Genomic DNA, 288,358 nt, shown 5'->3' with positions numbered 1-288,358 from the left:
GCCAAACTCAAACAAATGTAGTTGAAAAATAAAGTAACAGGCTGCCTGAGCTTCAAAACACTGCATAAAAATACCAGAAAAACAATTTTGTGCTTAAAACCATTGCCAAGAGTGGAAAATCACAATTTCTGATTGCTAACCATCCTTTTCCCTAATCATAATTTGCCTGTCAAAAAAAAAAAACAGTCCTCTCTTAAAATGAAATCTCTAAAAAGATATATTAGTAATTTAACCTGGTCATAGAACATTCTTTTCCCCTGTTTCTCATTAATTTTTGTTCAACACTGTACTCATCCATTCCTTCATTTAAATATTTTTATTCTTACTCTTTTTTTTAAATTAATTTTTGGCTGTGCTGAGTCTTCATTGCTGCACATGGTCTTGCAGCGACCATGGGTATTCTCCAGTTGTGGTGCATGGGCTTCTCACTGGGGCTGGTTGCAGAGAATGGGCTCTCGAGCACAGAATCACTGATTGTGGCACACAGGCTTAGGTGCTCCACAGCATGTAGGATCTTCCCAGACCAGGGACTGAACCCATGTCCCCTGCATTGGCAGGTGGATTCTTAACCACTGGACCACCATAGAAGTCCTCTTACTCTACTTGTTTAAAAACAGCTTTATTGAGATATAATTCACATACCAAACAAATCACCCTTTAAAGTGGACAAGTAAGTAGTTTTCAGTATATTCACAGAGCTGTGCAACCATCAACACTGTCTAATTTCAGAACATTTTCATCACCCCAAAAAGAAAATTCTTACCTTTCATCATCACTCCTCATTTCTCCCATTTTTTCCTCTGCCTTCGGCAACCACTAATCTGTTTTCTGTCTCAGTAGAGTTGTCTTTTCTGAACACATCATATAAATGAGATCATACAATACGGCGTCTTTTGTGTCTGGCTTGTTTCATTTAGCCTAATGCTTTCAAGATTCACCCATGTTGTAGCATGTATTAGTGCCTCATTCCCTTTTATTGCAGAATAATATTTCATTGTATTCCCTGGTGGCTCAGATGGTAAAGTGTCTGCCTGCAATGTGGGAGACCCGGGTTCAATCCCTGGGTCTGGAAGATCCCCTGGAGGAGGAAATGGCAATCCACTCCCATACTCTTGCCTGGAAAATTCCATGGACAGAGGAGCCTGGTGGACTACAGTCCATGGGGTTGCAAAGAGTTGGACATGACTGAGTGACTTCACTTACTTTCTTTCTTTCTTTCTTTATGGGTATTGGGAGATACAAGGAATTCATACAAACCAGTAGCAATAATAATAATAATCCAATTTAAAAATGGGCAAAGTACCTGAATAGAGATTTTCCCAAAGAAGACTTACAAATAGCCAACAGGTATATGAAAAAGTATTCAATATGACTAATCATCAGGAAAATACAAAACAAAACCACAATGAACTATCATCTCACACCTCTTATGATGTCTATGATTTCAAAAAATTAAAAATATAACAAATGTTGGCAAGGATGTAGAGAAAAGGAAGCACTTCTACCCAGTTGGTAGGAATGTAAATTGGTACAGCCATTTGGAAAATAGTGTGGAGGTTCCTCTAAAAATTAAAAATAGAATTACCATGTGATCCAGTGATCTCACTTCTGGGTATACTGCCAAAAATAAAATAAAATCACAATCTCAAAAGAAAAATCTGCACTCCCATGTTTATTATAGCATTGTGCACGATTGCCAAGATATGGAAAAAATCTAAGTGTCCATCAATGAATGAATGGATCAAGAAAATGTGGTATATATACAAAATGGAATATCATCCAGTCTTCAAATAAAGGAAAGACTCTCATTTGAGATATGGATGAGTCTAAAGGACATTATATGATGTGAAATAAACCAGACACAGGAAAAACTAATATCACACAATCTCACTAATGTATGAAATATTAAAGTCAATTTCTTAGTAACAGAGTAGAACAGTTATTACCAGGGGCTGGTGGATAGGAAAAAGAGGATATATTGATCAAAGGGTTATCTTAGTTATAAGATAAATGAGTTCTAGAGGCCTAAGGTACAGCATGGTGAATAGAGCTAATAATAATGTAGTATACAGTTGAAATTCACTGAAAAGGTAGATCTCAAGTGTTTTTACCATCAAAAATATAGCCATGGGAGGTGATAGACCCATTAATTTGATTATTGTAATCATTTCACAATGTATACATATATCAAAACATCACATTGTACATCTAAATATATATAATTTTTACTAGTCAAAAATTAATTAATTTGATTTTTAATCAATATTTGAGTTGTTTTCACTTTGGGACTATCATGAATAACGCTGCTATGAACATTCATGTATAAGCTGTTTTGAGTAGATACAAGTTTTTCCTTTATCTTGGATATATACTTAGAACTAGACTGCTGGGTCAGCTGGGTCATATGGTAACTCTACAGTTAATATTTTGAGGCACTGTTTCTTAAAGTGGCTGCACCGTTTTATATGCCCACCAGTGATGAATACGGTTGCAATTCCTTCACATCCTTGTCTGTCCTTGAAGAAGGAATTCATAGGGCCTGGACTCCATCTTAGGCCTGTTCATGCTGATCATGCTCAGCCACCTTTCCAATGGACTCTGAACTCTGTGTTTAGTGCCTATGAAAACAAACAGAAGGATAAGACGCCCTCCAGACTGGGGAACCTTGAAGATCATATCTAGGTTACTCATCACCTAAGAGAAAACATACACTAATCACCTCTTCCTCCAGACATGCCATAAATTTTTCTGTATCTATCAGAGTATAACCTTGGGTTTATTGATTATTGGCTAATTGTTTGACTGTTTGAGCACATAGCACGTGAATGATGGGGTTATTGGGATTCCTTGGTTTATGTAAGTCTCAAGGAATTTGGAGTGGTGGGTTCAGACACGTACACATGGGGTATAAAAGATTTTCACAAATGCTGGTTGGGGTCCTTGGCTAAGAGGAGACTCTGCCTTGGGCCCGACCGGTGTAATAAACTGCACTCCACTATCTGCATTGTCCTTCTGAGTGAGTTTGTTTCCCGGGATGCGTGGCTACAACATCCTTACTATTCTTTCATATATGTATATATAAATACACATTAATGTTTATTTGGCTGCATCGGGTCCTAGTTGAGGCACGCGGGGCCTTCGTTGCAGCAGGCAGGCTTAGTAGTTGTGACATGCAGGCTCTCTAGTTGTGGCACATGGGCTTGGTTGCCCCACAACATACAGGATCTTAGTTCCCCAAATAGGGCTGGAATCCACATCCTGTCCATTGCAAGGCAGATTTTTAACCACTGGACCACCAGGGAAGTCCCTGTTCTTACTGTTCTTGATTGAAATGTTTGCCCTCCTTCTCCATTAACTCTCCCCAAATATCACTGAAATTCCAAATGGTTTTTGCCACTATGGAAGTGAAGAGGCACTTCATTTTAGAGAACCCAGTCACTTTAGCCTCTCTTTTCAGGGAAGTCATTGGAAAAATTATACTTCAAAGGTCCCCATTACTCTAGTAAATCAGATGTGTAGGTACCAGAGTCTGTAAGTACCTAGTCTAGATATTTTAGATACAAACAAAGGAAAGTAATTCAATTATGTAAATTAAAGCTATAGATTTATGAAATTTAGGAACTGGAAGGAACGCTAGCAGTCCCTCAACCAGCGATTTCATTTTTATCAATGAGAGTGCTCAACCCAGGAGATTCATGTGAGCAAGGCCACACAGCTGGTTTCTTGCAGAATAAGCCTGGATCCCAGCACTGCTGGTTCTCTACTGTCACTCACTGATCTGAGCAAACCCAGCTCAGCAAACATCAGGACAGTTATAATTTCAAGAGCAAGGACTGCATCCATACACACACCAAGCAAAAAGAAGAATGAGATGATTCTCTGGATAATTCCTACCACAAAACTGACTCAAGTCAAAACCTAAACCAAAGATTGTGAATTGGGTACCCGAGAACTGAGCCTAACTCATAGGTTTTTTTTAGCTTAGGCCACGTGGTATTTGGGGCTCACACAGAGTCGGACACGACTGAAGCGACTTAGCAGCAGTAGCAGCAGGTGGCACTGATGGTAAAGAACCCACTTGTCAATGCAGGAGACATAAGAGACATCGATTTGATTTCTGGGCCAGGAAGATCTCCTCCTGGAGAAGGGCATGGCAACCCACTCCAGTATTCTTGCCTGGAGAATCCCACGGACAGAGAAGCCTAGTGAGCTACAGTTCATGGGATCGCACACATTCAGACACAACTGAAGTAACTTAGCACACACACACATGGTATTTTAAGGTTTTTTAAAAATAGTTGCCAACTCATAAAAATGAGATTTCACCTCCCCGCCCCCCAAATCTATTAATATTGGGTCTGTGGTTCCTGCAACAAACAGGCTGGAGTTGAGCAGGACCACTCAGTGCCCATCCCAGTGGGCTCCATTCATCATGCAGCCTGCCTTGTTCCTGAAAGTACTTGAATTGAGGGCTCTTAGTCCAAGTAACTGAGACCTATGTGAGGCCTCGGTGCTTTTGCTGTCTGCAGGAGTTCTCCCACTCTGCATGGGACCCTGGTTAAAGAGAAAAGATGCACACCAGACAGCCAGCCAAATACTGGCGGGCAGCTGAGATCTTTGCAGGACTTTTCAGGGGAGCCGACAATCAAAACGGGAACACCAGAGTGCTGGGAGAAGCAGAGTCGGGGGTGGGGGGGCTTCGGGGCCTCCTTTTTGCCTCAGTTCATAAAATAAGCAGCAGATGCTGCAAGGCCGCCACAGATTTCAAAGAGAAATGGAGATGGTATGTAGCCTCAGAGCAAGAGAAACTCTTGGGAACAGCAGGCCATCTCGTGAGCTGGGGCCCTTCACCACCCCCCACCCCCTAGGTTTGAGGCGCTGGGCTTTGCTCATTTCCAGAAAGTGCCATCTAGTTTGCTCTGCAATGCAGCACTCTCCTCTCTTCTAATCAATTGCTAACTGGTGACCCAGGGAAAAGAATACGCAGGACCCTAAAGGCTATTCCGAAGACTAAACAAAAGAACGCTCTGGGCTCCAGACAAGCACTTTGCACTGTGTCTGGAGCCCGGAAAGAACACAAGCAGTGTTGGTACTGTTATTACTGGTGAACTCCCACAGTGCATTTTAAAAAACTGATATCGATACATCTTCGTAAAATCACAACTGCCAAAACCTGAGAAGACCATCCCTGCTTTACAGGGAAAGCAGTTTCCTCCTCCCTCAGAAGAGGCGGTGGCCCCGATTCGTGTGTGGTCCCTCAGTCTAGGGTTCCATCAATGCCCCTATTGTGTACAGCGAGGCGCACCTGTAGACTCCAGGGTCGACTTGCCCGTGGGGTGGGCCCCACTGTTATGCTAAAGACTCACCTTTCCTGGCAGTTTTGGCTCACCACTTAATAGTCAGAACTTAAGAGGCCCCTGGGTGAGGCTCAGAGACAAATGAGCCAGGAACACATGTGGGAGAGCATGATTTACATCCTTCCCCTCTTCACTGGGGTAGCCCAAGTGTGTGAGCAGTGGGACGGACAGCTCGGGTGGGAGTTCAGCACAGCTGTGAAAACAGCCCGTCCCCCTGGCGGCCCCCAGCTCTCTGGCACAAAGAAGCCATGGAGTGGCTTCAGGAAGTAGGAGCATAGGAGGAACTGCTCGTCAACAGAGAGAGGAAAACAAAGTATTCAATCATATGACCTCATGACCAACCAGGTCTTTCTTCCTTTCTTTGAAGTTAGGTGGAATTGGAATCATGTGGGTGTTAAGTAATAAAAAATAAATGTAATAGATTGAAACTGTCTAAAGATCTTGTTGTGCTGTTACCGAGTCCAAGCTCGCTCTGCTCACTGAACAACAGGCCAATGAATCGAGAAACAAGGTGTTGGGGCTAGGGAGAGACTTTAATTGGGGAGCCGGCAGACTGAGAAAGTGGCAGGCTAGTGCCTCAAAATAGCCATCTTCTTGGGGTCTGGATGCCAGGTTCTTTTATAGGTCAGAGAGAAAGAAGCAATGAGGAACTAAAGTCAAAAGGCAGAATAAAGAGGGAGATGCGGTGGGGAAGTAAAGCGAAAGAGTCTTGAGTCTTGCAAAACATCTCAAGGGAAAGGAAAGCCTTCAGAAGGGGTGTGCAATCTCTTTAATCTCTTCTATTCACAGGTGGCAGGGACAAACTATATCTCCATGAGCTGAACAAAGGCACTTTATTTACAGTTAAGCAGAGGGGCAGGGTCCTCCTGGCAAGCCATTGAGTATGATTATAATAATAAAAGCAAGTCAAACAGTTTCCAACTTGAAGTCAAAATTGGCTTCCTCCTTGCAATAGTGTGACATGATCACCTGTCTACTGCAAACAGGATTTGAAAGTCTAAAAACCTTAAGCTGCTGCTGTCCTGGGCAAGGCTCTGTCCAACGCTCCACCTCACTCTGGGCTCCAGCCTCCCCATCAAGTTCCTCAGTGGGACCTTCCCTTATGCCTCAGGACCTTTGCACATGGTGAATGCTCTAAAAGGCTGTAAGTTCCCTGGAGCAGCAGCTGTGTATGTGTGTGTGTGTGTGTGTGTGTTTGGGGGTAACAGAGGGTGGGGGACTGGCATGGCACTTAAGGAAAAGGAGATCCAACTGATTTCTCAGAGAAGCAGAGGAAGAATTGGAAGGAGAAAGTGTCTTTGGAGACCTGCTTCTGTCAATTGCTGAACTGTGTGACCTCAGCTCTGTAATATGGAAGATCGGATGTCCTTCAAGCCCTGCCCTGCTCTAGCATTTGGTGACTCTAATATCACGTGAAGAATGGCCAAGATATTCCTCTCCTAAGTCTGCACAGCCTACAGACAGACAGACATATGTTCACCAAGAGGCACATACAAATGCAGCACTGTTTATTGTAGCCCCAAATCAGGAACTGCCCGCATGTCCATAGACAGTAAAGTGGATAAATTGTGGTATATCCATACAAGCGATGGAATAAAGGCATGAGAAAGAGCAAACTACTGCTCATGCACAACATGGATGATTCTCACAAACAGGACCCAAACATCTAAAAGGTATTGTTTGAATCTGCCTTTATAAAGTTCGATAACAGAAAAAACTTTTTTGTAACATTAGAAGTCAGGTTAGTAGTTACCCTAGCAAGAGAGCAATGGGGACGAAATGTGGCTTCCAGGGAATGGATGATGTTATTTCTTGATCTAGATTTTTGTTCACGGATGTGTTGACTTTGTGAAAATTTACAGAGATGCACTATTACAACTCACACAATTGCCTATAAGCAAATTAGTGAAAATTTTACTTAAAGGCACTTTCAGAATAAAATCCAAAAGACTGTCTTTAAGATCTTAGGGTAAGGACAGTTTCTAAAATAAAACACAAAGAACACAAGTCTTTAAGGAAAAATGATTAATCAATTACACAAACATTATCTAAAGAGGGAAACAGAAACAACAGCAATGAACATGCGGACAGCTTCAGTCTAAGGAATAACATCATGAATGGGTAGCATTTATTTTGTCATAAACTATGCCACACCTTTTGCAAACATTATCCTTTGAATATCCATTATACATATAATTACCCTATGAGGTCACTGCTATTATCACCCCTATTTTGCAGATGCTTAAACTGAGGCTTGGGGCTTCCCTGATAGCTGGTAAAGAATCTGCCTGCAATGCAGGAGACTTGGGTTTCATTCCTGGGTTGGGAACACCTCCTGGAGAAGGGATAGGCTATCCACTACAGTATTCTTGGGCTTCCCTGGTGGCTCAGCTGATAAAGAATCTGCCTGCAATGCGGGAGACCTGGGTTCAATTCCTGGATTGGGAAGATGCCCTGGAGAAGGGAACAGCTACTCACTCCAGTATTCTGGCCTGGAGAATTCCATGGACTGTATAGTCCGTGGACTCGGAAAGAATTGGACACAACTGAGCCACTTTCACTTCAAACTGAGGCTTGGAACTAAATTATGTGGCTACTGAGCCAGTACTTGAATTCAGGTGGGCCTGACCTCTAGGCTTACCCCACTCCCTACTCTGCCAATGAGGTTTAGGGGTCAGCTCATCAGACATCCAGGTTGTAGAGAGAGGGAGGTCACAGGTCCAGATTCCCATCCTAGTCCATTCTCAGCAGTCGTTTTGAAAAGAGCAGATGACTAGAGTTATGATGCCAAGATGCCCCTCCCCTGAGATTAGCAGCTAGGGTCCAGTCAGAACCCTCTCCCCCTGAGGGGGTAGAGTGAGTGTGAAGGATGGCATCTGGGGCTGAGAACTGAGAGGAGGTGGATGGCCTTGTCCCTTCCATTCTCACACTGGGAATCTGTGCTGATGGCTTCTGCAGTTCCTCAAGAGGAATTCTGTGTTCCAGCTCATTCTCTCCCCCCAGGTGCCTTCCCAAACTCTCAGGTTCACTCCAACCTCTGAGCACAGTCTCACAGTTTCTCCCACTTGGAAGACCTTCCCCTTCTCTTCTACTTAATTCTGCTGTCTGTCCCAGCCCAGCCCAAGCCATACCTTTCGAGTGAAGTTGGTCTCTATTAATAAAGGCCAGCCTTACCAAATAGAACTTTCTGGAGAGGAAAAATATTCATTTTGCTCTGTCCAATATGATGGTCACTAGCCACATGTGGTTACGGAGTACCTAATCTAGCTCTTACAGAGTAGTACTTACCGAGTACCTACCCATTTAATAAGTAGTAACTCCAGAGAAGCAACCTGTATGTATTCCTAATACTTTGCTCACTTGCATTTGAGTTTAGAATAAGCCCCAAGTGAAACAGTGGACCAGATGGACGGGTCATAGTGGAGGGTTCTGACAAAACATGATCCACTAGAGAAGCGAATGGCCAACCTCTTCAGTATTCTTGCCTTGAGAACACCATGAATAGTACTCTGGCTGGTATGACTTAAAAACTGAGCTAATTTTATTTAGTTTTACTTTACATGTAAATAGCCACATGTGACTAGTGGCTGCCTTGACTTAGGGTTCCCCATGTAACTCAGCAGGTAAAGAATCTGCCTGCAGTACAGGAGACCCCAGTTCAATTCCTGAGTTGGGAAGATCCCCTGGAGAAGGGAACAGCTACCCACTCCAGTATTCTGGCTTGGAGAATTCCATGGACTGTATAGTCGATGGGGTTGCAAAGAATCAGACATGACTGAACGACTCTCACTTTCACTTCTTTATTCCTCAAAGAACAGAATACAATGTTGATTGGTTCTCTGAAGATTTTATTTGCCTAAGTCTTGCCATTAGCATAAAGAGGGAATTAAAAGTAGAAAAAAATCTACTTTAACTGCCCTACTATGCCATGCGGTTGCAAAGAGTCGGACACAACAGAGTGACTAAAAAAAAAATCTACTTTAACTGCCCTACTATGCCATGCGGTTGCAAAGAGTCGGACACAACAGAGTGACTAACATTCATGCTCAAGCTAAGCAAGATCAGATTGGTCTCTTGCTAAAATAAGTTGTTGTCAGAACAGGCAGAGGCAGAATGCAAGGCCGGAGCACTTGGAACCCAGAGTAGCTGATGCTGCACTACAGGGGGAGGTGCAGGGTGGGGGCCATTCCAGGGAAGAAGCTAATAGCTCCCCTGACACAAGAGCAGCGCCCAGTGTCCAGATGAGGGCCGCTTTGGTGCCGGCCAAGGACTTCAACTCCTCTGAGGCCTCCTGCGTTTCCTGGAATCCGCTTCTTGCACCTCAGAAGTGGCTCGCGCTTCCAGGAACTGCCCAGGTCTGAGGCCAAGTGCAGAGATGATTGCAATGCAACGGGACGGCAGGCCCTTCGAAGAGCCTGGTAGCGGACTGTGTGCAGGAGCCCCTCTGGTTGCTAATTAAAGGTGTCAAGTATGGCATTCCGTGAACTCCCCTTCCTTTCTCCAAGTCTCAGAAACACCCTGGGGAAATTTTCTCTCTGACTCTCTGAAGTGCTGACTGACCAGCATGTCCCAGTCCCCGTAGCTTGAACTTAGGCTCTGCCCACCTGCCTAGGGTGTCTTCCTGGGGACAAGCAGGAAGGAAGGGGGTCACAGGGGCATCAATAGCAAGAGCTAGAAAGGAGAAGGGCCTGTGAGTCCCATGAGACTGGAGGATGGAAGACACAGGGGCTAATGCCTATTGAAGAGTATTTGTCAGGTGCTGTGTCCCGAGGCCCAGGTGCTCCCAAGCTCAAACAGGAACTTTGAAACAGGTGTAGGTTGAGTAGCAAGATGGAGCTAGAAATGAAAGGGAGAGGACTGGGGAAGCTTGGACATCCTGGCAAGTAGTTTCCACATCAATCTGGGAGGTCTTTGTATGGAGTTGGAGGAGCCTCAGGACTTCCTTTGGTGGCTTCCCTGGTGGCTCAGAGGGTAAAGAATCCACCTGTAATGCAGAAGATGTGGGGTCGATCCCTGGGTCGGGAAGACTCCCTGGGAAGGAAGTGGCAACCCACTCCAGTATTCTTGCCTGGAGGATCCCATGGACAGAGGAGTCTGGTGGGCTGCAGTCCACAGGGTTGCAAAGAGTCAGACAAGACTGAGCAACGAACACTTTCACTTTTACTTCAGTACTTCCTTTAAGTGGAGGTGGAGAGGAGTACAGATACCTTCTACCACCTAGGATGCCCAAGCTACCACTTGAAGATGCCCTTGGGCTGTTTCAGGTGGAGAGGAAGAGCAGGAAGTTACCTGGGTTCCTAGACGCATTAGAGATCACCCTGGGGCACCATCAGCCCTTACCTAGTCTAGGAGAAGGAAGGATTTGGGATCTGCCATCTGTAGAAGACCCCAGCCCCACCTCCTATGCCCACACATGCCCTCCTGTCCAGAGAGAGGAACATCAAAAGGTTAAACAGCCTGAGACAAAAAGCACTAACCTGTGTAAGACCCTGTCAGGAAAAAGGTAGTCTTCTCTGAGTTTTGCCCTCACTCCCTTTGACCTTCTGAGACAGGTTTACAGGGTGAGGAGCCCTGTCACTGCCTTGTCCCCTCACTTGCCCCTCTCTCCTCGCTGGCTCTCTTCCACCCTCTGCAGACCTCCCGGCTGCCAACCTGAACAGACACTGTGGAGGCCTCATCTAACTCGGCTTCTGAGATGATTCCTGCCTCCTTCATGCACTGCTCTCCTCCAGCCCTTCTTGAGACAGTGCTCTTCTCACTTTCTCCAGCCCCTTGGGTCCCCTTTCCTTTTCCCACTTCTATAGGTATCAGGGTTCCTTCTCACTCACCCTGTACCACCCTAGACGTTGGTGCTGAACCTGCTTGCCTCCATGGTCATGTCCTTAACCACCTTATCTAAATCTCTAGCCCAGACCTGATTTTCTGATTTTGTTATTATTTGGTTGCTAAGTTGTATCCGACTCTTTTGTGATCCCATGTACTGTAGCCAGCCAAGCTCCTCTGTCCATGGGATTTCCCAGGTAGGAATACTGGAGAGGATTGCCATTTCCTTCTCCAGAGGATCTTCCCAACCCAGAGATCGAACCTGCATCTCCTGCATTGCAGACTAATTCTTTACCACTGAGCAACCAGGGAAACTCCGATTTTGCGGGTACTGGGTCCTTATTAACTCTCTACTCGACAATATTGCCCAAATATTCTGCAGGTACTTAAAACTCATATGCTCCAGATTAAAATTATTCTCTCCTCTCTCCTTGAAAATTGATTCTCCTGTTGTGTTTACAAATGTTCAATACCTTTCTATTCATTAACAAAAAGCCAGCCCGTAATGAGATGCATTTTATTCCCCTTACTTCTGTTGACAGTACATGGAGTTCCATTCAGGCAAGAACCCTGCCCACGCTCACCCCCAACCCAGCCCATGTTATCTTTCCCAGTGTCTGGGGAAGAGCAAGTCAGGCATGGACCTTGCTTACCAGCATATCCCATCCTCCTGGTCACAGGGTTTGGTTCAGGAATAGGCAGTACATGTCCCAATTTGAAATAATGAAATATGAGGAGGTTCTCTGGGGAAAAAAAAAATGCCTCACCCTTACAAATTCCTTGGACAACTGGTTTTCTTCTGATAGAAGTAAATAAGGAAACATGTAGCTCTCAGAACATTCTGGCAGCTATCCTTAGGGTGAAGCAGACAGCCTGGAAGTCTGAGAAGAAACTGGGTCTTTGGTGAAGTTCTGAATCAAGCTTCACCTAAAGGCCACCTTAGCACTGAGCTTAACAATAATTTTTTAAGACTGTTGGAGCTGGATTTTCTTTTCCTTGCAACCAAAAGCACCCTAAGCAATACAGCTAGTAATAAGTCCTCAATAATGACCTGTTGAATTGAACTGATCCCTCACAGCATATTAATTATGCATTGGCCTCCAGGCAGTATAATGCCCTGATGCTGTTAAACTACACGCATCTCATTAAAAGAGCATTTCAATGACACCAAGTGCTTGTTTAGAGATTTCCAGAAATAGGAGGCCTTGAGAAGTACCTCAATCATAACTCTGGGCGTAGCTAGTCATGTTGCCTACACATAAACCTGGTTTTCTCTCTCTGTTTCAATTTCCTGGCCTCTAAAGTCAGGTGATAAAACGCACTTCCTTCTATGGCTCCTGGGTATGAAATAGTTGGGAAATCAGAGGCATTAAATTTTGTGAGATCTTCCCACAGAAGTACAGGTGCTATCTATATACAGGAGACCTTAGCCATCTTCTCACCTTTGGAGGGACAATTTCTTTCTTGGAAATGTGAGAAGAGCCTTTAGGTTGGCTCCTTATGTTGAGAAAACCTTTAATGAGGTGTCAAAATCACACGTAAAACTTCAACTCTTTATGCTTGAAACAAACTTGTTAAAATACAAGAAAATCTGGAAAATGAGAGGGTTGAACTAGATCAGAGGTTTTCAATCACACTATTCTAACACACTGGTAAATCGCAAACAATTCATATTGTATGTTGTAATTTCTTACAACATGATATCATGTTACCGTAGTGAACCTCTATTGGTTTTGCCCACCCAGTTCAGTTCTCATTTCTAACAACAGCCCCTCAATTTTCCTTTAGGAAATACCATACATCCACTCTTAGTCTACATGGTTCAGCAAGACTAACCCCACCTCCATCCCCCATCCTGCCACAGCAGAGAAAGAGGGAGGCAATATAGTCCCAGCCAATCAGCACATCCCACTGGCCAGAGCCCAGTGGGTGATTCAGGGGCAGCGGAAAGTGCTTCCAAGTCAACCCAAAGAGTCTTAATCCTAGGATTTGTGATAGGACTACAGAACTGAGAACATAAAGCTCTCTTTTCACAGAGGGTGCTAAGCTTTGAGAATACAAACCTAAGGCTGCCAGCAGCCATTTATCACTCATGAAGAGATTCTGTCTGAAAATGTCCATACAAACTAAAGTAGAACCTAGAGATGGATAAATAGTCTAAGCCCTGATTAAACCGCTGTGTCTCTGAATGCAGCAGAAGCCTCTGTGCCTGCTTATTCTTTTTCTTTTTTTTTTAATATCTGTTTATTTATTTGGCTGCTCTCGGTCTTAGTTGCAACATGCAGACTCTTTAGTTGCCGTATGTGGAATCTAGTTCCTGGACCAGGGATGGAACCCAGATCCTCTGCATTTGGGAACAGGGAGTCTTAGCCACTGGAATACCAGGGAAGTTCCCTTGCATATTCTTATATGATACAGGTCATTGCATTTGCTCTTTTGCTTAAGTCAGTTTGGGTTAGGGTTCTTTTACTTACAGCAATCACGAGTTTGCATCTATGGAAAAATAAATGGAAAAAAAAATAAATTGAGTGAAATCAAGGTTACTCTCATAATAACATCTCTCTTGCTTACATTCTGATATGCTCTCCTGAATGAGAGAGAATGAGGTGGAGAAAGAGCCAACACAGACAAAGGCATTTGACCTATGATTTAGGTATCACTTGAAGTGAGAGAGCAAAAATCTGAATCTACAAAAGAAATGTGTCCTGTTCACGACCACCATTCATCTGTGGGTCTTCACAAGAGAAAGGTTGAAAAACCCTCATTGTTTTATTTCTAAAGTTCTTTCGAGTGTGTAAATGACTTTTATCATGACAGCATATTTCTGTCTGTAAGAGATATTTCAGATTTGGTTCTAGACCACGGCAATAAAGTGAATGTCACAATAAACAGAGTCACGGATTTTTTGGTTTCCTGAATAGAAATATTATAGTTGTAGTATATTATAGTTTGTTAAGTGTGCAATACCATTGTCTAAAAAATGCACATACCTTAATTTAAAACTATCCTACTGCTAAAAAAAAAAGTACTAACCATCATCTGACAACACAGGGGTCGCCACAAATCTTGTTTGTAAAAAAAACGCAGCATCTGTGAAGCATAATAAACTGAAGCACAAGAAAATGAGATAAACCTGCAGAGCTTTTAGGAGTTTTCCAAAGTACTTCCCCATTCAGATCATGGGCACATTTGCACTTATCCAACTACAAGAACCCAACAGCGATTATGGTACCACTTTACAGATGGGAAAACTGAACCTGAGAGAGGCAAAGTGACTTGCCTGGACCCAGAGCAGGAGAAACTAAGGTTTGCTGGTCCCAACCACCTCCTTTTCCTTTTCCTCCTCCTGTGAGGGCAAAATGAGGTCATAAATAGGAAAGCACTTGGAAAGAAGGAAACTCTATCGATGCCAGATGTATTATTATAAAGCCAAACCTAAGTACAGAATGACCTTGTTATCACCCCTACAGTGGGGATGCTTACAGATCAGGCCTGCTTAATCTCCTGGTACCCTGGGGAGAGCATCTGGGGCTTTCTCCAACAGGGTTAAGTCTTGCATGTTTCTGACATTATTTTCTGCAGTGGGAACCCATCAGGAAGAAAAGAGTGACATCCCCTTTGTTCCTTAAAAACGTCGTCTCCAAATTATGCCCAAGTCAGGCCAATCCAAACGTCAGAGGGTTATAACATCAGGATTCAAAATTTATAGACACTGTGGACATGCATGACGGTTTGTTTGGGGAAATGGATTCTTCATGTGCAAGATATATGGCACCAGATAAAACATCCTGACAAGATTACACACTTGGGGGAAGTGAAGGGTGCACGAGCATATGATTTTGCAAGTACATTGTTATGACATTTAAAAAATTCCAGAGTGAAGGCTGAGCAGATCCAGAGGTTAATGCAATGCGGGAACATGCAGCTGTGCGGGACCATGAAGAATCTTTCATTTTGAATCACAATGTGCATTTTTCATTTTCTTCTCTCTCAAATCATGGAGTTCGGTGTATTTTAAGCAAATTTGATTGGAGTATATTTAAAAGTGCACAATGTGAAAGTAACAATAAAGACTCATTTTTTGAAAATACCCTAAAATTTAAAATCTGTTCAAAATTGCAAAATTTTTAACTCAAGAGCCCGGTGAATTGGAAATTCTGCTTATTCTCTTGCCAGCTGGCCATCATGATGGCTACCATCCTCTGCCAGGAAGAGTCTTGCATCATGAGACTTGTTTTTCACTTACATGAGGTCTTAAAAAGTACAACCCGCATATAAAATGCAACTTCCTAATACTCAGATGCACTAAATGTTTTTAGAGAGCTTATTACGTATAGGCATTTAACACATCTGTTATTTTAAACTTCACAACAGCCTAAGAAGTAAATAATATCGCCTCACTTTACAGAGAAGAAAATGGAGGCTTAGAGGATTCTAGTAACTTGCCTAAGTTTACACCAACAGGAAGAGGCAAAGCCAGAACTCACAGGCAGGGCATCTAACTCCTCCTACCACAGTCACCTCAACCCAGAAGGGACACAGAACATTCATGTGTGCGTCCACTGAACTCTAGCCTTGCACCAGGCACTGGGCTAGGCGTTAGGTCAATGGATGCAGGGTGATGCCAGGACCAAGATTTCAGAGGGGCAGGCAGGGGTGCAAGATGTGGGGAGCAAAGTTCCAGGCTGAGTCCAGCAGGTTTCAGTATCTGGAGATTCACATGGCAGTAAGACCTGAGGGGTAGTGGTGGGAGGCTGTTCCTCCTACCAACTGACTCAACCTTCTCTTATTGAGTTCAAGAAGGTTTAGTCGTGAAGTCGTGTCTGACTCTTGTGACCCCGTGGACTGTAACCCACCAGCCTCCTCTGTCCATGGGATTTCCCAGGCAAGAATACTGAAGTGGGTTGCCATTTCCTTCTCCAGGGGATCTTCCTGACTCAGGTATTAAACTTGTATCTCCTGCATTGCAGGCAGATTCTTTACTGACTGAGCCACCAGGGAAGCCCTGAGAACTCAATAAGAGAGAACATCTGATTTGTTTACTTCATCACTGTCAATCCTCTTGTGCAAAACTTTTGTATTGATGCTTTTGAACTGTGGTGTTGGAGAAGACTCTTGAGAGTCCCTTGGACTGCAAGGAGATCCAACCAGTCCATTCTAAAGGAGATCAGCCCTGGGTGTTCTTTGGAAGGAATGATGCTGAAGCTGAAACTCCAGTACTTTGGCCACCTCATGTGAAGAGTTGACTCATTGGAAAAGATTCTGATGCTGGGAGGGATTGGGGGCAGGAGGAGAAGGGGACAACAGAGGATGAGGTGGCTGGATGGCATCACCCACTCCATGGACATGAGTTTGAGTGAACTCCGGGAGTTGGTGATGGACAGGGAGGCCTGGCGTCCTGTGATTCATGGGGTCGAAAAGAGTCGGACACGACTGAGCGAATGAACTGAACTGAACCTTATAGACTGTGGGCTGGGAACCCTTCACTGACAAACGTAAGTTGGTGCCAATACATCAGAGTAGGAGGAAAACCACACTGCTTGGGGCAAAAGGAAAGATTTCTTGGTTTTTCTCCTAGAATGGAGGCAGTTGAGCAATGATGTCTTAGGAGCAAGCTGGTAGGCCCCTGTCTGGAATGCCAACCTAAAAACAGCAGTGAAACCTCATTATAAAATCGACCCTGCAAATATGAAAGGAAAGGGAAATTTGAGATTACCAAAACTTCTCTCAGATACAGAAAGGTAAGTTTATGACAGATACTCTGATAAGCCATGTGGGTTGGGAAGAGCCACCAGGAACATGATTGTATAAAAACAGAAAACTGGTTTTAAAACAACCTTTTAGGAGGATGGGTCAAGTTACACACAATATGTTTATTTTACTCAGTGAGCTATGCATCTTTGGGACCAGAGTGGAATTGATCAGGATGATGAGGCAGAGGCTGAGTGTGCTACTCCTCCTTTGCTCTGCCCTCTTGCACCCAGGCAAGTCATTGCCTCCCCTCCACATACCCATTTGAAAAGGCATCCAATTCTTTTTATTTTATTATTGGAGTCTAATTGCTTTACAATGTTGTGTTAGTTTCTGCTATACAATGAAGTGAATCATCTATATGTATACACATATTCCCTCCCTCTAAAACCTGCCTCCAACCCTCCCATCCCACACTTCTAGGTCATCACAGAGCATCGAGTTAAGCTCCCTGTGCTACCCAGCAGCTTCTCACTAGCTATCTATTTTACACATGGTAGTGTATATATCAGAGAAGGCAATGGCACCCCACTCCAGTACACTTGCCTGGAAAATCCCATGGACGGAGGAGCCTGGTGGGCTGCAGTCCATGGGGTCGCGAAGAGTTGGACACGACTGAGCGACTTCACTTTCACTTTTCACTTTCATGCATTGGAGAAGGAAATGGCACCCCACTCCAGTGTTCTTGCCTGGAGAATCCCAGGGACGGGGGAGCCTGGTGGCTGCCGTCTATGGGGTTCACACAGATTCGGACACGACCAAAGCAACTTAGCAGCAGCAGTGTATACATGTCAATACTACTCTCCCAATTTGTCTCACCCTCCTCCTCCCACTCTGTGTCCACATGTCCATTTTCTACTTCTGCAAATTCCTGCCCTGCAAATAAGTTAATCTATATCATTTTTCTAGATTCCACATATATGTGTTAATATACAACATTTGTTTTTCTCTTTCTGACTTACTTCACTTTGTATGACAGACTCTAGGTCAATCCACACTACTACAAATGATCCCATTTTGTTCCTTTTTCATGGCTGAGTAATATTCCACTGTGTGTGTGTATGTACGTGTGTGTGTGTGTATATACATATATATATAGGGTATGTGTGTGTGTGTGTATACATCTTCATTATTCATTCATCTGTCTATGGATATTTAGGTTGCTTCATGTCCTGGCTATTGTTAACAGTGCTACAATGAACATTGGGGTGCATATGGAAAAGACATTCAATTATCAGTCTTCCCAGGGTGCCAAATTGTTAATCTGTCCATTGCATCCAAGAGCTTCTGTCTGGCTCTTGGTATAAAAAAGGGGAAAGAGAAAGAGGGAGGGGGAAGAGTGAAAACTAAAGAGGAAAGTTCAGGCTAGGTGAACTGAAGGGCTAGTGAGGCTCACCAGGGGTGGGTGGTTTAAGAATGGTGACACCTACTGTTTCATTGAAGGTTTACACTTTGTGGTTGTAAGCTCTTCCTCCATTTTTCCTCACCATTTTCTCTGTAAAGTTTCTCATGCTCATAAAGAATTTGTGTGAATGAGTGGTGTGTGTGATGTATATGTGTAAGTCAGAAAAGGGTTAAGTTTCATGTCTGATTACTGTGGAACAGAACAAAGACCATTTGAGCTGTGGAGCTTCACAAGGAAAGGAATCCATAAAAACAGCAGTTTCACTGGGAATTTAGAGCTATCTTGGGAAAGTCTTTGGATATTGATAGAACAAGAAACTGAGGGTCCATTCCAGTCTCACCTAGAACTCAAGGAGAAGAGAAGCTTCAGCTAATATCTGAGTTACATACAGAAGTGCAACGAAAGCCCATCTTCAGAGAGAAAAAGGGTTGAGCAGACACAGAGACCATTTTGCTTCTTGTATTAATTAAGTAAGCTAAGCTGGAGTGACAAATACACAACATTTTATGATTGCTCAAAAACAATAGGAATTTATTTTTTTGCTTACTCAACAGTCTGAAGACAGCTCGTTTCCATGTGATGATTAAGAAACCCAGGCTCTTTCTAGCTTGTGGTTTCACTATTCTCCAGGGTCTAGGAGCTCATCATTATCTATATCCAGGCAACAGTAAAGGAACGAAGCAAGGATGGGACATATGACCTTCTTGGCCTTGAAATGGCTTATATCACTTCCACTCCCTTTCTTTTGGCTGAACTCACTCATGTAACTGTTCTACTACATATGTAGCCCAGGAAGTATGGTTGAGCTGTGCATTCAAGAAGAAATGGATTTTTAGTAGATAGCTTCAATCTATCATGGTCCACCCTTCCAGACACTAACTATCCACTTGCACCCTTCTTTCCACATAAAGAGCCTGCACTTGTGCCCTCCTCAAGAAAGACAACCAAAGCTCCATGTAGTCACTACATTCACCTCAAAGTATGGGATTCCCAACGAGGCAATGTTTTCTCAATCATGTCTGTGGGTGGCTCCTCATATGCCCATGATATACTAACTATCAATAAAAGACAAGTTATCTGGCCTGTAACACACATCCACTATAACATGATGGAATAGGACTTGATAACCTTGGCAAGACCCCAGTTCAGAAAAAGGAACGCTAGGAAAAACAGAGTCCTTGGTTAACAGCATGATGGAACCCTGCTAGGTGGATGGTATGGAGACCCTTTGGTAAGAAGGAATAAATTTCCTGCTTAGTCCTTTAATCTGCTCTTTGGGATGAATTCACTCTCTATTTTTCTCTAGGGCCCCTTTCTCCATCCTCTCAATATCCTTCCTTGCTCACTATGCTTTTGGGCCACTTCTGAAGTGCCCTCTTTGAAGACTCCACAGCGTTCATAGTCCACTTTCTACTCATGCAAATTTAGGACAAAAGGGTAAGATTTGACCAATCAAAGATTATTTCATACAGGTTTGTGACTCTTTTAGTAATACAATCCCCTCAAAAATTTTAGTCAGTTTGTCATTAATTTGCTTCTAGTAAATTCCAAAGGCCCCAAGTTCTTTCCTGAATGTGGTTCTGAGTCTCTGTAGATTTCTCCCAACTTAGGGACAGATACAGTAAGGCCATCTGAAAACCTAACTCAAGTGGAAAGGCTTGAGTAGAAACCCTTAATCTGATCTTAACTGCAGAGACTGAACTGCTATATTTAACTGAGAATTCTTAATGGGCTTTTGTCCTTTTTCCAAGTCTGGGGTTTATTTTCTTCTAATCTTATTTCTTATTGTTTGAGATCCAGAATCAAGAGGCGTTTCAGACTTGGAGGCCTTCTTCGGTCCTTTCTATTTCTGCTTATAAACTAGTCAAGTATTGCCAGGGCTCATATTTTTCTAGTAGTAACTTGTTTTAAGTAGCAAGGAACTCAACTCTAACATACACTAACATTCTGTATCTTTCTAATGGCTTCCCCTAGAGATACAGGTTCATATTGATCTGTATTCCAAATGACTGCTGGCAACAGTTGAATATTCTGCCACTGCATTACATGGGTCATCATTTTTGCAGCTCACTCTATATTCTTGTATCTCACTGCACGACTGCTAAATGAGTGCCACATAATGTAAGTGTTTCTTACTTAGCAGTCCTTTTCGAACACCAGTTTCTGCATTACTTAAGGTAGGTAAGCTCTGTCTGCTAAGGTGCTTCAGTAGTATCCGACTCTTTGCGACCCTATGGACTGTAGCCTGCCAGGTTTCTCTGTCTATGGGATTCTCCAGGCAAGAATACTCGAGTGGTTGTCATTTTCTTCTCCAGGGGTTCTTCCCAAACCCCTGTCTCTTACATCTCCTGCATTGACAGGCAGGCTCTTTACCACTAGCGCCTCCTGGGAAGCCCAAAGGTAAAATGATTTGAGCAAAATTGAAATTGATTTCCCACTCGCCTAATAGTCTAAGGCAGGTGTTCGTGGCCATTGAATGTCTCCCCTCCACACAGTGATTCAGGAATCGGACTCCTTTATCTTGTGGTTCTGCCACTTCTGGAACTTTCTCGTCCTCTGTGTCCAATCCCAGAGTGAGACAGGCTGGGACTCCAATATCCTCTACCAGCGTGCTCTGCACCTGGACAAATGTTTCCTTGAGCAATAAGATATAAATAAACTTTAAGAGACTAAAAATAACTGCATGCATGTGCAGTTGGGGAAATCACGAGCAATAAAATATAAAAAGACCACCACAGGCAAACTTCCATTTTTGAGATGCTGGGAGCAAAAGCAGGGTGCTGTCCATGATTGCTACACACAGAGCCACCAAGAGGTGGACAGACCACCTAAGTCACTACCCTGCCCATCCCACAGATACACCCTGTTACCCCATTTAAGGACCCAAGTTTCTCCTCTTACGAAGCAGGCAAGGGGACCTGTTTCTTGGTTTTGCTCCCTTCAGCTGCAGCATGAACCCCAACAAAGCCTTGCCTGATCTCTATGACAGTGGGGGAGGGGTGGGGGTCCAATTGAGAGAGCAACATTAAAACATACACACTGCTTAGTCACTCAGTCGCTCAGTTGTGTCAGACCCCATGAACTGTAGCCCACCAGGCTCCTCTGTCCATGGGATTCTCCAGGCAAGAATAGTGGAGTAGGTTGCCATCTCCTTCTCCAGGGGATCTTCCCATCCCAGGAGTTGAACCTACATCTCTTGTGTCTCCTGCATTGTCAAGTGAATTCTTTACCACTTCGCCACCTGGGGAGCCCATGATGGGGTATGCTGCTGCTACTAAGTCGCTTCAGTCATGTCAGACTCTGTGCGACTCCATAGACGACAGCCCACCAGGCTCCCCTGTCCCTGGGATTCTCCAGGCAAGAACACCGGAGTGGGTTGCCATTTCCTTCTTCAATGCATGAAAGTGAAAAGTGAAAGTGAAGTCGCTCAGTCGTGTCCAACTCTCAGCGACCCCATGGACTGCAGCCTACCAGGCTCCTCCGCCCATGGGATTTTCCAGGCAAGAGTACTGGAGTGGGTTGCCATTGCCTTCTCTGATGAAGGGTATACTTGCTTTTAAAAGTTTTGACCCAGAAGTGGTCCACATAACTTCCACTTGTGTTGCTTTGGCTAGAATTCAGTCATGTGGCCACACCCAATTATAAGGGAGGCTAAAAGGTCTTGTAGGTCTTCATAGAACCATTCAAGTTCAGCTTCTTCAGCGTTACTGGTTGGGGCATAGACTTGGATTACTGTGATATTGACTGGTTTGCCTTGGAAACGAACAGAGATCATTCTGTTATTTTTGAGATTGCATCCAAGTACTGCATTTCAGACTCTTTTGTTGACCATGATGGCTACTCCATTTCTTCTGAGGGATTCCTGCCCGCAGTAGTAGATATAATGGTCATCTGAGTTAATTCACCCATTCCAGTCCATTTCAGTTCTCTGATTCCTAGAATGTCGACATTCACTCTTGCCATCTCTTGTTTGACCACTTCCAATCTGCCTTGATTCATGGACCTGACATTCCAGGTTCCTATGCAATATTGCTCTTACAGCATCAGACTTTGCTTCTATCACCAGTCACATCCACAGCTGGGTATTGTTTTTGCTTTGGCTCCATCCCTTCATTCTTTCTGGAGTTATTTCTCCACTGATCTCCAGTAGCATATTGGGCACCTACTGACCTGGGGAGTTCCTCTTTCAGTATCCTATCATTTTGCCTTTTCATACTGTTCATGGGGTTCTCAAGGCAAGAATACTGAAGTGGTTTGCCATTCCTTTCTCCAGTGGACCACATTCTGTCAGATCTCTCCACCATGACCCGCCCATCTTGGGTTGCCCCACGGGCATGGCTTAGTTTCATTGAGTTAGACAAGGCTGTGGTCTTAGTGTGATTAGATTGACTAGTTTTCTGTGAGTATGGTTTCAGTGTGTTTGCCCTCTGATGCCCTCTTGCAACACCTACCATCTTACTTGGGTTTCTCTTACCTTGGGTTTGGGGTATCTCTTCACGGCTGCTCCAGCAAAGCGCAGCCATTGCTCCTTACCTTGGACAAGGAGTATCCCTTCCTGACCTTCAACGTGGGATAGTTCCTCTAGGCCCTTCTGCGCCCGCGCAGCCACGGCTCCTTGGACGTGGGGTTGGTCCTCTCGGCCGCTGCCCCTGGCCTTGGGCACGGCTTGCTTCTTCCGCCCGCCGCCCCTGGCCTCGGGCTTAGGGGCGTGACGTAGCTCCTTTCAGCCACCGCCCCTGACCTTGGATGCAGGGTAACACCTCTGGTCGCCGCCCCTGACCTCAGACGCGGGGTAGCTCCTCTCCGCCGTTCCTGCGCTGTCACAGTCTGGTACTCTCGGCCACTGCCCCTGACCTTGGACGTGGGGTAACTCCTCTTGGCCACCGCCCTTCGGGCAAGGGGTCCTCCCAGCTTCTGCTTGGATGTGGGGTGGCTCCTCTCGGCCTCATGCCGGTCGCAGCACAAGACCTTTTAGAACTAACACCCAAAAAAGATGTCCTTTTCATTATAGGGGACTGGAATGCAAAAGTAGGAAGTCAAGAAACACCTGGAGTAACAGGCAAATTTGGCCTTGGAATACGGAATGAAGCAGGGCAAAGACTAATAGAGTTTTGCCAAGAAAATGCACTGGTCATAACAAACACCCTCTTCCAACAACACAAGAGAAGACTCTATACATGGACATCACCAGATGGTCAACACTGAAATCAGATTGATTATATTCTTTGCAGCCAAAGATGGAGAAGCTCTATATAGTCAGCAAAAACAAGACCAGGAGCTGACTGTGGCTCAGACCATGAACTCCTTATTGCCAAATTCAGACTTAAATTGAAGAAAGTAGGGAAAACCACTAGACCATTCAGGTATGACCTAAATCAAATCCCTTATGATTATACAGTGGAAGTGAGAAATAGATTTAAGGGCCTAGATCTGATAGATAGAGTGCCTGATGAACTATGAAATGAGGTTTGTGACATTGTACCAGAGACAGGGATCAAGACCATCCCCATGGAAAAGAAATGCAAAAAAGCAAAATGGCTGTCTAGGGAGGCCTTACAAATAGCTGTGAAAAGAAGAGAAGTGAAAAGCAAAGGAGAAAAGGAAAGATATAAACATCTGAATGCAGAGTTTCAAAGAATAGCAAGAAGAGATAAGAAAGCCTTCTTCAGCGAACAATGCAAAGAAATAGAGGAAAACAACAGAATGGGAAAGACTAGAGATCTCTTCAAGAAAATCAGAGATACCAAAGGACATTTCATGCAAAGATGGGCTCGATAAAGGACAGAAATGATATGGACCTAACAGAAGCAGAAGATATTAAGAAGAGATGGCAAGAATACACAGAAGAACTGTACAAAAAAGATCTTCACGACCCAGATAATCATGATGGTGTGATCACTCACCTAGAGCCGGACATCCTGGAATGTGAAGTCAAGTGGGCCTTAGAAAGCATCAGTATGAACAAAGCTAGTGGAGGTGATAGAATTCCAGTTGAGCTATTCCAAATCCTGAAAGATGATGCTGTGAAAGTGCTGCACTCAATATGCCAGCAAATTTGGAAGACTCAGCAGTGGCCACAGGACTGGAAAAGGTCAGTTTTCATTCCAATCCCAAAGAAAGGCAATGCCAAAGAATGCTCAAACTACCACACAATTGCACTCATCTCACACGCTAGTAAAGTAATGCTCAAAATTCTCCAAGCCAGGCTTCAGCAATATGTGAACTGTGAACTTCCTGATGTTCAAGCTGGTTTTAGAAAAGGCAGAGGAACCAGAGATCAAATTGCCAACATACTCTGGATCATGGAAAAAGCAAGAGAGTTCCAGAAAAACATCTATTTCTGCTTTATTGACTATGCCAAAGCCTTTGACTGTGTGGATCACAATAAACTGTGGAAAATTCTGAAAGAGATGGGAATACCAAAACACCTGATCTGCCTCTTGAGAAATTTGTATGCAGGTCAGGAAACAACAGTTAGAACTGGACATGGAACAACAGACTGGTTCCAAATAGGAAAAAGAGTATGTCAAGGCTGTATATTGTCACCCTGCTTATTTAACTTCTATGCAGAGTACATCATGAGAAACGCTGGACTGGAAGAAACACAAGCTGGAATCAAGATTGCCGGGAGAAATATCAATAACCTCAGATATGCAGATGACACCACCCTTATGGCAGAAAGTGAAGAGGAACTCAAAAGCCTCTTGATGAAAGTGAAAGTGGAGAGTGAAAAAGTTGGCTTAAAGCTCAACATTCAGAAAACGAAGATCATGGCATCTGGTCCCATCACTTCATGGGAAATAGATGGGGAAACAGTGGAAACAGTGTCAGACTTTATTTTTCTGGGCTCCAAAATCACTGCAGATGGTGACTGCAGCCATGAAATTAAAAGACACTCCTTGGAAGGAAAGTTATGAACAACCTAGATAGTATATTCAAAAGTAGAGACATTACTTTGCCAACAAAGGTTCGTCTAGTCAAGGCTATGGTTTTTCCTGTGGTCATGTATGGATGTAAGAGTTGGACTGTGAAGAAGGCTGAGTGCCGAAGAATTGATGGTTTTGAACTGTGGTGTTGGAGAAGATTCTTGAGAGTCCCTTGGACTGCAAGGAGATCCAACCAGTCCATTCTGAAGGAGATCAGCCCAGGGATTTCTTCTGAAGGAATGATGCTAAAGCTGAAACCCCAGTACTTTGGCCACCTTATGAGAAGAGTTGACTCATTGGAAAAGACTCTGATGCTGGGAGGGATTAGGGGCAGGAGGAGAAGGGGACGACAGGGGATGAGATGGCTGGATGGCATCACTGACTCGATGGACGTGAGTCTGGGTGAACTCCAGGAGTTGGTGATGGACAGGGAGGCCTGGCGTGCTGCAATTCATGGGGTTGCAAAGAGTCGGACATGACTGAGCGACTGATCTGATCTGATCTGAAGAGATTAGCCCCTGGCTGCGCAGCTATTTTTCCAGTACCAACTTTGCAGGTATCTGCAAACTATAGACCACAGACCAAATCCAGTTCACTGCATGTTTTTCAATAAAGTTTTATTGGAACACAGTTATACTCATCATTTACATATTATCTATTGCTGCTTTTACACTCTAAAAGAAGAATTGAATAGCTGCAACAAAAGCTGTGTGGCCCACAATGCCTAAAATATTTCCCATCTGTCACCTTTAAAGAAACGTCTTGCTGACCCCTGACCTAATACTAAAGAGGCTAGAACTATTGCAGCCACCTTGCCACCACAAGGGGGAGTCTGGAACTGCTGGGGCCCACCACCTGACCACTGAAAATGAAGCCAATCAAACAGAAGGCAGAACCTAGAGATGGAGAGAAACCAAGTCTTGCTGACCTCATTCAAGCCATGAAGCCAGCCACCCCAGAAGCCAAGCTAGCCTTGGGCTTTTTAGTTACTTGATCCAATTCATGTCCTGCTTCATTTAAACCAATTTGAACTGAGTTTCTATGTCAACAGAAAGGGCCCTATCTCATAAACTTTTCCACTCCAGAGTGGCAGTCCATGGGGAAGAGAGTGATCCTTCCCTTACAACTAAGAACAGTGATGAAACTTCAGTCTGACTTAGCACACCGATGGATCAGACTTGAACTGTGGGCAACAATTACATGTTATAACCACCAAGTGACACATCCCTAATTTAAACCCTGAAAACTGTTGAGACACCGGTTGCTGGAGCTTCCTTTGAATATTTCATGTCTCTGTCTGAGTTGATCAAATTTCTCAAAACAGGTGAAGTGAAAGTCAAGGGTTCAGTGAGGCAGTTGCTTAGTGATACCTCAGCCCTAGGAGACCTTGGATAAAACCTGGCCAAGAAACAAAGCAGAGATTTTTCTTAGTCCAGCCTGTCTTGTAAAGGCCCAGTGTCATCTACACAATGAAACATAATAAGCAGCCTCTCTTCCAGGCTGAGCCCTCAGAGCTCTCTGCAGGTGTACTGGCAGAGCATGGAGGGGTTGGCAAAGAGCAGGTGGCTTTGATCCCCCTGCTGCCTCCTCAGAAATTGTGCATTACAGAGTGAGATGGGGGTATTATATAACACTAACTTGGCCTAATTCCACCAGAGTCCAAAGGAATGCAAAATATATAATGTCTAAAGGACACAGCATACTGGGAGACCATATAGAGGGCCCTTCAGACTCCGACAGACAGGCAATGCATTGAAGTCAGAATCTGCCCTAGACTTCCTGCGAGGTGCCGCTTAAGAAGGCAAACACTTGTTGTATGATAAGAGTCTTCTAGAGCAGAGTCAACAACAGCAAAGCCTGTGTTTCTAGTAATTCTTGGCCTTGGCCAAGCAATCTCCCTTCATGGATCTCTAAGAGCTTTGCAAACATTTACTGTCAAATAACTTTACACACTTGCATGCAACTATGCTTACTTTTTAAAATCTCTCTTATGAGTAAACAAAAACTAATTGTACACACTCCCTTTTAATTAACAAATATGTCCTTCTAGAGCCACATATTTCCTATGAAATGAATAAGAAATACACCCCCCCAGGAGATGGAAATGAGTTGGGCTGCATTTTAACCCTTTGTTAAAGTATGGGGGCATTGTGGAAAGAATGCGGCTTCTGAGCTTCTGTATGTAGGTCAAGAACACCATAAGCCACTGAAGCACAATAAGGCAGAAGCCCTGGAGACTGTGAGCATCGGCACAATGGTGCATGTACCAAGCTGATTTCAGTCATACCTGTTCAGGTCTCTCGGGGTCAATCTTTGAGGTCTCAGAGTTGGAGGCAGATCAGAAGAAGTTTTATTGAAGGAAATAAACAGTAACTGTGCCAAAAGAAAGTTAAAATCTTGGTCATCTAGGAGAAAGACACAAGGATGGAACTAGAAATGTAGAGGTGAGAGGTGAAGCAAGTTCCTGTGTAGAAAAACAAGCTCAAAACTGAGATGGTCACATAGGAAGGTCAGGTGCAAGATGAGTCAGCACAAATGGTCCAGTAGGAAATAATTCATATCAAGAGAAAGAGGAGATAGAGAGGTTTATTTTCAGAAATTGATTCATGCATTTGTAGGGGCTGGCAACTCCAAAATCTATAGAGAGAGCCAGAAGGCTGGAAATTCAAGTAAGAGCCAGTGTTGCAGGCTTGAGTACTAAATATGTGTGGCTGGTCAATAAAGTTTCAATTCAGGCAAAATTTCTCTATCATAGTCTTGAGACAGAATTCCTTCTTATCCAAGAAACCTGAGTTTTTGCTCTTAAAGTCTTCAACTGATTAGATGAGACCCACCCATATTATAAAGGGTATTCGCTTATTTGCCATGCCCTCCCCCAGGGAATCTTTCCAACCCAGGGATTGAATCCGTGTTTCTTACATCTCCTACACTGGCAAATGGGTTCTTTACCACTAGCGCCACCTGGGAAGCCTTACTTAAAGCGAACTGATTGTAAATGTTAAACACATCTATCTTGACAGCAATATCTAGACTAGTGTTTGACCAAACAACTGGACAGCATAGCCTAGTCAGCTGATACATAAAATAAACTTCCATGTGTTGTTTAGAGGTACCCAGCAGAAGGATTTCCCTGGTGGCCCAGTGGCTAAGACTCCTCGCTCCTATGCAGGGGGCCTGGGTTCAATCCTTGGTCAGGGAGCTAGATCCCACGTGCTGCAACTAAGAGATCGCATGCCACAACTAAAAAGATCCTGTGTACCACAATTAAGACCCAGCACAGCCAAATAAACAAATAAAAATACTTCTAAAAAATAATAATTAAAAAATAAAGGCTTCCAGCAGAACCAAGTTCCTTACATCAAAAAGATTCAGGGGTAGGAGAGACACTATAGGTGAGAAATCTAAGAGCCAGAGAATGGTGAAGAGTGACCTTGGGCCCAAAATAGAGGCTTGGATTGATGTTCTTAAAGCCCAGTCATTGCTTTTTCTCAAACTCTGGAGCGAAGCATCCTAAGTGAGCCCCGGTGCCAACTCCCACACAGTTTCTTTTTTCTGATCAAACTCGGTTGGGTGTAAAAACAGACATGTGCCTTTAAATGAATGCCAGCTAGATCACATTCTAATCATCCAAGTATCTATTTCTTCAATAACTTCAGGAGGAAGTTAGGGATCGCAGAAGGCTAAGGACAACAACAAAATGCAAGAGTTTCCAAGAGTCTGGAAAACATATGTGGACTTGGAGTCTTGCCCTTATGGGTTTTAATTTTGAGTCAACTACATCTAAGCAGTATTTACTTTGGGAATTCTCATTTGCACTCATGTTCATCTATTTGCAAAAGTGAGTTTCTTCAACATGGGCCTGGCTTATCAAGATAGAGTTGTTCACTTTTCCATTTGTTAGGGCTAAAAGGGAAAAGTCAGCTTATTTCTGACTTTTGTGAATGAAATAACAGTGCTTGCTGTGTAGAGCCATCTGGCCCAGGCAGAGCATGGATTGTTTGCATCAAATCCTGCCTGGCAACCCTCAGAGGTCAGAACCCTCCTGTGACTGGGGTGCCTCCAGGAAGGGCTTAGAGCAACACAAATTTGGCAAAAAATAACCCACAAGAGCATCATGAATACAAAAACTCTCCCCACAACAGAACAATTACCAGACAAGCCAAGTACTTGTCTGTGGGAACCAGGGTGTACTGGAAGAAACAAAGACCAAGGCAGAGAGAAGTGATCTGTTACCATTCTCCTAATTTGGCCCGCTTCTATTTCTCTGAAATCACAGTCTGCAGTGTGTGGGCGTTACCATGCTGTTTTTTACCGTAGTAGAAATGACAACCATGAAAAACTGTCTACCCTGTGTTTGAGAAAATATCTATCAATTAGAGTGGTGTATATTGAGTGTGTGTGTGTGCACGCACACTCAATCTTTCAGCCGTATCTGACTCTTTGCGACCCCATGGACTGCAGGCCACCAGGCTCCTCTGTCCATGGAATGTCTCAGGCAAGAATACTGGAGTGAGTTGCCATTTCATACTCCAGGGGATCTTCCCAATCCAGGGATCGAACCCGCGACTCTTTCGTCTGCTACATTGGCAGGCGGATTCCTTACCACTGAGCCACCTGGGAAGCCTGTGTATCGAATATAATAATAGCTAATTCAGTGCTTCTTATGTACCAAGGAATGGTCTGAGCATTTTAAGTGAACCAGAATTTTAAGTGATTCAGCATTATCACTGAATCCTCACAACAATCCCAGGAGGTAGGTACCATTATTATTTTTATCTTTTAAGTGGGAAGATGAAACAGAGAAAGGTTAAGTGAGAAAGATTAAATTTCCTAAACAAGTGCCACAGTTCATCAATTCAAAGACAAATTTTTGTCATATTTTAACATCACTGAAATTAAGGTATGCCCTACGATTGACGGCATATTAGCATTGTGTCATAATTTAGTTGGCAGCTCTTTTTCTTAGTGATGCTTAAAATAATGGTGTGCCCCCTGGAGAAGGGAAAAGCTACCCACTCCAATATTCTGGCCTGGAGAATTCCGTGGACTGTATAGTCCATGGGGTTGCAAAAAGTCAGACACGACTGAGTGACCTTCACTTTCACTTTTACAGTCAATGGCATCTTAAATGTAATAAGATGTGCAAGGTGAGAGAGCCAGCATATAGTCCAAGCAGTTTGGTTCTGACATCTGTGTTGTCAGGCCGTACAGTAAGAGATTCCTACTGCCCAGAGGGGGAGGGGGAAAATACGCTTTGATTTCAACTGGGAGTTCTGAAAGTGCTCTGAGAAGGATTTCTAAGAAGATCACATCATTTCCCTAGTTATTCAATTGGTCATTAAAAAGCTAAACCTTACTTAAATGGTTTTAAAATAGGGGGAAAAAAGCCAAAGTAGTCTAAGCCAATTTCTCAGTCTTTTTTATTTCGTTTAATCCTCAGCACTTTTTGATAAACACAAACCTCATATCGGTTCCCTCCCTCTGACACCCCCTAGGAATTCTGATATGCTGACCCTGCCATCACCCCACTCAGAGTAAGAGTCTGTGGCCTGAAGATTACCCCAAAATGTTCTTGCTCTGTGTACAATTATGCATGGGATTTGACCCACCTTTCTACTTCCCTGTCTTCTTGAGCAGAGTAATATTCACACAGGACTAAACTTAAATTTTTAAAGAGTGAGGCTGAGTCAAGGGTGTGAGGGAAAGTTAAGTTTATATGAGTTTGTGTGTGGGTTGTTTAAATTTTTTGTTTGCTTTTTGTTTTGTTTTATATTTTGGTGGTTGGGGAGGAAGTCCCTATTTTAAACAAAAGAAGAATATCTGCAACGTAAACCAATTTATTGTTCCCAGTTTTTCTATCAACAACACATTGATTTTGTTGCCCCGGAAACTAGAGGGAGTTTCTGGAGAATTAATTACCTCATTCCAAACCAAGGGCTCACTAAACACGCTCTTTTCAGCTCTGTTTTCGTAGGAAACAAAGCCCATTCCTTGTAGCTCACCTGAGTCTCTCTTGAGTCTGAAACCTGAGCCTCTAACTCATTCCTGGGATTTTGCACTTCCTGCTGCAAACCATATGTTAGGTTATGACAGGAAAATGCTATACTTACAGTTTAGGGCCCGGCAGTGGAGGGGGAGGGGAAGAGAAAGGATGAGGTCACAAATCCCTGTAGGGAGGCAATCACAGCTCTAACCCAAAGCTCCTAGAAAAACATGTTCCAATAAATTAGATATATTGTTTTCATAGCCCTTCAACTTCAACATTCAGCTTTTTGTGGTTGAAAGTGTCTTTCCCTCTGCTCCTCATCACAAGTAGGATCTTTCTAGACATTTGTAAAACCTGGGGGTTAAAACCCACCCTGGCCTGTAATCAGCCTGGATTTTGGTCCTGCACCTGGAAAGTTATTTTAATTAGATGCATTTTTATTCCTCACCTTCCTTTGGTGGCGGCACCATATACTGAGGATCTGAGAGGAGGCGGGGTCTCTGGAGTCACTAAGCCAGATGGAGGCGTTTTAGGGGGCTTCCATGGTGCCAAGAACCCCCCTCAGATTCTAGAAAAAGATACCTAAGGGATCTGGATCACAGCGCCATGGAAGAATTTGCCCTCCCAAGCACACAAGGATAGGGGTGAAGACATACGGACATGCCGCATCATCAAAAGGAAGACTTGAATATCCGGGAGTAATCTAGTTACCAATCTGAGCCAAAGACATCATTCACTGGGAGTGAGAACATAGTCGTTGTCCTGGAAGTGAAGGGCGAGAGATGGCAGGTTTGTTTCCTTTAAAATGACTGGCAGAGAACTGACTCATATCCAGGTGGTAGAGGAGAGAGGGAACAGGACTGGAAATCTGGCAGACGTAAATCTGCAACCTGGCTCTGCCACTTGCTAGCTGGGTGACCTGGAGTAAGATATCTGAGCTCTCTGAACCTCTGTTTCTTCTTCCATAAAGTGAGGATTACAATAGAAAATAGCATTCCTATGAGAATTAAACTGTGCCTTGTATTCCACAGGCATGCCTGCTCAGTCGTGTCTGACTCTTTGCAACCCCATGGACTGTAGCCTGCCAGGCTCCTCTGTCCTTGGGATTTTCACAGTAAGAATCTGGAGTGGGTTGCCACTTTCTTCCTTCAGGGGATCTTACCAACTCAGGGATCAAAACTGCATCTCCTGTATTGCAAGCAGGTTCTTCACCCCTGAGCCAGTGGGTCGTATTCCACAGGCACTGACTAAATGCTCTGCCCTATGCAATGCATCATGGGATCTATATGCCAAGGTCCTCACTCTCTGCGGGAGGGAACTAAGCTGGCACCTTTGCTTGTGAGGGAGCATCTTTCCAAGATAGCAGTTATGCTCTCCCCACCCCTCCACCCTCCCCGCCCCCAGCAAAACTCAGATCGCTCCTGCTCTTCAGCACATCTCAACTTCTTTTCTCTGGGGCCTAGTGGGGCTCCAAGGTTAGACCTTGCTCATTCCACTTCTTCTATTAACAAGAGACCAGGAAGGTGGATACCTCTGGCCTCACAGAAACTCTTCTTTTTGAACCAGTCTGGATCAGTATCATGGACAGCTTCCCAAAACAACTTAAAAGGACCACTCCCTTTCTTTCAATTCTATTCTGTGAATTTATTTCCAGACAGAGGATGAGATGGTTGGATGGCATCACTGACTCAGTGGACATGAGTTTGAGCAAGCTCTGGGAGATGATAAAGACAGGGAAGCCTGGAGCGCTGCAGTTCATGGGGTCACAAAGAGTCGGACATGACTCAGTGACTGAACAACAAGAAAGGCACATTTTAGAAGCCACTTGGTCTATTGCTGCTTCCATTAATCCTTTCTTTGGCCTTTAAGTCTTTTAAAATGCCCGTCCTGCCTTATTTGGGAGCCCCACCTCCTCTGTGAAGCCCTCTCTGGTTGCCCAATACCGAATCTGCCCTCCTTTCTCAGGACTCCTGCAACACTACTAATCAGCACCATATGTCTGGGCAGGGAGCACGCCTCCTCCTCTGTAGTGCCGTGGTCATCTCTCTTGATTGCTGTTTCAGTCCCTCGACAAAGGCTGCCAGATAAAATACAGGATGCCCAGTTAAATTTGAATTTCAGAGAAGCAACAAATAGCTTCCCAGTATACGTGTGCTCCATGTATTGCATCTCATATTTTTATTTGCCCCATCTGGCAACAATAAGGTCAGTCTCTTATGCTTCCGCATCTACCACTGCACTCAGCATCATAGTAAGACTGTTCTGGGCTAGACAATACATAACTGCTGGTAACAAAAACAACAATCATAATATCCAACATTTATTGAGTAACCAGCCGCTGTATTGGCCAGACACTGCAGTAATTGATTTTACTTTGCCTATGTTAAGGAGAGGGCACATGGACACAAACATGTTGTTGACACACAAAGTAGAGTATGGTGTCTTTAAGGCAAAACAGCTTAAAGAGGAGGGGAGGTCCTCTGAGCCCTGTGACCCGGCCCTGTACTTACTGTCCCTGTGCCCGTGGCTGTTTACTCACTCTCTCATTATTCCCCTCATCTCTAAAGGGTGGGCTTTCTTTTTTTTTTCTTCCTTTCTGGAGTTGTCTTGTTGAGATAATACACTAAAAGTAAGTGCTATACTCTAAGGATGAAGCACAATGCCGGGCACATAGTAAGTTCTCAGAAACGGTCAAAGACACCCTGGGGGTGCAGATGCTGTCACTCTTGTCGGAGTTTAGAGAAGGAAGCTCTTTGGCCTGAGTGATCAATAGAACCCTCAAGGATAGGTAAATCTGACAAAATCCTGTGATTCTCAGGACAGCAGGAAAACGGGAGGCAATTTTAAGAAATGTCAAATAGACATGCGTCAGTTTGCATGGGATAGATTAGAATTTTTCTTTACTATCCAAAGTGCTCTGTTAAACCTGAAGTCCTTATAGCTAAAAATTCTGCTATCCTTGACTAGAGCAATTTATAGGTCTAAGGATGCAAGTTGGATATTCAGTTATATGAAGGATTTTTTTTAAAAGAAGAACCACTAGATAATGGTTCTACACTTGATTTCTAAGCTTATCACAATGTGATAATATTCACCAAGGCACTGAGATATTTATTAACTGTAAATCTATCAACTGGCAATAGAGTTGTAGTCTTTGGTAATGAAGCTTGAGAACACTCTCCAAAATGCCCTTTTGGCCCCCTCTTTTCTACAGGAAAACTAGGGTACCAAAACACAGGCCCAGCACTTGGGACCTTTGCAAGATCTGGGCTTCCGCTAAGGTTTCTACTCAGGACGGGGGCTGTGGGAATGAAACCAGAGAGGGTGCCAGATGGCAGAGTGTGGGAAGTCTCAGGCTGGAAAGGGATGGCCAAGATAAACAAGCGACTGGAGGTCTGAAAAATGAATGGATAAACATCCAGACCAAAGTCAACAGTGCTGGGGAATCCAACCCGGTCTCCGCAGCTAGCGGGGTTTGGACACATGAATTCAGCCTCAAGTCCTTGAAAGAACTTTTGTGCATCTGATTCTTAAGCATCCTTGCCTTGGGGTGTTGGGGGTGAGGGACAATTACACAGTTCCTGTAGCAGTGCGGGAATTGTTAGATTTTCATCAGCATGACCTTCTGTAATATTTCTGCTTAAAAATCAATAGATGAATGGATACTGGTTGATATTAAAGAGATAATGTTAATTTTGATACTATAATAATGACATTGTTTATGTTTTTAGAAGAAACTTTATCTTTTAGGACTACATACTGAACATTTACAGATGAATGATATGATGTGAATTTGCTTCAAAATAATCTGGGAGCAGAGGCTGGGGACTGGTCATAAACTTAGAGATCATTATAATAGTCTCTCTACCTTAAAATTTTCCATAATACAAAGGTTTAAATCAAAGTTATCACAGATACATTTATTTTATATTGCAAAAAAAATACAAACTAGGATCTAATAGAATATATGTTTTTTTTTTTTTTCTTAATCATAAAGGACATTGATCTCAGGTATACACAGAACAAAACGAAATGGCACACTGGCAAAATTAAGCCTTTTAGAGCTACAGATTAAGCATCTTATATCTCATTATATTTCATGGCAGAATGCCTACGTTTTCCTGTAAATTCACAGATTAAATGTTTATATTACCGTTGGTTTTCTCACTTTCTGGGATAATTGGATGGTGTAGACCTAATTTGAGGGAACGAAAAATTCAAGGAGTAGGATTTATGGTGTGGACCTAAGAGATGCTTCCAACCAGCAGTTATTCCTTGGTCGACTGGTTGTCCTGCTTGCCATTCAGAGGGGTCTTGACAGAGACTAGGACAAAAGAGGAAACAACTGCATGAAAGTAAGAAGTCTAACACGCCGACCAAAAAGTCCCTGCTGGAATTCTTCTCTGACGCAACTCATTTCCTCCCAGCCTTCTGGTATGATGGGTTATTTTTTTGTGTGTTGTTTATTTGGTTTGTCTTTTCAATCTCTGATAAATTAGAATTATAGTCAGTCTATGATGTGTGTTATGGAAAAAAACAAAAAGGCAAACTGTTTAGAATCCTTGTTTAAACTGGAATAGCAGATTCAACTTTGGAAAGTAATACACGATCATTTCCTGACCAGCAAAAGACCCCAAATCCTGTGTGACCAGAGTCAGTATTGATGCAACGGCAGTGTCTGTAGTTCATTTGCTGTCGTTGGGGGCTGAGTAGACGTGCCCTGCTGCTCCTCTAAAGTGTAATTGGCACAGTCATTGACTGTATAATCTTACTTAGTTTGTGAATGTTGTTAGGAAACCAGCACATGTCATATCGCATTGTTTTTAATGCGGTGAAGAGTCAGGTGATCCTGCACAGCTTGCACTGTGCGGGAAGGCCATGTGCAGGCCTGCCTGCTCTGCTCGCCGAGTCCAAATCAATTATGCTCTAATCAGGTCTGTTTCCGGAACTGGTCAGATGGAGGTTCAGAATGAAAAGGAAAAATTGCTATTTCTCTCCAGATCCTGTTTGCATCAATGGACTCCATCTGAGACACATCCTGTTTGACCTCTGGTATAGCAGGGGAGGGGAATTGTTCTGTTTGACGTTTGACTGTCACAGATAGCAGGGCCTCCACTTTTTTGGCTTTTTTCTTTTTTCCAGGAAAAGTTTGAATTGTACTAAAACTCAGTCATCATCCTGAGTTCAGTGTGGACACGTAGTCTGAACTATTCATGCTCCTCAAATAGCAATCCATCACAATCCCCAGGATGCTTGTTTAAAGTTCAGATGTCTAGACCTACTTCGAGACACAGTCTCTAAGAAGATGCTAGTCTAACAAACTACCCAGTTGATTCTGAAGTGTAGTCAAGTTCAAGAATTTGCAACAGGATGAGAACTGCTTAAATCCAGCTTCCTCATGTCAGACCACTGACTCCAGCAAGGCTCAATTTCCCTATTTTTGCTCTAATGTTGGGGAAATTGTTTTGAATTTGGGGTACCCAGAAGGGAACACCATAAGAGATGTCTTCACTTGTGGGTCAGTTCAGTTCAGTCCAGTCACTCAGTTGTGTCCAACTCTTTGTGACCCAATGGACTGTAGCACGCCAGGCTTCCCTGTCCAACTCCCAGAGCCTACTCAAACTCATGTCCATCATGTAGGTGATGCCATCCAACCATCTCATCCTCTGTCATCCCCTTCTCCTTCTCCTTGCCTTCAGTCTTTCCCAGCATCAGGGTCTTTTCTAGTGAGTCAGCTCTTGCACTAGGTGGCCAAAGTATTGCAGCTTCAGCTTCAACATCAGTCCTTCCAATGAATATTCAGGACTTATTTCCTTTAGGATTGACTGGTTGGATCTCCTTGCAGTCCAAGGGACTCTCAAGAGTCTTCTCCAACACCACAGTTCAAAAGTACCAATTCTTTGGCACTCAGCTTTCTTTATAGTCCAACTCTCACATCCATACATGACTACAAACCATAGCTTTGACTAGATGGACTTTTGTTGGCAAAGTAACGTCTCTGCTTTTTAATATGCTATCTAGGTTGTTCATAGCTTTTCTTCCAAGGAGCAAGCGTCTTTTAATTTCATGGCTGCACTCACCATCTGCAATGATTTTGGAGCCCCCAAAAATAAAGTCTGACACTATTTCCACTGTTTCCCCATCTATTTCCCGTGAAGTGATGGGACCAGATGCCATGATCTTCATTTTCTGAATGTTGAGTTTTAAGCCAACTTTTTCACTCTCCTTTTTCTTCATCAAGAGGCTCTTTAGTTCCTCTTAACTTTCTGCCATAAGGGTGGTGTCATCTGCATATCTGAGGTTATTGATATTTCTCCCAGCAATCTTGATTCCAGCTTGTGCTTCTTCCAGCCCAGCGTTTCTCATGATGTATTCTGCATAGAAGTTAAATAAGCAGGGTGACAATATACAGCCTTGACGTACTCGTTTCCCGATTTGGAACCAGTCTGTTGTTCCATGTCCAGTTCTAACTGTTGCTTCTTGACCTGCATACAGATTTCTCAGGAGGCAGGTCAGGTGGTCTGGTATTCCCATCTGTTTCAGAATTTTCCACAGTTTGTTGTGGTCCACATAGTCAAAGGATTTGGCGTAGTCAATAAATCAGAAGTAGGTATTTTTCAGGAAGATTTAAAGACAACAACTCCATACATGATGTGTACAGAGTGATCAGTGAGAAACAGAGTCAGTTAGAAGGCTACTGTCAGATCCCAACCAAGTTTTCCCCAAGACATATCAAAAAGAGAAAAATAGGGCTTCCCTGGTGTCTCAGTGGTAGAGGATCGGCCTGCCAATGCAGGAGGCACAGGTTCAGTCCCTGATCCAGGAAATCCTACATGCCAAGGAGCAACAAAGCTGGTGTTTTTGTTTTGTTGCAAAGCAGCAAGGCCATAACTATTGAGCCAGTGCTTTAGAGCCCAGGAGTTGCAACTACCGAGCCTGCGTGCTACATCTACTGAAGCCCAAGTGCTCTAGAGCCCACGTTCCACAAAAAGAGAGGCCACCCACCACAATGAGCAGCCTGGACACTGCAACTAGGGAAAATTCTGCACAGCCGCAAAGACCCAGCACAGCCAAAATTAAATAAATAAAATTAGTTTTTAAAACAGAGAAAAATAAGGATAAAGTTAAATTTATTCAAATTATTCTGTGATTGTGTTAGCCACATCTTTCTGACGATGTTAAAATACCTGTCTTAGTCTATTTTGGGCTACTCTAACAAAATACTACAGACTGGGTAGCTTATAAACAACAGAAATGTATTGTTCACAGTTCTGGAGGCTGGCAAGTGTAAGATCAAGGTTGTAAGATCATGGTTGGTTTCTGCTGAGAGCTCCCTTCCTAATTCATAGTCTGCACCTTCTTGCTAAGTCCTTACATGGTGAAAGGAGCTAGGGAACCTCTTTTATAAAGCCCTGGTCTGGGAACTCCTTTGGTGATCCAGTGGCTAAGACTCCATGCTCCCAATGCAGGGGCCCTGGGCTCAATCCGAGGTTGGGGAACTAGTTGCTACACGATGCAACTAGAAGATTCCACATGTCACACCTAAAACCTGGTACAGCCAAATAAATAAATATATAATTTTTAAAATAAAAAGCCTTAGTGCCATTCATGAGGGTTCTACTCTGATGACCTAAGCACCTCCCAAGGTCCTACTTCCTAATACCATCACCTTTAAGGGTTAAGATCTCAAAATACAAATTTTGGAGGGACACAAACATTCAGACCATAGAAATATATTTTCTTTTAGAGATTTATTTTGCATTTATTTACTTATTTTTGGAATAGTTAATGCGTGATGCCCCATGAACAAAATTCAAAATGTACAAAAACTTCTAATATTGATTATGTAGGCCATTTCCCTCCTACCCCAAAGTTCCAGTACCCAAACCCAGAAGCAGCCACCATTACTGATTTCTTATTCTTCAAGAAATGCTGTATGCATACACTAGCAGATACATTTATAGAAACTCACTTTTAATTAGCAGGCAGCATACTGCATCTTGCTTTTTTTTTCACTTAATAACATTGTAGAGATATATCCATAGCAGTACAGTTGACAAGATGTTTTTAAATTAAATGACAGTGATGATATATTGTGATTGAGTATTTCTTAAATGTCCTAAAGAGTACACACACATATACACACATGGCAGACCCAAAGAAGCTAAAAATTTTTTTCTAGGCCACAAAATCTGAAAGCTGAAACCATTGATTGGCATGATAATAAATATGTAATATATAGCACTCATATAATAATTATGGTATTATAATACTTTATAATAAAACATTTTATAGTAATGGTTTATTAAACTATTTACTAAATAATAATAATAAACATTTCAGAATCAAACAGTTCTAGGCGTAAGTCTTACTTCTGTCATTTTCTAGTTCTAAGAACTTAAATTACCAATGTCTCTGAGCCAGTTTCCTTATTTTAGCAAAACTGAGAGTGAGGTGGGAAATAAAACCTCCTTCCTGAATTAATTGTGAGGATTAAACAAATAATAAATAGAAAGTGTCTGCAACCTTGAACTGAGGATTCTTGATGTATGGGACACGGCTATCAAGAATCGGCAACAGACAAATATTACAGAGGTTACGTAAGTAAAAGCTGAAAATGTGCATTGACTTTGGCAGTTATTAAAATAAGATCAATGAAGATTCAGGCAGGGCTCAGCGGAGTGTTGAGGACCAGAAAACAGAGTTAGCGAGAGGGGAGCGGCAGCTGGTGGTGAGAGCAAGAGGTTGGCGGTGAGTGAGTGTGTTGTTGCTAAAGCTGGATGCTGTGTGGTTCAGGAGCAGGCAGGGTCCTGGTCAAAGAAACCCTGTCTGACAAATAAAAAGAAAATTCAACTCTCTTGGTCCTTTATCTGCACTTTATGGACACTTAGAAAGGAAAAATAGTATAGAGTGGTAGTTCTTTCCTTTTTCTCCCCCACCCAAATCATATTTGTAAATGGGAAGAAGTGGAAAGTGGGTCTCTTCTGCAACTCCCCTGGAAAGAGAAAAAAATTGGATGGGTGCTATTGAAATAAGTTTTAAGAAGTGACTTATATCATCTTGAAAAATGAGACACTGTAAGCTTTTTTTTCAAACAATAATGACAGGAGTGATACATCACGTTCTCCTGGGTTTTGTTGTTGTTGTTGTTTTGCTTTTTTGTTTGTTTGGATTTTTTTTTTAAGGAGAATTTCCAACATATAGTAAAGTAGAAAGGCAACATAATGAATCCTGTGATGATCTTCAACAATTATCAACTCTTGGAATTTCCCTAACATAGTCCTCTCACTCCTGCCCAGGAGTTTTATATTTTCTAAAAATTGAAAATTACCTCTGAAGGCTTGATGAGATTCAGGTTTGATTTTTTTTAAGATGATTTCATAGTGTTTGTTTTAATCAGAAGGGACTTAAAGTGTAGTTTTTTTTCTTTTTTTCTGCTGTTAGCAGCTATTGCTGTTCAATGTCAAGTCTCTTAATGTTTTTGGTTTTTCCATCTGTTCTGCTTACTGTCAATTTGGAAAGCTGTTTCTTCTGGGCAAGGTTGAGTCACAAGTTGAAGTCTCCCAGCTTTGGATCACTAACAATTTTCAGAGACCCATTATCTCAAAGTTACCTTTCCAGAATGATTTTTTTCTGGTTTTATCGAGATATAATTGACATACAGCATCGTGCGCATTTAAGATACAACTCAATTATTTGGTTTATGTATTATGAGGGCTTCCCTCATAGCTCAGTCGGTAAAGAATCCGCCTGCAATATGGGAGACCCCAGGTCGATTCCTGGGTTGGGAAGATCCTCTAGAGAAGGGAAAGGCTACCCACTCCAGTATTCTGGCCTGGAGAATTCCATGGACTGTATAGTCCATGGGGTCACAAAGAGTCGGACAAGACTGAACAACTTTCACTTTCACATATTATGAAATGATCACCACAATAAATGTAGTTAACACCCATCACCTAGCATAGTTATAGTTCTTTTTCTTGTGATGAGAATTTTTAAGATCTACTCTCTTAGCAATTTGCAAGAATCTAATACAATATTGTTAACTGCAATCGCCACGCTGTACATTACATTCCCAGAGCTTGTTTACCTTATAATTGGAGATTTGTACCTTTTGACCACATTCATTCATCTCCCCCACCAGCCCTCCCTGCCTTTGGTAACCACCAATCTGTTCTATTTTTTTCTGAGTTTAGTTTTCTTTATATTCTACATGTAAGTGGAATTATAGTATTTTGTCTTTCTTTCTTTGATTTATCTCACTGAGAATAATGCCCTAAGTGTCCATCCATGTTGTTCACGGATGACAGAATTTCCTTCTTTTTTATGACCAAATAATGTGTATATAGTAACATTACATATATGTTTTATATAGTACATACATATATAAATTTATATGTGTGTGATATATATATTACATATTTATATATCTCACATTTTCTTATTTGTTCATCAGCTGATGAACACAGGTTGTTTCTCTGTCTTGGCTACTGTAAATAATTCTGCAATGAACATGGGGGTGCAGATATCTTTTCTAGATAGTGATTTCTTTTCTGTCAGATATATACCCAGAAGTCAAATTACTGGGTCAAATGATAGTTCTGTTTTTAATTTTTTGAGGAACTTCCATACGGTTTTCCACAGTGGCTGTACTCATTTACCTTCCATCAACAGTGCACAAGGGTTCCCTTATCTCCACATTCTCACCAACATTTGTTATCCCTTCCCTTTGAGGACAGCCATTCTGACAGATGTGAAGCGATAGCTCCTTGTGGTTTTGATTTGCATTTCCCTGATGATTTGTGATGTTGAGCAACTTTTCATGTACTTGTTGGACATTTGTGCATCTTCAGAAAAATATCTAGCTCCTCAGCCCATTTTTAAGTTAGGCTTTTTTTTTTTTTTTTGCTAGTGAGGTATATAAGTACTTTATATATTCTGTATACTAACCCCTTATCAGATATATTCTTTGCAAATGTTTTTCTCCCATTTTATAAGTTGTCTTTTCATTTTGTTGATGGTTTCCTTTATTGTGCAGAAGCTTTTTTAATTTAAAGTAGCTCCACTTGTTTATTTTTGCTTTTTCTTTTGGTGTCAAAAAAAAAAATTGCCAAAATCAGTGTCAAGTAGCTTACCACCTATGTTTTCTTCTAAGAGTTTTATGGTTTCAGCTTATACCCAAGACTTTAATCCATTTAAGATTGGTCCTTAATTTGTATTTTTCTAAACACCAAGAATGGAAAAATAGTGTAGATGGTATTTCTTTAAGCCCCAGTTCTTTCTTAAGGGGCTTAAAGACTGTTACTGTGTTTCGTTCACTAAAACTGCCCCACTCTGCAGTCTTCTTCAAAAACCTTTTCTTGCTGGTTAATATGCCTCTTCCTACTCTTCCCCTTTCTTTCTGATTCTGTATCTAGAAAGACCAAAGAACCATTCATCTGGCAATGACAGCATCCTTCTCAATGATTCACAATTACACAATCCTCTGTGGCTGTCAAGATAGGGGAAAGGGTGGGAACTCTGCTGTGTAATAATTTTCGTTTCTTCATAAATGAATGAGTGATGGATGAAATTGGGCCAAACTCCAGCGGGGTGCACAGACCCATGAAATGTGTCAAGGGATGTACCTGAGCAAAATAGTGAGATGCTGTGAGAAGAATGTGTGCCGTGACAGCGTGCTGCATTTAACATGAATTAATTGATCACAGGCATCTTGCTGGAGCAGTGGGAGTGATACCTGGGGATAAAGACAATTCTATGGCTTCTCCAATAGCTGTGTTAAGCAAGCCAGTTCTTCCCTCTGCATACAGAGCTGGCATTCTTGACCCAGGACCATGTGTCATACTGTAGCAGGCTAACTTTTTCCATTTCTGAGTAAACCATCTATGTTCAAAGCCTGACTGAAAAGTGTGAGAAGAACTCTGGGCATCCGGCCCAGCATCTCAAGGTGAGCACATGATGGGCAAAGAAGAGAGGAACCAAGGAGAAAGGGCCTATTGCTTGGATCTGTGAGCATCCCAAGCTCCTTGAGATAGATGCCTCACTCAGCCTCTTCTCCCAGTCCCTCCTCTGGGAAAATCAGAGCCCAGTTTAACAAAGCAGAAAGGTGGACAACTTTACTGTGTGTTAAATTTGGTTACTTTCAAAATGATACTCTGGTTTGCTTAAAAGTGCAGTGCAAGTAATTGGGTTCGTTTCACCAACTCAAATAAAAGATAAGTGTCCATGTGAATAAGTGATAGCTTTCCTTTACACAGAGAAATTCAAACTAAGACAGGCAAAAAGGTGGAGTGGTGGAGCTGCTGAGAGCCTAGGCTTCAGGATTAGACAGAAGACAGAACTTGTTACATGCCGACTCCATCCATTTTTTTTTTTTTTTTTTTTTTGCTTTTTTAAACTGTTTTATTAACTTCACAATATATAATGAACATTTCTCCATGCAACAGTTAAAACCTTCCTGCTGATAGAAACTTACAGATTGGGTCAAAAACACAACATTCAATTAGAAGCTGGTAATAGGAAATGGGCAAGAAACAAGCTTAACACCAAAACCTTTACAACAAAGGTAAGTCAAGAACATCTAAGTTTAGGAAGTAAGAGTCTCCTAACTTCAGGGAAAACATCAGGATTCAAGGCATAAGGCAAAAGTCATCATGATGCTCATGGTAAGCGGGGTCAGTGCTAACTGCCCGCAGACTATGACTCAACTGCTTTTCCCTCAGCTTTTCCATCAGCTGCCTCACCTCCTCCCCAATCCTTTCCATATTCTCTTCTCTCTTCTCTCATCCTTGTGGCTCGCCAAGTCTCTGAGACACGTCCCATCTATAATGCAGGATGGGCTGCCTAACACGGAACCGCCTAGGATTTCCTCTAGGTACATAATATTCACTAGCACCGGAAAGGAGGGCCATAGGTTCTCTTTTATTAGCATCTTGATCCTTTCCATCTTTCTTTTTCATTCTTCTGGTTGGCATCTTCCATGTTTCGATGTTTTACTGCTTGTTCCTCTTTGGACGCCATTGCTCCTGGGCCTATCCTTGCTGTCTCCTGCTCCTCCCGACTGTTGCTGCACGTGTGCCGCTGCAACACTTCCACTCGCAGACCTGCTCCCCTCGCGCCTGCCATTCTTGGGGGCCGCCCCGGCCCGCACTCCCCTCAGTGCCAGGCGGAGCAGGTACCAAGAAGCAAGCAGGTGACCGTCGGGTCTGACTCCATCCATTTTTGACACACACACTTTGTGTGTCTTTGGACAAGTTTCTAGAAAATTAAGATAACCGACCATACCTACTTCACAGCATTTTGTGAAAACATAGGAGGGGCACTTTGCAATATGCCAACTGTTATATGGGTTCAATAAACAGTTTCTCTTGTTGCTACTAGGAATTCTTGGGGAATCAGACTTCATGAATGTACAATATTTCTTTAAATGAACTTTAAAATCCTGTAATAATTTTATATTTATAGAAAAGTTACAAAGATAGTCTAGAGAATTCTAAAGCACACTTCACCCAGATTTTTCTGTGTTAACATTTTAATGTTGTATGTGTGCCAACATTGGCACATTACTATTTACTATTACTATTAGCATATTGGATGTGAGAGTTGGACTATAAAGAAAGCTGAGCACAGACGAATTGACGCTTTTGAACTGTAGCATTGGAGAAGACTCTTGAGAGTCCCTTGGACTGCAAGGAGATCCAACCAGTCCATCCTAAAGGAGATCAGTCCTGGGTGTTCATTGGAAGGACTGATGTTGAAGCTGAAACTCCAATACTTTGGCCACTTGATGCGAAGAGCTGACTCATTTGAAAAGACCCTGATGCTGGGAAAGATTGAGGGCAGGAGGAGAAGGGGACGACAGAGGATGAGATGGTTGGATGGCATCACTGACTCAATGGACATGGGTTTGGGTGGACTTTGGGAGTTGGTGATGGACAGGGAGGCCTGGGATGCTGCGGTTCATGGGGTTGCAAAGAGCCGGACACGACCGAGCAACTGAACTGAACTGAACTGATCTATTACTATTAAACTAGACACTTTATTCAGATTTCACAGTTTTTCTATCCCAAGATATAATCTAGAATATCACATAGCATTTATAAGAATGTTTTTAATTGGCACAACAATCAACATAATTAATCAACTAGTGACTCCATGGTCAATACCTAAATGTGGTTTTCTAAAACACTTGAGAAGTTCAATAAGTGGTACTAGGAAAAGTGGATAGCTATTTGTAAAAGAATGAAGTGAGAACAATTTCTCACACTATACCCAAAAATAAACTCAAAGTGGATTAAAGACCTAAATGTAAGTCCGAAAACCATGGAGCTCCTAGAAGAAAACATAGGCTGAACGCTCTTTGACACAAATCGTAGCAATACTTTTTCGGATTTGTCTTCTAAAGCAAAGGAAATAAAAGTAAAAAATAAACAAATGTGGCCTAATCAGACTTAAAAGCTTTTGCACAGCAAAGGAAATCATTGACAAAACAAAAAGACAACCTACTGAATGAGAGAAAATATTTGCTAATGATATGGTAGATGAGAGGTTAAAATCCCAAAAAAATAAACAGTTCAACATCAAAAAAACAAACAAGACTTGATTAAAAAGTCTTGGAAATCATTTATTCTCTTCAGTAGCATTTTTGCAAACTTATTGACCTATTATTGACAAAGTAAATCCTTTCACATAGTAAAATAATCAAATGCAGGTTAGCATCTGCCCAAATTACTACAGTATCCAATTTATTCAAGTTTGAACTTAGTGAGATTTTACTGTGTACATAATCATGGCCAGCAAAGTGTCTGGCACTTAGTAGGTGCTCAAAAAGTGTCTGTTGTTAAGCTACATATAAAAAGGACCTCAGATCTCCTGACAGCTTGATTTGTTTATGGACAGTTAGGTGTATTTTGCCTTGAGCTGTGCCTTGTTTTGAATAATCTCTTAGAGCATGACCTTACCTCTGTGCATAGAACCTGTTTGTTCAAGACTGTACATGATCTGAGCAAACAAGAATTACTGTTCGGCAAACCATTAACTTCTTCAGCATCTCTCACGCAGCAAGAATTGTCCCTTGAGGGGATCAGTGCTGGTGTAGAAAGTATGTGTTTTACTTTTATCTGTGAAGAAAAAAGTATTCATGTGTGTGAATTCAATTTCTTGGAGGTTGGTTGTGGCAGTTGCTATTTTTTATAAACAGTATTAACCAGAGATGATGAGAATCAACAGGATGGCTCTGGCAAGGAGACCAAAGATAAAGATGTCCAGCCAGCTGTGAGCTTCCAGATGTGACCAGGTGGGTCTGCTGTAACCACACAGGGACCTCAGAGGTAAGTGATTAGAAGATAGGTGTGACGAGGGCATGGCTTCCTCCACCAGTGTCAACAGATGCAGCATTGCACCCAACTTGTTCATCTAATCATTCTTTTATTCAGCTTAAAATACCTATCAAATGACAACAATAACCAATTACTAGATTTCTGCTACTGAAAGTGTGGCCTCTGGAAGATCCATTTACTCAAGGACTTGTTAGAGATGCAGAATTTCAAGGTCCACCCCAGTTCTCTGAATAAGAATCTGCCTTTTAACAAGATCTGTGAGTGATTCCCATGTGAGAAGCACCGGACCAAATGACAGAATGAAGAGCCAGGATCTTGTCAAGAGACAAATGATGTATTTATTGGAAGGTCTATTAATAAAATCTCAGTCGGAAGACTTAAATAGATATTTCTCCAAAGAAGACATACAGATGGCCAGCAGACACAAGAAAAGATGCTCAATATTGCTAATTATCAGAGGGAAATGCAAATCCAAACTGCAATTAGCTATCACCTCACACAAGTCAGTATGGAGATCATGAAAAAGTCTGCAAATAAATGCTGGGGAGGGTGTGGAGAAAAAGGAACCCTCCTGCACTCTTAGTGGGAGTGTAAATTGGTGCTGCCACTATGCAGAACAATATGGAGGTTCCTTAAAGAAATTAAAATATAGTTACCATCTGATCCTGCAATCCCACTCCTGGGCATACATCTGGAGAAAACTGTAATTTGAAAAGACTCACACACCCAGATGTTCACTGAAACACTATTTGCAATACCCAAGACATGGAAGCAACCTAAGTGTTCATTGACAGATGAACGGCTAAAGAAGATGAGGTATATTTATTCATGGAATATTCAGTTCAGTTCAGTCGCTCAGTCGTGTCTGACTCTTTGTGACCCCATGAATTGCAGCATGCCAAGATGGCACCCCACTCCAGTACTCTTGCCTGGAAAATCCCATGGATGGAGGAGCCTGGTAGGCTGCAGTCCGTGGGGTCGCTAAGAGTCGCAAACTACTGAGCGACTTCACTTTCACTTCTCACTTTCATGCATTGGAGAAGGAAATGGCAACCCACTCCAGTGTTCTTGCCTGGAGAATCCCAGGGACGGGGGAGCCTGGTGGGCTGCCGTCTATGGGGTCGCACAGAGTTGGACACAACTGAGGAGATTTAGCAGCAGCAGCAGGCCTCCCTGTCCGTCACCAACTCCCAGAGTTCACTCAGACTCACGTTCCTCGAGTCAGTGATGCCATCCAGCCATCTCATCCTCTGTCGTCCCCTTCTCCTCCTGCCCCCAATCCCTCCCAGCATCAGAGTCTTTTCCAATGAGTCAACTCTTCGCATGAGGTGGCCAAAGTACTGGGGTTTCAGCTTTAGCATCATTCCTTCCAAAGAAATCCCAGGGCTGATCTCCTTTAGGATGGACTGGTTGGATCTCCTTGCAATCCATGGGACTCTCAAGAGCCTTCTCCAACACCACAATTCAAAAGCATCAATTCTTCGGCGCTCAGCCTTCTTCACAGTTCAACTCTCACATCCATACATGACCACTGGAAAAACCATAGCCTTGACTAGACAGACCTTTGTTGGCAAAGTAAAGTCTCTGCTTTTGAATATGCTATCTAGGTTGTTCATAACTTTCCTTCTAAGGAGTAAGCGTCTTTTAATTTCATGGCTGCAATCACCATCTGCAGTGATTTTGGAGCCCCCAAAAATAAAGTCTGACACTGTTTCCACTGTTTCCCCATCTATTTCCCATGAAGTGATGGGACCAGATGCCATGATCTTAGTTTTCTGAATGTTGAGCTCTAAGCCAACTTTTTCACTCTCCTCTTTCATTTTCATCAAGAGGCTTTTTAGTTCCTCTTCACTTTCTGCCATAAGGGTGGTGTCATCTGCATATCTGAGGTTATTGATATTTCTCCCGGCAATCTTGATTCCAGCTTGTGCTTCTTCCAGCCTAGCGTTTCTCATGATGTACTCTGCATAGAAGTTAAATAAGCAGGGTGACAATATACAGCCTTGACGTATTCCTTTTCCTATTTGGAACCAGTCTGTTGTTCCATGTCCAGTTCTAACTGTTTCTTCCTGACCTGCTGAGCCATAAAAAGAATGAAATAATGCCATTTGCAGCAACAAGGATAAACCTAGAGATTATCATGTTAAGTGAAGTAAATCAGACAGAGAAAGGCAGATATCATGTATCACTTATACATGGAATCTAAAAAGAATGATATAAATGAACTTCTTTACAAAACAAACTCAAAAAAAAAAAAAAACAAACAAACTCAGACTCACAGACTTAGAAAACAAACTTATTGTTACCAGCAGGGAAGGGTGGAGGGAAGGGATAGTTAGGGAGTTTGGGACTGACATGTACACACTGCTATATATAAAATAAGTAAACAACAAGGACCTACTGTATAGCACAAGGAACTATACTCAATATCCTGTAATGACCTATAATGGAAAAGAATCTGAAAAGAATATATATACATATACATATGTGTATATATATGTGTACATATAACTGAATTACTTTGCTGTATACTTGAAACTAACACATCATTGTAAATGAACTATACCTCAATTTTAAAAACATTTTTTTAAAAAAGTCACATGCTCTGGGCAGAGAACACAGGGGGAAAAGGTAGAAAGTGTCTGGTGGGGCCAAGAAACACACCATATTTAATGTTAAACACACCGTGTTTTTCCAGTAGTCACGTATGGATGTGAGAGTTGTACTATAAAGAAAGCTGAGCGCAGAATTGATGCTTTTGAACTGTGGTGTTGGAGAAGACTCTTGAGAGTCCCTTGGACTGCAAGGAGATCCAACCAGTCCATCCTAAAGGAGTTCAGTCCTGAGTGTTCATTGAAAGGACTGATGTTGAAGCTGAAACTTCGATACTTTGGCCACCTGATGCAAAGAACTGACTCATTTGAAAAGACTCTGATGCTGGGAAAGATTGAGGGCAGGAGGAGAAGGGGACTACAGAGAATGAGATGGTTAGATGGCATCACCGACTCAATGGACATGGGTTTGGGTGGACTCCAGGAGTTGGTGATGGACAGGAAGGCCTGGTGTGCTGCGGTCCATGGGGTCGCAAAGAGTCGGACACGACTAAGCGACTGAACTGAACTGAACATCATGTTTAAACACACCAACACACCATGAAATACAACTTCTGTTCTCAATGAGTTTGGTCTGTAGAATGCCTATGGGTTGGGGGTGATGATAGTCCCTATTGTTACAACTTAAAATTGTTTTCAAAGTGACCTTGAATTTTATATTCTGTTATAGGATTCTCCTATTAATAGATCAATCTTTACCAAGCTAACCATATTTCTGAGTAACTATTAGGTACTGTGCGTGCTTAGTCACTCAGTCGTGTCTGACTCTTTATGACCTCATAGATTATAGCCCACCAGGCTCCCCTGTCCATGGGGATTTTCCAGGAAAGAATACTGGAGAGAGTTGCCATGCTCTCCTCCAAGGGATCTTCCCTACCCAAGGATCGAACCCAGGTCTCCCACATTGCAGGCAGATCCTTTACCATCTGAGCCACCAGGGAAGCCCAAAGGCACCCAGCTAGAAACTAAGAAAGACATAGAAGTGTTAGATTTGTTCTGCCTTCAAGGAGTTTGTGAGTTTAGATAATCGATGCTTCTTACATAAGATCTTGCAAAGGGGCTCAATCAGCCAGAATGCAATGAAGCAGTACACAAAGCTGAGACTCAAACCACAATGCCAGTTTTGAGCCTCAGTCCTGACACTTACAAGCCAGGGGGCTGTGGACACACTGCTTAAATTCTGTGTTTCCGCTCCTTACTCTGTGAGGTTGGGATGATAAAAATAGTTGTCTGCCTAACAAGACTTTCTAAGGGGACAGCTTCCTACAAAGCTTTCTGGCTTAGAGGAAAATAAAATGTAAGTATGAAAATAGGAGTACTTTTAAGAAACTGAAGTTGGTTCGTACTCAAAACTTATCGAAAGAGCTCTGAACACATATAGGGGTGCAGCTACTCTGGCTATTGAATGTTCTGTGCAGCTGTGCAGATGGAGTCCCTTACATACTAAGGGCAGAAGTCAGCTCTTGAGATTTTGTTTAGTTACCTCTTTGTCAAAATTTCCAAAACTGTAGTCTCCTTATGTTAGAGCCAGCACTGGTTTTTCTTTGCTTTTTGATGAACTTTTGACCTAAATTGCTTTTCCAATCTCCAGTCATTTAGTGGAAGACCATTAGTAACTGGTTAAATACACAAGTACCCCCCTGCACACACACACACACACACTCATATATTACATTTCAGGCCAAATTGAATTACAGAAGGAACCAATTTGAAAAGTTATTGAATTAAAACCCTACAAGAGAGAGATGGATTTTATGTTAGTGGTTGGCATGACAACTTAATATGCTGGAGAGTAATATGTGCTGAGTTCACATCGTTGGAGACTCTGACAAGTTCAAGGCCAGGATTGTGCCTCTAAATCTTGTTGCCACGGTAATACAGCATACGGCCAGAGTCCACTGAAATGAATACCTCTGACAGCTCATGCCAGCAAGAGCTATCTGATTAAAAGGGATCTTTTCATTAAAAAAAAGAAAGAAAGAAAGAAAGAAACAGTATTTCAACAAGATCAGGAGCAAAATGCAAAGGCAGGACATTGAAATTTGGGCAACAGAAAATCTAAAAGGAAAGCAGCCGGTGGATGCCAAGAAGTAACTAATAAAGATCTGTTTTATTTACAAGGGGTTGGTGATGTGTGAAGGTCTGCATGCAGGGAGTCCAGCCTGCAGGGCCATTTTGTAAGTGAAATGATACTGCCCCAGTTTGATTCCCTGGCTCAAGCTCAGCAGAATGATTTCATTTGACTGGTGGTTACCCCTTTCCCATGGCAGATTTTAATTTGACAGATTTTCTTCTCTGATAATACATGGAAGAAAAAGGTTTCTGAGCAACTTTATAGGTCACATATATGTCCCAAGATGAAAAGCCAGCCCATAAAAACCTCATCCCAGAGTTGAGGTCACCAAAATGCCACTGCCTTTAGCCACTAGAATCACCTTTCAGATATTCTCCTGATTCATGTCCCAGGGACTTGTTAACAGGATAACAGTTTTAGGATCATGATCTTAGAGGCTCCTCATTTCCTCATTTTACATGCCATTTATCTTGGATTAGTCCATGACGAAGCTGTGGTTCTTGGAGTTTCTTAAGCTCTTAGAGTGGAGAAGAAGAAAGAATCCTCAAGTTCATGATCATATTTCCCATAGGGATTTGACCCAGTCTCCGTGGGAGCCAGCTCTCTTTTACATGTCCAGGGATGTAATGGGGATAATCAGTAAATGGGGACACACAGGTAAGAATGTAAAAGGTACAATCTAATAGGAATTCAGAATCCTAGATCGTCAGTTCTAATTTAAAGATCAGGGTCTTCCCTGGTGGTCCGGGGGTTAAGACTTCACCTCGCAATGCAAAGAATAGGAGTTTAATCCCTGGTCAGAGACCTAAGAACCCACATGCCTTATGGCCAAAACACCAAAAAAGAAAACTGAAGCGATATTGTAACAAATTCAATAAAGACTTTAAAAAATGGTCCACATCAAAACAATAATGAAGTCCAGATCAGAGAGTATCATTTCATAAGCAAATGAAAATTTACTATGTCTATTCCTCCCTGTGCAAATAGCCTCTACAGTATGAACTGTAGTGGAGAGAATATTGACCTTAAAATTACTGACCAAAATCCAACTCCTACCTCTGCAAATAATTTGCTGAGTAACCTTGGCAAAGTATTTAACTTTGGTCTGTTTCTTAAGACATAAAACAAGGTAGATTATCCCAGCCATCACCTGTAAGAGTAATTTGGAATGTATAGCCAAACTACAGAAAGAAGCTTTTAGAAATTCAGATTCCCTAGCCCCTCCCCCCAATCTCTACTGAGTCAAAATTTGTAGTTTTCAAGAGCTCTACACGTGAGTCTGATTTGCATCTATGTTTAAGAATCACCAAAGGGGGCTTCCCTGGTGGTTCAGTCGTAGAGAATCTGCTTACCCAGGAGACATGGGTTCGATCCTTGGTCTAGGAAGATCCCACACGCCACAGAGCAACTAAGTCCCTGCACCACACTACTGAGCCGGTGCTCTAGACTCTAGAGCTACAACTAGTAAGCCCACACTCTAGAGTCCGTGGTCCACAAGATGAGAAACCACTGCAATGAGAAGCCCATGCGCCATAACTAGAGAGTAGCTAGCCCTCACTCACCACAAGTAGGGAAAAGCTTGTGCAGTAGTGAAGACCCAGCACAGCCATAAACAAATACATGAATAAAATTATTTCTAAAAAAATGAATCACCAAAATTATGTATAACTGGTAAATATGAACAAGCTAATATATTAGCTGTCTTAAGCTTCTTAATCAGTCAAAGAAAGGTACTGCTAATATTAGCTTTTTCTTTTTCCAGCTTACGTGTTTAATATTGAAAACAGAGTAAAGAAATCAGGAATGCTGGAAAGTTGGCAAGCATAAGGTGGTTATAGTTTCTCTACCATTTAAAATATTTGGAGATGTCCAAGCTTGAAATGAAAAGCTCTTTGAAGTAACTCTCTTTGTTCACAGTTTGCAATATTCCCCTCAGTCTTTATTGATCTGGACAGAATGATACTTGATGTTTATCTAATGCTTACTGGCACTGTTCTGAGTGCCTTCTAAGTGTTAGCTTGTTTGATCTTACCCCCTCTTACACACATGATGTGGAGAGATTAAGTAAGTTGTCTGAGACCTCATGGATAAAAATAGGTAGAGGTGGGCTTTGAACTCAGGAACCCTGCTCCAGAGCCCCATTCTTAATCACAGTGCTATTCAACCACTTTGTAGATCAGATATTTTCAAAGTAAAATGTTAAACTTTCTTAAGTAAAAGCAAAAGCCTAAAAATAAAAGTTTTCTAGGCTTTAGATCATCATTTCTTAACGTATGGTTCTTAGACTTCTTACATTTGAATCATCCGAGGTACTTTTTTAAAATGCAGTTTTTGAGCATGTGGAGTAAAGGGAAACCTAGTATGCTGTTGGTGGGAATGTAAATCGGGGCAGTCACTATGGAAAACAATAAGGAGGTTCTTCAAAAAACTAAAAATGGAATACCATATGATTCATCAATTCTGCTCCTGGGTGTATCTCTGAAGAAAACAAAAACACTAATTTGAGAAGATGAGTACACCTCAGTGCTCATCTAAGATAAGAGAGCAACCCAAGTGTCCATAGACAGATGAATAAATAAAGAAAATGTGAAACACACACACACACACACACACACACTGGAATATTACTAAACCATAAAAAAGAATGAAATTCTACCATTTGCAACAACATGGATGGACTTAAAGGGTATTATGCTTAGTGAAATAAATTCCACAGAAAAAGACAAATACTCTGAGCTATCACTTACATGTGGAATCTAAAAAATAAAACGAATGAATATAACAAAACAGAAACAGACTCACAGATACGGAGAACAAACTAGTTTTTACCAGTGGGAGGAGGACCAGGGTAGGTCTCCCTAATTGCTGCTGCTGCTACTAAGCTGCGTCAGTCGTGTCCGACTCTGTGCAACCCCATAGATGGCAGCCCACCAGGCTCCCCCGTCCCTGGGATTCTCCAGGCAAGAACACTGGAGTGGGTTGCCATTTCCTTCTCCAGTGCATGAAAGTGAAAAGTGAAAGTGAAGTCGCTCAGTCATATCTGATTCTTCTCGACCCCATGGACTGTAGCCCACCAGGCTCTTCCGTCCATGGGATTCTCCAAGCAAGAGTACTAGAGTGGGTTGCCATTGCCTTCTCTGTGTAGGGGGTTAAGAGATAAAAACTACTTTGTATAAAATAAATAAGCAGCAAGGATATATTGTACAGTACAGGGAAATATAGCCATTATTTCATAATAACTTTAAATGGAGTATAAGCTATAAAACTATTGAATCACTGTGTTGCACACCTGAAACTTATATTCAATTTTTAAAATGCATTTTCCAGGGACTACTCTGAGACCTACTGCACTGGAACCTCAGGTATGGGTAGGTGCTGGGAACTGTTTTTTGTTTTTTTTTTTCATTCAGTCGCGTCTGACTCTTTGCGACCCTATAGACTGTATAGTCCATGGAATTCTCCAGGCCAGAATACTGGAGTGGGTAGCCTTTCCCTTCTCCAGGGGATCTTCCCAACCCAGGGATCCAACGGAGGTCTCCCTAATTGCAGGCGGATTCTTTACCAGCTGAGCCACAAGGGAAGCCCGGGAACTGTTATTTAGAAAATATCCTCCTTAGTCAATTATTACCTCTTTTTTTTTGAGCTTCATTGAAGTGTAATTAACAAGTAAAAAACTGGATATATTTAGGTTGTACAATGTGATTTTTAAGAAGTATACATCATGATGACTTAATGTAAATGTATACACTGTGAAATGATTACTATAATTGAACTAATTAACACATCCGTCACCTCACATAGTTACTTTAATGTGTGGGTATGATGAGAACATACAAGAATTAGGTCTTAGCAAGGTAGGGGATAATTGAGCCAAGAAAAGTTTAAGAACAGTGGCCTGGATTAACATTTGTGGATCACCATTGTTGGGGATAAGGGTGGGTAGAACATTTGGGAGTCACTGAATCAAAGCTGTTTGCTTTAGAATCAGATGTTCGGCGCTGCCTGGGGTGGAACATTCTAGTCTTGTGACTAATGGATGGTCTGCACAAGGCACGGCTTCTGGCTGTTATCTGCCAAGGAGCGAAGCCAGCAAAATGACAGTGTGAATTTGCCTGCAGGGTCTAGATCTCCTTTCCCCTCAATGGGTTCCCACTTGTTGGTAACAGAGTTAGCACGGGCCTGGAACTTTGCAGTTTTCCTTTTCAATATCTAAATGCCAGGGAGGCTCTGTGTCACGGCACACTCCTTCTCAGGCACAATGGCAGAGTCAGGGAGCGGACTGCTTGGAATGCAGTCTGGCCCCACTGGGGCTTTGAAATGGATTGGAACTTGCAGACTCATAAGAGTTCATCCTGGTGTCTTTTACAGATGGGCAAAGAAAAGGAAGCCAAGAGTTTGTTAACCCAGAAGGGTTGAGGATTTGTAGATTGGAAGAAGTCCATGGTGATTCTTTTAGGAATTGAAAAATTTTTATGTGAGGCTTATTGAGGTATAGTTTATATTATATTGAGGCATAATTTAATTTATGCAGTAAAGTTCACCTTTTTTGAGTGTATGGTTTGATGAGTTCTGGAAGCTAAGCTCAGTGTCATACCACCAATGCCAGTTCTTAGTTTAGACTAACACAGTCAGGTGTGTGCTAAATTGCTTCAGTTGTGTCTGACTTTTTGTGACCCTATGGACTGTAGCCCACCAGGCTCCTCTGTCCATAAGATTTCCCAGGCAAGAATAGTGGAGTGGGTTGCCAGGCCCTCTAGGGGATCCTCCCGATGCAGGGATTGAACCCGAGTCCCATTGTCTCTTGCATTGCAGGTGGGCTCTTTACCACTAGCGCCACCTGGGAAGCCGGGAGTAAGTACTGACTGAACATGCTATATGCATGTTAGACCCTGAAAAATGAGGTAGTTTATGCTTACAGCCTGTGATAAAAAATAATCATCACACTGGAAGTTCCAACAACACCTAAAGAAGAAGGAGCTTCCTCTGTGGCCCTGGAAACCAATGGGAAGGAAGAGAACGTCATTCAACAGTGTTGGAGTGACTCAGAAGAGCATTTTTTTGCACCTTGTAAGCCCCAAAGTGATATTACCACACTGAGACACATGAGGGCGCTCTAACAAGCCAGCATTACAAACACTTTTTTTTTTTTCATTCTAACAAAGGTTGTTTGTTTTTTAATTTATTGGAATGCTTTGTTGAAAAACCCTGGTGAATTCCCACTCCCACCCTTGGTCTCGTTGGCCACTCTTGGATGAGAGAAAAGAATTTGGCATCAAGTGAATCTGTCTTTGACTAAGTCCTCCGCGGTTTATTGTACCCAACCACAGCTTCATGGTGAGGCTCCAGTCAGCTTCTCTATTTAAACTCACGTGGAGAGGCTTCCAAACAAACCGGAGATTAGAATACCTTGTAAATCACAAAGAGACCTGAGATTAGCCCTAAAATTCTTTTTTAAATTGTTGTTTTCAGGCCTTCCTGGAACAGAGCACACAAGTGTTAAAAAATAATTGCTGGGCCACATTTTACAAAGACTTGTGAGGCGTTTCTTTCATCTAGTCAACAATATGGCTGGTTCCTTGTCAGCAGAACCATGGTGATCCATTTAGAGGAAAGCTCTCTTTACAGCAAAGCAGCAGGGAGACAGGACAGGGTTACTGGTTTTGGCGTCCAAGTGGCTGTTCAAAACAAAAACCAAAAAAAAAGGTTCTGGATACATTTAAAATTTTTTGAAAATCAATGACTCATTTGTTACAGAAGAACCAAGTACAAAATAAAAGACACTTCATAAAAATTGCATTAGAATGCTCTGATGGGACTGTAATGAATTTAATGCTAGGGGTGCACGATTTCCTTGAAAGGTCTGGGAATTCTTAGGGATCACTCTCTTAGGGGAAGTGTTAGATTCTATCATTTGCAAAAATGTCTCTGCAAAGACTTTCTACAGTTAACAGAATAAAAACGCTGACTTGAAGAAAGAAGTCTTTTACTTAGTCAAACCTATCCAATAAAATATATAATTGTTTCAAGCAGAAAGTTATCTCTGGCTGTTATGTCCAAATTATGTAATAGCATGGCCTTAAAACTAGGAAAAAGAAAAGAGAGGACTCTAAAGACAGGGTGTGGCCCTGGCCTGGATTCATGGATGCTTGGCACCAGTCAGGAGGACCACCCCAGGGTACTCTGTCTCCACACAGAAGTAAAATCCTGAACCACTCAGCCAGACCTGGACACCTTCACATAGTCCCACTGTAGACGTTCTCAATCACCTTGTTCAAAAGTCATTCTCTCATTCTATCTTCACCTTAAACCTTGGATCCGAAGTTCATCATCATCATCACCATCATCAATATTTGTAGTTTCTCCCCTCTCAATTATGATCTGAACCCTCCATCCTGCCATCTTCAGACAAATGTGGAAAGAATCTTCTTAATCAACCAAGCCCTTACCCTCTTCCTCCCCTGCAACTCTTCCAGGAATGTCCTTCCCTCTCACCAGGGCTCACAAACAAAATACAGCCAATGCCAATAATCTCTCTAGGCCCATCACCTATCAGAGTTGTGTTAAGAATGCCAGGAATGTCAAGTGGCCATCACATTAGCTAACCATCAATTTGGGATGGATTTATCTTCAAGGTGACGTACACTCCATTTTATTATAAATCCCTGGACTGTTCATTCTGGAGAAGGCAATGGCACCCTACTCCAGTACTCTTGCCTGGAAAATCCCATGGACGGAGGAGCCTGGTGGGCTGCGGTCCATGGGGTCACGAAGAGTTGGACACGACTGAGCGACTTCACTTTCACTTTTCACTTTCATGCATTGGAGAAGGAAATGGCAACCCATTCCAGTGTTCTTGCCTGGAGAATCCCAGGGACGGGGAAGCCTGGTGGGCTGCCGTCTATGGGGTCGCACAGAGTCGGACATGACTGAAGCGACATAGTAGCAGCAGCAGCAGCACACTGTTCATTCAGGGCAGAAATGTGAGTTCAAGAGCTATTCTGTATGTCAACAATCATCTTCTTACAAGTGAGATGCATGAAGAATACAATGTGAGAGGAAAGGTATTCTGTTTATGGAGAGGAAATGCTATCATTTAGCATTTCAGTTATGTCCCCAGCAAGCAATAGAGTTAAGGGCCAACCTGACAATTATAACTCCAAGTTTCTCAAGAAATGGAATGGAGGAAAAGGAAATCCAAAGAGACAGTGACCTGAGTTGGTGACCAAGTTCTGCAAAAGATGAATGAAGATAAGCAAAGTGCCTCAAAACAGATCTGTTAACATTTTCTTTGAAGAATGGGAGGGGGAGTTTCCCACATGCAGTTCAAAATAACTTAGAGACAAGTTGTATTTTAAACAAGTTTTCTTGATTAAATGATGTAGCGTTTAGGGGTGTAGATTCTGGATCTGTCTAGCTGGGCTGAAATTCTTCCCTGCCCCTTAAACTCCAGAATCCTTGGTGTCCCCACATGTAAGATGGGGATAACACCATTGTCCATCCCATAGCATGGCCATTAGAATTACATATTAATACAATAGTCTGTCTATACCACCAAACCCAGTGCTAGAAATGGGATATGAGATGAAGGAGAAGAAAATAGAGTGAGATTAAACAGAGAAGGGCCTTGTCCAGACTAACAATCGAAACACTAACGCTGTCCAGACTAACCATCAAAGACGAGTTGACCCTTGAGTATGGTCAGATCAACTCTGTGCACCTGAGGTCCCAGGAAAGCAATAAGGTGAAGGAGCTTTAGCTTTGATGTCGTGCTTGTCCATTCCTCACCTTTCGGCTTATTTCTTCATTTTCCACTGTATCTGATTAAGCGAATTTGCTTAATAGCCAAGTTCCAGAGAAAGTAAGTGGCAAACAAAAAGAAGCTGAAGCAATTATAAATATGCATAGAATTAAATCCACAAACTAAAGGGATTTTAGAGGCTCTTTAGGTCAACCCTCAAAGGCTGGAGAGGTTAAGTGGTCTGCTCAACTCACAGGGCTGTCAAGGTATAACCAAGTCAGTACTAGACGCTGAAGGCATCTCCCTAGCACATCAGACTGCAAGAGAGATGGAGATAATAATAATAATGTTACCTTATTTCATATCGTCTGTCCAACAAAAAAATGAAAGAGGAGCTTTTATACAGGCATCTTTTGAAGTTCAACCCACAATAGGCCTTACACTCTAAATGGGTCACTCCCCATCACCATGGTGATTCTTCCAAGTTTTCCTGGAATCATCAGCTGTTTTCTAATGAGAGCGCTCCCTAGAACTTGCAGCTCTACCAAACAGATAAATATTTCCCAGCAGAAAATACTTAGATCCTTAAGCAACTTAGTCAGCAATTGCTTTCCCTTCTCATCTCAGGGAAACAGTCTGGAGCATACTCTTACATTTGCTGTGGGATCAGAGATCTTTTAAAAAATCTTCTAGATTTTACTGATGGCAAGGCTACTTCCCTGGATGTTGTGTGGTTTATATGTTGAAAAACAGCCACCCTCTTGCCTTCTATATTTTGAATCAAGCAGTAAGTATAGAACAATTTAAAAGCCTTGTATCAGTATGGCTGCTCCTCAAAAAAGAATTACATGTGATTCAGCAATTTCATTTCTGGCTACATCTCCAAAAGAGTTGAAAGCAGAGTTTTGAAGAGATATTTGTAAACTCATATTTGTTCATGGTAGTATTTTTCACAATAGTCAAAAGCTGGAAGTAACCTAAATGTCTATCAATGGATGAATGGATAAATAAAATGTGATTTACATATATATGTATACACACATACACACACACAATGGAATATTAGTCAGCCTTAAAAAAGAAGGAAATTCTGACACGGATTACAACATGGATAACTTTTAAAGATGCTATACTAAGTAAAATAAGCCAGGCACAAAATGACGAATATTGTATGAGTTCACTTACATGAGTATCTAGAGTAGTCAGATTCATAAAGACAAAAAGTAGCATGGTGGTTGCCAGGGCCTTGGGGAACTGGAAAATGGGGAGCTGTTGTTTAATGGAGAGTACAGAGTTTCAGTTTTGCAAGGTAAAAAAGTTCTGGAGGCTGGTTGCAAACAATGAGGGTACTGAACAGTGCTGAACTGTACACTTTAAAGTGATTAGGATGGCTATTGTTAGGTGTATTTTACATAGTTCATTTTTTTAATTTGAAAAATTAAGAAAGAAGAGAGGAGACTGAGAGAGAAAGAGAGAAATGGTAAGTGTCTAAGTCCTTAACAAACTGTACACAGTTTGTTACAAGCAGACATACAATTATTATAGTCTCGTTATCAGTCAGTCATTTCAGTTGTTCAGTCATGTCTGGCTCTTTGCCACCCCATGGACTGCAGCACGCCAGGCTTCCCTGTCCATCACCAACTCCTAGAGCTTGCTCAAACTCATGTCCATCGAGTCAGTGATGCCATCTAACCATCTCATCCTCTGTTGCCCCCTTCTCCTCCTGCCTTCAATCTTTCCCAGCATCAGGGTCTTTTCCAGTGAGTCAGTTCTTTGCATCAGGTGGCCAAAGTATTGGAGTTTTAACTTCCGCATCAGTCCTTCCAATGAACATTCAGGACTGATTTCCTTCAGGATTGACTGGTTTGATCTCCTTGCAGTCCAAGGGACTCTCAAAAGTCTTCTCTTACACCACAGTTCAAAATGTGAACACAGTTCAAAATGTGACCATAGTCTCATTATACTACAGTGTAATTGTGAGGTTCACTGGTAAAATCTGAGAGCACTGAGGCAGGAAAAAGCATCGCTTTAAAACAGAGTTAGTCAACAACAAATGAAAGAAATCCAAGACCAAGTATTTACCTATTGTTCCTCTGAATTTCTCAAGCTTCCACTCAGCTCATAGTGATCTTCAATCAGCTAGCGATAATTGTTTTTCCGGTTTTGTCAATATTCCCAGAGTTCCCTTGCATAAAATGTGATTTTGACCAAAACGTAAAAACTAGTATGTTGATTATTTCACAGGAAAAATTTGGTTTATCTCTAAAACAGAGAAATCCAAAATCTTAAAGTTCAAATCTTTGTACATGACACAGATCATAAAACGTTAATATCTGTGTGTGTCAACTACAAACTGACACTTACCAAGAGCATCGCCAACGACTGAACAACAAAAGCATTTGCCATCTGCCTCTGCGGAGATTGAACCCCATGCTGCTATAGCTGTTGGCCTTCAACAACTTCTGAGGGAGTTCAGGGTAGAGTGAGGTACTCTGTGCTCCAGGGAATCTGGTGGGACAGGTCTTTAGATAGTTGGGTGTTCCTAGGAACAGATTTTATGATCTCAATCCTTGCATCTCCTCATATCTAGAGAAGCTCTAAATCCCTTTATGGTGACATCAGATCTTCCTGACTAACAAAAATCTTTTGTAAAATGAGTGCTTCATGGCATTGGACTCCCCCTTTACCAAAACCTTATATATTGACTTTCCCCCACTGCCACTTTAGAGCAGTCTCTCAGAGCTATCTGAGATGCTCCCCGCCGGGCTGTAGTCCTCATTTTGCTCCAAATAAAACTTAACGCACAACTCTCAAGTTGTATCTTTTTTTAGTCAACATCTGCTTTCATGGGTTGAATTGTGTTTCCTCCCTCCTGGCTGAAACATGTATCTGTTGAAGCCCTAACTAACTCCCAAGACCTCAGATGTGACCTTATTTAGGAATAGGGCCCTTACAGATGCAATTAGTTAAGCTGAGTTCACACTAGAGTAAGATGGGTCCCCAATTCAATATGGCTCGTGTTTCTATAAAAAGAGGAAATTTGGACACAGGCACACACCCGAAGAGAATATCGTGTGAACATGAAGGCAGAGATCTACCGGCCAAAGAATACCAAAGATTGCCAGAAGCTAGGGAAGAAGCATAGAATAGCCTCTTCCGCCAAGCCCCAAGAAGGAACTAACCCTACTGACACCTTGATTTTGGACTAGTAGTTCCCAGAACCATGACACACTAGATTTCTATTGATTGAGTCAATAAAATGTAAAAAAACAAAAGCCTTGGCATGAGCTTCCCTAATGCTACCATTTCCCCTTTCCTTGATTCTTTTCTTTTTTTTTCTTGATTCTTTTGCCCTTTAGCTCCTTCTGCTTTTTTTCAACTCCCTTTCCAACAGCTTCCCTGTCCCTGAAACTTTTACTTATCCATGCGTCATGATATATTAAAAAGACTTTATTTTTATTTAATTTAGTAACTTGTTTTCTTTTATTATGAAAGTAATACACAGTCATGTCTTAAAATTTACTTTCACATAGTTTGTAAAGAAAATAAAGTGAAAAAAAAAAAAGGAGAGACCTCTCTCTTCATTCCCACCTGAGCAGAATATCACAGAACCTCCTCAGAGGTAATCTCTGTTGGTGACTCTCTCCAGAATTTTTGGTGCCTATATACGCAAAAGGTGAAAGGTGAAGTTGCTCAGTCGTGTCTGACTCTTTGCAACCCCGTGGACTGTATGTAGCCTACCAGGCTTCTCCATCCATGGGATTCTCCAGGCAAGAATATTGGAGTGGGTTACCATTTCCTTCTCCAGGGGATCTTCCCGACCCAAGGATCAAACCTGGGTCTCCCGCATTGGAGGCAGACGCTTTAACCTCTGAGCCACCAAGGAAGCCCGCCTATATACGCAAGCATATATGATTTGTGCATTTGTTTTTTTTAAAAGGTAAAATGTAATCAAATAATATAGGCTGTTCTACACTTGCTTTTCTTTAACTACTGATATATCCTGGAAAGTTTTCCATAGCAGTATACACAGTTACGCTTCTTATGGTCCTTAAGTGATTCAACCAAATGACTAGTAAAGGATTGTTGGCTCAGAGGTTAAAGCATTTGCCTGCAATGCAGGAGACTTGGGTTCCAACCCTGGGTCAGGAAGATCCCCTGGAGAAGGAAATGGCAAACCAATCCAGTATTCTTGCCTGGAAAATCCCATGGACGGAGGAGCCTGGTGGGCTACAGTCCACGGGGTCGCAAAGAGTTGAACATGACTTCACTTTCACTTAGATAATTTTCAGTATAGTGTTATTGTAATCAACATTGAAATAAACATTCTTGTATTTTTATATTTAACCACTAATTTCAGAATATCTACAGGATTAAGAATTCTAAATCCAATTTACAATGTAGAGGAGGGCAGGTGTTCACCATACCACCAAGCAGTTCTTTGGCACTAATCAAGTTCCCTACAATTCGACTCAATTCTGATACCTTCTGCCTAGGCACAGCATCAAATTCTACAGGTTAAAGGGCTCAGTCCTCTACTTCAGACACCAGTCACAATTCCAAATGCTTCTGACCTATGCTTCTGACTGACCACTGTAGATTCAAAGTTACAATGACTCCCTCCTTGGGTTCAATTTATTTGCTAGAGCGGCCTCACAGAACTTAGAGAAACATTTTACTTACTAGAATGTGAAGTGAAAGTCAGTCAGTCGTGTCCGACTCTTTGCAACCCGAGGGACTATACAGTCTATGGAATTCTCCAGGCCAGGATACTGCAGTGGGTAGCCTTTCCCTTCTCCAGGGGATCTTCCCAACCCAGGAATCAAACCGAGGTCTCCTGCATTGCAGGTGGATTCTTTACCAACTGAGCTGTCAGGGAAGCCCACTTACTAGAATACTGGTTTATTATAAAAGGATACAGATCACTAACAGCCAGACTGAAGAGGTGCATAGGGCAAGGTCTGGGGAAAGAGCGCAGAGCTTCTATGCGCTCTGAAATCTCCAGATAGCTACATGTTCACCAGGCAGGAAGCCCTCTGAACCCCATCCTTCTTGAGCTTTTAGGGAGGCTTCTTTACAGAGGCATGAAGATCACTGTTGGCTAGTGATTAAGCCCAAGGCAGGGAGAGGAAAGGGGCTGTGACTCACAGGCCTCTGATCACATGGTCTGCTTCACTGGCACCCAGACTGCATTTGTAGGTGTGGTACAGGAGTCACCTCATTAACATAACAAGAGACATCTTTATTTCTCCCATCACTCAGACAATTCCAAGAGCTCCAGGAGCTATGTGCCAGAAATGGGATGTAGACCAAATATATGTTTCTTATTATACATCACAGTATCAGGAGGATAAATTCCTCTAGAAGTAGAATTACTGGGTCAAAGGGTATATGCGTTTTATACTTCCATAAATGTTCTCCATAGACTTTAGCATCAGACAAAGCTGGGATTGAATCTGTGCTCTGTCATAGCTGTATTACTTCAAACAAGTTACCCTATTCATTCTCAACCTCAATTTCCTTGGCTATAAAGTGGATATAATGTATAGTCTATCTCAGAGTAGTTCATAGGTGAAACAATATGTGTAATTCATAAAGTTAGCAGTTAGTTCACACATGCTTATCCCATTTTCTCTCTTTTATTGTCTCTCTCCTAATTCCTCCTCAGATTTTTGCAAAGATCCCATTTCATTTAACATCCACAAACAGAACATCTGATATATGCAAGATCTGACAAATGTTAAAGTTTGTTTGTTTGTTTTAAGGCACAGTCCTTTTTGGAGCTTATGATAGTATATAGGAGAAAAACATCTCTCAGCTCCTGGTGTGTGGTAAGCTCTTACTTAATATTGTTGGAATGAATGAGTAAAGGAAGGAATGTTGTTGAATGAATAGCAACACCCAGTCTGGAAAAGAGCTCAGTGGAGGTCCTAGCATCGTAGCATGGAGCTGGGAGTGAAGGAGATGAGGGTTTGTGGTTTTTTTTTTTTTGCTGCTGAGATGAGACTTGTTAAAACTTCTCCTCTACATTTCATGTACTGAATGGAAAGGGGAACACTGGGGTTGAATGTGAAAGCATTTTGGCTAAAAAATTATTTAAAGTCTGGTGTTTTATTTTGATACTTCACATAAAATTTATATTCTACTCCATAACATGTTGTTTACTTTTATATACGTGGCGTCCTTCTCCTCAACCCTGGGGACACTCCAGCAAGATGTACCATATTTATCAGGTGACTCAAGTTCCTCCTGACAAGTTGTCAGGGTTATGCATTCCTGAGTTTGAGAAGCATGACCAGTAAGACAGAGGCTCTCACTGCATGCTTTGCCAACTATCTCTCCATCTCTTCACCCTACACACCCATCTCACACCCTCAGCCGTCTCATTTCTGCCAACATTGTGCTGAAATTCTCCCCTATTTCTATTGTCTCTCCAATCTTGATTTTATTTTTCTAACTAATCTATATTTTATATTGAAGCTCCATGGCTCAACAGAAATTTAAGAAAAATAGCTCAACTGCAAAACTCCTCCAATATCATTTGAGGTCACTAACATCTCAAGGGACAGTCTTCATTTATCCACATTGTTTTGGCTTTTGGTCTGTCTCATTCCTGTCATCTATGACAATAGAGTCTTAGAGGGATGTAGCTTGTTTCATTTAAGTCTTGACAAGCACACAAACTAATGTCGTAGTCAATTAATGTTGATCTGATTCTGAGCACTCTCCTCTGTGTTTGAAGGACACTGTATGGAACATATGTTTTGAATTGCTTCTCCGGAGCCCAGGGTGACTATGATCTGTCTGCCTCTTGTCCTTTCCCACTGCCTGAGCTCTGGGTCAAGCCCTCATCATCTCTCACTTAGATTATTGCTCTAGATCCCTGCATGGGACTTGTCTCTTATCTTATCCACCCTCCTCCAAGTTGCTAAAGTGATTTTTCTAAAATAGAAGTCAGGTCAAGCCATTCCCCTGCTTAAACTTAGGTGGCAATGATCCATGACTACATACAATGATGTTACATTTCACTTACTAACATGAGTAAAAGAGCCAGACACAAATAGTACATATGTTAAATAAAGCACAAAACCCAGTGAAACCAATCTATGGTGTTAGAAGTCACACTGATGGCCAACAGGTATGTGAAAAGGTATTCAACATCACCAATCTTGAGAGAATGCAAATCAAAAGCACGAGATGTCACCTCATACCTGTTAGGATGGCTATTACAAAAAAAAAACAAAACCCCTAAGATAACAAGTGTTAGTGAGAATGTGGAGATAAGGGAACCTTAATACACTGTTGGTGGAAATGTAAATTGGTGCAGCCACTATGGAAAACGGTATGGCAATTCCTCACAAAGTTAAAAATAAAACTATTGCATGGTACTGCAATCTCACTTTGGGTATTTGTCCAAAAAAAAAAAAAATTTGAAATCAGGATTTCAAAGAGTTCCTGAGCTTCCATGTTCATTGTAGAATTATTCTCAATAACCAAGATAAGGAAATAGCCTGTTCACCTGTCAACAGATGAATGATAAAGAAACTGTGATATATACATATAATCAAACATTATCCAGCCTTAAAAAAAAGTAAATGTTGCCTTTTGTGACAACATGAACAGACCTGGAGAACATTAGTTAAACAAAACAGGCCAGACACAGAAAGACAAATACTACACAACTTCACTTATATGTGGAAGCTAAAATAGTGAAGCTCATAGAAGCATAGAGTAGAATGGTGGTTGCCAAGGAAGGGTGAAATGAGGATATAATAATCAAAGGGCACAAAGTTTCAGTTCTGCAAAGTTAAATAAGTTCTAGAGATCCACTATGGGGCTTCCCAGGTGGCTCAGTGGTAAAGAATCTGCCTACCAAGCAGGAGACACAAGAGATGCAGGTTTGATCCCTGGGTCAGGAAGATCCCCTGTAGAAGGAAATGGCAACCCACTCCAGTATTCTTGCCAGGAAAATCCCATGGACAGAGGAACTTGGTGGGCTATATAGTCCATGGAGTTGCAAAGAGTTGGACACAACTGAGCAACTAAACCACCACCAGAAATCTACTACATAATGTAGTTCCTAGAGTTAACAACGCTGTTTTGTACGCTTAAAATTTGCTAAGGGAGTGTGCCATGTTAAATTTTCTCACGACACACACACACAAAGATAATTATAAAAAAGGAAGTGGGAGGAAACTTTGGGAGGCAATGGATATGTTTATGGCTTTGATAGTGGTGTATACTTATATCTCCAAACTCATCGAGTCACATTCATTAAATATTTTAGCTTTCTCTATGTCAATCATGTCTCAATAAAGTTGGGAATCATTGTTGGGACTAGGAGGGATCACAAAGAGGCTTTTGGGATGTTGTTAATGTCCTATCTCATGATCTGGGTGCTAGTAAAACAAATGTGATCACTTTGTGAAAATATATCAAGCTGCACACTTATATTTTAGGCACCTTTCTTTATGTCTTTTCTGTCAATACAAAGCAAAAAGAAATAGCCAGCACTGGTTGCTTCCCCTTAGCATGATCCACAGTCTGTCGTGTATCTCCCACTTTCCCCTCCCCCCACCATTCCCAATTATCTTCCCCAGGATCCAGCCACACCAGATGACTCAATGTTCTCCAAACATCATGCTTCCTATTTTTTTTCCTGATGCTGCTCTCTTTGACAGGAAGTCCTTTAGTTGAAAGTCAACTTATCCTTTGAGGCTCCACTAAAATATCACCCACTCCATGAGACTCCTTCCTGAGCACTCTTGGCAAAATTAATGGTTCCCTTCTCTGTGCTTTCGCAGTACTTTGTGGTTCCTTTCCCACAGTTGCAGTGACCATCCTTTCCATATAAAAATATTGGATTCTTGGTCCAAAAAGTATGAATTATAGATCCATAGAATACCAGGATCACGAAAGATCTGGAACATCCAGGCTGTGTATGAAACCTCGTATTACAGTAATTTCTCTAAATTTGTGTCTCCACCTAGACCAGAGATTCTTAATTTTTTTCTGTGTTGTGAATTCCTTTGGTAGCCTGGTGAAGTGTATGGTAGCCTGGTGAAGTCTATGGACCCCTCCTTTTATTTTATCTTTTATTTTCTAAAAGATTTTTTGATTTGGACCATTTTTAAAGTGCTTATTGAATTTGCTACAATATTACTTCTGTTTTATGTTTTGGTGTTTTGGACCCAAGGCATGTGGGATCTTAGCTCCCCACAAGGAATTGAACCCAAACCTCCTGCATTGGAAGGCAAAGTCTTACCCACTGGACCACCAGGGAAATCCCTGAACATCTCTTTTTCAAGCAAATGTTTATCAAAGTACAACAACTATAAATAAGTGTATAACGTGAACACACTGACATTGCTAACATCTGGACCAATAAATTATCCTAAAACCGCACACACCAGCCCAACCATCACCCCACAAAAGGATAAACACTATCTTTGATGTCTAACTCCAGATATTAGTTAGCCTGTTTTTCAGCTTCGTATAAATTGAGTCATACGGTATGTTCCATTTTATGTCAGATTCCTTTTCCTCAAATCACGTTTATGAAATTCACCCATGTTGCTGAATGTAGCGATTGTGTATTCAGTCCTACTGCTGAGTGGTATCTCATCATATGAATATACTGCCACAGGTTTATTCATTCTTCTATTGATGAAGATGTAGTTTGTTCTCAGTTTTCTGAATAGTGCTTTTATGGACATCCTCAAACATTTACCATATACTCATATATGGTAGATGTATGTTATATACTCATTTCAAAACACTGTTTTAAAATGCATAAGATAAAATACATAGGACCACAAAATAAAGAAACTAATATATAGCTATCAAGTTACCAAATTTGAGATATAGTTATGTATATGCTTCTTTATTAACACAATTCACAGAGCCAGCAGTGAGTCTAATAACTATTATAATTTTGAAGCAATGATGTGTGTATATAAAATTTCATTTCGATATTTGACAAAACTAACACAATATTGTAAAGTTTAAAAATAAAATAAAATTTAAAAAAAAAATTTCAAAATCTCTGCAAAATTACAATGTGTTATGAAAATGTCCATGATTTCTGTGGATGACAAGGTCACATACATTGTGACTACGTCTGTAATTTATTGCATAAATTTACAGTTATTGTTTAGCGGCTAAGTCGTGTTCTACTCTTTTGCGACCCCATGAAGTATAAAGCCTGCTGCTGCTGCTGCTGCTAAGTCGCTTCAGTCGTGTCCGACTCTATGCGACCCCATAGACTGCAGCCCACCAGGCACCTCTGTCCCTGGGCTTCTCCAGGCAAGAACACTGGAGTGGGTTGCCATTTCCTTTTCCAATGCATGAAAGTGAAAAGTGAAAGTGAAGTCACTCAGTCGTGTCCGACCCCATGGACTGCAGCCTACCAGGCTCCTCCGTCCATGGGAATCTCCAGGCAAGAGTACTGGAGTGGGGTGCCATTGCCTTCTCCGATAAAACCTGCTAGGCTCCTCTATAAAGAAAGCTGAGTGCCAAAGAATAGATGAGCTGGGTGTTGGAGAAGACTCTTGAGAGTCCCTTGGACTGCAAGGAGATCAAACCAGTCAATCCTAAAGGAAATTAGTCCTGAATATTCACTGGAAAGACTGATGCTGAAGCTGAAACTCCAATTCTTTGGCCACCTGATGCAAAGAACTGACTCATTGGAAAAGACCCTGATGCTGGGAAAGATTGAAGGCAGGAGGAGAAGGGGACGACAGAGGATGAGATGGTTGGATGGCCTCATGGACTTGATGGACGTGAGTTTGAGCAAGCTCTGGGAGTTGGTGTTGGACAGGGAAGCCTGGTGTGCTGCAGTCCATGGGGTCGCAAAGAGCCGGACACGACTGAGAGACTGAACTGAACTGAGACTCCTCTGTCCATGGGATTTCCTAGGCAAGAATACTGAAGTAGATTGTTCTTCTCCTTCTCCAGGGGATCTTCCTGACCCAGGGATGCAACCTGCATTTCCTGTATTGGCAGGCAGATTCTTTATCACTGAGCCACCATGGAAGCCCAAATTCATAATTAAAAGGATGTTAAAGTTCAGTTGGAAGTTAGTTAAAAATAAATATGGATTGTTGTTGGTTTTTTTTCCTATCCAAGTTCATGAAACCCCTGAATTCACCTCTGATCTAAATTTAACCCTCTTAAAAGCAAGGATCAAATCCTAACCATATTAAAAATTCAAATTCTGAAACAAAATTTGGCATACCATATGTACTCAATAAATAAATAAATAAATAAATATATATATATATATATGTTTTAATGACAAACTCATGAATGATAGTTGTAAACTTTGATTATGCATATGATATGTACCAGGTATTGTGTGTGAGTACTCAGTTGCTTCGGTCTTTTCCTATGGACTGCAGCCTGCCAGGCGCCTCTGTCCATGAGATTTTCCAGGCAAGAATACTAGAGTGGGTTGCCAGGATACAGGGGATCTTCCTGACCCAGGCATCTAACCCGAATCTCCTGCATTGCAGGAAGATTCATTACCCACTGAGCCACCTGGGAAGCCCCACCAGGTACTGTGTTAGGCTCTTTAAATGTTCTTCTAAAAATCCTCACAGCAACTTTTTGATAACTGCCCTTATTTTATAGATCAGGAATGGAGGCTTAGATAGTTATGTCATCTGCCAAGATTCTACAACCAGTGTCAGGCCAGGAATTCAAACCCAAGAATTTATGACTCCAAAGCCACCAGCTGACTGCTAACTACTATGGTTTACTGCTGACAATGAAGAAATATATGAATAAGTGAATGAACAAACTGATAAACGTAACCAATCACACCCTCTAGTTCTCTAACTCTGACAACTAGTGGAGTAATTTCAAGATGCAACCAACTGGAATTAGTGATGCAGTCTGGTTGTTGAAGAATATTTTTTGTGTGGAAGGCAATTTGGTTCATTGGTGAAAAAAATCAACCCAAGTGCTCATTAACATTGTTCTTTAATCAACTGAACTGTCATCTGGAAAATAGTAGATGTTTCCAATGCTGACCTTTAGAAAGCAAGTTTCTGGGCCGCAGAGCTTTATTCATAGTGACCAGCACTTAACCCCAAGTACACTCATCAGGTTGTGGAAAGCTATCTGATAACCAAATCTCATTTCCTTTCAAGAAAAGCACTCACACTTTAGTTAAATTTTTTGTGTTATCTGAAGTCCAAAGGAAGCAGTGGAGAGGTATGAAGAAACCTTGGGATGTCAGGGGTTCCAGACTCCTCCTTTGTCTCCAGGGCTTAGGAGAGTGTATTTTGAGAGAAATAAACGAGATAGGTTTTCAATTCTGAGACTTTTTTCATCTTTCATCAAAGGGAAACAGATTAACTTTATCAATTTCCCTTGAAAACATGGTTTTCTGAGTGATGACTCCTAAAACTTAGGAAAAGGTAACTAAAAGCTTAAATATATGTTTCTGAATTTAGCTATTCTCATGTCATCGTTTTTTCAAAATGATGCGAATAGTATGTACACATGTAAAAGCACTGAATATATAAACATTTATAATCAAAAATTAAAGTCTCTCATCCTCCTAGTCCCACCCCTCAAAAGTAACTACAAGTGCTAATATTAACAGTTTCATGTATATATTCCAAACTTTTTTCTAAAATATGTAACCTGTGGGGTTTTCCTGGTGGCTCAGCTGGTAAAGAATCTGCCTGGAATGTGGGAGACCTGGGTTCAACCCCTGGGTTGGGAAGATGCCCTGGAGAAGGGAACGGCTACCCACTCCAGTATTTTGGCCTGGAGAATTCCCTGGACTGTACAATCCATGGGGTTGCAAAGAGTCAGACAAGACTGAGCGACTTTCATTTACCCTTCCCTGGTAGCTCAGCTGGTATAAAATCCACCCTAAATGCAGGAGACCCCGGTTCAATTCCTGGGTCAGGAAGATCCCCTGGAGAAGGAATAGGCTACCCACTCCAGTATTCTTGGTCTTCCCTGGTGGCTCAGACAGTAAAGAATCTGCCTGCAATGCTGGAGACCTGGTTTTGATCCCTGGGTTGGGAAGATCCCCTAGAGGAGGGCCTGGCAACCCACTCCAGTATTCTTGCCTGGAGAATCCCCATGGACAGATGAGCCTAGTGGGCTATAGTCCATGAGATCACGAAGAGTTGGACACAACTGAGCTACCAAGCAGCCATAACTATTTACACATGCAAATATGAATTCATTCACATACATATGTATGTATATATACAAATATGACTTTACTCTCAGTCCATTATTCTACAGCCTACTTTTTCCCTCAACAATGTATCATGGGCATCATGCCAGATTAGTATATCAAGGTCAATATCATGCTTCTTCAATGCTACAGAGTGTTGTTTTACAGATCCATTATAACTGGTTTTACTGTTCTCCTGTTTAAAGATTTAGATTGTTGTTTCTTCTGTTTGTTATTGGAAACCACGTGGCAGTGGACATCCTTATAACTATCTCATTAAAATGCTTGTACAGGATTTCTGTAGGGTAGTGTCTTTTAGGGCTTCCCAGGTGGGGAACCCACCTGACAATGCAGAAGACATAAGAAATGTGGGTTCAGTCCCTGGGAGGGGAAGATCCCCTGGAGAAGGGCATGGAAACCCACTCCAGTATTCTTGCCTGGAGAATCCCATGGACATAGGGGCCTGGCATGTTACAATTCATAGGGTCTCAAAGAGTCAGACACAACTGAAGCAACTTAACACAACACACATAGTATATTTTAAGTGGATTTACTTGGTCAAAGAGTCATATGTTTTAATTTTTGACAGTTAAATGGCCAAATTCAAGAGAAGACACTTTGAAGCTTCTGTTCCGAAGGAAACTTTCTAGAAGTTTTGATTGACTGTGGGATCCACGACTCTGGGTAATTCACTCCTAAATTCACAGAAGTCCTTTCACCTCAGGAAAGTGACCATGTTCTCTGTTTTGCCACAATCTCTCCTTCTGGTGCACATTTTAGCAACTATGCTTTATTTCAGAAGCAAATGATTCCTTTACAGCTTGAAACTCAAAAGCTTGTTATGTTTCAAAGTAAAGATTAAATGCTACCTCTACTGTGGATTTTTTTTTTCCTAATTGGTCAGCATACATGCACATACAATTTTAATTTCATTAAGGCCACATTCAAGCTCCTTCCTCCTTTTCTAATCGTACATAGAAGAGAAGATTTATTGAGAAGGGAAATGCACTGAAACATATAGGAAGTGCTTGCTTTTTTATGACTGGAACAAGGGGGAAAGCTAAGAAAATTTCAGAGCAAACCATTGTAACAAGGGCATGAAACCATGCCACAAACTCTTCAGGCTTCAGTGAATATTGATTTTATTATATTCTAAGAAAATAATCCTTTTAACAGCCTTTTTAAAAAGCACTCTCAATGTGAAGGCATTTTACATAAATTATTTCTAATTCCCCCAACAAACTTGTAGGGTAGGTTGCAATTTCTCCATTAGACTGGAGTTCCTCATAAAATAAGATAACTTTGGTTAAGATTTCACAGCTAGGTAAATGCTCGATATGGGGTCCAGGCTCAGGCTCACCTGATTCTCTTTCCACAGCACTGTATTATCTCTGTAGCCATCAAACTTGCCAATTCACAACTTCAAAGAAAAGAACCACCACCAGTGAATGGAAGTCCTGATGTAACTCCTGACTTCCACAGAACTTAGCTCAGTATAAGGAGAATAAAGAGGTTACAAGTGCCCTTTCATGGGAAGTTGGGTGATTGGTTTTCTGTCAAAAATACTGTAGAAAAAATTCTTATAGTGGATCAGAGGCTGGATCAAATGACCTCTGAGTCCCTTTCGAAGTCTGCAAATGTATAATTTGACTCCCACACCCATTTTAAGAGAAGGAAACAGAAGCTGAGACTCCTTAAACTAGTGTAGAACCCAAGCAACATGCTGATCCTTCTACTGACCTTTCCATTGAACACAGCTACTTCCATGATTGTGGCCTTTTGAGCACTTTTTCTACATAATTTTGAACCCCTTTGCAGACATACTTTGCTTTATTGCACTTTCCTGATACTGAGGTTTTCCACCCGCACCCGCCCCCCCCCCCGCCCCACAAATTGAAGTCTGTGGCAATCATGCATCAAGCATGCCTATTGGTGCCATTTTTCCAACAGCATTTGTTCACTTCAAGTCTCAGTGACACATTTTGGTAAGTCTTCCAATATTTCAAGTTTTCTCAGTATTATTATATTTGTTATGGTGATCTGGGGTCAGTGACCTTTGATGTTACTTTTGCAAAAAGATTACTATTGAGGCTCAGATAATGGTTGGCATTTTTTTTAGCAATATGGTAATTTTAAATTAAGGTATGTACTCTTTTTTTTTTTTTAAGACATAATGCTATTGCATACTTAATAGATGGAGGTATAAGGTAAACACACTTTTATAGGTATTGGGAAACCAAAAAATTTGTGCAACTTGCTTTACTGTGGTATTTGCTTTACCTTGGTGGTCGGGAACAGAATTCACAACATCTCTGAGGTATGTCTGCACTCCTTTATTTGTGCCTTTGATATTCCACAACAAATACAAGATTAGAGGCAAGGAGTCATGCCTTTGTTTTCTGCTCCCATCACTTCCTTTTTTCCCCTCCTATCTCTTCAAAGAGCAAAGGCACAAAGGGCAGGACCATTTGTGGTCACCCTACATTCTCTCTCTTTTTGAATGCCTTGGATTGCTAATCCAGTAATAAAAGTGCTAATGTTGTACATAAAGAAAGTAATAACATGAGAGAAGAGGGGCTGGCATACTCCCAGAAAAAAACAAAAGCCACGCCCAATTAGAGGTACATCCTGCTAAAATTCTGGTACTCCTTTAAAAAATTGAATCAATTTTTTAATTGATCCAGGATTGGATCAATTCATTTAAAGGAAAAAACAAAAATAAGAATCTGAGAGAAACTACCCACCTTCTGGGCTTAAGCATGCTGTGTCATGGTCAGACTGCAGGGAGACGGGCTCAGGAAATTATGTTGTATCTGCAGAGCCTCTGAATGTCTGAGAATAAGCTGTTTCGTGTTCTTCACTCTGTACCCAGGTTGCCTGGAGATGTATGCCCCAGTCTGGTCTCTCAATTATCTCTCTGGTAAAGAAGTAAAACTCACACATCAGAGAAAGGACCCCTTTCTGTGAGAGCTCACCACCCATCCCCCCATCCCAAATCAGCTCTAAGAACTTAGAAACCTGGGGAATTTGAAATCTGAAGATTTTGCCCATGCATTGGAGACTTGACTTAGTTTAGAGCTTTAAATTTATACTATTTTACTTAATGTAAAATCTGAGTTAATTTCTGTCCAGGCTGCTGGAAAGGCTTCAGTTCAGTTCAGTCACTCAGTGGTGTCCGACTCTTTGTGACCCCATAGACTGCAACACGCCAGGCTTCCCTGTCCATCACCAACTCCCACGGCTTATTCAAACTCATGCCCATCAAGTGAGTGATGCCATCCAACCATCTCATCCTCTATCGTCCCCTTCTCCTCCTGCCTTCAATCTTTCCCAGCATAAGGGTCTTTTCCATGGAGTCAGATCTTCGCATCAGATAGCCAAAGGATTGCAGTTTCAGCTTCAGCATCAGTCCTTCCAATGAATATTCAGGAGTGATTTCCTTTAGGATTGACTGGTTGAATCTTCTTGCAGTCCAAGAGACTCTCAAGAGTCTTCTCCAACACCACAGTTCAAAACCATCAATTTTTCGACGCTCAGGTTTCTTTATAGTCCAACTCTCACATCCATACATGACTACTGGAAAAACCATAACGTTAACTAGATGGACCTTTGTTGGCAAAGTAATGTCTCTGCTTTTTAAGAAGCTATCTAGGTTGCCATAACTTTTCTTCCAAAGAGCAAGCGTCTTTTAATTTCATGGCTGCAGTCACCATCTGCAGCCAATTTGGAGCCCAAAAAAATAAAGTATGTCACTGTTTCCATTGTTTCCCCATCTATTTGTCATGAAGTGATGGGACCGGATGTCATGATCTTAGTTTTCTGAATGTTAAGTTATAAGTCAACATTTTCATTTTCCTCTTTCACTTGGAAAGGCTCACCATTCAGTTAATTAACATCCAACCAAATTGGCATCTGGAAAGTCTATTTATTTTGGTTACTTGGTTCAGGTAGTTCTCAAAATGTAGTTTTAAACATTCAAAATGAGGGCTAGAAGGGCCTTGAGTACAGGCAGAAGGAGAAACCAGGTGCTGTTTCACTAATTGGCCAAGTAGTGTTGGAAGGTGGTGAGAGATGGGATTGAGAAAACAGATTTTGGGGTCCTTTCATTGTCTGGATTTCAAACCCAACCTCGGCCATTTACCAACTCTGTGATCATAGGCAAATTACTTAATTTTTCAGTTCCCTTGTTTCTAAACAGGAAAATAATAGAATAATATCTCGTGGGATTGTTGTAAAGATTAAATAGATATCTATATTATAAAGCACTTTGAATCGTACCTGGAATATAGTAAGTGTTCAGCAATTTAAAAATTCAAAGTTCAGCAATTCAAAAATTACAAGCAAAAATGCTTGTAATACTGTTTTATGTTTTAATAATGAAAGTGGTAATCCACTTCCTCCCATTTAAGAGGAAAATGATTGTCCACGCAGACTATACAGATTTAGAGCCATATATTGTTATGGCTGCTTTTCACAAACAGCAACCAGTATTAAAATTAAAAATGCTTAAATTAACAATACTGTTCTTTACATTTGAGCTCCACTTATATTGCATATGGGCTTCCTAGGTGGCTCAAACAGTAAAGAATCTGTCTGCAAAGCTGGAGACCCAGGTATGAACCCTGGGTCAGGAAGATCCCTTGGAGAAGGGAATGGCAACCTACTCCAGTATTCCTGCCTGGGCAATCCTATGGATAGAGGAGCGTGGCAGGCTACATAGTTCATGGTGTCTCAAAGAGTCAGACACTATACATGACCGAGCAACACTATACTGCGTATAGTCTGCAAGTGATTAGATTTCATTTGTATTAGCCCTGTAAACTATAATGTGTTTTTAAAAAACTTTTTAACTTTTTATTTTATATTGGAGTGTAACCAGTTAACAATGTTGTGATATTTTCAGGTGCACAGCAGAACTCAGCCATATATATACATGTATCCATTTTCCCACAAACCCCCCTCCCATCCAGGCTGCCCCATAACATTAAGCAGAGTTCCCTCTGCTATACAGTATGTCCTTGTTGGTTATCTATTTTATCTTATCCTTCCTGGGTGTGGTTCACACTCAGCATGTGCTTGGCTTTGTTCAGCATCCTATCTGTTGTGGCTTAATCTCAACAGTCAGTAAAAATGAGATTGTGAGAAACTTTGTTCCAAAAAATTTGCTTACAATACAAAAGTTACTCATTTTTTCAGCGTCTTAAAGAGTTATAGGTCTTTTTTTAAATGTGGGGAGGGGAGAGGTCAACAAATGACTGGGATTTAACCCAAATGATTAAAAGGACAGGATGTTCTTTTTTCCCCCTAGAGGGCCACAGAAGGAAATGAGAACTAAATTTAATATCATGAGTTCTCATGTTCATAAATTGATGTCTTAGGTTTATGTGTCCCAGTAATTGTGCCCTGCTTTGGAAAGAATTGCTCTGAAAGTTTAGTTTGAAGACAGAAATTCAGGAGCTGGTAGAGCTGAGTAGAAACCATGAAATAAAAATGTTGAGAGTTTCCAGCAAGGTATTTATCTCATGTGTAAATTCAGGGAAAATTTGTAAAGTGGAGTTAATGAGTCATGTCCCTGCCATCATTTTCTTTCTTACCTCAGTGGTAGAAGTGATGTCAAGCCACAGAGAGCTTTCACTCTCATCTGCTTGTTCAGACTCTGCTATCAGACATTTAGATTTTGGTGAAAACTTGGGTCAATGTGTTATTGTTTTCAGGAAGGATTTGGTTTGAAGGCTTTACCTTGAATTATAGATCTCAAGGTTTTTAATTGCCGTGTCATGAGTTATATTGCAAGCAACTGAGACCAGTCTAATTAACTTAGACAAAAGGAATTTATTGGAAGAATAAGCTCACGGCTCATAAAATTGAAGGAAAGCTGAAGAATCAGGTCTTGGGAAGGACAGGAGCCAAGTCAAGCAAGATCTTTGCAGCAGTATCTAATCACACTCTCCTCAGGGACCTCCTTCAAGATGAACTCTGATCTCCTTAAGTTTTTGTGTCATTCTACTCAATATTTAAATGCGAGGGAAAGAACATCTGGTTGGTCCAGCTTGAGGCCAATTCCTTGCTCAGGGAAAGGAAAGGGTGCCAAGACTGCAGCAATGGGGTGAAACAAGATTCCACAGAGGACTGAGACATTCTTAGAAAAGGGAACAGATGCTGTGCAGGCAAAAACATACATTTACTATAATCACCAAGTAAAGGCATTTCACAAGCCCGTAAATGGGTGTGGGACATGCCTTTTGGAGACGTGGTGGAAGAGGATTGTCCCCACATTCAGGTCACCATCTTTCTTCACATGAAGGACCCTCCAATGAGACCATTTCCTGGTCTCCAATGAGAGCATATAAGCCAAGTGAGGTAAGAGTGACTCCATGATTCTTTCAATGGTTTTCTCTCAAAAACCTTTAAAGTTTAACTTCACTTGAGAAAACTATTGAATTCTTAAAGCCATACTTTTCAGTCTTTTGCAATGGTGCTGAAATGTGGTTTCTAAGGTAAATATTTGAATGAATGCTAATATCTCTCAACCACTGGTTTAGACTGTAGATCTCTGCCCATCTATGCTGCTGCTAAGTTGCTGCAGTCGTGTCCGACTCTGTGCGACCCCATAGACGGCAGCCCACCAGGCTCCCCCGTCCCTGGGATTCTCCAGGCAAGAACACTGGAGTGGGTTGCCATTTCCTTCTCCAATGCATGAAAGTGAAAAGTGGAAGTGAAGTCGCTCAGTCACATCCGACTCTTAGCAACCCCATGGACTGCAGCCTACCAGGCTCCTCCATCCATGGGATTTTCCAGGCAAGAGTACTGGTGTGGGTTGCCATTGCCTTATCCCACTGCCCATCTATAGTCCCGACTAAATATGCAGTTTCTTGAGTGCAATCCCAGAGTTCAGGTGGGGAGACGTTCAGGTGGGGACTAATAGTAAACTTTTTCTAAGCTTCCCAGGTAGTTTTAATGTTTGTTTGAGAACTACTGAACCAGAGTCAACAAATCTCAATAGCTGTTGAGCATCTACTCTGCATCAGTCAATGTTCTGACTCTAGAGATCCAATAAATAATGAACAAGATATAAAGTTCTTTCTCTTTGGAAGATTCTTATGAAGAAGAAGAAGAGAGCATCAGAGGATGAGATGGCTGGATGGCATCACTGATGCAATGGACATAAACCTGGGCAAACTCCGGTAGATGGTGAGGGACAGAGAGGCCTGGCGTGCTGCAGTCCATGGGGTCTCAGAGGGTCGGACACAACTGGGTGACCAAACAACAACAATGGAGAGGAAATTAATGATGAACAAACAGAAAAAATAACTGAACAGGAAAATTTTAGATCTCAAGCTTAACATGACCAAATAGAAGTGTTCACTTTTCGCCTGTCATTTTCTTTCTTCTCATGTCTCCTCTGTCTTAGATATGATGCCCTTCTCCACCCAGATTCTCAGGTCAAAGTTTTGGAGATTATTCTCGGTTGATTTCTCTCTTTCCCTCCCATCCCTTACCCGCCACATGCACTCTGGCCTCAATCCATGTCAAGTAGTAGTAGTAGAAGTAGTGTTAGTCACTCAGTGGTGTCTGACTCTTAGTGACCCCATGGACTGTAGCACACTGGGCTCCTCTGTCCATGTGATTCTCCAGGCAAGAGTACTGGAGTGGGTACCAATTCCTTGCTCCAGGTGATCTTCCTGACCCAGGGATCAAATCCAGGTCTCCTTCATTGCTGGCGGATTCTTTACCATCTAAGCCACCAGGGAAAGCCCCTCCTTAGCTTGAAACCTCCTAAAAGTCAAACTCACCCTGATCTACCAGAACTACAAGATTCAGCCGCCCTCCCCACCCAAACACTCCCGCCACCTATTGGGTGCCTTGTCCTTTGTTCTCAATCTCCTAGGCATACCAAGATTGTCCGGCTTCATAACCTTTGAACTGGTTTTCTCCCCAGCTGGGAGCTTCAGGTCATTTGGGTCTCAGCTCAAAGGTTACCTCCTCAAAGAAGCTTTCTTCGTCCTTCCGAACAAGTCATTGTCAATGATCTGTTTTATTTCCTTTCTAGTCTTTAGCATCTGAAATAACCTGACTTGTCAACTTGTTTACACGTTAACATCTGTGTTTTCTCAGTACAATGAAAGCTTCCTGAGTGCAAAGATATTTGCCTGCTTTATTCATTGCTCTAACCCTAGCATCAGGTGTCTGGCACATAATACGAGTTCAATAAATGCTATTGTCTCAATGAATGAAAATAAGTGAGTGTATTAATGGAAAGTAACTGGTGGTGTGTACGTGAGTGCTAAGTTACTTCGGCTGTGTCCAACTCTATGTGACCCTATGGACCATAGCCCATCAGGACCCTCTGTCCATGGGATTCTCCAGGCAAGAATACTGGAGTGGATTGCTGTGCCCTCTTTCAGGGGAGCTTCCGGATCCCAACTGGAGGTGGGGCTACTTAAACCGGTTATCTGTAAACAAAGGCTGAGTTTTCAGAGTCACGTTTGGAGACTACATAAATTCTAACTTTGCCCCACACAAACTTTTCATTCCAGGCAGACAGGTTTACTTGCTGTTTGGCCAACATTCCTCATACTCTCCTGTCTGCTCAGTGAAGAGACCCAAGTCATGCCATCACCATGAACATGGCCTGAGCAACGTGTTGGGTGACCTGTGTCAGGAAACTCACTACACACCTGTGCTCCTTCCACCTCCATCACCAAAGGCCCCCCTGCTCCACCCTTCCCCCGTCACAGTTCTGGCTGTTCATACTTCCTGTTTTCTCCAGCAGAAATTGATCTCTCTCTTCCCTAACTCTTTGTGGATTCTCCAAGTATACTGTTTACTTTGACTCTGGAGGTGGCACCAGCGGTAAAGAACCCGCCTGCCAATGCAGGAGACATGAGACATGGGTTTTATCCCCGAGTCTGGAAGATCTGCTGGAGGAGGGCATGACAACCCATTCCAGTATTCTTGTCTGTAGAATCCCATGGACAGAGGAGCCTGGTGGGCTACAGTCCACGGAGTTAAAAAGAGACAGACACGACTGAAGCGACTTAGAACATTTGCACGCACTGGAATACATATCAAACATGTGCCTTGGGCAAGTTATTTAAACTTTCTCAGTCTCAGTTTCCTCATTTAAAAAATATAATTCATGGTACTTATTTAGCAGGATTGATAAGATGCATATATATATATATATATATATATATATATATGACACCAAGCACAAAACTTGGCACATAATCACTCACTAAATGGTAGCTATAACAATTATTGGGCTTCCCTGGTGGCTCAGACAGTAAAGAATCTACCTGCTTAGCAGAAGGCCCAGGTTCAATCCCTGGGTCGGGAAGATTTCCTGGAGAAGAGAATGGCTACCCACTCCAGTATTCTTGACTGGAGAATTCCATGGATAAAGGAGCCTGGCGGGCTACAGTCCACGGGATCTCAAAGAGTCAGACCCAAATGAGCAACTTACACTACTACTACTATAACAATTATTATTTCTTCTTAGTGTTAATAAATAATAGCAATTAGACCAATAATTATTGAAAAAGAAAATAATATTATGGATAATAATTGATAATATATTATTGGTGATAATATTTATTGATTGTTTACTATTTTCTAGTAGCTTCACATTTATTATCTCATATGTGGTGATTTTACAATCTGGTTGCTTCATGCATTTGTGTTTCATTTCCCAGCTAGATGTTTAGGGCATAGGCTAGCTATGTCTTTTTTTTTTTTTTTAATAATCCTCTAAGTGCCAAATTGGTGCATAGTTCATCACAAGTGCATTTGTTTGTTGCAAATGGTAAGATTACTTGTAGCTCTGAAATTTAGTGACTTGTGTTATGTCAGAATATAAGCTGATCTAGAAATTCTGGAAAATTTAAAACTTGGGCTTAGAAATGTCAGCTTCTTAAATAGTATGCTGATAAAAGGTCTGTGTGTGTGTGTGTGTTAAGTAGCTTCAGTCATGTCCAACTCTTTATGACACTGTGGATTGTAGCTGCCAGGCTTCTCTGTCCATGAGTTTCTTCAGGCAAGAATACTGGAGTGGGTTGCCATGCCCTCCTCCAGGGGATTTTCCCAACCCAGGGATTGAACCTTCATTTCTTATGTCTTCTGCATTGGCAGCTGGGTTCTTTACCACTAGCACCATCTGGGAAGCCCAGTGAAAGGTCTGCCTTACATCTATTTAACACTTCTGAACACCTCCTAGGTGCCATGCTCTGTTATAGGCAACTGGCAAAGGCTTCTAAGATAGGCAAAGAATGACATTCATTTGCTTGTATTTCTGGGAGGTTTATGAACTCCATTTTGCAGTTGCTTATTCCTTCCAAGAGATTGGCTCCTATTTTGGAATCTAAGCCACTTAGAGAATATACAAAACATACAGCATAATGAACAGTTAGGCTCTAGAGTCAGAATGCCTGGGTTTGAATCCTAGCTCTGCTAATTCGTTGCTCTGAGATTCTGGGCATGTTACTTATCCTCTATCAGCCTCTGTTGCTTTAACTGAAAATAATAATAATAATCCTTATATTTAAGGATTATTGTGTATATGAAATGAAGTAATGCATATAAAGTATTTAGCACTGGCACACCATCAGTACTGGAAGTATTAGCTCTCATTAAGCTACTAGCTCATATTACCCTACCAAGCATACTAAAACACTGGACAAGAAGAACCACCTGGAAACTCATTTTTGAACAAAGAGAGAAGGAATAAATATATATATATATATATGAAGTTCCATTCCGGGTCAGGCTCTAGAATAGAAACTCTGCCTGTGTTATGTCAATCCTCACAACAACATGGTCAAACAGGAATAATTTTACAGATGAGGACTAGGATCTAGAGAGATTAAAATTTTTGCCCAAGTTTACAGTGTAGAAAGAGTGGAGCCAGGGTTAGTCCTTCTCTGAATCCTTCTCACATAATAAAAAAGGAGCCACCGTTGTTTCACTCATCCTATCTCAGAGATTCTACATTGTCTTGTTTCTGTAGGGTGCTGCTGCTGCTGCTGCTAAGTCGCTTCAGTCGTGTCCGACTCTGTGCGACCCTGTAGACAGCAGCCCACCAGGCTCCCCCGTCCCTGGGATTCTCCAGGCAAGAACACTGGAGTGGGTTGCCATTTCCTTCTCCAATGCATGAAAGTGAAGTCGCTCAGTCGTGTCCGACTCTTCTCGACCACATGGACTGCAGCCTACCAGGCTCCTCCTTCCATGGGATTTTCCAGGCAAGAGTACTGGAGTGGGGTGCCATCGCGCTCTCCGTTCTGTAGGGTAGTAGTACTCAAATTTGGTGTACACGGGAATCACCTGGAATGCTTGTAAAAACCCTCAATCCAGGGCCACAGCCTAAAAGATTCTCATTCAAGGATAGAGTCCAAGAACCACATTTTAGGAAACACTCTAAGTCATTCTGTTGCACATAGTTCCTGATCACATTCTAGAAATAGTGCCATAAGGATTAAAACACCAATTTTTAAAAAAAACTAATTTATTTATTTTAATTGGAGGCTAATTACTTTACAACATTATAGTGGTTTTTGCCATACATTGACATGAATCAACCATGGGTGTACATGTGTCCCCCATCCTGAACCCCCCATCCACCTCCCTCCCCAACCCACCCCTCAAGGTTGTCCCAGTGCAGTGGCTTTGAGTGCCCCGTTTCATTCATCAAACTTGGATTGGTCATCTATTTCACATATGGTAATATACATGTTTCAGTGCTATTCTCTCAAATTATCCCACCCTCGCCCTCTCCCACAGAGTCCAAAAGACTATGTCTCTTTGGCTGTCTTGCATTTGCTGGGTCACTGTTACCATCTTTCTAAATTTCACATATATGCGTTAGTATACTATATTGGTGTTTTTCTTTCTGACTTACTTCACTCTATATAATAAGGCTCCAGTTTCATCTACCTCATTAGAATTGATTCAAATGTGTTCTTTTTAATAGCTGAGTAATATTCCATTGTGTATATGTACCACAGCTTTTTTATCCATTCATCTGCTGATGGACATCTAGGTTGCTTCCACATCCTAGCTATTGTAAACAGTGCTGCAATGAACATTGGGGTACACGTGTGTCTTTCAATTCTGGTTTCCTCAATAAAACACTCAGTTTTAAGATCATGTAATTCAGATATATACATTAAAGACTGGTCCCGAAATCTTAAGGCATGTGATGATAATAAACAATGTATTTTAGGTTTAACATAGCAATTGCATACTTTGTGCTAATTTTTAAAAAACTATTTATTTTTGGCTGTGCTGGGTCTTTGTTGCTGCATGGGCAGTGGCTACTCTTGGTTGCAGTACCTGGGCTTCTCATTGCAGTGGCTTCTCTTGTTGCTGAGCACTGGCTCTAGGGTGCATGGGCTTCCGTAGTTGCAGTTCCCAGGCTTGAGCACAAGTTCACTAGTTGTGGCACAAGGGCTTCGTTGCTCTGAGACATGTGTGATATTCCCAGAACAGGGATGGAACCCATATCTCCTTCATTGGAAGGCGATTCTTTACCACTGAACCACCAGGGAAGCCCATATTTTGTATTCATTTTGTGTTCTCTACACAGAAACTGGTAAGTTGATTTTTTGTGTAGGTTGATTTTTTTTTAACCTAACTATGTATGAGGCTCTTATTGGAATATCTTATTTACAGTAGTTGTTTATTAGTTTTTTGTGTATTACAGTTATTTGTTTAGCCATTGTGTGTTAGCAGTTATTTGTTTAGCCATGATGACTCCCTGGTAGCTCAGTCGGTAAAGAATCTGCCTGCAATTCAGGAGACCAGGGTTTGATCCCTGGGTCTGGAAGATCCCCTGGAGAAGGAAATGGGAACCCACTCCAGTATTCTTGCCTGGAAAATCTCATGGACAGAGGAGCCTGGCAGGTTACAGCCATGAGGTCTCAAGGGTCAGACACAACTTAGTGACTAATCGCATGATAATCTTAAAAGACTCATCAAGTGGAGAATGAATAAATGACAATAAATACCTTTTGGGGAAAAAGGGAAGACTCTGAGGGTGATATTTTATAAACGTTACAGAGATGTATCAGGCCTGGTTACTTAAGCAGTTGTATAAGAAACTGTCAGGCATTTAACTGAGGCAATTCCTTTAAAATAAACCATATGGTCACATAGTACTATTAAAATATGTTGATACATCCTTGAGTATCACTCTGATTATGTCTCCCTGGGGAGTGGGGAACTCATTAGCATGAGTTCCATGTCAGTCCTTCCCCCTCTGTTCCCCGAATACTTTCCACGCTCTCTTGGCACAAAGGGGTGATCAAAATGTATGTAGCATGGCCAAGTTTCCAAATGAATGGTTCATCTAACCCCACGGACAGAATACATGACATTAAGAAGTATGAAAAGACTGTTGCGCTTCTCTGAGTTTACTTTTCTGTCTGAGAGCTTTAAAAATGTGAATTTTGGGGGAAATGATGGTGGAGGGCTCTCTATACAAATTCTTAGCTCTTCATTTTACAGATGCTATTTCCCAGCCCAAGGGAAAAGCATCAAAGCTGAGAAGTTGTTAAACTGGGAGCAGCAGGGTGCATACGTGTGTGTGTGTGTGTGTGTGTGTGTGTGTGCACGCACATACAGGAAGAGATAAACCTGTTTGCTTTCCGAACTAGTAAAGTAGTAAAACAGGTTGTTTAGGGTAAAGTCCCTTGAACTAGATAATTGATTTTAAATACATCTGTCTATAATAACACCTTTTCTTTACAAAGTGCTTTGAAAAGTTCAAAGCATTTTTTCTTTTATTATCATTTGAATTCTATAACCACCCTATGAAGTAGGGACGGCAGGTCTTAACATCCGCCACCACCATTTAAAAGATGGTTCAACTTGAGGCACAAGCATGTCCAGAAACTTGTTTGAGGTCACATAACCAGTTGGTTTCACAACTAGAACTAGAGCACTGGAATTCTGAAATTTAATCCTCTGTTCTCTTGGCAGAGAGTGTCTTGGCTACTGCTTGATCTACCCAGAGTTCATGTAGTGATTTGTGGCTACAATTTAATTGGAGAATACAAATCAGGCATGCCTAAAAAGCTCTACAGAAAGGAGATTGTTTATCTTAGATCATGACTGTGTTAGAGAAAAAGGAGGTAGAGAATGGAGTCAGTTGTTTTAGACAATGCAAATTACAAACATACAAAAACACTTTGTAATCAGTTTCTGGATATTTTGGGGGGCTATTCATTTCATTAATTTGTGTATTCATTTTTTAGAGTATCTATTAAGTGCCTTTATATAAGAGACTATGCTCAGTACTTTGGGGAAGATACAAAGAAATGCATTTAATTTTGAGGGGTTGCTTTGAATTATACAAATAACAGCCATTTTATTCATTGTCCATTAGCACCTGATAGACGAACTGCCTTCCTTGCAGAAGAGCAAGATAAAAAGAGATGAAGAAACTGGGCAACTAATTTTCTTCAATTCTCTATGTTGTTGTTTAGTTGCTAAGTCATTTCTGACTCTTTGCAACCTCATGTAGCCCACCAGGCTCCTCAGTCCATGGGACTTCCCAGGCATGAATAGTGGAGTGGGTTGCCATTTCCTTCTCCATCTCTCCCCATGGGAGGCTTAAAAAAAAACATGTAAGTGATAAATTGTCTTGCTAAGTACACAAAATACCAAGTTTGCTCTGTCAGCTAATATAAGGTAATGCCCCCTTGAAACTAGGGAGGTATGCCAGGTTTCTTACGAGGAGCATCAGATGAGGATTTAAGGAAAAAATGCTAGACTCTAGCCCCAAAAGCAACTTCCAAAAAGCATCTCTGAAGGTCAGAACTAAATTTCGACAATACTTTCCCCTCCCTGGCTCCAAAATGAACTTTTCCTCTTCACAGGCATTCTTGAGGATCTAGACAAAAGGGAACTGAGGCACCAAAGGATGCAAGAAAAGAAGTGCAGGGACCTATCATTTGGGTGGAAGATGAATCAGAGTTTGCAAATAATTGTTGTGAATTTCCTTAGAGGTCACTTAAAAAAAAATTCCCTGGGGACAAATTTCTTTACTTTCCAGCATAAACACCTCCAAGCCTGAAGGCAATATTTGTGTTAATATTCACACACATTACGAGCACTTGTTTGATATGTCTTTATACTACATGAACACAAAATGAGTGAAAGACTTTGTTGTTGTTGTGACAGGTCTTGCTCAGGCCCCAGGGTGGGTCTGTGAAACAGTGTATGTTCATACATGTTGTTTATTTGCTGTGTGTGTGAAGGCTCTTCCCTGGTGGTTCAGATGGTAAAGAATCTGCCTGTAGTGTAAGAGACCCAGGTTTGATCCCTGGGTCAGGAAGATCCCCTGGAGAATTCTTGACTGGAGAATTCCATGGACAGAGGATCCTCATGGGATATAGTCCATGGGGTCGTGTGTGTGAAGAGTAGAGACTGAGTTAACTTCCCTGAGCCCCCATTTTGCTTCTCTGGGTTTCCATTTTCTCCACTTGTGAAATTACAGAGTTGGGGTCGGTGAGCTCTAAACTCAGTTCCAACTCTACCATCTGATGATGTACCAGTTCTTTTTAACGATGTTCCAATTGCTATTAAACATATATTTTGTATTCCAGTCAGTCAGTATTTTTAGCAATATTGTAGGATTCTGCTGCAGGAAAATTGGTCATAATTGGGTACACAATCATAAGTCAGATAAAATTAAGTTTTTTCACTTTACAAAAACAATATGGTGATTTGCAAAATAGTTTTGGAATAGTTGTAAATAATAAGCTCTGCTTATACATTTAAAATAAAGACATTTTTAATCTAAGTTTTCAGGAGAAGCAGAGTGTGGAGTGAAATACACATGCATCAAATAACAAAAATATAAACGTTTAATTGTCATAAAAATCATAGTATTTTGGGATGCTAAAGGAAAATTTCAATGCAACATCCTTATTCTAAAAAATAGGGGACTATGGAACAAAAAAGTTTACTTACCTGCTCAAGATCACTGGTAGTTAACAAAAGCTGTGTAAAATCATCAATCACAGAATATTTTTCATATTTTTCTCTATTCATATTTTGGGAGCACACCTCCTCATTTACCACTGAAGAAAAAAAATCTCAGATGTTCAGTGCTTAAATTGAGGAATATTATTTGAGATAAAAATTAAAGTTATAAAGCAGACTCATTCTCCTCCTGTGTGGACACACCACATTCTAATAGTGTAAATAGTAAATTTGGACGCATTTAAAGTAATCTACCTATGAGTTCCTTAATTTTGCTGAACTTTGAATTGCCACTGAAATAGCATAATAGCCAGCTATTATTTTCTTACATTAGTTTAGATTTTTATTGTTTTTTCTATAAATAATATTATAATTTTTATAAGTACAGATTGATCTGTCAATAGTATATTTTCTTTTCTTTTTTTAATTGAAGTACAATTGATTTACAATATTTTCTAATACTGATATTCACTGAAATAGCAGATATGCGTGCATTAGTAAGACTTGACTCTTGTTCCCAATTGTGTGTTTTATTTTTCTTTTCATGTTCTTGTATTAAATATGAAATAACCTCCCTTTGTAGAGTTATCAGTTTAAAGCGATGATTCGAAATTAATTATTAACACAAAGTACTAGTCAGTTTCAAGGCACATCACTTTATTTTTGCCATGGACCCCAGAGCTTGAAGTTAGCAGGGCTCTTTAAAACCAATGCTTCTAGCATTTCATTGACTCACACTAAATCGGTCCCTCGATCACCCAGTTAATTTTAACCTTGACCTCCCACAGCTGTACTGCCATACTCAGTCCAAAAAAACTCCCTGCTTCCACCCTTTCAGCCTCTCATGAAGCAATAGTGGAGAGGAAAAACACTACCCATTCCTTTAAGAAAGATTCCGCCTCCTCTCTCATAAGCAAGCGCCTAATGGTAATTGTGGAGTCTCTACCAGAGTCACACACTTTACTACTCGGCGTTGGGAGAAGCCGCCGCTGCCGCCGGTCTGAGGCTGCAGTGGGTTTCTGTGCAGCACTGCAGAATCCACACCTAGAAGACGCACACGTCTACTGCCCTGGACACAAGAAAGCCTTGCATCCTAAGCGGGTAAGCAAATCTTTTATCCATTTTGTCCAGAAACTGTGGGAAATGGAGTGATCACGGGAAGGATTGCTCATCAGACATGCTTAAAATGGATTATGTTAATTTGTCTTCCTTTGGGGCGGGGGGAGGTCTAGATCTGTGACAGGCGAACGTCCTGTGCAGTGGAGACTATTGTCTGATATGTACCCCTAACACACTTTTGGGGGGCTATTCATAAACAGGCTAACCTTGATGCGTGCCAAGCTTTTTTTCATTTCTTGCTTTCTAAATGCAAAAAAACATCCAGCCACTCCCAATATCTCTCTCAAATACTGCAGATATTTTAAAATGCCAAATAAAATGACAGGCCAAGCGTTTTCTAAATATTTTCTCCCCAAAGCCAGGAAGCCTTCCCCACCGCCCTTTAGGGGTATTTAAAAACCATGAGGCATGGTCAGATTTTGAGCATATGGGAGATGGTGGTAGACTAAAATTTCTATAGCTTTGGTCCAGTGGAGAGAGAAAGCGAGGATAAATGAATCACAGTTTTTGCCAAGACAAGATTCATTTTCCACACTTCATATGTGGGAAGAGGAAACTACATTTTAATTAGCACATTTTTAGGGAAGAGGGAGGGGATGAAGATGAGGGGGATGGCACGAAGTATTTGAGGGGGAAGAGAAGAGTCTGCAGAGGAGGAAGGAAATGAAGTGGCCTGTCGCCAGTGCCTTGGAAACGAAGGGAGATAAGGGTGGGGAATGAAGTTTGCTGTTGTGTGTTAGGGTGGGGTTGACCCAAGAGACCGTGAATAACCAGAATGTCGCTCAGAGGGTGGGCTTGGGAGTGGATTTGTGCCCGTTCAGGACACGTATGCGGGAGGGGTGCAAGCCGTGGGTGGTAGAGAAAGGTGTGCGTTGCTGGGAGGTCTATTTCTAGGGTAAGTCTTGTCTGGGCGGCGGGGGGTGGGTGGCCCAGTGTCACCTGTGGATGGATCCACATCCCTGCAAAGTTTACCCGGCCCCGAATTCATTTTCAAGGCTGGCAGTGACTTGACTTTTCACCTCCAAGAGATGAGCTCTCATAAGGTCTCAAGGCCAGGGGCCAAATTCGGGGTGAAGACCCTTGAGGCGTACAAGTGGAGCTGATAAAAGAGAGCCCCTGTCCCTCTGTGGAGGTGAGTAGGGGGAAAGAGGCGCCCCCATAAGCAACTATGCTGAGAACACCCAGGCCCCTCCAGTGAGGGGCGTGCGGAGGTTGAACCTTAGCAGTGGCCTCCCGCTGAAGACCCAACAGCCAGTGTAGGCGGCCGAGGTTGACTCTGAAAGCTGTGGCTCAACCTTAGGAGAGTGGCCGGCGGTGGGGGGAGGGGGGCGCCTTGCTCAGATTTGGGCGGGCGGCATTTCCAAGGCGCCCTTCCTATCCCTTGTGGTCGAGCTTCCGTCGGGGTCTTTTACTCCTCCGACCCTCCCGCAAGGCACGCAACGGATCGAAGATGTAGAGCTGGAGGAGGACGCTGAAAGAGATGCCAGACAACTGCCCCGCACCAGGCCCTCCCAGAGGCCAGGCCTGTAGGGCCCCGCGGCCGCGGCTTTAGAGACTGGGTACGGGCGGGAGAGGAGGGGGCCGTAGGGGGCGGTACCAAGGCTCTGGAGGGGCCCGAGGGGCCGCGTTGGGGGCGGGGCCTTGAGGAGGCGGGGTCAGGAACATCCTGTGATTCCGAGGGGCGGGGCCAGGACGCTCGGGGACCCGAGGGGTGGGACCAGGGGCGTTCGGGGGACGCGAGGGGCGGGCTTGTGGGGGTGGAGCCAGAGGCGCCTGGGGGCCTAAGGGCGGGGCCTTAGGGGCGGGGCCAGGGGACGCTCGAGGGGCTCTCGGCCAGTCCCGCCAGAGCGTGAGCCGCCCTGCCGGTAACGGTCGCGGGGGCGCGGGGCGGGAGGGGAAAGAGAGGGGTTTAAATTGTATTTTTAAAAACGGAGAGCGAGAGCTAGAAGCATCGTGACCCAGGTGTCGCCGCTTCCTGCCTCTCAGGGCTCGGCGCCCAGGTCCCTCCCTCCTCACGCCCCCTCCCCTTCTGCCCTCCCCTCTGGAGCCGTGCGGCGCTTAAGAGGCGGCGGTGGAGGATCGCGCGGCCGCTGCAGTCCCGGCGGCCGCGGAGAAGGAGGGAGGGAAGCACAAAGCCGGCTGCGCGCTGCGAGGTAATCCTGAGGGGAGAGAAGGCGCGGCCTTTCCACCGCTTCTCGCGGCGGGGACGGCAGGCGCCCGCGCGGGCTGGGCTGCGGGGACCCTTCTAAGGGGGTCGCGCGGGGGTTGGATTGCGGCGACTTGCAGGGCCGAGGGGACTTTCCTATTGGCTGCCCTTGCGGCCTCAGGTGAACCCTTCTCCCTCCGGGACTGGAACGGGAGCCTCGGGCGAGGAAAGTGGACCTGAAGGGGAGGATCTCCGGGCGCCGCGGGGTGGGCCCGAGTCTTTCGGGCGTCCTCTGATTTCTCCCAGAGGACGGGGAGTTCTAAAAACCAAGAACTGGCCGAAGCTTCGGGATCCGAGGGACCTTAAGCTCTGAAGGTGCGCTCCAGGAGGGTTGGGAGGTTCCCGCGCTTGGAAAAAGGTGGAGGTAAGGGAGGAAGTGTTGGTTTGTTTTCCTCGTTAAAAAAAAAAAAAACACTTCTGTTACCAAGTTAAGAGTATTCAATCAAACCTTTCTCCTGTAATCTGTGTCCCCATCCCCCCGACACACACCCTCCCACCCCACCCCTACAAATGTATACATGTTAGGTTGTGCTTCCTGCCCGGGGTGACAGGCAAGAGTTGGCTGCAGGTCCGGTTAGCTGGTGTTTGGGGGCGTCCAGGCTGTTTGGAAGTATGCCATTATAGCTGAGGCAAGACCACAGAGACAGGTAGAATAAGCTAGGCCTCTAGTAAAATAGCAAGAATGGCCTCAGGTAAACTTTTTGTTGGAGAGATTTAATTGCAAGTAGGTGCCCGTTTAAAATGGGACGTGAGTAAAACCACTAATTTCTTTGGCACATGTGCTGTTGTAATTGACCTGCTGGAGTGGTGTGGAGAGAGAAGGAATTTAAATCAACCAAGAGGCTTTGAGTGGGAATTTATATGCAAGTTTGGTGAGGGAGTTGATAAGATTTGGGGGGTAGGAATCAGCTCCATTTGAAAGGTGCATGAACTTTTTATGTTATGACACTAGATTTAGTAGTATGAAATGGTTGCTTTTCTTGGAATGGAGTGCATCAGCACCATGCTGGGTTCATCCTACTTTGGGCTTTGGAGGACTTCTAATTAGATTGTTAAAGGGAGTAAAATAAGAATACCTCATAATTTGTCATTTTTAAATAAGATGCTTGAGTATTTTGTAAAAAAAAAAAAAAGTAATTAAGATATAGGACCCATTCATTTATAGGGTTAAGTTACTTTTGGAGCGAATGTATAAAGTTTGTATATCTAAAAGTCTCCACTGCATTGTAATTGCACTGTCACTCATTTTCCTCTGCTTAAATCGAGCAGATTACCTTTGCAGAGGGAAGACCAGGGGGAAAAAAGGCCACTTTTGCTATATTTAAGTGTTCCTTTTTCCAAAGAGTTCAGTCTCTGCTCTTAAAACTCTTAAGTGACTGAAAAATGTTGGCAATAGTTGCTTTTAAAGAAAAAAAATTGGTATGTCTATTTTGAATGTTAAACATAATTTGAGCTCTTGAGATAGTTGGTTATGAGGCATTCAGTAAGTTGCAGCTTTTTTACATATATGTTATAAGGAAATGTTTGTTGGTAGACATATGACACAGGTGATCATAAGACATCTAGGAACTATTTTGCATGATAGATTGTATTTTCAGAATATGTTTTACATTCTGAAAATGAATGAGAAAATGATATTGCACACTTTGCTATTTCTAACCCCCTTTTCAGTAATGTTACACCGGTATGAATGCAGGTTCTGCTCAGTGACGTTTAAAGTGTGGATGTGGTCTTTGTAAAACCAGAGTGTCTTTTGAGACTAAGAGGACATAGCATCAGCCCACCTCCTACACACCATCCTCAAACCCAAATACAGGGTAGGGCCCAACCTCTGAGATTGTGAGCCCTCCTGAAATAGGTCTCTTGTGCCTGAGTGTTTTTGTTACACTTAAGCCTGTGCAGGTTGTTAGCTATTTAATCTCTGCCATCTCAAAGTAGTTGGTTAGCAGTACTGGGCAGCACTTTTGTGTGTCATCAGAGTACAAGAAATTTTATTTCTATTCGAGAAAGAAATCATATAAAATCATAAAAACCCAACTCTGAACAAATTGGGTTTGTAAAATGTTGGGAATAATACTATCAGAACCATATGAGTTTTTATGTGTAAAGTGCTTAGAATATAGTTTGGTCCTCAGTCTTTTATGTGTTTATCAGCATCACTATAAAGTTACTTTTTTTGAAGGTGGTTATATCATGTGACCCAGCAAGTGAAGACTCAGCAAATATTTGTAACAGCCAATATTATTTGCTCTACCTCTGTGCCAGGCACAGACTTTTATATGATTAATCCTCATAACAACCCAATGCCTAAACAGACATAAAGGTTTAAGTATTTTGTATAGCTCGTAGGCACAGACTGGCTGGTTCTGAACCCAGAGCTTGATTTGAAAGTAAGTCCGCATAGCCAGTAACCCCTGCTGCTATGAAACTTGGGGTAATACCTGCAAATGAATGAAGTATCTTCACAGGGTCTCCAAGACTGCAGCTGTGCATATGCCTTGTTTAGCAACATCCTCCTGTATTCATATCACGAAGATGCGTTTAAATATGAACGGCAGTAACCAATCTGCATAAAGTAGAATCACCTTTTGACTTTGGAAGAGGATTCTCTTTTCACATGACATACGTGTAGCTCAAATGCTAGATTGTGGGCTGTACCATGTTATCTTTTTAATTACTGAAGATTCAAGTCTTTTTTTGTTGTTCTTTAAGCTTGCCAGATGTGTAGGGCCCCAGCTGGTCCAACAGGCTCTTTGTTGATTCTAGTTCTGCACTAAGTCTTGATCTTCTGATTATCAACACTGCATCAACCTGAGGTGAATATTAACTTCAGTTTGTTCAAAATTCCACCTGATTTACCTTTTACAGTTAGCTATAAGTGGCTTTTACTTTGTCACTCCCATTCCTCAAGGACCTCTGTGTTGATGCTTCACCAGTGTCATTGATAGGTCAAGCCAGTTAATTATAACCTAAATTGGTAGCTGTTTGAAGTAATGTTTAGGATTACTATTGTAGAGATCAAATATGTCCTTTGTTGGCAATTTAGTGAAAGGTAATATTAGGGAGCAGTGTTTAAAAACAGCATCCGTTGAATTAAGAAAGCTCAAACTGTATTGAAGACACAGGTTACTAATATGTTTCTCACACTAAATACTCATTTTTCTGATATTAAAATTCAGTGCTGTTTCAGATTCCTTTGGAAACATTAAACATGTAGAATTTGAATAAAATACATTTAAGATGTTTAATCAAGAGTACTTTCTTTTAAACATAAACACCCTATTTGAAATTAATTGAGCAGTCGTAGACTGTGGCTAGTCATTGAGATTCAAAATGGGTGCCCTAATACTTTATTTCATGTCTTCTGTTAATGCTTTATCATTTGATCTTGGGGTATGTGCCCTAGTATTTCTAGATGAGATTGTTATGAGGTATTTCAGGTCTTGCTAGTGACTGAATTCTTTTGGCCAAAAGCCAAGACAGTTTCAAATTTTTACTGCAGTGGGTTGTGTATACTAAGAATCCTCTCTAAATCATACAGGTTAGCAGTGTTTCATTGACTATGGCTTGAAAGAAAAAGTTTGTTATCCCTTGTATATCCCTTATGTCTAATAAGTTAGATGAATTTGATTAGTTTTTTTTTCTTTCTAGCAGTAGCTAGTTATGGACACACATGTGTAACCATACTACTTGGAGGATGCTCTTCCTTTCAGGTGAATTACAAAATGATTCACCTGGCATTCATGTAGTGATTATTTGAATATCAACTGCATGCATAGAACAGTTTTAATTGAAATTAACTGAAAGTTTAAAATGTTAGAGAAAAAGACGTGTGTGTGTTTTTTGTTTCATAATGTTGATCTCTTATATGTGGACTAATCACAAAATCAAGCTCAAAAGTAAGTTAATTACACAATTGAAAACATACTCGAACGTTAAAGTGCCATTTAACTTACTGTCAAGTCTTAGATGATAGCATAGATAATGAGAATCAGAGTCTTTTGTTTTCTTTAAATTATTTTCTTTTTGTGTATCTTTGAAAAGCTGCATCAATAGTAGCTTTCAGGTTTCTAGGACATGACTTACTACACTGAAGGAGCAATTTAAAAGAGTATCCTAGAAACCTTGAAGAATAAATGTGGTTTTCATAATTGTCTAGCATAACTTAAAAAGTAGTTGCATGATCACCAAAAAGTATAAAAATGGATGAAACTCATCCTTGATGTCTAAAGGCTTTTTGTTTTTGTAAATTTCCTTCTTAGGAAGATTGTATAGACTGGTTTTTAACTATGCCAGAGCTGAATTATTATTATAAAATATGTTTGCTAAGTCGCTTCAGTCGTGTCCAACTCTGAGTGACCCTATGGACTGCAGCCTGCCAGGCTCCTTTGTCCATTTCCTTCTCCAATAAAATGTGTTTAGTCTTTGACAAATAGTTATATCTTTATAATGAGGTGAGATATAAGTTGATTTTACCTAATGTCAGGCTGATCTGTCTCACCATCGTATATACTTTACAATTACTTGTTTTAAAAGTTGGTTTTAGTTAAAGCTTAATTGGAAATGGGTTAGGGTTAACCCTAACTCCCTGATATAAAATGAACTTTGAAACCTCTTGTTTTAAATTGCCTGAAACTGGACCTGAGGATATTGGTATATAGCAGTACATTAACTAGCATTTAAGACTGCTACTGACTCAAACAAGGCTAGAGTTTGAAGATTGGGTTATGAAGCTCACTTTTTCTGCCATAGACATACTGACCTCCATAAGATAAAAAACTTCCCACAACCAGCCCGCCAGGGGTTGAAACACTTTTTAGAAACATAAGGGCAGTAATAACAACTTACATTCTTAAAACCAGTGTTTTGAAGAAGAACACTGTATATATTAATAAAACAATTTTCAAAATTTAATGCTCACAACGTTCATTAAGGGAAGTAATATGAAAACTTAACTCTAAGTAACATACATGGAATTCTTACTTTATTCTTTTTGCTAATTCTCATACCTCTTTGAATTTGTTCTTGTAATTTTTCACTCCCCCATCCCCCATCAAAGAAGGGCTTACTTCAGATGGAAGAGGAAGGGACGGTGCAGGTGTGAGTTCAGGAGCCTGTTTAATTCAGCTCCCAGGGCTATTGTTGGTTGCTTGCTAGGGGAGCTGGAATTTCAACAATGTAGAAAGCAGTCAGGTTGGAGCAGTGCTGAGCTTTATCAGTATCTTGGGGACTTAGTCTGTGCCTTTAATTTGTCACCGTCAGCAATGTTTCTGTGAAGTTCTTCCACAATGGCTTAGCTCATCCAGTGTGAGAACAGCATTTCCTTTCTCTTTTCCATACAATATTCTTGTCCTGTCATCTTTTGATCCGCTGGAATGACTCCATGCTATAGCAAAGAGATAGGTTTCCTCAGTATCCTCGTGGAGAAGGTAATTAGGCTTATTTGGTACATCTAAAGAAGTATATTTTGGGATCAAGGCCTCCCCAGGGATCCCTTTTTTAATCCTTCAGAAATTAAGAGCCAGCAACTGTTAACTGCATTGTTACCTCTAATCTCATTTGTCTTATTAGTACATAAGGAAAAGATTCTGTAAGGTCAGCCTTTTATTATCTGAGGAAGTGTTTGGGGAAGGGTGATGATGGTCAGAGCTCAAGTGGAGTTGTGAATGGGCTTAGGTGCATAGGGTGAAAGTGGACAGGGCAAAGAGATGGTTACTGAAATTGGTATGTTTTTCCCATTTCTTATCCCCACTCTCAGTGCTTTTGTTTTTTTCCTTTTTAAAATTTAAAAACCGTGTTCCTTTTACCTTACCTTTCTCCTTTGACTTTTTTTTGCCAGGACTGAGTTTTAGCTCAACTAGAAAAGGTGGAATTTTTAAGGTGATTGCTGAAAAGTTTGGCTTTCACCTGGAGGTTGCACTAAAAAGAAATTTCCTTCTATTTCTGTCCACAACTGTATGCTTTTTATTTTAAAAAGTCTCTGAAACAGAAGTGTGGGAAACCTTGCTTATCATTAATAACTGGGAACTATTATGTGTTAAAGTAAAAGACAGTTTAATGAATCAGAAATATGTATTTGTTTTTTGGAAAACTAGGTGTACAGTAATTTTGTATTAGGATGTTTGATTCTTTTTAAGTGGGTATCAAAAATTATATGAATTTTTTCAACCAAAAATGTTGAAAGTAATATGAAAGTAATACATCTTTCATTAGTCTTAGTGAATGTTGATAATGACAAAATCATAGTTTTCCAAACACTGTGCTACCTTGAATACCTTAATGAGATTTGATAGACAAGATCTGATCAGTAGCCACTGAAAGGCCATTACCTCTGTATTAGGGAAGGAACATTTTATGCCTGAATAAAAAAGTATACAAAAGGCTCTGAGAAGCCGATTACTTGGTAATCACTTGTTAGGTGATTTTATTAATATTGTGTTTGATGTTTTATAATCTGCATTTCCCTGGGCTCTTTAAAAGTGTCTGGTTGGACCATCAACTTTTGATGAATGAGTTTCTGGAGGGAGCTTTGAAGAAAGAATCTCTGCTTTGTATCACACCTGAATGTCATAGAACATGCTTCTTGGCGCTTGTGTGATTTGGGCTCAAAGGGAAGAGTGCCATCTACTGAAGGGATGGCCAGCATCGAGTTGAGCAACCCCAAGTTTTTGTTGCAGAACTTTCAACTGGCTCCTGGAGAAACCAGACTCGGCTTCATCAAAGAATTTGACAGAATCTTAACAGTAAGCGGAATTGTTGCTTGCTTAATTTTAATTATGCTTGCCAGCAGGAGGCCTGAACACATGATGAACTAATTCACTGCCTGTTGAAATGCATGGGGAAAGAAGAAACTTGAAAAAGTTGCTGAGACGTCTTCTTAAAAAATAGTCTAGCAACGGTTAAATGATTGTTAAATTAAAAATGGTAAAGAATTGTTTTAGTGAGGCATGTTTCTTTAGTAGCACTGGTTCTTGATGGCTCCTGCAGACAATAAAGCTGTTGTTTAAAATTTGGGCTTCAAATCTTCAGTCATTTGTTTAACTGGAGGTAAGGGTTTTAGAAGTATTTGAATAATTTGGTTAGTTTTTCTCTCTTGCCTTTCTCTTTGTCTCTGGTTCTAAGGCAGATTCCTGCTTGAGTGAATTCAGTGTTTCGAAGTGGATTTTGTTGCCGTTTTAGCTTACTCAGGTGGCCTCCTGTTTTTTTTTTTTTGTCGTGTGTTCCCTCACTTCCAGAAACTGCTTATGGTCATAGCCAAGGGTAGAACTGGAGGTAGTAGAACCAGGTATAGGTCAGGGGTGGAGGTTTATGATACCTGGGACAGACCTGTCAGAGCCAGACAAGAGGGAATTGGAAGGAAGCTTTGAAATTGTTATGATAAGAAGGATATCTTTGTTATGTATCTATTATATATAATTACTTAATCAGTAACCACTTTTCTCAGCCCTTAAAACCTGCCAAGGATCCTGTTAAGCACTTTACGTAAATGATCTGAAGTTTAGTTAAGTAACTCGCCCAAGATCATACAGTTAATAAGTGACAGAGCCAAGACTTGAGCTCAGAGCTAATTCCTTTAAACGCTCTGCTCACCTGCTGTTTATTTAAGCTCATTCTTATTGGTAACTGCACAAAAGACTAGAACTGAGATCACAATGATATTTCTGCCTTTGCTGGAAAATACTGGTGGTTTTTGCTTGTTTGTTTGAAGAAGGTGGTAAAATGGGTAAATAGGATTGAGATCTCAGTAGAATCAGGAAATATGTGAGAGACGGACTGGCAAATATTTGACTTGTCTATAATGTTCAGTTTTTGGTTCCTTTTGCTGTAATATTAAAACCACAAGAAAAGTTCATTATTGAAGCATTGAAGTGAATTGTTTCACGTTGCTAAAAATCTGCTTCTTGGAAAGAAAGATTGAGTTAATGAAGGATTTTATGTTCAATTTGGGAGAGGGAGTGGGATAGGGATAGGTAGGGATTTGTTCGTCTTTCTGTATTTTCGGTTCAGTCACTCAGTTGTGTCCAACTCTTTGCGACCCCATGGACTGTAGCATGCCAGGCTTCCCTGTCCATCACCAACTCCCGGAGCTTGCTCAAACTCATGTCCATTGAGTCACAGATGCCATCCAACCATCTCATCCTCTGTCGTCCCCTTCTCCTGCCTTCAGTCTTTCCCAGCATCAGGGTCTTTTCAAATGAGTCAGTTCTTTGCATCACGTGGCCAAAGTATTGCAGTTTCAGCTTCAGCATCAGTCCTTCTGTGTTTTGCTTGCTCCTAAATAGTTTTATTGGAGAAGAAAATGGCAACCCACTCCAGTGTTCTTGCCTGGAGAACCCCAGGGACGGGGGAGCCTGGTGGGCTGCCGTCTATGGGGTCACACAGAGTCGGACACGACTGAAGCGACTTAGCAGTAAATAGTTTTAGGTTGTAGTACTTTTTGATATGGCAATAATATTGCATGTCCACAGCACAGTGAAGTTCAATCATGTGCAGTCTGAGGTCCTGGGGTAACCTCAACTTCTTGTGCACATCAGGTAAGCTCTGTAGACCAGATAAGTACCATCTTACATACCATTGTGTAGTTAGACTTTTGAATGCATGTATTCTCTGTTAAAAGATATTTAACACCTGACTAATATTGAGTATGTTTTTGGTACACAAAATATATTTTAACTTTAAAATATGTTTTGACCTTAAAAGACATCCTTATTACTTTAAAAGCATGGGAATCATTATTTTGGTGTAATACAAAGCTTCTGAAATTACAGTTCAGTGATGGTTGTGCTGTGTATTCTAAAACCCAATTGCTCTTTTAAAATTTCTGACTCTTTCCCTTCATATGTAGAAAGATTACCCTTTATTGTCTGGAAAATCCCCTTAGGAATATCAATTATGTAACTCTTAGAGATTCTGACTCTTTATCCAGTCAAGCATAAGAAAAAAGCCAGCAACAACTAAGATGACTATACAAAAGATGTTACTTGCCAGTGTGTTATGAATGCTACAGGTACAGATAACAAATGCTATAGGTCATCTGATCAAGCAAAAAGCACCAATGGATAAAACAGTCAGAAAAAGGTCCCCAGGAAAGAAGAATAAAGGTGGTCCTTTAAAGGCATGGTAGAGTTTCACTAGATGCAGACCATGGAAAGGGTTTTGGCAAGAAATTTTTGACCACGAAGAGAGTAATCCTTTGGGACTTCCCTGGTGGTCCAGTGGCTAAGACTCCATGATCCTAAAGCAGGGAGCCTAGGTTTGATTCCTAGTCAGGGAACTGGATCCCAGATGCCATAACTAAGATCCTGCGTGCGGCAACTAAGACCCGGTGCAGCCAAATAAATAAATATTACAAAAATAGTAATCCTTTTTCCTGTAGCACGCTGGAGATAGTTTATAATCATGGTTCACAATCTCGTCTCACTGTAAGGCACTTGAAGGCTATCACATACTCTATCGGAAACAGTGCCAAGGACACACTGCCGAGGAAGCGTGTGAGAATATTGCAGGGCGAGGAGGAGAGGGTGGCAGGCGTGGTGAATATCAGGTACCTTTTACAAATTGTTCCCTCTGGATCTCACGTGAAAATGATTGATTCATAGAAACATCTTTATACTGCTATTTGAAGCCGGTAATGCTTGGGAAAGTTGGTACTTGCAAAAAGACTTTAGAAGTCCTCATCATTCCCAACACTGGACAATGAAAGCCTCCTTTGGGGAGAAGGTATATATTTTTCTTAAATCTAAATTCATCCATCATTTAGTTTGTTTGCTGAATACTGGAGTATGGTTTTGCTGATGGCTCTGTTGTAAGTTTTGAATTTAACATGTGGATAGATGGAGTTGTTGATATTATGAGATTTAATAATTTTGACTTAATTTTTGTGACTATCTTGTTTTGGATACTAGAGAATTTGTTCCAATTGTCTCAATTCTCTTAGATTGGGTAACATTTATCACTTACTATTTGAAAAATACTTAGTATAATTAACTATTCAAGTTATTTTGGGCAAGTCACCATTTCTTTTTCACTGTAGTTTTTTAAATAAAATATGTGAGGGGTTGAGATCATTTTAAGATCCATTTTAGTTTGAAGAGGCTGTGATTGTAGTTCTTAGAAAGGTGAGTTTAGCAATTAGTGGTTTTAGTTGAAAGGTGGCTAAGAAACATATGATTGTACTGTGTGAAGATCCTGGGACTAGGTCTGATAGAAGGCTAAGACAACCCCTTGTCTCTTTGTGTATGTGGTAGCTGAGAAAAGGACATCATCATTTTGGGAACTTGTCCATTCCCAGAGTTTCTTTCAGTTCTTCAGAAGCTAAGGGCCCTTGGCAATGGACAGTGGATAGATGCTCTTTGAAAACAATGACATAGGCAAGGATAGTAACTTTTCCTAATGCCAATTAGGCTTTACGAAACACTGAACTTTCGTTTCAACTAGAAACGTTGACCTTTTTTTTTTTTTTTTTTTTTTTTAAGAAATGTACTTTGTTTCCCCATCACAACTTTATTATGTTTTGGTATATTAGTTCCTCATAAATATTTCTCTGACCTCTCTTTAGCTTTTCTGAGCACCTTTATGCTTCCTTTTGCTTGTTCATTTATGCATTCAACAAATATTTATTGAGCATTTACTATGTGCTAGACCCACCCCACTCCAGTACTCTTGCCTGGAAAATCGCATGGACAGAGGAGCCTGGGAGGCTGCAGTCCATGGGGTAGCTGAGTGTCGGACACAACTGAGCGACTTCACTTTCACTTTTTACTTTGATGCATTGGAGGAGGAAATGGCAACCCACTCCAGTGTTCTTGCCTGGAGAATCCCAGAGACGGGGGAGCCTGGTGGGGTTCTGTCTATGGGGTCGCACAGAGTCGGACACAACTTAAGTGACTTAGCAGCAGCAGCAGCCCCTCTTCTAAGTGCTGGGAATACAGCAGTGACCAAAACAGATAAACTCTCTTGCCCTAAAGGAGTTTATATTCTTGGGGGTAAAGAAAAATAAATAAGTAAAATATATATTGTGTTGATATAAATATTTTAGAGAAATATAGAAGGGGGAAGGGAGATAAAGGAAGTGTTTGGGGGCAATGACAAATCTAAGTGACCAGGTGAAGTCCTTACTAAGAAGCTGACATGTATGCAAAGACCTAAAGAAGGTAAGGGAGTGGGTACAATTGGTACTCTGTCTGTGGGTTCTGCAACTGCAGAATCAACCACAGACCAAAAATATTTGGGAAAAACAATTTCAGAAAGTTCCAAAAAACAAAACTTTAATTTTCTGTTTGCCAGGGCTTCCCTCCCTGGTGGCACAGATGGTAAAGAATCTCAGATGGCAATGCAGGAGACCTGGGTTCAATCCCTGGGTTGGGAAAGTCCCCTGGAGAAGGAAATGGCAACCCACTCCAGTCTTATTGCCTGGAGAATCCCATGGACAGAGGAGCCTTGTTCAGGGGGTTGCAAAGAGTCAGACAGGACTGAGTGAGTAACACTTTCACTTTCAGAGCCTATTTACATATCATTTACATAGTATTTGTAACTATTTACATAGCATCTACATTGAATTAGGTATTATAAGTAATCCAGAGATGATTTAAAGTGTATAGGAGGATGTGCTGGGCTATATGCAAATATTAGGCCATTTTATATAAAGGACTTGAGCATCCACAGATTTTGGTATCACCAGGATCCTGGAACAAATCCCCCTTGAGTACCAAGAGGACTGTGTATACCAAGGGGAAGGTCATGGCAGACAGGGAATGCCAAGCAAATGCCTTGAGGCTCAAGGGTGTCTGGAATGGATGAAACAAAATCGGGCATGAATGTTGGGAAGCCACTGATGACTGTTAGAAGTGGGACATAATCTGACATACATTTTACAAGGATTATTTTGGTTGTGTTTTGACACTTGATCATAGTGGTACAATAATCTTGGTGAGAAATTGCTCTGGTAGAGGTGGTGAGATTTGAGTGGATTCTGAATGTAGTATTTAGACAATAGAACCAATAGGATTTACTGACTGGTATGTGGAGTATACGTGAGAGAAAGAAGTCAAACTTGACACCAAGGTTTGGGATGTAGGCAAAAGTTTGCAGGAGGAATAATTTTGGCCAGGAGGGATAATTTGGGGAAGTAGAAAAGAGTAGAAATTTAGTTTGAGACATAGTAAGTTTGAAATGTCTATGAGAGATGTTGGAGTAGAAGATTCTGTGAGTGGAGATCAGTGCATAGTTATTGACTGTATAAAAGTGGGAGTTATTTTCCTCTGTCATTTAAAATATTTATATATTTAATCCCTTTGATGACTAGACTTTGCTGTAGTAAGGGTTTGATGTGTTGTTATACATCTTTATTCTTTGAAGGGGTTTAATCTGTTGAGCTATTTCAAATCCTGAAAGATGATGCTGTGAAAGTGCTGCACTCAATATGCCAGCAAATTTGGAAAACTCAGCAGTGGCCACAGGACTGGAAAAGGTCAGTTTTCATCCTAATCGCAAAGAAAGGCAATGCCAAAGAATGCTCAAACTACCACACAATTGCACTCATCTCACAAGCTAGTAAAGTAATGGTCAAAATTCTCCAGACCAGGCTTCAGCAATACATGAACCGTGAACTTCCAGATGCTCAAGCTGGTTTTAGAAAAGGCAGAGGAACCAGAGATCATATTGCCAACATCCGCTGGATCATGGAAAAAGCAAGAGAGTTCCAGAAAAACATCTATTTCTGCTTTATTGACTATACCAAAGCCTTTGACTGTGTGGAAATTCTGAAAGAGTTTTTTTTTTTTTTTTTTTCCCACAATAAACTGTGGAAAATTCTGAAAGAGATGGGAATACCAGACCACCTGACCTGCCTCCTGAGAAATCTGTACGCAGGTCAGGAGGCAACAGTTAGAACTGGACATGGAACAATGGACTGGTTCCAAATAGGAAAAGGAGTATGTCAAGGCTGTATATTGTCACCCTGCTTATTTAACTTGTATGCAGAGTACATCATGAGAAACGCTGGGCTGGAAGAAGCACAAGCTGGAATCAAGATTGCAGGGAGAAGTATCAATAACCTCAGATATGCAGATGACACCACCCTTATGGCAGAAAGTGAAGAGGAACTAAAGAGCCTCTTGATGAAGAAAGAGGAGAGTGAAAAAGTTGGCTTAAAGCTCAACATTCAGAAAATGAATATCATGGCATCCAGTCCCATCACTTCATGGCAAAAAGATGGGGAAACGGTGGAAACAGTGTCAGACTTTATTTTTGGGGGCTCCAAAATCACTGCAGATGGTGATTGCAGCCATGAAATTAAAAAATGATTCCACCTTGGAAGGAAAGTTATGACCAACCTAGATAGCATATTCAAAAGCAGAGACATTACTTTGCCAACAAAGGTCCGTCTAGTCAAGGCTATGGTTTTTCCAGTACTCAGGTATGGATGTGAGAGTTGGACTGTGAAGAAAGCTGAGCGCTGAAGAATTGAAGCTTTTGAACTGTGGTGTTGGAGAAGACCCTTGAGAGTCCCTTGGACTGCAAGGAGATCCAACCATTCCATCCTAAAGGAGAATAGTCCTGGATGTTCATTGGAAGGACTGATGCTAAAGCTGAAACTCCAGTACTTTGGCCACCTCATGTGAAGAGTTGACTCATTGGAAAAGACTCTGATGCTGGGAGGGATTGGGGGCAGGAGGAGAAGGGGATGACAGAGGATGAGATGGCTGGGTGGCATCACTGACTCGATGGACATGAGTTTGAGTAAACTGTGGGAGTTGGTGATGGACAGGGAGGCCTGGCGTGCTGCAATTCATGGGGTCACAAAGAGTCGGACACAACTGAGCGACTGAACTGAACTGAATCTCTTGTAAAACCTTGGATTTGCTCTAACCTCTAAGGACCCTGAATCCCAAAGGAAATCTTTTCCTCTAGGGTAGAACAACTTACTTATAAACAATATGTGAAAATAAAAACCGTTGTTACTGCCCTTAAAAATATGTATGTGAATGTAATGAATAGCTTGTTCCTCCAAAAGTTACTATGGTTTAATGGTTAAAAATAGTAACATATAGGTTCCATTATGACCCATCGGTTCTATTCCTACATTATATACTTAATTGAAAACACATGTTCCCACAAAAACTTGTACATTGATGTTCATGGCAGCGTTACTCATAATAGCCAAGAAATGGAAACAGCCTAAATGTCTGGCAGCTGATTAATGGCTAAATAAACATGGTATATCCACACAAAGGAATATTATTTGGTCATAAAAGGGAATGAAATCTTTCTACTACATGGGTGAACCTTGAAAATGTTATGCTAAGTGAAAGAATCCAGACACAAAAATGCCACATATTGTATAGTTCCAGTTGGTGTGGAATGCGCAAAATAGGCATATCCATGGTGACTGAAAGCAAATTGATTAGTGGTTGCCAGGGGATGGGGATAAGGGAAATAGGGAATATTTGCTTAATGGTACTGGGTTTCCCTTTGGGGTGATGAAGAAGTTCTAGAACAGATAGTGTTGATGATTGCACAACATTGTGAATATGCTAAAAACCACTGAATCATGCAGTTTGAAAAATAGTGAATTTTATGGTGTGTGAGGGGCTTCCCAGGTGGCTCAGTAGTAAAGAATTCCCTGGCCAATGCAGAAGACTCAAGAGACCCATGTTCTATTCCTCGGTCGGGAAGATCCCCTGGAGGAGAAAATGGCAACCTACTCCAGTATTTTTCCCTGGAGAATTCCATGGGCAGAGAAGCCTGGCAGACTATAGTCCATGAGATTGCAAAGAGTTGGACACAACTTACAGACCACACAACAACAGATTGTCCCTTTTGCAGTAATAATTTATATTATGGTGTGTGAATTGTATCTCAATTTCTGAAGAAAGATACCAGGAAAAAAGTGTGTGTGCGCATTCATATGTACACAAGAATAACTGAGAAAAACTTACATAGATCTTACTTCCAAAATCAAACTAGTTTCCCCAGTTGATGAAGCAGGAATTAGCATGCTAAACTTGGTTTAGCTTGGTTTGCTTAAAGAGGCAGAGTGAAGATACTTAGATCATTCAGGTAGAAATCAGGAAGCAGTTTGTGATCCTGTCTTTGGCAAGTCATGGATGAATCTAAATGTTTTTAAATGCCCAGTTTCATGGAGATGACCTAGATAAGCAAAAGAAGGCTCTGTAATAATCAGTTTTGTGGGCTTCAGAAAGCAGGAACTCATTTATAAATAACTTTATTAGGTCTTAAGTCCGTAAGATGGCTTATTTTTTTCTCCATACCTATAATTAAAAAGTATGGCGAACTCAATTCCCAGTAATTTTTTTAGCCAACCCAAGATGATATTTACCTTCTTAAAAATATTACCATCAGAGTTGCCTGTTGAGGAAGTACATGAAAGGATTGTCTTCTTTAACTTTCATGTACCACCCACCCTAATGTTTTTTTTAAATTAAGATTACCATAAAATTCACCCCCTAATTTTATTAGAATACATATACACATATGTATTTTCATGACCTTTCCTGGTGGCTCAGCGGTAATCTGCCTGCCAATGCAGGAGACTCAGGTTCGATTCCTGGGATGGGGTCTCCCTGGAGAAGGAAATGATAACTCATTCCAGTGTTCTTGCCTGGGAAATACCCATGGACAGAGGAGCCTGGCAGACTACAACCGTGTCTCAAAAGAGTCACACACGAATGACTTAGTTCTAAACAAAAGCAACAATACATGTATTCATATATTCCTCTATTAGAATAATATTTTTGGTGGCTTGATATGTTTTCAGCATTTTAAGAAAGCATATGTGAACCAGACAAGAGCTATAGTGGGGAAAATAGATCCTTATGTAACTGACTCCAACACTAGCCTGAGAGCAATGCTATCGCAACATTTATAGGAAGTGCAGATGGGCACAGAAAAGGGAAATGTTTATCCCACTGGAGAGTAATAATTCACAGAGGAGATGACATTTGACTTGAGCTTTAGAAGATCTCTTAAATGTTGAAGACGAGACTAAGTTACTGACTGGAATAATAGGCTATGCCACGGGCATGTGGGTCTGTGGATGGATGTGGTGGAAGAGAAAACAGGAAAGATAAGGTTGAGAGCACTAGGTCATGAAGGCCTTGGGTGCTATTTTAAGAAATTTAGGTTTTATTCTGTGGCACTTATTTTAGCTAATGAGAGGCATAATCAGATGTGTCTGAGATTTGGTATTGTGAAGAACGGAGTGATAAAGAGTGTTGGCAGAGAGACAAGTTAGAAGGCATTTAGAGATAAACAGATGAACTAAGGCAGTGGCTTTGAGATAGAAAGGGAGGAATGGGACATCTTGGACACAGAAATCCATACAACTTGCTGAACAATGAGGATGTTGAGGGAACATTTAATCACCAGGTGTAGACATTTAAATGTTGTATTTTACTCCATTTCTGATACTCTGATTTATGACAGAGGGAAAATACACCTGTTAAACTAGAATTTAGGTAGATTCAGCAAGGCTTGAATGTATCTTTTCCTTACTATACATAAAAGACTTTAGAAATGTGACTGTTTCATAATCTTCTTTAATTTTTAGTGCATGTCAGTGATTAGTCAATTTTCCAGTCTTTGGCGATGTTTTCATTTGTGCATTTGGAAATGGTTGAATAATCATCATTTTGGCAAAAGGACAGTATTTTTGTTTCCAAATGCAACTGCCTTCCTGTGCTGTGCTTTTTGTTTCATTTTATACTTCTGTGTGCCATTGTGCCATCTTGAATTTCCCCCTGATTTCATTTAGTGATTTATCTTGTAACCTATAAAATAACACATGATAAACACCTGTAAGAAACAATTAGAAATGTCTAAATCAGCTTGCAAAATCATTTATTTTTTCTGTGTAAATGTAGTGGCAAATCCAATCCAGTAAGTTTTTTTACATTTTTGCTTAGTGAAACAATTAAGATTTGGCTCCTCTGATGTTTTTCATTGCTTATTTACAGGCACAACTGACCATTCTCTTTGTAGTTCCCTTTAATAAAACATGTGCAAAGAGCGTGTTATATTAGGACACAGTGATTTTATAAATGGGTAGAAGAAAATACCAAATTTGACAGAACTGACTACTGAGTTAGTGTAGTGTATGACTTGCTTTCGTGCTTAAAAATTCTAAGTGTTAAATGTTTAAAATAATTTATTCAAAAGCAACTCAATAAAATTAAAAACACTTTATGGACATCCAATACAATGAAAGTTTAAAAATCAGAAACGTAAAGGCACTCTCGCTGATTTTTTTTTTTAAAGCAAGAAATATTTTGTTAATTTGATTCTAAGGTAAACTTACTGTTTGAGTCACATTTTTATAAAATCAATTTCATTTTAAAATATTTGAAATTAACTTTTGAGTATGAAATATGAGATCATGAAGCAAGATCCAAAAGGCGCAAAAGAGTATACAGTGAAAAGTAAGTTGTCACCCCATCCCTGAACTACTGTACTCTCTCTCTTCCTTGTATATTATTCTAGAGATATTTTTGACTGTTTATTTTTAAATTCCTGAATCAAGACTTTGCCTGCCTATACCTGGTAGATAAATTGCTCTATAATATTGCTGCATAAAATACAATTTTAGGCTTAAAACAATCTGAGGAAATAGCCAGCCCTCTTCTTTTCCTTGGTGTGTTTTCGAGATTCATTGTCTCTTAATTCAAGAGTGTGCTTTCCTAGCTTACCCTCCCCTTCAGACAAAGCTATGGAAAGTGGTCATTGTCATCATCTTTCACTCATATTTTACGCTAGGCAATGACGGGTAACTTTTATGAAAGCAAAGCAAATTCCAGCTGAGAAGTGCTCTCATGGAAAACGTCCTCAAGTAGGGAGGGGAAAAAATGGTCAGCCTTTCCCATCGTGTGCATCTGCCCTGTTAGGCCAGCTGGACTGGACTGCTTCGAAAGCTTGACTTTTAATTTTTTAGTACTTGGCATTATGTTGTTGATTCTGCCTTTGGCTACCCACCAAGTCATAAGATTTTCCTCCCAAGCCTTGGGATTACCTGACTCAAAACTTTTCGATACTAGACTTGGTTTCTTTTCTTCTTTGCGTGGTATTTAATAGAACATCATTCCTATGCAGATACTGTAAGTAATAGTCTCATATTTGTGTATATGTGGAGGGGTCCTTTAAAAAAAGTTTTCCAATGTATTTTTTCATTTCTGTACTGGTTATCTTTTATTGGTCATTGTTGCAAATTAGGATATTCAGCAGTGATCATGTTCCTCAGGGAGGAGTGTTGGGCAGAGGTCATGGTCAGGGAAGCAGAGTGTGTCCCCTGCACTGGGCCCTCTCCAGTGGTACTCGCTTAGCTGCTCATGTTTGAGTTCCTTCTAAGAAAGGCAGTAGTTGAAAAGTTTGTAAGCTGCCAGCATGGTAGAAACCCCAGCAGTGCTTCCTTTCTTCACGTAGACATACTTGTCATACCACTAGTAACCTCTTTGAAACACTCCAGCAGTGCCTTTAGGGGCAAAATCCTACCTCATATCCAGATTGGCAGCTCCCCTGTTTTAACATCCATGAGTTTCTTCTTCACTGATGTGAGTGATGCCATCTTGGAGTCCCGGGTATCTGCTGTCTTCCAGTACTTTTTATTGTGGTAAAATACACAATATAAAATTTACCATTTTTAAGTGTACAGTTCAGTGGTATTAAATACATTCATAATGTTGGGTAATCATCACCAACATCCATTTCCAGAGCTCTTTTCGTCATGTAACTCTGAAATCTGATACCCATTCAACAATAACTTCCCATTCCCCTCCTATCTTCCTGGATCAAAAAAATTATTTTAAGATCAAAATTTTGGGTGATACAAAGATCTATTATTCCTATTCCTAATCAAGATTGTAATTTGAAATCCCTATACAGGTCTGTATTATGCAGCAAAGATTATGATTGACATTCAGGGCCCTGGAAGATTGAGACAAGGGTTACAGAACCTGTGGCCTTTGATACACATTTCAAAGTGAAGAATTATATAGCCTCATTATAATTAAAAGAGACCTCACCCCTCAGCTGTGCAAATTATATGTTAGTGGATGGGAGAGGGAGGTTGTTAATTATGGGAGAGGCAGAGATCAGCAAACTGGTGCTAGCCAACCTCTGCCCCCATGACCTAATAAAAAGGAAGTTTCCCAGTAATAGATACAGAGACTCCACAGGTTTGCACATTTCACTGGATGCTAAAATTCTGCCTTTGTTGAATCATTCAGACCTTCTATTATGAGTCAAAGTGTGAATTCTCTGTTCGCTTTAACATTTGGAGAAGCAGAGCTCAGTAGACTGAGGAGGAGGATGAAATCTAGACCCATAGAATTTTGGAAACCTTCGCTTCATTTTTATGGATCAATGACCTTGTTTGATTAAGTGAAGTGACATCTTCAAAATGGCTGATCTAGACTCAAAACTGTTATCTCTGACTCTCGGGCCAGTGCTTTTTCTACTTTATTACATTCTCAGCCATGTTAACCCATTCATGCAATTCTGGGGTAAGGGAGTTCACCAGAATTTCACTTAGCCTTAGGATGGGAGACCTTTGTCTCTTAGGGATTTGAAGCTGCTTTTCAAGAAAGAGTTGGTACCTGTCTTTGTTTGTTTTAATCTCTTAATGAATTGGGGAGTATTTTGTAAAGCTTTTTTCTAAAAATCTGGACTTTGTCATGAACTTTCTTGTTATCTTAACAAAAAGCTTTGCTGACCTTCTGTATATTGTTCCCGTTTAAGCATGCTCCCCACTGAAACAAGTCATGTACGTGGTAAATGTTTCTGACATGTTTAGGAACATTATATTGAAAATTCAAACTGGATGTATTTGGCTGCCTTGACTTTTTTTTTCTTTTGGAAAAGAACATGTTTAAATGAGAAACAGTTCCATCCTCCAATGAAAAGGAAAAGTTTTAGGTCATTCGTTGGAGTAAAATAGATTATAGAACTTCTGGCCTCAATTTTCTATTATTTTCAACTAAGTGGCACATAAGGCATAGTGCCTTACATAAGGCACAGTGAAGGAAGAAATGGGACATATTAGAAATGTTGATGTAATAGTATAATTTTCTGATTAAACTCTTTATCAAATAAGGTTTTTAGTCACCATTTGTTGCATCATACAAGGACTTTGAATGGATTCTGTCAGATTTTTTTTTCCAGTGTTTTGCTGCGACAGTTGATTTCATGACAACAGTTTCAGGAGGCATTAAGATAACCAAGTCTATGTGTGAAAATAGCTAGTGGGAAGCTGCTGTATAACACAGGGAGTCCAGCCTGGCACCTAGATGGGTTGGGAGGGAAGGGATACACACACACACACACTTATGGCTGATTTGTGTTGTTTTATGGCAGAAACCAACACAACATTGTAAAGCAGTTATCCTCCAATTAAAAATTTAAAAAGATAACTGGCTTTTTTTTCAAAATACTTCGTATGGTCTTCTATAGTACATCCTTCTGAGGAACTGAAAAAATTCATTCTTATGGTGGGGGAAATAAATAAATAAAATAGAAGTGCTTTTGATTTTACTGTGAGTGTGAAAGATGTATTTTGGTCTATTTTAAAATCAATTTTAAGGAATAGATACAAAATCAAAGTACTTGGACATGAATCTGAGCAAACTCTGGGAGACAGTGAAGGCCAGGGGAGCCTGCAGTTCTCAGGGTCTCAAAGAGTCAGGCACAACTTAGCAACTGAACAACAGCAACAAAATACTTACTGGAGAACTTTGAGTTCAGTATTTTATTAAGTTGATTTAAACCACTTGGGGGCTAGCAGTGTTTCATGGTAATTACAGGCCTAGGAATTCCTTGGTAGTCCAGTGGTTAAGACTCCACACTTCCATTGCAGGCACAGGTTCCATCCCTGGTCAGGGGACTAGTATCCTACATGCCACACAGCCAAAATACCCCAAACCTTCATAGATCAATTATTATGAAAACCATGTCATATCTCTTTTAATTATGATTTTTTTTAAAAAAAGCTTCTATTGGTGCTTTCCCCTGAGATTTTGGTATATAGAAGATAAAATGCCTTTTCAATAGAAACTTCAATTACCTGAAATTCCTTGGATCCTTTAATGGGAAATAACCAAATGATTAAGCATACAAAAGGGTGTCAGGGATGTATTGGAAGCAGTGACTTGTAGGTGGGTGTATTTTCACTCCTGTATCTTGTGTGATCTACTGTACTTAGAATGATCATTCAGAGGGAAGACCGTAATATTTGCACAGGTCTTAAGCAATAAAGACAAATATGTTCACAGATATATATGAAACCATAAGTTGGAATGATGGCTTTTTAGATTTTGGAGGAGCATGGATGAGAAGGCTACATGTTTGGCTTCTTACTATAAGACTTGACAATTATTTACCATTTATGATCAGAATAATTAATTATATAGGTTTCCCCAAAGTGTTTTGATAGCCTACTACTTTTTAAGAGTTTAAGAGTTTGGGCCTTCTGTTCAAGAATGGCTTTTGTACAAAGTTTGATTTGAAGCCTCATATGGAGGCCCTAGGCTAATGCTGTTTCCTTCCTCAAAATACAAGTGTAGTTTAAAATTTTCTACTATCCATGTTGAAAAAACTACAAAGAAACGTGTGAATTTTATTGAACACAGTTTAAAAATATTTTTCAACATGTAATCAGTATTAATGAATTATTTTCATTGAAGTATTGATTCAGTGAAAAATTAATGAAATATTTTGCCTTTTTTTAATATACCAAGTCTTTGAAATCCTGTGTATATTTTACACTGTAGTACCTCTCAGTTCACAGTAGCCACATTTCAGGTACTCGTGGTCACACGTGGCTGTTGGCTACCAAATTGGACAACATAGCCCTAGAACATCTTTCTCTTTTGTCCCATATCAGTGGGGCAGATTCTTCCACTAGAAATTTATTCCAGGGGGGCTAAAGTTTTGCCATCTATCTGTGTGTTTGATCTTCTGTAACAAGAAGTTCTCAATCATATTTGGTTTGATCATTTTTTGCCTTTATAATGTGATAACCAAAACCTAGTATTGCTAAAGAACTGTCAGTGTAACTGAATGAGAACTTTAGAGGGCAAGTTCAGTTGGTTGTGGGCAAGTGAAGAGAGCTGGGATCCAAAAGGAAGGGTCAGCACTGGGTACCACAAATTGAACAGAATCCTGCTGTCCTTGAGCAAGTTATTTCACTTCTCTGAGCCTTTTTGCTTTATTCATATGTGAAATCAGGATAAAAATACCCATCTCTTTGAGTTGCAATGAAGATTAAACAAGGTAACACATGTGAAGTGTGTACCTATGTTGCTCAATAAATTTGTGGTAAATAATTGTTGCTTGCTTACATCTTCCACTCCACTCCCAAATCCTGCTTGTGAGAGGAATAAGAAAGAGGAGGTATACCTAAAATAAATGTTGTAATATAGTCAAGAAACCTATTCATTTACTAAACTGACTAGGATTCAGTGTTTGTCCAGAACAAACTAGTCCCTAAGCATTGTGATTGAGATTTTAATTTAGGACCATTATCTGGAAGGTTCACAAAGTAATAATGTGAAATAGTTCATCCTCCGCATTGTTGAAATGAATAGTATCAATTTTATTTCAGTAATCAGTACAAATAGCACCTGCTGCTGCTGCTACTGCTGCTGCTAAGTCGCTTCAGTCGTGTCCGACTCTGTGCGACCCTATAGACGGCAGCCCACCAGGCTCTGCCGTCCCTGGGATTCTCCAGGCAAGGAGTGAGTTGCCATTTCCTTCTCCAGTGCATGAAAGTGAAAAGTGAAAGTGAAGTCGCTCAGTCGTGTCCGACCCTTAGCGACCCCATGGACTGCAGCCCACCAGGCTCCTCCGTCCATGGGGTTTTCCCGGGAAGAGTACTGGAGTGGGGTGCCATTGCCTTCTCCAATTTAAGAGAAAAATCTCAATTATTAAAATACCTCTTTTTATCTTTTTCTAGATATGATAGAAATGCATCATTATCCGTTTCTTTAAAAGTTTTATCACAAGGGTTATTGCAACTTGGAATTTAAATACGTTTGCATCTACAAAAGGCTAGTCTTCAGAGTACTAGTATACTGATGATTTAAACTTGTGTAGTACCTGGAATTAAGGAAATCTCTTCTAAATGAAAGGAAAGCTGTCACTTGGTGACTAAGCTTTATGTTACAATGCAAGTGACCTATTGTTCTTGCTCAGACATTACCATCAATTTGTATTTTTAGATAGAAAGGAGACTTGCTGTGTCATTAGCCGGGTAGCATGTTCTGAATCTATTTGGAAGGAGGGAAGTTTCAATTATACGTGTATTTCTGATTTTCTATGCGTTTTGAGAAATTTATTTATAAATTTGAAACACCACTGAAATGTGGGAAAGCGTGGAGTGTTTTGAATAGATGATTAGATTAGATGTGAACTTTTCAAAGCTTTGTATGCACCCAATGTGTAGGCCACATTGCTGGTAATGTTCTTGGAAATTGGTCACATCTAAAGAGTCGGTTCTTTGCCAATAGCATCTGGTTGCATTTTACGTACTTTGAAAGTACTTTTTGAATTGTAAAAGAGCAAACCACATGACATATTTTCTTACCTGATTGAAAGTTGTTTACAGTTATAGATGAACTTTAACAAACAAAGGCATAATTGTCCAAATGCATGGATTCCTAACACTGATACCTGAGATTCTTATAGTTACCAGCTTTTCAAATTGTCCAGACTTCTACATTATTCTAGTGACCCTGTACAGAGGTCGTCTTATTGAAAGTTCTTTCAAGTTTATGGAATTTTGAAGGTACTGACCTGATTGAAATACACTGTGCTGATTGGCGATCAAGAAATGGTGTTAAGTGACGTGATTGGCATTCCTCTATCCATTGCTTACAGCTCCCTACAGGTGTTACTTGTTACATATATAGATCTTTGTCATACCTAATTGTGTGAGCTTTTGATGTAATAAGAGTAATCTAGGGCTCGGCCACTTAGAAAAGATTTGTGAGATGTATTAAGTGGCCTAAATCTAGGCTAATTTGTGAACTGGGCAAAATATGTCCTTGGTTTCCTTAAGATCCCCTTCTCAGAACCCCTTTTTTGCTTTCTTACTCTTAACTTTCCAGGTGCTAACTTGTCTCAGATAATCTCTGTTGAAGTGTTAGCTGATTAGTTCACCGCTTTTCCAGAGATGTTTACATTTTAAAAGTGAGGTTTTTAATAACAAGGCTTTCAAGGTCCCTAGTGGGATAGTGGGGCTTCCCAGGCTGTGCTAATGGTGAAGAACCTGCCTGCCAGTAAAGGAGACATAAGAGGTGGGGGTTCAGTCCCTGGGTCAGGAAGGTCCCCTGGAGGAGGGCATGGCAGCCCACTCCAGTATTCTTGCCTGAAGAATCCCATGGACAGAGGAGCCTGGAAGGTTAGAGTCCATAGGATCGCAAAGAGTTGGTCATGACTCAGGTTACCTAGCATGCATGCACACAGTGGGATGGTGAATAATGAGTTTTAAAAGGGTAGAGTCTTCGGACTGGGCCCAGGCTTGGGATCAGGATTATAGAGCCCCACTGCCCAGTAACTCAGGCACTAGCTGTGTATAGCTACTGACTGCTTGAAATGTAACTAAGACTTAATTGAGATGTAGTGTTAAGTGGGAAATACATGCTAGATTTCTGAGACTTTGCACAAGAAAAAGACCGTAAAGGAACTCAATTTTTAATATTTATTACATGTTGAAATGATGATATTTTGATATATTGAATTAAAATATATTGTTAAAATTAAGTTCGCCTGTTTCTTTTTACATTTTTAATGTGACTGCTGGAAAATATAAAAGCAGTTGTGGCTCACATTTTATTTCTGTTGGACAATGCTGTTGTAAGAGTTTACATTGTGTTCTTACTGTTGGGAGCTTGCAGAGATTCAGGGAAATGCCCCTCAGGACGCCTCAGCTATAGCTCTTCCGGCTGACTTGGCTGGGGCGCTTCCTTTTATGTGCTCTTCTAAGAGCCATTGCCCACAAGCAGCCACTCTTCTCCCCGCTTCTTCTGTAACTCTCCCAGTGAGAGAGTTACTCTGCCCACCACTGCAAATGATTGCTGGTTCCTGACCAGCTTCCTGAAGCTCAGTTCAGTTCAGTCGCTCAGTTGTGTCCGACTCTTTGTGACCCCATGGACTGCAGCACGCCAAGCCTTCCTGTCTATCACCAACTCCTGGAGTTTACTCAAATTCATGTTCATTGAGTCGGATGCCATCTAACCATCTCATCCTCTGTCATCCCCTTCTCCTCCTGCCTTCAGTCTTTCCCAGCATCAGGGTCTTTTCCAATGAGTCAGTTCTTCGCATTAGGTGGCCAAAGGATTGGAGTTTCAGCTTCAGCTTCAGTCCTTCCAATGAATATTCAGGACTGATTTCCTTTAGGAAATTTCTTGAAGCTAGATGACTAAAAAGATAGATTTATAAGTACCATATATTGGGTACCTGCCATGTGTCAGATAGTGTGCTAGGTACTTTATATAAAGTCTTGAATCCTCCCATCAGTTCTTCAAGATCGATATTACAAATGCCAAAAGAGATCCATGTATATTGTTCTTTGCCCTGGGTTAGCTAGTGGCAGCTATGTGGCAAAATCAAGATTCTGTCCCAAATCTCTCTAATCCCAGAGCCATTGTTCTTTCTCCTTTATTATGCTCTACTCATGTTTTCCATTAACTGTGTGTGTGTACTTTAGTCTGAAAAAGAATGTTCAATATGAAGGGGTCTCTGGCCAAATAGTGTTGACTGATCTTTGGTTTCCTTTGTCTTGGTGAATGACCTCAGTGCTCCTCACTCCAGGTTGCCTTCCTTCCCTGTCTAGTACCTAGCAGTAGCCCAGACTTTAATGGAGAGACTTAAGTTATTGACAGTGTGTGGAGCAGGATAGATAATCTTGAGGCCTCCTGGGAAAGAGCATCGCTTCCACCTTGAAAATCAATCAACAAAGAATGTTTCAGATGCCTTCAGGAAGAGACACAAGAGGAAAACTTCTCTGAATTCCAGGGCTATCAAATCTTAGGCTTCAGAGACTGGCCATATAAGGAAGGGTTTTTGTTTTTAACAAAGTTTTTTTTTTTTTTTTTTTTTTAAATGGGTTGAAATGAAATAATGGGATAGAATAAGCGTATTGAGCTGGATGAGTCTTGTATAACCCTAGGTCATCTCTTGATGGCTGTGTCCTTGACATTATTGCATGAAGAATGAGAACAAGAGAGAAATAGTCCATGTGTTGGCCTGTTTGTCTATACATTGGAGTAGATGTAGTCATAATCCATGAATGCTCTGGAAGGCTGGATGTGGCATTTACTCTGCTGCCTTCACTTGGCTCAAGCAAGTGGTAGTGACTTTGAAAAAAAAATAAGGGGAGAAAAGGAAGATCAAAGAGGTTCAAGGAGTGAAACTAGACTGGAGGTGGGCCACAGGGAGGTTTGGGCAAGTTCAAAATGCAAAGCCCTTTTATTCATGTATACACATATATATTTATAATACTAGAAGCCATGTAAATATAAAATACTGTTATTTCAGGGAAGAAACTGTGATATACTAGAAAGAAAACTGAATTTCTAACTAGGTGATGTGGATTCAAGTCCCCCAGCTCTACCATCCCTACCCCTGTAACCCTAGGAAACTACAGAATCTGAGATAATCATTGTCTTTCTCCCTCTCTGACTTTGCCTTCATGTTTTAATAAGATCATGATGAGTTTGAAAACACTTTAGATAGGCTCATGTGCTGTATTCACGTTGTTAGTGTTTTTATACTGTTGTTTACTCTGCATCTGAAGTGTTACTTACCTGAAACACCATTGATAGGAAAAAATGTGTACCCGAGAACTCTAACACGATTAAGGGAAGTTAGAGTTAAATGGCCAGCAAGTCAGACTAATTTGGCTCTCATCCCTAGGCTTTATAAAAAGGACAGTGGCAGCCTTGTGGGTGAAGGGAATGTAGACCTAATTGCTTATTTAATTCAATCATTCATCCTTTTAACCCCTTTTAAAACTTGACTTTTGTAGGTCGATTATATAATGCCTGAGTGTGCAAGCACACACAATGTTCTCTTTAAGTGAAAAGCCCGATTCAATGACTTTAAAAAAAAAAAAAAGATTTTGATATATTCATAGTAATAAACCTGGTTTGCATTTCTCTGAGGCTCATGGTCTTCAACTTCCGATCACGTTAGTAAAGGGTTGCTGTAACTACCAGATGGCAGTCTTTCTTAATCCAGTCTTAGACACCAACAGACTTACACAGAATGAATGTAAGCAGAATTCAAGCACAGAATTGGAAGTATTATTTAAACTGCTCATCTTGCAAATTTAGCATAAAGAGGATAATATATTAGCATAAAGAGGATATCTATTGAATATATTCATGTTACCATGCAGTTTTTTGGTTCTCAGGGCAATCCCGGAATGCATCTTTAATTTGTATTCCATGTAAAATGCTGGGTACAGGGATATTTTGCCAAATGCCAGTTTGAACTTTACTTGAGATCCATCCAGCTGGCAGATCAGTTGTGCTAATCAGATGAGCCCATTTCTGGGGAATGGAATTTCATAGCGGGAGCAGTGTTCTTGAAGTATAGTTACTTTAAAAATAAGTAAATTTTTAATTTTAAAAGTCTCATGTGCTCTATTGAAATGTATGTAGTATAAACATTGTAATATATGTAGTGCAAATACTTCATGCATTTTTATAAATAATAAATAGCAGGAACAATAAGTTCATTGTATTGTACTCATTTGTTTTTCATTTCTATTTTGAGTTCTTAGGATCATATCTTGTTTCCCCCTTAATCTCTATGAACAGGAAAGATACTGAAGTGCAGATGGGTTAACCCTAGAAACTGTGGGCAGCTAACTTTCTGCCTAGTGTAGAATAAGCTCTACACTAATACTCTGCTTAAAAGGTGAACTGGTAGAGAGGCTTAGTCAAAGATCACTTGGTGTAAATGAAAAGGAATTCAAACACCGTAGATGGGGATTAGACTTGAAGAACTAATACGGATCCTTTTAAACTCCAAAGTTACCCTGCGTGTAAGTGTTAATATACACTTTCATGATCATGTTAGAAACCTCATGTCACAGAGTAGCATTTCCCACAGCATATTCTATAGATCGTTAGTTCTAAAAGATTTCCCAGGAAAAATAGTCCAAATATGTTTGGGAAACTGTTTTCTGCACTCTCTTAAAGGCTCATAATGCATATTAGCGTAAGCAAAGACTGAGAAGTATTGCTAAGTACTGGGATTACCTTTTTTTAAAAAGTCTGTATTGCAAATTGAATATGTCACATAGACCAGGGAAAGCAGTCTCTGTAGTAAAATGTATTAATATCCCAGGGGACTCTTGTTTTACAGACAATACTGGGGGAAAATAATGCCTTAAATTATATATTAGCAGATCTCAGAGCTTGTTTTTGTGATTATTCCCCTTTTTAAAAACTATATTTGGCAGTTACTGATATCTTAGCCTAGGGGAGACATGGTTGTGCTTAAAACTTGTTTTAAAATGATCTTACAGGACAACTTTACATAGAAATTTTGTAATTTTACATAGAAATGTTCATTTCTATGAGGTATGTCTTTACATTGATGTTGACATTATCTTTTGGGGGCATTTGGATGTTTTTTATAAATATAATTTTTATTATACTTTAAAATTTACATATACTTTTGGTAGGCCAGATAATTTAACATGCTATTTTCCAATTATATATTTTTTCAAGAATAAAAGAAAATATAATTGTCTTAAATTCAACTATTAGGTAAAGAGATGTTTTAGTAGCAATTAAAGTAGTCTCTGGGCTTTACTGGTAACTCAGTGGTAAAGAATCCACCTGCAGTGCAGGAGATGTGGGTTTGATCCCTGGGTCAGAAAGATCCCTTGGAGAAGGAAATGGCAACCCACTCGAGTATCCTTGCCTGGGAAGTCCCATGGACAGAGGAGCCTAGCAGGCTACAGTCCATGGGGCTGCAAAGAGTCGGACACAACTTAGTGACTAAACAACAGACCAGACTGTAATTGTTTTTATTTGAACTGGGAGGAGAACCAAAGATTTCAGTAACCCAAGATACTGCCATGTAATTAGTTCTATGAAATGAAGCTTTGAGACGGTCAATCTAGACAATGACACTCTAAGAATAAACAAATAACGTACTGTTTCAAAGCCTACTATTTCTGTTCTCTAACCAGAATATACATCAGGGATTTTAAGCATTTTTTGCTTTTCATGAATTTCTTAAATGACATCTGAGAATTTTTTAAAATGTTACAGCTAAATGTGGATCTTGAATCATCCCCAGGTTGGAAAACTGGAAAGTTGTTTCATATCATGAGTAATAGAAAATACTAAATATATTCAGACTTCCCAGTGTGAGCTAGTGCATACATTAAATTAAACCAAAAAAGCTTAGGCAGTCATGTTTCAGGTTTTGGAATATGTAATGTATAAATATAACCTACTACAAGAAAAGAAATAGCTCTTACCATTAACCACCAAACCAAACCATGAGACAGTATTTTATTTTCAGTTGTATTTGGAAGACCATGTATTTGTTAGCTTTGGCTTGCCATTTGCTGAATAACTAAAAATGGCATTTATGACTAGACCATCAAACCCCAAATGGAATTGAGGGAGAGATTCTTTTACTGAAATATAAAAAAAGAAATTTCCCTTTAGTATTATGTTAGTACAAGATCTTTAAACTAGCTCTCTTGTGGAACATAAGGTAATTAGTTGTCTTATCCACAGTTTCCTTTCATCCATAAGATACTGCTTGGTGAGAAAGCCAAAAGATTAGAGTGATAACTCACTCCACCAGAAAGGAACTGCTCAGCAACAGAAACGGTATCGAAAAATTTCAAGCCAAACTAGACAAGCTGACTAAAAGAGAGACTCACTTGTGGAACTAACCATCCTAGCTACCTGGGCAGGGACTCACTCTCTTACCATCAGTGACACTGTAAAGCCTTTTTGACTAGTGGTTCTCAGATGTTAGCCTGCATTGGAAGCAGCTGGTGGGCTTGTTAAACCACAGCTTGCTGGGCCACACCCCCACACTTTCTGATTCCGCAGTTTGGAGTAACACCCAACAATTTGCACTTCTAACACATTTTCAGGTGATGCTGCTGTTCTGAGACCAGATTTGAGAACCACTGTTATTTTTTTCTAGACTAGGGAATCTTTTTGAATCTTTCTTTTCCTTTCATTCCTTTTCCTCCCTCAGGCCACCCACTGTCCCCATCAAAAGCCAACCATCTTCTGTTACGGAACTATTCCAGAAGCCTTCTTTTCTTATTAGCTTTTACTACATTGGTTTCCTTCATTTTTTAAAACTGTCAACAGTGAGACAGGTTTATACAGTGGAGTCAGTTTATAATTGTACAGTATTTTTACCAGTCTTGGAATTCTTTATACTTTCTCCAAGCTCTGATATTTCTCACGTAAACATCCCCTTTCATAATTTAGAAAATACATCTTTTAAAGTTGTCTTGTTTAGGGTGTTTTTTGTTTTTGTTTTTTTTTTTTAGGTATTGAATGTGTTTATTACCTGGATTGTGGTGCTGGTAAAATGAGTATATGCATACATCCAGACTCACTTAATTCATTATGTGCAGTTTTTAAATAACAATTATACCTCAATAAAACTGGGAGAAAAATAAGTCAGATATCAAAAATGGAGTCAGACCCTTTATTTCAGGGGAAGGTTTAAACTCCTGTGTCCTTTCTTAACTCAAAGGCAGCTCTGGCTGCTCCTCAGTGTAGACTCCACCAGAAAGTCTTTAGGCAGAAGTCATGTAAGTAGCCTTCCTGAGTCATGTATATGCAGCATCAACAGAGTTCTTTGTGGCTTAAGATGCTTTACCCCCACTTGAGAAAAAGCGAAAAAGTTAGTTGTTGAGAGGTAGGTCGGAGCTTCTAGGTCTCTGAGGTTGACACAGAGGTGGATGCTGCTCAGCCTCCAGGGTTAGGCCATGCTTGGAAGCATGACTGTGTGCAACAAAAAGCTAATTCCATCAAGCTGTGGTAATGACTTGTTAGGGAGTTGCCACTGAGTGTGTCCAAGGAGATTGATGTTTGCTCCATTGCTAGGGAAGGACTCTCTGTAGCACCACACTGGGGCCTTAGCTTCCACTGCCATGCCCAGGCACAGCCTTGTCATTCTTACCTTCTACCATGGACTTCACAAGATTCACGAGCAGCTTCAGATCACCTGTGTGGCTTCAACTCATTACTCCTTGTCCTTTCCAGAGAAACCTATATTTCTTTTTTTGTTATGGTGTATGACATAATTTGACATCTGTATATACTATGAATTGATCACCACCACAAGTCTAGTTACCGTTTATTTCAACTTTTAAATAGATGATTCCTGCTCTCTGGGGTACTGTCATATATGTGATCTTCTCAATTCATGCTGGCATTTTAGGGCAGGAGGATACTGTGTCATAGCAGGGTGTGCAGATTACTGCCTAGCAGTCAAAAGTGGTGTCACGACTAGCCTGCTGGAGTTAGAAGTTAGGCGAAGAAAATCAGACTATCTCTCTTCAAGGAACTGTTCTTTTGTTATCTCAGTCCCTTCCTGGCCTGTGGTTAATCAGACTAGTGCTGTCTTCCTTTCCAGAAATAGCCAGGTACTGAGTTCTGAGAATGAGCAGGTGGGTTTCTGGAGGATGGACAGTTATAGGAGCACTGGGTACATCATAATAAAAAAGTGAGAAAATGCTACTTGTGACTAACTGTTCATAAACGTTAGAGGTCATCTAGTCCACCTTTCTCATTTGGCACAGTAAAAATGGAACTTTTCCCAGACTTTCCCAAAGTCACAGAGCCAGCCATTTACAGGTCACTTGACCACTGGTTCCGTCTTGCCTCAGGGCTCTTGGCTATTCTTTGACACTGGCACGAAGGGAAATTTTGTGGCACAGTGGGTTAGTAACTAGCCACATGGTTCAACTTCTTAAAAATTAATGGCACACATATTTATTTTTGAAATTGTAATGTTTTTGGTGACTTAAAAATCTATATAAATCCAAAGAAATTACTGCCATTTCATGGCATATATTGTGTGCATGTGTGTGTTTCATTTTTTAAAAATGTTTGTTTCTGACTGTAAGAATAATATAAGCCCATTATAAAATGTTTAGGAAATATAGATACAAGTTAGTAAATAAAAACCAAGAATAAATCATCCCCCAGAGAGAGCCTAATACATTACAGTCCCTTTGGTACTTTGTTGTTGTTCAGTCGCTCAGTCATGTCCGACTCTTTGGGACCCCATGGACTGCAGCACGCCAGGCTTCCCTGTCCTTAACCATCTCCCAGAGCTTGCTTCAACTCATGTCCATTGAGTCAGTGATGCCATCCAACCATCTCATCCTCTGTCACCTGTCACTCCCTTCTCCCCCTGCCTTCAGTCTTTCCCAGCATCAGGTTTTTCTACTGAGTTGGCTCTTCGCATTAGGTGGCCAAAGTATTGGAGCTTCAGAATTCAGTGACTTAATGTAGCAGTTTATGTGACCTTCAGTGTAAATGGGAGAGGGGTGGTTTTGAGATCCAGGCCCATCCAAATAATGCTTCCTTCCCCCAGGTCTTCAGATCCTGCACTAGATCTTGAATCTTTTGCAACTGGCAATTATAATACAGTGCAGGACTACACAAGAGTGTGAATACCAGGAGGTTGGACTCACAGGGGGCCATCTTAGAGGCTGCCTACAACAAATACCAATGGTGTTTTAGGTAAATCATTAGGGAAGTTAATGTTTCCACAGATTTCCAACCTTTATCTTATAAGGAGATGTTAGACATTGCCAGCAATGCTTGTTTGAGTGAGGTTTGGATGAGAATACACTCAGTGGAAAAAAAGTGATGTAGCTTTTATTCTCTACCTGGTGAAGATAGATCATGTAAAACATTTGCCAAGATTGAGAGGTGATTAATGGGCCAAGTTACCTGAAACATAATTGAACAAATTCACACTGGCAGGATTATATAGCACACATCCAAAACTAATTAATACATGTACTAATTGATACATGTGTACAGTAAAACAAATAACCCCACTCAAAAAAATGGGCAGAAGACTTAAATAGACATTTCTCCAAAGAAGGCATACAGATGGCCAACGGGCACATGAAAAGATGCTCCACATTGCTAATTATTAGAAAAATGCAAATCAAAACTACAACGAGGTATCACCTCATATCAGCTAGAATTGCCATCATCAACAGGTCTTCAAATAATAACTGCTGGAGAGAGTGTGGAGAAAAAGAAACCCTTTTGCACCATTGGTGGGAATGTAAATTGGTCTAGCCACTATGAAAAGAGTGTGGAGGTTCCTTGAAAAAACTGAAAATAGAGTTAACCATATAATCCAACAATCCCACTCCTGGATATATACCCACACAAAACTGAATTCAAAAAGGTACATGGACCCCTTTGTTCACAGCAGCAGTGTTTACAATAGCCAAGACACGGAAACAACCTAAATGTCCATCAACAGATGAATGGACACAGAAGATGTGAGATAGATAGATAGATGTATATGTATATCTGGTTGTAAAGATGGCGCAGTGGTAAAGAATCTGCCTGCCAGTGCAGGAGACTCGGGTTCGATTTCTGAGTTAGAAAGAGCCCCTAGAGTACGAAATGGCAACCCACTCCAGTATACCTTCTTAGAAAATTCCATGGACAGAGAACCCTGGTGGGCTGCAGTCCATGGGGTCTCAACGAGTCAGACAACTGAGCATGAACACATACTTTATAGTAATTTTTTAAATGGTTATCCACAGTTAGTAGTTATTGCAGATTTAAGTACTCTTTATTTCATTGCAGTAGTAATTTATAGTAAAGATTTTATCATGGTGAAATTTCCATGTGAGGGAATTTAGACTTCATTCTTTGGAAAATGGGGGAGCCATTGAAGAACTTATGGGAAAAGGAGTGATGGGGTCAGATTGGTTTAAAAAATCTCATTTTGGCAACAATATTAAAAGTAGATTGAAGGATGAAAGATTGAAGGCAGAGAGATTGTTGTAGTATTCCAGGAGAGAGAGAATAAGCGTCTGAAATGAATTAGTAGTCTCAGGGATAAAGAGGAAGAGAGAGGAAGAGTCCTGAGAGGAAAAATGGTAAAATCAGGAGTTGGTTATTAACCCTGATGTAGGAGGTAAAGGTCCAGTTAAAGAAACTCCTGGGTTTCTGGCATAGAGAAAGAAAGCTGTGACAAAGATCTCATCTATTTCTATAGAAGGATGTGTGGGAAATATGAGTTTGATTTTTCAGCATGTGAAAGTTGAGAGACTTGGACAGCAGTAGGAGATATCAAGTGAGCAACTGAACATTTTGTATAAAGCACAAGGAGTTTGACAGGACTGGAAATACAGATTTGTGAATGGGAGAGGAGGATGATAGTTGAGGTTGTGGGAGGCAGATGAGGTTGTCCAAGGTGAACGTGCAGAGTGAAAGAAGTATGCCAAAGGTGAAACTTTGTCAGATACCAAGGTATAAAACAATTCTTTTTATAGTTAGAATCCAGACCCAAAAGATACCATTGTAGGGATCCATTCTAATCCCAGCCCTGCTTGAGATTACATAGATAGAAGTACCAGAACTCCTGTGACTTTGAAGAAATCACTTCAAATCTCTGAGCCTGTTTCTTCATCATTAAAATAAAGAGGTTGTTTCAGATCAGTGGTTCTCGAGGTTTTTTTTTCTGCAGGGTTATGTGTAATGTTCATAGGCATAGCACATTTCCACTTGTGTGCTCAGAATTATGGGCAAATTCATTGCTCTGATTCTGTCATACAAGAAATGGCAAGTAAATGAGTTATGTTAATATAAAGATACTTTAGGTCTGTTCCATTATGTATTTCAAGAAGCAAATATTTTGCAAACTTGAGTATTTAAATCAGCAAGAAGCTACTTACAATAGATAACCTCACAGTTGATAGGCATGTGCCAAAGAAACCATACTTAAAACTCGCAATCTAGTTAGGTCACTTCCTAAACTCTTTTGGGGTCACAGGCCATTTTGAGAATCTGGTGAAAGCTATGGACTCTCCCCAGAAGAGAATACATATAATTTTTATATTTGATTTGAGGGAATCCAAATTAATTTTTCTGAAGTTATTCATTCCAGGAAGCTCTTGGAATCCATGAGTCCTGCATTAAATTCCTTATCTTAGAAAAATCTTCTCCTGGAAGATTTTATGATTTTATATGTTGTAAAAGGAGTCCTCATTCTTCAAAAATATACTTAGTGATTAGATAATTATAGGTAAGGAATTCTGTAGTTGTTCTCAAATAATGTTGTGTCTTAAAGGCATTATTTATATCAGAGCTTGTCATAATTAGAAAACAGTTACTTATCTGGGGGCAAACTAGAAACCATATAACATTAAAAATAAGGTGATTTAAGACACAACTTTATTGAAATGTGCAGTGTGCTTAGTTGCTCAGTCGTGTCTGACTCTGCGACTCCATGAACTATAGCCCACCAGGCTTCTCTGTCCATGGGAATTCTCCAGGCAAGAATACTGGAGTGGGTTGCAGTGCCCTCCTCCAGCGGATCCTCCCAACCCAGAGATCGAACGCAGGTCTCCCGCATTGCAGGCGAATTCTTTACTGTCTCAGCCACCAAGGAAGCCCATTTTATACTAACATTCTATATTGTCTTCTCAGGAAGAGGGCAGTGAGGGCAGTGGTGGGGAAGACAGCCAGGAGGTTAGAGAGAGCCCAGGCCTTCAGGAGGTTTGACGAGTACACAAGTGTTTTGCTATTTATGACAACATGTTTGTCAAATTCAGTCTTGCCCAAGTGGTCTGGAAATGTTTAGGAGTATATGATAGGTGAACTAGAAAAAAATATTCTTTAAACAAAATAATCCTATAAGAATAATCCTATGTGAGAAATAATCCTACAGATATTTTTACCAAAAAGCCTCATACTTTTAAAAGAGAAAAAATAATTTATTTCAATTAATGCTATTCTGGAATTACATATAATATGGATTTTAGTTTAGCTTTAGCATATTTAGTTTAGTTTAGCTTTAGCTTTATTATATGATACTAATAATCTTACTCATAGCTGATTGTACTTTTTTCCATCAAGTTTTTCACATCTTAAACTCAGGGACCAAATCTAATTATCCTGGTAATTACAAATAAGTACTTCTTCAACAGTTTCCATCATCCAGTTATTTCATAAGAAGGTTTCCACTAATGGTGAAACAATTTGATTTTGTTCTTTGTCTAAAAATAAATACCTACCAAAGAAAATTTAAATTAATTTTGATCTAAATTAATATTTAAAACTTTGAGAAAAAGTAGAATGCATGTTTTTTCACTTCAGAATTTTAATGGGTTACCTTTTATTTTGTTTTTCATGAATCATTATGTATTTCAGCTTTTTGGCAAATTGCATGCACTGCGCCAGTAATGATTAATCCTGGTTCAGTGGTCAAGAATGTTGATTTAAAAAACTTATTTCCAGGCTGTGGAACAGCCTAGGGAGGACACAGTGATTTTGTTTGCATTTCAATTGTGCTGGAGACCTTGGTCTGTATGGTTGTTAGGCCAGTCCAGTTTTTAGTCAGTCTGCTTGCTCTTTACAGGTGAACATCTCTTTCTGCTCTGGTAGTAACTGTAACTTTACTTGAGGTTGTCTTAGTCCTTAAAGCCAGATGAATTTTTTTCCTGAAATAAACTTTAAGCACTAATAAGATTAATATATTCATCAAGTTTTTTGGTATTTTAAAATCATATAATAGAAACTTTTCAAATCCAGGCATGTATATTTTTGAAAGAAGTAGAATTTATTTTCAGGTGTATCCGAATAATGTTTTCAGAGAAACTCTTAACATTATCATGTAAAGAAATTGACTCCCACCTTAGTATTTGCTAACAATTCTATTTTTAAAGTATAGCTAGTCTTTCCTTGGTGCTTCCCTAATAGTTCAGTTGGTAAAGAATCTGCCTGCAATGAAGGAGACCCTGGTTTGATTCCTGGGTCGGGAAGATCCCCTGGAGAAGGGAAAGGCTACCCACTCCAGTATTTTGGCCTGGAGAATTCCATGGGTGGTTCTTATGACTTTCTACCTTTACTATATAAGTTCTATTTAGATATTTCTAGATATTTTACTTACCCATTTGCTGTTACTCCATTTTTATGGTTGAATTACTCAGTCCAATTTTTAATTCTTATGTTTCAACAAAGGATGACTAGTTTGGGAAGAATAACATGGTGAGAAGAATCTATCTTTCTTTGAGGGGAAAAAAATATCACTATTGGAAGCCACATTTTTCCACTGAATAAGTTCTCTCAAGACAGACTGGGAATTTTTAAAAGCTACATTAATCCCTTGAAACTAAGATGTTATTTTCAAATTACTTCATGGGGTTCTAAATTCTTCATTTGATAAATATTTTAATCCTTGCTGTTACTAAACAAGATAAAGGATGCAAAGATAAACCAGAAATAGATCCTTTCCTTAAGGAATATCAAATTGCTTCGAGAGAACATGCTGTATACTTGTATGTATAAAGTGGTGAAGAGGTACACATCAATGACTGTGGTAGTTCAAAGGAAGGATTGATTTTTTTGTGTTTGGAAAGAGAATCAGAGATGATATTCTTTTGAATCTTTTATAAGAAAATTCGCTAAATACTTAGTAGAAAAAGAAAATTTACGGTTGCATTAATTAGACTTCATAGGTATGAGTATATCCTATGGGAGACATTATGTGAGAATTTAATCACTGTATTATTGTGTCTTCTGGCCTATTAGGTAGGTCATTGGCTCCTTGACAGTAAGAATCGTGTATTTTTATGTTTTTATTTCTGGAACTTCATATATATAGTGCTTGATGAAGCATTATAAAGTACTGGTTTGAAAATATTGGCTTAAAATTGGAAAAGAGAAAAAAACAAATACTGTCATAATGCAAGACAATTTGTTCCTTTTTTTTGTTTGTTTTATGTTCTGAGATCCAGTATGATTCTAATATTTACAATATGCCTTCAGGTTTATCCATGTGTGACAAATTCTAAGATTAAGTATTTGTCTTCTTAAAGACAGTGGAATTTTGGGTGTTTACCCAAAGACAAAACATGAATTCAAAATATATATACAGCCCTGTGTTCATTGAAGTTCATTATTTATAGGAGCCAGTATAGATGCAGCCTAATGAGTGACTGAAGTATACCCATCAATAGATGAATAGATAAAGAGGATGTGATTGATAAATTGATATATATATCATTATGTATAACATAACTAAATTATTATATAACATTATATATGTTTATATATTATATCTTATATATTTTTGTTCAGTTGCTCAGTCCTGTCTGACTCTTTGCAACCCCATGAACTACAGCACTCCAGGCTTTCCTGTCCTTCACTATCTCCCAGAGTTTGCTCAAACTCAGGTCCATTGAGTCGATGATTCCATCCAACCATCTCATCCTCTGTCACCCCCTTCTCCTCCTGCCTTCAGTCTTTCCTAGCATCAAGGTCTTTTTCAATGAGTTTACATTACATATAATATTCATGCATTATATATGTAATATATAATGTTTATATAATGGAATATTACTCAGCCATATAAAAGGATGATCTTACCTTTGTAACAATATGAATGGACCTGGAGGATATTATCCTAAGTGAAAGAAGTTAGAGAAAGACAAATGCCAATGATTTCACTTATATTTGGAGTCTAAAAAAAACAATGAGCAAAACAGAAACAGTCATTGATACAGGAATAGAGTCTTATAGCAGGAGCAGTGTTCTTGAAGTATAGTTATTTTAAAAATAAGTTAATTTTTACTTTTAACACATTATTGACCAGGGGATTTTTGTAGAAACTTAACACCAGTAGCATTAATACGTCTCCAGTCAATAATGTGTTTAAATCCTCAGGGGAGCTCATGGTGTAAATCTCAGTCTGAGAGCAGGAGATGAGATGTCCCAGCTCAAACAGTAAGGCAGAATGGCTTAAAAATGAGTTCCTCCTTCCTCCACCTTTTGTTCTGTTCAGGCCAAAGAATTGATGCTTTTGAACTGTGGTGTTGTAGAAGACTCTTGAGAGTCCCTTGGACTGCAAAGAGATCCAAGAAGTCAATCCTAAAGGAGATCAGTGCTGAATATTCACTGAAGGGACTGATGCTGAAGCTGAAACTCCAGTACTTTGGCCACCTGATGTGAAGAACTGACTCATCGGAAAAGACCTTGATGCTGGGAAAGAGTGAAGGCAGGAAAAGGGGATGACAGAGGATGAGATGGTTGGATGGCATCACCTATTCGATGGACATGAGTTTGAGCAGGCTATGGGAGTTGGTGATGAACAGGGAAGCCTGGCATGCTGCAGTCCATGGGGCTCGTGAAGAGTTGGACACAGCTGAGCGACTGAACTGAACTGAGGCCTTCAAAGGATTAGATGATGCCCATCCATATGGACATCCCTTGGGGAGGGCAGTCTATAAACCCACTGATTGAAACACTATCTTATCCAGAAACACCCTCACAGACAAACCCAGAAATAACGTTTAATCTGGACATCTGTGGCCAGTCAAGCTGATACATGAAATTAACTATCACGGGCACTAAGACCCTTTCAGCAACAGGGTTGCTAGAGAAGTTGAAGAGAGGAATTTCCTTACAGCTTAAAGAAACTGATGTTCAACTGTCATGCAGAAACAACCATACTATGAGGATAGTATATTCTGTTAATAAATAGTAATGAGACCTTCAAGAATCTATTCTGAGGTGGTCAAAATACTTGGTCTAGCACAAGGGAATAACTGCAAACACAATAGGAAAGATAGAACTTTTACTTTTGTTAGTGAGCAAATACAACTTCCCAGTAGTACAGTAAATACAATCCAGATGGCTGAGAGCGTAAGATCATAGCAGAAGGGGGGAAGTATGCTCAACAATTTACTATTAGTCATCTTTCTACATTTTCACATTTATTCAATAGTAATAAAAAGGATGCTGTTAGATTCACTCTAAAGTAGGTGAATGTAAATAATGCCAGTTTCTGTTTGGACTTAATGTGAAAATTTCTTTTTTGTGGCAGATGATAATGGAGTATGAAAGCTTTTCACTTCTCAGCGAGCATTGCTCAATATATTATCTTTTGGGTTATTGTTAGAAGCTAACTGGATTCTATGAGGTCACTGTTGGGTGTTTAGATATATCTTAAGTCAGCATTTCTAGTAATACTCATGCTGAATAATAGAATAGCATATGTACAATAGAATCAAGTGGATATGCTCTGATACCCAATACTATTCTTCTGTGAACTTAAAAGTAGCAAGGTTTATTTCACAGAATGTACTTGAGTTATTATTTTTTTTAGCTTGATTTTTATTTTTTAACTTAAAAACAGTAAATGGAACCTTCACTGGTAATTAGTAGTCTAATCTTGCAGGGAAGTTACTAGAACCGCTGATTCCTTTTCCTTGATCATTAATATTTTCACTGAGTAAAGAAATGAGTAAGAGTCTCCTGGGACAGAAATCGTAAATGAAAATTTAATTATAATGTATATACTGATTGACATGATGTCAAGCTGGAAAAAAATACCAGAAACAAACAGGAGAAAGCTGTAGTGATAAAACATTCAGACAGGTATATTAACAATATTTGATTGAACTGTTGAACTTCTTGCCTAAGTGTTCTGAATTATTTTGGTGATGTGTGGATATAGAATATAGTGGTAAATCAGCATCTTTATGTAGACTACTCAGCTAATTATCACTCTTACCCTTAATTTCAGAAATACTACATGTGGTACTTCCTGAACATTACTTTGCTTTAAAATATGCATATTTTGGGCTGAGTGCTGAGTAGAGTGCTCCATATTGGGCAGAGTTAATAAAAAATCTGGTTTGCTCCTAAGTGAAGGAAGTGGGCTTCCTTGGTGGCTCAGCTGGTAAAGAATCCACCTGTAGTGTGGGAGACCTAGGTTCGATCCCTGGGTTGGGAAGATCCCCTGAAGAAGGGAGCGGCTACCCACTCCAGTATTCTGGCCTAGAGAATTCCATGGGCTACACTACAGTCCATGGGGTTGCAAAGTCAGACAGGACTGAGCGACTTTCACTTTCATGCTTTCAGGTGTGCATGTGTGGATGAGTGGATAAACTTGCTGTGACATATAAATACAATGGAATATTATTCAGCCTTTTAAAGGAAGAAAATTCTGACATATGCTACAACGTGGATGAATCTTTGGGACATTATGCTAAGTGAAATAAGCCAGTTAAAAAAGGCAAATACTTGATGACTCCACTTATGTGAGAATCTAAGATTTTAACTACTTGAAGTGACAGAAAATACAATGGTGGTTCACCAGGGGATGGGGAGGGGAAATAAGTTATTTCTTAATAGGGTCAGTCCTGGGTGTTCATCGGAAGGACTGATGTTGAAGCTGAAACTCCCAATACTTTGGCCACCTGATGCGAAGAGCTGACTCATTTGAAAAGACCCTGATGCTGGGAAAGATTGAGGGCAGGAGGAGAAGGGGACGACGGAGGGTGAGATGGTTGGATGGCATCATTGACTCCATGGGTTTGGGTGGACTCCGGGAGTTGGTGATGGACAGGGAGGCCTGGGATGCTGCGGTTCATGGGGTCGCAAAGAGTTGGACACGACTGAGCGACTGAAATGAATAGGGTTGGAGTTTCGGTTTTATAAGACAAAAGGGCTATGGGGGTGGACGGTGGCGATGGTTGTGTGGCATTATGAATATATTGAATACCAGTAAACTCTACACTTCAGCATGGTTAGGATGGTGAATTCTATGTTGTGTGTACTTTATCACAATAGAGTTGATAATTTTCACATATTAATTATTGAGGTGATGGAATTATCTAAAGTTCAAGTCTTTATAAATGCTTACAATGTTAATAACTTATTATTTTTACTTGATTTTTCATGTCTGAGAAAACCCTAATGAAAAAAACTGATATGCTGAAAGTTTGTTTCTAAAGTATACCTAAGAATAAAGACACAGGTGTCAGAAGACTTGGATTCCAGTCCTAATCCTGCCATTATTAACTCTGTGTCCTTGATAGGTTTTTATCTGTTTAATGAAAGTATAATTTTTCAGAGTTGCTTTAAGCATAAAATGAAACAATAGTTATGCAAGTGTATTGTAAACTAGAAGGCACTATGCACATAGAAGGGGCTATGTAATCTTTTGTAATCTTTTTGCAATCTGGACTTTCTTTGCACAGTATGTTTTATTAGATGACATAAAAGCCCATCATGCCAATTTTCTTGATGGAATTAGACAGTAATGGTAAAATGGAACACTTATTGTAAATTCAGGCTAACCACTATGAAATCTTTTGGCCTAGTTAAACATGCAGACTATTATAGTGCCTGTGGTAGCATATGAGCTTATGACCTGAAGGCTGTTGAATTACAAACAGATTTTTATAAATCAGCAAAGACATTAATCCAAAATCACATCACAATCCCAAGTGTTCTTAATGAAATAACTAGCTGCATAACTGTTACCCTCCTTCATCGCCGAGGCTTAGACTTGAAGGGGAAACCTTAATCCCTGAGCTGACATAATTCAGAACGGTTCTGATGAGCCTCAGATATATAATTTGTTTCATGAATAAATTGCATATCAGAGTGACTTCCATTTTTGCATTTGCAAAATGTCCCTAGATTGAATGGTATGTCTAATAGTCAGCTGGTTCCTTTAATGATCAATTTCAGGAACAAACTTATATATACTTGTGTGTGTGTGTGCGTATGTATATTTATGGGCTTCCCTAGTGGCTTAGGTGGTAAAGAATATGCCTGCAATGTGGGAGACTGGGTTCAATCCCTGGGTTGGGAAGACCCCTAGAGAAGAGAATGGCTACCCACTTCAGTATTCTTGCCTGGAGAATTCCATGGACAGAGGAGCCTGGCGGGCTACAGTTTACCAAGTCTCAGAGTTGGACACAACTGAGTAACTAACACTTTTTTATGTGCTTATATATACTTATACTTTAATATTTATAAAAAGCAAGAGAGTGCAAGTAAGAACTACTAAGGATTTAAAAAGTTAGTCTTGACCTCTTTTTATATTGAGAATTAAAACTAATTTGAAGATTACAGCTCAGCTGAAGTTGAGGGTTTCCCCCTTCACAAACAGTAGTAGATATAATTTTTAGAAATAGGGGAATACCTTTCCTTATGCTTTGGAAAGAAATGGAATTTTTTTGTTAAATAACTCCAGATTTGGGATAGAAAGTGAAAAATGAACTTCATGGTTTAGGGTGCCAAGAGTTAACAGAGGCAGTGGGAAATGGACAAATCAGATTTTTCATCTAGTCAACACTGAATAGATTCACGGAAGTATTGAACTTAAAACCACTGGCATAGATTTAAGATATAAGATCCTTATCTCCAATCCCTCCCAAGTGTACTTGATGAAGTTACTTTATAGCCGATCTTCCTCAGAGGTACCCTCATCATATATCTAGAACAAATGGAGAACTCGTGATGGGTTTTCTTCAGCTTCCAAAGGGACTGTTTGGACAGTGGCTATACTAGTGGGAAGATGGAATTATAATTAGATTACTTTGCTTCTTTCCAGAGCCATGTCTTTATTAGAAAGTTGTTTAGATTCCTGTGGTCAGTGTTATAAGGAAACACTAGGTTATTAACAGTTTCCAATGGTTTCCTCAAGAGTTCCTTTGGTTGCAAAATCTTTTGATGCCTTTGTTGATAAGAGGTGGGGTAAGGGTAGTTACTCAGTGACACAGATTCTTAAGAAATCTGTGATACTTGCATGTTCTTTTCTCATAGCCCCAGTTCTCCCCTTCACTACCCCGTCCTGCTCAACACTTTTCTAACTGCTTATTATGTGACAACTAACTTTATATTGAACATTTTACATGTGTCCAAAAACAATTGCCAGTAATTTTTCCTAATAGTTTGCTCTGGAAACTTTTTCCTTTGAAAAGATGTGGGACTTAACCAAGAGTGACTTTGTTTTTAGCCACAAGATCTATTTATCTCTCTATTCATAGATGAGAGAAAGATGTTTTCAACTTGGAATACATTCTTTGTAACATGGGGTGATAAACATGTCAAAAGATATTAAATGGATCGTTTGGTATAATGAATGGTTCTTCCATCTTAGAAATGGTGATTTTGTGGTGTCTGTGAATGATGTTACTTTTCCAATATGTTACTTTAAAATCATGGACTATTACCAAGTGCATTCTTGGGACATACTAATGGGACATGCTTAAAGCATTTAGAATATTTACTTCAAAGAGAAAAGATATATACTAAAAACTGATTAGAGTGGATATTACAACACACGGTATAAATACTGAGAAATGCTTGTGACTCACATGTGAGATGAAAATAATCAGGAGGGGATCAGTGATTTGCCTGAAGGATTTGGCTGTAAAATCTAATGGGAAGGCGGCTTTTGGATACAGTGAACTAGAAAAGCACAAAGATTTATAAAATAGGTAATGACTTTCAGTTAAAAGATGTAACTTTTGTGATATCATGAAGCATATTCTCTAAAAAGTTCTGTGCAGATGGAATTTTATAAATCAGTTTTTAATTTTTTTAAATCAGCTTTTGATTTTTAATGAGATAGTTAAGTACAAGGAATGATCTTTCATGGGGAAAAACTTAATGCAATTTTGCTGTTAGTAGTTAAATTGCTTTTTAAATAAACATATAAAAATATGAAAATTAAAGGGACTATATTTTGCTTTATAAAGGACTTTAATTTTTGTCTGTCTTTTCTGCCCTTTAATTTTGTAACATTGTTAATAATATCTATTTTGGATTTGGGCAGTTCCTAATGATTTTACATGTATTCTTCTCACTGAGAACCAAAACATCTTGATTTTGGGTTATTTTACTTTTCCCCTGAACATATATTTGCATTAATGGTGCGTAACCCCTTCCTGCTAATTTGAACCCCGGTGTGCCTTTTTGATCCTAAGATTTAAAAAAACAGTCCAGGAACTTCCCTGGTGGTCCAGTGGCTAGGACTCCACACTCCCAGTGCAGGGGGATAGGCAGGTTCGTTCCCAGTCAGGGAACTAAGTAGATACCACATGCCAGAACTAAAGATCCTGTGTGTCACAGCTAAGATCGACACAGCCAAATAAATAAAAGGAAATAATAAAAAAAATAAAAATTAAGGAAAATAAATAATCCAATTAGCAGAATTTTTAAACAATACATTTTATGCTACGATTATTGCATTACAGAGGCACCCCTATATGCTTCCTGTGTGTCAGCATGTCCAGGACGACTGTTCTGTCCCCAGTCATCCCAGGTGTCCTAGCAGTAGGCAGAAATAGCAAGTTCGATAGCCGCCCCCTGCAGGGTTATATCTTGACTAGGGTAAGGGGTGGAAGAGTTACTGATGTAGATAGAAAGGAGATTTCACCTTCTCACTAAGAAAATTGTCTTGTACTCTAAATAAACCTCCTTAACTTTGGGTTGGTAGGATTGGGAGAAGAACATGGAAGAATCTATTTCTAGGCATCCTTTATTTTTATCTTCATTTCTTCAGAGACTCAAAGTTGAGAACTAATGCACTAGTTCACTAGTACACAAATATGACTGTTCTTTGAAGTTATCTAAGAAGCTTAAAAAAATACTGATGTTTGGGTCTCACCCCCAAGATTCTGATTTAAATGGGATGGGATGCATTTAAATGGGTATTGGGATTTTTTAAAACTCATGTAATTCTGTTTTGCGGTAAAGTTTTAAAATCACGGCTGCGATTGAGTACAACACAGCTAGATGAAGCGATTTTTAAAATGCGTCCTTTACAGTTGTGGGTAGTATAACTTCATGGAAGGCAGGAAGCTTGTGCTCCACTGTGTATCAAATAGGTAAACAAGTATTGGGTGCACAATAGGCACTCAGAGAATATTTTTTTGTTGAATGAAAGAATATGCTTCCTAAGAATTAGTATGATTTATTTAAAGAATAAACCATTCAAACACCAATTCTTTGAATTCTGAACTATAAGAACTACTGATAAGTTGGTGATGAAACATGGATCCTTTGTGTGTGTGTGTGTGTGTGTGTGTGTGTAGAAAAAAACAAACGAAGTTAATTTTTTTTAAATATAAAAATTCCTGCATGAATATAAAGTGCAAATATGTTCTTATTCCACTTAAGCGTATTTGCACTTGAGATAAACCCATTGGGGCAAAATGGTTATTCCACTAAGGCTAACTCCTATCATAGGAAATATTTCCTTGACTTAGTTGTTTTCTCCTTTATCTCTTGAAAAAGATTTTTTTCTGCTTACTGTTTTCATGTATTTTGCTTTTCCTGTGTGTGTGTGCATGCGTGTGGGTTTGTTTTAATAAAGGCAATGCTCTGTCTCCTTTCTTCAGGAAACACCTTTTTTTCTGTGTGATACAGTCTTTTTTTTTTCATTTCCACTTTCATGTGAACTAAGAAGTCATCCTTTTCCTGTGAAAAGGAAATTTCCCAGCTGTTCATAAATTGTGGAGCCTGCTGTGGCAGAGAGCAAAATCTCAGAAAGAGTTCCTTCTCTCCATTCCACATGTTCTTTTATTACTTTTTCCATACAGCTGACCTTTGCATATCTAATGTGTACCATCTAATTGACAACATGTTGACTTCCTGTTTGAGAGAGAGTTCTGTTTTTGTGTGTCAGATCCTGTGGCAACATTGGTGTGCTCTCCTCTGATTGATTTAAAAGGTAAGCTGAGAACATCAAGCGAGTAAAAGGAGTATTCTTTTGAAAGTAATTCTATAATGTTTTCTTGGTTAAGATGCTCACCACTTCCTCCCTTCTCTAGACACACCCATTTGAGCATATCACTATTTCCTTTATTTTGAGCCTCTCTTATTTATATGGGTTCCCTCATAGCTCAGTCTGTAAAGAATCTGCCTGCAATGCAGGAGACCTGGGTTCATTTCCTGGGTTGAGAGGGTCCCCTGGAGAAGGAAATGGCAGCCCACTCCAGTACTCTTGCCTGGAGAATCTCATGGACAAAGGAGCAAGAATCCCATGGATTTGCAAGAAAAGGACATGACTTAGTGACTAAACCACCATTTTATTTATATACATAAAACTACCATTTGGAATATGATCTCCTGTTGATTCACCTGAGCACCTCTAATCAGCATCCAAATACCCAGCTAACTGACTTTTTCAGTAACAAACCCATCCTGAAGTGGAGCTATCGGAAGAATCTGCTGTATTTCTGTTAAATTATCATTGGTCCCAGATATACCATTGCTTTTGCTCAAGCTGCTGCTAGTGCCTAGAACATTTTCTCTCACTGCTTCTTTGCTTGACTAATAACTTATTCTTTTAAATTATAGTTTATAAATCTAATATATACAATTTATAAGTCTCATGTACATTGTATACATTATAATCACGTTAGCTCCATTATGAAATGCTCCCTTTCCACTTTTGTTGCTCTGGGCCTGGGTGAGGTAGTCTTGTTTGTGAGCTCACATAGTGTCTTCCTGCAAAGGATATAAAAGGAAATTCTATTTTTTAAAAATTCTATTTTGGTGCCATGGAAACAACTTTCAGAAATGGGAAACTAAAGATCATTCATACAAGTATGAATTTCTTAAGAGCTGAGACTGGGTTTGTCTTTCTTACTACAACCTCTTTCCTCAGAAAAGTACAACCAACGTAGATTTTTTTTTTTTTGGAGATGTCATGATTAAAGGTTATTCTTTGTGAACTCTCAAAGCACTTGTCATCCATAGACCACTGACACTTCATCAAGGCTATTTGAATGGGTGTGTTCAGCACAGGCCTGGTCAAAGGGTGAGTGTGTACTGAATATGTGAAGGGAAAGGAATAGAATTGAGGCTTAGAAACATTTGTAGGTTTTAGATTGCTACTTCCTGTTGGACTAAGGAGACTCCTGTAACTTTGCTGTTAGCTAAGGAGATGGTCCCATAAGCTTGACAGATCACAGCTGTATCCTGTACTTTGTGTGAAAATGTATTTGCTTTCCCTGCTGTTCGTTTTTCTAATTTCGTAATACATCAAAGTTTATTCCAGTGTTTTATGGAGCAAGGGGTTGGATATATGCCCAGATTACAATGTGAACAATAGTTAAATACTAGGTTAGAGGCAGAGTGAATTAAATATGGGATATGTGTGCTGCAAAAACTGAATGACAAGGAGAAACCCCCTCCCTGAATACATTTTTAAAAGATGGTCCCAGGAACATAAACCACTCAATTCCTTTACAAAGAACTAAATACTTGCTCTGTATTGTAACCATTCTACCACGTTATTCTCTCTCAAAGCTTTAGAACAACCTCAGGACGTTAGTTCTTTCATCTTACCATCTTTGTTTGCCACTGGAACAATACTAATTACCCAGAGCTCTTTGCTTCTTTGGGATTTCATTTTCTAATGTCTGTTACACTGCTTTCATCAGCGCCAGTTCATTTCTTCACGTGAGACAGATAGCTTGGAAACGTTTTTTAGTATCTCATCTCAGTTGGGATGGAATGTTTCATTGATGATTCAGCGGAATGACAATAAACAATTCCATAGGAGAGAGGATTCCAATTTGAGCATTCTTTCCTGAATGGCAACTTTAACGTTTATGGTAAGAGTGGAAAGAGTACTGGCCTGAAGTCAAGAGATAAGTACTCTGTGCAACCTTAGGTAGCAGCCTTAGGGAACAGAATTCTCACAGTTGAAAAGAGAAAATGGGACTAGATGAGCTTAAACATCCTTTCAGCTGTACTTGACATTCTGGGAGCATGAGTTTCTGCTTGAACAAGATTCAGTTGTCTCGCTCGTTACATTAATGGCTGTTTCTCCAAACACCCACTCTGTAATGTGAAAGATGAAAAGAAAGTAAGCCAGTTGAACTTTCTGATTTAGAAGGATGAAGCCACAGTGCTCCAGATGGTGAGACTCATCCAGCAGAGCCACAGACTACAGCCAAAGTAGCCACAGGTAACGCTGATGGCCTCCTGGCAGTGCAGGTAGTGGACTGATGGTGGGGCTAATGGATTGACTTGCTCACTGACACTCACTTTTATTGGTACAGCACAGTCTAGAAACATTGTCTCTTTTTTTCTTTTACTGCTAGTGGTCTTGGGGAAGTCTCAGTGACAAAATTGACTGGAGTTAAGTCTTCCTTGGGAGAAGGCAATGGCACCCCACTCCAGTACTCTTGCCTGGAAAATCCCATGGATGGAGGAGCCTGGTAAGGCTGCAGTCCATGGGGTCGCTGAGGGTCGGACATGACTGAGCGACTTCACTTTCACTTTCCACTTTCGTGCATTGGAGAAGGAAATGGCAACCCACTCCAGTGTTCTTGCCTGGAGAATCCCAGGGACGGGGGAGCCTGGTAGGCTGCAGTCCATGGGGTTGCACAGAGTCGGACACGACTGAAGTGACTTAGCAGCAGCAGCAGCAAGTCTTCCTTTGGGAACACAGAATGAGAGCATCTTCAAGTATTTTTGTAACAAGTGAAGCAAATGGGTGCTACACTTCACACAGAGTAAACTTCCTGTAGTGTGCTGTGATGCACAGATGAAATCCAGGTACTTGTAGAGGAATAGGAATATCCATTTGTGTGGAAATCTACCGTAAAAAAATGGACTGGCTAATGAAAGACTATTTGCTTTTAAAAATATTTCTATATATTTATTTTAATGAGGTATAATTGACATAACAACAGTATGTGTGTTTTATTGAAGTATAATAGATATACAACAGTACGTTAGTTTTAGGTATACAACATACTGACTGAATATTTGTATATGCTTTTTCTTACAGCAGAGAGGAGGCTTTTCTCTTTTAAATTGTTGTAATTTTTTTCAGGTAAACTTTTAAATATAAGTTTAACATAATGCATAGGAAAGTGCACAAATCATAAGGTATGGCTTGGTGAATATACACAACATGAACACCCTGTGTACCTCACCTCAATCAAGAAATGGAGCACGAGGAGCACAGTGCAGTGTCTCCTCAGGCATCTCCTCCTACTACTGGCTTCTGAGTTTTGTGTAAATGGAATCATTCAATATCTACTGGCTTCTTTTGCTCAACATTTCCCCCCAAGTTGTTGCATGTAAAGGTAGTTTGTTTTCATTGTGTGTATTCCATTTTATGAATACCCAATAATCTACCCATTTTGTTGATGGACATTCAGATTTTGTTTCCAGTTTTTGATGTTCATATGTATGCATTTCTGTTGAATGTGTTCTTGGGAGAGGAATGGCTGGATTCCAGGGCTGGTATGTGTCCGGCTTTTGTACATAATGCCAAAAAATCTTCCAACATATTTATACTAAATGCACAAGGACTTGTAGTGTTCCAGATGCTCCACACCTTTGCCAGTACTTGATATTCACAGTTTTTTGTGTTTATTTTTTACATCTTAATCTTATTGGTAGATAGCCATATCCCATTATGGTTTTAATTTGTATTTCCTTGATGGCTAATGGTGTGAACAATTTTTATGTATTTATTGGTCATTTAGATAGTCTCTTTTGTGAAGTACCTGTTCAGATCTCTTACCAGTGGGCAGAATTAGGTTGTCTTGTTTTATTTTTATTGATTTTAGTGGTTTTGAGAATATTCTAGACAAAGATAATAGCTCTGTCTCTCTCCCCTTCTGACCAATATAAAGATCTTAAAACAGCTTAACTTTCCTTCTCATTCCCATCGTATGTGATGGCATTTCAGTTCTACCTTGTTTTTAACCCCCCTACACTTGTTATTGCAATCGTTTTATATAGCATTGTAGAAACTACTCATTTACCAATTTCTTTGCTTACTCCTTCTTCCATCTCAGCTCTTCCTTCCAGTTTTCTTTCTGAAATTAATCCTTTGAAAGTTCCTTTAAGTTCATAGAACATTTTAGTGAGACTGTTTTATTTTACTTCCTCTTGATAGTTTTGTTCAATGTATAGTTCTAGACTGACAGTTCGGAGAAGGCAATGGCACCCCACTCCAGTACTCTTGCCTGGAAAATCCCATGGATGGAGGAGCCTGGTGGGCTGCCGTCTATGGTGTCGCGCAGAGTCGGACACAACTGAAGCGACTTAGCAGCAGCAGACTGACAGTTATCTTCTCTCAGCACTTTGGAAATATTTTGGTGTCATACAACTATTTTTTCTTTCAAGTCCACTGCAGATTTAATTGTCAGTCCTTTACAGGTGATTTGTCTCTGGGCATTTCTGGAAAACTTCTAGATGTGATCTCCTCAAACATTACCTCTTCCCTATTCCATTTCCTCTTTACGAATGCCAGTATGTTGAACTTCTTTATTGTCTGTGTCTCTCAGCCTCTCTTTTACATATATATATATATATACACACACACACACACATATATATTCTGTCTTTCTGTGCTTCAGTCTGACTAGTTTTTCCAAATCTGTATTCCAGCTTATTCTCTTTCCACTTGGGTCTTTCTAATATCTTGTTTCTTTCTCATACTCTTAATTTCTGTCTTTAAGGATTTTGAGTGTGGTTTTGACTCATGTTATAGTCTGTGTCTCAGTATTCCATTGTCTGCAGTTCTGGGGGTGGAGGATGTATCAAATTCGACTCTGTTGTTTTCTGCTGACTTTTGTTTAATGTGGTTTGTTTACTCATGTGCTTTGTAATTTTGAACTTGGCAGGATTTTATCTGTGGGAATCCTTAGGTATCCTGTTTTGAGAGTAACGTTCTCCAAGCCTATGTTTCTTTTCTGCCAGGTATCTGGTGGGGATGGGGTAGGGGCTACCAACCTAAGATCACTTTAGGTTACTCTCTTGGAGTAAGGTTTTGTGGACCACTCTGGTGCCTGGAAAATCCCATGGACGGAGGAGCCTGGTGGGCTGCAGTCCATGGGGTCGCAAAAAGTCAGACATAACTGAGCGACTTCACTTTCACTTTTCACTTCCATGCATTGGAGAAGGAAATGGCAACCCACTCCAGTGTTCTTGCCTGGAGAATCCCAGGGACGGGGGAGCCTGGTGGGCTGCCATCTATGAGGCCGCACAGAGTTGGACACTACTGAAGTGACTTAGCCGCAGCAGCTGGTGTGTAAATTCGGATCCCGAGTTCTTGGGGGGATAGACCTCCAGTACTCTTGCCTGAAGAATCCCATGGACGGAGGAGCCTGGTAGGCTATAGTCCATGGGGTGGCTAAGAGCTGGACACGACTCAGCAACTTCACTTTGACTTTTCACTTGCATGCATTGGAGAAGGAAATGGCAACCCACCCTAGTATTCTTGCCTGGAGAATCCCAGGGACAGAGGAACCTGGTGGGCTGCCGTCTGTGGGGTTGCACAGATTCGGACATGACTGACACGGCTTAGTGGCAGCAGCAGACCTATTGTTACAGATTCTCAGGAGAGATTTTTATCTTGCCACTCAGTGCTCTGGAAAAGACAGATAAGACTGTGTGTGTGTGTGTGTGTGTGTGTGTTTTAAATTCTCTCTGTTTGTGGACATATGTTTTCTTTTTCTTGGTCTGCCTTTTAACTGAGGGTATTACCTTTGGGGTTTCTGGCTTTTTGAGATGGGAAGTGGTAGAGAGGTCTAATAACAACTCCCTACTTTCTGGAAGGAACTCTATCTACCTCTAAGTTGTGACTTAGAAGATCTGATTTCTAATTGAGCAATTTTTTCTTCACAACATTGAGCTCATTTTCAGAAGATCAGGCAACTTCTATTTTTTACTTTTGATCCTATTCAGCCCTCGTAAATTGATTGGAAATTCTTTCATAAGTTTTAAGCTGTTTATACTGCTTTGTATTTGTAATTAAATGTTCAGTTTTGTTTTGTTTTAATTATTGAAATAAGAGTTATTTCCATGAGTGTTTCTTCATAGTAGTATGATCTATATAATGACTTTGTTTTGAGAAAGGTTTGCTCCTTGGAGCACATTTTTGTTGTAAAACTGATGAAGATGAAAGTCCTCAAATTGTTCTCACTGTACTGAAAACACTGGCTTCCGTGCACTGATGGCTTAGGATTTATCTGGTATATCCTCTGCGTCATGGCAAAGACAAATGGTTGACTACACAGTATCCTTTTTCTAGTTCCTGTAGTAAGGTAGCCATTAATGCCTAGAAGAATGAACAGATGTAATTAATGTGGTAAATCATCTACAGAAAGCTTGAAATATCTCTTATCAGGGGGGCATTGTTTCACCTTTCATTTTTGAGAGTGTAGCAAATGTAAAAATAACTATTAACCTTGAAGTTGAAGCAGCTGATTTGCTTTGGGTAGAAGGCCTAACCAAAATCCTTGCTGTAATTTCTAGCCACATGATTGAAAAATATAGTGGTAAATGTGTGTTACCTAATTGCTTCCCACTTCCAGTTATTTTTTTGACTTAACAGGAGCTCCAAAGGTACTAGTTTGGGCCTTCTTTCCCCTCTCCTTCTCCCCTTTTTATTTAAAACATCATATCATTTATTACATTGGAGCAGCGGGAATCAGTTTAAAGGACTTGAGAGCTGTGTTAGATAAATGACTTGGCAACTTGGAAATAGCCCAGTGGAGTCACAGTCCTGCTTATCTTGGAGTAACTTTTTAAAACTCAACCATTGAGGATTGTTTCTATAAACTGCCAAATTGAAAGTTGAAGTGAAAAAAAAAAAAACTACACTGATCCAAAACTCCCCAGATTCTTGTCAGTATGCTTTGTCAGGATCTTGTTTGAAAGATGATGTAGTCCACAGGGTAAAAAACTGTATCATGACAATCAATAAATATTGCAGCTCTGTATTTACATGGACTTTAGAGTTTTTCCTCAAAGGTCTCAATTTTTCATTTTCATATATAAGGTATTTACTTCTCTTTTTTGTTTGTTAGTTTTAAAAATGATAGTGTTGTTATTATATCCTAACATCTTCTATAAAATTGCCAACATTTGCTGGATTATAGAGAAAGCAAGGAAAATTCAGAAAATCATCCATTTCTGTTTCATCCACTCCACTAAAGCCTTTGACTATGTGGATCATGACAAACTGTGGAAAGCTCTTAGAGAGATGGGAATACCAGACCATCTCACCTGTCTCCTGAGAAACCTGTATGCAGGCCAGGAAGCAACAGTTAGCACCCTGTATGGAACAACTGATTGGTTCAAGATCGAGAAAAGAGTATGACAGGGCTGTCTGCTATCACCCTGTTTGTTTAACCTAAATGCTCAGCACATCATGAGAGATGCGAGCTGGATGAGTCACAAGCCGGAATCAAGATAGGCGGGAGAGACACCAACAACCTCAGATATGCAGATGATACCATTCTAATGGCAGAAAGCCAAGAGGAACTAAGCCTCTTGAGTGTGAAGGAGAGTGAAAGAGCCGGCTTAAGACTAAATATTAAAAAAACTAAGTTCATGGCATCCAGCTCCAGGACTGCATGGCAAATAGAAGGGAAAAAGGTGGAAGTAGTGACATTTTCTCTTCTTGGGCTCCAAAATCACTGCAGATGGTGACTGCAACCATGAAATCAGAAGACGATTGCTTCCTAGCAGGAAAGCGATGACAAACCTAGACAGTGTGTTGAAAAGCAGAGACATTACTCTCCCGACAAAGGTCTGTATAGTCAAGGCTATGGTTTTCCCAGTGGTCACATACAGCTGTGAGAGCTGGACCGTAAAGAAGGCAGAATGCCAAAGAATTGATGTCTTTGAACTGTGGTGCTGGAGAAGATCCTTGAAAGCCCCTTGGATAGCAAGGAGATCAAACCAGTCAATCTTCAGGGAGATCAACCCTGATATTCACTGGAAGGACTGATGCTGAAGCTGAAACTCCAGTGTTTTGGTCATCTGATGTGAACAGATGATTCATTGGAAAAGTCCCTGATTTTGGAAACGATTGAGGGCAGGAGGAGGACAGGGCATCAGAGGATGAGATGGCTGGATGGCATCACTGATGCAGTGAACATGAACTTGGGCAACGTCTGGGAGATGGTGAGGGACAGAGAGGCCTGGAGTGCTGCAGTCCATGGGGTTGCGAAGAATTGGACATGACTGGGCAATTGAACAACACTTTCTGTATTAGAAAAACACCCCTTCTTTTTCCTGCTGCCATTTGTAGGATTGCTCAATCTTTTAGTTAAACAAAACCAAAATTGTTCACTTCTCAGTGTTCCACCCCCTTGAAATAAGCCACATAGCTCTCTGTGGGTGTGCCGGCCTCAGACTGCTGCTACAGTCACTTGATCTTCCTTATCTGGTGTCACTCTTGGCTCCTTAGTTGTCTCTTCATCTACTACCTTAGCTCCTCCTTTTTCCTCTTCTACCCAGTTTTTTCTGCTGCTCTAGTCACCTCCCTTCTCAGAGGCTCAAAAGCTGTTCTTAGGAGGATTTTTTTGGTTTTGTTTTTCCTTTTCTCAAAATATTCTAAGGAAGTTACTTATATACCATCCAAAGATACATGTTTCATTGACAAATTTCTACACTAGGGTTAAATCTCTCAGTTTGAACTTTTTTGCAAGAGGTTTTGTTTTGTTTTTGCTTTTTTGTCAGTGCTTAGATATTACAGGTGTGAATTCATGAATATAAAGTGCATAAAGCTTGCTTTATGTAAAATATATGCTCTAAAAAATTGGCTATGTCCTAATATAATGGGGTTCCCAGGTAGCTCAGTGGTAAAGAATCCACCTGCCAATGCAGGATTCGATCCTGGATCAGGAAGATCCCCTGGAGGAGGAAATGGCAACTCACTCCAGTATTCTTGCCTGGGAAATCCCCGGGACAGAGAAGCCTGCAGGCTCCATGTGGTTGAGAAGGAGTCGGAGATGACTCAGTGACTAAGCAACAACACTAGTTGTAACTTGGTCAAAACGGGAGATCTGTTCTCAGCAATTTAACATGGTATTCTTTTCACCTTTCATTGGATTAGCCAAATTTGCCAATTCATAAAAATAATCTTTGTCATATGTATAAGCATCTTTCTGGGTCAGTGAGTTTGAGCATTTAGGTGCCTTTCAAACGCAATGTTTGTGATCAGTTATGGCATTCTGTTTTTTTTTTCTTGTACGTGTTATTAACTCCGTCATGTCCAACTCTTTTCTGCCTCACGAACTGCAGCCCACCAGGCTTCTGTGTTCATGGGATTTTCCAGGCAAGAATACTGGAGTGGGTTGCCATTTCCTTCTCCAGGGGAATCTTCCCATCCCAAGGGTTGAACCCAGGTCTCCTGCATTGCAGGCAGATTCTTTACTGTCTGAGCCATAAAGTCTACCATACTTGTACTAGATAACCATTAAGGCTTTGAGCCCGTAGGGTGTGGTATATCTGGGCCAGGTTGACCAAATTACTGTTTACTGACCTTTGTATTAACCTAGAGCATTCTTAAGTCTCCTTTCATGGTGATACAGTGGCAGATTGCAGTTTGACTGGCTCCAAGATAATTTCTCTTAATTATTCCTAAGTCTTTGGTTAATGCAGTGTAAGAACAAGCATTGTTCCAAGAAAGGATATAAATGGCTTTTGAGTTTCTTTTCTTAGCATGCAAGTCAAAAGATCAGGGTGAAAGCAAAAGCACATGACACAAAAGTGTGTGGTTTGCTAGTAGATTATAGGGTTCCTCTGGCTTAAATTATACAAACCACTGTAAGCTGTTAACTAGTGACAATTTTTGTCTCTTTTTTCTATTAGTCTCTATTTTCTGTTAGTTTTCTATTAGTTCTATTAATTTTATTTAGAATAAAACCATGTGATAAATTATAGGTTTATTAGGTATGTTGCTTTACGTATCTTTCTGCTCCCCCCACCCCCAATACCTACTCATCCTTTTAAGATCCAACTCCAATGTAACTTCTCAAGAACTTTTCAAATTGGCTCCTTTCTCTGGGTTTGTAATGCATCTCTAATAACAGAGTGTACTGTATAATTTTTAAAAGAAACTGTCTCCTTTCTTCCTCCCCCAACCCACTAAGTTGCTAGTATGTTAGATTCAAAGGTGATATCTCATTCATTTCTTCATTTTCCAATTGTACTGCCTCCTTAGATGTATGACATAATAGGTGTTGAATGAGTTGTTAAAAGAATGAATGAATTTAAGCAGAAAAGTAGAAAAATTAGTTGATATTAGTTGATGAATTGACTGACCAACTTAGAATTTAAAGATAATTTTTTGAAATATAAATTCAGAGCAGATTAAAAATCAGTACAGCTATAGATTTGACAGAACAAGTTGATATTCTCCAACTTTAATAATATTTAGGGGCAGAAAGTATGATGCAGTAAACTGAAATGCCTCTAAATGCAAAGAAGAAATGTGTTTACGGGCTACTTTTGTTTCTGTGTTTGTTTTAATTTTATTTAAACCCCTTATGCTGTCTCTTTGGCTGAGGAAACATCTACCAACCACAGGAGATACTTTCCTGAAGTCACGCGGAACTGGAGGGATTGAGGAATGGAAGTGAAGATAGGGAGAAAATTCCTAAACCTGTCTCCTGCCCTGTCTTGGATACAACTTATGATGGTATTTGGTGACTCAGAGCTGTTTTAGTTTTAAAGGATGGGGTGTGGTTCTTGCCGTGGGTAGGCAGCACATGTTCTAGAGCTTGATCTTGGAGAAGTAAGATTGTTAGTCCTCTAAGTGCTGTGATTTGTTAGCTTGGCACTCGCCTAGCTAATTAGCACTCTTTGAAGGTAAATACTTGAATTTGGGGAAGATAATTTTTTTTTAAATTGGTATGGCTTTTTTCCACTGGGTAAATTATTTGAAATATGACACATTTTTCCAACTAAATAGATTTTTAATTCTGTTTTGGACTTTCCTCCCAAGCAAAAATTATTTGTGAATGCAGGTTTCTTAATACCACATGAATATCATGAATATTATTCTTCACTTTTTTTATGTAGGGTTTTTTTTTTTCATGCGGGCTTCTCATAATTTGTTCTTGTTCATTTGCTAAGTTGTGTCCCATTCTTTGTGACCTCATGGACTACAGCACTCCAGACTTCTCTGTCCTTCACTCTTTCCCAGAGTTTGCTCAAACTCAGTAGTCAGTGATGCCATCCAACCATCTAATCCTGTCGCCCCTTCTCCTCTTGCCCTCAATCTTTCCCAAGGTCTTTTCCAATGAGTTAAGTCTTCGCCAAATTATTGGAGCTTCAACTTCAGCATCAGTCCTTCCAATGAATATTCAGAGATGATATCCTTTAGAATTAATTGGTTTCATCTCCTTGCAGTCCAAGGAATTCTCAAGAGTCTTCCCCAGCACCACAATTTGAAACCATCAATTCTGCAGCACTCAGCCTTCTTTATGGTCCAACTCTCATATCCAAACGTTGACTACTGGAAAAACCATAGCTTTGACTAGACAGACCTTTGTCAGAAAAGTGGTATCTCTGTCTAGGTTTGTCATAGTTTTTCTTCCAAAGAGCAAGTGTCTTTTAATTTCATGGCTGCAGTCACCGTCCGCAGTGATTTTGGAGCCCAAGAAAAGAAAATCTGTCACTGTTTCCAGTTTTCCCCCATCTATTTGCCATGAAGTGATGGGACCAGATGCCATGATCTTAGTTTTTTAAGTGTTGAGTTTTAAGCCCTCTTTTTCACTCTCCTCTTTTCACCCTCATCAAGAGGCTCTTTAGTTCCTCTTTGCTTTCTGCTGTTAGAGTGGTATTATCTGCATACCTGAGGTTATTGTTATTTCTCCCAGCAATCTTGATTCCAACTTGTGCTTCATCCAGCCCAGCATTTCACATGATATATTCTGCATGTAAGTTAAATAAGCAAGGTGACAATATACGGCCTTGATGTACTCCTTTCCCAATTTGAAACCAGCCCATTGTTCCATGTCTGGTACTGACTGTTGTTCTTGTCCTGCATACAGGTTTCTCAGGAGCCAGACAATGTGGTCTGACATTCTGTCTCTTTAAGAGTTTTATAGTTTGTTGTGATCCACACAGTCAAAGGCTTTCGTGTAGTCAGTGAAGTGGAAGTAAATGTTTTTCTCGAATTCCCTTATTTTTTCTGTGATCCAACGGATGTTGGCAGTTTTAACTTTGGTTCCTCTGCCATTTCTGAATCCAGCTTGTACATCTGAAAGTTCTTGGTGCACATACTGCTGAAACCTAGCTTGTAGGATTTTGAGCATAACCTTGCTAGCATGTGAAATGAGTGCTATTGTGCGGTAGTTTGAAAATTATTTGGCATTGCCTTTCTTCGGGATTGGAATGAAAACTGACCTTTTCCAGTCCTGTAGCCACTGCTGAGTTCTCCAAATTTGCTGGCATTTGTACTTTAACAGCATCATTTTTTAGGATTTGAAATAGCTCAACTGGAATTCCATCACCTCCACTAGCTTTGTTTGTAGTAATGGGCCCACTTGACTTCACACTCCAGAATGTGTGGCTCTGAGTGAGTGACACATACCCATCTTTGCATAAAATGTTCCTTGGTATCTCCAGTTTTCTTGAAGAGATCTCTAGTCTTTCCTATTCTATTGTTTTCCTCTGTTTCTTTGTATTGTTCACTTAAGAAGGCTTTCTTATCTCTCTTTGCTATTCACTAGAACTCTGCATTCAAATAGTTATATCTTTGCCTTTCACTTCTCTTTTCTCAGCGATCGATTTGTAAGACTCCCTCAAAAGCCACTTTGTCTTCTTGCATTCATTTTTCTTGGAAATGGTTTTGGTCACCACCTCCTGTACAGTGTTATGAACCACGGTCCATAGTTCTTCAGGCACTCTGTCTACCAGGTCTATTCCCTTGAATCTACTCGTCTTTTAAGAGATGGTTAATAAAATGCATTGTTTTGGGAAGTATTATGCCATGATTGAGTCAAAGTCACTTTTTTTCCCCCGACTTGTAGTTTGACAGCCTTCAGATAACAATACAAACTCATAAGTTTGATTATTTTTTGTTTTTAATTGGGATAATGCCTAATCTTTAGACCTACTATTTCACTGAATTTCAGCTTCAGCTCTGTTAGACTTGACTCATCAATCTTTTAATCCAGAAAAAAGCTATTTTGAATATTAACCAAATCTCACTTATCTTCAACCTTTTTATAATATGACTTTTCTATAATAGCTTCCTCTTTAAATCCTGTATTACTTCTTTTAACAAATAACCATCTATCAGGTATTAAACAGGTGAAGGACATTATTCCTTTACCATTCATATTTTTTTAATTTGCCTGTGTTAGGTCCTGAGGCAACCTGCCTTGCTGTTTCTCACAGCACATGTGAGAACTGTGTCAGTGACCAGACAGTTGTGGGTCAGTGTAATGAGTGCTGTATTGGAGGTGAGCCACAGGGACTTGTGGCTTTAAACTTCAGGCTGGAGGCTTTCCTTCATAAATCCATCTTTGAAAGGGAGCCAAAACTAGGGTATTCCTAAAGGAGAAATTATGGAGTGTAGTCAGAATTGCCCACAGATAAGAGTTCATGTCACCAACTTCAGGAGGCCATCATCATCTTCTTTTCCAAAAGATTGGAGTTTAGCTGATGTACAAAGTTGTGTTAGTTTCATGTGTACAGCAGAGTAAGTCAGTTATACATACGTTTATATCTATTCTTTTTCAGATTCTTTTCCCTTAGATTATTATAAAATACTGAGTATAGTTCCCTGTGCTGCAGTAGGTCCTTGTTGTTTACCTGTTTTATATATTGTAGTATGTATGTTTTAATCCCAAACTCCTAGTTCATATTTGTTGAGCGTAATATATGTTGAACTGTCCCCCAGATTTAAACCCTCAAGCTGTTCTAATATTATAAGGAACCTGTCTTATTATAAGGAAAAAGTCAGTACCCTTTTCCTGACTCAGAGCATTGTAAATTCTCAGGAGGAGGTAGGATGTTGAGTCAAAGTGAATAAACAGTTTTGATCCTTGGTACCCGAACACCATGGTCACCATTTTAATCAAGGTTATCTATGCTGTATTATCACTTCTGAGAACAATTAGTTTGGGGAAGACAGGCCATGCGGAGAGTAAGAGCTCCTCTTCAGCACTCCCACACATTCCAGGGCCATCTCTGACTTACGTTTCATAACTCTGGGTGGCGGACTGTTCTGTGAAGATAACTCCTGCATAGAACTCACACACCTCTTACTGCCTCAGCTTTGGTTTGTTTTTTGTCTAGGCCTTTTTTCTCCCCTTGACTTTTGCTCCTTCTGTTGAATCTCTTGTACTGTTTGGTTGCCCCTCAACATCTGGGTTTTCTTTATTGCAGAGCCTCCCCATGCTGTGTATAAAACTGTCTTATATGAAAATGACTTGTAATGAAAAATCACCACTCTGCTTTTTATCTCCATTGCCACTGATTGTATGACTTTATTTGCTTAACCTCCTTGAGTCTCAATATTCTCATCTGTAAAAGGAGCCTGATAGGGTTGTTGTGGGTGGTACATGAGATAAGTATATAAAGCACACAACAGCCTGAATTATTCTAGTGGCACTTTAGCTGCTTGGTGGCAATCACTTTTCTTAAAACACAGAAGTTTACACACGCTTGGCTTTTAATCTTTTTGAAAAAAAAAAATTTTTTTTTAATCTTTTTGAAATTTTGTGCCATTTCGTATGCCCTGTGATTATCTCCCGGCCCCCACCCCCCATTTTTCTGGCGCTTTGCTTTCCTTTTTTGCTGAGTGTTCAGCCGTAGTTGTTTTGCTTCTTTGATCATACCAAGTACCCATTTACCCAGGCATGTCCATTCAGCAGATACTCATGGATGGTTTCAGTGTGCCAAGCTCTGTGCTAGGTTTTGAGATAGAGAGGTGCTCTCATTCAAGGAGGGGAAAACACAGGGAAGCAGCCAGCTGGTAGGGGGAGTTCTGTAATGCTATTACTTTAAGCATTATGGAAACCCAAACCCACGTGAAGGAATTTTAAATTTGTTTGATAAGATCAGAAAAGTAGGTTAGCTTTTAGCTGGACCTCATTTGGTAAAAGAAATTTCATTTCAGACAAAAGGAGCTGTTATATACAAAGACGGGTAAAAATGTAAGGTACATATAGTCACTAGGAAGTCAAAAGAAAAGGAAGAGCCTTTCTTTCAGATGTGAAAAACTGCTTGCGGCAGTGCTTACGTTATTTTCTTTGCATATATATGCAAAATGAGAGCAAATGTAGGGGTTGGGTAGCACACGCACTTAGAGACAATATGTGGAAAGTGCATGTTGTTGAACTGAACTTCGTTCTGTCAATTTTCCCTCCATTTGCTGTGTTTCTTCCCTTTAATCATTTACTGTATGTCAGGCACTTTACCACAGGTGTCTCTCTTAATCCATACAACTTTATGAACTAAGATTTTCCTCATTTAACAGATGAGAAAACTGAGACTCAAAGATGTTTAAAAAAACTGAAACTAAAAAATTTGTTTAAGATGTATAGCCTTTAAGTGGTTGAACTCTTCCTCCGAACCCGTGTTATCTCCAAAGTTTCTGTTCTCTTCACCCTTAAAATGTGGAGCTGCAGCCAAAGAGCCTTAGACTAGGTCCACCCAGTAAACTGCTGAGCAGTTGGATGACGGGTACAGGCAGCCAAACTTTCTAAGTTTTATTTCCTTCACCCAAGAAATTGAGTGATTGGAGCAGATGAATCTACACTTCCTTTTAACCTTATGATTTCTTCTTAGGCTCCTTCCATCTCTTTGGTTCATATCTGATCATTTTGTTCAGCCAAGTATAAGTTACGTGATATAGTAGAGATAAGTTCTGATCTCCAGGTTGCAAAGACATGGCTACTTGGAGTTGTTTAAAATCACTTTTTTTAAAAATTCTATATTTATTCACAAGTTCTGTGAACTTTGCTATCATCTAGCTTTTTTTTTTTTTTTTTTGAGAAGGCAATGGCACCCCACTCCAGTACTCTTGCCTGAAAAATCCCATGGACGGAGGAGCCTGGAAGGCTGCAGTCCATGGGGTTGCTGAGGGTTGGACAGGACTGAGCGACTTCACTTTGACTTTTCACTTTCATGCATTGGAGAAGGAAATGGCAACCCACTCCAGTGTTCTTGCCTGGAGAACCCCAGGGATGGGGGAGCCTGGTGGGCTGCCGTCCTTTGGGTCGCACAGAGTCGGACACGACTGAAGCGACTTAGCAGCAGTAGCAGCAGCAGCAGCTTTTTTAAAAAATATTATTATTATTATTATTTTACTTTACAATATTGTATTGGTTTTTGCCATACATCAACATGCATCTGCCACGGGTGTATACGTGTTCCCCATCCTGAACCCCCGTCCCACCTCTCTCCCCATACCATCCCTCTGGGTCATCCCAGTGCACCAGCCCCAAGCTTCCTGTATCCTGCATCAAACCTGGACTGGCAATTCGTTTCTTATATGATATTATACATGTTTTAATGCCATTCTCCCAAATCGTCCCCCCTCCCTCTCCCACAGAGTCCAAAAGACTGTTCTATACACCTATGTCTCTTTTGCTGTCTCGATACAGGGTTGTCGGTACCATCTTTCTAAATTCCATATATATACATTAGTATACTGTATTGGTGTTTTTCTTTCTGGCTTACTTCACTCTGTATAATAGGCTCCAGTTTCATCCACCTCATTAGAACTGATTCAAAAAATCACTTTTGAAATAAAAACAGTGATTGCCTCTGGGAATGTGGGAGAAGGAGATTGCCTAGGAAAAGACATGACAGAGGTTTTCTGGGATAAAGAAAATGTTCTATATCTAGATAGGAGTTGGGGTTATACAGGTGTACACTTACATGTTTCTGCAGCTTCATTGTATGTACATTTTGTACCAAAAAAAAAAAAGTTATAAGCAAATACTGAACTCTAGCTAATGATATGCCTGCTGAAGTATTTGAATTAAGTATACAGTTCAGTTCAGTTGCTCAGTTGTTTCCAACTCTTTGCGACCCGATGGACTGCGGCACACCAGGCTTCCCTGTCCATCACCAACTCCCAGAGTTTACTCAAACTCATGTCCGTTGAGTCGGTGATGCCATCCAGCCATCTCATTCTCGGTAGTCCCCTTCTCCTCCCACCTTCAATCTTTCCCAGCATCAGGGTCTTTTCAAATGAGTCAGTTCTTCTCATCAAGTGGCCAAAGAATTGGAGTTTCAGCTTCAACATCAGTCCTTCCAATGAATATTCAGGACTGACTTCCTTTAGGATGGGCTGGTTGGATCTCTTTGCAGTCCAGGGGATTCTCAAGAGTCTTCCAACACCACAGTTCAAAAGCATCAATTCTTCGACACTCAGCTTTCTTTATAGTCCAACTCTCACATCCATACATGACTACTGGAAAAACATAGCCTTGACTAGACGGACCTTTGTTGGCAAAGTAATGTCTCTGCCTTTGAAGAAGCTGTCTAGGTTGGTCAGGCTTCCCTGGTAGCTCAGAGGGTAACTTTTCTTCCAAGGAGCAAGCATAATTTAATTTCATGGCTGCAGTCACCATCTGCAGTGATTTTGGAGCCCCAGAAAATAAAGTCTGTCACTGTTTCCACTGTTTCCCCATCTATTTGCCATGAAGTGATGGGACTGGATGCCGTTATCTTAGTTTTCTGAATGTTGAGTTTTAAGCCAACTTTTTCACTCTCCCCTGTCTTTGACTTTCATCAAGAGGCTCTTCTGTTCTTCTTTGCTTTTTGCCATAAGGGTAGTGTCATCTGCATATCTGAGGTTATATTGATATTTCTCCTGGCAATCTTGATTTCAATTTATGCTTCATCTGTACACTTTAATTTGTACAGAAAGTGTACAATTGCCTGTAATTTACTTTAAAATGCATGAAAGAAAAAAAAAATAAAATGCATGAAAGGTAAGCTGTATTAATGGATGGAAAGAGAAATGGGTAGTTGAAGACATACATGATAAAGTATGAAAGTGAAGTTGCTCAGTCGTGTCCAACTCTTTGCGACGCCATGGACTGTAGCCTACCTGGATCCTCTGTCCATGGGATTTTCCAGGCAATAGTACTGGAGTGGATTGCCAGTACTCCAGGGGATCTTGCCAACCCAGGGATTGAACCCCAGTCTCCCGTGCTGTAGACAGACGCTTTACCGTCTGAGCCACCAGGGAAGTGATAAAGTATAGTACAGTGTTAACAATAGAATCTAGCTAGTGCATGTATGGCGCTCACTGTAAAATTCTTTCTAATTTGCTATCTATGTAAAAGTTTTAAGAATAAAATAAATACATATATGTTAGTATTAAATACAATAAATTCTTGAGGAGAAAAATCACTTTAAAAATGAGCTGACAAAATTTCATATCTCCAGCCTCCTCGTTTGAATGGTCTTTGTTAGTACCACCCAAGGCTCTAGTTAGACTGTCATGAGTTTAAGTGACCTGATTTAAACAACTCAGGGAGATCTTTGCTTTCCTTAGCCAATCTTGTAGGTGGGGCAGGTTCCTTCCCTTAGACATTTCAAACTAGTCTAAGTGTCCCTCAGAGCTTAAGCTTGCCAAGCAAAGCTCATCTCTGTGGCTGTTTTGAGTCAGTAATAGTTATACCCTATTTCTAGAAGCTAGTATCACCAGCAGCCAAAGGTTAAACTTTTCTTCTCCTCCCCTTTCCTACCCCAGATATAGCCTCGATCAGATGAGGTTTGTTAAGGAAAAAAAGTTCTTTGGTTTTGTGCTTTGTTTTCAGTCTACCACTTGTTTGAGATGCCTTATATTTCTTTCACAAATCACACTTCATGCTTTCACAGCACTTTAGTTGGAGACAACTTCTCATTGTGCTGGTTTGAGTTCTGGCACTTCAGAGCATCTTCATTCTGAAGATTATTTGGAGCAGAGAGCTTTTCTTCTCTTCGTTGGTTAAGCCTTAGCTCCTCCCTGTGTGTTCAGTCACTCAGTTGTGTCCAACTCTTTGTGACCCCATGGACTGTAGCTGGCCAGGCTCCTCTGCCCGTGGGATTTCCCAGATAAGAATACCACAGTGGGTTGCCATTTCCTACTCCAGGGGGTTTTCCAGACCCGGGATCCAACCCACATCTCCTGTGTCTCCTGCATTGGCAGGTAGATTCTTTACCACTATGCCACCTGGGAAGCCCTAGCCCCTACTGGTACCCAAATTGAGTATACCATCCAAGTTGTGTTTGAAAATACTGGCATTAGGAGTGTATGAACTCTTGTGCAGCAAAAGAAGAGAGGAGAGGTGCTTGGAACAATGAATTCAATCATGGGATACCTGGTTTATTTTTTTTAAATACAGTTAAATAGGTAAAATATGTTTTGAATTATTTTGTTCTTTTCTATAACTGATGACAGTAATTAATCACAAGTCATTTTACATACTGAAAACACAAGTTATTGACATGCTGTATGTTTGAAAATAGAGTATAACAAAATGACATTTTACAAAATTTAAGTGAAACAGACATTTGACATAAAATTGGAGTTGGAGGGCAATGGAGAGAGGGGGATAGAATACTTCTTGAGTTTCACATGAGTCTCTGGCACTCAATAGAGAGTATTTTTATTTAAAACCCACAAAACTGATGGGCAGAGGAAAGGAGAAATTTGATTACTTGAGAGTTATCCTAGAAATTGGATCTGTAAATTTACATGAATCCCTGAAACGGGCAGGTGTATGTGAGTGCCAAATAATGTCTGAACTAACCCAGAAAAATTCACTTTTCTGCATGACTGTGTGAAAGCATTGGTTCCCAACAACTTTCACGTTTATAAGGATTTTTTTTTTAAGGACTCACTACACATTGGGCAAGCAGCTCTGTAGTCCAAAAAGTACTGGCTGGATTTAACGTACTGGGGGCATGTGGATTCTGAAAAATGTCGCACCTTGTCTATGCCAGTAAATCAGAGTGTCTATTCTTGATACTGAATCTGATGTCATTGGCAAATTTTCCTCCTTATTGGTAGGGTGATACTCAGAAGGGAGAAATTTTTTCCCTGTATTTTGCTCTCTCTCTGAGGTGTTCTTACGATTTCCTTTTCTTTTCTTTCTTTTTTTTTTTTTAAAGCTATGAAATAATACTGGCAAGTCCCAAGAAAACTAGCTCTGGATTTCATTTTGTCTCTTCAGCTCTGTGTGATCTTGCGCACATTCCTGACATGTTACAAACAGCTTGTGTCTCTGCATGTGCAGTATCCATTTTCAGTGGTGAAAGCCCCAAAAGGAAACAGACTGATTCTTCCATGCACAAACAGCTGGGCAGTTGTGGATGGAATTAATTGCTGATATGTATTGGCTGTGTTTTTCTTCTCTTGTCATTTCCTTTGCAGCTGTGAAAGTGAAATTTGACTTGAAAACAGACATTTCCAACAGTGCAAATCCAAAAAAGTATCAAGATGGCACTCTTCTAATAGAATATCTAACCGCTACCTTTAAGTTGCTCAGTTTAGGGGTTAGATGGGGAAGAGCAAGGGATGGCAGCAGGTGATTCATAATTATATATATGGATGAAAAAATAATTATATCTGGCAGTTGGACTATGAAAGGAAGATTTTAGAATGGATTGACTTATCATATGGGAAGAGTGACCTTATAATCCAGCAGAAGGTTAGATCAGTCAGCACCTACCTCCTGAAAGAGGGTGTTCTAGGCCATCTCTCAAAATATTGAAATTTCAGTACTCCAGACTGATTTGTTGTTCCAGTGTGAGGGAGTAGCAATTGGAGAGGGTAATGTGACAACATTAAAAATATTTTCCCAGTCTTCTCCCAAAGCTTTTTCCGTTGTTTGTTTTAAATGCTGTATAAATGATTATATAGCTTATTTTTTACATGCTGAGGTATTTTATTGAGAAACCTATTTTTTTTATTTCATTGGTTATAGGAGTTCAGTTAATAATAACTGGTTGTGTCTCTGAATGTGCATACAGAAAGTAGTATTGATTAAAGTCATTTTGAACAATAATCATGTTTAATAACAGTTTCAATGACTGAAATTTTAAGCTCTGTTAAAGGTTTTTAGACAGTATATATGCATCCTATTGAATATCTTATTTGGAAATAAATCAGAAAAAATTAAAGCATGTAGTTATTTGAAAAAGTGAGTGATTGAAACTTTTTTAAAAGCCCAGTGTGCATATTAATGATTTTCATCAAAATAATTTCCCCTTTTATGCATTTATTTCAATATCATATCAAAGCATAAATCAAATCCCTTGTTTTTGAAGGCAACTCTTGCTAATTAGTTGATAAGAAAATGCTTTTTTTTTGTTTCTGCATTGCCAGGAGAACTGGAGCATTAGTAGAAAAGGATAGGTAATGCTTGAACGTCTTCAGGTCCCCTGTCTTAGCCAAATAGGCCAAAGTCAAGTTCTAGAGCAGTATTGCTGACACCTTGAGATATGCAGAAGCTGCTGTTGCTAAACTTAGAAGTTGGCATGGTTGGACTTCCTTTATAGTAATCCACTTCCACCTAACGTTCTGTTGGCTGAGCTGCATGATCTACCTTGCATTTTATCTTTACTTTCTTCACGAAAAAGCAGTGTCTGTATTTCATTTTGTGGCAGGAAAGCTGATCTACAAACCTGAAAATTTCCCCCGTTTCTTTGAAGACAGTTAACCAATTAATTTTGACTCTGAGGCACTGCAGAGTGTTGTGGCAGCACTAACGTGCAGTTTGCCCTCGCTGAAGTCGGTCTGGGTGTGTTGTTTCCCCTAGAGTGTGGGCTCCACCCTTGCTCTAACCGCACGGTGTGGATATCTCACTGTTTAAAACAAAGTTCATTTTTAGGGCAGCGTTGCATCAGAGTTGCCACACAAAACCCGGCTTAAGAAAATTACAGCAGCTTCCATTCTTTTTAATAAGTAAGTACAAAATTGTCCATTGTAATCCTGAGAGCTCACAGCTTTAGGGGGAAGCAGAGATAAGATAGATGGTTAATTTTGTGCCAGTTGCTACCAACGTGCAATATTCTTCTTGGGGAGGAGCCTGTGGCTTTATCAATCAACTAAATTTTTCCCTGTTAGTTCACTTGTCTGCTTTTTGGCCCTCTTGAACAGTTTACTGAACTGTTCTTAATTGTTTGGGGGGATGACATTGACTATTTAAGGAAAATACTGATAGTCTCTCATGTGCTAATTGTTAAGAGTAAAATGCTTAAAGTCGTGTTTTACACTGAATATATTGGACTCATTAATAGCATAATCTGGCAATACTGTATTTCAAGACATCATAGCGTGAACTTTGTGTGTAAGAGTGGGTTCATTGAATTAAAAAAAGGCAGCATCTAAAGAGCCTTTATTTCTGTCATAATGATGCTTTGTCCTCCTGCTATTGGGTGTTTGTCAGAAGAGTTGGAGAAGGCTGAAGCCCAAAGTTCTGCTCCATGCCTTGTCTATGCCTCTGTGTTCTTTCTAGCGTTTGTGACGTGAACGGTAAGTTGAACTATAGGAGGTTTATTGTTATTCAGTGAGGGCCACATTCAGCAATAATTCTTTGCAAATGGGGGCTAACTTTTCTTTTTCTCACACTGGAGTTCTGTTTGGAGTTGGGTTTTAAATGCCTGTGAGTATGTAATTCTGCACTGCCCTACGAGGGCACAATCGAAGAGAGGCTGTGCTGTGTGATGTCTCCACTGTTGTCTTCCTCTCCTGCAGGTTCAATGTGTCCCCTTGTGGGGCAGACGCACCCATTTGATAAAGCAAGTTGAATCATATGCCTAAGTTGAAATCTAAAGCTGTGTGCTGAAAACAGATTTTCTGTAAAGCTTGCAGGGGTGACATTGTGTCATCCTTTTTGGACTTGGATTTCCTAGCATTTCTTGCTTCAGCTTCCTCTTGGTTGAATTACTACTCTTTAGTAGTAGTAATGTGTTTAGCTATTTTCTAACATCACAAGGATACAAGAATAAAGTAAAAGCATGGTATCATAGAAAGAAACACTAGCCTGGAAACCAAGAGGCTTTTACTTTGGACACTAGTTTATCTGTGAAATTAGGAATTTGCGTTAGCTCTCTAAGACCTTTTCCAGCTTAGAATACTCTCATTCTCTGGGTAAAAGAACCATGCCTATTCCAGAGATGCTAAAGGGAATGCACTAGATTTGAGAAAAAAAAATGTTTAGATGTTAATCCAGAAACATTCTTACAAATGACGTTAGAACTGAAGCTTTGCTTTAAATAAACTGTATGTTCAGAAATTTGGGGAATTTGCTATTTAGTATCTGAGGAGTAGAATTAGATATATAAATCATCCCCTCAACAAGAAAGTAAATTTTCAAGCTGTAACTCGGTGAATCTCTTGCCACAGGTGTTGTGTAGAAATTTTATTAAATGTTGCCCTGATTCATGGGGTCGCAGATTCATGTGGGCTTCCCTGGTGGCTCAGGTGGTAAAGAATCCGCCTGCTATGCGGAAGACCTGGGTTCAGTCCCTGGGTTGGGAAGATCCCTTGGAGGAGGGCATGGCAACCCACTCCAGTATTCTCGCCTGGAGAATCCCACGGACAGAGGAGCCTGGCGGGCTGCAGTCCATGGGGTTGCACAGAGCTGGGCTGCAGTGACTAGGCGGCAGCAGCAGCATGCTCAATGGACAGTTATTAGTTCTATAGCCTTGGGTAAGTGGCTTTCAATCTTTTAAAAATATATATATTTTGCATCATGACCCAATACATGAACAACATACATACCACTTAATCTCCAAAATAAATTTTTCTTAGCACAAAAAACACAGTGCTGTGTTTTCTATTCTGATTCATTAAGAAAAAAGTGTGTTTCAATCCACTGAGCTAGATGACCTCTGCTGTCCCTTTGAACTCTAGGAGAATATAGTTACTCCTGGACTTTTATCCTTGCTCCAGAGCAAAACTTGGCAACTAGTTTCCTGTTAAATATTGAAGTTAAAAGCTTTTCTAGATAGATTTTATTTAGAACAGTTATAGAAAGTCAGTAGGTGATATCTCATACTCTGTCTTATTTTTTTCTTCTAATTATTATGTAATGTAGAGAAAATGGTTTTTTTTTCCCCCTTAGTCCTATTATATAGCTGCCATCAAATCCCTTCCTCTTTACCTCCAGTGTGCTGTACAAATTTTATTTATGCCCACTGTATTAGTGAAAACTAACATACCATGACATGAAAAGGGTTAGAAAGTCTTTTCCAGAGAAATAAATTGTGTGTCCTGTAGATTAGATACAGAGTATCAAATTAGCCTTGATAGACCCTATCTTTGTTTTCCTCAGAGTTTTCCCAGGGCTCAGTATAAGTTACCTTCTAAAAAGTATTAGTTTTGTACCTTAAAAAATGTACATGGAAAAAGGTGAGACCATATAAAGGACATATGACAGAATGTCTCTTTGGCACCCTAATGTTTGAGCCCTGTGCCCTGGTGGGTATTTTCTTCTCTATTTTTTCCAGAAAATTTCTATGAATATGAGTGGATATATTTTTTAAAAATCCAAATAAAATTATATTACACATAAACCATTGTGTATCTACCTCATTCTTTTTAATGGGTGTGTCTCAGTGGATGGATGGATGTACCATCATTTATTTAAGCATTCATCTTTTGATAGACACCTGGATTATTTCCATGTCTCCCTTATCAGATATACTTATCAGTCTTCTCTCCTGCCTCCATTTTGGGACAGAACCTAGAACCTAGGTGCTTTTGGAAAGGGGTGAGAGTGCTGTGTGGAAATGGAAAAACCCCTCACTTTTGTTCCTCTCGGTAGAACACCAAAGTAGGCCCCACTGTCCCAACTATCATGAATGCCTAAAACTGCCCTGGGAGTCATTTTTCAGCAGATTAATGAAATGACATTGTGTTCAAAGTCTGGTAACTAGAGTGTGAGATTGTAAGTAGGTCACTTAACCCCCTTGATCTTCAGTTTTACCATCTATAAAATGACAGATTGAAATAGATGAGTCTTAATGTCCCTTCCAATTGTAATAGTTACATAGTATTTTTTAATATTGGCTTAAGCTCTAGAACCCAAATTGTATGAAGTTTCTGTTATTTAAATTAAAAACATCTTTTGTGTATATTGTGTGGTCTGTAATTTGTTTGACCTGCCATATGGTCTAAGCTATTTGAAAGTTTAAGAATGTTAAAAAAGAGAAGTTGAATAACATACTGTATTTTACATAAACTCTCCTTTTCTAAAAAAAGAAAAATCACTTTCAGAAGTATAAAACCCTTTCCAGAAGTAAAAGCAAATCTTTTTATCAAGCTTTTGAATACTTGAGGAGAAGATTCTGAGTGAGGTGATGTTTGTTTTTAAAATGGATCTTTGTAATTTTCAATGAATCCAGCCATTCAGAGTTAATCCTAAGGGCTTTGAAACTTGGCTTCAGTCCGCTTGTTTAAATTGTTTTCACATTCTAGCCCTCTAATCCATCTCCTTGTTTCATTGAATGCTAAAATTGATGTTGCTTGACATAGCTCAAGTTTTCTGATTTGGTGCTGAGGAAGCAGCCTTAGAGGTGAACTGTGCACTCCCATCCTGCCAGCAGAGTTATCAAGTTACACAGCGAAGTTACAGAGTAACAGAAGCAGGAGTTTTTGCTGTATCACATGTAGGATGTTTCAGTTCAGTCCAGTCCAGTCGCTCAGTCGTGTCCAATTCTTTGCGGCCCCATGAATCGTAGCACGCCGGGCCTCCCTGTCCATCACCAACTCCCGGAGTTCACCCAAACTCCGGGTGCATCGAGTCGGCGATGCCATCCAGCCATCTCATCCTCTGTTGTCCCCTTCTCCTCCTGTCCCCAATCCCTCCCAGCATCAGGGTCTTTTCCAGTGAGTCAGCTCTTCACATAGGATGTTTAGCATTGCCTATTTCACAATTCTTATAATTCTGTCAAATGAAAGCTATCCTGAAAGCAGAATGGAATAAGAATATCTTCATTTGATTTATATCATTACAACAGAGAGATAAGAAGACATTTTCTTGGCATGAAAGTAGAGGAGTCTGTGTGTGTGTGTGTGTGTGTGTGTGTGTGTGTGTGTGCGCGTGCTGGTGACCCTAGCTTCTTAGCAAAAAGCTTGACATACCTTGAATAAGTGTGCTTCCCTGAAACCTGAGAGATTGTTATCCAAATAATGCTAGTGTTGCATGTTAGTTTTCATGTCAATTGTTTGACATAGTTCAGTTTATCAAAATGTATTGAGGACCTTCTAGGAGCCAAGAACTGCATTAAATAGTGGGAATGCCAGGTGACAGACAGGCTCACCAGAATCTACTAAAATGACAACTGTTATTTCTTCCATTGTTGCAGTTTTCCAGTATCCACTGGTAAGTAGAACTGGGCAGAGAAAGTTCTTCAAGTTTGAGAAAATAAATGAAAACAAAGTATATTTCCGGTATTTAATAAGGGGTATTAATATCTTCTTAGGGTAGTGTCAGTTACTCTTCTGAGTGTGGGTCTGCTGGTGACATCAGTGTCCCACTAATCAAATTCTAAATGAAACACATTTGTGATACGTAATTGAGCCCTCATTTTTGCCTATTGTTGCACTTATTGTACCTTGTATTTTATAATGGCTTAAACAATTGCTTGTATGAAACTAGAAACTGGTCACACCATGTCTTGATGACATATCGCAATATCCTTGTCAAGTTACTTCATCCATTGTGGCATTTACAACTAAGGAAATTCTCCAGAGTTTAGAAATATACAGGATACTTCTGCCTACAGGATGTTGAACAAACTTTGTCTGAAACATTTGAAACCATTGTAGAAAAATAGTCCCAGGATAGCAAAATCAGTCAAGTAGATTGTCGTTTGAGCTGAAGCAGAAAGCTTTTTAAACAAGAGAGAAATAGTCTAATCATTACTCTGGTCTGTTATGTATGCAATCCCAGAAGGGACTGCTTTTTCTACTTTGGAGCCCAGCTTTTGGCCAGGGTCCTGTGACACTCAGTGGGAATTCACTTCCTATCAGGAAACGCTGTTTTTCAATGTATTATCTTGTTGAGACAACCACAGTGGACAATAGGCTATTAATGTATTAGAACAACAAGTGTCATAACTAAGCCAATATTTGCTTTGTTTTGAGTGTTACCCTACAAAAAAAAACTTTGGCCAGGCTTCAGAATATGTTTGACCATCAGTAACTGCTGGACATTTTTCATACTCTCAAAAACGTAGCTGAATAATTTATTCTTCTCTCTCTGTTGATAGGAAGTGAGTAGAGTAAACCTGCAAAAGTTCATCTCCATTATTAAAGCACTTTTTTCTTCTTTGTTCTTTTTAACTGTCATGGCTTTTGTACCCAGCAGTTGGTGCTGCTGCTGCTGCTGCTGCTAAGTCGCTTCAGTCGTGTCCGACTCTGTGCGACCCCATAGACGGCAGCCCAACAGGCTCCCCCGTCCCTGGGATTCTCCAGTATTCTTGCTTGTATTTATCTCTCATTTGGCATTTGTCATAAACTGGCTTGTACTGTCAGTCTCTTTCCATGTAGTTGATAGAGAATTTTGATTCTCGATAGTTAAACTAAAAAATTCTTCAAGGGCAGGACCTAGATCTGTGCTTTATATCTCTTTATACTCAATCTAACAGCTGGATTAGTGGATAAGTAGTTTTTTTGGTTATATTAAGATGATATTTTGTAGCATTATTTGTATCTGGCCTCAGAACACAGTGGTTAAGTATAGATTTTTTAAAATTGCTCTTTTTATACCTTCACAGTTTTTTGTGATTACTTTTCAGTCTGCTACAGACGTTTCACACGTCTCACTACCTCAGCCATCTTGGGTGCCTGGCCATTCGGATCAAACTGTGATTAGCCCAGTTTTCAAGAGTTGTTCTAGATTCTCTGCCCTAGTTTACTGGGGAATGGGATAAGTCAGTAGCCCTACTCACCTCACTCAGTTTAATAAACCCTTACTGAGTAAATATAAGTGGATAGTGAAGAAAGGGAAAATGTTGGCCCAGTTACTGGAGCAAACAGACATAAACAATTCAGAGGCAACACAGACTATGATTAAGTGCTTTGGGGAGGGGGAATGGGGAGGCTAACTCTGATGGAGGAGACTGGGGAACCATCATGGAAGGAGTTGGTTTTCTAATAGACCGCAAGGTGTAGATTAAGATTCGGCTGGATGGAGATGAGCAGGGAAAACTTTCCAAGTGTGTGAGAAATAAGGTGATCAGAGCATCAGTTAGGGAAACGGCTTTGTTTGGGAGAGCCATCATTTTCCTCTAAATCGGTGAGAGATCCTAAAACTTTTTCCATCCTGTTTTCAGACCCTGAATTTTAGAAACCCCTAGTCTGATTCTGAATAATTTCTTTTTTATAGATGGGAATCCAGGATGCTTTTAAAAAAAAAAAAAAAACACTTTAGGGAATAACTAAGAAAATGGTTATGTTTGGAAAATTATGGTAGGTAACTTTGTGTTAACTCAGATGTAACAGTGAACCCAAGATTGTAGTATCCGTATTACCTTTTAGATGTTTAAAATAATACTTTACAACTTTATAGAATACCCTCCCCTGACAGTAGAGATCAAAAGTAGACACAAAGCATTTACCAAACTCTGGAGAGCTACTTAAGTTACCAAGCTCCATGAAGATTGCTTTTTATTTGACAATAAAGTCTTGATGCAGGCTTTAAATCCAGCTAAATAGGCTGTATAGAACTAAACTGTGAGTCTAGTCTTTGTGAGCATCAGAAAAACAAGAATCCTACTCCAAGCTTGAGTGTAAAATATAGCAAGCAATTTAAGTGGACCCTTCAGGCATGTATGAGTGGGCACAAAAAGCTGAGTCATAAAATACATTCTCCCTAGTGAATTACCTTGAAAGTTTAAAAAAGAAGTGTTCTCATTATCTAAAAAAGGTATAAATGACTCTAAATTCTTACGAAAGCACACACCAAGAAAGTCTGTTTTGTGTGTTTTTAACCCTGGATACATACCTGCTGCTGCTGCTGCTGCTGCTAAGTCGCTTCAGTCATGTCCGACCTTTAGCAACCCCATGGACTGCAGCCCACTAGGCTCTTCCATCGCTGGGATTTTCCAGGCAAGGCTACTGGAGTGGGGTGCCACTGCCTTCTCCGGGATACATACCTACAAACCCCTTAAACTCAAGAAACTGATGCTTGAGGCACTAGGTGATTTTTCTTTTTCATGAAAGTTAACATTTAATGTACAGTAGCTTTTAAAATTAGTTTATTGCCAAAACCTTTAGTTAAAATATTTTTTTAAATGTTGTTCATATTTAATCTTCTCTTACATTGAGAGATCGTGTGATCAGCATTCTTTATAGCATATGCTGCTCTAGATAAGGAGAAAAATCTTGAGTCAGATAAATTGAGGGACTGGGGCAAGTCACAGTCTCTCCTGGGACCTGTCTCTTCCTATGGAGACATGAGAGGGTAGTACTTTGTAATAATACTCTTAACACCTTTAAATTCTAGAGATGCTCTTCCTCTTTTGGTTGTAATTAGATAATATTAGGGAAGGCAGTATTTATTTCTTGGAGGAGTTGTCATTTAGATTTATAAATGCTGGTTGTTTCTCTGTTATCCTTACAAAGGTATTTTTCAGCCTCTTGTTTTTAATAAGCTTGCCTCCATAAATTAGAGATGTTGTTTTAATGTTTTCTCTTTTCCACTGAATTTGACATTAGATTTTTTAGATCTTCTTTAACATTTTTTTTTAACTTTTTATTAAGACTCTGTTTCTAGCTGTGGATTAGAGGTTTCGGTGGTAGTCTCTTTATCTTCCCATCATCTTCAGTCTTCTCAATGTTCATGTCTGAAAAGAATCTCAGTCTCTTTTCTCTTCTATGAATTGTCATAAAATACCAAAATGTGTGCACACACATTTTCAGGATTCTTACTCATACTGACTAGGCTTACTTCTCAAGGCTAAATCTTATTTTATACCAGGTCAGAATCTAGACCTCTTTAAATGAATTGACAAGCCTATATGGCAGTAAATCGGAGAAGGCAATGGCACCCCACTCCAGTACTCTTGCCTAGAAAATACAATGGACGGAGGAGCCTGGTAGGCTGCAGTCCATGGGGTCGCTAGAGTTGGACACGACTGAGCGACTTCACTTTCACACATGGGAGAAGGAAATGGCAACCCACTCAAGTGTTCTTGCCTGGAGAATCCCAGGAACAGCAGGGCCTGGTGGGCTGCCGTCTATGGGGTCGCACAGAGTCGGACACAACTAAAGCGACGTAGCAGCAGCAGCAGCAGCATGGCAGTAAATGTCTAACACAGTTCTAGATGAAATAATGAAGCATATGTAATCTAGACATTAGGATCCAAAGGACTCCCCTCACCTCTTTCTAAAGCTCACAGTTACAGTTTTAGATTATACTTTGCAGAAGATAAAATTTAGTTAATTGAGGGATTTTGCTTATTTATTATTGACTTGATAATCAAATTCCTGAGAGTCACACTCTGTACTTCATGCTTTTACACTCCGGTAAACTTGATTGTAAGAAAATACAATCTATGAAAACATACATCTTATCAAGTGGTTCACACTAGAGGTGGGGACTTGGATTTGGAGCTGAGTAGATAGAGGAGGAGTTGGAAACATTTACCAAAGGAGCTTAACTAGGTATAAATTTGAAATGACTCAAAATCTGAAAACCTTGCAGTTGAGTGATGGGGACAGGTATAGTAAAAGGTCAAGATGCAACATAGTGTAGGTTCTGGAGCCCATATGCTTGAGTTTATATCATAGCTACATGCTCACTGGTGTGTGACCTTGGACATGTAACTTTAATATGCTATTTCTTTGTTTGTAAACTGAGTGTGGTAATAGCATCTACCTGCCTAAGGTTATTACGAGGATTAAATGAGTTAAAATATGCCACCTTCTTAAAACAATGTTAGGTAATACAAGATGCTCAGGAAGTGTTGACTACTGGCCATTACCCCTCACCTCCTCATAAAAACATTCAAAAATTGTGTTTTTAAAACTTCTGGTGTAATTTGTTTAATGGGAAAATGCAAAAGCTAAATTACTAAGAAGGATGGTGTTAGTAACAGAGTTGGAATGGCTGAATGCCATTCAGATTTGGAATCCAGGCAAGACCCTTGAGGACAGGACAGATTCCTCGAAACAGGCAGTAGGAAAAAGCCCAGGTGTAAGACTATTAGTGTAAGGGAGGTTGGACAGTAGGTTTCAAACCCTGGCCTGTAGGCAGAGCATAGGAACAGGGTGATTTGGAAAGGGTGGCCATTGGTAGAAGTCTGGATGGGAATTAAAACCGGGGAAGTCTGCATGGCATCAGCAGTCCCCTGCTAAAAGTCAAGATTTGTGCTATTAGGTTACCTCAGGGAACAGTAGAACTGATAGAAGGATCTAAGACTAAAATCTGGGAAAGAGGGTCTTTAGAAATACTTAAAATACTTTTGAAAGTATTTTGGAGTTACCTGATAGAAAAGCAAGAAAGAGATTCCCTGGTGGTTCAAACGGTAAAGGATCTGCCTGCAATGCAGGTAAACCCAGGTTCAGTCCCTGGGTCAGGAAGATCCCCTGGAGAAGAGAATGGCAACCCACTCCAGTATTCTTGCCTGGAGAATTCCATGGACAGAGGAGCCTGGCGGGCTACAGTCTATGGGGTGGCAAAGAGTTGGACCCAACTGAACAACTAACACTTTCACTTTTGAGTGAGTGGAATGGCTAAGAGAGAACAGAGTTTGATTATTAATAATCCGATAAAAGTATTGCTAAAGTGAAAGTCAAACATCAGAGTGAGAGCAGCAGCAGCAGGTCTAACCTGATGCTGAGCTGCTAAACTAGTTTCTTAAGGTTTCTTGTAATCCTGTGGGCCCCCAGAGCTTGGCATGATGCTGAATCTACAGGTTAGGGTTTAGGGTCTAGTCAAGGCTATGGTTTTTCTAGTGGTCATGTATGGATGTGAGAGTTGGACTGTGAAGAAAGCTGAGCGCCAAAGAATTGATGCTTTTGAACTGTGGTGTTGGAGAAGACTCTTGAGAGTCCCTTGGACTGCAAGGAGATCCAACCAGTCCATTCTGAAGGTGATCAGCCCTGGGATTTCTTTGGAAGGAATGATACTGAGGCTGAAACTCCAGTGTTTTGGCCACCTCGTGGTTGACTCATTGGAAAAGACTCTGATGCTGGAAGGGATTGGGGGCAGGAGGAGAAGAGGACGACAGAGGATGAGATGGCTGGATGGCATCACTGACTCGATGGACGTGAGTCTGAGTGAACTCCAGGAGTTGGTGATGGACCAGGGAGGCCTGGCGTGCTGCGATTCATGGGGTCACAAAGAGTCGGACATGACTGAGCAACTGAACTGAACTGAATGTGGGGAAAAGGGCAGAAATGCAGCTTGTATGTACACATGACAGGAAACCTGATGAAAGTGAGTGAATGCCTTTTTAAATTCACTCTTGCTTAATGAAAAGACATTCCATCAGACTGAAATGTTTTATAACTTGATAACTGCCTTAACTGTTTCAGCTGTGATGGAACCAGTAGCGCCCACTGCATCTTTCACTTGTGGTTGATGTTCATTGTGAATCTTCATGGAGTTTTACAAAGAAATTTCTGTTCAGAATCTGACATAACAGGAACATTCTTATCTTTTTGCTTCAGATTTTCTCGGGAATGGTGTTTCTCTGTCTAACATTGTGATAGTTTGTGAAAATCATGCCATCGTGGAAGACATTTATGTTGCATTGCCCTTATATCAAATGTCATTTGGCTTGCTGTTTTGATTTCTGTCATTCCTAAAGAGCTGACTTTGATTTTGCAAACATGTGCTGTCCTCCCCCACTGTTGTGATGGTAAAATGCCTCCTAAAATAGGTGTTATTAGGATGGAAATTCCATTGGAACAGTATGTATGTTAGTTTCCTAGGGCTACCATAACAAAGTACCACAAAATGAGTGGCTGAAAACAACAGAAATTTATTCTCATACGGTTCTTGAGCCCAGAAGTCCAAAATTAGGGTGTCAGCAGGATTGGTTTCTTGTGGTGGCTCTGAGGGAAAATCCGTTTTGTGTCTGTCTTCTAGCCTGTGGTAGTTGCTGGCAGTCTTTGGTGCTCCTAGGCTTGTGGCTGCATCACTTCAGTCTGTGCCTCCATCATCACGTGGCTTTTTCCCTTGTGTGTCTTTGTGTCTACATCTCAGTTTTTTCTTATAAAGACACTAATCTTTATGACCTCATTTTAATTTGATTACAAATTAAAACCTTATTTTCAAATAAAGTCACAGTCTTAGGTAATGATATGAATTTTAGGGGATACTATTCAACCCAGTACAGTATGTAGTAAAAATTTTTAGATTTAAAGCATAATTCATTTGAAAATAATAGTTCCACAGAAATAGATTTAAAAAATTAAAAAAAAATTTTGTGGTTGATAAACATCTCTTTTCATGGACTTCCATTTAAAACCATTATCGGAGTTCTGAATGACAGGTTATGACCAGTATTTTTGGAAATGATTTTCAAGTACTCTTACCTGTGTGTGCCTGTGTGTGCTCAGTTGCTCCAGTCATGTCTGACTCTTTGCGACCTCCTGGACAGCAGCCCACCAGGCTCCCCTGTCCATGGGATTTCCCAGGCAAGAATACTTCTGTGGATTTCCTCCAGGGGAATCTTCTTGACCCAGGGATTGAACCCGATCGAACCGAATGCATCTCCTGCATTGGCAGGTGGGTTCCTTACCACTGAGCCACCTGGGAAGCCCCATTATTACCTGTGCTTAATAAATTACATTTTCATGACTCAGTCTTAGACTTTCCATAGAAAGAAAACAGATGAGGTTGTGATGATCTTGAAATCCTACTTAACCATCCAAAATCTGGTGGGAGGAACTTCTTCAAATCAGATTTCTTTGCAGGAGCTATGTATTGAGTTACCTACAGCTTTTGGATTGACTTTTTACAGCTGTATTTTATAATTTATAATCATAAAATTCATAAATCCTTAGTTGAGATACCTGAAATAGTAGAACAAAATGAATTCTTGGAACTAACTCATACTTTGGGTTCTTTAACATTTTCTGTATGTTTTCCTTTCAATTTTTAAAATAAGAAACCTTGCCTCATATTTTCTGTGTCAGCCTTCCTCCTGTCTCCACTGGTCACAGTGATGACATTAGGAATGGACATTAGAAGCACCATCTACAATAACAACTCAGTTTTCTAGACCAGCCTTTTGGGTGAATGTTTTATTTTGCAAATTCAACTTGTTTTTAATACTGTAATGAACTTTTGTAGGACCGTTTGCATCTCTTCAGAATGAGGAACTAGAATTTCTTGAGTTCAGAATTTTTTAAAAAATAGGTATATGTAAGGTTGGAATTTGAAGGAGTTAAGTTTTATATATAACTTGTATTCTGATACTCACTTTGGAAAAATTTTCCTGAGGTTTCAGAGGAGATATGCAGAAATAGGTAAGAGTGAATTTTCCTCAAACATTCCTCTCAAGAAAATGTCAAAAGTGGCAACTTTAAATTTTTCAAGCTCAGTGCTGCACGAATAAATTTTTTTTTTTAAGCTTTTTTCCAGGACTAAATAGTAAAGAGCCAAAGATTTAAGGTATCTCCAGAAACTGAGAGCAGTGCCTCTTTCTTTAAAAATCATAATCTCCAGTGATTCCACTTTTTAAAACCTCTCATTTATCATGAGCTGTCAGGTTTTGGATAGTTTCCTGGATCTCAATTTAAAAATTTTCACTGATACCAGGGGACTTAATAACAGAAACTAAATGTCTTAGAGGCACATTTGAGTAATCAATCCACTAGTCTCTGTCAACTTTCTCTTAGGGGGGAAAAAAAAATCCACCTTATGGTTTTTTCCTAACCATTTCCAAATACACTTCATGTTGAAGACAAATGATGACTGAAGGGACAGATACAGAACGTTCATCATATTTTGTAGAAAGGAGGGTATAGGCACCGAGGCCATGTGTTTTTGAATTCTGTAAGATACTTAAGAGAGTTCCTCTCTCTCTGGTTGTTTTACTCATCATTTTACAGGAATATATATATATATATATTTATATTTAAAATCAGTTTTATATTTGCTTTTTCAAATGATTCATGTTGGGAGCAATTTGAGCTAAGCCTAAAAAGTGATTTAAGTTTAGGCTTCAGGAAATTACACTTCTTCTGAACTTTTAGTTCATGTCTTCAAGTTTGTAACTCTGTCCCTTGCATGCCCATTAGAACTGGTCAATTTGACCTATTTATAATGAGTTTTTTTTTTTTTTCAGTTTACTGACGAACATTTTTTCCAGTCCTAGCAATGTCTAGGAGAAGGCAATGGCACCCCACTCCAGTACTCTTGCCTGGAAAAGCCCATGGACTGAGGAGCCTGGTAGGCTGCAGTCCATGGGGTCGCTGAGGGTCGGACACGACTGAGCGACTTCACTTTCACTTTGCACTTTCATGCATTGGAGGAGGAAATGGCAACCCACTCCAGTGTTCTTGCCTGGAGAATCCCAGGGATGGCAGGGCCTGGTGGGCTGCCGTCTATGGGGTCGCACAGAGTCGGACACGACTGAAGCGACTTAGCAGCAGCAATGTCTAAGCAAGTGACTTTCTCTCTTTTCCACAGCCCCTACTCTTCAAATACAGAAGACCAGCTCACTGTTCCTTTAAACAGGTAATGTTGATCAATGAAATATTCTTCATCAACTGTTAATACCTTAGTGAGAAAGAAATTAGATTCATTTTGTTTGTCCAACAGTGAATGTCTTTAGTCTTTGAATCACCCTGCTCAGTGTAACCCAGCAAGGACCTACTTGAACAACATGTATTATGATTATATAGAACTACTCTGTGTTCCAGTTATTCAAGCACAGGATATATTTTTCATGTTTGAGAAAATAGTTTATCTTAGTTAGAAGTATTACATTTATTTATAAAACAGTTTGAAGCCAAAATACTCCCATAGCTGTGCTCTCCAACTGATACGTTCCTTTTGTCGGTTTTTTTAATGTATGCTGAGCCAGCTGTCAGTTTCCATTAAGTACAAGACCCTTAGAAACATGAAGCGTTGTTGTTACTGTTATTAGTTTGTTTTATTATTGTTGGCATTGTTTTCCTTGACTTTAAGATAGATTTTTTTAAATTGATGTATAGTTGATTTACAATATTAATTTCAGGTGTGCAACATAGTGATTCCCTATTTTTACAGATTATACTCCATTAAAAGTTATTATAAGATATGACTATAATTTCCTGTGCTATACAATATAATTGTACAAAAATACAATTTTTACAATTTACAATTTTAAAATTTTGCAATTTACAAGAAGTTAAACAAAATCCCTTGTTGTTTATCTGTTTTATACATAGTAGATGGTTACCTCTTAACTCCAGTCCCCTGATCTGCTCCCTCCTCCTCTCCCACCTTTGGTAACCACTGGTTTGTTTCTACATGTGTGAGTCTGTTTCTGTTTTGCATGTACTTTTTTTCTTTAGATTGCACATATAAGTGATGTCGTACAGTAGCTGTCTTTCTCTGACTTATTTCACTAAGGTTAATATTCTCCAGATCCATCCATATTGCTGCACATGGTAGAATTTAATTTTTTTCCCTCATGACTGAGTAGTATTTCATTGTATATCTATGCACCACATCTTCTTTATTCATTTGTCTGGCACTTGGGTTGCTTCTGAATCTTGTGTGTATAAATAGTGCTGCTTTGGACATTGGGGTGCATGTATCTTTTCAATCAGTGTTTTTGTTTTTCTGGATATATACCCGGAATTGGAATTGCTGGGTCATATGGTATTCTATTTTAGTTTTTTGAGTTAAGTTGAATTTTTAACTCAGGCCCAAATCAATAGTATCTTTTCCTGATCAACTGTAGATTCATTGTTTCCTAGACTTTTGTGTTGAAGCTTAGAGTTTATAGTTTTATTTTAAAGGTGTACTCAACAGAAGTAAGGTTTCCCAGGTGGTTCACTGATGAAGAATCCGCCTGCCAATGCAGGAGACACCAGTTCAGTCCCTGAGTCAGGAAGATCCCCTGGAGAAGGGAATGGAAACCCACACCAGTATTCTTGCCTGGAAAACCCCGTGGACAGAGGAGCCTAGCAGGCTATAGTTCATGGAGTCTCAAAGGAGTTGGACACAACTTAGTGACTAAAAAACAGCAATAGGAGTCATTTCAGAAGAACAGAAAAAGGATTCAGAAATTTAAGAATGATTTGGATCAGTTTTAGGATTTTGGCAATAGGCCACAGAGAATTAAATTTATACCAGTTTTTGGTAGCCATACAAGACTTTTTCACTTTACTACTTTGAGAATATTTATCATTTCTGTTTTGGAGCTGAGTATTGTAATTCTAGAATATATTTTCAGGTGCCCAGTAAAGAAAAACAATAATTAAGTTTGTAGTAGCTGTATGTACTTCTAGGAAATGAGATGTTCCATCTTTTTGGTCCATTCTTCCACACCTAATTAAGATCTATAACTGTGAGTTAATTCCTTGTTTGGTAGTCCAAAGCAAATTGCTAAATCTCAGGGTTGTTTTTTTTTTTTTAATCTATACAGTGGAATTACTGCCAACATAATTTTTTTCTGAGGATGGATTTGCTTCATTATACATCAGATGAGATGGTTAGATGGCATCACTGACTCAATGGACATGAGTTTAAGTAAATTCCGGGAGTTGGTAATGGACAGGGAGAAGCCTGGCGTGCTGCACTCCATGGGATCGCAAAGAGTTGGACACGACTGAGCAACTGAATTGAACACAGTTCAATTCACTGAACACTGAACACAGTTAAAGGCCCTCAAGTTTTTTTCAAGTGATGCTAAATTAACTTTAGAGATACAAATGTAAACCTGAACATAATTTATTGTTAACCCAGGGCACAGTCAATGTCATTCTGATAATTCTAATTACGACATAACAGTTATCTGTTAGGTAACAATTACAACTTCCAAAAGAGTAATCATTGCCCAGGTGGTGGTATTCTCATATGGACTTGAGCCAGTTTAAGGACCCTTACCCCACATGTGTTAATTAGTTCCTCTTTGTTTGAAAATCAAAATTGTATGGAATGTTCTGTGATATTTTATGATACTACTCATCTTTGCCTATCTTATTAAACTTCTTGGTCTGCCCATCTCCTAATACTCCTTGTTCTTATGTATCTTATTTATCTGGGTTGCTGAGTACTGATAGAAAAGAAGGCCAACTAATGAGGAAGCAATATTGTGTTGCATAAAGAGCTAGGAGAACTTAGATCACCCTGATGGTGTTAGGTGTATAATCTTGGGCATGTCTCTGAATGAAGACCTCTTTCATTAGTTATCTAATCTAGAAAACTAGAGATTTGGACTGGCTGTTCTCTTAATTTTTGCTTCAAAGCCTGTAAAGAATTAAAATGAAAAAGAGCCTTAATTTACTAGTAATACGTTAGTAGATACTTCTTTTTTTCCCGAGTTAAATTTTTTTTTTAATTTTATTTTATTTTTAAACTTTACATAATTTAATTTTTAAAAGTCTAGTTATTTTTAAAGAAAATGTGTTAGGTCATTTCAGTCATGCAAAGCACCACTATACAGCTACCTCATTTGTGCATCTACTTTTCTGTGCATGCTAGACAGACAATCATAACATTAAGTCCATTTATAAGCACTAGGATTTTTAGGCTTTCTTTATAGCCTGTTCCTCTCAGTCAATAGTATTTATAAAATACTTGTGTATGGTGGGCCTTGTTTTTTTCTTATATTTCATTTGAGGCATAAATTTTGACCATGGGGCTCTCTGTGATTGATATGGTATTACTAATGTTAATATAATTTTATAGCAGTATCTCATACTTGAGCATTGTAGCTTTAGAAAAATTGCTCAACACTTCTGCGTGTAGTTTCCTCTTATCAGTAAAATGTGTTCATTGATTCTAGTCTGAAATACTCCAAGAGAACTCTCAGAATCAGTAGCCATTATAGCGATAAGATCACAATGCTTCATGGGCTAATTAAATCTTCTTCCATTTGGGCATTTAGAAAGTGCCATCTATTACTCAGTGCCACTCAATAGCTTTTTTTTTTTTTTTTCCCTTGGCTTTTATCTACTTCTAGTTCAGTTTTCCATATCTATCAATTTCCATGTCATTTGTATATAAAATTTTGGCTAGCAGTTGAAAGTAATTCATGTATTTTACAGTGTAAGATGAATAAAAACTGCACTGGTGGATCTGATGTGGCTTGTCATAGTTTATGCAGAGTCTAAGTTGTTTTCTAGAACTATAAATATGTTCACAATTTTATAGTAACTTTCATCAAGAAAAACTAAATAAACCAGCATTTGTTATTGTTGTTGTTAACCAAATATGCTGCTTTGAAGTCTTGGCATATATTTGATTGTTGTTTTAAATATGAAACAATGGGCCTGGTACTTGAAAAGTACACCCATCTTTTTGCTTATGTTCTGGAGAAAGCTGTTAAAAGTACCAAGAATTTCAAGTTTGGAAAGACTTTTTATAAGTAATAACTTTTCATAGGATTGTTTTTACCGTTCCCAGCCTAGAAGTAACACAAACCAGATTGATTTGGAAGGAGTTGTGATATAGTAAAATAATTCAATTCAGCCGCTGCTGTGGAGTACTCTGTCCTTGTGGGGACTACAAACATAAGCAGAGAGATCTCAAAAAGTGAAGTGGAAGTAGCTGTGAGTCAAGAAAAAATGAAGGGAAAAAAACCCCTGTTATTAAATAACACGGACAATACTTTCTAAGTATTCAAATGCAGGAAAATTTAGTTATTCCTCAAAGCACTAGTATCTCATTGCTATAATCTGCCATAAATATTATTGTTAAAAAAAAATCAAAGAATCACTTCTTATTCCCTTCCATCTCTCTAGCACATATTCTTCCCCCGATCTCCCTCCCTCCTCTCTCTCACACACACTTTTCCTTTCTATTTCTTATCTGACCATGACTTAAGAGTGCCTAGGGCAGTGTTTTTCAAACTGTAGATTACAACTTAATAGTAGATCATGAATAAATTTGACCAACATTTTTCTAAAGGAAGAGATTAAGATAGAAAATATCAGAATATACCACATATCCGGGAGTTGGTGATGGACAGGGAGGCCTGGCGTGCTGCAATTCATGGGGTCGCAGAGTCCCGACACGACTGAGCGACTGGACTGAACTGAACTGAAGGGAAAGTATTAGTATCATGTCCTGAATTTGTTTCAGTTATACATCTCATGTATTTGTATGTGATTACAATATAAAATATATTTCTTATTGTAGATCGCCATTTTTTAAAAGTTCAAAAGCCATCATTCCAAAATGTTTCATCTAATTATGACTTGAACCTAATGTTCTTTAAACATACATACTAGTTACTGCATAAATATTTGGATGAGATTTTTAAAGCTAGAACTTTGTTTATATTTGATATATTGTTTCTAATCTGCATATCCAGAGGAAAACCCATAGTGTTTTATAATATTACCTTTTTAAAATCTGTTTTCTGCCTCATTTTCAATTCGAAGAACATTGTTGAAAGACTATTTTTCCCATCAGTGGAGTTCAAACTGGTTTGTGCTGTCATATTGTTCTGAAGTGGTAGAAAACATGACTGTGTAATAGGATTGGTTACTTTTAAAGAAAAGGAGTCCTAGAACTGAGTTGTTTTAAATATCACCCAGAAGCAGAAACCTTTATGCTTAGAATTAGTTGTTCAGAGTTAAGAGAAACTAGAATCTACTACTTACTTCCCTTTAAACATGCTTCCTTAGGGCTCCATATTGGTGAAGATGCTGACTCTCTTCTAAGCCATGGCAATTCTGGTATTTCTTCTGGGACCTGAGTAAAATCTTTTCAACCCCTCAGTGCCACTGAATAGTGGCTTGAATTAGCATTTGAAAAGAAACTACTAGTTACCCCTGCCTGAATCTGACTTGTGATTAAGACCCTGGGCGTTAATCTTCTCTAATCAACAAACAGACATCCTGGAATGCGAAGTCAAGTGGGCCCTAGGAAGCATCACATAGAACAAATCTAGTGGAGGTGATGGAATTCCATTTGAGCTATTTCAAATCCTAAAAGATGATGCTGTGAAAGTGCTGCACTCAATATGCCAGCAAATTTGGAAAACTTCCCAGTGGCCACAGGACTGGAAAAGGTTAGTTTTCATTCCAGTCCCAAAGAAAGGCAATGCTCAAACTACTGCACAGTTGCACTCATCTCACACACTAGCAAAGTAATGCTCAAAATTCTCCAAGCCAGGCTTCACCAATATATGAACCGTGAACTTCCAGATGTTCAAGCTGTATTTAGAAAAGGCAGAGGAACCAGAGATCAAGTTGCCAACATCCAGTGGATCATCAAAAAATCAAGAGAATTTCAAAAAAACATCTACTTCTGTTTTATTGACTATGCCAAAGCCTTTGACTGTGTGGATCACAACAAACTGTGGAAAATTCTGAAAGAGATGGGAATACCATACCACCTGACCTGCCTCCTGAGAAATCTGTATGCAGGTCAAGAAACAACAGTTAAAACTGGACATGGAACAACAGACTGGTTCCAAATCGGGAAAAGAATATGTCAAGGCTGCATATTGTCACCCTGCTTATTTAACTTATATGCAGAGTACACCGTGAGAAGACCTCGACTGGATGAAGCATAAGCTGGAATCAAGATTGCCAGGAGAAATAACCTCAGATATGCAGATGACACCACCCTCATGGCAGAAAGCGAAGAGCTAAAGAGACTTTTGATGAAAGTGAAAGAGGAGAGTGAAAAAGTTGGCTTAAAACTCAACATTCAGAAAACTAAGATCATGACATCTGGTCCCATCACTTCATGGGAAATAGATGGGGAAACAGTAAAACAGGGACAGACTATATTTTGGAGCTCCAGAATCACCACAGATGGTGATTGCAGCCATGAAATTAAAAGATGCTTGCTCCTTGGAAGAAAAGTTATAACCAGCCTAGACAGCTTCTTAAAAAGCAGAGACATCACTTTGCCAACAAAGGTCCATCTAGTCAAGGCTATGGCTTTTCCAGTAGTCATTTACAGATGTGAGAGTTGGACTATAAAGAAAGCTGAGCACCGAAGAATTGATGCTTTTGAACTGTGGTGTTGGAGAAGCCTCTTGAGAGTCCCTTGGACTGCAAGGAGATATAACCAGCTCATCCTAAAGAAATCAGTCCTGAATATTCATTGGAAGGACTGATGTTGAAGCTGAAACTCCAGTACTTTGGCCACCTGATGCGAAAAACCAACTCATCTGAAAAGACCCTGATGCTGGGAAAGATTGAAAGTGGGAGGAGAAGGGGACTACCGAGGATGAGATGGTTGGATGGCATTACCGACTCAATGGACTTGAGTTTGAGTAAACTCCAGGAGTTGGTGATGGACAGGGAAGCCTGGCGTGCTGCAGTCCATGGGATTGCAAAGAGTCAGACACAATTGAGCGACTGAACTGAATCAACAAAGTAAATTTAAATCCCTGATCTACCACTTGCTAGCTCTTGGACCTGAAACAAGCTACTTCTCAGTGACTTTATGTCTCATAGAAAGCAATAATATTAAATTGATCCGACCACAGCAAGATTTTTTACATTTCCTTAACAGAACCAACAGTTGAGTTAGTATTTCCACTCGCTATGTCCCCTGGTTTATAAAGACTAGTAGTGAAATCTGAACAGTATCCATTAAATGCTTTTTACAATATTTTATTTTCTGCTGGGGGCTTCATATTCTGACTGACCTTAATTTGAGTAAATTACTATGTAACCAGATGATAAATTTCAAAGTTACTCTAATCATCATGAGAAGTATTTTTCAGTGACCAGTTGATGCTAATGGAATGTATGTGTTTTTATTCATATTCAGTTTAGTTGTATTGACAGAACTGCTTTTAAAATACATTCTGGTACAGAAAATATCCAAAAAATGACTACAATGTAAGGTTTATTCTGCTGTAGAGTTGATCACATTTTTATGTAAAATAGAAACTAGCAATTTGACTTTTTCCATCATTATGGAATGGCCTTTTTAAACTTAAATTTTCAAAGTTTGAGATAATCATAGATTCGCATGCAATTATAAGAATACAGAGACCCTGTGTACCCTTCATCTTGAAGTAGTATTAATCGCTCAGTCATGTCCAACTCTTTGTGACGCCATGGACCGTAGCCCTTCAGGCTCCTCTGCCCATGGAATTCTCCAGGCAGGAATACTGCAGTGGGTAGACATTCCCTTTTCCAGGGGATCTTCCTGACCCAGGGATTGAATACAGGATTTACTGCATTGCAGGCAGATTCTTTACCTTGTGAGCCAATGGGGAAGCCCCACCCTTCATTTACTTTCCCTCAGTGGTGACATCTTATAAAACCATAGTGTAATATCACAGTCAGGATATTGACATTGTGGTAATCCATTCGTCTTATTCAGATTTTCAGTTTTGCTTGTAAGTCACTTGTATGTATGTTTGTGAGTTTAGTTCTGTGCAGTTTTATCTCGTGTATGTTCATGTATCCACCACCGTAGTCAGGACAGAAAAGAGTTCCATCACCACAAGGATCTCTCCTTTTATAACCCTGCATGCCTTCCTTCCTCCTGTGTACTCCTCTCTCCCTCCACAGCCACGAATCTATCCCCCACTCCTATAACTTTGTCATTCAAAGAACATGATATAAATGAAATCATGCTGTATGTAATCTTTTGGAATTGGCTTTTTTTTTTTTAACTCAATTGTGATTCACTAGAGATTTATTCAAGCTATTATGTGTGTCAGTAATTCATTCCGTTTTATTGTGTGTATAATATTTTCTAGTATGGATATACCACAGTTTGTTTCATCATTCATGTGTCAAAGGATATCTAGATTGTTTCTAGTCTTTGATTGTTACAACAAAAACTACTGTGAACATTTGTATACAGACTGTGACATTGTGTGAACTTATGTTCTCCTTTTTTTTTTTTTGATTAAATGACCAGGAGATCAATTGTTGAATCATTTCATAGTTGCATGTTTTGTTTTTTAAAATACCAAACGTTTGCTGAAATTGCTTACCATTTTATGTTCCCACTATCAAGGTGCAAGGGATCCAGTTTCTCTGTACCCTCTCCAGCATTTAAGATTATCATTATTTTTTGTTTGTTTTAGCCTTTCTGGGACCAGGACCTGTGTAGTTGATTTTAATTTGTGTTTCCCTAATAACTACTGGCTTTTCAGGTGGCTCAGTGGTAAAGAATCTGCCTGCCAAAGTAGGAGACATGGGTTCAGTCCGTGAGTCTGGAAGGTCCCCTGGAGAAGGAAATGGCAACCCACTCCAGTATTAATTGCCTGAGAAATCCCACAACAGAAGAGCCTGGCAGGCTGCAGTCCATGGGGTCGCAGAAGAGTTGGGCACCTCTGAGCACACATTTCTCACTCAGTCCTGTATGTGGTCTACTATCAGTAATAACTAATGATGTTAAACATCTTTTCATGTGCTTTTCTACCATGTATCCTTTTCAGTGAAATGGCTGTTCCTGTCTTTTTGCCCATTTTCTAATTGAATTGTTTGATTTCTTTTTACTTCTGAGTTTTGAGAGTTTGTTATATATTATACATTCTAGTCCTCTGTCAGATGTGTGGTTTGCAAATATTTTGTCATGGCATATAGCTTGTCTTTTCATCTTAACGGTGTCTTTTGCAGATAAATATTTAAAATTGAGGGGAAGCTCAATTTGTCAGTTTTTCTCTTATGGATCATGTTTTGGTGTCAAATCTGTGAACACTGCCTGGGCCTAGATCCTGAAGATTTTTTTCCTAAATGATTTGTAGTTTCTGTTTTGAGTTAATTTTTTATCATGGTAAAATATGTATAACATAAAATTTGCCATTCAAAGTATATAATTCAGTGGCACTAAGTACATTCATAATACTGTACAGCCATCCCCACCATCTAGATCCAGAACTTTTTCATCATCTCAAACAGAAACCCAGTACCCATTAAGCAGTCGCTCCCCATTTCTCCCCCGACTCCCACCCCTTCCAGTCATCAGTCTACTTTCCGTACCGTGAATTTGCCCATTCTGTATGTTTCATATAAGTGAAATTGTAAAACATGTGGCCTTTTGTGTCTGGCTTCTTTCACTTAGCTAATGTTTTTGAGGTTCATTCATATTGTAGATGTATCAATACTTCATTTCTTTTATGGATAAATATTCCATATATGGCTACACTACAGTTATTGTTTATCCATTCATCAGTTGATGAACATTTGGAGTGTTTTCACCTTTTGGCTATTGTGAGTAATACAGCTTTGAACATTTCATGCACAGGTTTTTATTTGAATACCTGTCTTCAGTTCTTTTGGGTAGATTCTTAGAAGTGAGTTAATTTTTTAATAAGGTATAAGACATAGGTTGCTCCTTGGAAGAAAAGCTATGACAAACCTAGACAGCATATTCAAAAGCAGAAACATAAAAAAAAAAAAAAAAAAAAAGCAGAGACATCACTTTGCCAACAAAGGTCCGGACAGTCAAAGCTATGGTTTTTCTAGTAGTCATGCATGGATGTGAGAGTTGGACCATAAAGAAGGCTGAGCACCAAAGAATTGATGCTTTCAAACTGTGGTGCTGGAGAAGACTGTTGAGAGTCCCTTGGACAGTAAGGAGATCAAACCAGTTAATCCTAAAGGAAATCAACCCTGAATATTCATTGGAAGGACTGGTCCTGAAGCTGAAGCTCCAATACTTTGATCACCTCACTCCTAACGAGCAAGGAGCCGACTCATTAGAAAAGATCCTGATGCTGGGAAAGACTGAGGGCAAAAGGAGAAGAGGGTGACAGAAGATGAGATGGTTGAGTGACATCACTGACTGAATGGACATGAGTTTCAACAAACTCAGGGAGATAGTGAAGGACAGAGAAGCCTGGCATGCTGCAGTTCATGGAGGTGCAAAGAAGTCAGACAAGACTGAGCAACTGAACAACAGCAAGACTCACGTTGAGGTTTTCTTTTTCTTTTTCTTCCTTTGCCTATGGATGTACAGTTTCTTCACTATTTTTTGAAAAGGCTGTCTTGCAAGGGCCATTTTAAACAATTATTTTAAAGCTTTCGGAGAATCCTTATCCCTAGAGTTTCTGTATATACACTTAATTTTGAAGAAATTCTGTATATACACTTAATTTTGAAGAAAAGCTAAAGAATTTGTAATGTGAGCCTGTAAGGATAGTTTGGTGGTTTTACTGGGGTTTTCTTTATATTTGTGAAAGTTTAGGCTTGAATATTTCTGTTACAGACAAAGCGATTGTATTTTCTATGAAAGAAACATATAGGTGATGAGGGAAAGATAAAACAAGTAAGCCATAAAGGGTTTTATCCCATGGATGACAGGAAACCATTCAAGGTTCTAAGAAAGATAGACATAATCAGATCAAATTAAAAGATGGACTTTAAGAAAGATAACTGGGTAGAATGGAATATAGGCTCTAGTCAGGCAAGACTGACATAAAGGTGTGGAAAAGTGTTCACACCCAATTTGAGTGGACTCACCTGTGTTTTCTGTGACATGTCTGACTCAGTAACTTGAAAAACAAATGGAGAAAAATCAGCTTCAGATTCATAAAACTGGGGACATTTTACATATGCTGCTTATAAATTGTTAGGATTTTTTTGGTTGGTTTTTTTTTTGAATTTCTTTAAGCTCAAGGACCTAAAATCTTACTCCTAAAACTGGCTTGAGGAGAAAACTTTTATTTAAAGAAGACAACTTAACTGCTGTCTTTAAAGGTCTATTATTATTGCTATTTTAGACTACTTTATTCCTCAGCTCCCAGAAAAGAATATTTTAACATGGGGTTACATGGGCTTGATTTCCTAGTCTTAGTAAAACCATTGAACTTTGTTACAAAATACTATGAGAAAACTTCTGGGTCAACTTTTCAGTGAAGGAGAATAGAGTATATGCATTAAGAGGTAATGATTACTAATGGCTTTGGGTGGACTCTGGGAGTTGGTGACGAACAGGGAGACCTGGCATGCTGCGGTTCATGGGGTCGCAAAGAGTCGGAGCAACTGAACTGAACTGACTTCTTTCAAGTTTTCACTTTGGAACCCTTTTTTTTTTTCCACTTCATACTGTGTACAAAGTGCTGAGAAGCGGTAGGAATCACTTCTTTGCTTGCTTTATTAGTCTGTAAGTTTGCATTGTAAGTTTGCATTGCTTTCTAAGCAAGCATGAAATTCACCTGTTTCTTCAAGTCATGTAACTTTTTATTATAAAAATAATCGATGTTAAATGGTTTAATTTACCTGCAGGAATGATTTTTAACCAAATCTTTAAACAATTGCTTCTGTAAGTTGCCCTGTTTATTCCATTGCTAACTTTATTCCCTGACACGTTGCTGTTTGCCTGGGCTTACCCTCCTTAATGTGAGAAAATGTTATGTTCTCTAGGAAGGTTCCCCTTATTCTGGCTGGAATCCTTTTCACTGGGTTATAGAAACCTGTGAACTACTCTCAGAGGGTTTGATTCAACGGTCCACCAATACCTCTGGCATAAGGCCTGGAACATAGAAGATGCTCAGTAGATACTTGAAGGAAAGAAAGACCTGACATGTACTTCCCTATAGCAGGTTGTTTAACTGTGGCCTGTTTATCATTATTTCAGACTAATTTAGGAGTTCTCTCTAAGCATAGAAATCACTTAATTTTATATTAATATGAGCAAAATTTATTAGGTTGAGTAAAAATTATTTAGTCTTTAACATTGGTATCATAATCTTCCAGAAAGGTATTTGGTGACATGTGTCCTGTGGGTAACTATATAATTGAAATATAATTGACAGTACGTTGTATATATTTAAGGTGTACAGTGTGATGATTTGATACATGTATAGTGAAATACTTGCCGTAATATGGTAAGCTAACAGCAGTCATATCTCACATACTTACTTTGTTGTTGTTGTTATGGTGAAAACATTAAAGTTGTACTTTAATAGCAGTTTTCAAATATATGGTATTGTTAACTAGTCATCCTACTGTACCTTAGATCCCTGGAACTTATAACGGAATGTTGTACTTTGTTTTTATGTGCAACTGAGTGTTGTACTTTGACCCGTACGTCCCCATTTCCCCCACCCCTCAGCCCCTGGCAACTGCCATTCTACTCTCTGTAAGTCTGATGTTTTTAGATTCTTCATGTAAGTGAGATCATATCATATTTGTCTTTATCTGACTTATTTCACTTAGCATAAGGCCATAAAGGCCCATCCATGTTGTTGCAGGTGGCAGATTTGCCTTCTTTTTATAGCTGAATAATTTCATTGTATGTGTGTGCGCGTCACATTTTCTCTGTCCGTCCATCTCTCTGGATGGACACTAAGGTTGTTTCCATGTCTTGGCTGTTGTATATGATGCTGAAAGCTTCTCTCTCTCTTTTTTTTTTTTTTTTCCTGAATTCTGTTTATTTCAGATCATCTTGTGGATCCTAGGTTTTTTCCAGGCTTGAAATAGCAGTTCTGTCCATAGTCTGTAAAATTGCAGATAATCAGTTGTTGCTTATGATTGGCTTAAAAATCTGTGTAAAGCTTTTACTGTTGAGCATCTAGGTATAGAAGAGCACCTGAATGACAAACTACTGCCCTTATTCCTTATTTCTATATCCTTCTTGTTAATTCCCAATCCTTACTCCAAGTACATGAAACTTTGAAACTTCTTTTATCAAAAAGCTGTGGTAAATAATGAACTTTTTAAAAAAATTTATTTTGTTGAAGTGTAGTTGATTTACAGTGTGTGTTAATTTCTACTGTTCAAAGTGATTCAGTTATACATGTATGTACATTCTTTTTCATATTCTTTCTCATTATGGTTCCTCATAGGATACTGTATATAGTTCCCTGTGCTATATACAGTAGGATCTTATTGTTTGTCCATTCCGCATATAATAGTTTGTACCTGTTAATCCCAAAGTCCTAATCCATCACTCCCCCTCCTCTCTCCCCCTTGACAACCACAAGTCTCTGAGCTTTTGGAGTTTTAAAAAGATCACAGTGTTTTGAGTCATTTCTAATCTTATTTCCCCTTTTTGGTGTCATTTCCTTAATTTTGACAGATTCTGTATATTCTCAGTTGCCTAATATTTAGGACAGAATGTAGACTTAAAGTCTCAAAATTTTAGCCCTCTTGTGTTTTATGATATGTTTCATCGTAAAGTGAACTAGGAGATGGAAACTGTGGCTTTGAATATTGTCTGACATAAACAGTGGGATTTTTGGCAGTATATTTAATCCATGGAATCTCTAGATTACTAATCTCTATCTCATTGTGTAGTTACAAAGATGGAATAAGATAGAAAGATGTAAGAGCATAGTATAAATGATATAAAGTGTTAACACATATATAATATGTTCTTTTATTACTAGAATGAGTGGTGAGATGTATTTTCCTTTTTACCTCACTCATTTAAAAATGCATTAATCAGAAGTTCTTTAAACTCTTAAGCTTTTACTTACCAGTGTTCTTATTATCAGTTTCTTAAGCCAGTGCTGGGACAACAAAATAAATCTACTACCACATTTCCTTGCTTTTTGCTGTGTTTTTAGTAAAATTAGTTTATAAGCATCAGCAAATTCAGTTAGACATAGGCTTATTATCTAACTCTGTTCCTCCATTAGGCTAAGTAGTGCTCTAGGGGTTGAGGAATAGGTTAAAATCCAACTAAAGGCAACATTTCTGGGATTTCTTTTTTAAAAATGGCTTATTCATAGTCAGTGACCTAGTGTGGTAAACTAGAGAATTGATTTCTTTGTTAACTGATGTCGCATATATTGAGTACCTACTTAGTCTGTACTTGGCCAAGGCAGCATGACATTTACTAATATATGTGAGTTTGTTTGTTTCTCTAAAAACTTTCTTCTTGGAGTTTTTATCTGCTAGCTATAAACTATTTTAAGGAGTTCAAATGGCCTTGTTACAAACAGCTTCTAAGAAAACTAGGTTCCAGAGATTGGTTAGACCTTTAGATTGCTGATAACTCAAATGGGTATGAAAAAGTTTTTTTGGAATAGGTGCTCTGTGCACCACATTTTTGGATAAAAGCAAGATGATGAAAAATACTATAGGTTAATGTCAATCTGATAACAGTGTAGCGAAAGCTAATTTTTGGAAGAGTATAATATGGCCAGGGTCATTCCATTAGTAGTGAATGTTATATTAAAAAGAAAAAAAAAAACACCTTTTTTTTCCTGGGGAGAACACATATAATGAACAGATATCCATTCTTTAGTCTTTTCTTCCAATTTTTAAATTAATGAATTAGGATGTGGAAGATTCAATTATAAAAAAGCTTATTTTTTACATTTCTTTCACTGATATTAATAAATTGCTTTCTAGTAATCAGATCAGAATTTCATTAAAGCCATATGATGTAAAGTGTTTTAACCATATTTCATGAATTTGAAGGGTTGAATACTAAAACAATTCAGGTAGCTTGTAGAATGTTGTACATGGGATTGATGTTTTCAAGTAAGAGAAATCAGTTTTAGCATGTTTTGCAAAAATTTATTTTTAACAAAATAAGTTTACATTTCCGGGACCAGAATTTAATGCAAGAGTTTTTAATGTCTTACAGTGAATTTCCTTGGGCTAAGTTGGGTCAGGGCAGCTTTAGAAATGAATTCTGTCAGAGAAGACTGTTATTAGAGATAAGTACAGAAACCTCACTAGCTGTTAATTGTGTTCAGGAGATGAGGTCAGGTATCTTTGGTCTTTATCAGGGATTCAGATCCCTAAGAAAAAGGTAGCCCTTGCCTTTTCCCTTCTGGATTTATCTAGGAACTGTTCTGCACTTAACTTCCTTTATTATGAAGTGATTCTTCTTACAGGCAAATAATCAGTTAAATAAATACCATTTGTAGTGAGGATGTATTTTTCTGTTACCCAATCATTTATATTGAACAGATTGCATTTGTTACCACCTGCAGAGAAAACTGTGCTACACAAAACTGTCTTTACAATTTCTTTTTTAAAATTGTTTCCTTTTCTTCTTCCTTGTTGCACATTTTTGCACTTTCTATATTCAGTTCAAAAGAACAACTGGGTAAAGGGATACACTAATCAGTGGTGTCCTTTTCTCATGGTTTAGCCTGTGCTGCATCACATCTAAAAGTGAGAGGAAGCATTCCTTTAGCGTGCAGTGACTGTTCCTCTCTGCTAGGTCAGTAATGTTCTAAGTGTGGTCCAGGATCTGGTGCCAGTCTGCAGACAGAATATGATAGTAAGCATTTAGAAACATTTTGTAGTTTGACATTGCCATGACATCGGAGTGCATTTTTTATATTTTACAAAAATACTAGTCCACGGCAAATTGGAGAAAGTTCTTCACCACAGACAATTTGAGAAGCACCAGGTTAGATGGCTTCCTCAACTTCTAATACAAGCCATCACAGCCTGGGGCTGGGGGATGGATGTTGAATGACTGTCCTGTTAGTCTATCTACTGTTGATTGATTACATGCTCAATTGTAGCAAAGCCCAAATGAATCGTTTCCCTGGCATAAAACCAAGGATTATCCTGTCAGTAATAATTAAATGAATCAGCTGTCCCTGTGGTTTCTGAATAGCTTTTTATTGTTTCTCACTGGATTTAAAGTACTATCTGTTGAAGTTACAGAGTCTGGCAGCCTTAATAATTCCTGCATTTTCCCTGGAATTTACTGAATCATTTGAAAAACTTATAGCTGTTTCTCTCTCATATGTTAATAAGCTACATTCACTATAAAATATAGTGGTTGTTAAATGTGGCCCGAGTTTGGTCTAACATAAAAGCATGAATAAGAGAGAAAAGAGAATCTCCACTAACAGTAATCACTAATGAGGAAATTTTGCTGTCTTAAATGTGACATTTTACTTTTGGATATTTTGATTGTTGCTTCTTTAAAAAAATCTATTTGGCAGTTGATGACATTATTGTAATTGAACCACAGGTTTCTACTAGCTCTGAAAATTTCAATCTACAATTTAGCATTATAATCTATTTTTACCCTAATAAAAAAAAGTGTCCTAATATTTTTTGAAAAGCTACTTTTTAAAGAAAATGGCCACTGTTACAGGGTAACAGTTCTGCATGACCAATGTAAAATTCAAATTTAATAATGAATTTATTATTAATATGAGTGTCCTACTTTGTGTTTATTAATGCAGATAACAGGGAGACTCGGCAGACGTGAAGCATGAGTTCAGATGCTAGCCAAGGCGTGGTCACTACTCCTCCTCCTCCCAGCATGCCTCACAAAGAGAGGTATTTTGACCGCATCAATGAAAATGACCCAGAATACATAAGGGAGAGGAACATGTCTCCTGATCTGCGACAAGACTTCAATATGATGGAGCAGAGGAAACGAGTTACTCAGATCTTGCAAAGTCCGGTGAGTCAAAATGATTCAGAAGCATTAGTTTTTTTTACTCTTTGGAAACCATGATACAGTGAGGTAGGAGATATCTGCTTTTGGGTAGAAGAGTGGTGTAGGAACAGGGACTAGTTGTCCCCAATTTTTCAGAGGCAAAATAAACACCTAGTATATAAATTTAATTTGCAACACTTTATGGATAAACTAGCATCATCTTGGTGATAACTTTTCTTGTGTGATTTCTGAGTGTAATGTTTCATTACAGGGAAACAAAAGATGCTACTAAATTCAAGGATTCTCATTTCAGACTGAGTATCTGTGAAGAAAAGAAAGGCATGAGTAAAGAGTTAGGAACCAAGAAATGAGTTAGATACACCCCGTCCACATATTTTCTTCCTTTGGGTATCTTGACAATCATAGGAAGACTTCAGGTTTATGAAAATATCTGTCATTTGGCAGCTTAATATTCCATGCACCTAATGTAGGTGCACATATGTGCATGCACACCAAACTAACTAGATTAAACGTAGATTCTAACCTTAACTCAAGCTGAAAATTCTGTCTGCACAGTCATATCCAGACTTTGTAAATCACGTTCAAATGATATAAGTTTCCTACATACCTTTAGTGAAATTGTAAAGGTCACATGTAAGTATTGGAAAATGACTGAACAACTTGATTTAACACGCAGATTGAATTCGTAACTATATGTATAGGGAAGATCATGGGCCCCGTAAGCTAGAGTTCATCATACATAGACACACGATGCCCAGGATAGGGTTGTGTTAGATTTCCAACTTAGGTACTAAAATAAGCACCAAGACATAGAACTGCCTGAGGTGGCCCTGGTAAATCATTTTTGTTGTGCCCTTGTGGATTTAATCACAGAGATTGAGTCCAAAGCCAAAGGGGAATTCCATTCCTGACTAATTCTCCTGTATCAGTGGCCTAGATAAAAGCAAATAGAAGTTATAAAAGCAGTGCAGGCTTTCAGGAATTTAAGTATAGCTTAAATATAAAGCTATCCTTTAAATAAACCCTTAAAGAAATCTTTTCCCGATGGAAAGAAGATTAACCAGAAAATTTATCATGAGAGAGTAAATGTTCAGTGCCTTATTTTATGCAAACAAGTTTCTGTGTTTATAAATACTTGAAGGGCAAACTCCACTTTGAAGAACTAACTGATTAGCCAAAGAATTACGGTAATATATAGGATAAAGTAACTGAAAGAATGAAATGAAGTTCAGATTTTGTTCAAGATTAAATACCAAGATTTCTTTGGTTAATGCTCCAAAGAGAATCATTCAATTCTAAGTAAAGCTTTAAAGGAAAAAGTACCAAACTACATTTTTATGCCAGCGTTTTTTAAAAATAATTTTTCCATTAAACTAAGGCAACATAACTGAGATTACCTAACTTTTTTTTTTTTAACTTGTGTATTGCCACTATAAGATTGGCTTAAAAATACGAATTTTACTTATGCCTTGGGGAACTTAATGAAAGAATGGTAAAGGGCAGGTATATAGATTGTCATTTCCATGTTTATATAGCAAGAGTGATAATTTTCAGCCCAGAAGGAAACAAAAGAATTTTAATTCTTTTTGTACAAAAGAAGATTTAAAAGAATTGTGGATAGGTCATTTTTTCCCTAGTTCTTTGCTAGTGAATTTAAAATCTTGTTTGTGAAAGACTTGGAAAAGTATATGTATTTTGTCTTTCTGCCATGTTTTAGGACATGGCTTTCAAATTTCTTTTAATACAACAAACTTTTCACCAAAGGAAATGATACATGGTGGCCTGTGTTACTAAAAAACAAAACTTAGCAGCTTAAAACAACAAGCTTTTATTATCTCATCATTTCTGTGAGTCAGGAATTCAGGAGCAGCTTAGCTGAGTGGATCTAGCTTAAGGTCTCTCATGAGGTATCTGTCAGGGCTGCTGCATCTGAAGGCTTGACTAGAGTGGAGGTTTCCACTCTTTTAAGATGGGTCACTCACCTGGCTGTTGGCAAAAGGCTGCAGTTTTTTGCCACATGGACCTTAAGCAGAGGCTGTTTGAGTGCTCTCCCCATGAGGAAGTATCTCAGAGCAAAGAGGAGCCTGCAGTACCTTTTATGACCTGATCTCAGACATTTCACACAATACTTCTGCCATATTTGTTAGTTAAGAAGTGAGTCGCTAAGTTTAGCTCATACTTGAGAGGAACGAAGCTTCACCTTTGGAGGGGAGGATTGTCCACTCTGTGATCACAATTTATTTTAAAAGCACCGCAGTCTGCCATAATTTATCTACCTTCCTCCCACATGCAAAATGCATTCACCATCTCCTACTACCCCTGCAAAAATTTCATCCCATTACAACATTAGCCTGAATCCAAAATATTGACTTCTAAATCCAGTCCAGGTATAGGTGATCTATCTCAAGTGAAATTCCTTAAATATAGTGCCTCTCAATCTATAGACCTGAGAACTGTCCTCACACACATTCAGTGGTGGGACACACCCGAAGCTAACTGCTGTGGACATTCTTGTTCAAAAAAGGGAGAAAATTGAGGGTACAGAGGAGTCACTGCTTCGTAGTAATTCTAAAATCCATCTGGGCCAATGTTTGAAAGTTCCCTTGATAAGAACTCAGTCCTTCTTCTACTTAGTAGAAATGAGTCTCCCTGGCTCTTGGCTCTGCCCTCTGGGTTTTTGGTTCCATTCTCTGAATTACTCTTCCTTTTCCTTAAAAAGTAGCCTGTGTTTGCAGCTGTGTATTTTTCTCACCCTGCTTTCTTCTTGTAGAGGTTTTGGAGTTCAAAGACCTCTTTTCTTTTTGTACTCTCTTTGTTTCTTTAAGTCCAAGATTATAATGTTTCTGTGAATATAATTTTCTTAAAAACTGTATGTGTCTCGTGTGAATATTGAGGTTCATTCTGTTAGACAAAACCCATAACCAATGAAGATCAAAATCAAAGGTATTACTAGTACATGTTTGTAAGAAACAAATTTGTAAGCTTTCTATTTAAAATGCTGAGTTCAATATGACAAACCCACAGCAAACATTATCCTCAATGGTGAAAAATTGAAAGCATTTCCTCTAAAGTCAGGAACAAGACAAGGGTGCCCACTTTCACCATTACTATTCAACACAGTTTTGGAAGTTTTGGCCACAGCAATCAGAGCAGAAAAAGAAATAAAAGGAATCCAAATTGGAAAAGAAGAAGTAAAACTCTCACTATTTGCAGATGACATGATCCTCTACATAGAAAACCCTAAAGACTCCACCAGAAAATTACTAGAGCTAATCAATGACTATAGTAAAGTTGCAGGATATAAAATCAACACACAGAAATCCCTTGCATTCCTATACACTAATAATGAGAAAACAGAAAGAGAAATTAAGGAAACAATTCCATTCACCATTGCAACGGAAAGAATAAAATACTTAGGAATATATCTACCTAAAGAAACTAAAGACCTATATATAGAAAACTATAAAACACTGGTGAAAGAAATCAAAGAGGACACTAACAGATGGAGAAATGTACCATGTTCATGGGTTGGAAGAATCAATATAGTGAAAATGAGTATACTACCCAAAGCAATATATAGATTCAGTGCAATCCCTATCAAGCTACCAACAGTATTCTTCACAGAGCTAGAACAAATAATTACACAATTTGTATGGAAATACAAAAAACCTCGAATAGCCAAAGCAATCTTGAGAAAGAAGAATGGAACTGGAGGAATCAACCTACCTGACTTCAGGCTCTACTACAAAGCCACAGTTATCAAGACAGTATGGTACTGGCACAAAGACAGAAATATAGATCAATGGAACAAAATAGAAAGCCCAGAGATAAATCCACGCACATATGGACACCATATCTTTGACAAAGGAGGCAAGAATATACAATGGATTAAAGACAATCTCTTTAACAAGTGGTGCTGGGAAATCTGGTCAACCACTTGTAAAAGAATGAAACTAGAACACTTTCTAACACCATACACAAAAATAAACTCAAAATGGATTAAAGATCTCAACATAAGACCAGAAACTATAAAACTCCTAGAGGAAAACATAGGCAAAACACTCTCTGACATACATCACAGCAGGATCCTCTATGACCCACCTCCCAGAATATTGGAAATAAAAGCAAAAATAAACAAATGGGACCCAATTAACCTTAAAAGCTTCTGCACATCAAAGGAAACTATTAGCAAGGTGATAAGACAGCCTTCAGAATGGGAGAAAATAATAGCAAATGAAGCAACGGACAAACAACTAATCTCAAAAATATACAAGCAACTCCTACAGCTCAACTCCAGAAAAATAAATGACCCAATCAAAAAATGGGCCAAAGAACTAAATAGACATTTCTCCAAAGAAGACATACAGATGGCTAACAAACACATGAAAAGATGCTCAACATCACTCATTATCAGAGAAATGCAAATCAAAACCACTATGAAGTACCATTTCACACCAGTCAGAATGGCTGCGATCCAAAAGTCGACAAATAATAAATGCTGGAGAGGGTGTGGAGAAAAGGGAACCCTCTTACACTGTTGGTGGGAATGCAAACTAGTACAGCCACTATGGAGAACAGTGTGGAGATTCCTTAAAAAACTGGAAATAGAACTGCCTTATGATCCAGCAATCCCACTGCTGGGCATACACACTGAGGAAACCAGAAGGGAAAGAGACACGTGTACCCCAATGTTCGTCGCAGCACTGTTTATAATAGCCAGGACATGGAAGCAACCTAGATGTCCATCAGCAGATGAATGGATAAGAAAGCTGTGGTACATATACACAATGGAGTATCACTCAGCCATTAAAAAGAATACATTTGAATCAGTTCTAATGAGGTGGATGAAACTGGAGCCTATTATACAGAGTGAAGTAAGCCAGAAGGAAAAACACCAATACAGTATACTAACGCATATATATGGAATTTAGAAAGATGGTAACAATAACCCGGTGTACGAGACAGCAAAAGAGACACTGATGTATAGAACAGTCTTATGGACTCTGTGGGAGAGGGAGAGGGTGGGAAGATTTGGGAGAATGGCATTGAAACATGTAAAATATTATGTATGAAACGAGATGCCAGTCCAGGTCGATGCACGATACTGGATGCTTGGGGCTGGTGCACTGGGATGACCCAGAGGGATGGTGTGGGGAGGGAGGAGGGTTCAGGATGGGGAGCACGTGTGTATCTGTGGCAGATTCATTTTGATATTTGGCAAAACTAATACAATTATGTAAAGTTTAAAAATAAAATAAAATTAAAAAAAATAAATGTCATGTTTTCAAAGGAAAAAAAAATGCTGAGTTCATTTGGGAAGAAAGTAAATCAGGAAAGAAACTAATAAAAACAAAGTATAATACTTTTTTTTTAATAACTGCTTACTGTGTACCAGGCAACTATTAAGTATCGAATCCTATTTAATCCTCAAAACAACTCAGTCAAAGAAGTATTACTGTCCCCTAGTTTCCACATGAATAAACTGAAACTTAGAGCCATTAAATAACTTGCAGAAGTTTTTATACCCTTAGTTAAATAGAGGGGTCTGAATTTAAACTTGAAACTCACTCCCTTTCCTGCTAGGCTTAAAGCATTCAATTACTATGAAAGAGTTCCACCCGTGTTTTATTCTTCTTCAAATTCTCTTGCTCAAGAGGAGTTTCAAATCATAAGACATTTCGGTGTCTGTAAATTTGGATGACAAACATATTGCCTTATTGCCTTGAGCTGGGAAAATAGGAGAAGAGAAATTTGTCTCATCTCAACTCCAAATACTATTTCTTTCTAGAAATTTCATGGCCTTTTGATATGATTTTTTTAATTTTAATAAAGTATTTGTCTTAGAAATTAAGTGCTGGTGAATAAACTTATTTAGAGATTTTGTTAATGCACTCGAGAGAATCTACAAGTTTTCTTTGTCCAATATACTCCTTGTATATATGTCTTTGGAGACATATATATGATTGCCCTTGTCTTAGAATGAAATATCCAGGGCAGATGGTTAGAATTTAATGATGGGCCTCATCAAAGTTAAAGAAAGGTGTAAGTTGAAAACTTCAGAACATGGTAGATATTTAGTAAATTCTGAACACTTGGATGGATGGATATGTGAATGGCTGAATGGGTTTTGAGTCATTAAACACTTGAATGTTGCCCAATAAGTTCCTACTGAACTATACTGCTTAAATGAAAAACAGTTGGCAAGTTTCAGAAAAAGAATGGAAGTTCTTAAAGTCTTAATATCATAAAGACTTATTGAAAGAAGTGTTTAATGTTACTCTGAAAGATAGGACAACAGCAGTGTAGATGTTGGTTGGTCAGGCCCATGACACACCAGCACCTTTTTTTTTAACTTTTTATTTTGTGTTGGGATATAGCCGATTAACCTGAAGGGACTTAGCAGCAGCATAATCGATTAACAATGCTGTGATAGTTTCGAGTGTACAGCGAAGGGACTCAGCCATACGTATACATGTATCCATTCTCCCCCAGACTCCCACCCAGCCTGCCACATAACATTGAGCAGAGAATTCCATGTTCAATACAATAGATCCTTGTGACACACTAACCTTTCTTAATAACAGGGCAACGTGTAATGCTTCAAACTTATTTTAAAGATAGGAGAAACTTAAAAGTCATATTCATGTTAAAATTTCCTATCACTATAATTAAGCCCTAAAATTTTAACAGGTCACCTTAGTTAGAATAGGTCAGAATTACCATGATTTATCTGGTCACTTTGGAAGTTTCAAATGGAAATATTCTTTATTAACTTTGTTTGCAATTTTATTAAAATGCCAGCTTTAAGAAAAGATATTATTCTAACCTTTAGCTTTATATTAATTACACATAGATACAGGAGAAAGATCATCCAGAAGAAAATTTGGTTTATGTGTTTTTTCTCCTTTCAACAGGACCAGTGGTAATCTATTTCCAAATGAATACATTTCTTAATGGAGAAATTCTAAGTAAGTTTGTTATGCTCCTAATTCCACTTGAGGAGAGATCTAATAACATAATTGCAGGGTGCCCTGAGAGCAGCAAGTCTGTAATCTGTTTTTCTTTTTGCTCCAGTTTTTCTTTCTAGTAATTATTATGAGGTACAACACCCAGCTGTGGGTATTTAAAATCCAGCTCTGAGATTTATCAGTATTCTGTTAACCTGATTTTTGTAAGTTAGACATTACTTATAGGTCAATCTGTATAATTTTTTTTAACCTTAACCAAAACTATTGCATCATCTGTTTGTTTTATAAAATAGCTTCTTTTCTGTGATTTAAAAATAAAAATTCTTTCATTTATTACTACTTTCTTCTGAAAGTTCTTAAGGCAGAAGCCTTAAGATCTGATATTTCAAATTACTACTACTTTTGGCTTATAATATACATGAATATATTAGCTCAGTCAGTAAAAAAACTGCCTGCAGTGCAGGAGACCCGGGTTCAATCCCTGGGTCAGGAAGATCCGCTGGAGAAGGAAATGGCCACCCACTCCAGTATTCTTGCTAGGAGAACCCCATGGGCAGAGGAACCTAGTGGGCAACATACAGTCCACGGGGTCGCAAGAGTCAAACATGACTGAGTGACTAAACCACCACCACATGTGTATATACTCTGAGTATACTCTTACCTTACATGAATCTCAAATCTCTGAATCCTTTATGTTTTTACAAGTTTATTTTTATCCATACATTTATGAATTCAGAGTTACAGGATCACTCCCTTAACTGACAGGAGATGTACCCAATAAAACAGTATGAGAGTCAGAGAAGCCTTTAAAGTCACCCTCTAACTTAAACATTTTGTTTTTCACCTAGTGATTTTTTTTTTTTTTTTTAACCACACTTTTTTGGACATGTGTTTGCTGAGAGAGCTATCCCAACTAATAATGTTCTGGGGACAAACCAAGTTTTCAAGTAGGATTTTGTTTGAATTGAATTAAATGACTTTCCAAAAATTTACAACTTTCTGTGAAGATTCACTTCTTAGTTTTAAAAAAAAATGAATTTCTTCCCGTAGATGATGGACAGGCCTAATTACACAGGAGGAATTTCTCATTCAAGTGACAGACTGATAAGACTGTTTTCTAGAGCTTCAGATTCCAGTGCTAATCACATGTGAAATGGATCTTTCCTATCACTAACTCAGTTAAGATGAGATCAGATTCTTTGCTTTCTTTCCTTATATCTAGGAAAATGCAAAGAAAAGAAGCTCTAACTTATCAACTATAATAATTCAGCACTGAACTAGCCACTCAGGGATTCTCTAGAAATATGAAAAACACAGTCCCAGCCATCAGATATTTAACTGTATAGTAGAGTAGGAAAAATAAATCACAGTTCTGATAAAGCCCTAAATGCAGTATAGGCAAATGTTAAAAGAATTCAAAGTGGAGTGGGAAGAGAAGAAATACGGAGATCCCTCCTAACTGTGGTGATTAGAGAGACTTCAAGGAGAATGTGGCATTTAAAATGAGTGTTGAGTATAAAGGGTAAGAATTCATCTGGTAGAGGAACAGTAGAAGCCAGCTTTTCCGTTTGATGAAATACAATGAGCAAGGATAGAAAAGTACATGTTGTGGATCAGAGTATGAGGTAGTAATGGGAGATACAGCCAAAAACTGACCTAACAGATTGTAGAGATCCTGGAGTACCAGACTGTTGTGACCTAAGTTAGAATTCAGCCCATTTTCTCATCATTTCTAGTTTTAATCTGTTTGTATCAATTTTTTGTACATGCATGTAGTGCTTTTTTTGGATCTGGGCTCACCACCACTTAATTGCACTATGACATTAGGAAACTCACTTAACTTGAGCTTCTCTTTCCTTGTTGGCAAAAATGGACCTCACATGATGATTGTGACGGTTAAATAACAAAACATACCGTGCGGTGCCTAGCACAGTTTTATGGAAGTGTATGTACATGGGTTAAATATAATACTGCTAACGTAAAGCAGTTTTATGCTTTCGTGACGACACTTTGAAAATTACAATCATTCATTAGACTATATTTTGGCATTTGAAAGCCTTAAAGAATCTATCACTCCGTTGACATTCTGCCTTAGCGTGTTCATGTCTTCAGGGTATAACAACCCCCAATACCTCCTCTTCTCTGTTTTTCTCCATGTAAGAAGGAAGATGGTTTATGCTGTAAAACCACATATGTGTGTGTGTCGTTTGATCTTTTAACCTGACTCTGCTAGCAGAGACCCTAGGGAATTGTTGGTTTAATCTGACTTCAGAAGCCCAGCATGTGATCTTGCTGCCCTACTTAAAAGTTTCTCATTCTGCTTTGATGGAAGAATTTCTAACTATAATAGGGCAAGTTTTGGTACTCCAAAAATCTGCTATATAATTTTTATTGCTTTATCTATCATTTTAACCTAATGCTCTAATCTAGCCTGAGAGGTTTGCTCATGCTTCTGACCACAGCACACCTGCTGCCTTAGTAGCTGTACAGACATACCTAAGAGATATTTCAGCTTCAGCTGCAGACCACCATAGTAAAACAAACATTGCAGTAAAGTGAGTCACACAGATTTTGTTTCCCAGTGCATGCAAAAATTATATTTATATTATACTACAGTCTATTAAGTGTCCAAGAGCATTGTGTCTTAAAAAAAAAACAATGTACATACATTAATTTTAAAATAATGCTCTTGGATAAATGGCACTGTTAGACTTGCTCTGCACAGGGTGGCCACAAACTTCCAATTTATTTAGAAGAAAAAAGCACAGTATCTAAAAAAGCAGAATAACTGAAGTGCAGTAAAACAAGGCATACCTGTAACTGGATTCAGCGACACAGCTCGTCTCTGATACAGTTAGGCAGATATCCTATACCCAACTGAGACTTTGAGATTTGAATCACTATTCCATTTATTTATTAGCTATGCAACCACAAGCAAGTAATTGCCTGTTTCAGGACTTTATTGTGAGATTCAAATGAATCAACTGTAAAGGATTATTTTATTAATATTGAATTTTAGTAGGAACATGATTAACTATCCACCATAAAGACAAACAAAATTTTTATTTTTTAACATAATATTTTAATGAAAGCTTAATATGTTTATTGATAAAATTTTAAAGCCAGCTGAAACAGTTTTATATCATTAGTAAGTTTTATACTAACAGTTTTATGACTGAGGTAATTATCTGAACAATATTTCAAAAATATTTGCAACATTAAGAACTGAGTTATAAATGTTCATGACAAAAAATATTAAATCTTCTGGAATAAAAGAATTCATATCTGTTGAAGCACTGTCAACTATATAAAGAGGCTGGGAACATTTCATTTACTTTTAAAATTATTTTCTTCTCCTGTACTGCATAGAAGCTATTTACTAGCCTGAAAAGGGAAATTCATATATTTATCTTAATTTCAGAAGGGCTTACGCGCATTCCTCTATGACACCATGGATCATCTCAAAGCTTTAGGATGGTACTCACTATCTTATGGGATAAATGGAAGTTTTTTTAAAAAGGCATTTTCACTGGTGAAAAAAGCATTTGACCTGAGTCCTTGTCTCTGACATTTACTAGCTCTGTGACCTTGAACAAACGTTTCAACCTTTCTTATTTAGCTTTCTCAATACACCCAGCAGAAATTTCTCATCAGGATTGTAAATAATTGTGATTCTCTTGAGCAACTTCTTGGTTTTGTTTTTTCTCTTAAAACCATTGTAAATCAGCATACTGAGCAATTGTCTTGATTCATGTTGGCTGCTGGAAACTTTAGATAAAAATTGGCCCATCTCTAGCAAATGATACAATTTTATGTGTGCTCTTTGTATCTCAACCTCATTCCTGGCTCAGTCTAACTTCCATATGCTTATTTTCTCTTTAGCTTGATTTTTCTTACTGATCTTTATTTTTGTGTCATTTTAATCTATGGAATCTGCCTTAAATTCTTGCTGAAACAACGTAAGGTGCAGTATTCAATAAAATAAATAATGCCTCCTTCTCAGAGCTATTGTGATACACATAGTAGGTATCATTTTTTTTTTCTCACTGAATCAAAGAATGTTGGTTATAGCTTCTTTGAATTGAAGCAGGTTAAATAGAGTTTGATTTTGAAGGGAAGATAAAGTTTCAGATTGGCCCATTGCCAGATGTCTAGAAGTTTTTTGTAGTTTATATAAAGATAAATGAGTATGTCTGGAAGATTCTTTTCCTTTCAGCCTTAAACATGTTAAAACACTCATGTTAGCCATCAGTATGAAGGTGTCCATCCATCTTATATGCAGCTCACAGCCGTTTTATGTTCACAAGGTCTTAGAAATATATTAATGGAGTTTTCTGATAAGTGTAATGTGTCTTTGTCAAGGATATTTTATACGATAGTATCTCTGGTTTAAATCACATACTTAAATGAACTAGATAAAAGTCAATGGAATTAGATGGTTAGAATTTTTTTTGTAATTATGCCAAGGATTTGTGTTTAACAAGCCTTGCATTTGTAAAAGGAAAACCATGTTTAACTGGTATAAACTGCACTATGAACTCAGAATTCAAATATGGTCACTAGTATTTTTTAAATGAATCATTCAAGCAGCATCTTTCTCTTGGAATTTCTGCTTTCCCCTAAATTGTCCCAAGAACTTAAAGTAGTTTACATAGTCCAAAAAGGTTCATCGGTGATTTCCATATCCAGGCTGTGGTGTGTGGTACACATGTCTGCGTCTATGACAGAGCCACACCAGAGTCTGTTCAGCCCACCACTGACTGCCATTGCCCCTGCCTCTCCCTGCCACATGGCGGTGTCGTTGAAACCCTTGCCCAAGAGGAGATACAGGTTTACTGCTGACCCAGATGCCTCTGCAGGCCACCACGGTGCAGCGGGGAAGAAGGACCTCCTACGCTCTTGCTGCGCTAAGCTCAGTTAAGGTGTGCTTTGATGCTCTATGGTTGAGCTCCCAAGATTACAGTTATTAACACTTAGATCTTTGAACTCACATCACAGATGCCTTTCAACTGTTTTCTAAAAACAATGCAAGCATGAGTCAGGACTGGTTCTAATATGTACTACCACCTCGTAGCCTTACAACCACATTTCCCTTTCAGCAGGAGCTTCTATGCCATTATCTAAAATTTTTAAAAAGGTTCTTCCTTCTGAAAACCTCTGAGATGCATTCAGCCATCTCTAAGCAAGGCTCCACCTAAGCAGCCACTCCAGGAGATTGTATTCCCAGCCTTACAAGGAAGACTACTCACAGGGACTCGAAGGAGAGTCACTCTTCTCGGGAGAATTTCCCAGTGATCTCTGGTGTTTATACCTGCTCTCTTGGAGGAAATGATTACAAAGCAGTATATTCTGCCTTCTCCTTCTTAAGTGAAGTCGGAACAAACTGAATATACTTTCCAGCAGGGCATTCTGCTACACATGTAACTAATCTCAAATGAAGAGCAAGGTCTGGATAATTTACATTGCAAGAGCCTTCCTGTTTAAGGTGAACGAATATAGAAATGAGCAAGAGAATATATGATTAATAAACTAAGTGTTGGTTGAGTGTGATAGAAATACAAAACCAGCTAATTCAACTAATGTGAAGGGTTGGGGGATTTTTCAAATGATGAATTATATTAGCAACTCAAAGCTTGCTGGAATAGAAACTGTTGTTTTAATATTCAGTATTTTTATTTGTATAAATACTATCTGCCACACTTACATCCCCCTTCCCAAAAAGAAGAAAAGCAGAGCTCCAAAACAGGAACATTTAGTACCCAGAGTTGGGAGAAAAGTTCTTTCTTTAGCACAGTGTTGCAGAGGGGAGTAATCAGCTCCCTGCTCTTTATGAGTTTGTTTTCAGAGTTTATAGAGCTAAGGAATTGCCATGGAAATCATAAAATGGAAGCCTTGATTTACTATGTCTCAGTGAAGACTTTTGCTGGGAGTTGTTATAGTCAGAGGCATGTTCCATTCAGATAAGGAGTCTATCCTAACCTGATAATGAGCTGCTGGGCAAGGAATGGGTCTCTTTACACCAGGCTCTGTGGGTGCTCTAGTTGCATATTATTAACAGAGTTGCCTTTACCCGCGCCTTTGTATTGTGGATGTTGTAATAGCTCATCTTCTTAGAGATTAAGAACGCCTAGTGGTTTTCCATCCCCTTGAAACCAAGCTTCTTGCAGCTGCTTCCAGTGTTTTAATTTTCTTATTTTGTGCTTTATATTTGTTTTTAAATAGTGTAAATGAAAGTTATTCCAGAGAGGAATGGGGGAGAGACTGATTATATCAGAGCAAGTTATGTTGGGGTCATTCTGCTCCACGTGACATGCATGTGCTCAGTGATTATTTTTGTGTATTACAGGCCTTTCGGGAAGACCTGGAATGCCTTATTCAAGAACAGATGAAGAAAGGCCACAATCCAACTGGATTACTAGCGTTACAACAGATTGCAGATTACATCATGACCAGTTCTTTTTCGGGCTTTACTTCACCTCCCCTCAGTACGTCAGTTTTGTAAAGTTTGAAAAATTGTAATTTCATCTCCACTTTGAACAGTGTACATTTCTAGCAGCATGTTCTGATCTGGTTCAGTACTTCAGTTTGTAACATCTAATACTTAAAGTAACATAGTGTTAGTGTCTCTTACTTCTTCATACCAACCAGACATTTACTAGACTTTGTAAGGATTACAAAATAGTTATAAAATGTGGTCCATGCCCCAGATAAACACATATTTGAGTTGAGACATACACTGAATGCACAAAAGATTAAAACTGCAAGATAACTGTAGAGGGAAAAAATTACAAAGCAACTTAAAAAGAAATTTTCTACTGACTTTTTCTAAGTCATCTTGCTATGAACTCAGAGTTGGAATTGATTATGGAATGAAGTGGACCAAAAGAACTTTATGAAAGAAGAGAGCTCAACCAACCAGACTTTAAAACAAAGGAGCAGTAGCAGTTAGAACTTGGTGTAAAAGAGGTGTTAGCATATTTTATCCATTCAACAGGCCTTTACGGAGAGCACCAGTTTGGTGGACTAAACACTGTAAGGATGCCAAGAGTTATAACTTGTCATAACTAAATCTCAGAGAGAGACATGCACAGAACTGACTGCTGTACCTGGGCAGGTACAGAATCCTAGACCTCAGGGACTTTTCTTTTCCTCCTCTTTCTTTCTTTGTTACTTCCTTTTTTTCTTTTTTGTTAAAGATTTACAAGTAGGAGTTCAATGAATTCAAGTACTTCCCAAATAGAGGAATAGCATGCAAAGAGACATGATGGTGGGAATGCACAAGGTGTGGGTAGAACTCAAGTGGATCAGTATCTTGGCACACACACTGGTTAAAGAATCTTTGAAAGAGTCCCAGAGTGAGTTATAAGTGCTTGACTAGAGTAGTGGAGAAGGCAATGGCACCCCACTCCAGTACTCTTGCCTGGAGAATCCCATGGACAGAGGAGCCTGGTAGGCTGCAGTCCATGGGGTCACTAAGAGTCGGACACGACTGAGTGACTTCACTTTGACTTTTCACTTTCATGCATTGGAGAAGGAAATGGCAACCCACTCCAGTATTCTTGCCTAGAGAATCCCAGGGATGGGGGAGCCTGGTGGGCTGCCATCTGTGGGGTTGCACAGGGTCGGACACGACTGAAGCGACTTAGCAGCAACAGCAGCAGCAGCAGCAGTGGTTGTGGGAATGAGAACGAAGAGAGCAGTGAGAAGGGCATTATAGCCAAGGAAGGGGAGAGAAGACTTATCAACAGGTTTGAATGTGGTGATGGCGGGGGTGGCAGATCAGTGGTGAGAGGAACAATGAGTTCCAACATCACTCATTCTTCCTGCTTGGGAGAAACTGGAAAATTGAAAAATTGAGCTAGTTGGTCCACTTTTTCTATAATACTGATTATCTGACATGTGCCATGTACCCTAACAAGAGTATGTAGGGCTAAGGGCCAAGAGGCCCACAATAGTACCACACAGGCCTGGAGAAGAAGTGTAGGAAAGAGGCAGGTAATGGTAGCCAGGGGAATGAAGACAGTAATTTAGCGATTGGGTCATTAGAGATTAAGACTAGTTTTTGTTGCTTGGTGAGGGCAGAAACTAGATTACTGTTTGATTGCATTCTTAAATATTTTTTGTTTGAATAAAAGTCAAAAGAGGTAAAGCAGCTTGTTTTAGATCTTATCAGCTGTTACCATTGGGATCATCTGTCCATATCTGCACCCCCCCCACCCCAACCCGTGGTATGAGCCTAACTCCCTAACATCACTCCCTACCAAGTACTAGATGAAACAGCAAGGCGATAGCTGATGCGTATTTTCACTCTGGGTGTACTTCCCTAGAGGAAGATAAGCTAATGCAATGTTGTGTGGGCTGCTAAGTTTCAGATCATTTGCAGGCTGGGACACTCCCAGACTCAGGCTGCTTTCTGCCAACTAATTTTCAGGTAAGGAATTATTTGACCTGAGTCTCTCTCCCCAATTTTTCCTCTTAGGTCTCGGCATGGTCACACCTATCAATGACCTTCCCGGAGCAGATACATCCTCATATGTGAAGGGAGAAAAGCTTACTCGTTGTAAACTTGCCAGCCTGTACAGACTTGCAGACTTGTTTGGATGGGCCCACCTGGCAAATACATACATCTCAGTGAGTCCTTCAGCTTTCAATTCCTTTTTTTAAAATCCCAACTTGAAGGCAACTATGCTCTCCTCACCTTTACTCAGAAGTCCAGTTTTCAGACCTTGTTCTCTGAATGTAGCATGCTGGACCACAACCTCATCCTGATTTAAACCTTATCTTTGAGAGGCTACAGTTAACCCCAACTTTCTTCTCCATTTATTACCTGTGTTTCTTTAATTCAGACCAGTCACAGAACCTGTCTGAAAAGAAATCCTCCTGGCAGGATTTTCTCTCTGTGTATTAATTATATCTGAGAGTCAGTGATATTTTTTTTAAAAAATGCTTTAAAAAGCATTTGGGGCAGGGAGAGTAGAGGAGGCAAAGGAGATTTCCTCCTTGGTCTTTATTTTTTAAATATATTTTCCCCGTTCTTCATCATTATCTTGTTTTCCTGTTGCCACACTTGGAAACAATACAATATTTGGAAGAAAAGGTATGAAAATAATGTGTGATGAAAATGGCACAGATATGAGATACAATCTTCCTACAACTTTTCATTCCTTTTTCATTCCTTCCTCCAGCTGTTCCTTGGTTTCCCCTTTCTTTTCCACCTTAATTCCTTCCTAGGAAGAGATTTTTTTCTCTTTCCTTTGCCTATTTCCCCTTAATTTCCATAATGTAAGTCAAAATTATAGTCATATCTCATTGGCTTGAATAATATTGGCATTCATTTATCCTGAGATGAGCTGACCCTAAACAACCTTAGAACTCCCAAAATAACACTTTAGGTAAGTCCAGTAAATGAAGACCTGATGTCAGAATTTTTTAGCAAGTATTGAAGGCTTGAGGGAAGAAAACTTTTCAAGGCAAGTTTCATGTTGCACACCTTTAATTTCTGCTTTGTCCACCCCCCCACACACCCAGATATCTTATAGTTATTCATTATGATTATATTCTTAGTCATGTTTACACTGTGAAATATAAACACCTCATAGTAATTCTGTTTTGTTTTGTTTCTCCCAGGTAAGAATAAGTAAGGAGCAAGACCACATAATAATAATTCCCAGAGGCCTGTCTTTTTCTGAAGCCACAGCCTCCAATTTGGTACAATTTTCATTCTTATGTTACTTTTTCTGTGCTTCCTTGTACTTTTATGACAGCTTTTAGCTTTTAGTACTGGACAGAACAAGAAGAGGTATGGATGGAAAAACATTTACTAGTCAACAGGGAAGAATTTGGAAAGTTAATGTTGATTTTTTAAAGAAGAGCTTTAGGGTTCAAGAAAAACAGGGTGGTTGAAGAGCCTAATAAATGAATTGGTCTAATCATTAAACCTAGTCATGTTTTGAAGAGAATCTTTTGATTTTTTTTCTGTACTCTGTAATTTGTTTAAACATACACACAGTCTGTATGTTTTATAGGTAGATTTAAACAAAGTTCAGTTGGTGTGAGTATAGGGTGTGACATTCTGGCATTTATTTCTTCATAATTGTACTCTGGAGCATTGTCACTGGCCTCTAGAGCAGAAGGAACTTTGTTGATTCTAGTGCTATAGTGTTAATTAGCAAATGGATGTTTTCCAGGGAGTTCAGTAAACGCCAGACCTTCAGCGAAGAGCTGACGTTACTCAGTTTCTTAAAAACTGTACTTCTCGCTAAATGCTATTTTGTTGCAGACTACATGTTGTAAATAAAATTCGGTGGGAACAAAGCCACACCCATTCTTTCACAGTAGTTTGTGGCAGCTTTTCTCCTATAGTGGCAGAGTTGAGTAGTTGCAACAGAGGTCCACAAAATCTAAAATATTTGCCTTCTGGCTTTTGACAAAAAAGTTTGCCACCCAACCCCCACTCCGACCCCACCCCCCAGTTTAGCTTGTGGAACGCTGGAAACTTAGATGCTTGTGTACCAATTAAGTATGTCTTTCTGATTTTTCCAGGTGAAAGTCAATATAATAGGAGAAGTGGTTGATCAGGGAAGTACTAATTTGAAAATTGACCATGCAGGCTTCAGTCCCCATGCCGCGATATATTCAACACGTCCTGATGTTAAGTGTGTGATACACATCCATACCCTTGCAACGGCAGCTGTAAGTCACTGAAGGGCCAAAACCAACAATGACCCTGGGAAGTGTGTTATTTCCGTGGCTTTCCTTCCATGATACTTTATAATCATTCTTTCAGACCCCACCATTTGAAGTCATTTTCAAAGTATTAATCCTCTGCATAAGAAAGCAAAAGGCCCTTTGGACTAAATGCTACTGTTCTAGGAAAAAATTGGAGACAGCATTTGCATTTTTTAATAAATCAGTTTAATAATTGTGTCATTGAGTTCTTTAGCGCAAAGCTTCTTTCCTAATATCTGGCACAGCATATAAATAGAATTTCCAAGTTCTTTTCTTCCTCTTGAAGAAGCAAAGAACTAAAACGGGAGGAGTCTGGAGTGCTGAGCACGGTGAACAGGCCAGTGCTGCCTGAGCTGACTGAAGAATCCTGTTCCTGTGAAGGTGTGATCAGTAACCAAATGTGTTATCTTGGCATGAACCCGATCAAATAGGTGTCCTCCATGAAGTGCGGGATCCTTCCAATTTCTCAAGAGTCCCTGATCCTGGGAGATGTCGCCTATTATGACTACCAAGGGTCACTTGATGATCAGGAGGAGAGAATTCAACTGCAGAAAGTTCTGGGGCCAAGTTGTAAGGTGTGTAGTAGAGTCTTTATCAAAGGAGCTATTTTTGTTGCTGTTACTGTTGATGAAAGCAGTGTGAGCTATGCCAGTTATTTAAAGTGATTGCTTTGGGATTCTATTTTAGGTGCTGGTACTCAGAAATCATGGTGTGGTAGCACTTGGAGAAACAGTCGAGGAGGCTTTTCATTACATTTTTAATGTGCAGATAGCCTGTGAGACTCAAGTAAGAAAAACGTTTACCCCTCCCCCTGCCTTTTTTTGCTTTATTATCTGTTGGGCTGGGTATTGTGTTTACTTATTTCCAGAGTTCTATCAGTTGGTGGCTTTTTGTTTTGTTTTGTCTTAAGAGAAGTTGTGCTTCACTTGAGTAAAAAGGGTCAACTGAGTATCTCTTGAATTGAAAACAGGAGGAAAGAAAATTAAAATTCATGTACAGACACATACACCAAATCTAAGGGCTTCATAAATATAATTTTCTTCATAAGCCTACTTTCCAAGATGGTATAGTCGCACATTTCTCCCTTTTCACCCTCTAGCAGTGTGGTGCTAATTGAGGAACAAAGATGACTGCCATTTATCAAAGATCGGCTGTGTTGTGGTCACTTTTATAAAAAAGGGTAAGAGCAGCACCAGAAGTTTTAGGAACTCATGCAATTTCCAGAGGTTCCACAGCCTCAGCCTCATTATTATAATGGATTAGATATTTATTAACCCCAGAAAAGCTGGGTGTATTTAACAGCCCTAATTTCCCCCCTTTTAGAAAAACCAAGCAGATTTCTCTTGAAGCAAATGGTAAGAATCTGAATTTATTGGAAAGGCTGCAAAAAGGAGGGGAAAAGGGGGGTGTACTTTTCCTACCAACTTTAACTTAACAACCAACTTTTTTTTTTTTTTTTTTTTTTGCTTTAATGGTCAGTCTTCTCAAATGAGGCTATGAAAAGCTTCATTATATTGAAACAACGAGGTGACTTCTTCAGTATTCTTAAATTCACAATATGGTGTTTTTATTCCTTTAAAATTATAACTTTCAACAAAAGTTTAAACTGGACGGCCATGGGAAAACTGCAAGGAAAGAACTTTAAAATTTGGCAAGAGAATTCAGTTTCTTGAAATATGTTAAAGGGTATGGCTCTAAATGTGTTTTCCATCAGGGAGGGTCAGAGCCCTGGAAGGTATGGATAGATGGAAAAGCTCCTAAAGCTGCCTGCTTTCACAAGTTTCTTTGTTGGTATCCTGAAGACATGTTACAGATACTTGCAGAATCAAACTTGTGCCTTTTGCAAAGTGAAGTGCCCGTTCCAGTCTTTGCAGTCGTGTGCCTCTAATACTGTGCCGTGGATTACAGGTGCAGGCACTGGCAGGGGCAGGTGGGGTGGACAATCTGCTTGTGCTGGACCTTCAGAAGTACAAAGCTTCCACTCACACTGTAGCGGCATCTGGAGGAGGAGGAGTGAATATGGGTTCCCACCAAAAGTGGAAGGTTGGCGAGATTGAGTTCGAAGGGCTGATGAGGACTCTGGACAACTTGGTAGGTAAAAAATTGACCGTGAGCTTGATTTCATGTTTCCAGATTTAGGACCAGATGTCCCCTCCTCCCTGTGGTTTGGGAACATGCTCATTACTCCTCTGGGAGCAGTGTGACCCTAGGAAGGAACTTGGTGTATTTTAAGAATTGGTGAAATAGGCAACTGTCATCTTATCTTAGATTTTTACCCTCTTCCGCTAAGAGTCAGAAAGCAGATTGCCTTCAGACCCAGGAACAAAGACTTAAATGAGCACTGAGATTTGGCCTCCAGAAAACCAGTTTATATCTTGGAAAGCGTTTCTGGTCAGCAGTTTTGAAATTACCTTTGTCAGAAATAGTTGTGTGAGTGGAAATTGCTTTGTCAGCTGAAATCAATTTTAACTAGATCTTGAAATTTGCTTAACTTCAACTCTAGTGTTATGTGGCAGTTATGTGGAGTTTTGGAAGGATTTCCCCTTTTTGTTTTTCAGCGAAAGAATCATTTGTTTAAAGAATTAGCCTCTAAATGCTGCGTTTGGGACAAGTTTGATTGCTTCAAATGTGGTTTCTCCCTCCCCCAGGGATATAGAACAGGCTATGCTTACAGGCACCCTCTCATTCGAGAAAAGCCGAGGCACAAGAGTGATGTAGAGATCCCAGCCACTGTGACTGCCTTTTCCTTCGAAGATGATACAGTGCCCCTCTCACCTCTCAAATACATGGCACAGAGGCAGCAGCGTGAAAAAACCAGATGGTTGAACTCACCAAATACCTACATGAAAGTGAACGTGCCTGAGGAGTCTCGGAATGGGGAGACGAGCCCCAGGACCAAAATCACAGTATGTCCCTACTTAACATGGTTTGCCTAGTTACTGATGAATTGAATGGTCTGTGTTGAAGATATTGGGCAAGTAGAATATAATATTAATAATATGACTATAACTTATTAGATAACATTTATGCATGGCACTTTGTTCCACGTGCCAGACACGACTGAAGCGACTTAGCAGCAGCAGCAGCAGCAATGGTACCAAATTTTGTGAATTACTGCATATGCTGCCCTTAGGCAAGATCTTGTAGATAAAGAAACAGGTGATCTTAAAGTTTTCAGTGTTTTGTCTCAGATTTGGTTTAATTTTGGAGTGCTTATCATTAAATATTCTCTGCTGCTGCTAAGTCACATCAGTCGTGTCCGACACTGTGCGACCCCATAGACGGCAGCCCACCAGGCTCCCCTGTCCCTGGGGTTCTCCAGGCAAGAACACTGGAGTGGGTTGCCATTTCCTTCTCCAATGCATGAAAGTGAAAAGTCAAAGTGAAGTCACTCAGTCATGTCTGACTCCTAGCGACCCCATGGACTGCAGCCTACCAGGCTTCTCCGTCCATGGGATTTTCCAGGCAAGAGTACTGGAGTGGGGTGCCATTGCAGAATTAGTTCATCCTATCATATAAATCAGTAGTATTCAGTATGGAAATACCTAGGCATCAGTGTTCTCTAGTCAATATGATTTCTTATCTCCTAGTAAAAGAACATATGTTTCCTAGAATGAATTTTCTTGAAAGGAACTAATGGCTGGTCATCATTAATCTTGATAAATACTATCCTTCTTTGAGGGATGTGATGGATAAATGAGAATTATATAAGGCTCTTCCACCCCTATGGTGCCATTATACTATAGATTACTACCAGATTATCCCCTTTGCAAAATGCTAGTTAGGAGCTTGGCCCATTCTGTCAGCCAAAATTTAAAAATGCAATCTGAAAAACTAAATCCTAAGAGATTTCTTGAGTCCTTTTTGATGACTTGTTAGCCATCATCACATGATAAAACTTCAGTGCAGGTGGCAACTCTAAATGTGAGTTAGTGTGAGAAGCTCTAAATGCCTGAAATATTTTCACCAACATGTTTAAAATGCCAAAAGGAGAAAATTTAAATAGCTGCATAATTTAGTGTTCTTCATGGTACCGACGTTTGTTTTTAAGTGAATGCTAATTCTAACTAGTATGGGAGATAAACTAATTTACCACTAAAAACTGCTTAGTGAAATTCTTTAACATATTAGCAGTGTATGCCCCCACCCCCTTGAGTCAATAAACAGTTGTCAAGAACCTACCATATTTCCTTAATACAAAGCTTCATTCTAGAAATTTTTGACTTTTTTAGTGGATGAAAGCCGAGGACTCTTCTAAAGTTAGTAGTGGAACACCTATCAAAATTGAAGATCCAAATCAGTTTGTTCCTTTAAACACCAACCCGAATGAGGTACTAGAAAAGAGAAATAAGGTAAGATGTGGTCTTCTGTGGCTGGAAGAGGCATTTTATTTTAAACATAAAACAATGTTTAAATCACTAGTAACTAAATCTGATTAATGCTAAGTTTAGAGGTTTGCATACAGAAGAATTTGCAATTTAATTCTGTATAATTTTAGCTTGTATGGAATACCTCCAGCTCTTTTCTGGTTTCTGATAAGAGGGCTGTATGGGGAAGAAGTATTAAGACATATTTCTGCTGTATTAGTGAAAAATGTAGCTCTCTAACACTGAAAGACAATAGGAAATTCATGTCAAGAGGAGTGGAGGAGATTAATGTGAGTTGTTAGAATGGTAAAAGAGAGCTTTATGGAGGGGGAATTAAAGCAGCCCTTACCCGGGGTGGTCAAATAGTAACCCAAAGATCACCTGCAGAGTTGCCCCCAAGAACTTACTGTTTTTCAATTCAGATTCGAGAACAAAATCGATATGACTTGAAAACAGCAGGACCACAGTCTCAGTTGCTTGCTGGAATTGTTGTGGATAAGCCTCCTTCTGTAAGTCCATGAAGCAGTATGATCTTTGTTTTCCCAATAATTTCTGCTTTTTAAATATGAGTAATTGTTTTTACTAAAGTTAGTATAAACACAATTTAAATAGTCAAATAATTCACAAGACTTAAAATGTCACTTTCAATTCCCAATTTCTAGGGGCAAGGACTTTATTCTAGCATTTACTTTGGTTTCTAAAGAGCATCTTTATTCTCCTTCTTGATTTATCAGTTTTAGACTTCAGTTTTATTTCATCAAATCTACTTCATCAGCTATTAGAAGTACCATTGTTTTATATATCACTAAATGAGATACAAATGCTAACATTTATAATTGTTAAGAAACCAATGATAAGATGAATCCCGATTTCAGAGATGAGAAATTGTGAGAGAAAAGCACATCTTAGAATTAATGAAAGATAATAGTGGCTTCTTTTATGGATGATGAGGATTTAGCCTATTTACACAAGGCTTCCCATTTGCATTCTCCCAGTAAGGTTGTATCACGATGTTTTGTCTAGGTAGCTTTCAGTGTTTATATTTTTAAATGCTTACTGCTGAGCCAGGTAGTATTCCAAGATGACATTTCCTTTCTTAGACAACTTTTCTGGCCCCGGAGAAAAAGCTGCCTCCCTTATTCATTGACTTAGTATTTGGGATATATTAGGCTTAGTTCTTCCCAAACTTTTCTTAATATTATTTTCCATAGAGTCAAAAGTAACAGGTAATCTCTCAGGTCCAGCTCTTTGTCATTGTCATTAGGGTCCAGATCTTGGCTAGCTGCTCTTTAGGCCAGATATACTGGCTCATCCTGAGGTTCCTGTGCTTCTCGCTATGTGGTTCTGTTTCCTGCATTCTGTTTATGTTGGTGTGCTTTGTAGTAGATTTCTTTTTTGTTTCCATTTTTAGCATTTAGTAACCCTTTTCAATCTGCAAAGTCTTGTCCTTCAGTTCTGGGAATTTTTTAAAGTATTTCTTCAGTTAAGTAGTCTTTTCCCTTCAGTTTCTTTTTCTGTCAGGTTATATATTGTTGTTGTTCAGTCACTAAGTCATGTCCGACTCTCTGCCACCCCTTAACTGCAGCATGCCAGGCTTCCCTGTCTTTCACTGTCTCCTAGAGTTTGCTCAAATTCATGTCCATCAAGTCGGTGATGCCATCCAACCATCTCATCCTCTATCACCCCCTTTTCCTCCTGCTCTCAATCTTTCCCCACATCAGGGTCTTTTCCAATGAGTCGGCTCCTTGCATCAGGTTGCCAAAGTATTGAAGCTTCAGCTTCAGCATCAGGCCTTCCAATGAATATTCAGGACTGATTTCCTTTAGGATTGACTGGTTTGATCTCTGTGGAGTCCAAGGGACTCTCAAGAGTCTTCTCCAACGCCACAGTTTGAACGCCTTCAAATTCTTCATCTCTCAGCGTTCTTTATGGTCCAACTCTCACATCCGTACATGACCACTGGAAAAACCATAGCTTTGACTAGATGGACCTTTGTTAGTGAAGTGATACGCTGTCTAGGCTTGTCATATCTTTTCTTCCAAGGAGCAAGTGTCTTAATACCAGGGCTGCAGTCACTGTCCGTGGTGATTTTGGAATACAAGAAAATAATATCTGTCATTATTTCCACAATTTCCCCTTCTACTTGCCGTGAAGTGACGGGACCGGATGCCATGATCTTAGTTTTTTGACTGTTGAGCTTTTTCGCTCTCTTCTCTCACCCTTATCAAGAGGTTCTTCAGTTCCTCTTCACAGGATATATACTAATGTACTGTTAGTTGGATCTCTGACTAAGCCTCTGATTTTTTTCTTTCCTATTTTCTCTTTGTCTTTTATTCCTACTTTCTGGAAGATTTGCTTGACTCTATTTTCTAAGCCTTCTATTTAATTTTCTGTTTTGATTTTTTTTTAATTTTAAGACTTCTTATTCCCTGAATATTCCGTTTTTTTCCTTATAATATCTTGGTCTTGTTTTCTCTTTACAGTATTTCCTATTTTCCCCTCTTATTCTGAGGATATCAACTTTAATTTTTCTTCAGCTCCCTTTATTGTCTGTTTCTTCTGAGTTCCCTTTTTCTTCTTAATTCTGGTCTCTTCCATGTTGGAAACTTTTCTTCAAGTGTCTGGAAGTCTGTGGTAGTCCGTCTGTATTTAAGAATGAGACACTGAAAGCCAGTCGGAGCTCAGGTGTGTGCAGAGCTTGGGAACTGGTGAGCTCCTCTGCAGGATGCCTGGGTGTGGACCAGATTGTTTCTTTCAGGAGTGCCCAAGCACTAGTGTCTGTAGTTCTTCTATCTGGGGTCATTTAATTTATCCAGAGAGTTCTCTATTCTCTTGCCAGTCTGCCTCCATCATCCTGGGAGCCCTTAACTGTGTTCTGTGTCCCCAGATCAGTCGTTCTGAAGAATAAGCCCCTGATCTTCTGCAGAGATGAGAGAGAGAGTAATGCTCATGTGTGTGGAACAGGAAAGGGGGCCTGAGAATCTATCTGTTCCTCCTTCACACTTCTAAGTTGTCCCTTTTCAGCTTTTCTTCACAGCGACTTTCTGTGGTACTTGAGCCTTAACAGACCTCTACAGCACACAAGCAGGCTTCTTTTTTGCATTCTTCTTTGCAGGGCTAAGGCTTCAATTTTCTCATCTCTGCCACCTGCTCTTCCCACCTGCTTTCCATCTTCCGACCATGTGTTACCATTTCTCATCCTGTGTTGTCTCCTCTTCCATTCTTTTGTCCTTAAAAGTTTACACCATTTTTGCTACTGTTCCTTTACTATCATTTTAGTAGGGTTTTGGGAGGAATTTTCTTTTAATGCATGGGTTCAATCTGCCAGATTTAGCTCAAAGTCTCATTAATTTCTTTCCTAAAGCAAATAGGTACAAGTTTATTTTCATAGCAGATTTTAAAAGTTTTCTTGGTACAGTTTAATTTTTCTAAGCCTTTTTTTTACAAAGGCTTTTTGACATTCTTGGTTTTTAAGATATTTCTTAGTTACATGGAAGTTTCTAGAACTTGGTTTAGTTTTCTTTTTTTTAAAGAGTTATTAAATTTGACCTATGCAGCCTTGAGGAAGCATCATTGGCAATTTTAGTCTATTGGATCAGTAGTCTATAAAGTCATTAATCTGGATATGAATATTTTAAAACATGTTACTTTATCATTTCTTATGGGTGTTGTGAGTTGAGGTGTCACATACATCATATATACATTTAAGTGGGTGTATATGAAGTTGTAGGTATATATATATGTAAATATATAAAAATAAATATACATATATGAGTATGTATGAGTAAATATACATATATGAGTATGTTACTCTTGGTAACAAGTCAGTGTTCTTCTTCGCAAGACCATGCAGTTTGAAGATGATGATCATGCCCCACCAGCTCCTCCCAACCCCTTCAGTCATCTCACAGAAGGAGAACTTGAAGAGTATAAGAGGACAGTCGAACGTAAACAGCAAGGTCTGGAAGGTCAGTTCACTTTGAAGTTAAGCCCCAGCTAACCACACTGCTCACAGAGCCCCTTGAGTTGGATGATAGAAGGCAGTCAGGATTTTTTTTTTTTGATGTTTCTTTACCATCAGTTGTTCCATGTGCTCTTTCAGTCTTTACTTGAGTGTAAGTAGGATTAAAATGTGAAGAGCTCCCACAGACCATGTATGTTAACATGTAGAGAAGGCTGTTTTCCTTAGAAAGCAATCTGATTGCTAGCAGAAAGTCTTCTACAGTAAAGTGAAATCTCCAGATGAGTAAACAATCACTAGCTAAAGTAAATGTAGATAAATTAATAAATTTAAACATTTCAGAAAATGTGGCTTTTTAAAAAATTTTGTTTTACTTTGACATACTTGTAGATTCACAGGTATGTGGCTTTAATGTTTTGTAAAATCTCTGTTGCTCCTGGATGTCTCAAGATGTCATTACTGTAATTTTCAAATCTAAAATAAAGTGGGACACTAGAATTTTTATGTGACTTTACTTAAGCACATGGGCACTCTAGTGAGGTTTCTTTTTCTGACTTCAGAACCCTAAGTAAGGGTTGCATTTAAGAACTGTTCATGAAAACACCAATTGAATACTAGCTCACTTTTACTCAAGAATAAGAGATTCTTTATAGAGAGGGTTCTCAGTCTTGGGTCTTTGGATAAGCTTGAGACAATCTATGAGCCATCTGAAAAATATCTTAAATATGATATAAAATATTTGCTTAATTTTATATTTGAGGAAGTCAGGGGTGCAGGGAGGAGGACAAGAAGTCTATGACCCCAAAAGAGGGTAAGAGCCTCTGCTTTAGAGCATCTTCAACATATAGTTGAAATTTTTACCCAAAGCAAAATAGAACCACTAGTTAAAAAATCTTTGTGCCTGTTTGATATCATGTAGAAAGAACTAATGACATCTGGATCATCCAGGAAACAGTTCTCATCAATGTGATAGTGTCTTTGTCACAAAAGGGAGTCATCCTGACTCATTAATATAATCACATTAAATGTTCTAAGTGGTATTCTTCAACTTATGTTCATTCTAACATAAGATTGGAACTTTATTTTTGTATTTTGTAAAATGTCCCTCTTTAATCTCTTATTTTTTGAAAGCCTAAAGATGCCAGGTAACAAATATAGCACAATAGAACCATCTCCTTGTGTGTATATATATATATATATATAACTTTATAAGTAGTTTCTTCCACATTCATTGTGACCTGAATTAGCTCACTAATATTGCTCCAATAGGAATCACTAATTGGATATTGTTCAAAAATTCAGTGAGGCATTTTGCCTCATTAATGTAGCATCATTGGTGAGGCTTTCAGATTTCCATTCATTTGGCTGCTCAATGTATTTTTGGTTTTCTAACACTGTAGCAAAAGCTAAATGCTTGTATTATTTGCCTGGGCTGCCAGTAGCCATGCTTCCTTAAAGCATGTATGTCAAATTAGCAGTAGCAGCCGGAGTGTTAACACATTAACCTCCTCTTTTCCACACATAATGATTGATGTGTGGGATAACTGTGAGCATGCTCAGCTCATGGCTGAAGCGTTTATCATCCCTGTGTATGCAGGTATTTGATGTATGCACTAACCTTCCTAAAATCTTAATGCTTTTTTGTTTTGCATGGCTTTTAACTAAACTCTTATCCAACAGATGCTGAGCAGGAATTACTCTCAGATGACGCTTCATCTGTTTCACAAATTCAGTCTCAAACTCAGTCACCGCAAAATATCCCTGAAAAATTAGAAGGTATTCAATGTAATTTCCCACAGCCTCCACCCAGTTAATCTTTAGAGTCTGTCCCTCTGTCGTTTGTCTTCATATAAAGAAATTGAACACCTGATACAGTAAGTTTCTCACCATGCACTTTACTTACAGCTCCCAGTGACTTTATTTTCTTTTATTATTATGGGGTGCTACTTTTGTTCAGCATTTATACCGATTTACCTTAATCTGGATTTTGGCAACATAATAGTTCTTAAGAATTTGTGAAATTAAAATTGGTTTGTCATATGTCTTCCAATCAGAAGCATGAAATTTTTCTCAACTTTGATTGCCAGATGACTCCAGAATTAAAGAAAAATATATGTATATTGTCTTCCTCATTTATACTGACTTGATTTACAATGAAACTGTCAAGTCATCAAACTGGACTTATCTAGCCTTCATTCTTTGTTCTAACAACTTTCTTCCCTTTATACCATTTAAGAGCATTAGCTTCATGCTAATAGGCCCATAGTCTATTAAAATAATCATCTGTCTTTATTGGGATCAAAGTAATGCCTTAGTACATTGCTTAAGCATTTCAGTTTTGTAAAATAAAGCAAAGATGTTGACTATATAAAATAACAAAAAAATCCTCTCCTTTTATAGAAAACCATGAGCTATTTTCCAAGAGCTTCATCTCCATGGATGTACCTGTCCTGATAGTGAATGGCAAGGATGACGTGCATGGTGTTGAAGACGAGCTTGCTCAGCGAGTAAGCAGGTTAACCACAAGCACCACCATAGAAAGCATCGAGATAACCATCAAGTCTCCAGAAAAAATTGAAGAAGTCCTGTCACCTGAAGGCTCACCTTCAAAATCACCATCCAAGAAAAAGAAGAAATTCCGCACTCCTTCTTTTCTGAAAAAGAACAAAAAAAAGGAGAAAGTTGAAGCCTAAATAGAGTCTTTTTATAATTGTTACTACAATGTGACGTTGCACATTTAAAAACCACATATAAGTTGATCATTAATATGCAGTGGTAGATCAGATTGGGGGTCTGTAGCAAACTGGACTTTTAAGAACTGGAAAGAGTTTTACTAAAAGAAAAACATATTATGAAAACACTTTCAAAGTCATCTCTCATTTTCTATGTCCAAAAAAGGTTTTGAATTTTTAAACAATTGCTAGTTTTGATTAGCTTTGCCCTCATGAAGTATTATAATCCCCACAAACAGATATCTGTCTGAATTACTTCAGGCCTTCTACATAATATCTGTTGGAAAGAAATTACCAGTGAACAAGTGAGAGAATTTTTGTTTCTCAAAACCTGCTTCACTTGGTAATGAGATTATAGTTTTTTATCATGATTATTGACTGTAACTGTTGGGTTCCCATTGTTTCAATGGGCATTAACAGAATGCTTTAAAAGCTTCTAAGATAAGAATCTATAGCATTAGTATACACTGGCACATAATTGTTTTTTTAAAATTTAAGAAAAGATTCATTTGGAATTTTATTCATAGTATGAAATTTCCTCACCTGAAGTAACTTTGTTTGAAAAAAAAAAAAAAAAAAGGTCATTTTAGTAAACTATAATTTTTGAAAAGTTCCTTTTTTATTAGTTTAGAAACCCCCTTATTTTTCAGTGAAGGGGATTTTATACACATAACATGGGTTATTTAGTTTAACTCTGGCAAAAACGATTTTTGTATGTTGAGGCGTTTGTATACCATTCAGTATAAAAATGTCATAAGCATATTAGCCAATCATTTAACAGTAGAGCACATTTGAGGCTGCTTGGTACTAAGTATACTTTAAATATAATTAAAGAATCCAGGGACTTAGTATCAAAAGGGGATTAGAGCATTTAAAGGCATAACAAGATTCATATTTGAACCTTATAATGTATTTTTCTCTTAGTATTGCTAATGAGTGAGAAAGCCCTCACATGGTAACCACATGGAAAGGAAGAGACTGAGAGAGGAAGTGAGCAGTGACGGGAACAGGAGAGGTGTCATGAGAAGAGTTCTAGGTTGATGCTGCATGGCCACGATAGGATTTGAAGTGTCATTTATTTACAGCATGTCCCCGATGGCTAACATTTTGTTTCTCTGCCAAAACCATTGTATTTCTTAGTTGACATTCAAGTTTTAAAAGGGTGAAATCCTTTTAACGTTACGTATTTTTAGAAGGCGGCGCAAAAAGAAAGCAGTGGGTCTAATCCCCACCCCCGACCATGAGAAAACTACCACTTCTTAATTTTTACCAATTTTTCTTATGTTTTCAGTTAACTTTCTTTCTAATGTAAATACAAATTTAAACCTAGACTTAATATAGTTTTTTTTTTTTTTTTTTCCCTTTCACCCAAGTAATGTCACAAATCAATGTAAAATCAATGATCCAAAATAGTCAATGGGTAAAAATAATCCAAAGTATTTCTGGAGGGTGAGTTGGTGTGTAAAAAAAAATTCCATGGATTATAGTGTGTTGCGGGGCTGGTTCTGTTTGACTGTGAGTGTTTGATGATGCAAAGTTGAAACGGAGCCTGGAAAGTTCATTCTAGATCTCACTAACTACTGGAATCAGTGTTTTAATCTTAGTGGAAAACTTCAGTTGCTTAATTCTGTGTTTGAGGATTCTTTTTTGTTCTACATCATTTATGTTGTATTACAATGTATGTAGAAACAGTAACCTGTGAACTATGCTTTTCCATAACTTTTTAAAAATATATATATCTTAAATGAATGCAATGTGCATAAGTATTTTTTAAATGCAACAGTGAACTATTTGCACCTTTTGCTAATGCCTCTATTTACTTGCTTTGGCATAAAGAATGAGCCAATGAACCTCTGTGTCCTGTGGAAAATGTATAAATGTTATCTGATATTGCTCTTAGATGTAATGCTAATTAATGTAAAATCACAAATAAACAGTATTTTAAATAGATGGACTTGGTATCATGAGCTTTCTATTCATGAGTGGTTACTTATCCTGAACTAACTACTCTGTGGACTGTTGAGTTTTGTACTGCAGTGAGATTCTGAGTAAGACTGACACTTCTGAATAAGAAATGTCCTGATACATTTATTTTCAAATTAGTTGAAAATTAACTAATAAGCTCTTCTTGTTTCAGCTCATTTTGGAGGAAATATTCCCCAAGTGACCTATTTTTCTTTCTTGATAGGATGTGACAGTCTTAAATATTTTTCTGACATTTATAGAGATCTTTGAAGGATTTTAGATTCTGATTCTCAGTCTCAGTGCTACATGGATGTAGAATAGAAAATGTTGCAGTGTATATGTCGAGTTTATACCTTCTCTTTAAATTTTATATATGTAATAACATAACATTAAAAAGATAGTAGAATAGAAAGGTTAAAATTATACCACAATATTCAACAAAATAGTTTATTCTCTTCCAGCTCTTGTTATGTATGTACTTCCTGTGTATTGGTTATCATGGTATGGATGTAATTTTATTCAAGATTTTTTCCTACTTACTATAGCATATTCTATCTTAATGATTTTCAAACTAAATCACTCACATGACTGATGTCTTATGATTTTTTTCCACCACTTTGTCCTAAAAATAGAGTGCAAGAGGGGAAATCATGTTAATTGAGGGTTCTGGTTAATTGAAGTTTTTACTATAATTACCCATTATAAAAATGAAGGGTTTGGGCAGAGAAAAGATTCATAGTCTTGGGCATATTTAATTATTACCTTGTCTTGTAAATAGCCCTTTGGTGAAAAAATTGCTGTTTTAGAAAGATGCTCATTTGAAAATTCCCTTTCATAAAGCAACAAAGGCAATTATCTTCAGTCCTCACTTAAGAGTCCATAGAGCATGAAAGGTAGCGTTGCCTGTGCCTTTCCCTCTACTGATTAGTATTTTCATTCAGCAGGGAATAAAGAGAACAAATGGATCAAATTTTGACAGCATTGGCTTTTCTTAATATTAGGTTTTGTTTTGTTTTGACATAGGCAGAGAACACATAAAGGCAAATTGGTTATTTTTTAAATTCAAGGGTGATGTATATTTATGCATCAATATTGCAATTTCGACCAAACTAGGATTTTAAACAAGCAATCTTCTTTGTGGCCACTAGAGGGTGCAGTAGACCTAACAATCCTGTGTATTTCTAGCCCTTGAACTTTCCTTTTCTTAAAGGCTAAGCACCACCATGTTTATGGTCAAACACCCAGAACTTACAAAAGTTTGTTGCTTATCATTCTCCTCACTAGACTGTTCTCAATTTTGTTGTCTCGGCACGTCCATTTCACCAATGCACATACCACCAGCAGGGACTCTAATGCCTGTGAAGAACACACTGAAAATTGTTGAGGTGTGATCTCAGGAAGTAACCGTGGTAGACAGTAACTCGGAGGAGGAGTTTTCATGCCTGTGAGTGGCAATATAATGCCTGCTTCCAAAAAATAACTGACATTTTTTTGACTGGGGAGATAACAGATAGTATCTGTCATTTTTTTGGTGCCTTCTGTGTTATCAAAAACTATGCTAAATGCTTTTCATGTAATACCTCCTCTGGCCTTTCCAACATCCTAAGAAAGTAGATGATATTATCCTCATTTTGTAGATAAAGACTAAGGCTTGCAGACAACAAAAAGGAGGTGCTAGTGTTTCACTTTGATATACAAATTTTTACGATTCTACTGCTGTGTGTGTGCCAGGTCCTGAGTGTACGCTTCCTGGGGGAGTAGTAGCTTACTTAGTGTGAACTCTTAAGTCCACCCATCCTGAATTCATGTTTTGATATAAGACGGGCTGTAGATTTGGGATAAAACATTAACTTTTGATTTAGAAGACTTAAGTTTACCCCAAGAATTAAGAAATTGATGAATGCCTGAAAAGTGGGAACAACCTGTGGTAATTCAGTCCTTTAGGATAAAGAATCAGCTCTTGAACCTTCATCATGACACCCAGAAGACAAGATATCTATACTTTTGCATAAGATGCAAAAAAGAGTTGGGCAGAAGCTCTTTATCTTGGCTTAAAAAAATTTTTTTTCCAAAGTTGGGAGCAAGGAGAGACATTCTAAGGAAAGTTATTTTTAAAACCTGGAAAGACTGTTTAGTTATAGAAGTATTTTTAAAGATAAATAAACTGTAACAACTTAAATCTTATTTAAATGGACATACTTGGAGATGATCTTCCTTGGAGAAAAATGCTAGAATATATGCTGGAGATCAGAACAAGAAGCCAGCCTTTGGGAGTTTTCAGAGATTTCATTTCTAAGAGATGACCATTAGGGGGCAATCCTGGGTCTAAATTTAGTTTTAGTTGATGGAGGCCAGAAGGAAATGGCAACCCACTCCAGTGTTCTTGCCTGGAGAATCCCAGGGTCGGGGGAGCCTGGTGGGCTGCCGTCTATGGGGTCGCACAGAGTCGGACACGACTGAAGCAACTTAGCAGCAGCAGCAGTTACTTCAAAATGTCTATTTGGGGCTTGGATTTGCATCTGTTTTCTGATTATGAATTACTGGATGCAGAATCAGTTCAGTTCAGTCGCTCAGTCGTGTCCAACTCCTTGTGACCCCATGGACTGCAGCATGCCAGGCCTCCCTGTCCATCACCAACTCCCCGAGCTTGCTCAAACTCATATCCATCGAGTCGGTGATGCTATCCAACCATCTCATCCTCTGTCCTCCCCTTCTCCTCCTGCCTTCAATCTTTCCCAGCATCGGGTCTTTTCCAGTGAGTCAGTTCTTTGCATCAGGTGGCCAAAGGATTGGAGTTTCAGATTCAGCATCAGTCTTTCCAATGAACATTCAGGACTGATTTCCTTTAGGATGGACTGGTTGGATCTCCTTGCAGTCCAGGGAACTCTCAAAAGTTTCAACACCACAGTTTAAAAGCATCAGTTCTTCAGCACTTAGCTTTCTTTATGGTCCAACTCTTACATCCATACTACTAGAAAAACCATAGCTTTAACTAGATGGAACTTTGTCAGAATAAGGTTGAGGAAAGTTTATAAACACTGAATTACTTCATGCATTCCTCCAGCCTAGTTATCTTGTTCTGACTTAGGAAGAATTAGTCCTCCAGAGAAGTTGCGCTTGCCTAACACTAGTCGTTCAGAGACGACTCAGCCAGAATCCAAGCACAGATCTTCAAGTCTGCATCTCAAACACTTGTCTGCTATACCGCAGTCTCCCTTGGAAGCCCATTGGATCATAACCTAGGAACAGATAAATAAACAGTATCTAAAATCCCCTGCAAATTAATGTTTAGGACTTTATTATAGGGATAGTTAAGATAAACATATTGCAGAACAGAGCTCGTGTATTATTTATCAATAATTAAGTCAGTTAGATGCTCTGTGACACTCTTCTGTTTCCTCTCAAGTGAATTAAGATACTGATTGCTTTCCTACTACAACCTGTGATATTTAAATGCCATTTATACCTTAAATGACAAACTGATATGTTTTAATATTCCTTCCTTAGCAAATGTTATATGTCTTAGCTAGCAGACAGGTGGACATGTCTCCAGTTATTTTTAAGGCCTGTATGATTTATAGTTGGTTAAGTCTTGATAATGAAGCAATGGTGAAAGTTACTGATTATTTCTGCACAAACTACTTTAGGTTCTGTCATTCTTGGGCCAGTGCTGACCTTGCTTGTAATAGTAAAAAAAATAAAAAAGAAAATTCCTTTATTTTCAGTCCCGAGTAACTCCTATCTCTAGGCAAAATACTACTGCTGCTAAGTCGCTTCAGTCATGTCCGACTCTGTGCAACCCCATAGACGGCAGCCCACCAGGCTCCCCCGTCCCTGGGATTCTCCAGGCAAGAACACTGGAGTGGGTTGCCATTTCCTTCTCCAATGCATGAAAGGGAAAAGTGAAAGGGAAGTTGCTCAGTCGTGTCCGACTCTTATCGACCCCATGGACTGCAGCCTACCAGGCTCCTCCGTCCATGGGATTTGCCAGGCAAGAGTACTGGACTGGGTTGCCATTGCCTTCTCTGGCAAAATACTAGTTCCTGGCTAATCTCTATACCTTAAAATCAATAGCATTGATTTTATTAATCCAGTTTGTATGTTCACAGGAAAATTATTTTTCTAAGAAATCATTCAGGCTCTCACCTTCTGAATCGGACTGGATTCTGCCTGTGGAATGTGTACCTCTCTAAATAAACTTGCTTTTAAACACACAAAAGTAATAATAAATTCCTAAGAAATGATTCTAAAATGTTTAATATGCTTTTAAAATAATAGACAAGCAATTAGTAAAAAATATTGTAAGAGTCCGTATTACATATTATTTCAAACTCTTATAGACAAGATTTTTCCTCATTGTTTGTCCCTTTATATTCGACTTTCACTCCAAAGGGTCAGTAGAATGAGCCCTGTGGAAGGACCAATTTGGAGTGTTAATTATTGGATGTCTTAGACCAAAGAATGTCCTATTGGGCTGATATTTAGACTTGAGATTTTTCAAGAAAAAAAAAAAAAAGTTTTCCAAAGCAGTAATATCCTAACAGACGGGGATGGAAATGAGGAAGTGGTGTGGTTATAAGAGGCAGACTGTTCTGTGGATTTCCCACTGGTCCTCTTGACTTAAATGATATTTTCTGGGTTAAGGAAAAAAACCCTGACAGTCCCAGCCTGGACCTCGGACTGCGGTGCTGCCAGACGCTTTCCAGTGAGTTGCCAGACTAGCGTGTGTCCTTACTTCATGTACGGGCACTTTGTTTTATAAGCAGGATCTAAACTAATTGTTTTTTCCAAGAGCAATAGCTTCAGAAGATTCTTACTGAGCAGGAGCTATGGAGGAAGTCGTTGCAGTACTCTATAACTCACCCCTTTCCTGTTGAGTAATGCTCTGGGGGCTGGATTTCAGCAGTGGCTGGTTGGGCAGACTTTGACTTTAGAGTAGGTGACCTCCTCAGTTTTATGAGAGAACATGTAGATACAGCCAACTTGCTGGCAGGCACAGGCTTACTCTTCCAAAGGTGTTTACTGGACTAACAAGGTTAAACATTACTTCTTACCTGATTTCTATTTTGGAAATGTTGGCTTCAATTGTTTCAACTGAAATGAAGGTCATTTGGGGCTATTAAGACAAACCAAAATGTATTCCAAATATTATGCACCAGGCCATGGTGCTGGGAGGAGGAGGGGGAAGAGGGGAGGGGTGAAGCTCCCACTGCACTTGGATGTTTCGGTCTATCAGTGTGTGGTAGTCACTCAGCCATGTCCAGCTCTTTGCAACCCCATAGACTGCAGCCCACCAGGCTCCTCTGTCCATGGGATTCTCCAGGCAAGAATACCGGAGTGGGTAGCCATTCCCTTCTCCAGGGAATCTTCCCAATCCAGGGATCAAACCCAGGTCTCCTGCATTGCGGGCAGATTCTTTATCGTCTGAGCCACCAGGGAAGCCCATTAAGCCCTTTAAAACACATTGTGCATGATAACTGAGGTGTTTCATTTTAAAAATAATCTTTTAGGTAATTTTGTATTATAGAACCAAGTATGTGAAGTAACTTCATATAGGTATGGTCTCCTGTCTCCATTTTGACCTTTAGGTTAACATTGAGCAAGAATACATGCACATACCCCTGCTGAAGTCAGGCTGAGCATGGCTCAATTAACTGCAGAAGAACAGGGCAGACTGGGTGGGGCAAGCTCTGGAATTCTACCCACTCACTGAGCAAAGCCGGGCATTGGGGCAGCAGCTTGAGCTGAAGCAGGTAGTAGGAAGTCCAGCCCAGCGGGTGAAGCATGGAATCCGGAGGACGTGGCAGTCGACCAAAAGCGCAATCTGGTACAGTGGTCCGTATCCGGGAAGTTAAGTCCCAGTCAGGAACCTGGAGCAGAGCAGGAACGCAGGAACCGGGTAGCCGCGTAGGAGCCCCAGCCCAGGGGCTGAGCTTTAAGAGCAGTGCTTCCTCCACTTCCTGTGGGGCAATGGCAAAACCAGGGAAGGACCTTGGGCCTGGGGGCTCTTAGTATAGTTCTTCAGAACAGAAACTCAGATGGAAGGAGAATAACAGACGGATCCTGTGATCAGAGCTGAGGTACACGGTAATGGCTAGGGTCCCAGGAGCAAAGCAGTGCTCGGGGCCAAGACACAAGGTTATGACTGGCCTGCAAACAGGCGTGACTTCTTGCTGAGTGAGTCCCGGAGCCACCTTAGTTCTTCCTGTCTCATCAGGACCATCCTGAAGCCCACTTGAGGGGGTCAAGTGGCTCCAGCCAATGGGGGCGAGGAGTGCTGCGGAGACAGGAAGGGGCCTGGCCTGCCGCTAACGATGGAAGCAGCCGCACGTGGGAACAGACTCCGCCGGGCAGCCAGGACGGGTTATTAATATTTCACCCTAGAACTTACCTGGGGGACAAGGGCCAAGCACTGCCAAGACACTAGCTGTTAGAATGGCCCTGTGTTCTTCAGGAACTCATTTTCTCTAAGAAAATAACAGAGTTTACCCCAGAAAATGAGCCCTAGTGACAAATCTGGCCCCCCCTTCTGGAAGTCAATATAAGCTGCTCATCAAGAGTGCCGGTAATTGGGGGTTTCCCTGGTGGTCCAGTGGCTAAGACTCTGTCCTCCCAGTGCAGATCCCTGATCAGGGAACTAGATCCCACATGCTACAATGAAGATCAAAGTTTCCGTGAGCTGCAAATAAGACCTGGCTCAGACAAATACATAAATATGTATATACTTTAAAAAGAGTACTAGTAATTGGATAGAAGAGAATCAGAGGGTGGTCTGTATTTCTCCCCCTCCTGGAGTAAATGAGGCTATGATTTTAGGCAAGCAGAAGTACCTTAATTCTATGTGATATGTCTCCAGACCCTTGGGTGATGGGTAACAACCTTCTGCCCTGGGGCAAGAGGCCTCACCAATTTGTCTTGCCACACTTGTCCAAAGAATGATCGCTCAGTCCACTCCTCCAGCCTGCTGCCAAGAGGAAGACTTCCTCGGGCCCTTACCTGTCAAACCTCGGGTCTGTCATCATCCTCTGTTTAAATCATTCTGTACTCTACTCCAGGAGCTGCCCATAGAACACCTGTTCCTACTCCCTGGCAAACAGAATCTCCTCACACCCATCTCCCTTAACCTGCTTACCTAGCAGAAGGCTTGCAGCCTCTCCGGTGTCTTCCTAGCTTTCCAGGCATCCTCCACCTGGCCCCGTTGATGAAGCATGTTACTCTCATTCAAATAACTTCCTTCTTTATCAGATTCCAATGGCACTTTAGGGTCATACTTATCTCAGTCTGTCTTAAATTAACATTGTTATATATTCCCCCCTACAAGATTATGAACTATGGGAAAGCAGAGGTTATACCTTGTTCTTCTTTTTGTCCTCCACATAGAACATAGATGCTGAATTTTTGTTGCTTATGATGGACACTATTGTTCATGTTGATGTCATCTTAACAATATGTACATAGCAAAACATGTTCTTGTGTATCTTAAATAGCCAAAATCAGGAAGGGGCTTGAAGTTAAAACCATGGTTAGAGTCACTAGTTTGATCTGCACAGCAAATGATTGCCACAATTTACCAAGTGCCCACCCACCACACGCAGGCATTGTCCCGCGTGTTTTATGACATTATCTTAATTCCCTTTCCTGCAATGAAGGGAACCTGTATTAGAGAGAAGCTAATACACTGTTTCATATCATTACATGCTGCTAAGTCGCTTCAGTCGTATCCGACTCTGTGCGACCCCATAGACGGCAGCCCACCAGGCTCCCCCGTCCCTGGGATTCTCCAGGCAAGAACACTGGAGTGGGTTGCCATTTCCTTCTCCAATGCGTGAAAGTGAAGTCGCTCAGTCGTGTCCGACTCCTAGCGACACCATGGACTGTAACCTACCAGGCCCCTCCGTCCATGGGATTTTCCAGGCAAGAGGACTGGAGTAGGTTGCCATTGCCTTCTCCCATATCATTACATAGTAAGTCGTAGATCCAGGATTCAAACTCCAAGTCTGTTTCTTACTCTTTGCAGATTATTCACCAAATGCAGCCCTCTTGACAGTTGGTAGAAAAATCAAGTGTTAGAACTTGCAGCAATAACAGAGAAGCCTTCCCCAGGCTGTCTCTCCCGTGGCCAAATTGGCTTCTAGGTGAGGAAGAGTTAGCCCAGGACAGACTTCCTGGGCAGCCCCACTGCAATCACTAACTCAGAGTAGGGGAGAACGTCCTGTGCACGTACGCAATATAGTTTTGTTTAGGAACCCGAGGACAGCTTAGAGGATCTGTATAGAAAAGAAGACTGGGTGTTGGTCTTTTCTTAGCAAACACTACTACAGCTGTGCTACTAAATTAACAGTAATATGGTCACTGCATCCTGATCAGCAGCGTGGTTTTTTAATGCATGTATTGCCCAATATTGCCCACTGAATCTCTGCAGATTGTTTAACTGAAGGCTGCTGTCATTGATAGAAGTTGTTGGCACATTATCTCTCCCTGGGTAAAGTGTAATAGCTAGAATTTACTGAGCATCATGTGCTTTAAATGGATGCAATAATTTACTACTGCAAACCTCCAGATAAATAATATTATCCCCCATTTTACAGATGAGAAAACTGGCTTTAGAGAAGATGCCTAAGGTGTCAAAAGCCGGGGTTGAAACCTACATAATCAAAGTTGAGAGCTTATTCTTTTACTGTCTTTGATTCCCAAGGATAACTGCTGTTTTATTCATCTTTTTCACTTACATGGATCTCTGGGGACAGCAGACATTAATTAATAAGCTATTACATTATACAGGGTTCTGAGTTCAAGTTTTCTTTCACTCTCAGTCACTTCTGTGCTAGAATACTCTTTTGTTCTAGAATGCTAGTTATGGCACATGATACATTACATAGTATCTAATTCCAACTGTTGTACCAATAATATTCTGAAATTTCCACATTTGAAATCATTGTAGCCTTTTTTTCTTTGTCCAATAGTGGAACATTATAGTCTAGAGCTTATGCTCTGGAGTCACAGAGACCTGAGTTTGACTCCTGGCTCTTTACTTTTCTATAAAATGGGTAGAATAATTGTACTAACCTCTTTAAATGGTTATAAGAATTAAGTGAAATTGTAATATGCACAAAACTTCACATGGAACTCAGAATCAATAAACCCTCAGTTAATGTTGGTATCGTTAGTATTATCACTTTCTTTGGTCTCCTTTATCTGCCAGGAGAGAATGCATATTAGAAAAAAGATTGAACTATAAATGGCTTATCCCTTTCAACGTTATCTATCTGAAATGTTGTCATTCCTGTTCTTTTTAAAATTCTCTGTACAATAATGACTAGATTTCCAGTCTTTGAAAGAGGGCAGGCACTTCCCTGGCCATCCAGTGGTTAAGATTTCACCTTCCAATGCAGGGAGTGCTGGTTCGACCCCAGTGAGGGAACTAAGATCCCATATGCCCTGGGGCCAAGAAATCAAAATATAAGACAGAAGCTATATTGTAACAAATTCAGTGAAGACTTTTTTTTTTTAAACTTTACAATATTGTATTAGTTTTGCCAAATATTGAAATGAATCCGCCACAGGTATACCTGTGTTCCCCATCCTGAACCCTCCTCCCTCCTCTCTCCCCGTACCCTCCCTCTGGGTCGTCCCAGTGCACCAGCCCCAAGCATCCAGTATCGTGCATCGAACCTGGACTGGCGACTCGTTTCATACATGATATTATACATGTTTCAATGCCATTCTCCCAAATCTCCCCACCCTCTCCCTCTCCCACAGAGTCCATAAGACTGATCTATACATCAGTGTCTCTTTTGCTGTCTCGTACACAGGGTTATTGTTACCATCTTTCTAAATTCCATATATATGCGTTAGTATACTCTATTGGTGTTTTTCCTTCTGGCTTACTTCACTCTGTATAATAGGTTCCAGTTTCATCCACCTCATTAGAACTGATTCAAATGTATTCTTTTTAATGGCTGAGTAATACTCCACTGTGTATATGTACCACAGCTTTCTTATCCATTCATCTGCTGATGGGCATCTAGGTTGCTTCCATGTCCTGGCTATTATAAACAGTGCTGCGATGAACACTGGGGTACACGTGTCTCTTTCCCTTCTGGTTTCCTCAGTGTGTATGCCCAGCAGTGGGATTGCTGGATCATAAGGCAGTTCTATTTCCAGTTTTTTAAGGAATCTCCACACTGTTCTCCATAGTGGCTGTACTAGTTTGCATTCCCACCAACAGTGTAAGAGGGTTCCCTTTTCTCCACACCCTCTCCAGCATTTATTGCTTGTAGACTTTTGGATCACAGCCATTCTGACTGGTGTGAAATGGTACCTCATAGTGGCTTTGATTTGCATTTCTCTGATAATGAGTGATGTTGAGCACCTTTTCATGTGTTTGTTAGCCATCTGTATGTCTTCTTTGGAGAAATGTCTATTTAGTTCTTTGGCCCATTTTTTGATTGGGTCATTTATTTTTCTGGAGTTGAGCTGTAGGAGTTGCTTGTATATTTTTGAGATTAGTTGTTTGTCAGTTGCTTCATTTGCTATTATTTTCTCCCATTCTGAAGGCTGCCTCAGTGAAGACTTTTAAAAATGGCCCACATTAAAAAAAAAAAAATCTTGAAAGAGAAGGGCAGGCGATGACAAGGGATGAACATATAATTTATAACTGGCCCTTTTCCAGTAAGAAAAAATTCTGTTGTTGGGAGATAAGGTTTGTAGTCTGGGAAGGTGATGGATAAAGGAATTACTACGTTGATTACTCCCAGACAAGGATACTCCAGAGCAGCAACTTCAAGACAAGAGGGGATGCCTAGACATAAGGCAGCTCCATGGAGAATCCCATAGGTGCCAAGGTGTGTTTGTGGAAACAACCGCCTTTGGGGCTCTTGTTGGAAAGGATTTTCCTAGCTCTCTTTGTTCCCTTGAAAATTGAGTGCCATCATGTAGGGGGGTGGCCATCTGCAGCCTTTGTGGCTCATACTATCTGATCTTGAAAATCTAAGAAAGTCCTTTATGAATAAGCTTAAATGATGCGTCACAATTTTGGTTTTCCCTCTGGGGAATGCTCTGGTGACAGAGGTTAACCAAAACTGTTCTCTGAGCATCATGATGAAGTCCCAGAAAAAAGCAGGTTCTCGTCAGTCCTGGGCTGGGTAGAACATTAGTAAGAAAACAAATATGCTTCATAAGAAAAACCTGCCTAGCTCAAAATCTGATTAAAGGTAGGGGAGAGGAAAAGGGTTGTGTAAAAGTAAATGGGAAGGGGGCCCAGAATGTAAAATTCTTTGGACGGTTTGAATAATTAAGCACATTATACACTTTCATATTCATAGGGGAAAGACAGGAAAGAATACACCCAAACAGAATGTGTTTAACAGTGGTGGTCTCTTTTTTTTTAATTTATTGAAGTAAAGTTGATTTACAATGTTGTGTTCATTTTTACTGTACAGCAAAATGATTCGGTTATACATAGCCATTCTCTTTCATATTCTTTTCCATTATGGTTTTCCACAGCTTATGGAATATAGTTCCCTGTGCTGTACAGTAGCACCTAGCTGTTTGCCCATTCCCTGTGTAACAGTCTGCATCTGCTAAGCCCAAACTCCCAGTGCATCCCTCCTCATTCGCCCTCCCCTCCACAACCCCGAGTTTGTTCTCTGTGCCCTGTATGTCTGAGTCTGCTGCTGCTGCTGCTGCTACTAAGTCACTTCAGTCGTGTCCGACTCTGTGCGACCCATAGACGGCAGCCCACCAGGCTCCCCCGTCCCTGGGATTCTCCAGGCAAGAACACTGGAGTGGGTTGCCATTTCCTTCTCCAATGCATGAAAGTGAAAAGTGAAAGTGAGATCGCTCAGTCGTGTCCAACTCTTAGCGACCCCATGGACTGCAGCCCACCAGGCTCCTATGTCCATGGGGTTTTCCAGGCAAGAGGACTGGAGTGGGGTGCCAATGTCTGAGTCTAACAGTGGTCATATCTTGGTAGTGGGATTACATGTGCTTTTGATTTATTTTTGACTCTTTTTAGATTTCCAAATTTTGAATAATGAAATATTAAAAACACAGAGAATCAAAAATTATGATAATTGGGGGAAATGCTATTTTTAAGTCATATGTCAATACGGAATGACAAGCACAGAGCAGAACAGTGCCAATTATATGCTACCATTCATGTAATAAAGGGAGCAAAATATATATATTATTTATATGTGTATAAAATATGCCAAGAAAATTAAACCAGAAATCAGTTGCACAGGATTGACCATGGGAAATGGAAGTGCCCTGTGGGAGATTTTTCACTATAAATGCTTTGATACTCTACTTCTTTAATTGAGTGCCTATATAAAAAGTTTTTAAAATGCAGTATATTTTCCCCATTGTAACGTCAAGAGGTCCTGAAAATTGTACAAAGCATATCATTATAAATGAACTACACATATATTTCAAGCACACTCTGTATGATCTACAGGAGGTAGAATGTCTGCAAGACACCAGGATATGTTGCCCCAGGTCGTGTGGTGTTATTTATCTGAAGGCCCACATGTCAAATGCAGATCCTCATTGAGAACCAAAAGAAAAAAAAAAACTAGCCTTAATATGAGTCATCAAGTTTCCATTTTTGCCTTGACTTCCAAGAAGCCTAGAGCTATGTTTTGCCTTCAACCAGATTTTCTGGTTGAGGGGGACAGTCAGACTCTTACCGAGACACACCCCATTTATTACTCCACTCTCATCTTTTAAATCTTGTTCTAATAGCTTTCCATTTGGTTAGAGCTATGCCTTCCGCTAGATGCAGTTTCAAAACTTCTTTGAAGGGCAATGGATACGTATTGGCTATCTATTGCTAGGTAACATGCATATGTGCCGCTGCAATTGTGTCCGACTCTTTGCGACCCTATGGACTGTAGCCCACCAGGCTCCTCGGCCCATTCTCCAGGCAACAATACTGGAGTGAGTTGCGTGCCCTCCTCCAGGAGATCCTCCCAACACAGGGATCAAAGCCACATGTCCTGTGTCTCCTTAACTGCAGGCTAATTCTTTATCCACTGAACCACCTGGGAAGCCTCTATGTCACTCTAAGATGTAGAAGCGTAAAACAATAATATACATTTATTTATCTCACAGAACATGTTTCATGAATCAGAAATTCAGACGCTTGCAATCTTTCAAGAGATTGCTGCTGAGACATTAGCCAGAGCTGTGGTCATCTGAGGGCTCAACTGGCGCTGGAGACCCTAATTCTGGGAAGGTCAGCAAGCTGGTGCTGACTGTTGGTGGGAGGCCTTCAATCCTCCCAACACGGGCCTCTGCACGTGCTGCCTGAGTGTCCTTGGGGCAGGGTGGCCCACGGAGCAGACAACCCAAGAGAGAACAAGGGGGAAGCCACATCCTCTTATGACCTTGCTCCGGAAGTCACATACCTTCACTTCTGCCACAGCCTCTTCAGAAATGAGTCACTAGTCCAGCCAGTCTTCAGGAGGAGGGCTATTTGGCTTCACCTTTTGAAAAGAGGAGTGTCAAAGAATTTGTGGTCATATTTAAAAACCACCACAGGGTGTAATAAAAAATCCAAATAAATCAATTAATATCAAATTAGTTAAATGAGATGGTAAGGACCGCAAGAAGTAAAGGAAGGTCACTTTTAGGAGGACACACCCATTGAGCACCTGCTCTATCCTGAGCTCTGTCCTTCACAAACGAGATCGTGTTTAATTTTTACAGATGAGGAAAGCGAGACTCAAGGAGGTTGTACAACTTGTCCGCGATCACGTAGCTAGTAAGTGTCAGAGGAACCTGTCAAGCACACATCAGTCTGAGGTCATAGCTGAGCCATCACCCTTCCCAGCAGGAAATGGAAAGCATTCTCAACTATTTGCCACCTTGATTTCCCTAAGCCATGGCAACTGGGCCACCAGAGAGAAATGTCGTAAATACTCCAAGTTGAATGAATTCTAATAGAGCTGTTTAATTGATCTCTAAGTCCTCTGGAGTCAAATGTGTTAATTCTCCTTCAGGAGCACCTCCCCTGCCTTCTGCCATTGCCGGTATGTGCCCAGGCAGGGCAGAGCCCTGCCTCTCCTCACCCCTGACTTTGAAAGTCAGCCAGCTTCTCTTCCCATTGCAGCTGGCTGTAACACGGAGGCCAGTGGGGTCAATGGAGTAGGGTGACACAGCACCGTGGTGTGTGAGGACAAGGCCCTCCTTCTGATGGGGACTGAACCAAGCCCAGTAGGGTGGAGATCAAACAGGCCATCTGCCCTGGTGCTACACTAGACTGTGGGGTGCTGATAAGGCCAGGGCATCACCCACCCAGTTCAGCATCCTCTTCCACATATAGACTTCTCTTGACGCTGCCCTCCCAGACGTTGATTGTCACATGGGTACTTCTCTCTGCAGGTACCTGGCAGCCTCTTTGCTGCTGTGAGGTGGGACCTGATCCGGGGCAAGACCAGCTCCTGCTTGGAGGGCAGTGGAGAAACACTGAACCCTTATCTCTCCTCCTCCCACTTTTTTTTTTAATGTGGACCATTTTTAAAGTCTTTACTAAATTTGTCACAATATTGCTTCTGCTTTATATTTTGGTTTTCTGGCCACATGTGGTATCTTAGCTCCCCAACCAGGGATCGAATCTACACCCCCCCTGCACTGGAGGTGTGGAGTCTTAACCACTGAACTGCCAGGGGATTTCTTCTACCCCTACTTTCCTTTCCAGCATTGCCCACTCCATTCCTCTTAGGAAATAATCTTCTCTAATATTTATTCTGGCTGCCCTGAGTCCTAGTTGCAGCATGTGAGATCTGGTTCCCTGACCAAGGATGGAACCCAGGCCCCCTGCATCGTGAGCACAGCGTCTTAACCACTGGACTACCAGGGAAGTCCCACAAACTATCTTCTGATAGATTCTCTGGTCAATAGTCATTTCTGCTGAGAACTCACCTGGGGAATCCCTGAACTTCTGCTCCACTGATATCTCAGTTCTTAAGTCACATTTCCTCATACAGAGAATTCTCCTTGGGTTTGGAAGCCAAGGAACCAGTGCTGTGGTTAGAGGCAGAGCTGGAGTAAGAAGTAGGTCAGTTGGGCTGTTAACCGAGGCTCTAGTCCACAAGGGCACTGAAAACCATCCTTGTAGATAAAAAGGATGAAGAATGTCAACTTCTTAGGAGGTATCTTTCAACCGTTTATGACCGAAAGAATACTATGATGAAATACTCCGAGGCAGGGGAAGGCTTTGAGACCTCTCACATCAGTTAATTGCCAAAGGTGAAGATCTGGTGAACAGCAGGGCTTTCTCTCGGGGTGTGGTCTGTGCATTTGAAGCCCATTGCTGCTCCCACCCCACCCCGCTTGGTCCTCCACCCTTCTGTGTTCAGCCTCCTCTCCAAGAAAAGGAGCAACAAATACTGAGAGGTTATCAGCAGAGAACCACCACCAAGCTGTCAGCACATAGGCAGGGACGCAGGGCTTGTCTGCCCTGGTTGGAGCAGTGTGTGCAAGGGGGCAGCCAGGGCCTCTGGGGTGGATCAGAGCTGTCCTCACTGGAATAGAGGGAGACCCTGGGAGGAAGTGAACCCACACACTAGCTGTTGGCTGTCCACCTTGGTCACAATTAGGTTGAATTTTCCCTTTCTTTATAGCTAAGGCAGATCCCTCACTTGGAAACCCCCAATGAGGGGGCTGACATCTGACATTGATGAAAGAAGCAGGGTGAGCCCACAACGGTGCCAGGAGGGCAGCTTCAAGTTAGGGCCAGACCATGTTACAAGCAGGTGAACAGAACTTCTGCCACGTTGTCCTGAGAGCCCAAGTGAAAATGTTACTTGTTCAGTTGTGTCTGACTCTTTGCGACCCCATGAACTGAAGCCCATCAGCTCCAGAATACTGGAGTGAGAAGCCATTCCCTTCTTCAGGGGATCTTCCTGACCCAGGAATCGAACCTGGGTCTCCTGCACTGCAGGCAGATTCTTTACCATCTGAGCTACTAGGGAAGCCAAGAGTGTATGGTTGGGCCCTGGGAGAGGTTGGTCCAATCTAAAAAGCACAGGAATGATAAACTCTGCTAGTATGCCTAGTGCCCCTGACCTGTCCAAGACAGTGCTCTGGGCACTTTAAAAGGATGGTTGCGTCCCTGAGGATGCCTCTGGGGACAAGCTTCACTATTACTCACCCTGTTCTGAGTGAGGAACCTCAGGCCCATAGAGGTTACACTACCTGCCCAAGACAGAAGTCAGTGAGTGGGAGTAGGGATTCAAAGGCTGGTGTCTCTGACTCTCGAGCACCCCCCAAGCCACCACGTCTCTCCTGAGAGAAGTCACCTCTTGGGTGCTTGGGACCCCCAACTCTTGCCTCTTTGAAGCCTCTGCTCTGCTCTGCCCTCCTCCAAGCACGGGGGCCGGGCCCTCTAACCCTGGGAAGTGCCCGTGACCCTTGCTGTGAGACTGGCTTTTCCAGGACATATCTGGGGCCTGAAACTGGGCCAAGTGTATTCCTGGAGAAGGCAGGGCCCAGCCTGGCGAGGAGGTGCTGGGTCGTGGCTGTGGGCTCCACTCCAGGGGTGGAGGGCAGAGGCTGAGCCGCTGAGAAGGAAGCAAACACGTAAACTCTGGTGTCGGAGTCTCTGCTGAGGATCAGCTGAGTGAACTTTACAGATTTCTTCTCTGAGCTCAATTTTCCCAGCTGTAAAGTGAAAATGAGCTTACGTGCCTTGTGGGGTTGATATTAGGGATGAAATGGCGGGAGCCCAGCGCCCGCCCTGGAGCTGACCACACCAGGATCCAGGTGTCCCCGAAGTACATGTGAGACCCCCCTGGACCCCCCACCCCTCCTCTGCACCTCTCTCCTCTTCCTGTCTCCTTCCTCTTTCTCCTCCTCTATCCTCTGTCTCCCTCTTCCTTCTTTGTGGCTGGAGGCCTCTGTGTGGCCCAAGAGATGTGCCTGAGTGACTGGTAACAACACCAGAAGGGGTCAGTGGACACACCTGTTGATGGCCTAGAACCTTCCAACGGGAAGGGGTTAACTGAGCCAGGCCTGAGTCAACCAGGGATCACGTGACCTGTGACAGCCACACCCCGTGCCCCTGAGCCACCCACCCACCCGCCCCTCACTCACAGGCACCTGCTGGCCACCATCCCTCCTCACCCCAACCTCCACCCCAGGAGTTCCAGCTATGGTCCAGGGGAAAACATTGACTGCAAAGAGACAATGGCCATGGTCACTTTTAGCTGGAGAGGAGACTGACTTCCTCCCTGCCCCGTAGTCCCCCAACCCAAAGGAAAAGAGAGGCAAGGGAGGGGCTGCCGGGTCACCACGCTTGGCTGGCTGGCTTTCTGTGTACAGGGTATTGAGGCTGCCTAATTGACAGATAGTAAACACGGATAAAGACCCAGGGGGCAGAGAAGAAGGGGGTGACTGGGGTGAGGCAGACAAGGCACTAGGGGTGGGGTTTGAGGGTCTTGGGAGAAGACCAGATGGCTCCCCGCTGTGTCCCCATCTGGGCCTCGGGGACAAAGGCTGATGCCCACGTGAAGAGGGCCATGGGGGTAGGGCCTGGGGAAAAGTAGGAAGCAAGGGGCTCCCCCTAGTGTGTGAGGCTCGGCAGCTCGGGACGCCCCTCTAGGTGCCCCTCCCTCATCCCCAGCTCAGGCGGGGGCATCTCATGTCGCGCCTACACTGCTCCTCCGCAGCAGGCCTGGGACAGCGCCACGCTCTGTGAGTGTGCACATTTTCTGCAGGGTGGGGGTGGGGGTCTCTGCACCCCTCTGTCAGGAAGAGGCCCCAGGCTATATGGGAGAGCCTGGCTGCAGCCGCCAGCCCCGTGACCACCCAAGCATGGCCCCAAGCCCAGGGGATCTCAGTCTGACTCCGGGATGGCATTCTGGAAGGAGGAGGTAAGGTGTTCTCCTCCGGGCCCAGGTAGCATTCTGGAAGGAGGAGGTAAGGTGTTCTCCTCCGGGCCCAGGTAGCGTTCTGGAAGGAGGAGGTAAGGTGTTCTCCTCCGGGCCCAGGTAGCGTTCTGGAAGGAGGAGGTAAGGTGTTCTCCTCCGGGCCCAGGTAGCGTTCTGGAAGGAGGAGGTAAGGTGTTCTCCTCCGGGCCCAGGTAGCGTTCTGGAAGGAGGAGGTAAGGTGTTCTCCTCCGGGCCCAGGTAGCGTTCTGGAAGGAGGAGGTAAGGTGTTCTCCTCCGGGCCCAGGTAGCGTTCTGGAAGGAGGAGGTAAGGTGTTCTCCTCCGGGCCCAGGTAGCGTTCTGGAAGGAGGAGGTAAGGTGTTCTCCTCCGGGCCCAGGTAGCGTTCTGGAAGGAGGAGGTAAGGTGTTCTCCTCCGGGCCCAGGTAGCGTTCTGGAAGGAGGAGGTAAGGTGTTCTCCTCCGGGCCCAGGTAGCGTTCTGGAAGGAGGAGGTAAGGTGTTCTCCTCCGGGCCCAGGTAGCGTTCTGGAAGGAGGAGGTAAGGTGTTCTCCTCCGGGCCCAGGTAGCGTTCTGGAAGGAGGAGGTAAGGTGTTCTCCTCCGGGCCCAGGTAGCGTTCTGGAAGGAGGAGGTAAGGTGTTCTCCTCTGGGCCCAGGTAGCGTTCTGGAAGGAGGAGGTAAGGTGTTCTCCTCTGGGCCCAGGTAGCGTTCTGGAAGGAGGAGGTAAGGTGTTCTCCTCCGGCCCAGGTAGCGTTCTGGAAGGAGGAGGTAAGGTGTTCTCCTCCGGGCCCAGGTAGCGTTCTGGAAGGAGGAGGTAAGGTGTTCTCCTCCGGGCCCAGGTAGCGTTCTGGAAGGAGGAGGTAAGGTGTTCTCCTCCGGGCCCAGGTAGCGTTCTGGAAGGAGGAGGTAAGGTGTTCTCCTCCGGGCCCAGGTAGCGTTCTGGAAGGAGGAGGTAAGGTGTTCTCCTCCGGGCCCAGGTAGCGTTCTGGAAGGAGGAGGTAAGGTGTTCTCCTCCGGGCCCAGGTAGCGTTCTGGAAGGAGGAGGTAAGGTGTTCTCCTCCGGGCCCAGGTAGCGTTCTGGAAGGAGGAGGTAAGGTGTTCTCCTCCGGGCCCAGGTAGCGTTCTGGAAGGAGGAGGTAAGGTGTTCTCCTCCGGGCCCAGGTAGCGTTCTGGAAGGAGGAGGTAAGGTGTTCTCCTCCGGGCCCAGGTAGCGTTCTGGAAGGAGGAGGTAAGGTGTTCTCCTCCGGGCCCAGGTAGCGTTCTGGAAGGAGGAGGTAAGGTGTTCTCCTCCGGCCCAGGTAGCGTTCTGGAAGGAGGAGGTAAGGTGTTCTCCTCCGGCCCAGGTAGCGTTCTGGAAGGAGGAGGTAAGGTGTTCTCCTCCGGCCCAGGTAGCGTTCTGGAAGGAGGAGGTAAGGTGTTCTCTTCCGGGCCCAGGTAGCGTTCTGGAAGGAGGAGGTAAGGTGTTCTCCTCCGGCCCAGGTAGCGTTCTGGAAGGAGGAGGTAAGGTGTTCTCCTCCGGCCCAGGTAGCGTTCTGGAAGGAGGAGGTAAGGTGTTCTCCTCCGGGCCCAGGTAGCGTTCTGGAAGGAGGAGGTAAGGTGTTCTCCTCCGGGCCCAGGTAGCGTTCTGGAAGGAGGAGGTAAGGTGTTCTCCTCCGGGCCCAGGTAGCGTTCTGGAAGGAGGAGGTAAGGTGTTCTCCTCCGGCCCAGGTAGCGTTCTGGAAGGAGGAGGTAAGGTGTTCTCCTCCGGCCCAGGTAGCATTCTGGAAGGAGGAGGTAAGGTGTTCTCCTCCGGGCCCAGGTAGCGTTCTGGAAGGAGGAGGTAAGGTGTTCTCCTCCGGCCCAGGTAGCGTTCTGGAAGGAGGAGGTAAGGTGTTCTCCTCCGGCCCAGGTAGCGTTCTGGAAGGAGGAGGTAAGGTGTTCTCCTCTGGCCCAGGTAGCGTTCTGGAAGGAGGAGGTAAGGTGTTCTCCTCCGGCCCAGGTAGCATTCTGGAAGGAGGAGGTAAGGTGTTCTCCTCCGGGCCAGGTATCACCCCTGCTCCACCCTTGGGGGACGTGGATCGTGGTCTATGCTGCACACACTTCTTTCCTTTCCAAGGTTTCATGTAGTAGGCAGCCCCTGGGGGAAGAGAGGGGATCAGAACCACCTCAACTCCTTTGGAGCGAATTCTCTTATTTCCCACTTTGTCTTGCTCCTTGGAGAGGCCTTCCAGCCCTCAGCCTGCCCCACCTGAACTCTGAGTTGCCCATCAAGCCCTCGCTGAGCAGCACTGTCCTCCCCCAGCTCTCCCCACCCATCCAGTGCAGCCCGGGTTTTGCTGTATAGCTAAGCGTCACCCAGAGAGACACCAAGATAAAGAAAGCAGGCAGACCTGGGTTCAGGTTATAGCCCTGTGCTAGGACTTTAAGCAAGTGACTTACTGTCTTCCAGCCTGTTTCCTGATCTTTCACTGGGAAACCGGGTACCTCCTTGAAGACTTGTGAGGGTTTAGGAGAGATCTACGTGTAGAATGTTCTGCCATAACAGAGGCCACATGCATATCCTATCCACTGGTGTGCTGTGCTTAGTCGCTCAGTCGTGTCCGACTCTTTGCAACCCCATGGCCTGCAGCCTGCCAGGCTGCTCTGTCCACTGGGATTCTTCAGACAAGAATACTAGAGTGGGTTACCATTCCCTCCTCAGGGGATCTTCCTAACCCAGAACTTGAACCCAGGTCTCCCATATAGCAGGTGGATTCTTTACCTACTGAACCACCAGAAAATTTCTTCCCCTTTAGGCCACTCTTTCGATTCCCACTGTTGTGGCTCTAGCCTACGCTCTTCTATTTTCACCTACATTTCTTTAAATAGCCCCTCACTGGTCTCTCTGCTCCAACCTCACACTGCTGGACAGGGAGCTCCTTCAAATGCAAATAGTGGTCCTGTCACAACCTGCCCAGAATCAATGACTTACAGGAGGGATAAAATCCAGCTTTCTTTGCACTCAAGGAGCCCACTGTGGAACCGGCCAGCTTTATTTCCTCTCTCCAGCCACTCACCAGTCTCCAGCCACTTGCTCTCACACACGTATCACTGCACCTACTCCTTTTTTTTTTTTTTAATTTATTTTATTTTATTTTTTAACTTTACAATATTGTATTGGTTTTGCCATATATGAATATGAACATGTACACCTATTCTTTCCTCATTGTGGTGTGTCCTTCCCCACCTCACCTGAGAGCCAGCTCCTCCTCCTCCTGGGGAGAAGGGGTCTCTCCCGACTCACTATCTGCCAGGCACTGTGCTGAGCATTTGATTTTCATTATCTCATATACAGTTCAGTTGAGTCACTCAGTTGTGTTCAACTCTTTGCAACCCCATGGACTGCAGCACACCAGGCTTCCCTGTCCATCACCAACTCCCGGAGTTTACTCAAACTCATGTCCATTGAGTCGGTGATGCCATCTAACCATCTCATCCTCTGTCATCCCCTTCTCCTCCCGCCTTCAATCTTTCCCAGTACCAGGGTCTTTTCAAATGAGTCAGTTCTTTGCATCAGGTGGCCAAAGGATTGGAATTTCAGCTTCAGCCTCAGTCCTGCCAATGAATATTCAGGACTGATCTCCTTTAGGATGGACTGGTTGGATCTCCTTGCAGTCCAAGGGACTCTCAAGAGGCTTCTCCAACACCACAGTTCAAAAGCATCAATTCTTTGGCACTCAGCTTTCTTTATAGGCCAACTCTCACATCCACACATGACTACTAGAAAAACCATAGCTTTGACTAGATGGACCTTTGTTGGCAAAGTAATGTCTCTGCTTTTTAATATGTCTAGGTTGGTCATAGCTTTTCTTCCAAGGAGCAAATGTCTTTTAATTTCATGGCTGCAGTCACCATCTGCAGTGATTTTGAAGCCCTAGATATACTCTCACTGTTTCCACTATTTCCCCATTTATTTGCCATGAAGTGATGGGACCAGATGCCATGATCTTAGTTTTCTGAATGTTGAGCTTTAAGCCAACTTTTTCACCCTCCTCTTTCACTTTCATCAAGAGGCTCTTTAGTTCTTCATTTCTGCCATAAGGATGGTGTCATCTGCATATCTGAGGTTACTGATATTTCTCCTGGCAATCTTGATTCCAGCTTGTGCTTCATCCAGCCCGGCATTTCACATGATGTACTCTGCATAGAAGTTAAATAAGCAGGGTGACAATATACAGCCTTGATGTACTCCTTTCCCAATTTGGAACCAGTCTGTTGTTCCATGTCCAGTTATAACTGATGCTTCTTGACTTGCATACAGACTTCTCAGGAGGCAGGTCAGGTGGTCTGGTATTCCCGTCACTTTCAGAATTTCCCACAGTTTATTGTGATCCACACAGTCAAAGGCTTTGGCATAGTCAATAAAGCAGAAGTAGATGTTTTTCTGGAACTCTCTTGCTTTTTTGATGACCCAATGGACTTGGCAATTTGATCTCTGGCTTCTCTGCCTTTTATAAATCCAGCTTGAACATCTGGAAGTTCATAGTTCATGTACTGTTGAAGCCTGGCTTGGAGAATTTTGAGAATTACTTTGTTAGCATGAGAGATGAGTGCAATTGTGCAGTAGTTTGAACATATTTGGCATTGTCTTTCTTTGGGATTGAAATGGAAACTGACCTTTTCCAGTCCTGTAGCCAATGACTTGTCCAAATTTAATGGCATATTGAGTACAGCACTTTTCCAGAATCATCTTTTAGGATTTGAAATAGCTCAACTGGAATTCCATCACTTCCACTAGCTTTATTCATAGTAATACTTCCTAAAACCCACTTGACTTCACATTCCAGGATGTCTGGCTCTAGGTAAGTGATCACACCATTGTGATTATCTGGGTCATGAAGATTTTTTTCATATAGTTCTTCTGTGTATTCTTGCCACCTCTTCTTAATATCTTCTACTTCTGTTAGTTCCATACCATTTCTGTCCTTTATTGTGCCCATCTTTGCATGAAATATTCCCTTGGTATCTCTGACTTTCTTGAAGAGATCTCTAGTCTTCCCCATTCTATTGTTTTCCTCTATTTGCATTGATCACTGAGGAAGGCTTTCTTATCTCTCCTTGCTATTCTTTGGAACTCTACATTCATATGTGTATATCTTTCCTTTTCTCCTTTGCCTTTCGCTTCTCTTCTTTTCTCAGCTATTTGTAAGGCCTCCTCAGACAATGATTTTACCTTTTTGCATTTCTTTTTTTGGGGGATAGTCTTGATCACTGCCCCCTGTAAAATGTCACAGACCTCCGTCCATAGGTCTTCAGGCACTCTATCAGATCTAATCCCTTGAATCTATTTGTCACTTCCACTATATAATCATTAGGGATTTGATTTAGGTCATACCTGAATGGTCTAGTGGTTTTCCTTACTTTCTTCAAATTAAGTCTGAATTTGGCAATAAGGAGTTCATGATCTGAGCCACAGTCAGCTCCCAGTCTTGTTTTTGCTGACTGTATAAAGCTTCTCTTTGCAAAGAATATAGTGTCTGATTTCGGTGTTGACTGACTGGTGATGTCCATGTGTAGAGTCTTCTCTTGTGTTGTTGGAAGAGGGTGCTTGCTATGACCAGTGCATTCTCCTGGCAAAACTCTGTTAGCTTTTGCCCTGCTTCATTCTGTACTCCAAGGCCAAATTTGCCTGTTACCCCAGGTGTTTCTTGACTTCCTACTTTTGCATTCCAGTCCCCTATAATGAAAAGGACATCTTTTTTGGATGTTAGTTATAGAAGGTCTTGTAGGTCTTCCTAGAACCATTCAACTTCAGCTTCTTCAGCATTACTGGTTGGAGCATAGACTTGGATTACTGTGATATTGAATGGTTTGCCTTGGAAATGACAAAAGATCATTCTGTTATTTTTGAGATTGCATCCAAGTACTGCATTTGGGACTCTTTCGTTGACTATGAGGGCTACTCCATTTCTTCTAAGGGATTCTTGCCTACAGCAGTAGATATAATGCTCGTTTGAGTTAAATTCACCCATTCTGGTCCATGTGAGTTCACTGATTACTAAAATTTCAATGTTCACTCTTGCCATCTCCTGTTTGACCACTTCCAATTTACCTTGATTCATGGACCTAACGTTCCAGGTTCCTATACAATATTGTTCTTTACAGTATCAGAATTTACTTCCATTACCACTCACATCCACAACTGGGTGTTGTTTTTGCTTCATTCTTTCTGGAGTTATTTCTCCATTGTTCTCCAGTAGCATATTGGGCACCTACTGTCCTGGGGAGTTCTTTCAGTGTCACATCAATGATAGACCCAAGATGGCGGAAGAAGGACACGCACTCATCTTCTCCTGCGAGAACTCCAAAATTATAACTCACTGCTGAACAACTGTCCACAGGAGAATGTTGGATCCCACCAAAAGAGATCTGCCACATCCCAAGGCAAAGGAGAAGCCCCAGCAAGATGGCAGGAGGGGCAAAATTGCGTTTAGAATCAAACCTCATGCCCACCAGAAATGCTTGGAGGACTCAAACAAAACCTTGTGCTCACCAGGAGACCCCACAGAGTCTGAGCCAGACCTGCCTTTGCATATTTGAGTATCTCCCGCAGAGGTATGGAACAGCAGTGGCCTGCTGCATGGGCAGGGGCTCTGAGTGCAGCAGACCTGGGTATGGCATAAGCCTTCTTAGAGGAGGTCGCCATTAACCCCACCATAGAGCTGCCAGAGCTTACACAGGACTGGGGAAAAAGATTCTTGGAGGGCACAAACAAAACTTTGTGTGCACCAGGACCCAGGGGAAAGAAGCAGTGACCCCACAAGAGACTGACCCAGACTTGCCCGTGAGTGTCCAGGAGTCTCCAGCGGAGGCATGGGTCAGGAGTGGCCTGCTGCAGGGTCAGGGCACTGAGTGCAGCAGTGCATGCATGGGACCTTTTGCAGGAGGTTGCCGTTATCTTCATTACCTCCACCAGAGTTATCATCCCTGCTTAACAGGTGGTAGAACTAAAGTCTCAAGTGGTTAATCCTGTCCCAAATCCACGCTCTTTGATACAATGGTCTTGCAGCTTCAACGCTTCCTCCTCCACAAAGCCTTCCCCAACTCTAAGCATGGAGGCTGGGTCTGGCTTAGTGTTTTGAGGACAGAGTGGGTAGATGAGTTTCAAAGAAACAAAAGGTTTGTTCAGGAAAAAGCACATGATCAGCCCAGCAAACATGGATTCAGCAGTTCCTATATTCAAGGGTCAAGTCTTATCCCATAAACCAGCAATTCCACTCCTCAGTTGGTCTCCCAAATAATTGAAAAATATGTCTCCATAAAAACTTGTACACAAATGTTCATGGCAGCATTATTCATAATAGCCAAAAAGTATAACAAATCAAATGTCCATCAACTGATGAATACATAAGTAAAATGTGGTATTACCCATACAGTGGGTTATGATTCAGCGACTGAAAGACAGTGCCGATACACTATACAACATGGATGAAACTTGGAAACACTATGCTAAATGAAGGACGCCACATATTGTGTGAATCCATTTGTAGGAAATGGCAAGAACAGTCAAATCCATGAAGAAAGAATGTAAATTAGAAGTTCCAGGGTCTATCGGTACAGTGACTGCTAATGGCTATGGAGTTTCTTTTGGGAGTGATGAGAATGTTCAAAATTAGACAGTGGTAATGGTTTCAGAATTCTGTAAGTATTCTAAAACCATTGAATCGTTCATCTTAAAAGGATGAATTTTATGGTATGTGGATTATATCTCAATTAAGCTATTAAAAAAAAAAACTAGATACAACTTAAATGCCCAGCCATAGAAGACTGGTTGAGAAAATTGTGGTACAACTCTCAGATAGAACACTCTGCCATGATTGCCAATAATATAAAATGTTGATAGGAAAATGTCTTAAGATTATTGAACAGGCATAAAAGGAGTTATAGAACTCAAAATAGAATATATGATTCCACTCTAAGGAAATGTGTAATGTGTGTGTGTTGCCTTGCGGGTGTGGTGGTGAGGGGGTGGGGGGAGGCAGCAATCTGCATAAGAAAATGGAAAGATCACTGATACATTACAAGGCTCTGTAGATAAATCTTATCTTTTTTTTTATTTTGGAGGGAAGGCTCTCTGGATTTTCTAGTATTTTCACACAATAAACATATGTTAATTCTGTAATTTCTAAAAAGAGTGACTAAGAGCTTACCCATGCCCTTTCACCAGCTCATAGTCCAACAAGGAAGACAGATATGAGCATTGCAAAGGGAGCTAAGAGACCGGGAGCGGGTGGAGTTGAGACTCATCTCCTGGAAAGTTTGGACTTTGAAATTATGACTGGAAGAAGCATTTGGGGGTAAATCAGATAACTGGGCCAATGGTCTCTGGTTTTCCAGGGGATGAAAGGAGAGGAGTAAAGGGCGTTTCTCGTCAACTCTCCCAAAGACCCTGTGTCCTGTGGCCCAGTCCTCCCCTAAGCTCCTTGGAAAACATAATTCCAGCCAGCCTTCCAAATCCCCACAACACTCATGGGACCATGGGGACATTTGTTAAAACTAGTGGCCAAGGTTCATCTAGGTTGGCCCTGGCAGCCTTTCAGTTAGGTCTGGACCAGAGTTCCCAAGAGCAGCCACACTCATGGGTGGGAGGGAGGTTTGCACTTTCCCAACAAAATGGAAGAACAGAGGCAGGGCCTCTACACTCACTACCCTGCTGTTTCTCACCTTCCATCTTCTCTCAGTCTTTCTTTTTTTAAATGCTGTTTCCTCTTAAGCTGGGGGAGTGCCCAGTAGGCTGAGAACAGAAGTCAGAGGCTGTGAAATAAAACAACTTTCAAGATCAACAGGAAGCAGGGAGATAAATCACAAGGAGAATGACTTGGGGAGGGTGTATGTTGGGTTTGGTCTCATTTGTAGTGGTCATGGTGGTAACGGTGGTGGGGAATTGAGGCCAGAAGCAGGAAGCTGGGTGTCCCAGCCTCAGCTTTTGATGGTTTCCGGGTCTCCTTGAGTCTGTGAAGAAGGGACTCATCTCTGTGATGAGCCAGATCTTTCAAGTTGCCTTTGTCTTTGAGAGGTGTTAATATGTTCTTGTGAAACTGCTGCTCCTTGGAGGGGTCCCTCAGAGCATGAGCAAAGCAGAGCATGTTAGCCAGGATCTGGGTATTGCCCTAGAATTGAAGCATTATGAATGAGCCCCCAATGCATACACTCACATGGGATGATCACTCACAACACTGGGGAGATAGTTTTATTCAGGGTCTCCAAGGGACCCGAAATAAAACACTCAGGAGTAAGTTTAACAGAAGGAGTGCAAGATTTGTACATTGAAACTGCAGCACATTACTGAAAGAAATTAAAGAAGACCTAAATAAATGGAAAGACAGCTTATGCTCATGAATCAGAAGACTTAAAGTTGTTAGGACAGCAATATTCCTAGACTGATCTGCAGATGCAGTACATTCCTATCAGAATTCCATATGGTTTCTTTGCAGAAGTTGATAAACTGATCCTAAAATTCACATGGAAATGCAAGAGATTCAGAATTGCCAAAACAGTTTCAAAGAAAAACAGAGACTTTCATGGTGGTCCAGTGGCTAAGACTCCATGCTCCCAATGCAGGAGGACTAGTTGCTTGCTGCAGCTAAGATCCAGTCCAGCCAAATAAATAAAAAAATTTTTTTCTAAGAAAAACCAGCTTGGAGGACCCACATATCCCAGTTTCAAAACTTGCTACAAAACTACAGTGATGAAGACAATGTGGTATGAGCCTAAGAATAGGCATATAGATCAATGGAATAGAATTGAGAGTCCAAAAAGAAACCCTCACACTTATGGTCAATTCACTCAACAATGGTGCCAAGACCATTCAGTGGTGAAAAGAAGTCTTTTCAACAAATGGTGCTGATACAGATAGAGACTCACATGCAAAAGAATGAACCTGTCCTCTAACCTTACATCATCCATGAAATTTGACTCAAAGATGGACAAAAGAGCTAAATGTAAGAGCTCAGACTACAAGAGCCTTCAAAAGAAAACATAGCAATAAATCTTTGTGACCTTGGATTTGGTAGTACTTTCTTATATATGGCACCAAAAGCGCAGGCAACAAACGTAGATAAACTAGACATCATCAAAATTAAAACCTGTTTTCCTACAGAGGACCCTATCAAGACAGTGAAAAGATGGCTTACAAATGGGAGAATACATTTTGCAAATTATATATCTTATCAATCAGGGACTTGTCTCCATATGTAAAGAACTATCACAACTCGATAACAAAAGGTAAGTAAGCCATTTTTAAATGAGCAAAGGATCTGAACAGAAGTTATCAAAGAAGATAGACAAATACCAATAAACACATTAAAAGATGCTCAACGTCATTAACCATCAGGGAGACACAATCAAACCACAATGAGATACCACTTCATGCTGGTAGAATGACTATTTTTTTTTTTTTTAAAAAGCTGGTGAGTGTTGACAAGGTTATGGAGAAGTTCCTGTACTGGTGGTGGGAATATAACAGGTTGCAGCCACTTTGGATAACAGTATGGCAGTTCCTCAAAATAGTAAACATTGTTACCACATGATCCAACAATTCCACTTCTTGGTATAAACCCAAGAGAAACGAAAGCATATAAAATCTATGGAAACAGAAAGTAAATTAAAAGTTGCTGGGGCACTGGGGAGAGGGAGGGATGGAGAGCAACTATCTGCTTACAGATATGGAATTTCAAACCTTTTGGGGACGATGAAAACATTTTAGAATTAGATAGGGGTGATGGCTACACCTTTTGAATTTACTAAAAACCGCTGAATTGACCCCTCAAAAGGAATGAATTTTATGTTCTGTGAATTATTTCTTAATTTTAATGGAAACATATATACATGGCTCACATTTTTAATAGACTTTATTTTTAGAGCAGTCTTAGGTTCACAGTAAAATTGAACAGAAGGTACAGAGAGTTCCCATGTACTCCATGTCCCCACATACCCACAGCCAGTCCCACTACAAATATCCCAATCAGAATGGTGCCTTTGTTAAAACTGATGAACTCACATAGATAACTCACTGTTGCTGCTATTTTTCAGTTGTTAAGTCACATTCGACTCTTTGTGACCCCCAAGGACTGCAGTACTCCAGGCTTCCCTGTCCTTCACTATGTCCCGGAGTTTGCTCAGACTCATGTCCACTGAGTCAGTGATGTCACACAACCATCTCATTCTTTGTTGCCCTCTTCTCCTCTCACCCTCAATCATTCCCGGCATCAGGGTCTTTTCCAGTGAATCAGCTCTTCACATCAGGTGGCCAAAGTATTGGAGCTTCAGCATCAGTCCTTCCAATGAGTTTTCAGGATTGATCTCCTTTAGGATTGACTGGTGTGATCTCCTTGCAGTCCAAGGGACTCTCAAGAGTCTTCTCCAGCACCACAGTTCAAAAGCATCAATTCTTTGCCCTCAGCCATCCTTATGATCCAACTCTCACATCCGTACATGTCTACTGGAAAAACCACAGCTTTGACTGTATGACCTTTGTCACCCCAAATCCATAGTTTACAGGTAGGTTTAATTCACTCTTGGTGTGGTACATTCTATCAGCTTTGACAAATGCATAATGACATGTATTCCCCATCATGGTATTATACAGAATGCTTTCACTGCCCTAAAAGTCCTCTGTGCTTCACCTAGTCATCCTTCCCACCCCCTCACCAGTGGCAACCACTGATCTTCCTACTGTCTCCATATTTCGCCTTTTCCAGAACGTCATATTTGAAATCATACAGTAACCTTTGCAAATTGTCTACTTCCACTTAGTAATATGCATTTAAAGATTCCCCAATGTCTTTTCATGGCTCAATAGTTCATTTCTTGTTAGCACTGAATAATATTCCATTGTCTGTATGTCCTGCTGTTTACATATCCATTTATCTACTAAAGGACATCTTAGTTGTTTCCAAGTTTTGGCAATTATGAATAAAGCTACTATAAATATCCTTATGAAGGTTTTTGTATTGACTGAAGCTTTCACCTCCTTTGAGTAAATACTAAGGAACATGATTGCTGGATCACATGGTGTGAGTATGTTTAGTTTTGTAAGAGACCACCAAACTGTCTTCTAAAGTGGCTGCACCATTTTGCATTCCCAACAGCAATGTCACCAGCATTTGGTGTTTCAGTTTCTATTTTCACCATTCTAATAGACGTGTCATGGTATGTCTTCCACCAGACTTCCCTGGTGGCTCAGATGGTAAAGCGTCTGCCTACAATGTGGGAGACCTGGGTTCAGTCCCTGGGTTGGGAAGATCTCCTGGAGAAGGAAATGGCAACCCACTCAAGTATTCTTGCCTGGAAAATCCCATGGACGGAGGAGCCTGGTAGGCTACAGTCCGTGGGGTTGCAAAGAGTTGGACATGACTGAACGACTTCACTTTCTTTCTTTCATGGTATGTCAATGTTGTCTTTTCACATTATATTTTTATTGAACAGTGTTGCTCTAGACATTGGGATTCAGCAGTGAGTGAAATCTACAACATCCCCAGGCACATGAAGATCCTATTTTTGTGGAAAGAGATAACAGAGACAAGCCACACAGCCTTTCCTAAAGAATAAGACCAAAAGACCTGATCCTAACCCGTCATTTCATAAATGAGACATGTGTTTAGAATGGAGGTAAGACAAGGGGGTAAGAACAGTTTATTGCTGCCCTGACACATCCCTGAGAAATTCAGCAAGAACACCTACCAGAGTCACAAAGAATAAGGAGCTGGTAGACCTTCATATCATGTGTTCTAATGCCTTGATTTTACAACAGAGGGGAAAGATTTGGGTTAGGCATGTGACTGATCTAAGATCATACACCTGGTTTAAGACAGGGCAGAACTATCCTCTACGTTTCCTGAGTCCAGCTTTAATACCTGAAATCAGTCAAGATGAAACAACGAATGAGAAAGGGAAACCCCAAGTCTCTGACTGGGATTGCCCTGCCAGAGCAGAGTCTCAAGGCAGCCCCCAGCACCACCTAAGGAAGCGAAAGTGCCTTGACTCAGCAGTTCCACTCCTAGGACTCAGCCTACAGACACACACACAGGTGTGCACAACTTAGGTATATGATTACTCACTGCAGTATTGTTTCTCATAGAAAGCACTGGAAGTGATCCCTGTTCATCAGTGGGAGGCTAGTTAAATACATTATGATGCATCTATGCAGGGCCATAATATAGAGAGAGTACAAAAGTGTCAGAAAACTCTTTGTGTTCTAAAAGGGAGCAATTTCCAAGATCCATCATTAAGTTAAAAAGTAAGGTGCAGACAGGGTACAGAATATGTTCATTTTACCCTGGAGACTAGAAAGGGATGGGGGCCTTGTCATTGCCTTCCCTCTACCCCTCAATAGGGGTTAAGAAACTCACATACCAATTATGAAGACAAAATAGCCACCCACTGTCCTGACTTTTGGGCTTCCCTGGTGGCTGATTGGTGAAGAATCTTCCTGCCAGTGCGGGAGAACTGGGTTTCATATGTGGGTCAGGAAGACCCCCTGGAGAAGGGAATGGCTACCCACTCCAGTATTCTTGCCTGGAGAATTCCGTGGACAGAGGAGACTGGCAGGCTACAGTCCATGGCGTCACAAAGAGTCAGGCATGATGGAGCAACTAACACTTCCACGGCCCTGATTTTCAGCTCCTGTTACTCGGGGAATTTGAGCAGCTCAAGGTTCTACAGGCTGAGCTTTGAATTCCTGGGACACTCGGCACCCTTCCACTGGTGACCCTTTGGGAAAGTAGCCTGTCAGGAGCCGTGGGGCTGTCCAAGGGCTCCCCTATCTGATTGTGTCAGGAGGTCTGGCTTTGGCCCAGCTCTGCACCAACTTGATATGTGAAATCAGACAAGTAGGTGAACTGCCTGTTCCAACCGCATCCCAATAATACTGGCTTCCTAGGGACAGAGTGAGGTCACAAAGGAGAGTGTGATGCCCCCAGACCCTGACTGGTTTCTGAGGACACCAGCACTCCAGGAAGGAACATGGGCTCTTTGTGGTTAAAGAAAAAGGTCTAGGGGAGACCTTGCCTGGTTAACAGAGGTAATCAAGTCTTTCACTGCAGACCTTCTCAGAGCCTTGAAAATGCCAACTGCATTGTGACATTTGGGTGTGGCTACAGTATGTATCATGTCCCAAACTCTTCTGACCACAGCACCACTTTGGAGGAAAACAACTTTAAAACCTCCTGGAATAAAGGTAATCCATGGAACACAGTTTGACAAACTCTGTTTAGATAAAAGCAGGGTAAACACAAAACACTATTCATAGACACAATGGTAGAGATAATGACCGCAATATAAATTCTTATCATTAACACCCCCTATTCAGTTGCCCTGGCCCTGCTCACAGTATGAAGTAGTTTTATTTTTTCAAACTGTGGATCATAAACCATTAGTAGGCAGTGAAATCAATTTAGCCAGTTGCAATCCCTGGGTCAGGAAGATCCCCTTGAGGAGGGCATGGCAACCCACTCCAGTTTTCTTGCCTGGAGAATTCCATGGATAGAGGAGCCTGGCGGGCTACAGTCCGTAGGGATGCAGAGTCAGACACAGCTGAAGTGACTTAGCGCTTGTACACAACCAGCTCAAAAAAAATGAATTTGACTTGAATGGAAAATAAGAGCACACTGCATTTAAGACAGATTTTTTTTTTTTTCTTTTCCTGAAACACATGTACACATATGCCCATGCTGGGTTATGCCAGCAAACGTGTTTCTCACTGTGGGTTGTGGTAGGAAAGTTTGAAAAATACTGCCATAGAGCAGATGAAAGGAAAAATCAGGTGAGGGGTGCCCTCATCTTCTGACTCAGCCTGTGTGACTCTGGTGAGGGCTGCGGGGACAGCGGCCTCTCACTGGCGGAGCGATTGTGGAATAGATTTTAGGATTAGCAGTGTCACCTTGCCGGACCCGAATAATGACAGAGGCCCTCTTTGTTATTCACCAGGCTCCAGAAATGCAACCATTCTTTCATTCCTTTTTCAAATGCTGCTTATCCTCCCCAACCAGAAAGCACCTTTCTGTCTGGGAAAACAGGTTTGTTGAAGCTCTCGCTTCTTGCTTCAACTTAGACATTCAGAATGCAGCTTAAACTCCGAAGACTCACTTTGATGTCTCTAGCTATTGGATTGTCCTTTTTTAAAACTGCAGTGACTTGGCCCAAGTCTTTTCTTTTTTCTGGTTCTATGTGATGGGGGAGTATTGTTTAAAACGTTGAAGTGTTTCGCACTGACCAATTAGAGCAAACATCCTGTGGATCTTTATTTATTCCTTTATTAAGGTGTGCTTTTTCCAAGTCCCAACTGAGCCCTTAACCAGCTGTGTGGCTTTGAGCAGGATCTGCTCTCTTTGTGCCTCTTTCTTCCCATCTGTCTAATGGGGGTAATGAAATCTGCCTCACCAGGAAGTTATGGGAATTAAATGAGGCAGTCTCTATTAGACCCTCATCACAGTCCTGATGCATGGTAAGAGCTCAATTAAGAACTAATGTAGTCACTGCTCCTCCTCCTGCTTCTTGGAGTGTAACTCATCTGTTTGCTTGAAACTTGAGGTGAACTGGTTAAGCCTCTAAATCTTTCAAGGGACGTTTCAAGGTTTGTAAAAAAGCCTAGAGTATTCAGAAGGGGGTTCCCAAATCTCCAGATACCTCAGCTTTCTTTCACTTCCTCCCTGGATGGGCAGAGCCTAGTGTCTTGAAAAATCCAGGTGGGCTCCTGTGTGCCTTCGGGAAGCACTTGGGACCTTCTGAAGGTGACCTCAGCCTGCCTTCCCTATAGGGTCTGCCCAGGACTTTGCAGGTGGCTCAGTGGTAGAGAATCCGCCTGCAATGCAGGAGACGTAATGAGACTCGGGTTTGATCCGTGAGTGGGGAAGATCCCCTGGAGGAAGGGCTGGCAACCCACTCCCGTATTCTTGCCTGGAGAATCCTCTGGACAGAGGAGCCTGGCAGACTACAGAACATGGGGTCTCAAAGAATCAGACACAACTGAGCAAGCACTTGCAGGACTTTCCACTGAAAGTTCTGCATCCTGGGAACTGCCTCTCTCCCCAGAAAACACGAGTCAGTTACCCTACTTCCCAGGTCCCCAGTGTTTACCTCTACACCCTCAACCAGCGTTCACTGCAGCCTCTCGCTGGGAATCACCTCCCTTCTCCAACACTCAGCCGTCTTGCCCCTGGGCTGGGCTGGGCTGGGCTCTGGCTCCCAGAGTCCCTTGATTTCAAATGCCCCAGGTTCACTGACATTTCTCGCTTGACTTATTCACCTTCTCAACTAGACTCTGGTCCCTTAAGGCCAGGAACTATGTCTCCTCCTATCAAATTCAGCCTTGTATCCCTCAGTAACTTTCAGAGCAGAGACCTGCGAGGAGGCCTGGTGAGCCCAGCAACTGGAAGCAGTTGCGGAGGGAGGACCAGGGAGTGACTGATGTCAGGAGAGGAGTCAGGGCGGCAGCACCAGGAAGAAGACCCAGGACTGCCCCTTCCTTCCTTCGCTGCTCAGTGTTCAAACCCAGGAGCTCCTAGCCTGCTCCGAGCGTGAGTAGAGTTAACTGAGAGTCCTTCTCTCAACTACAGCTTCCAACAGCAGCGATAATGTGGACTCTGACCTGGATCAGAGTCTTGGTCACTGGGCCCTCTCATCAGAAATACTCAAGGCCTTTATTAAAAACATCTCTGGTGGTTTCAATCAGAATCTTGGGTGGGGTCCAGGAATCTGCGTTTGAAGAGTTGATTCTGCTGTAAACTAAAATTTAAGACACCTGTGATCTAGTTGTAGCACTTCCTGACTTGCCCCACCCTCCTGGACTTGACCACTGGCTCTTCCCCTCCCAGGAAGGCAAGTGTAGGCTCAGCAGTTTCTGGACAAGGGGACTGGCGAGAGATGGAGTTGCCCAATAGCACGGGCTCTCAGAAGAAGGAGTGGCTAGAGCTGACCTTTTCATCTGCCTTGGGGTAGATGCCAGGATCTAGGATTGGTGAAGGGGAAAGAGAGCTGCAGGGCAGCCTGGAGGAAGACACCAGGCCTGTGCTTCCCCACTCCAGCACATGGTCTTCCTAGATGGATAAAGGAGCATCTTTGTTTTAAGCTTTGCTTTTTTTTTTTTTTTAATTCATCCATAGTCATTGTTAACCTAGAATTGGTCCCCAAAAGAGGATTTCAGAAGAGCCTTATCTTATATTCCCTAAAATTAAGTACACAGTTTTATGTGTATTGAGGGGGGAAAGGAGTAATTCAGGCAGGTTCTCTCTGCTTACTCTTTGGAGTAAGGCAGAATAGAATAATAGTTAATGGTGTAGATTATTATAATTCAGGGTCAAACTCAATGAATTTGAAGTCTGGCCATCCCAGTTTACAAGCATTGACACAGTTACTCAACCTCTCTGAGGCTCTGTTTTCTCATCTGTTAAATGGGTATACCCTATAGAGTTGTTGCTAGGATGAAATGAATCAGTACATGCAAAGCACCTAGAAGAGTACTCGGGCCACAGTAAAGATTACTGATCATTAGCTATGATGACAAAAGGGCAAGTCTTCCAAAGTCAGTGATCCAAAAGTAGGTTAAGAAACACTGAAGTTCTCTGGGGGCTTGAGAGGCCACATGTGGCATGGTGTTTGTGTTAGTCGCTCAGTTGTGTCTGACTCTTTGTGACCCCATGGACTGTAGCCCAGCAGGCTCCTCTGTCCAAGGAATTCTCCAGGCCAGAATGCTGGAGTGGGTAGCCATCTCCTTCTCCCAGGAATCTTCCGCACTCAGGGATCAAGCCTGGGTCTCCTGCGTTGCAGGCAGATTCTCTACTGTCTGAGCCACCAGGAAAGTACAGTACCCCCCTCACTGAGATCTGAAGGCTCTGTTGGTCACTGTGGGGCTGGGGACAAGCAATCTCACTCTCCAAGCTTATTAACTGGTCTGTAAAATGCGAGCAGTCATGGTACTTACTTCCTGAGATTCTCATGAGGGTTAACAGAGAGGCTGCCTATGGGGAGGCTCGGCAAGCATCCCCATCCATCATTTTGGTCACTCAGAGACTCCTAGAAACAGGAGTTCTCATCTCTCCAAAGCCATTTTCCATCCCACCGAAGTAGTTGGGAAAACCGTCCAAAGAAAACTCTCTTCCTCCCTCCACGCTTTCAGATAAGGCATAACTTGTCTGCAAGGGAGCCATTACAGGCAGAACAGGCTCCTAACTGTTGGCCTCAGGGTGGAAAGAATCAAGAATCCCCCTTGGAGCTGGAAGTGAAAGGATGTCTCTCCCTCACCTCCCCCACCCGCCTCCCACTTGGCAAATGTGGCTTCCCTCTGCTTTCTGCTGGCTCCCAGGGATCCTCCCAGCCCTGTTCCTCATATCTCTGGGGCATCAGGGCGGCTCTGAAGACAGCTCAGGTGCCCTAGAGCCATTAGAAGGTGCCAGAAAGTCTGACACTTTGATTCAGGAAAGACTTGCCTAAAAATAGAACCACAAAATCTCAGTCCACACAGGAGTTGGAAGCCCTGAGATGCATCTGGTCCAACTTTCTCAGTGCTCGCTTAGTGTCTGCTGAAAACAAACCCTGGGGCCCTCCTTGGAGGTTCAACTGCGGTTCTGCGGTGAGGCCTGGGATGCTGGGTATGAAGGTACATCTAGGGTGGTTCCCGCGATCAGGCAGGTTATTTACAGCATCTCTGGAACACCTCTGAGAATAGTGAGCATACCATCACCTCTATGGGGTGGGGGAGAGATGGGTCTTACTGGTTGACAGTGTGGACATGGAGCCAGGTGTGGGTAGGGACTTTTCCCACTTGCTAACTCAGCCACATTCAACCAGTTACTGAACTTCACTGAGCTTAACTCCTCATCCATGGTGTGCTGCTGCTGCTGCTGCTGCTGCTGCTGCTACTGCGTCACTTCAGTCGTGTCCGACTCTGTGCGACCCAATGGACGGCAGCCCACTAGGCTTCCCCGTCCCTGGGATTCTCCAGGCAAGAACACTGGAGTGGGTTGCCATTTCCTTCTCCAATGCATGAAAGGGAAAAGTGAAAGTGAAGTCGCTCAGTTGTTTTCGACTCTAGCAACCCCATGGACTGCAGCCTACCAGGCTCCTCTGTCCATGGGATTTTCTAGGCAAAAGTACTGGAGTGGGGTGCCATTGCCTTCTCCGATCCGTGGTGTAGGGACACTAATTAATTACAGGCATCTACTTCCCAGACGGTCAGGAAGCTTACTTAAGGCAGCCTAGAAATGAGTCCTTAGCATAAAGCTCAACACGGCCGCTGCCTTCAGTAAACAGCAGCTGTGAGAGTAATAATAACAATAACAAAAAAGCAGTCTTACTTATGTTAAGCTGACACTGTCCCCTTAAGATGCACACCCACAGCACTCTTTCTGCCCTCCATAGTCCAACTTCCTGATCTCGTCTCATGTTAGGTTTTCAGGTATCTGCAAGAGGCAGAGGCCACACGCCACTTTTTCTTTTCCTTTCTGTTTTACTGAGGTCTGATTGACGACTATAAATTGTGTAAAGTGTACAACATGTTTTGATATATATGGACATGGTGAAATGATGACAACAATCAAGCTAATGAACACATAGTTATCTTTGTATGCGTGTGGGTGTGCGGGTGAACACTTAGGGTCTCCTCTCAGCAAATTTCAAGTATATAACACAAATTTCAAGCAACCGTATTCACCATGCTGCACTTTAGGTCTCCAGAACTTCATCTTACAACTGAAAGATGGACCCTTTGACCAAAATCTCCCCCATCCCTCCCATCACCCAGCTTCTGGTAACTGTCATTCTACTCTCTGTGACTAAGTTTGACTATTTTTTAGATTCCGTGTATAAGTGAGGTCATGCAGCATTTGTCTTTCTATGTCTGGCTTATTTCACTTCGCATAATATCCTCCAGGTTCATCCATGCTGTCAGAAAAGGCAGGATTTCCTTTTTATTTATTTATTTGGTCGCTCTCCGCCCTCCTTGGTGCACACAGACTTTCTCTAGTTGCGGCGAGTGAGGGCTGCTCTTCATTGCCGTGCATGGGCATCTTCTCAATTTTTGTGGCTTCTCTTGTTGCAGAGCACAGGCTCTAGACTCACAGGCTTTTCTGTAGCTGCAGGACATGGGCTCAGGAATTGTGACACACGGGCTTTGCTGCTCTACGGCATGTGGAATCTTCCCAGATCAGGGATCAAACCTGTGTCCCCTGCAATGGCAGGCAGATTCTTATCCACTGTACCCCCGGGGAAGACCCCCCCTTTTTTAGGCTGAATAATATTCCATTGTGTATATATGTATGTGTGTGCATATATTTATACATAAACATAGTATGTGTGTGTATGTATATGTATACACACTACCCACCATATTTTCTTTATTGTTCATCTGTTGACAATGCTTAGATTGTTTCCATATCATGGCCACACCCCACTTAATCACCCCCACCCCTGCAAGATTTTTTCTACCCTTGAATGTGAGGACCTCAAGGCAAGGTGATAACCTCCCAGGCTTGATTTGAGGAAAAGATAGAGATCTCCCCCTCAGACTTCCTGTGGTGTCACAAAACCCCAACACTTCCCATTTTACCTCTGAAAGGTCTTTGTAAAAATGTTTGTGACTCAAAGGAGAAACAGGTGACTTTGGCAGCCAATAGCCCACTAGCTCAATTTAGCTGTAGAATATGTTGGAGGAGAGTCAGATGCTGAGGAAAAGGGCCCCAGGGCCTAGACTCTGCCTGGGATCAGAGGTCGAGGGGCCTGCAGCAGCTGGCAAGCCAAGGTGGCTGATCCCAGGTGTCCTGAGCACGCACCCTCCCCACTCCCCACCCACTCGCACTCCCTCTCCCAACAAACAAGTGCCCCACGACCTCTGAAATAAGAGCTCCCTCTTTTCTCAGGAGGGAGAAAGTGAAAAAGTGAAAATGAAAGTTGCTCAGTTGTGTTCACTCTTCACAACCCCTGCAATTCTCTAGGCCAGCATACTGGAATGGGTAGCCTTTCCCTTTTCCAGGGGGATCTTTCCAACTCAGGGATAGAACCCTGGTCTCCCGCACTGCAAGCCAATTCTTTATCAACTGAGCCACAAAGAAAGCCCAAGAATACTAGAGTGAGTAGCCTATCCCTTCTCCAGGGGATCTTCCCGACCCAGGAATCGAACCAGGGTCTCCTGCATTGCAGGCGTATTCTTTACCAACTGAGCTATCAGGGAAGCCCTCAGGAGGGAGAGGTGCCTTTAAAAACTTCCCATTAACTGGTTATCATGGAATGGAGGACAAGATGGATTTTTCCCAACTCTGAGAGGAATCCAGAGTTCTCTTCGTATAGTGGTTGAGAGCTTAGGCTCTTGAACCAGACTGTCTTGTCTCTACCTCTTAACATTTCTAAGCCTCTATCCGTTCACCTGCAAAATAAGTAAATAACCAGTAATCACCTCACCTGGCTATTTGGGACATAAATATGTGTGTGTGTGTGTGTACTTAGTCATGTCCGACTCTTTGCGACCCATGGACTATAGTCCACCAAGAGCCTCTGTCCATGGAATTTTCCAGCCAAGAATACTGGAGCAGGTTGCCATTTCCTCCTCCAGGGGATCTTCCTGACCTAGGGATGCAACCTATCTCCTGCATTGGCAGGCAGATTCTCCACCACTGGGAAGCCCTTGAGACATAAATAAGATCATCCATATAAAAATATATAGCAAGCCTTTGCTACTGTTACTGGTAGAAGAAGCTAAAGCTACTCTCCAGCTGTGTGGGGAATGGTCCAAATGTGAGGTGTCTTTTGCTTTGCTCCTCATGGTTTGATCAGCCACAGCTGCTCTGCCTGTTTCCACAGCTGGGAAATGTTTGGTGTTAAGGTTCTGGGTGTCAAAGCATCATATGGGGTCCCTGCGAGTGGCTGTTTGTCCACAGAGAGAGGGAAATAATCTGGATCAAGGGGTGGGGCTCACATCCCTGAGCAGCTGCTGGGTGAGGCAGCTGAAGTGACGACGCCCAGGGCTGTTCCTCTAGCTGCCCCGATGCTCTTTGTGACCTGGACTCTGGCATGGCTGCTGCCCCAGGAAGGGGAGGACCAGTCTCCGTGTCCTTTTCTCTGAGCTTATGGTAGGCACTTTGGGGGCAGGATCAGGTGTGGGTTAAAGAGTGTTTCTGGTGACTTAGGAGGTTTGGTTGGAGGGGAGGGAGCAGTTGCGGTAGGGGTGGGTTTGAGGTGGGGATCTCTTCTTTTCCTAACAGCCTCAAGCCAGAGGTTTGAAGCCACCCAGGGCTGATTTTTCCTTCTGTTTGCCTTTGATCTCCGGGAGGCTAAGCCTGATGGGTGGTCCCTCCCAGAGAGGATCTCAGCCTTTCTGCGTTCCTCTTAGCCCACTTATTGTGTGGCCACTGTGGGCTGCTAAAGCCACCAGTAGCCAAAAATGTTTTTTGTTTTTTTTTTTAAACTACTAACAAAGAAGACTTCCTCTATCCTCTACTGCACTGAGAATCAGTAAACTTTCAAACAGAGATGAGAGATTAGGATCAAAATATGAAACCAGAAAAAAAAAATCTCATCCTGTTTCCTTGGGAGTTTTGCTGCAACTTGATGAAATATTCCTGGCTTTGTAGCTCGTCCATACTCACCTCTCGCCCGGGTCTAAGAGTGATTGCCCTAAAGTCTGGCAGGGGGTGGAGGTAGGGCCAGGGTCCTGTCTCATGAGGACTCCTCTTTGGAAGGCAAGGATCCCTCTTGGAGAGCAAGATCTTCCTTTTCCTTCAAGTCCAGTGGTTTTCCACTTGACGTCTTGGTAGGCTCCTCGGGGCTCTGAGCTGGGAGGACCTCGGGGTCACACGGGGAGCCGGACCCTGTTGTCATGATGAAGAACCTGAGAGGAAATGACTCACCCAAGATTACAGCCAAATGAATCCTAGGGGGAGATCACACCTCACATTTCAGGGTTGAACAGACTTGTGTCCAAATAACCACTGTACGATGCTGTATATACAGCCGATCTTCCTGAGACATACGTTCATCCACATAAAACAATACCTCCTTTTGCAGGATGGTTGTGAGTATGAAATTACCGTCTTCTACGGTGCCTGATCCTAAACTGATAGGCCATGAACTAATCATCTATGAGCTCCATCCCCCGCCCCCACACAGAGTTATTAGTCACGCCCTTCTCTGCCCCAGTTCCTGCAATACTTTATTACTCTCTTGGGGTATTTTTTAAACTATTTCAATATCATTATTAAAGTCAGTCTCTATCTGTGAGCACCTTGAGAAAGTTAGAAGATCCAAGAGGCAACAACCACAGTCCCCATTCCACTCTTGTACCTGCCCCAAGCCTGAGCTCCAAAACTCCCACACCCCAATCCATTCACAACAAGATGGTAGATGTCATACACCATTGGCCAGTGGTGGCAGAGACGGCATCAGGAAAATCGGGTGCAAGGGCCTTGGCTTCCTGGTCTCCACCTCTCCCCTAGGGGTGGGAGACCTACCCCCTCTTTGTCAGCATCCTACACCCTTGGGGTCTTCCTTCTTCCTCCTCATTAAGATGTGAAAATGACCCATATGGCTTCAAGGAGGCAAGTGGGGTGGTAAGTCAGGGTTAAGATTTGCATTTTAAAATAAAATCTTTTAGCTCCATGCTTTTTGAAGTATAGCCCTAGGACCATGTGTGTTAGCATCACTTGACAGGCTTGTTGACAAATACTGAAGTCTGTAATCTGAATCAAGAAGGTGGGGCCCTGGAATCTGTATATTTATCAAGCATCTGAAGTTCACCTTAGACTAAAGTTTGAGAACAGATGAGTTAAGTCCCAAACTGTGCAATTTGGGGCACTAACCAGTGGGTTAGAGAAGGTATTTAGAGGGGATACATGCACTGACCTCCCTTTTACCCCCAGAAACATCCTGTATTGAGCATCCTGATAGTAAAATCTAGCTTCTTCGAATCAGATTGGATGCACAGCTCACCTTTTCGCTGCTCATCTTTGTTCTTTCTTATCCTTATGTGGTGCTTGCTATTTATATTAAAAAACAGAACAAAAAAACTCGAATGCAGTTGAGGCTTATCCTCCAAGTGACAGATGAGAAGCAAAGTTACTGATGTGATTTGAAGAGCACTAAATAGACCTCCCTGAACTCCAAAACTCTCCCCAGCACGTTGGCCTTGTCTCTGAAATCCCATTTTAGGTATTGCTGTGTGGTATGGCTTTGCATTTCGGAGGGTCTGTGTGTTGGGAACACCAACGCACTGGGGATCCATCATTAAGCCACCCAAAATTCACAATAATCCCCCCACTGCTATGCGTTTCTTTAATTCTAATGTTCACAATTGGTGTTTACACAGTGTTCTAGAAGTCAGACATGTGGGTCTCTCTTGCTAGACTCTAGACTTCTCACTGCATATTTAACTTACATGACCAAGCAATTACCATCATGCCCATTTACCTTAAAACAACTGCTGTTTTTATTTTATGATGTCTTTCTGTAGTCATTGTCACTGTGCATATATGATTTTACACAAGTGTGATTGCTCAGAAACTGTTTTGCATTTTTTGTTTTACAAGCATTATTTTCCCGTGTACTTTCCCATGGATCTACTTAAACTTAATCATCGTCCTTATTAATGGTAAAGCCATATTTCATCAATTTGATAACATAAAGTTTGCTTAACCAATTCTCTTTTGTTGGGCATTTGGGCAATTTTTAGACTTTTAACACTCTGAATCACTCTACTATAAATATCTTTGTCCAAATAACTTTTAAACTTCTGACAAATTTCCTGGAGTTGGCTTCCCCAGAAGGGCATTTCCCAGGACCCATTTGGATTTCGAGCTCTTGGAGGGAGAAACTGATCTTACAGTTTCACTGACATTTCATACCCCCTGTGCCCACCTCCCAACCTCTGATCTCACTGAGGACAGCAACCCACCTGTGGGGAGGGAGGGCTCTGTGCACGCACTGAGTGACGCTGTGAGGGGTAGCCCTGTCTTTCCTACTGTCCTTCTAGAAATGAGCTGATGGTCTTTATTCAAGAAATAGTCTCATCCTTGAAGGTTTCAGCTGCCGGGACACATTGTCCAGTGGTAGCTGGAGAGGATGCTCCAGTGATGATGGAAGAAGGGTCCTCGGTGCAATCGGTTGGCCACCCACATGTCAGCTGTAGAGTTTGGCTTGGATGGTTCTTGAGAACTGCTGTGGGTCCCTTTATTTCCTGGCAGCGAGTGATGAGGACAATGAGAGGTTCTTTGCCTTAGAAAAAAGGTTCCTCAACTAAAAAACCCAAAACCTTGGTGCTGAGTCAAAGTGAGGTCTGAGTTGTATTTTCAGGAAATGAGGAACATTGCATTTTAAGTTATCTGTGTTCAGGAAACAAGAAAGGAGAGGTTAATATCCTATTAGCGGGAACCTTCATGGGCCCTCAGTGTTCCAATAAACTGGCTTACTAGGGGCAGTGTGGGCCCTGGGAGTCCCAGTCCTGCCACTTCTGGGCTGTGTATCAAAGGGCAAAGTACTGACTCCAGTGATATTCTTGGAGGCTGTACAATGGGGACAATGTTGATCCTCAGGGGCTCTACAGAGTGATTGGGAAATTCAACAATGTAATATATGTGAAAGTGCTTTGTAAGCTCTAAGCTAATGCCATGTATTTCTGTTATTATTGGTATTTGGATTATTATCATTGGCTAATGGGAGAAGATTCCTGTTATGCCTTCAAGTGGGGCTATGACCTGTGCCTTCTCTTTGAGCATCAGGTAACTGAGCTTAACAGTTAAGCTCCATCTTGTTAAGAAAATTAGGACTTTGATCATCATGTATTGAATGTTATTTTATGTGCAAGACATTGAGCTTCCTGTGGAAAGAGAAGGAAAGTCCAGGCGCCAGCGTCTTTCCCACCTACTGCTTGATTCAACCCCTACTAGAACCTCATATGATAGACGCTATTATTCCCATGTAATAGCTCAAAATTTACTTGCCACATGTGCTGTCTCTGACAATGCCAGACCTGGGATTTGAACTCTGTCCAACGCCAGGGTCTATGCTCTTGCCCTAGGAACTTGTTATTTCTCTGTCCCTGGGGACTTTAGTCTAGATGGGCAAAAGATCAAGATATATAGACAGGGAGTATGACAGGAGGGAAAAAGTACACTAATAGCTTGCTATGGGTATTAGTTAGCTATGGCTGTATAACACACCACCTCCAACTTCAGTGGCTTAAAATAAAAAACAAATAAATAGCGCTCAAGTCTATGTCTTGACCAGGTGCTTCTTCTGGTCTAAGGTGGCCACACTCATGCTTCTGTGGACAGTCGTGGGTCATCTGTGGGCTGATCATGCCAGGGCTTTCTCCCATGCCTGGGGCCTCAGCTGGGAAGAGAAAGTGAAGTCAGCTCTGCATCTCTTAACGTCCAGCAGGTTGGCCTGAGCTTGTTCTCATGGCAGGAGCAGGGCTCTGACAAAACAGAAGCAGGTAAGACCTCTTGGGGCCCAAAACGGGCCCACTGTGACTTCTGTCAAAGTCACATAGCCAAGGGCTTAATTGAGGCCATCTCTGCAAGAAATCTATAGTACAATAGTTCTATTCTGCATGCTTTATCTGTATTAAGGCATTTCATCCTCATAACACCTCTATGAGATGGACACTGCATGTTGCCTCACTTTACAGATGGAGACATTGAGGTATGGGTGGATTAAGGAAATTTGCCCAAAGTGGGCTTCCCAGAAGTGATAAAGAACCCATCTGCTAATGCAGGAGACATAGAGACACAAGTTCAGTCCCTGGGTCAGGAAGATCCCCTGGAGAAGGTCATGGCAACCTGCTCCAGTATTCTTGTCTGGAGAATCCCATGAACAGAGGATCCTGGTGGGCTACAGTCCATGGGGTGACAAAGTCAGACAACGACTGGGGCGACTTAGCACTCATACATGGTGCATCTGCTAAGTGACAGAGGGAAGAGTCTCGTGTCACAGTGAGGTGTCTTCACAGCACACTGCTCCCCTGGGGAAGGGCAGACACCAAGGCCATGGAGGGAGATGAGACAGGCTACAAGGTGGTCAGTTTAACCACCTTACTTGACCTCCTTCTCTTGAGAAGCTCTGAGGGAAGGGAGGGAAGGTGTTCTGGAGGGAAGGTGTTCCGGAGGGTGTCAGAGTGCAGCCACAACGGCCGGCCCCTGTACCCCTGAAAATGTTTGTTTTGTTGCATTTAATTTTTTAGAAAGGTCCCCTGGCTGGAACTTCCCGTGTCTGGCCCGGTCTGTTTGTCTGGGTTAAGAGCTGGGAAGCCCTTGGACGTCGGAGGCCCCAGCTGCCACGTCAGCTCAGCATTGTCACAAAAATAGCCCTTCTCAGGGAAGGCAGGTACTTCCTCTGCTGGCTTCCCCTCTCAGCCTGGCCCTCAGAAGAAAAGAGAGCAGAACCGACTGCACACAGGATCGGGATGTGGCTGGTAAGAAGGCTTTACGGGGACTCAGCAGTAACAAAGGGAGGAAATGAATATGCAGTATTAGTAATTATACTGTACACATCCCAATTTGTATTTCAATATGTCATTTCCATAATAAAACTGCCAAAGCCAGTAACTAATGACGCGGGCTCATGTCAGGGAGTTGGAGGAAGATTGGTTGGGGGGAGGGGGGACACAGAGGCTTTTTTTCCCCTAATAACAAAATTGCCTTCAGTGAGAAACTCCTGGCAGGCTGGCTTTTTACAAGGCAAATGTATTCCAGGAGATGAGGCTGTGACCCCAGGCTTCTGTGGAAAAGGAGTCAGGGTTGACTGGCCAGCTGAAAGCTCCTGGAGTTCCATAACTGGGGTAGTTGCTCCAGGGTGGAGAGGCAGCCTACAGGATGGTCAGGCCAGAGCAGAACAAACTGAGATGGGCTTTGGAAAATCCATAAGATAAAATCATGAGCTGGCAGCAGCCTTGTGAATTGGGCTGTCCTACAAAGGCTCCTAAAGCTGAAGCTCCAATACTTTGGCCACCTGATGCAAAGAGTCGACTTACAAGAAAAGACCCTGATGCTGGAAAAAATTGAGGGCAGGAAGAGAAGAGAACAGCAGAGGACAAGATGGCTAGATAGCATCACTGACTCAACAGACGTGAATCTGAGCAAACTCTGGAAGATGGTGAAGGACAGGGAAGCTGGGTGTGCCGCAGGCTGTGGGGGTCACAAAGAGCTGGACATGACTTAGCAACTGAACAGCAAGAAGAAACAAAGGCTCCTGAAACTATTATATTGTTGAAAACCACCATGCCTTTGCACATGCTATTTCTCCCACTTGGAATGCACTTCCCCCCTCCTTTGCCTACCTGTTTGTCTGTTTGAACCCAGCATATGATCACCTCCCTGGAAGCCATTCCTGACCACCAGTCCCCAGCATCGGATTTCATATTCTGGGAGAATCTGTTTTCCAAAGATTCAGATAACATCTGCAACACTTACCAAACAGGTGGTAATTGTCACTTCACTTCTCCCCTCCCTGCCTGGACTGTAAGCCCCTATCCCCTGAGGACACAGAACTCTATGAGCCCCTTCTGGAAAAGAGGAACAAGAGCAAATGGCACATCCCTCTCCATCTCCCCTATGGACAGGTGAGACTGGATTTGTCCAAAGCTCCTTTCCCTTCTTATAGATGGACTAGAATATAATCTTCAGGAAAAATGAGAGAATAAATATCTGGGCATTAAAAAGTAATAATAGGTCCACTGAATTATATGGTGTTCCCTGGTGGCTCAGACAGTTAAGAATCTGCCTGCAATCTGCCTGGGAGACCCGGGTTTGATCCCTGAGTTGGGAAGATCCTCTGAAGAAGGGAATAGCTACCCACTCCAGTATTCTTGTCTGGAGAATTCCATGGACAGAGGAGCCTAGTGGGGTACAGTCCACGGGATTGCGAAGAGTCGGACGCAACTGAGCGACTAACACTTTTCCTTTCACTTTACCAATTACAGTGCTCTTTGTGGACTACTGCAACTGATTTTCTCATAACACAATGAAGTAAGTGGACAGGTATTATTATTCTCCTTTCATAGAAAAGAAGCAAGAATAAGTGACTTGTCCAAGGTCACACAGATGCATGGAGCTGAGACTTGAACCTGGGTATTCAATTCCAATTCCAGAACTCTTCCCACTAATATGGAAAGTGTCAGAGGTGGTTTCATAAAGTAAACTGCTCATCAGACTCCGAAGTCATCATAGCCCTGAAAGTGGACAGCTGGAGTTACCATTAGCTGAAATTTTTAAAAGAAGCTAATACAAAAAGGTTTAAAATATATATATACAGGAAGAGCTTGCCTCTTCTGAAATTGACATTGGGTGAATGTTCTTTAGAAATATTCTCTAGTGAATTTCTATCTTAGACCCAGAAGTTTTGGGCAGAATGAAAGAAAATGAAGTAGTTTCCCCAACTGAGAGACCCAGCAAACACAAGTTTTCAAGTTAAAATTTACATACTACTTAGTTTGATCTTCGGAGAAGGCAATGGCATCCCACTCCAGTATTTCTGCCTGGAAAATCCCATGGATGGAGGAGCCTGGAAGGCTGCAGTCCGTGGGGTCGCTGAGGGTCGGACACGACTGAGCTACTTCACTTTCACTTTTCCCTTTCATGCATTGGAGAAGGAAATGGCAACCCACTCCAGTGTTCTTGCCTGGAGAATCCCAGGGACGGGGGAGCCTGGTGGGCTGCCGTCTATGGGGTCACACAGAGTCGGACACGATTGAAGTGACTTAGCAGCAGCAGCAGCAGTAGTTTGATCTTAAATTTCTCAAAATCTCCCTTCTCATTCATCGCCTGGTGCCCACAGCAAAAATATCACACTTAGGCACTTCATTTTATCTTAAAAGATAAAACAATACCAACCAACAAGCAAATACAAGAAACATCTTCCCTCAGTCCTGTCTTCCTTTTCTGTCCTGCACTAGGCTTCTAGGAAGATCTTTCCCAAGTTCTCCACATCTCCTCTCAAGTCCACTATCCACTCCACTTGCTTCATTTGGAGCCCCTTTCTTTCTCCCGGACCATTGATGCAGCCTCTTGACCTAGGCTTATCCTCCCCACTGCCCACCAACACGAGCTCTCCAAAACCCCAGTGTTACAAACAGGGCTCCGTCTATGACTCAGCCAGGTCTTAGGCTCTGACATGGTTTCATTCAAAGGCCTGGGGTGGACAGAATATAGGACTCATCCTACAGGGTCCACCTCCTAGGCCCTGGGACCTGTGATAAGTTACCCAAACATGGAGAAAGGAACTCTGCAGCTATGATGAAGCTGGGGATCCAGAGATGAGGCAAGTAGCCTAGATTATCCAACTGAACCCAATATAACCACAGGGCTCCTTATATGTGGAAAAGGGAAGCAAGGGAGAATAAAAGAGAAAGTGATTTGGAGATGCTACACTGCCAGCTTTGAAGATGGAGAGGGGGCGACAGGCCAAGAAATGTAGGCAGCCTCTAGAGGCTTGAAGAGTCAAGGAAATGGATTGTCCCCTAGAGCCCCCAGAATAAATAGAGTCCTGCAGGCACCTTGATTTTAGCCCAGTAAGATCCATTTTAGATTTCTGATCTCAAGATCCATGAGATAATAAATGTGTATTGTTTTAAGCCGCCAAGTGCAAAGTGTGATAGGAGAGTAATACAGGGCTGTGGTCTTTCCTGACCTACTTTGCCAACCTCCTCTCCTGGTCATGCCCCCTTCACCTGCCCAGCCCCTCAGTCCTCCAGCCAGTCAGACATTCCTTAGACATGCCATACTCTTTCACACCTCTGTGCCTTTGCAAAGGCTGTTCCCTCTGACTCAAATGCTCTTCCCCTTTGGGCTGCTTGTGAATTTCCCCTTGTCCTTCAAGACTGATCTCAAGTGTTGTCTCTATGTACAGCTTCAGGCTAACCTAGCTGACCTCTCTCCCAGGCTCTGTGTGTCTATCTCCCTTTATTTGAGCTTCTAAGGTAGGTTCTATGCATTTTTGTCTGTTTTGTTCACTGCTGCATCCTTTATACTGGAGTAGGCTCTCAAGAAACAAATGTTTGAAAGGCTGGTCTTTCTTTCCTAATAGAACCAGAGATCCTGGCACCTAAACTTTTCCTTCTTTATATCTCAAGCATCTAGGGCAATGCCCAGTGCCTGGTAACTCCTCAAATATAGTCTTAATTAACTAATTAATGGCAGTAAACCACGGTTTAAAAATAGATTGCTCTAATGGCTCATGTGATTTCAGAGAAGTAAAACTTTGACTTCTCCCCTACTTCCTGGAAAAACTGGACTCCTCCACATCAGGGCAGGACATAGCACAGCTCACTCGACATCCTGTCACCTGTTCCAGCTGGTTGCGTGCTGACCATGTGTCTGTGGTTTTCATACACACACTCTCATGGCTTCTGTAGAACAACCCTGTGTGGTCCTTTACCCCTGAAGCAGCTATGAAGTCGGTCTTGGAGGCTGGCATCCAATCTACATTCCTAACACCGAAGCCACAACTCCTTCCACCCAATCTTTCACATGTGGGATGACCAGCACACACCAGCACTCACATGAACTGTTATTTCTCTCCCTCAAAGCCCTGCCCTCTGCCAATTTGCATGGAGATAGGAGGAGGGAAGAAAGTGGGCAGCGAGGGACTGCTTGTGAATTCCCCCTTGTGGTTTAAATCACAAACAGTCTTGGCAGCTATGCTTGGGTGTGTGCACAGAATATCTTCAGAAGGACATACAGGAAACCAAGCGACCGGGAGTGGTGGTCGAGGAGTAGGGGGGGAGACGTCCTTCATGTACTGGGTCACTATGTATCAAATAACATTTTAGGTGTCAGGTATATTTCAGTGGACAAGATAGGCATCACATACATCTCTTTGCACTGTTTGAATTTTTCCATGTATGTATTTCCCTTTCAAAATAAAAATAACCATTTAATTATGAAATAAAACAGAGAGGGTGGAGGTCACATCCATATCACTGAATTCTACATAGCTATTCAAAAGAATGGGCTTCCCTGGTGGCTCAGCAGCAAAGATTCTGCCTGCAATGCAGGAGACATGGATTCGATCCCTGAGTGGGGAAGATCCTCTGAAGGAGGAAATGACAACCCACTCCAGTATTCTTGCCAGGAAAATTCCATGGACAGAGGAACCTAGCAGGTTATAGTCCATAGGGTTGCAAAGAGTCAGACACAACTGAGCGACTGAACACATACACACATTCAAAAGGATGGAAAGAACAAGATATATTTTTATGTGAAGAATAATCACAACTTATATTATTTTGTGCATGAAAAGTACACATCTATAAAATGTAATATATTTATGTTTGCACAGATGAATGCAAATGTATGAAGAAAAACCTGGAAAGACTGTGGTAAGTGATGGGGGGGGATATGATAGTATGAATGAGAATTGTACTGTTTACACTATTTACTTCTTTATCATTTCAAATGTGTTTGAAACATATAACTTTTATGCATAGAAATATATAACTTTTAGATTAAAAAAGGACCCTGAGACCCCCAAGGCTGGTCTCAGAACACAGATCCCGGTGCGGGGAGATTCCATCGGTTCTTAAAGGCTGCTTCAGTTGCAAGTTTGGACTGGCATCCCAAACAGAGCCAGGGCCCAAACGCGCTCCCTTCTCTTCTCTGCAAATTTGGAAAGCCTGCTGGCCTTGAAAACTGACACCACACCTGCAGATAAGCCCAGAGCCCTTAGGAAGGCTGGAGGGGCTGGGAGGGCTGTGTGCCGATGTGTCACCTCGGCCCCCACTCCAGGAAACAACAATGAAAAGATATTGGCAACTTTGACATGGAGGAAATTGCTTTCTTCTGTTGGAAAGAGGAGTTCTGTTTTGAGGACAAAACACCACTTGCACTGACAAAATGCTTAATTAGGAGATAAGCCAGGGAGCAGTGGGAGCGGCGGTGTTTGCCAGGGGTCCTGGGGAGCGAGTACACAGATGCTGTCCTGGCGTGCCACGGTCATTGCTAATCATGGCTCCGCGAGCCACTGCAGAAGTGGTGTGGGATTATGCTCAGGGCTCTCCTGGCTCTGGGACGAGCCGTCAGATCTGTCAGGACCTCAGTTTATTCATCTGTAAACCAGCGACTGTCATCCCCACTTCACCAAAGGTGGGGGAGATCAAGTGAGACTCTGTGTTTCAAGTTCTCAGCACTGTGCCAGACACTCAGTGCATCTGCTCAGTGGCTGGTGGCAGTGTGATAACTATTCGGGCAGTTCTGCATGGTGGCTAAGAACATGGGCTCTGGGGTCACGCCACCTGGGTCAGATTTCCAGCTCCCTCACTTATCAGCTGTGGGACGTGGGCAGTCTCTTGACCTTTATGGGCCTTGTCAGTAAAATGGGGATAATGCTGGTACTTACCTCTCAGGGTTTGTTAAGATTAAATGAGCTAATTATCTGTTAAGCTGTACGTGTCTGGCCCACGGTGGGCAGCACTTGGTATCAGCTCAGTTTAGTTCAGTCGCTCAGTCGTGTCCAACTCTTTGCGACCCCATGAATCGCAGCACGCCAGGCCTCCCTGTCCATCACCAACCCCAGGAGTTCACTCAAACTCACGTCCATCGAGTTGGTGATGCCATCCAGCCATTTCATCCTCTGTCGTCCCCTTCTCCTCCTGCCCCCAATCCGTCCCAGCATCAGGGTCTTTTCCAATGAGTCAACTCTTCGCATGAGGTGGCCAAAGTATTGGAGTTTCAGCTTTTGCATTAGTCCTTCCAATGAACACCCAGGACTTATTTCCTCTAGAATGGACTTGTTGGATCTCCTTGCAGTCCAAGGGACTCTCAAGTGTCTTCTCCAACACCACAGTTCAAAAGCATCAATTCTTCGGCACTCTGCGACTATTAAGGATAACAATAATAATAAACACAGGATGAGCGCGTCCTGAGGGCTCCAAGTCTGCTTTCTCACCAGACATTTTCCCATTGTCCAGTCCTGCTAGGTTGCAAGAGACATGAAACAGGACATCCCTTCTCCCAGTTATCAGGATGGATGACATAGAGGGAAGAGGTTTTTATTCCCGACTCCCAGCTTCCCTGCGGGAGAGTTGGGACCCAAGACCCCCATTTCCTTGGTTTCAGAACCAGTGCTCTGGAACCTCCCTGGTGGTCCAGTAGGTAAGAAGCCACCTGCCAGTGCAGGGTTAGGGTTCAATCCCTAGTCCAGGAAGATCCCACATACCACGAGGCAACTAAGCCCGTGCTCCACAACTGCTGAGCCCACTCTCTAGAGACTGAACTCTACAACGGGGGGAGCTATTGCAAGGAGAAGCCCACACATGGCAACTAGTGAGGGGCCCCACTTGCTGCAGATAGAGGAAGCCTGTGAGCAGTAACAGACCCAGCGCAACAAAAAAGAAAATGAACAAAGAAATAAGATTTTTAAAAAAGAACCAATGCTCTTCTCTCAACACATGGCTCACAGGTAGCCTGGTCAGATTCTCAGGGACGTGGACCGAGTGCCCACTTTGGGGGAGGATGGCAAGCTGCAGATGATTCTGTGCGGAATTGGAAACCAGAACTGGGTTACAAGCAGGTGCTGCCATTCCTGAAGTTGATAATCCTGGAAGTAGAGACAGTATGTGCCTGTCCTGGTCTCAAGGTACCCACCTTGAGAGACTTAGGTTCAGCTGGTTTTGAATGGACTCACTCCTTCCCAAAAGGGGAGGGACAGAGGGGTGCTCACAGCAAACTGCCCTCCAGTGTGGTGAGTAATAGTCAGGGACAGCCCAAAGGTACCTCCTCTGATCTCTGAGTGCTAGAGCAGATGTTACAGAGGCGGGTCCATGAAAGGAGCCACACCACCCACCTCAGGTACCTGCATCTAAAATGCAAATTGCCGTGGAAAGATCTGAAGTTTGTCGTCAGCCTAAACCTTTGGCATCAGTTAAGAACTGATCAGGAAACTGTTGGCAGCTCCTTGAAAATCAGAATGGCACCCAAGTGATGGCGATGCTGCATGTGTATTGGGGAGAGGGGGTGGGATATTTTCGTATGCAGAGACAAGGAGCAAATTAACTGCAGGGCAATTTGACAAAATCTTTTATAACCTTAAAAATGTGCAAACATATACCCAGCTATTCTCTTCCAGGAATGTATCCTAAGGAAATAATTAAGGACTAAGATTTTGTTCCAGGATGTTTATTGCGACATTGTTTACAGCAGCAAAAAATATTTGGAAATAATTTAAATGCCTACAATTGGGAGGCTGGTTAAATAAATTATGGTACAGTCATACAATGGAATATTGTGTAGCCATTAAAATATTGTAAAAGCGTATTTATTGACCTGGAAAGATGTTCATGATTCATTATTGAGTGAAAAAGAGGTTACAAAACAGCCTGTACAGTATGATCTCATTTTTTATTAAAATAAAAAGTGTACATATATTTATATAAGGTAGCTTGGGAGAATATTCTTTTAGGGAAGATCTTGCTAGAGGCATATGTAATATAGGACCTTATGCAGGATGTTTCTGCATTATGATAATTTAGCTTTATCACTTAACATGCCCGAGAGGGAAGGGTGGTACAAATTAAGGGCCTGAAGTGGATAGAGTAGGTGTATTTGTGTGTATATATCAACCAAGACTGGAGATGGAAATGGCAACCAATTCCAATATTCTTGCCTGGAAAATGCCAAAGACAGAGAAGCCTGGGGGGCTACAGTCCATGGGAGTCACAAAGAGTCGAACACGACTGAGTGACTGAGCACACAGCACATCAACCAAGATATTGTAAGTAGCAGCTGGGATTTTGATGGGTTTTATTATCTTATTTTCTTCTTCTCTGCATTTTGTGTTATTTACTTTAAGTTTTTTAAGTTGATGGGGAAAAAAAGACCAAAAGCAATCCAAGCCAGATGGCTGGAGGACTGAGAGAGCTACTGAGAGAGCTGGGAAGGAGGAGAGGCAAGTTGAGAGAGCAACCTGGCAAGCTCCACTTGCCTCTGAATCTCATCTGCAATCTGATCTCCCAAGGACAATGCCCATGACCTTACCTGGGCCCTGGGACACACGTTACCAATTGTCAGGCTATCTTTTCTATAATCATGTCTCCTTGGGGCAATTGTCTGGACATGTGCTAGATTCTGATTCTGGGCAGACAGTGTCTCCTCAGCCAGACTGCCATGTGGCCCCCACATTTGACATACATATCTTCTGTATTTAAGGATGGGGGACACGGCTGTATCTTCTAAGGCTAACTCTAATCCCTTCCCCCTACTTTTTAATTAAATATTTTATTTTAATACAATTATGGATCCCATTTACTCGTTTATTGTTTCCCCCAATGTAATCAGACACGACTGAGCAACTTCACTTTCCCTTTTCCCTTTCATGCATTGGAGAAGGAAATGGCAACCCACTCCAGTGTTCTTGCCTGGAGAATCCCAGGGACGGGGGAGCCTGGTGGGCTGCTGTCTATGGGGTCGCACAGAGTCGGACACCACTGAAGCGACTTAGCAGCAGCAGCAGCAGCAGCAGCATTTTAACAAGAAACTTGTCAGCGTGTATGTTTATGGTTCTCTTTTCCCAGTTTTATGGAGATGTAATTGACATAAGACTGTATAAATTTAAGGCATGTAATGTGATGATTTCATACACATATGTATTGTGAAATGGTTGCCACCATCAGGTTAACTAACTTATCACCTCATATAGTTACCTTTTTGTGTGTATGTTTGGTAAGTACTTCTAAGATCTGTTTTCTTAGCAACTTTCAAGAATATAATACAGTATTATTAACTATAGTCACCCTGCTGTAATCAGATCCCTGGAACCTATTCGTTTATAGCTGGAAGTCTGCACTCTTTGATCACGTTCACCCATTTTCCCCAACCTTGCCTCTGGCAACCACTGATCTTCTCTGTTTCTGTGGGTTCAGGTGCTCTTGGTTTTTTGTTCTGTTTGTTTTAGATCCACATGTAAGAGAGATCATACAGTATTTGTCTTTCTCTGACTTATTTCACTTAGCATAATGCCCTCATGTGATTTACCCATGTGGTTGCAGATGGCAGGATTTCCTTCTTTTTATGACTGAATAATATTCTACTGTATATGTGTGTGTGTTTCACATTTTCTTGATCCATTCATCTGTTGATGACCACCTAAGTTGTTTTCATGCCTCGGCTATTGTAAATAATGCTGCAATGAACATGGAGTACAGATACCTCTTTGAGATAGTGATTTCATTTCCTTCAGATATATACCCAGGAATGGAATTGCTGGATTGTATCATAATTCTATTTTTAATTTCTTAAGGAACTTTCATACCATTATAGTGGCTATACCAATTTACATTCCCCATCAACAGTGCACATGAATTCTCTTTTTTTTACATCCTCACCAGCACTTGTTATCTTTTTGGTAATAGCCATTCTAAACAGCGGCACTAGTAAAGAACCTGGTAAAGAACCTGCCTGCCAATGCAGGAGACATAAGAGATCCCTGAGTCAGGAAGATGCCCTGGAGAAAGGAATGGCAACCCATTCCAATATTTTTGCCTGGAGAATCCCATGGACAGAGGAGCCTGGCTGTCTACAGTCCATGGGGTCACAAAAAGTCAGACGCAACTGACTTTTAGCACGTATTCTAAAAGGTATGAGATAAGATCTTATCGTGGTTTCGATTTGCATTTCCTTGATGATTAGTGATGTTGAGCGCTTTTTGTGTACCTGTTGGCTGTCTTCATCGAAAAAATGTGTATTTAGGGCATTTGCCCATTTAAAAATTAGATTCTTTTTTCTTTGCTCTTGAGATATAAATGAGTTCTTTATATATTTTGGGTATTAACACCTTATGGATGTACAATTTGCAAATAATTTCTCCCACTCTGTAGGTTGCCTTTTCATTTTGTTGATTGCTTCCTTTGTTATGCAAAAGCTTTTCAGTTTAATGTACTTGTTTATTTTTGCTTTTGTTACTTGCACTTTCAGTGTCATATCAAAAAATCATTGTTAAGGTCAAAGTCAAGGAGCATTTTCCTTATGTTTTCTTCTAGAGTTTTTATGTTTTCAGCTTTTACACTTGCCTTTCCATACAAATTTTAGAATAATCTTGTTTACATCTACACTTTTTTTCCTGGCCGCTTTCAGGATTTTTTTTTTTTGTTTTTAGTTGTCAGAAATTTAATTATGGTATGTCTTGTCATGGATTTCTTTGAATTTATCCTGTCTGGGATTCACTCAGCTTCTTGAATCAGTGTTTATGTCTTAACAAACTCAGGGAGTTCTCAATCATTATTTCTTCAAGTTTTTTTTTTCCAGCTTTGCCCTCTTTCTCCTCTCCTTCTGGGATTCCACTGACTTTAATCTTCGATGATTTTCTCTAGTCCCATGTTCTGAGTCTCTGTCCTTTTTTTTTTTCCATCCTATTTTCTCTCAGTTGTTCGGACAGGATAATCTCTACTGTACCATCTTCTAAATCACTGATTATTTCTCCTGTCCCCTCCATTCTGCTGTTGAGCCCATCTACTGAGCTTTCTATTTTGGTTATTGTGATTTTAGTTCTAAAACTCTGTTGGTTCTTTCGTAGATCTTTGATTTCTGTGCTGAGCCTTTCCATTGTTTAACTTGTTTCAAGCATTTTGATTGTTCCTTGAACTACTTTCATCATGGCTATTTCTCTGTTATCTGGATATTGGCATCCTTTGATTGTCTTTTTCCACTTGATGTGAGATCTTCCTGGTTCTTAGAATGATGAATGATTTTTCTGTTGAAGCTTGGTCATCTTCATATTATAAGACTCTGCATCTTATTTAAACCTCTGTTTCCTGTGATTTTCTTTGACACGGCTGTGGCAGGAGAAGAGAGAGAGGCAGGGCACTGCCTTGTTACCACTCTGCGGAGATTGGAGTCCAGATTCCCCCTCTCAGTCCATTTGACACCTGATAAGGATGCCCTTTTGTTAAGCTGTGCAGACAGGAATTCCCCATGTGATCTACACTAACACTGCAGGAGAGGGGTCCTTTTCACCAGCTGGTAGGGGGAAAGTCCTGGCTCTCTGTTCTGCCTTTTCTGGGACCATTTTGGCAGAGGATGTCGGGGAGCCTTGTTACAGCCTAGCTAGGATGGAAGTCTATTCTCCCCAGATGACCTTTACTGGTGTGAGTGTGGGTGTGGTCACAGTTTTTCTGTGGTGTTTGGCTGAAGCAGAGTGGTTATTATCCAGAAGTTTTTTTGTCTTATTAGGCTACCCCTTTCCTGATCATTTGGCTAGAGACGACAGACTTTTGTTTGTCTCTCTCTCTCTCTTTTTTCTTGTCTGCACTAGCTTCTTCAACTCCAAGTCTGGGATAAACGAGGCAAAAATAAAACACAGAGACTTCACCACTGTGTTGTTCCTTGGGTCCTGAGATCCCTAGCTGGTCTGCCTCTCTCTCTGTACCTCTAAGAGTTTTCTTCTATTTGCTATATACATAATGCCCAAGGATTTTAATTGTGTTTAGTACAAAGAATAGAGAAGATTTATGTCTACCTCATCTTCTTAGAAGTGGAAATTCTTTCCTCACTGTGTTTACTTACATCTCTTAACAAAAGCAAAAAACCCACTGAAATTTAAGTATCACGCTAACTTCTAGCATAATTTACCAACACTTTTAAGTGATCAAAATCTTTTGCTATTAGAATATCTTCATGAGATATTTCGTGACTCTCTTTCCAAAGGGATAATCAGTCTTGAACTATACAAGGATCCTCTCTGGGTAAATCTGTAATCAGAGTAAAATTAACCCCATCAAAGGATGTTACATTTTGATAGTTCAAAGGGAGGAGGTGAATATAGCTTCATACCCAGGATGGCTGTCTTAAAAAATAACAAAATGACCAGCTACTGAGACTTGCTTCACCATGCCCAAACTGCAAGGTTGCTGACAAAGTCCCCCCAGATTAATTATCTGCAACCACTCCCAGCCTTTTGGGTTGGATTTCCCAGAAACAGTGCCCCAGTTCTTATTTTGTTTCTTTCAGCACAGCAAGTTACCAAAACCAAATCAGGAAAAAAATCTCTGAATATTATTAATAAAGGAGGAGTTTCCTTTGAACTAGAGTCTTTTAAACCATGTTTCCCAGAGATTTCCTGTGCAACTTCAAAAGAAGTTCATGACCACTTTGATTAGGACTTTATCTCAAGCGCTAATGGAGATAGGCGTGTTCTCAGACTATCCATCAGCATGGATGTTAGCCAATTATGTCCCCTTGTAAAAAAGTAACACAACCAATCCTTGGGATCCACACTAATAAAACGATCTTCTTCATCAGAGATGAGAGTCTACTGTTTCTCTAGCTCTGAGCCAAGAAAACTTGGGGAAACCAAGAAGATTTTTCTGTTGTAACTCGGTGTATTTATAGGTCCATCCTGTATTGAACACACATGGACAAAATGCTGTCTGTTGCAACCAGATTCTTTTATTGTACTATTATTTCAGTTATTTAGGGGTTGGAGAAAGACGGTGGGTGGGGGATGGCTAATGGAGACAGATGGCCAGTGCAATTATCACTTGAAAAACAGGTTTGTCCTTTAAAAATGACAACAGCAGTGGACTCTCAGTGGCAGGTGAAATTTGAAAAAGGATTAGTAAGGGATTACCTAAGAGAAAAAGGACAGGTGTATCTAGGGTGTTCCAGTTGGAGGGGGCACTTTAGCTTTTGAATGACACCCTTAAAATCACCCCTTCACATTTCAGTTCCATTTGTACCCGTGGACTTTGGCAACACCAGTGGTGGTGAGTCTGGACTCATCTTTAAAAAGGACAAAAGACAGAATAAATACTGAAGTTTCCCTCCATTATTTGAAGGGAAAATATAAAGAGTATATATTGAACTTTTTAGCGGAGTATGTATGTAGCTAATGAGAAGGCAGGAAGCCCACAACTCAGAGCTCTCTGTCCTGCTTGAACCCTGAATCTCTACTTCAGAAGCCTGGGAACAGGTAAAAAAGAATCTTAACTCTCTGAGGAGAGTGGCTAGGGACTCAGGGCCAGAATTTCTACAAGCAAGCTGATCACAGGGCACTATGGCTAGATGTGACTGTCTGACCTATATCTATTTGATAGGTGAAGAAACTTAGAAATGCAATGACCTGCCCAAGATCATGATTGGTCAGTGACAAAGTCATAAGTGGAATTCAGGGAGTCAGGTCATTTTTGTGCAATCCGCCTTTCTCTTTGGCATGAGTAATCCTATCTTACAAGGCTTGGTTAAGGGCTCAAAGCCAGAAGGCTGAGAACAAGAGGGTCTGAGCTCGTGTGCTGGACTCCTTGGGGAGCTCTAGGTCAGACAGGACTGTAGCCCCACCTGTATGATTTTTTTGCTGCCAAGCTTTGGGAGAGGAAGCTCTACAGGCCCATCTGGGAGAGGTAGAAGCTATGAAACAACAGCTACGTTGTAGCTCAGATGGTAAAGAATCTGCAACGCAGGAGACCAGGGTTTGATCCCTGGGTCGGGAAGATCCCCTGGAGGTGGAAATGGCAACCCATGCCAGTATTCTTGCCTGGAGAATCCCATGGACAGAGGAGCCTGGCAGGCTACAGTCCGTGGGGTGGTAAGAGTTGGACACAACTTAGCAACTAAACCACCACTTATTGGATGTTTCCTCCATACTAGGCATTGGGCACTTTACAGGCATTATCTCATTTGAGCCTCACAATGAACTTGTGAGGTAAGTATAATTTGTCAGTTCCATCTGCAGATGAAAAACTGAGATTCAGAGAGGTTATGTAACTTGCCCAAACATATATATGAGAAAATGACAGAAACAGAATTCGAACCCATCTCTACTTAGCATTAAACCCCAGGCTTTTAACCCGTGTGATGTGTCACTTCTCACAGGCAGATTATACTCTGAGTTCCTCAAGTCATAGTTGAAATTTGGGTGCCTGCTGAATTCAGATACACACAGGAAATAAAATTTGATGCCTGCTAGCTCTGCTGCATCAGGGTGGAGGTGGTAGACGGAAGACTGGTGCCTTTGGAGGGCACCAAGGTCCTTGGAAACGGTGCTGGGGCCCCCGGTGTGGCTCTGGAGACATGATGCTGGCTGCACACTCCAGTGCTTGGCAGCTGGAATGTGGCCTGGAAGCAGACCCTTGGGTAAGTGAAGTTTGTCACATGTCTCTACCACTTTCTGCTCAGGGGTTACATACCCTAAGCCAAACCCCACTCCCCCTCCTTTGCCTTCCAGCATATTAGGTCTCTTCTATCAGTGATTCTCAAGTCCAGTTGCACAGAAGCATATTAGGTCCCTTCTATCAGTGTATCAGTGATTCTCAAGTCCAGTTGCACAGAAGAATCACCTAGGAAATCTTTTAAATTATTGGTATCTGAACCCCATTTCCAGAGACCTAATTTAGTTGACTAGGTTAAGCTCTCCAGTTAAGTTGCTGGATAAAACACAAGACACTCAGTTAAAGTTGAATTTCAGATGAACAACAAATAGCATAAGCATGTCCCCCAAACTGGAGCTTCCCAGGCAGCACTAGTGGTAAAGAACCCATCCACCAATGCAGGAGATGTAAGAGATGCGGGTTCCATCAGGAAGATGCCCTGGAGAAGGGCGTGGCAACCTACACCAGTATTCTTGCCTAGAGAATCCCATGGACAGAGGAGCCACAGTCCATAGGGTCGCAAAGAGTCAGACATGACCAATCGACTTCGCACACACACACACACACACACACACACACACTTGTCCCCCAAGTTGCATGGGTCATACTTATACTAAAATATCATTTGCTGTTTATCTGAAATTCAAATTAAAATGTGCATACCTGTGTTTTCATTGCATAAATCTGGCAATTCTATCTCCAGGTCATTCTAAGGCACAAGCCCAGGCTGAGAACCTCTTCCCTACGTGACCAACAATCCTTCTAAGTGCACTTGCATATTGCATTCAGCTTTGCAACCTCTGGGGTGGGTGGCCAATATATGTTTTCTTAGGACCTTCTGTGGCATGGTGTCTGTCCTCTAGCCCAGCAGTGAGGCTAATTGTGGGAAAGGGTGGACAGATCATGAGAAGTTAGCTTGGCCGCCAGTGGAAGCTTGACAATGTCTGATAAACAACACTAAAGGTGCTGCCTGCACCTGATTTGATCCAGAACAAAGTTCCTAGTAATTGAACAACGTGTGTGTGGTGTTTTGGGGGGAAGGGCGTGCCACATGGAATGTGGGATCTTAACTCCCGAATGAGGGATGGAACCTGCGCCTCCTGCATTGGAAGTGTGCAGTCTTGGCCCCTGGACCACTGGAGAAGTCCCTGAACAAGGTGTATTGCACAGTTGTTTTATGAGTGATTGTTGCTCAGTCATGTCCGACTCTTTGCGATCCCATGGACTGTAACCTGCCAGGCTCCTTTGTCCACGGAATTCTATTTTATTATTTTATGCAAGGCACTTACTAGGCACTGCAGGGGAGGCCGTGGAAGCTGTGGAAGAACTCACAGCGTAGGAAGGGAGAATCCAGGTTTCCTTTCCTGGAGAAATGTTCAGTCTATAATGAGGATTTGCCACAAGCGCCCTTGTTACGTACATAAACCCAGCTAGTGAGACTGCATAAACTCATACCCAACCCACGTGCCTGGACAGAACTGGATGAAGGTAAGTGGGTTATAAACAGGAAGAAGGAGCATCCTGCTGCGTTCGTCGGCTGGAGACCAGCGAGCACCCTAGCCCTGGCACTTGCTCGCTGTGCCATCTGAGACAAAGCACTCATTTTCTCTCAGCCTCCGTTTCTTCATCTGTAAAATGGGAGTGATGACAATAGCTTTTGGAGTTGTTTTGAGGATGAAATAAAATAAAATTAAAAATTACGCATGGAGAACAGGGCTTGAAGCATTCCGTGAATACTAGCTATTATACTTACGGTGTCTCTAACAAAATACAGAACCACATTACATGTATGTACAGTGCACTTAAAAGCGCTCACATCCAAAGTATGAAAAACTAACAGGATGAGCAGACATGCCCTTAACATTCAGACTAAGATCTGACAGAGTCCAGTTCTCCCAGTGAACCAGGAAATGGAGAAAAATGTCCAAATTCTAGCCTCTGTATTTGGGATTTTCTACTCAATTTTACATTAACAATGATGCAATTAAGAATCAAAAGTCTAGGGCAGATTCTTGTGACTATATGCCAACATGTTATTCTCATGTGCCTGCCTGTCTGGGATGGGTGTTTTTAGGGTGTAGTTATATGGAAATAGCCTCTGATTACGTTTCTGACTTTTCCAGGTAACTTGTAATTTTAGACAGTTGTTTTGACGTGACTCTTTGGCAGGCTACACACGACTGTGAGATTTTTTAGAACTCTATGAATTAGAATAACATGAAATTTTTTTTAAATTTAAGTATTCGGATACATAATGTAGTGTGCCTTACTACGTGGAACCACACAAAAGGTCAGTGTATGCAAATGAAAGTCAATTTCCCACATAAGCAAGAGAGAAAGGGTTTCCAGTGAAGGCAAACTCTTCCATAGTCTCTCACGATATTTCTATGATGCATAACAGAATGTAACAGCCCTGCTGTATGAATCTCTGTTACTCTGGCTCCAGCTTGGAGTTTGCCTTTCATTTCCTGAAAAGCATGGGAGTAAAGGGTTTTTGTGTGCCTGATTGTGCCTATATGTATACCTGCATGCACACCCACTGGTCCTATGTCATGTGTATACCTGGATAAGAAATAAGTCCTGGGAGGGTGGGAGTTTGGACTCTTTGCTCACTGCTGTGTCCCGACACCTTGGAGAAGACTGATGTGTGGGAGACTATGTCTTTTGATGGAATGAAGTCATCTCTATGTCTAGTACATGCTCACATGTCTGTTATCCCTGATAAATACACACACTTCAGTGCCCATCAGCCTTTTCACCCAAGAGAATTGAGCTCTTGGTTAGGAAGGGGAGAGTGCAAACTGCAGGCCTCAGGCAGGAGAGATGAAAAAAGAAGGGAGGGAAAGAAAAGGTTTCAGAGGGGAGAAGAGCATGGGTGGTGGACAGGCATCCAGGCAAAAGGTCAGAAACTAGAAACAGCACCATTCCAGGCTGCTTCCTTCCTGGAGATTTTGTGTAGCCCCCAATGTGGGGGCTGCTTCCCAGATTGCTGAGTCCAGTGGTTCACAGACAGGGCTCCTGTTCCCCCAGACCTCTTTGAAGACAGGAATGGGTCTCTTCCAAGTGTTTCTTGTTTGTTTTCCAAAAAAGAGAATCAAAGGGAGGAAAGTTTTTCCCAGACCTGAGATTGCCAGTTTCTTTACTTTTGGCTAGAATTTTACCAGCTCAGTGTGGTCATCTGCTTCTCTCAAGTTGATCCCAAACCCCCATGGACAGTGACATTCCTATCTGTGATTACTGAACATGGAGGAGATGAATTGAGGATGCTTTTCAGACTGGGGGAGAGAGGTCGACTGAATGCCAATGGCACTCTCCCATTGTAGGGGAGAACCCTGACCCTGCAGATGGTGAGATTATTTCTCCAAAATGACAGAGCCATGCAATGGCCCCGAAGTCTCACATCTTTTTGCCATTGTTTCTGTTTTCCCTGAAAATCTTCCAGGACTCTCTTAGCCCATGACTATCCTGACATGTGCACAATACTTCACAGTTTCCAAAGTTCCTTTATAGATACCCCTTCAGCAAGGCAAAAATTGTTCTTCCCACTTTGCAGATGAGAAGACTGAGGCTTTGAGTGACTTATATAATCAACCAGCTCATCATTAGGGGGAAGCTCCTTTGCCACCTGCATACTGCTTTCCCCTTCCATCTCCTAAAGCCTAACATTTCACCATTAGAGCTGTATTCCTTTAGCTTAAGGCATTGGTCATCTTTTAATTCCAAATGTCTCTGGAAACGATCATATTTGAGCTGGTGTCAGTCACTGGTACCTTAAAGTACCTGAATTTGGAATCTTTGTTAATTCGTTTTAAAAAATATGGAGACACTAAAGAAAATAGATTGCTGTAGGAATGCCCTCCACCCCCAGCATACATGAGAGAATAAGAAGGTGTGACGAAAGTAAGGTCTGTATGATTCTCACTTTGGTCGCAGGACACTGACTTCATTGCCTGGTGATTCTGGAAGATTCTCCTTTAGAGGCAATTTATTGTTTTGGAGACTCATCTTGTCCCCAGATATGTACAACAGTAAGAACGGGGAAAAGGTGGCTGGGCCACTGCACTTTTGGGGAAGGGAATTTCCACCATCTGGCTCAATGGGTTTCTGGCTACTCTACAGAGGCAGCATTTTGATATTTAAACTTTAATGTGAATGACTCAGGAATAGTTTTGCAGTGTTCAATGCCTCTTCTTACCATGCTGGAGCAAGGAAGCCAGGAAAGGCCAGCACCAAGGTTCAGCCAGGCAAGGAAAGGTCATTCATCTCTTTGACCTTCATGGCCTAAGCCTCTCTTCTGGGCCATGCTTGTGCCATGCTAGGTGCTAGGGGCTGGGGATGGTGGGGGAGCAAGTCATGCTCCCTACCCATGATGAGCTCATAGTCTAGCAAACCCTTTAAGAACTGGGCATTGCATGGGAGAAGCCCAGGAGCTGCCTGAGACAGGAAGGGCCTGTCAACCTCAGAGGTCCAGGAGAAGGGAGGGCAGAGTCCAGAAGAGCAGAGATAATGCCTAGGAGTAGATGACATCCGGGTGAGCTCCAATGTAGGGTGGAGGCTCTTTATCCTCTGCCCATGTCTACACCCACTGGTGAGTGTGTGGGTGGGGGTGGGGGCATGGGGAGTGGTTGAAGGAGGCCTAGTCAGCACTTCTAAGCCTGTGCAGGAGCCAGTGGGAGAGGCAGAGTCCCACAGTTCTAGTTCCTGCTATTCTGCTTGTGCCTAACAGTTCCTAACCTCCCCCCCGACCCCCAACTGCCACCCTGAAACTCCTGGGCTTCCCTTGAAGCCACTTCTAATAGATAAAGACAAGATAAAGGCTCCCAAGGAGAGAGGGAGTCCTGAGCCAGCTCATCAAATCATTGCCAACAATTTCTTTCCAAAGGGAAAGGTGCCCAGGAAAAACTTGGCTAGGGAAGCTCTGAGGATTAGGACTTGAGAGACAATGCAGGGGACAGATCTCTTGATGGTGTTTACCAAGCCTGAGTGCAAAGACCACAGGTCAAAGAGCGGAGAAGAACCTGACTGGTTGTGCTAACAAGGTCCAAGGAAAAGCTAGATGTTGGAGGGTAGCTTCAGCAGAAAGGGCTAGTGAGGGGAGCACAGGTGAGGAGGAAGGGCAGGCGTAAGGAGGCCAGGAGAGCCAAAGTGGTCCAGGCTGGGGAAGGGCATCCCATCCAAATGCAGGATGGGGAGGTCTGGGGGAAGCTCTCATATCACAGCCTCAGTAATTAACCAGACTCTATGTACCTGAAGACATAATTACAGGCAAAACAACTCCTTTGATGTAAGAGTGTAGTGTAGTCTGGGGGCAAAGAAGGACAAATAAAGAATGATTTTGCTTTAATATGCAAATAAGGTTGTCGGAAAAATATTGCCAAATAGGCCAAGCAAAGAAACAGAAGGTTGAGAAAATGTGACCCAGGCTGAGTGGGCACCCAAGACATTTAGGGTCCTTGGGAACATCATGGCTGGCCTGACTGGGCACCACAAAAATTCACTGCTTTCCTTTAACATAGTTCACATGTTCCTACAGGCTGACTGCCTTCTCATTCCCTCCCTGTTCTCTGCAGATATGCTCAGCAAGTTTCCAAAGAGGCCTGTTTATTTATGGAATCAAGGCTCCAGAGAGGGACTTTCCTGGTGGTCCAGTGGTTAAGAATCTGCCTTTCAATGCAGAGGATGCGAGTTCGATCCCTGGTTGGGGAACTAATCCCACATGGCATGGGGCAACTAAGCCCATGCGCTGCAACTAGAGAGAAGCCTGCGTGCCACAACTACTGAGCCTGCACACTATGGACCCCGTGCGCCATAATTAGAGAAGCCAGTGCTCTGCAATAAAGACTCAGTGCAGACGATAAAAGGCCCAAGAGAAAGAAAAAGGGTATGAACAGCTCCTCCTAGGAAGCAAAGGTAATCAGGAATGGCACTGAGCTTGTGACCCAGCTCAGTCTGCCCTGTGATATAACTTCTGAAACACCCCTCTTTACGTTTGGAGCCAACTTTATTAGAGAAATCTATTGATTGGGGAATGGTTAGGGAGGAGGGATGCTCACATGATTTAACACTTGATGGGCTCTGAAAAAAAAATAAGGAAGAGCCTTTGAGCTTTAGCACATTCATCGTTCCAAAGACACGTTACCAAAATGAATGTATGCAACTCTACTGTATGTGAGACTCTGGGGCACAATAGCCTAGATTCTGTGAAACAAAAAGGCATTTCTCCTGCCTCCACTGTGTCTCTTGTGGTGCCATTGTCTGATGTTAAGAACTCACATAATAACAAAAAACAATGCCCCTATGATGGGAGGGAAGACTTGATTTGGCACCAGCAGTGGTGTTTTCCATGGGAATGATGGTGGGGGCTGTGGCTGACTGTGGGAATAGTGCAAATCAGCACTTTTTTGTAGATTTTCTTCAAGCCATTGTTTATTTTGGCTTTGGTCAGATCCGTGGCCCAGCTTGAAGATTCCCACTGGGCTTTCTGAAGCTCACAGACCTATGAGAGATGAAACAGGGATAAATAAATAATGACAAAACACTCTACCCCTGCCCTGGCACTCATGTGTGGGGTGTGCCTATCTTGCTGGGTGTGTATACATGCAGATTGAAGTACAGTATATGTACACATTTGGCCCACACCTCCACCAGGGAATCAGAAACCAAGGTTTTTTCTAGGCTTAGAAGGTTCTTTGTCTCACTTTCACCAGGGGCAAGGGAGATCAATTTTTGCAAAATGACATTGGATAAAACTTGTTTATACTTCCTAAAGTCCTTAGATGTTTATAGACTTTAAAATATGAGTAACTCAGATTGTGGTTCCAACAGAACAAAAAGTAAATAGCTGTTGTGAAGATGGAAAAAAAGTGAAGTGAAAGTGTTAGTGGCTCAGTCACGTCCAACTCTTTGTGACCCCATGGACTGTAGCCTGCCAGTCTCCTCTGTCCATGGAATTCTCCAGCCAAGAATACTGGAGT

The 288,358-nt window shown here is 41.0% G+C and overlaps 1 protein-coding gene and 1 pseudogene across 9 annotated transcripts; one reads left to right on the top strand and one right to left on the bottom strand.

The window, feature by feature from the left end:
• Positions 1–43,763: 43,763 nt before the first annotated feature.
• Positions 43,764–44,449, bottom strand: LOC113884315 (annotated as a pseudogene).
• A 44,479-nt stretch (positions 44,450–88,928) lies between these two features.
• On the top strand, positions 88,929–221,419 carry ADD3 (adducin 3). 9 transcript variants are annotated; one of them, XM_027529526.1, is made up of 16 exons: positions 89,008–89,293; positions 173,926–173,973; positions 190,493–190,716; positions 204,028–204,166; positions 206,161–206,312; positions 207,309–207,389; positions 208,224–208,373; positions 208,841–208,984; positions 209,097–209,195; positions 210,318–210,500; positions 211,058–211,315; positions 212,642–212,761; positions 213,199–213,285; positions 216,621–216,744; positions 218,418–218,513; positions 219,138–221,419. In XM_027529526.1, exons 3-16 carry the CDS (start codon positions 190,522–190,524, stop codon positions 219,428–219,430), a joined length of 2,121 nt encoding a protein of 706 aa, XP_027385327.1. In that variant the 5' UTR covers positions 89,008–89,293; positions 173,926–173,973; positions 190,493–190,521; the 3' UTR covers positions 219,431–221,419. The 9 variants fall into 9 exon arrangements, with proteins under 9 accessions (XP_027385334.1, XP_027385332.1, XP_027385327.1 ...); XM_027529525.1 differs by lacking the exon at positions 89,008–89,293 and adding an exon at positions 91,208–91,464; XM_027529527.1 differs by lacking the exon at positions 89,008–89,293 and adding an exon at positions 91,764–91,881.
• Positions 221,420–288,358: the final 66,939 nt, after the last annotated feature.

Source organism: Bos indicus x Bos taurus, chromosome 26 (genome assembly GCF_003369695.1).
Source record: "Bos indicus x Bos taurus breed Angus x Brahman F1 hybrid chromosome 26, Bos_hybrid_MaternalHap_v2.0, whole genome shotgun sequence".
Classification (NCBI taxonomy): domain Eukaryota; kingdom Metazoa; phylum Chordata; class Mammalia; order Artiodactyla; family Bovidae; genus Bos; species Bos indicus x Bos taurus.
This window is presented reverse-complemented; position numbering and strand designations above follow the sequence as displayed.

Coding starts and splice junctions, on each gene's coding strand:
- ADD3 (XM_027529529.1), top strand. CDS start 190,522: ATGAGTTCAGATGCTAGCCAAGGCGTGGTCACTACTCCTCCTCCTCCC. Junction 208,374..208,840: donor ATACCCTTGCAACGGCAGCT/GTAAGTCACTGA, acceptor CCGATCAAATAG/GTGTCCTCCATGAAGTGCGG. Junction 210,501..211,057: donor TGAGGACTCTGGACAACTTG/GTAGGTAAAAAA, acceptor TCCCTCCCCCAG/GGATATAGAACAGGCTATGC.